General features: G+C 38.5%; 8 protein-coding genes across 42 annotated transcripts; 5 read left to right on the forward strand and 3 right to left on the reverse strand.

Moving 5' to 3' along the window:
• The first annotated feature begins 10,326 nt into the window (after positions 1–10,326).
• Positions 10,327–60,716, forward strand: PTGR2 (prostaglandin reductase 2). 9 transcript variants are annotated; one of them, XM_081289510.1, is made up of 12 exons: positions 10,331–10,399; positions 15,398–15,477; positions 17,667–17,785; positions 19,443–19,479; positions 47,086–47,277; positions 52,885–53,055; positions 53,898–54,107; positions 55,058–55,179; positions 56,531–56,618; positions 57,385–57,424; positions 59,078–59,195; positions 59,410–60,716. In XM_081289510.1, the coding sequence occupies exons 3-11, from the start codon at positions 17,673–17,675 to the stop codon at positions 59,152–59,154; spliced, it is 1,050 nt and encodes a 349-aa protein (XP_081145636.1). In that variant the 5' UTR covers positions 10,331–10,399; positions 15,398–15,477; positions 17,667–17,672; the 3' UTR covers positions 59,155–59,195; positions 59,410–60,716. The 9 variants fall into 9 exon arrangements, with proteins under 9 accessions (XP_081145634.1, XP_081145636.1, XP_081145638.1 ...); XM_081289512.1 differs by lacking the exon at positions 10,331–10,399 and adding an exon at positions 10,403–10,445; XM_081289511.1 differs by lacking the exon at positions 10,331–10,399 and adding an exon at positions 10,491–10,548.
• A 789-nt stretch (positions 60,717–61,505) lies between these two features.
• On the forward strand, positions 61,506–99,207 carry ZNF410 (zinc finger protein 410). Of its 10 annotated transcripts, none has more exons than XM_081289471.1 (13): positions 61,651–62,032; positions 65,068–65,103; positions 66,067–66,249; positions 67,244–67,379; positions 70,311–70,529; positions 72,067–72,258; positions 75,767–75,917; positions 76,561–76,742; positions 80,745–80,834; positions 87,876–88,001; positions 89,432–89,572; positions 90,992–91,119; positions 98,432–99,207. In XM_081289471.1, exons 3-13 carry the CDS (start codon positions 66,217–66,219, stop codon positions 98,477–98,479), a joined length of 1,446 nt encoding a protein of 481 aa, XP_081145597.1. In that variant the 5' UTR covers positions 61,651–62,032; positions 65,068–65,103; positions 66,067–66,216; the 3' UTR covers positions 98,480–99,207. The 10 variants fall into 10 exon arrangements, 9 of the variants coding, with proteins under 9 accessions (XP_081145598.1, XP_081145597.1, XP_081145596.1 ...); XR_014021402.1 differs by lacking the exon at positions 98,432–99,207 and adding an exon at positions 89,886–90,092 and having other exon boundaries at positions 61,984–62,032; positions 66,192–66,249; positions 90,992–91,122; XM_081289466.1 differs by having other exon boundaries at positions 61,984–62,032; positions 66,192–66,249.
• A 954-nt stretch (positions 99,208–100,161) lies between these two features.
• On the reverse strand, positions 100,162–113,899 carry FAM161B (FAM161 centrosomal protein B). Of its 2 annotated transcripts, XM_081289434.1 has the most exons (9): positions 113,712–113,899; positions 110,659–110,978; positions 109,370–109,920; positions 107,331–107,677; positions 106,479–106,606; positions 103,556–103,720; positions 103,259–103,358; positions 101,498–101,640; positions 100,162–100,817 (listed from the first exon to the last, which is right to left on the reverse strand). In XM_081289434.1, exons 1-9 carry the CDS (start codon positions 113,763–113,765, stop codon positions 100,679–100,681), a joined length of 1,947 nt encoding a protein of 648 aa, XP_081145560.1. In that variant the 5' UTR covers positions 113,766–113,899; the 3' UTR covers positions 100,162–100,678. The 2 variants fall into 2 exon arrangements, with proteins under 2 accessions (XP_081145560.1, XP_081145561.1); XM_081289435.1 differs by lacking the exon at positions 103,556–103,720.
• Positions 113,900–114,006: 107 nt separating this feature from the next.
• COQ6 (coenzyme Q6, monooxygenase) lies at positions 114,007–141,144 on the forward strand. 5 transcript variants are annotated; one of them, XM_081289457.1, is made up of 14 exons: positions 114,007–114,232; positions 119,895–120,029; positions 121,016–121,074; positions 121,370–121,493; positions 124,740–124,870; positions 125,739–125,846; positions 125,925–125,987; positions 126,184–126,291; positions 128,948–129,150; positions 129,230–129,345; positions 129,502–129,668; positions 132,888–133,025; positions 139,032–139,140; positions 139,289–141,144. In XM_081289457.1, the coding sequence occupies exons 1-14, from the start codon at positions 114,046–114,048 to the stop codon at positions 139,381–139,383; spliced, it is 1,743 nt and encodes a 580-aa protein (XP_081145583.1). In that variant the 5' UTR covers positions 114,007–114,045; the 3' UTR covers positions 139,384–141,144. The 5 variants fall into 5 exon arrangements, with proteins under 5 accessions (XP_081145583.1, XP_081145584.1, XP_081145585.1 ...); XM_081289458.1 differs by having other exon boundaries at positions 114,008–114,232; positions 139,032–139,136; positions 139,289–139,342; XM_081289459.1 differs by lacking the exon at positions 132,888–133,025 and having other exon boundaries at positions 114,008–114,232; positions 139,289–141,139.
• Positions 137,661–178,349, reverse strand: ENTPD5 (ectonucleoside triphosphate diphosphohydrolase 5 (inactive)). 12 transcript variants are annotated; one of them, XR_014021407.1, is made up of 17 exons: positions 178,257–178,349; positions 176,385–176,482; positions 163,489–163,561; positions 159,339–159,623; positions 158,341–158,420; positions 156,197–156,340; positions 151,889–151,964; positions 151,592–151,627; positions 151,026–151,114; positions 150,641–150,720; positions 149,754–149,815; positions 148,384–148,485; positions 147,231–147,371; positions 146,357–146,413; positions 145,494–145,609; positions 139,241–139,376; positions 137,661–138,351 (listed from the first exon to the last, which is right to left on the reverse strand). XR_014021407.1 is itself a non-coding variant. In XM_081289499.1 (17 exons), the coding sequence occupies exons 5-17, from the start codon at positions 159,553–159,555 to the stop codon at positions 138,265–138,267; spliced, it is 1,287 nt and encodes a 428-aa protein (XP_081145625.1). In that variant the 5' UTR covers positions 159,556–159,623; positions 163,505–163,561; positions 163,642–163,782; positions 176,385–176,482; positions 178,257–178,348; the 3' UTR covers positions 137,661–138,264. The 12 variants fall into 12 exon arrangements, 11 of the variants coding, with proteins under 11 accessions (XP_081145625.1, XP_081145626.1, XP_081145622.1 ...); XM_081289499.1 differs by lacking the exon at positions 139,241–139,376 and adding an exon at positions 163,642–163,782 and having other exon boundaries at positions 163,505–163,561; positions 178,257–178,348; XM_081289500.1 differs by lacking the exon at positions 139,241–139,376 and adding an exon at positions 163,642–163,782 and having other exon boundaries at positions 159,339–159,614; positions 178,257–178,348.
• A 63-nt stretch (positions 178,350–178,412) lies between these two features.
• BBOF1 (basal body orientation factor 1) lies at positions 178,413–218,948 on the forward strand (the record flags this gene model as incomplete). 2 transcript variants are annotated; one of them, XM_081289465.1, is made up of 12 exons in its annotated part: positions 178,413–178,547; positions 181,292–181,520; positions 190,009–190,074; positions 194,559–194,702; positions 201,145–201,225; positions 201,687–201,757; positions 203,257–203,401; positions 205,492–205,985; positions 209,299–209,400; positions 211,865–211,939; positions 212,106–212,214; positions 218,870–218,948. In XM_081289465.1, exons 1-12 carry the CDS (start codon positions 178,480–178,482, stop codon positions 218,879–218,881), a joined length of 1,596 nt encoding a protein of 531 aa, XP_081145591.1. In that variant the 5' UTR covers positions 178,413–178,479. The 2 variants fall into 2 exon arrangements, with proteins under 2 accessions (XP_081145591.1, XP_081145590.1); XM_081289464.1 differs by lacking the exon at positions 218,870–218,948 and having other exon boundaries at positions 212,106–212,229.
• LOC308646509 (E3 ubiquitin-protein ligase RNF113A-like) lies at positions 195,825–197,836 on the forward strand. Its single transcript, XM_081289519.1, has one exon. The coding sequence runs from the start codon at positions 195,937–195,939 to the stop codon at positions 196,942–196,944; it is 1,008 nt and encodes a 335-aa protein (XP_081145645.1). The 5' UTR covers positions 195,825–195,936; the 3' UTR covers positions 196,945–197,836.
• On the reverse strand, positions 213,715–228,803 carry ALDH6A1 (aldehyde dehydrogenase 6 family member A1). Its single transcript, XM_081289479.1, has 11 exons — positions 228,750–228,803; positions 226,448–226,522; positions 226,103–226,264; positions 225,553–225,631; positions 225,098–225,400; positions 223,479–223,600; positions 221,551–221,740; positions 221,171–221,352; positions 219,454–219,633; positions 219,006–219,104; positions 213,715–215,176 (listed from the first exon to the last, which is right to left on the reverse strand). The coding sequence occupies exons 3-11, from the start codon at positions 226,214–226,216 to the stop codon at positions 215,072–215,074; spliced, it is 1,374 nt and encodes a 457-aa protein (XP_081145605.1). The 5' UTR covers positions 226,217–226,264; positions 226,448–226,522; positions 228,750–228,803; the 3' UTR covers positions 213,715–215,071.
• Positions 228,804–234,558: the final 5,755 nt, after the last annotated feature.

Below are 234,558 nucleotides of genomic sequence, written 5' to 3' on the forward strand. Positions count from 1 at the left end.
GAGTTGTAAATACAATGAAAGGTAGAAATAGCCTGCGGAACAGGGCACCTGTCTTCTTTTGCCCATTTCAGGTCTTCTTTTGACCATGTTAATCTTTTGCCCATTTCAAAGTCTTTCACAATCTTTCCTGACAATAATAGGCCCCCAACTTGAACTCCAACATAAAACTTTAATGTGTGAAGTCTTAGTGCTTCTCTGAAAAAAAATTTTAAAAACATGAAGAACTTTGGAAGATTATAGTAAGACTTCTGGGCTCCTCAGTTAATATAAATAAGTGATGGAAGTGGGACGGTCTTATTCTCTAAAGACACCCCTGTGCTCTAAAAGTCTGTCTAATGTTTGTATTAGTTTTGAATATTGCTCGTGGTACTAATGATGGAACCTAGAGGTAATCTATCACTGAGCTAAACCCCCAGCTTTTTAAATTTTTTTTTTATTTTCACACAGGGTCTTGCTAAATTGCAAGAGGTTGGCCTTGAACTTGTGACATCCTACTGCCTCAGCCTCCTGAATAGCTGGGATTACAGGTCTGTGCAGTCATCAGCTGATGTTTCTCTTTGTAATGTAACTCTTATGTTCTCTGTAAAATATTATATCTGGCATTTATTATTTTTCCCCAATGTTAAGGAACAATCCCAGGACCTTGAACATGCTAGACAAGGGTTCTAATGAAGCTAAACTTCAGCCCATCTTTAATTTCATTTTTTTTTTTCCTTTTGGTGGTAGTGGTAGTCCTGGGATTGAACCCAAGGGTGCTACATCCCCGGCCCTTTTTATTTTGAGAAAGGGTCAGGCTAAATTCCCCAGGCTACCCTTGAACTTGTGATCCTCCTTCCTTTTCCAAGTAGCGAGGACTATAAGTGTGTGCCACCTTGCCAGTTCCTTCTTCAAATTTTATCATCAACTACTTTAGGAATACAAAATGGTTATAGCATAACATAACACACATCCAGATACTCAACATTAAATTTAAGAAATACAATATCAAAGTCAGGCTTGGTGGTACACAGCTGTAATCCCAGATACTTGAGGAGCTTAGACAGAAGGATCCAAAGATTAAGGCTAACCTGGGCAACTTAGTAGGTCCCTGACTCAAAATAAAAAACAAATGGGGTTGGGGGTGTAGTTTAGTGCTTGACAGCCTGGGTTCAATCCCCAGTACTGAAAAATTAAAACCCAAAAGGACAATATTACAAATAGAATTGAATTTGATAAATTGTATTTATCTCCCTCCAGAGATAACCATTCTTAATATGGATGGGAAGTTCATCATTCCCATGCATGGTTGTATGCTTTTTCAAAATAAATTGAGTTCAGAAACAATATATCATATTAATTTTCATGTTTTTAAACTTTATACAATTGGACTTTCATTATATTGATTATTTCTGTAATTTGTTTTTCCCTCCTTTGGTGCTAGGGATTGAACCTAGGGCCTAATGCATGCTAAGCACAGACTCTACCACTGGGCTACACTCTACTCCACAGCCCCTGTAATTTGTTTTTTCTATCAACATTATGTTTTGAGATTTTATGTTGGTGTTATTTGTTAGAAGTGATAACCAGGGAGATGGGGGTATGGTTCAGTAGGTAGAATACTTAGTAGCATGCACAAGTTCTTGGGTGTAATCCTGGTATAACAAAAAACAAACAAAAAACTCAGAAATAAGTTCTTGGTTTACAATAAAGTAAGGACCAGCCTGGGCACTATGGTGCATGCCTGTAATCCCACCTTCTAGGGAGGCTGAAGCAGGAGGATTGCAAGTTTGAGACCAGTCTGGGTAACTTGGCAAGATCCTGCCTTGAAAAAAAATAAAAAAGGGCTGAGGATGTAGCTCAGTGTAGAGCACCCCTAGGTTCAATCCCTAATGCCAAAACAAACAAACAAACAAACATAAAACCCAATAATGATCCACAAACACACGCTAAGTTATTTATTCAAACTTGGGTAAATCATATAACTTTTAAATTTTTTCTTTCTATAGAATGACAGAGATGAATTAGATGAGAGCCTCTCAAAAAGAATTTTTTTTTTTTTTTTTTTAGTTCAGGCCTCTTTTTTCCTCAAAAAAAAAAAAAAAGACTTTTTAGAAATCTTAAGTTCTTTTCTAAAATTATTTGGGGGCTGGGGATGTGGCTCAAGCGGTAGCGCGCTCGCCTGGCATGCGTGCGACCCGGGTTCGATCCTCAGCACCACATACCAACAAAGATGTTGTGTCCGCCAAGAACTAAAAAATAAATATTAAAAATTCTTTCTTTCTCTCTCTCTCTCTCCCCCCTCTTTCACTCTCTCTTTAAAAAAAATAAAATAAAATTATTTGGAATTTAAAAATAAACTAACCAGACGTCCAGTTATGGCCAAGTAAGGAAACTGGCAAATCCAGCTTCTCAAAAAATCAAAACCACAAAGCTAGACAAAATTAACATAATCATTGTGGGTTCTGGAAATTGATCCAAGGCATACAATCATCTAAAAGCATTTATGTTTGAAGAACTGCTAAGCTTCAGGTAAGAATCTAAGGAATCTTAGATGTTTTGGTCTGGGGCTACTCCTATTACCTATCACCACCCCAACTCAAATATCTGAAGTTTCTTCCAGGGTAGGGCAGGTCATAATGGCTGGCAGCTTTAGAGACAGGGACAATGCCAGTGCTCAGAGGCACTGTCAAGTGACTTCTCAGAAGGTGGTGAATAGGAAGAAGAAGACGCTTGGATCTGATACAATTGCAGTGGGCTCAGCATATTCTTGGGTGAAGCTGAATACATGCATGGTGTGTAGGGCCCATGCCTGCCTCACCCTGGGGCTGCACATGTATGCACAGGCAGGAAAGACTGATTTTACAAATTTATCCCAGATAAGAAGAAAGTAAGCAAGAGGAAGGGAAGGAGAGAGGGAAGGAAGGAAAGAAGGAAAAGAGGAAGAGAGAAACAAAATACTAGAAACAACAAATTTCAGGGGAGAAAATTTCAGAATCCATGTTTGTTACATATTATAAACAATGTAGGGGGCTGGGGTTGCGACTCAGTGGTAGAGCACTTGGCTAGCACCAGTGAGGCTCTTCAGCACCACATAAAGATAAGTAAATAAAGGTATTGTATCCATCTACAACTAAAAAAAAATGAAGGGCTGGGTGATACACACCTGTAATCCCAGTGGCTTTGGAACCTGAGGCAGGAGGATTATGGGTCCAAAGTCAGCCTCAGCAAAAGTGAGGCACTAAGCAACTCAGTGAGACCCTGCCTCTAACTAAAATGCAAAATAAGGCTGAAGATGTGGCTCAGTGGTTGAGTGCCCCCGAGTTCAATCCCCTGTATAAAAAAAAAAAAAGTAGGGTTGGGGCTGTGGCTCAGTGGTAGAAAGCTTGCCTAGCATGTGTGAGGCACTGGGTTCATATATAAATAAAGAGAATAAAGGTCCTTCGACAGCTAAACAATATATTTAAAAATATAAAATATTCAACAACAAAAACAAAAATGTGAGGCATGAAACGAAACAAAAAGGGGTAACCCATACTCAGTGTGTGTGTGGGGGGGAGGGATGGGAAGAAAGGCAGTCAATAATAACAGTTTCTGTCCTAGAGGTTCAATTTAATGGACAAAGACTTTAAAATAGCTAAAAAAAAAAAAGTAATAGAGTTAGGGATTTAGTCCAGTGGTCTAATGTTTGCCTAGCATAGGCAAGACCCTGGATTTATCCCAGTACTTGGGGGATGGGGGGAGAAGCTGCTAGTATAAAGGACTAAAGACAATCACACTTAAGGAATAAAGGAAAGTTGGGCTGGGGCTGTAACTCAGTGGTAAAGCGCTTGCCTCACATGTGTGAGGCACTGGGTTTGTCTCAGCACCATATAAAAATAAATAAAGATATTGTGTGTTCATCTACAACTAAAAAAAAAAATATTAAAAAAAGAATAAAGGAGGGCTGGGGATGTGGCTCAAGCGGTGGCATGCTCGCCTGGCATACGTGCGGCCCGGGTTCGATCCTCAGCACCACATACAAAGATGTTGTGTCAGCTGAGAGCTAAAAAATAAATATTAAAAAATTCTCATTCTCTCTCTCTCTCATTCTCTCTTAAAATAAATAAATAAATAAATAAAATATTAAAAAAAAAGAATAAAGGAAAGCATAACAACAATGTATCAATACATGGACACAATGTATCAACACATAGACCCTTGAAAAGAAGTCCCAGAAGAGGAAAGAATACATAGACACAATGACACATCCAAGCTATGCCAATCTCTCTCCTGAACTTTGGAATTTCTTTTTTTTTTTTTTTTTTTAATCTCAGATTTGAGAATCCCTGGAACTGAATTCAGAGAAAAGATGTGGAGTTTATTGCAGTCCTTAGAATTTGTCTGATTCCTACATGAAGTTTCACTTATCAGCTATTTCTTTTTTTTCTTTTTTTTTTTTTTTTTACTTTTTTTTAAAGAGAGAGTGAGAGACAGAGAGAGGGAGGGAGAGAGAGAGAGAGATTTTTTAATCTTTATTTTTTAGTTCTCGGCGGACACAACATCTTTGTATGTGGTGCTGAGAATCGAACCCGGGCCGCACGCATGCCAGGCGAGCGCGCTACCACTTGAGCCACATCCCCAGCCCACTTATCAGCTATTTCTTGGATTCTAAATTATCATAGTACCCTTTGAAATTTCAAGAAGTTTCCTTAAAAAAAAAAAAAGACAACTTACGCTAGACACTCAAAATCAAATCAAAAGAATCTTAACTAAATCGCCCTCACCTATGTTCTTGATACATTCTCTTTAGCCAAACTTACATTCTTTTTTTTTTTTTAATTTATTTATTTTAGTTTTCAGTGGACACAACATCTTTGTATGTGGTGCTGAGGATCGAACCCGGGCCGAACGCATGCCAGGCGAGCGCGCTACCGCTTGAGCCACATCCCCAGCCCCCCAAACTTACATTCTTATGTGGGACATAAGCCTTAAGACTGATACTTTAAGAGACTTTAGTTAGGATTTAGCTTAGGAAGATAAATAGGAAAAAATGAAATAGTAAAAATCATAAGTCAGTGGTAGAGCACATGCTTAGCAGGTGTTAGGTCCTGAGTTCAATTCCCAGCACCATTAAATAAATAAATAAATAAGACTATATCTTCTGCCTTGAGTGTGCTCTTTCTCTCTCTTGGACTGCTTGCTTTGGGGAAGCAATAGCATTTAAGATATGCCTGTTGTAATTGATTTGCTGGTTCACCTCACTGGCATGATACAGTCCTATGGGAAAGGTACCTTTGGAAAGGAACTGAAAGAGGCCTCCAGCCAAGAACCAAAAAGGAACTGAGGCCCTTAATTAATCTAACAGCTCATGAGGAATAGAGGGTCATGTAAGAAAGCCTGGAAGTAAATCCTTCCACTGCTGAGTATTCTTGTGACACCAGAGCTCAGTTAGCAGCTTGACTGCAGAGACCTCAAGCACAGGTACCCAGCCTAAATTTCTGACCCATAGAAACTCTGAGATAATAAAGTTTGTGTTTTAAGGTCTTGAGTTTTGGAGTGATTTATATACAATAGATACTAATAAATTTTCAAAAGTTTTTATTTTTGTAGTGCTGGGGATGGAACTCAGAGCCTGATGTATGCTAGGCAAGTGCTCTACCATTGAACTATATCCCGGGCCCCCAAAGATTTTCCCTTTTCTTCCCTTTTCTTTTTAAAATATTTATTTACTTGTAGATGAAAACACAGTATCTTTTTTTAATATTTATTTTTTAGGTATAGATGGACACAACACAATGCCTTTATTTTATTTATTTTTTATATAGTGCTGAGGATCGAACCCTGGTCCCGCCTGTGCTAGGCGAGCGCTCTACCGCTGAACCACAATCCCAGCCCAAAACACAGTATCTTTATTTATTTTTGTGTGGTGCTGAGGCTCAAGCCCAGTGCCTCATACATACAAGGCAAGTGCTTTAACACTGAGCCCCAACACCAGCCCTCCCCTTTTCTTTTCTTTATTCTGATATCGGGGATTAAATTCAGGGATGCTTTACCACTGAGTTACATCCCCAACTCTTTTTATTTTCTATTTGGAGACAGGATCTCCCTAAATTGCCCAGGTTGGCCTTGAACTTATGATCCTCCTGATTCAGTCTCCTGAGTAGCTGGAATTACAGGCATTCACCATACTCAGCTCCCAAAGATTTCTTTGAAGGTTATTTTCACATGGTTTTGCAAGAATTTCTGTTTCTAAGAGTTCTTCATGCTTATTTTTGAAATTGTACTTTCTTTTTTTTTTTCATTTCTTTCCTTGTTTATTTTCCCATTCCCCTCACAACCTCTTATATGTAATTTTGTATAGCAATGAGTGTCTCCCTTCATTTCCATGCAATTTCCCTTTTCTCTCCCTTTCTCTCCCATCTCATGTCTTGAAATTGTACTTTCAAGAACTGATTTATATTAATAGCGAGAAGAAAAAGTTGATCACATTTATAAATATCCACACACTGATAATCTTATGACTGTTCTTAATTCAACACCCTATGTACCTTTATTTTTTTAAATTTATTTTTAGTTTTTTTTTTTTTTAAAGAGAGAGTGAGAGAGGGGAGAGAGAGAGGAGAGAGAGAATTTTTAATATTTATTTTTTAGTTCTCGGCGGACACAACATCTCTGTTGGTATGTGGTGCTGAGGATCAAACCCAGCCGCACGCATGCCAGGCGAGTGTGCTAACGCTTGAGCCACATCCCCAGCCCCCTATGTACCTTTAATTCCTTAATTAAAGGAATTAAAGGCTCAGAAAGTTCTCTATCACTAGCTACAGAGGAGAGGAGAAATCTCATTTATCTCTAAGAGACTTTTCGCTAATTTTGAAAACTGTATTTTTAAGGTCAGTTTCTAGATTTCATTAGTCAGCATTATAAGCAAGAAGTAGGCTAGTGGAGGTAAATTATGCTGGCAGAAGTGGAGGAGGAGGGCTGGGGATGTGGCTCAAGTGGTAGCGCACTCGTCTGGCATGTGTGCGGCCCAGGTTTGATCCTCAGCACCACATACAAACAAAGATTTTGTGTCTGCCGAGAACTAAAAAATAAATATTAATAAATTCTCTCTCTCTCTCTCTCTCTCTCTAAAAAACAGAAGTGCAGGGAAAATGGATAGGTAGAGCACTGCAGTGAGATCTTAAAAATTATAGAATCTATATAGAATCTATATCTATATAGAATCTATATAAAAAGTGGAGGAAGAGATGAATAGGTGGGCTGGGGCTGTAGCTCAGTGATAGAGAATTTACCTTGCAGGTATGAGGCCCTGAGTTCGATCCTCAGCACCACATAAAAAATAAATGAATAAAAATAAATATATTAAAAAAAGAGATGAATAGGCTTTTATTTAATAACAGTGAAATAAGGAGTTTATAGCATTTAACTCTCTAAAAATATCAGTCATGCCAACAGGAAGTATAGGAGAGAAAATTATGTTATGAAATTATGAGATAGATGATCTATAGTGACTTTAAATAAAAGCAGGGGGAGAAATTTCAGGTCCAACACAGGACAACTCTGGCCATTTCAGTCCCATGCTCTATGTGGAGTTGCTTCTGGTGGAGTCCAACTGATTCTTTTGCCTAACCCTGCTTTCTTCTCTCTCCTGCCATGGGTGTTGATGCCAAAGACCTTTCCCAATAAACATCCTGCACACTAAACTCTTCCTCAGAGTTTGCTTTCCAGAGAAGCCATCTTGTAACAGGTACAAATATTGTCTTTCCTTTTGCCCAAAGAAAGTTCATTTATTTAAACTTGAATTCAGGAGTCATTATAGCATTCTTCAACTGGGGAACTAAGTTCCTATAATAATAAAAAATGGCTCTAACATATTTATGATCCCATTAATATAAAATGCCCAGAGAAGGCAAATCCATAGAGACAGAAAGTAGATTAGTAATTGCTAGGTGCTGGAAGAGAGGGAAGAGCAAAGAGTGACTGATAATGGGTAAAGGGTGATAAAAATATTCAATTAAATGTTGATAGCAGCAAAATCTTGTGAATATTCTAAAGATCACTAATTGTGTATTTTAAAATGGCAAATTTTATAATGTGTGAATTACATCTCCATAAAAATGTTAAAAGCATTAGCTCTAGTATGTTTTTGACAGTTCCTATGAACTTTAGACAGATTCATCAAATATGAAGTTTCTATTCATCCATTCATCTATGCAATTGATATTTATCAAGCACCTTATTCTTGGCCTGATATAATAAAAGGTGCTGGTAGATTCAGAAAAACGAAGTCAGTGATACATGGACCTTGAATGTCTTACAGTCTAATGGGAGACAGGTGTGGTTTTATCTCCTTCTTGTTGTATTATTTCTCTAGGATGTATTTGTATCATTATGAACAATTATCACTTCCACAAAAAAGGTACTTATTTAGCATCAAATTATCTTTGATGTCGCACTAAGTGCTCCATACTATGCAGATTAGACATACTTATATTCTTTCTCCTGAGCAATTTGCAATCTGACAGAGATGACTACACAGGAAGTCATATGAGGTCATTTTAATTAAAAATAATTTAATGAATGAATATATAAACATATCAGATTAAAAGTTTATATTATGCTTGAGTGAAACAACATATACACCATAGCATTTTTGGATAAGGAAGGTATAAGAAAAATTGACACCTCCCTCTAGTTAAGTCTGGAAAGTGATTATCTCAGAAATTGTTTGAATAATCAAAGAGACAGGATTAAGCTTCTGCAGATGGATAAGAGAAGGGAATTTTCCAGATTTATGGCAAATATAGCAGAAGGGTAGGTGCCTGGAATCAGGTAGGAAAATTTGCTCCTTTACTTATTAGTTATTTAATCTAACTTAGTACTTAGCTGATTTAACTTCAGTTTCCTCAATTGTAAAATGGGAATGATAATAATAGGGTTGTTTTAAAAATTAAATCACATAGGGAAAAAGTCACATAAGGCATTAGTAAACTCAAAATGTTACAGAAATGACAGCAACATTAGAAGTAGAGGAGAAACAAGATGAAAAGATACCTGTAAATTCATTCCTTGAATTTTTGGGATTAGGAATTCATTCAAGGAGAAAAATCACAATTGTTACCTGGCCCTAGAATTGTGACAGCTGAAGTGAATTTAATGTTGCAGTTCTGCTTTGAAAGACTATTTTTTTAAAACATTTTTTAATTGGTGTGTGTGTGTGTGTGTGTGTGTGTGTGTGTGTGTTTTGTTATAGATGGACATAATACCTTTATTTTATTTTTTGCATGCTAGGCAAGTGCTCTACCACTGAGCCACAACCCCAGCCCCTGAAAGACTATTTCTTTTTAGATAAAGTTTTAAACTACCTTTATTTTCTACTATTACTTTTAGTTTGAGCATTTTCTTTTTCATCAGTTGATTCCAGTTACTACAAAAAAAGGTTATTGAAGGTCTATCTGTACAGATACAAAGATTAGTTCTTGCGGGAAATTCAGATATTTCCTAGTCATTTTCTGAAGCTTTTCCAAAGAAGTAAAAATGCTTAGAGGTCAAGCTACCAGGAACTCTAACCTATTTGATTGCTACCTGCTTGCTGACCACACCAAATCATCTTTCAGCTATTCTATACTATGACTTGTGCTTGTGTGTTAGCTCCCATAAGAATTCAACGTAAACAGCACTTCTTACACACGTAATTTCAGGATAGTCTCCCCACGGGTTTGAAGGCCCTGGGGACCCACAGCTATTCTAGGATAAAGACTTGCTCATCCCCGACCAGCAATAAAAGAAGTGCTTAATAATTAATGAAATTACGAAATCAGTTCACATTAGGTAATTCCTTTTCGAGCAATCTGGAATTCTGTGTAAAAGAAAAGACTAAACTCTGTCATAAAGTCTCGCTAAAGGGCCCTGAGCCATCAGCCTGGAGAGAAGTTTTAACCGTAGCTCTGTCCCTAACTCGCTGAAAGGTAGGTGGTCCACACTTCGTCCCTCGGAGCCTCAGTTTCCTCACCTACAAAGCAAGGGTTAAGGTTGATAGTCACTCTCTACGGTAATTTCCCAGTCTGAGGCTCACAGAGACCATAACACGAATAAAATTCCTTCAAGGGCAGCTGGATGTGAACTCCTGGTCAAGGTTGAATGATTTGCTCTTTGGGTCCAGGCAGTAGGGATGACCAAAGGGGACCAATCCTGGTTAATTTATTAATGTATTTGCTCAGACGTATCTTTTGAAGCTTGGTATTTCCCCGGCCTCTGACGGAAACGTGGGGACCAGAAGAATCTTGCCTAAACTTCAAAACCCTGCCTCTGGGAGCCCCGGGAGCTCGGAGCCAGGCTTAGTCCTGCGCCTGCGTGGTGTGGTTGGAGGGCCAAGGTCGCGCTGGAGCCAGCCCCTTTCTTCTCGTCAAATCTCGCGAGATCGCCCCCAAGCTCCGCGACGGTGAGTGGCACGCTGAGGGTCGCTGGGTTTTCTTTTCTTGAACTAGGTGAGGTTGGTGCGGTAAGGGAGGAAGCTCCAAACCAGGGTTGTCCTCCCGCCTTCCTCCCGGAAATACTGTCCACGCTGGCATTTTTGCCAAGGATACTAGGGTAGGAAATGACCGAAAAGGAGGCGTTTTTTGTTTTTTAAGAATTATTAGGGGATGGTGCAGGCCTGTAATCCCAGTGACTCCTGAGTCTGAGGCAGGAGGATCGCGAGTTCGAGGCCAGCCTAGGAAATTTAGCAAGCCCCTGGTCTCAATAAATAAATAAATAAATAAAAAGGACTGAGGATATAGTTTAGTGGTAAAACACCCCGGGTTAAGTCCCCAGTACCAAAAAAAAAAAAAAAAAAAAAAAAAAAAAGAATTGTTAGCTGGGTAGCCGAGCGTGGTGGTCCTTGCCTGTAATCTGAGCCAGCCTCAACAATTTAACAAAAACCTGTCTCAAAAGAAAAAAAAAGGGGCTGGAGTTGTAGCTTAGTGGGAAAGCACCCCTGGGTTTGATCCCCATTACTAAATGAGGATGGGGGGGGGGAGAATTGTTAGAGGTAAGCAACTTTAAGTTTAGATATAATTGAGGTGCCTCTGGGACTTTTAGTTAACATCGCTCTATTGGGTGGTACCAGGCATAGGGGCAGACTTAAATCATTGAACAAAACTTACACAAATATTATTAGTGCTGACAGTCTTAGAAATTTTAGACTATTGGAGCAGGTCATTAGTAATTTCCACGTAAGTAGCTGGTAGTAGGAGCTGTAGAGGAAAATGAGGTCACTAAGAAAGGAAAGAGCCATGCAGGATTCTCACATGTAGGACTTGGGGAGAGGAGAGGAAAGGACTGGCAGGACAAAGCAAAGGTCAGCAAAGTCATTTGTGGTGGAGTACTAGAACAAGATAAGCATAAAGAAGTGTTTTATTAAAAGGTATTAGGGGGTAGAGATGTACTTTGTGCTTGCCTGACATGTATGAAGCCCTGGGTGTGATTTCCCAGTACTGCATATTTGAAGCTCATGTTAGGAAAATGGTATGTGAGTATGAGTTCTAGTGTTGTTACTGCAAGTAATGGAACCCTGGACAACCTTCAACCTCTTTGTATCTGCCTTTCCTCCTTTATAAAATGGAAGTGATATTACCAACTTCACAGAGCAGTTTTGGGGCTGGGGTTATGTTTAAACAAGATAATGAATAAGAAGTCTTTAGCTTAGTTCTTGGCATCTAGGAAAATTTAGGAAACAGACTGAGAAACCCTTATTTTTCTTTTTTTTTTTTTTTAAAGAGAGAGTGAGAGAGGAGAGAGAGAGAGAGAGAGAGAGAGAGAGAGAGAATTTTTAATATTTATTTTTTAGTTCTCGGCGGACACAACATCTTTGTTGGTATGTGGTGCTGAGGATCGAACCCGGGCCGCACGCATGCCAGGCGAGCGCGCTACCACTTGAGCCACATCCCCAGCCCGAAACCCTTATTTTTCAAGGTCCCACTTTTAGTCGAACATCTTTGTTTTATTTATTTATTTATCTTATGTGGTGTGGAGGATTGAACCCAGTGCCTTACAGATGCAAGGCAAGCGCTCTACCACTGAGCCACAACCTCAGCCCCAAATAGCACACTCTTTATGACTGGTACTGAGAAAATTTTTCAGTTGATCATCCATCTGTATTATTTTTGAATATTACTTAGCACCAGTTAGGAACCCACTTGGTATCATACCAAATAAGATTTGTTGAGTTTTTTTTTCCTCTTCACTTGGAATGAATCTATCACTATCACTACCCCTCCTTTCAGATCTTGTATTTGGTGCATCTTATTTTAGATGTTAACTAAACCAAGTGCTTTATATTCTTAATATGTTGTTTGTTGTGCTGTTGGGTATTGTACAGTTATCCTGCATTTCTTATATTTGGCACTTGAAAACTTTCTAATTTAGAGGGAGAGAACTGTTCTTATAATTAAGTATTTGGACAGATATACAGTTTTGTAATTTTATTTATTTTATTTTTGTGGTATTGGAGATCGAACTCAGGTATTCTTTACCACTGAGCTACATTCCCAGTATTTTTTATTTTGAGATAGGGTCTCATTAAGTTACCCAGGCTAGTTTTGAATTTGTGATCCTCCTGACTCAGCCTTCTAAATAGCTGGGATTATAGGCATGCACTACTGCACATTTTAAAGAAATAAAGCATACTGTTGAGAGTAGAAAAGAAAACAAATATAAAACTTTATTTGGAAAGGTTCCTTTAGTTGAAAATTTAACCATCATTATGATTAATAACCACTTAAGGGTAGTTGAACCTACTTTCCTTGGAAAAACTTTGCTTTTTAATACTACATAATTAACACCCATGGTGTCTGACATTTCCCTATGGACTTCATGATGTAATGAAATAGGATGTAGGTAGACCACATTCAAAGATTCCTGCCTAAAAAAAAATGAAACTGAATTTAATTAAGCTTCTAGATTTACTTACAAGTGACAAGCAATGGGCGAAGATAGAAGAAAAATGCAAATGACACTATTAGGAAGCTATCATGGAACGTTTTACAAACAAAGGAATGAAGAAACAAAGCAATAGCATGAAATAGAAAGTTCCAAATGTATGTGAACTTTGAATCCTGATTCTAATGAATCAACTATAAGAGACATCTTTGAGGCAATCAGAGAATTTCAGTATATACTAGGTGTTAGATGATGTTAAGGAATTACCTATTCTGTTAATTTTGTTAGGTGTAATAATGGTATGGTGTTTAAGTTGGAAACAATCCATTATCAAAGATGGTTTAACTGAAGGATTTTATGTGAAATGGGATGATTCTGGGATTTGCTTTAAGGTGAATCTGGAAAATATGGTCTTATCTGGCAACTTTGTATCTAGAAGAAGAGAATGAATATTGATGGCAGCTAGCCATTTCTGTAACAACCAATAAGAATATATATAAATGTATGTAAAAATGTATATAAAACAAGGAAGCAAATAATACATATTTCCATGTTCTTTCTATCTTACTGAATGTCACCAACATCAGACATTGTTATGGTTTGGATTTGAGATATTCTTCAAAAAGCCCATGAAGCAGTGTAGGAATATTCAGAGGTGAGAGATTAAATTATGAGAACTGTGACACAATCAAATGGATTAATCCATTTGATGGGTTAATAGTTGAATGGATTACTGGGTAGAACTATAAGCAGGTGGGGTGTGGCTAGAATAAGTAGGTCACTGGAGGCATCTTTTTCTCTGCTTTCTGGCTGCCATGAGCAGACAACTTTCCTCTACCACACCTCCTGCCATGATATTTGGGCTTACCTCAGGCCCAGAGCAGTGGAGTCAGCCAACCATGGACTGAACCACTGAAACTGTGAGCTCAAAATATACTTTTCCTCCTCTTAAGTTGTTCTTGTCAGGTATTTTAGTTACAGCGATGAAAAGCTGACTGACACAGACATTTAGTTATTTTATTTTTTGTGGTGTTGGAACAAACCCAGGGCTTTATGCATGTTAGGCAAGTATTCTCCAGCCCTAGACATTTAGTCTTAAAAAGGAGTAGAATTTTCCTTTAGTATAGGGTACTTGCAGGAGAGTTGGAGGCTGCTAAAAGGTTGTGTATGTAAAAGCCTTGTTTGGGGAAGATTTGGGGAAATGATAGAAAATGTAACATTTGGAGCTGGGCGCCATGGTGCATGCCTATAATCTCCTTGGCTCAGGAGGCTGAGGTAGGAGGATTGCAAGTTCAAAGCCAGCCTCAGCAACTTAGCAAGGCTCTCAACAACTTAGGGAAAGACTGTTTCAACATAAAAAATAAAAAGGGCTGGGATGTGGCTCAGTGGTTAAGTTCCTATGGGTTCAGTCCCTGGTACCAAAAAAAAAAAAAAAAAAATGCTTTGGGACACCTGTAGTCCCAGCTACTCAGGAGGCTGAGGAAGGAGAAGCACTTCAGCCCAGGAGTTCAAGGCCAGCCAGGCAATATAGCAAGACCTTATCCCCCAAAACAGAACAACAACAAAAATCCAGCTTTAATGTGTTTGCTTTTTGTCAGCAAAACTATAGAAGATTTCCATTTTGATAAGTGAATAAAAGAAAGAACTTTTAAAATTTTGATTATATCTCAGTTAATCTCAGTTATTTTGCCTCTAGATTAGCTAGGCATCTCTGGAGGAGGAATATATCATATTTTTCTTTTTTATATATTTATTTTTTAGTTGTAATTGAACACAATATCTCTATTTTATTTATTTATATGGTGCTGAGGATCGAACCCAGCATATGCGAGGTTGTGCTCTACCGCTGAGCTACAACCCCAACCTCTCATATTTTTCTTTAAATCAAGCCATATTAGGATGCTTAATCATGGTGGTATGTAGACGAAATGTGCTTGAATTATCTAAGGCCACAATCATTTTGCCTCCTTCAGTCTTCAGTGAAATTGTTCCTATTAACTAAGAATTCTAACTGAATTTAGTATTTCTTCATATATTTGCTTTAGGAGGCAAACTCTGATAGAAAAGTATTATGTCTTTTAATTTCAAATATTTATTTTTTTCTTGTCATTCAGAAGCACAAATGGATTTCTCTTTAATTTTTAAGTTGTTGAATGCTGTTAGCTTTTTGCCACTGTGACCAAAACACCTGATATAAGCAACTCAAAGGAGGAAAGATTTATTTTGGCTCATGGTTTCAGAGGTTTTAGTCCATGATGAGCTGGCTCCATTGCTTTAGACCTGAGGCAAGACAATATCATGGTAGAAGGTCAATGAAGGAGAAAAACTGCTCATCTCTTGGCAGCTGGGAAGCAGAGAGAGAGAGAGAGAGTACCTGATATGGTCAGAGCCCTGTGATCCTAACAACTCCACCTCTGAACACTGCTGCATTGGGGATCAAGCCTTTGGGGGACATTCCCTATCCAAAGCATAGCAAATACTTTAGATCTTTCTTGTGATTTAAGCATTTTTCTATTTATAGGAATTATACAGAAATCTTGTGAGACGACTGCACAAACAGAGTGATGATTGTACAGCAAGTGGTATTAAATTCCCGACCTGGTAGGTATTTGTCTATAATGAATGAATAACTGCATTTTTTGATAATTGCTGATGTATATGAAGGAATAAAAACTAATATGATATTAATTTGGTGAACTAAGGTAGTAAAATATTAAGATAATATAACAGAAGAAACTCTTTAAACAATGTAGTACTTTTTCAAATGATAACTTATCAAGACCATTGTTGATGAGATAAGGTATTTTTTGTATCATAACATTTAAAAGCCACATATTACAAATAAGTGTGTTTTCTTGGTGGGGGAGGGTTCCAGGGATTGTACCCAGGGGCACTTAACCACTGAACCACATCCCTAGCCCTTTTTATATTTTATTTTGAGACAGGGCCTCGCTGAATTGCTAAGGCTGGCCTTGAATTTGTGATCCTCCTGCATCTCCCAAATTGCCGGGGTTACAGGTATATGCCACCAGGCCTGGAGGTATCATTGATTTTTTTTTTTTAAAGAGAGAGATAGAGATAGAGATAGAGAGATAGAGAGAGAGAGAGAGAGAGAGAGAGAGAGAGAGAGAGAGAGAGAATTTTTTAATATTTATTTTTTAGTTATTGGTGGAAACTACATCTTTGTATGTGGTGCTGAGGATCGAACCCGGGCCGCACGCATGCCAGGGGAGCGCGATACCGCTTGAGCCACATCCCCAGCCCCAAGTATCATTGATTCTTAAAATTTGATTTTCTGTTTTATGTTAAATGTACTGACTTATGTTAGAGTTGACATCTAACTGAATCATAGAAACTTAGGTATGTAAGTAACCTGAAAAGTTTGGGCCCGCTGTTCTCTTCATTTTACTGTTTACTGTGACCTAAGGAAGTCATGTAACTTTTCTGACTTCAGTTTTAGAAAAGTGGGCAGTTAGAATAAGATCCTTACATTCTAAAACCCAGTACTGGGGAGACTGGCTAGGAAAATCACAAGTTCAAGTCCACCTAGGCAAATTGGTAAGACCCTATCTCAAAATAAACAGGGCTGAGGCTATAGCTCAGTGGTAGATCACACATAGATTCAATCCCCAGTACTAGTGGGGAAAAAAGATCTCTACGTTCTATTCCCACCTTAGAAATTTGATGATTCTTGAAAAGGCAGATTACTTATGTTAAAGTTATCAAATCTGAGTAAACTTTTAGTGATGACATTTTCTGCTTACAGACTTTTTTCATGCCTCAACATTTCTAATTTGTTGATTTTTAAAACTTTTTTTAAATTTTATTTTTTTAGTTGTAGTTGGACACAATACCTTTATTCCATTCATTTATTTTTATGTGGTGCTGATGATCGAACCCAGGGCCCCCGCGCATGCTAGGTGAGTGCTCTACCACTGAGCCACAATCCCAGCCCGAAACTTTTTAAAAAAAATATTTATTTTTTAGTTGTAGTTGGATAGTTAGAATTTATCTCTCTCTCTCTCTCTCTCTCTCTCTCTCTCTCTCTCTCTCTCTATATATATATATATATATATATATATTTAGAAAGATTCTGTTTGCTTCTTAAAATGAGGAAGCAAAACTCACCTAACTTTTCACTTTGGTGGAAGTGTTTCTACTAGTTTGTAAATTTTAATTTTCGTAATTAAAAAGACAGCTGAAGGCGATTTTATGTTTTTTGAAATCCTAAAATTAAAACAGGTGAGATGATTTACCTATAATCATTAGAGGGCTGGAGTTATGGCTCAGTGGTAGAGTGCTTGCCTGGCATGCGTGCGGCCCGGGTTCGATCCTCAGCACCACATACAAACAAAGATGTTGTGTCCGCCGAGAACTAAAAAATAAATATTAAAAAAAAATTCTCTCTCTCTCTCTCCTCTCTCACTCTCTCTTTAAAAAAAAAATAAATAAAATAAAATAAATGAAATAAAGGTATTGTGTCCAATTACAACTAAAAATAAATATTAAAAAAGAAAGAAAGATGTTCATCTACAACTAAAAAAATTAAAAAAAAATTAGAAGCTGACAGCAATCTTTGAAAAGAACTTCTTGGAGAACATCAAGAGTGATGAAAACTGCTTGAGACTATGCTGAGTCATTGTTATAATTTCAGAGAAGTTACAAGACAATATAGATTTATTCATGCCTGTTTTAAAAGGGAGTGCCCTGAATCCCAGGTGATCTTTTAAAAAATAGTAACTGTATATAGGGAAGTGACTCTTTGACTAAATTTTTGCCTGATATTTTAGGAAAAAATGGTAATCCAGTGGCAGAGAATTTCCGATTGGAAGAAGTCAGTATACCAGATACTATTAATGAAGGACAAGTACAAGTTAGAACTCTTTATCTTTCTGTGGATCCTTACATGGTAAGAACCAAGAGGTGTGATTTGGTGAAAAATAATTTTATTTTCATATTGTTGCATTAGAATTTTATTGTGCTATCCTTATGACTAATAAATACTTGGGCAGTTGTATCTTGACACTTATGAATTATAGATTAACTTATTCATTGCATTTATTAAGGAATATTTTGAAGGAATGTATTCATAATAGCAGTATATGTGGTTAGTGAGTTTCTTCCAAATGTCTATATCACTCCCAGTAGTAAGTAAAGCTTGAATAATAAAGTAGGGTTGGAAGTTCCCTCAGAGGATCTGGTTTATAAGGCAGACTGTATGTGAGACCTTGATTCTAGTTGATCTCTTTTTGAAAGGGGTAGACTCATTCATGCTACCTTTAGATTGGGGAGAATTCTTGAAAAGATTGCTGAGGGAGGCAATTAAGAAAACCATCAGGCACAAGGTCTTAAGCTTTAAGTGCTGGCTTCTTTCTTTGTCTCATAGTCTTCTTTACTCCTAACTTCATCTCATGGCCATGACATGTATATCTCCATCAGTTTATCTACTTCTATCAAGTCTCAGTACTTAGAATCAGATTGCTGAGATTGGGAAATTGGCCAATTTATCTGTTATTATCTATTTATAGGTTAATGACCCACTGTACTAGCTTCCTATTGCTACTATAGCACATTACTATAAACTTAGTAGCTCTAAATAACACAAATACATTATCTTATAGTTATGGAGATTCAAAATGGGCCCCATGGGGCTAAAATCAAGGTTTTGGCAGGGTTGCATTTGTTCTAAAGGCTCTAGAAAAATTTTTTTTCTTCCTATTGTGGCCTCTAGAGGCTGCCCATGTTCCTTCCATGGGCCTTGTATTATACTGGTTTACCTTTGCATCAGTGGTCACATCTCTGACTTTTCTCTCTCTTATCAGGACCCTTGTGATTTCATTGAGCGCACTGGGATAATCCAGGATAATTTTGCCCATCTCAAGACTGTTTTGCCATATTGACAGGTTCCACAGGTTAGGACATGAACATCTTTGTGGGTCATTATTCTTCCTACCAGCAATCTATGGGTTGGCTATCCAGGAGTCACATGTCCCTGCTAAATTCATTTATCTTTGGTTGTAGGGAGAGTTAGGCAACGGCTGCCCCTTGGTGGCAGAGCAGTGGCCATGAGAAAGTACAGAGAAGCTCTCACCAAATTACAAGGTTCATAACAGAATTGCCTATCTCTGAACAATGGAAAGAGTTCATTTTACATAGGGATTAGGTTCTATAGCAGGATTGTGAGTCAAAACCTGTAGTCAGTCAAAATACTCTTAGAAAATCCTTTAAATTGGTATTAAATTACTAGGATCTATCTCATTGGAAATTCAAAAATTTAGAATCATTCTATCTATCCAAATAATATGATTTTCTGAAGCTTTCCTTCCCTAAGCTTCAGTTGCCCTTTGTATTGATTGTTCTGTTCCTCACCTTTTATTTTGTTTATTCATTTATCAGTTGAGGAACATATGGATAGTTTCCACAGTTTGGCTATTATGAATAATTTTGGGGTGAACTTTTGTGTACAAGTTTTTGTGTGGATCATGTTTTATTTCTCTTTCATATATACCTAGGATAAGAATTGCTAAGTCACATATTGACTGTGTTTAACCTTTTTTCCCCATCAGTACTGGTCATCGGACCCAGGGGCACTCTACCATTGAGGTACATTCCCAGCCCTATTGTTTGAGACAGGGTCTTGGAAGTTGCAGAGGCTGGCCTATGACTTAAGCTCTTCCTGCCTCAGCTTCCTGAGTTGCTGGAATAACAGGTGTGCACTACCATGCCCAGTTTTTATTTTTTATATGGAGATGGGGTATTGCTAAGTTCCCTAGGCTGACCTTGAACTTCCTGAGGTTGGTCTCAAACTTGTCATGCTCTGTATCAGTCTCCTGAGTTGCTGGAATTAGAGGCATTTGCCATTGTGCCTGGCTTTGTTTAACCTTTTCAGGAAGTACCAGATTCTTTTCCAAGATGGTTACAACATTTTACAGTTCTACAAGAAGTAATTAAGGGATCTAGTTTCTCTACACCTTCACTAATACATATATATATTTTTTATTGTAGCCATTCTAGTTAGTGTGAAGTGGTATCTCATTGTGGTTTCATTCCGCATTTTCTTTTTTTTTTTTAAGAGAGAGAGAGAATGAATTTTAATATTTATTTATTTTTTAGTTTTTCGGTGGACACAACATCTTTGTTTGTATATGGTGCTGAGGATCGAACCTGGGCTGCACGCATGCCAGGCGAGCGTGCTACCGCTTGAGCCACATCCCCAGCCCCTCATTCTGCATTTTCTTGATGGCTAATTTTTAGCATGTTGTTGTGTGCTTAGTGGCCATTTGTATATTTTTTGAAGAAGTATGTATTCAGATCTCTTACATATTTTAAAATTGGATTATCTGTCTTTTATTATTGAGTTACAAGAGTTCTTTTTTTTTAAAGAGAGGGAGAGAGAGAGAGAGAGAGAGAGAGAATTTCAATATTTATTTTTCAGTTTTCGGCAGACACAACATCTTTGTTGGTATGTGGTGCTGAGGATTGAACCCAGGCTGCATGCATGCCAGGCGAGCATGCTACCACTTGAGCCACATCCCCAGCCCCACAAGAGTTCTTTTTATATTCCAGAAATAAGCCCATTACCCAATATGTGATCTGTAAAATATTTTCTCTCATTCTGTGGATTGTCTTTCCTTTCCCCACTTTTCTTATGGTACTGGAATTTAAATTTAGGACCATGCACATGCTAGACAAGACTTCTACAACTCAACTGTTCCCTAGCCTTTTTTTACTTATTTTATTTTGAGACAGGGTCTTGATAAATTGCTCAAACTTATGATCTTCCTGCTTCAGCCTTATGAGTAGCTGGGGTTACAGGCGTGTGCTACCATGCTGGCTTATCTTTTCACTTTTAATGGTATCCATTAAAATATAGAAATTTTTGTTTTTGATAAAGACTGGTTTACCTGTGCTTTTTTTCTTTATCACATACTTTCAGACTCATCTGAGAAGGCTTTGTCTCACTGAGGGTTAAAAAGAAAGATTTAGCTCCAATTTTTTTTTCTAGGATTTTTATAGTTTTAGTTCTCACATTTTAATAAATGACCCATTTTGAGTTAATCTTTGTATATGGTATAAGGAAGGGATTTGTGTTAGTTAAGGTTTTTCATAGAGTCAACAGAGGAGAGATACAGATGTAGATATACAGATTTATGAGAAAGGATTGGCTCACATGATTTGGGGGAATAAAAAGTTCTATAATAGGCATTCTGCAAGCTGAAGAACCAGAAAAGTCTTATAGTATGGCTCAGTCCCAGAGTCCCAGGGATGCAAATCCCAGTCTTCAAATACCAAAAAAAAAAAAAAAAAAAAAAAAAAAAAAAAAAAAAAATCATGGATTCCTAAAGTCTAAGGACAGAAGAAGTAGGGCATCTTGCTCCAGAAGAGTAAGAGCAAGAATTCACCCTTCTCCCTTTTTGTTCTGTCAGCTCCGCCATCACTGTCCAAGCTCCCCACCCAACCAAGGGCAGATTTTACCTCATCAGTTCATCAACTCACATCAATCTCCTCTGAAAACACACTCACTGTAGCTGGGCATGGTGGTGCACTCCTGTAATCCCAGTGGCTGAGAGGCTGAGTCAGGAGGATTGCAAGTTCAAAGCCAGCCTCAGCAACTAGGCGAGGTGCTAAGCAACTCAGTGAGACCCTGTCTGTAAATAAAATACAAAACAGGACTGGGGATGTGGCTCAGTGGCTGAGTGCTCTGGGTTCAATCCCTGGTACAAAAAAAAAAAAAAAGAAAGAAAGAAAGAAAAAGAAAAGGGAAAAAAATCACTCACCAAAACACCCAGAAACAGTGTTTCAGGGGCCATGTAAGCATCTTTCTTTTAGTCAAAATCTAAAATTGATCATCACAGTTTTTGTGCTTTTACATGTGGATACACAGTTGAATGAGTACTATGTGTTGAAAAGATTATCCTTTCCTTGTTGAATTTTCTTGGTACTTTTTTGAAAATTAATTGACCATAAGCATGAGGATTTATTTCTGGTCTCAAAACTATTCCATCAATCTGTTTATCTTTATGCTATATTTCACTGCCTTGAAGACTATAGCTTCGTAGTAAATTTTGAGATTAGGAAGTGTGAGTCTTCCAACTCTAATATTCTTCTTCAAGATTGTTTTGGCTATTTTAGAATTTGAATTTCCTTGTTAATTTTAGGACCAGATTGTCAATTTTTGCACAGAAATAAGCTTTTATATATATATATATCGGGAATTGAATTGTCCTGGAACTTGTGATCCTCCTATGTCATCTTCCTGAGTTGTTGGGATTATAGGCATAAGCCACTTTGCCCAGCCCAAGCTGGGATTTTGATAAGGATTACTTTGAATCTTAAATCAATTTTAGGAATACTACAATCTATGATGGTTAATTTTATATGTCAGCTTGACTTGGCCAAGGGATACCTAGATAAACATTATTTCTAAATAATAGAAAAATTATTTCTGAGTGTTTCTGTGTTATATAGTTTGGATCTGGAATGTCTCCAAAGGTTTGTATGTTAAAGACTTGGTCTCCATTCTCCCATTCCCCACCCCTCAGCTATAGGAAGGTGGTGAAAATTTCAGGAGGTGGGGTCTAGTTGGAAGAGGTGGGTCACTGAGGTTTGGGAGTGTGATGTTGATGGATCTTTATTTTATTCATTTATTTATATATGGTGCTGAGAATCAAACCCAGGGCCTCATACATGCTAGGAAAAAGCTCTGCCACTGAGCTACATTCCCAGCCTGGGATATGCCTTTGAAGGTATATTTTGTCCCTGGCTTCTGGCTGTCTTTTTCTGCTTCCTGACTGCCCAGCAATGAGCAGTTTTGCCCTGCCACACACTCCCTGCCATGATATTGTGCCTGATCACAAGCCCACAGCAATGGGTCCAAGTGACCATGGAGTGACACCTCTGAAACTGTGAGCCAAAATAAATCTTTCCTCCTTTAAGTCTGTCATCCACGTCCCGTCCAGTCCAGTCCTTTTGTGTGTGTCGTAAGTCCCATAACCCACCCCCGCTACACACACACACACACACACACACACACACACACACACCCCACCCTACTAAGTTTGCTGTAAGGGTATTTCTGGAAACATTAGCATTTGAATCAATGGACTCAATAAAGCAGATGTTCCTCTCAAATGTGAGTGGGTATCATCCATTGATTGGGGGCCTAAGTAGAAAAAAAGTTAGAGGAAAGTTAAATTATGTTTGTCTTACTGCTCAAATCAGGACATCCATCTTTTCCTGCCCTTAGAGTTCTTGGTTTTGGGTCTTCTGACCCAGACTGGGTCATCCCTATTTTGTATTTGATTTATTTTTATGTGGTGCTGAGAATCGAACCCAGTGCCTCACGCATGCTAGGTGAGTGCGCTACCACTTGAGCCACATCCCCAGCCCCTTGTATTTGATTTAGATACAGGTCTCACTGAGTTGCTTAGTGCCTCGATAAATTGCTAAGGCTGGCATTGAACTTTCCATCCTACTGGATGCACCTTTTCATGAGTGCAGAACTAATAACCACAACTAGAAGATAAAAGAGCCCGGAGAGGTTTATTACTTGCAGCAAGTAAGAACATTGAAGATAACTCTCAAAGTAGTGTTATTCCTGAAAAAGCAAGAGACTTTTATTGGGGAAAATTTTATATATTCATATCATAAAGACTCATCATCATATGCAGAGGTGAGCACATTTCTGGGCATACTCAGTTTGAAGTCATATATCATGTGTTTTAAAAAAATATCAGACACAAATGCCTCTGGGCAGAGAATTTTGCATTTTAGTAAGTAAAGTTTATTTCTAGGTTGCCTTAAAATGATGAGTCAGAGTGACTTGGCAATTTTTGCTGGTTACTTGTAAATTTCTGCAAAGGACTTTAGCTGGAACAAACAAAACAACTTTGTCATTTAAAGAGTCAGAAGCTTAAGAACTTGGAACGTAGGAGCTTGCTCCTAAAAGTGCCTGCCTGGTAGCTAACAGTTTGGGTATCAGAGTAATAGTGGCGTCATAGAACTGGTGTTGTGAGTAAGCTGTGCCAACATTGGCTGGATGCATTTGTGTCTTTCTACAATGTCATAATTTATTGGATCATAATAAATTTACAAGCTGTGTCACTTTCATTTCATTGGCTTTTATTCATCAAAACAATGGTTTACTTGGTATCAGAAGCATGGCAATAAGTTTTTTTTTTTTACTACAGTCTAATCTTTTTTCTTTTTTTAAAGATTTAAATAATTTTTTTTAGTTGTTGATAGACTTTTATTTTATTTATTTATATGAAGTGCTGAGTCATGCCAGGCAAGTGTGCTACTGCTGATCCGCAGCCCTAATCTTAATTACTAATATCTATAACACTTAACTCATACATCACACTTTACACAATAATATGTAGGTTACAGGGCAGCTAAGAAAAGGTTAACAGAGGCCACAGGTTTTAAAGAGACAGAACTGAAAGCAAAGGCAGAGAGCTGATACAGATGGACAAAAGTTACTACAGGTGGTCAGATAAGCTTTACCTACCCAGCCAAAGCAGTGGCCCATGCCATTCTTAGGAGGCTGAGACAGGGTGAATCTCAAGTTAAAGGCCAGCCTCCACAACTTAGACCCTGTCTCAAAATATATTAAAGCAACAACAGAGGACTTGGGATATAACTCAGTAATAGAGATCATGGGTTCAATCCCTAGTATGGCAGGAAAAAAAAAAAGATTTATAAACCCAGCAAAGAATCTGTTGGAGGCATAGAATCTGCTCAAGGTACAGAGCTATGCAGTGTGCCAAGCTATTCCAGGCAAGGCGAGGGTTAGTTCAGGGTGCAGAACTTGTCTAGAATATCCAGAACATCTGAACGGCAGGCAGTTTCAAAGTGGGCCATGTCAAGCAGGGATGGAGCTGAACTGAAGCTCTGGGGACAGAGTTGGGAGTTTATTACCTGTTGACCTCCTGATGTGACATCTTCATTGGATGGTTTGTTACAGTGACTGATGGGTCAGTTTGTGCCACCATAGCAGAGTCTTAGGTGCCCTTCCTATTATGTTTCAAGTGAGGAGTTGCATCATCTGTGTTTTGATGTGTTTGATAAATTTCCCTACTATGGGTTTGATATACCCATGCATCCAGGTGCTTCTGATTTAATTTGATATTTACAGGTGGTTGTTTTTTTATCAGCACAATTAATTTATCAGTCTGTGCCTTATAATTGTGCTCTGCAGCTAGGGGTATTACTCTTTTTATAAGTTCTGTATGTCCACTGTCTGGTGATTGATTATGTTTACCCATACAAGTTACCAAGTCATTCTGCCTTAGCACTTGTATCAAATGGATTAGATCAGGACAACTACTGCTTTATTAAATGGAATAATTTAATAAGGGCTAGATACAGCCTGAAAACTGCTCTTCTCTCTCTCTCTCTCTCTCTCTCTCTCTCTCTCTCTCTCTCTCTCTCTTGGTAGTGGGGATTGAACCCGGAGGTGCTTGACCAGTGAGCTACATTCCTGACCCTTTTTATTTTTAAAAATATTTTTTAGGTGTAGATAGGCACAATACCTTTGTTTGGAGTTCCCATTGAGTTCTCTCGGCGGTTCCGGGAGAATTGGCGCATGGAGCCCGGTGGAGAGAGTGTGTTCCCGGGAAGTGTGTGTAGAGTGCCTGTGAGAGTTCGGGAATAAAGGTTGCTGTTTGAACCTACAAGGCTGTGTGGCGGCTCAGTTATTTTGTGCCCAGACAGACTGCGGCAGCTGAGAACTGCAGAAGAGGTTCAGCTGCCAGAAAAACTGCTGCTAGTCCCAGCTGCTGAGGAGCCACCTAAAAGCAGATGGGAGACTTGTTGACACCAGCTGTTGGGAACCACTGGTACCCACGGCATACAGATACACCAAGAGCTGAGAGCTACTGGCACTCCCACTCAGATTCATAATTTCTATCTGCATTTTTTTTAAGGTTTGTACATTCACCCTTAGTTGTTTTTTTGCCTCCTAGTGTTTTTTTTTTTTTTTGCTTCTTATTTTGTGGGTTTAAAATTCTTGTCTTCCTACATCTTTTCTATCTTTTTTTTTTACCTTTCTGTACTTATGTCTTTAAAGTTTTCCACTTTAAATTTTTAATCTTCTTTATCCAAATATCTTTTATCCTATTATCTTCCCATTTTTATGTTTTTTTTTTTTTTAAGTAATGCTTTTAAGATTAACTAGGCTTCGAATGACGCAATCTTTCCTCTGCCATGAAGGCATCTTAACCACCTTTAATTTAACCTTTGAAAGCCTTTTGCAACTTACTTAGACATTTTACAACTTTTTACTTTATCACACAAAGATTATCTCATCTAGAAACATTTCTTTTTCCTTTAACCTTTTATATTAAAATATATTTCCACATCTTGAATTTTTTTATATCTCTTTTCTAGCTGTTAACCCTTTTTTAAAAATTCACATTTTGAAACGACCCTTATAAAATTTTTGAATTTAGACAAATTACTCCACTTTAATAAGATGAAATATTTTTATGCTTTTTGGTACTATAATACTATAATTGAAATCCAACTGAAACTTCTTATACTCTTTGTATATAAATTACACCTGATAGAATCTTAACTCTTAGTAACCTTGTTTCAGCAAAGACATAGACACAAAGCAATATTAAACATTTTTACATTTACCAATTTATGAAAACACACATAATGTTTAAATATATTACCTTATGGAACTTAATAAGTAAAGAGTACTTGCTTTTATATTTAGTGGTTGATGTTTCAACACTTTAGCTTTGTAAATTAATCAGATGTCTGTAAAAACCAAGATCTTAGACAAGTGTAGTAAACAGAACTAGCAATCTCTTTCTTTCTTTTTTTTTTTTTTTTTTAAAGAGAGAGTGAGAGAGGAGAGAGAGGGGAGAGAGAGAGAATTTTTAATATTTATTTTTTAGTTCTCGGCGGACACAACATCTTTGTTGGTATGTGGTGCTGAGGATTGAACCCGGGCCGCACGCATTCGAGGCGAGCGCGCTACCGCTTGAGCCACATCCCCAGCCCCAAGCAATCTCTTTCTTGTTGAAGAAAAATCCTTTCACAGGATACCATGATGGTCCCATTGTGATATATTTAATAACTCCTCTTTAAAAAGCCATGGGCTACATTTTTGTATTGTATCAACATATGCCCTAACTGTTCTTGGTCTTACTGGGGTGCCTCCTTCCTCTAACAATTTTTCTTTTTCAGGGGCGAACAACTTCAAACTTTGAGTCAACCATTTTCCCCAGTTTGCCTGAGAAAGTTCTAGGGAAAGGCAACTTGAAATAAAAACAAAATAAATCAAAACAAGAACACATTGTTTTTTGAAATGGTCACCCATTCTTTTGTTCTCCTTCAGGGGCGTGCAATTTCACTTACCTCCAAGCTTCAGGTGTTCCCCATATGGGCCACCAAATGCTGCAGTCTGTCTGGGCACAAAATAACCCAGTGGCCACATAGCCATGTAGGTTCAAACAACAACCTTTATTCCCGAACTCTCACCGGCACTCTACACACACTTCCCGGGAACACACTCCCTCCACCAGAGTCCGCATGCCAATTCTCTCAGAACCCAGGGAGAACTCAATGGGAACTCCTAAGTAGGGGGCGTCTGGGGCAGCAGGATCCGCCCTAATCCTGGAGCCACCCTAATCCCAGAGCAGGGTCACCTTTCAACCACTCCCTCTGGCAAAAATGCCAGGTGTCATTTTGACTAAACTGTGGCTCTCAACACTCAGCTTTCAGTTGTCTACTGCTCTTCACTGCTGCCTGGCTGCTAGGTATTCTCAGGGCTGGCAGCCCTTGGTGTTACCAGCTCTTGGTTTAATCATTTTAGTCCACTCTGAGATAAAAATCACCAGGAAAAAAAATCAGAAGGCAATAGAACCATCTGGACAAGGCTTTACATGGGGCCTTTGTTGCAGCACATGGGGGAAGTGTACAGGATGAAGTCCCATACTGGCCAGATGAGACTGAGAAGAGTACTTGCATAGGGCCAGGCACGGTATTACATACTTGTGATCCCATCTATTCTGGAGGCTGAGGCAATATGGCAAATTTGAGGCCATGCTGAGCAATCTAGTGAGACTCTGTCACAAAATAAAATTTTAAAAAGGCCTGGGGATAGCTGGACATGGTGGCGCATGCCTATAATTTCAGCAGCTCGGAAGGCTGAGGCAGGAGAATCATAAGTTCAAAACCATGCTCAGCAAAAGTGAGGTGCTAAGCAACTCAGTGAGATCCTGTCTCTAAAAAAAATACAAAATTGGGCTGGGGATGTGGCTCAGTGGTCGAGTGCCCGTGAGTGCAATTCCCAGTACCCCTCAAAAAAAAGGTCTGGGGATAAAACTCCAAGGCATAGTGCTCCTGGTCTCAATTACCAGTACCATTTAAAAAAGAAGAGAGATGGTTGAATGCACAAGCATGTGCTGGTCTAAGCATGCGCAATTTCCTGTCTGCTAACCACAGACTTTCTGCTTAGTCATGCCAGTGTGCATTGGCATACTGAACCTGCATGCTCTGGCTGTCATGGGTGGGAGAAGTGCTCCTTGCCAAACCAATTGAGAATAGTTGAAGATGGGCAGAGACATGCAGAACAGCTGCAGGGAGGAGTCATCAGGGTGGCCACAGGTTGTCCTGAAGCTGCCCCAGGAAGTGAAGTCTCTTAGAGCAATTGCCTGGCTTCTGGAGGGGTGGTGGCAGAACTGGAGGCTCTCTGAGCAATCACGAGGTATATGAAGCAGTCCTGGTGTTCTCAGCTCACACAGTCCACAGAAGCAGCAGCCACTTGATTGATAGCTCCGGTAGCTTCCCTGGGAGTGGTAGGGCTAAAGTTTGGACTCCTGATGTCTCCAATGGGATCCTAGAAGCAGCGGCAATGTCAACTATAGTTCAGCTGGGATGGGGATCTGAGGGATCTACGTCTTCCTGACCCAGCGCAGGACTGAGCTATCAGTCTACTTGCTTTACTGCTGTAGCTGTCAGAAAATGGTTGGAGAGCAGTGGTTACATCAACAGCGGCTTCCTTCCCTAATCTCTCTGAGGCAGCTGGAGCTGACATTATATACTGCAAGCCCTGCAGTCCCAGCTCCTGTCTCTGCTCTAGCTATACGCCATTTTTGTCAGCATTGCCCAGCAGCTTGGCTGCACTTCAGGGTGGCAGCAGCTGCAGCCCAAGAGCCCAACATGTGGGCGGAGCTACCAGCTGTCAGTTAAGGTGCTCAGTGTGAGTATACCACTCTTGTTGGCCCCAGGCTGCTCTACTGTCAAAGGAAAATAATTTCTTTGGAGGACTTTCAGGCTCTTCTGTCTCACCTCCTTAGTCTATGCCGCAGTCTGGCTGGGCACAATTCAGGAGCCACTTGTCAAAAGAAACAAACTTTATTTTTAGAACTACAAACGCCAAACAAAACAGCTCCTCAGGAAAAACCCCTCAGAGCCCAACTGCCACCACCGGCTTCCCACAAGCCTCTCACCCCCACACAACCCTCACCACCTCCCACAATCCTCCTGTTCTTGAGGCCGATTGGCTGGGTTGCGTGGGCGGAGCCAAAGAAGTCCCCCAATGAGCAGCTCCGTGGAGGAGCCAATCAGCTAGATGTTGCTGGGGCCGCTGTGAGCCAATCATCAGCTGGCAGTCTGAAGGGCAGGGAAACAGCCCAATGAACATCACCGCAGAGGAGCCAATCAGCTAGATGTTGCTGGGGCCGCTGTGAGCCAATCATCAGCTGGCAGCTGGTTGCTGGCAGCTGGAAGTTTGCTGGGGCCCCTTTGGCTGTGGCTCTCAACATCTCCCCCTCTCTGTTTAAACAACAAGCATGTGGCTTGGGGACCGTGCCTGCCTTAGGTTGTCCAATACTACATATGGTCCTTACCCGTCTTCGGATGAGCTGACCTCAGGGCGTCAGCCTCCTGTCTTAGGTTGGTACCATTGTAATTGGATCTTACCCGTCATTGACTACCGGTCCAGTATACAGCCACACCTGTGGAGAGGTCTTTGTCATGAAAAGCAGAAGGGAGGAAGATACACTAAGCCAATTGATGGCTCTTGTTGGAAAAATTGTACCACCGATGACATCATCAGCAAAAATACCCCAACACTACCACAAGTCGCTGCACCAACAGATAGTTCACAATGCATAGTCTAGGCAAGTCTAGACAAGTTCTGCAAGTTCTGCACATAGTTTAGGCAAGTTCTGCAAGCAGTTCAGTGATGGCTATTGCAGAAGCTGTAGATTAGTTTTATCTTTGTCTTCACCGAAACTGGGATGAAGATAGGAATTCTGGCAATAATGGCTAAAGAAAAAATTATGTAACATTCCAGAAGGCACTAAAAGAAAACAATTTTCTTAACAATTTACATTGTCTTCACTGGCACTGGGATGAAGATAGGAATTCTGGCAATAATGGCTAAAGAAAAAATTATGTAACATTCCAGAAGGCACTAAAAGAAAACAATTTTCTTAACAATTTACATTATCTTGAAGAGAATTATTAAATATAATGAAAAGGTAAGGTGAGAATTATTAAATATAATGAAAAGGAAAGGTGAAAGTAAACAAACAGATCTGTTAATCTCCTTTCTTGTTTACATATTAAAACAATTCTTAATAGTTATTTACCCAATTTAAATTAAACCATTTTAATCACGTGAATAAAAAAAAAATATTTGGATCCATTTTTTCATGAGCGCTCATCATATATGATATATGGACATACGTACATTCAAACATATAACACAAAACACAAGTGTGCACACATAATATAATACATATAACACATAACATAATAGTAAAGGCCTTATAACTTTTTACAGGTGAAATCTCCATTGCAATGTTTAAAAACTCTATAGTCAAAAAAAAAAAAAATAGAACTGATCAGCAAAACATTAACTTAGGTCTGTATGAGCTCAAAAACCAAAATAGAACTTCATGATATGGGAAAAGGCAATAATAAAATAGATATTGAAAAAAGCATCCTGGTTCTGTCGCAGATGTAAGGATAGCTAAATTGGAGTTTTGGATATCAGCTGTTATGGATTTGAGCCAAATCATCTTCTTTTTGGTCTGTAGAAATCGCTTTAGTTAATCTCTCTGGAATCCAAATCGGCTGCTGTTTTCCCTGTGGAAATACACAAATAGGCCCCCGACTCCAGACAATCACTGGGTCAGGACTTTAGTTAATCTCTCCGGAATCCAAATCGGCTGCTGTTCTTCCTGTGGAAACACACAAACAGACCCCCGACTCCAGACAATTACTGGGTCAGGACCTTTCCATTGTCCTGTTAGAATATCTTTCCAAAGTACCTTGGGCTTATGTACATTTTTTGGACACATATGCCTTTCTGCAGCACTAAGTCCTGATGAATCCAAATTTAAAAAGTTTAGAGTAAAAAGGGTTATTTTAAGTTTATCTTTGGGGAATATATACCCCTTCCCAATTCCGTCTTTTTGCTTTAATAAGTACATTTTAATAGTTTGATGAGCTCTTTCAACTATGCCTTGTCCCTGTGGATTGTATGGGATTCCTGTTATATGAGTAATGCCAAATGATGAGCAAAATTGTTTAAAAGAGCTAGAAGTATAACCAGGGGCATTATCTGTTTTTAACTGTTTTGGAATGCCCACAGTGGCAAAATTTTGTAAGCAATGAGCTATAACATCTTTAGTTTTTTCTCCGGCATGAAGGGAGCCCATCAAAAATCCAGAAGAAGTATCAACTGTAACATGCAAATATTTTAATTTTCCAAATTCTGGCAAATGTGTGACGTCCATCTGCCAAATATGGTTAGGTATCAATCCTCTAGGATTGACTCCAAGATTAACTTGTGGTAAAAAGGTCACACAATTTTGACATTGTTTTATTATTTGTCTAGCTTGTTCCTTAGTTATTTTAAAACGCTTTTGTAAAGTATTAGCATTGACATGGAACCTTTTATGAAAATTTATAGCTTCTTCTAGTGTAGAGAAAATATGTATGTCATGTGTAGTTTTATCTGCTAAATCATTGCCCAAACTAAGGGCTCCAGGCAATCCTGTATGTGCCCTGATATGTCCTATAAAGAATGGATCTTTTCTGTCCCAGATTAAACTTTGTATAGTGGAAAACAAAGAGAAAACAGTAGAAGAAGGGGAAATCCTACCAGCATCTTCAAGGGATACTATAGCATTAACTATATACTGACTATCAGAAAATAAATTAAATACAGAATCTTTAAACATCACAAAAGCTTGTAATACTGCATTAAGCTCTACCTTTTGAGCTGATTGTTTGGGTACTAAAAATGTAAAAGTTTGATCAGGTGTAACTATTGCTGCTGTACCATTATTTGACCCATCAGTGAATATATTTGGAGCATTCATGATAGGTGTTTTTCTTGTCATTTTTGGAAAAATTACAGGATGCAATGACCAAAAAGACAATAAAGGATTAGATGGTAAGTGGTTATCAAATGAAACATTAGATTTGCACATGATTATTGCCCAAGTATTTAACTCATTAGCTAATTCATCAATTTGATTCATAGTATATGGAGTAATAATTTTATTGGGAGAAATTCCAAATACTCCCTTTGCTGTTTTTATTCCTTTGAGTATTAATTGTCCTACAGCCTCAGGATACCTAGTAAGAATAGTGTTAGGAGAATAAGATAAATGTATCCATAATAATGGACCTTCTTGCCAAAATACTCCTGTAGGAATATTTTTTGTTGGTAGTACAATAAATAATAAAGGCAAACTTATATCAATTCTATCCAAATGCATATTTTCCATATATGTTTCAATGATTTTTAATGCTTTTCTTGCTTCAGGCGTTAACATTCGGGGTGAATTTGGATCTGATGGACCTTTTAAGATATCAAATAAAGGTCCCAATTCTCCTGTTGGAATACCTAGATAAGGCCTTATCCAATTTATGTCTCCTAATAACTTTTGAAAGTCATTAAGTGATTTGAGTTGATCTACTCGTATTTGAATTTTTGGTGGACGGACCATGGTTGAGGATAATAGAACTCCTAAATAATTAATTGGAAAATTTAATTGTACTTTATCTATTGCTATCTCTAGATTATAATTTTTTAATAAATTTGTAAGTGTGGCATAACATTCTAGCAATGTGTTTTTAGCTTTGTGTGCTAATAGTACATCATCCATATAGTGAAATATTTGTAGTTCAGGATTTTGATTTCTAAGTGGCTGGATTACTTTGTTAACATAAATTTGACACATAGTTGGGCTGTTAGCCATCCCTTGAGGGAGTACTTTCCATTCATATCTCTGATCAGGACCTTCATGATTTAGTGCAGGGATAGTAAATGCAAAACGTGGACTATCCTCAGGATGAATTGGAATTGAAAAAAAAACAATCTTTAATATCTATAACTAAAACATACCAAGTTTTTGGCAAAGCAGACAATTGAGGAATCCCCGACTGAGCAGGTCCCATAATGACCATTTCATTATTAATGGCTCTTAGGTCTTGCAATAATCTCCATTTACCAGATTTCTTTTTGATGACAAAAATGGGAGTATTATGGGGAGATACAGAAGGTTGTATATGTCCTTCCGCTAATTGTTGTTTGACCAGATCATGGGCTACTTGTATCTTTTCTTTAGTCAAGGGCCACTGAGGAACCCATACTGGTCTTTCTGATTTCCATGTAATTTTTATTGTCTCAGTGGCCCTTTGTGAAAATCCAACCCATGTCTGTCTGTTCCTTGATCTATTTGTATTGGTGCTGCTATACCTTGTTCTTGTTTTTCTAATCTTTTTCCTTTCCTAAAACCTTGTCTAGCCATAATAGTGGGTGCATTTTGATTGGTGTTATTTGTTAATGTCAAACCTAATTGATCTAAGACATCTCGTCCCCATAAATTTACGGGAAGATGATCCAATACATATGGCTGTATAGTTCCTTCACATCCTTCAGGATCCTTCCAATCTAATACCATTGCGCTTCTATCAGGATTAGTCGCCACTCCTAGGCCTCGAAGTGTTTGAGTGGCTTGTTGTAATGGCCAATGTTTTGGCCATTCTTGACGAGAGATGATGCTAAGGTCTGCACCTGTATCCAGTAGCCCATTAAATTCATGTCCTTGAATATTTAGTTTTAGCATGGGGCGAGAATCTAAATTTAAAGAAAGCATAGCCCAATCTACACCTGTGGAGCCTAATCCCTTGGAACCTCTTTCTACAGCATGACTGGAAAATTTATCATGTAGGCTTGGTATTATTAGTAATTGTGCTATTCTATCTCCTGGTGAAATTATTGATATACCCTTTGGAGAACTGGCTATAATTTTTATTTCACCTTCATAATCGGGATCAATTACCCCAGGACTTATCAAAAGTCCTTTTAGAGTAGAAGAGCTGCGTCCCAATAATAAGCCTACTGTTCCTTTGGGAAGAGGTCCTTTTACCCCTGTGGGAATGATTTGAACTCCCATCTCTGGAGTTAGTACTGATCTGGCGGAGGCGCAGATGTCCAACCCTGCGCTCCCTCTGGTTTGTCTGATGAGGGATCTGATGGACAATGTGTCCTGGTCACTACCCTGATGGGGTTGCTGGGTTCCTCCAGTGCTCCGTATATTTGTGGTTTGGGGCCCCGGAGCATTGGGGCCCCCTGTCCATTTTTTGGCAGCGGAGCCCGATGCCTTTGTCCACGATATTGTGGATAAACACCTTGTCCTTGTTCGTTTTTTAATGGAGTACCCTCTATGGTGGTTTGAGAACGGTATTCATTAGCCCAATGTAATGGAGTACCCTCTATGGTGGTTTGAGAACGGCATTCATTAGCCCAATGTCTCCCTCTACGGCATCGTGGGCAAATACCCGGTATTCTACTCCTTTGATACCTAGTTTTGTTAAACCCTCCTCCTATGGGGCAATTCCTTTTAAAATGTCCTGTTTGTTGACAATTGTAACATGTTCTTGGCCTGGTATATAAAGCCTGTTTTACTGCAGCTGCCACAATTTGCCCTTGTTCATTAATGTCTCTGGCATCTAAAGCCTGTTTTACTGCAGCTGCCATGACTTGCTCTTGTTCATTAATGTCTCTACATAATTTAATATATGTGTTTAAATCTTCCTGTTTCCATGGTCTAATGATATCTCTGCACCAACGATTCGCTTGGTCATAAGCCAGTTGTTTTATTAATGGCATTGCTTGTTCTGTATTCCCCAAAATTCTGGTAGCTGTTTGAATAAGCCTATCTACAAATTCAGCGTAAGGTTCATTAGCTCCTTGTATTATCTTAGATAATTGACCTTGTAAACCTCCATGTCCTTGTAAAGTCTTCCATGCCTTAACTGCATCTACAGCAATTTGTGAGTATACGCCAGGATCATATGCAATTTGTTGCTGCGGATCCTCATAAGGTCCCTTTCCTAACAACATATCTAGATTTCTCTGAGAATAACCAGCTGCTGCATTTCGCCTAGCCGTCTCCTTGCAAAATTCCTCATTGGCAACCTTCCATAACAGGTATTGTCCTCCATTTAGCACAGCTTTACACATATTAGCCCAATCTGCTGGCGTCATGTTCAAGTTGTTAATGGATTCGACCAAGCTTACAGTGAAGGGTGCTTGAGGACCATAGGTTGTTACAGCCTCTTTTAGCTCCTTCACTGTTTTGAAATTTAAACCCTGGTAAATTCGCTGCCCTCCTACCTCAAATACAGGGCATACTTGAGATCCTGTCTCAGGATCCCAACTATCAACTGCGGGGGTTGGGAGTCTCCTAGCATATGGAGGTGGTGCTGTTGATTGGACACTTATGTCCTCTGGTGATAGAATGCTGTTAGTAGCAGTCTCCTGTAGAGGTGGTGCTGATGGTTGGACACTTACACTCTCTGATAGAAAGGTGTTATTAGCAGTCTCCTGTTGTAACTTTTCCCCTGATGGCTTTTTCTGCTTTAAACTTCCTTCCTCTGTCTCACTAGCTCGAAAGACCTTCTCTTTTACTTGAATCTTTTCCTCTTTCTGACTAATTTGAGAGACCTTCTCTTTTACTTGAATCAATATGTCTTCTCCTTCCTCTACCCTTGTCTGAATTGAAGGCTTTGGACTAAGCAAACCAGATACCAACGCCCACAATGTCAATGTGCCAACTGGCAGAGTCCCTGGGTTGTTCTTTTCTATTCTTTTTAAATCTTCACCATGATGGTTCCATTGTGATATATCTAACAACTCCTCCTTAAAAAGCCATGGGCTACATTGTTGTATTGTATCAACGTATGCCCTGACTGTTCTTGATTTTACTGCGATGCCTCCTTCCTCTAACAATTTACTTAACAGTCTTTCGGTTTGTTTTTTACTAATTGCTGATCCCGTATTTCTACTATAATATAACCCAACAAGATAACACCAAACAAAACTGAGACAGAATGAAATAAAAATGGAACCACACAAAATCATTATGACAGCCTTTCTATCCTCCTGACATGTGCATCCGTCCTTTCTCCCTATCTGTTCCTCAGACGCAAATAGTTTTTCCTCAGACGCAAATAGTTTTTCCTCAGATGTGAGCGGTTTCTCCAGGGACAGGCAAGTTAAAACAAAAATGAAGCAAAACAAAAGAGGAATCTTAGAATGGCTACCCATCCTCTTGCCCTGCCCTCAGGGGCGAGCAGTTTACTTACCCTCAGTCGCTCCCCGTGCGAGCCACCAAATGCCGCAGTCTGGCTGGGCACAATTCAGGAGCCACTTGTCAAAAGAAACAAACTTTATTTTTAGAACTACAAACGCCAAACAAAACAGCTCCTCAGGAAAAACCCCTCAGAGCCCAACTGCCACCACCGGCTTCCCACAAGCCTCTCACCCCCACACAACCCTCACCACCTCCCACAATCCTCCTGTTCTTGAGGCCGATTGGCTGGGTTGCGTGGGCGGAGCCAAAGAAGTCCTCCAATGAGCAGCTCCGTGGAGGAGCCAATCAGCTAGATGTTGCTGGGGCCGCTGTGAGCCAATCATCAGCTGGCAGTCTGAAGGGCAGGGAAACAGCCCAATGAACATCACCGCAGAGGAGCCAATCAGCTAGATGTTGCCGGGGCTGATGTGAGCCAATCATCAGCCGGCAGTCTGAAGGGCAGGGAAACAGCCCAATGAACATCACCGCAGAGGAGCCAATCAGCTAGATGTTGCTGGGGCCGCTGTGAGCCAATCATCAGCTGGCAGCTTGTTGCTGGCAGCTGGAAGTTTGCTGGGGCCCCTTTGGCTGTGGCTCTCAACAGTCTAACTCCTACAACAGAATAAATTCTAACAGATAATGAAACTAAAGGTCTCAGTAACTGAGCTGCCACCAAGGTCTCAACAGCTTCTCCCTCTGAGTCCTCTTTTTCCCCAAAGCCCTATTCCCTCTGCCTACTTCCTGCTGGCACTGAAGATTATATCCATATAAGAATTCAATAGAAAAACCGCAGGAAGACCCTTACTACTGTCTAAGGGATTGCTGATTATTATGATGAAAGGAAATTAGTTAAGGCCTTTAAGTAAAGAAATTTGCCTGCAATGGTACAGTAATTGAGCATACAGAATTTGGAGAAGTAATTCAGCTTTACAGTGACTAGCACAAGAACATATGCCATTTCCTGGTGTAGACTGGCCTAGCTAGGGATAATCAGCTAAAGGTTTATGACTTTTAAGTGCTTGTGGCTTAAGTGAGGATTTCTGTGCAATGAGTAGTTTCCCTTTTGTCCCTTGTCACAAGTGTAAGAACCTCACAGCTTGTGTAATGTAACTCTGTGGAGTCTACTTTTAACTTGGACTACTGTAACTCCTTCATGCAATAAACTGAAAAGTTATAAAAAAGAAACTAAAAAAAATGTATAAGCCAGGAGTGGTGACACATGCTTATAGTTTGAGAGGCTGAGGTGGGAGGATCACTTGAGCCCATGAGTTCAAGACCAGCCTGAGCAACAGAGTGAGACTCCCATGTCAAAAATGGGGTGGATGGGGGGAATCAGGTATAGCTCAATGGTAGAACACTTGCCTGTTATTCACAAGGCCCTGGGTTCAATCTCTAGCAATAACAATTTTTTTTCTTTTTCTTTTTTTTCTTTTACAAAGAAATATGGTCAATTGAATGAAGTTGGAGAATGAATAACATGGCAGTTATGAATAAGAATGGCAGCAAATGATTGATAAGTGTGACTTTTTTCCCCCCCAATGCTAGAGACTCACACTTGCTAGGCAAGTACTCTCCCTCACCTTTTCTTGATTTTATTTTGAGACAGGGTCTTGTTTCTTTGCCCAGACTCCTCCTGTTCTTCCCTTCCAAGTAGCTGGGATTATAGGTCTGGACCATCACACATGGCTCCGTGTGACTTTTAGGATAGTGTGTTTTTATAAAACACAGTAAAATAGTATTTCCAAAACCAAAAGATAAATAGTAAACTTAGAACAATTTACAACATAAAAGATAAAGTCTGATGTGTAGGAAGTTTATATATTTCCTCTTTTGGTTTCTAGAGCATCATTATAGAAGACAAAGGGAATCCTGGCTTACTTCTTTTCAGGCTTTATGTACAATGGAGACCCAATTGACAGTATCCTTTGCTACCAAAACAACCTATAACTTTGGGAAGGCTCATGTTTCCTCTTGAGCCATTTGGGAAGTTCAGGTGCTTTCTAACAGTGACATTAGTCACTTGTGAATATGATCATAATGAAAAGCAATTAGATGATTGTCTTTGCCTGTTTCTGTTAGTATAACGGAACACCACAGATTGGGTGATTTATAAAGAATAGTGTTTAAGCTGGGCTTGGTGGTGTAACCTATAACCCCATCTACTTTGGAGGCTGGAGGCAGGAGGATCCCAAGTTTGAGGCTAGCCCTAAGCAATTTAGTGAGATTCTGTCTCAAAATTTTAAAAGGGCTTCAGTGTATAGCTCAGTTGTAGAGCTTGTCTTGCATGTGCAAGGCCCTGGGTTTGGTACTAAATACTGGGAAAAAGTTTAGGAACTTTTAAAAAGTTTAGGAGGTTTAGGAACTTGGTACCAGAACCTGGTAAATGCCTTCTTGCTGCATTATAACATGGCAGAGGGCACCAAGGACAAGACAAAGCAAGTATGCTAACTTGGGTCTCTCTTTCTCTTCTTATGAAGTCCCTAATGCAATCATGGGATCCCCACTATCAAGACCTCATCTAATACTAATTATTTCCCCAGGGTTCCACCTTCAAATACCATTAAGAGAGTCTAATAGTCCCATAATTTAAGCATGTAATAATTTTTGTGTGTTCTTTTCTCTGTTTAAAAAGAGAAAAAAATACCATTAACATATGACTTTGGGGATTAATTCTCAACATTAGTTCGGGCTAAGAAACAAACACTCAGACCATAGCAATAACTTTTTCAAAATTCTTTCCAGGAGTGGTGAAATTTTTTTCTTTGTGGACTTGTGAAATGAAATGGTAGTTGGTCCAAAACATTAATAGATAACTTGTTAAGTTGAAACAGGGATAAAATGGGTCACTTATTTCCCACAGACCTAAAGATGTGCCCACTTTCAGTGGCAGCTAAAACAAAGCTCAGTCATGTATGGACTTTATTGCACTACATATGCAAAGAAAATCACATAAGGAGAGTAATTATCACAAATTGAGAGGAAAAAATCACAGGGTTCAATTTTCAGAGTCAATTATTGAGGATAACTGGTTTGGCTTTCTTATGACTTTTACACTTCAGTGTATAATACAACTCAGATCATCTAATGATTTCACGTACAACAATGAACAAATATAAATACTTTCACTTGGGGCTATATTTGTAACTCAATGACATAGCCCTTGCCTAACATTCCCTAGACCCTGGGTTTGATCTCCAACAACAAAAACAAAAACAAGCCAGGTGATTTAGGAGGCTAAGGCAGGAGGATTGCAAGTTTAAGGTCAGTCTCAGCAACCTAGTGACCCTGTCTCAAAAATTTAAAAAGGGCTGGGGAGGGCCTGGGGTTGTGGCTCAGCAGTAAAGCGCTCTCCTAGTGGGTGCAAGGCACTGAGTTCGATCTTCACCGCCACATAAAAAGAAATAAATAAAATAAAGGCATTGTGACCAACTACAGCTAAAAAAATATTTTTTAAAAAAGGGATGGGGATGTGGTTTAATGGTTAAGTGCCCCTGGGTTCAATCTGTAGTCCTAAAAACAAAACTAACAAAACCCCAAATCAAATGAAAAAAGAAACAAAGACTTTTACTTAAGCCAAGGATAATAGTAAGGGGACAGATTTACCAAAATAAAGACAAGGATCCAGACTAAAAGTATTTTAAAATCCAATAAATTAGATAAAAAAGATGTATTTGCCACAGAATATTTTGAGTTGGGACAGACTTCCCATTCAACAGGATTCCCTCTGAGGTTTAGTTTGTTTATTTTACAGTACTGATAATTGAACCCAGAACCTCATGGGTGCTAGGCAAGCCCTCTACCACTAAGCTACTTCTCTGTCCCATTCCTCTGAGGGTGTTAGAATGAGAGATATTTATGACTTAAGATTATAGGGGGGGGGGGAAATGATGGAATAAGTAGAATTATTATATGAACTAATGCTTTTCATGTCAAAACCCCAATCTCAAAGCAAAAACAAATCCCCAAAAACTCTTTTTCTTTAAGGGAATTAAATACCTTGTTTATCTACTCATTTCATAGTAGAAGTCAATCTTTCTTGAGAATTTTGTTTCTTGTTCTTCAGATTATGTCAATCAATCAATCATCAGGTCTTGCAGATGCCACCTACTAAGTACTTCTTAATTCAGTATATTTTTCAGTGACTCCAAGAATATCTACTTAGTCTAAATCACTATTTCTTTCCTAATGGAAATGCCCCCTTAAGCCATTTTCCATAGTGTGACCACAGTGCCGTTTTTATAACAGAAACTAATTGTGCACCTTGCTTAAAATCATTTGATGGCTTCCCATTAGTTTTGAGATTGAGACTAACACTTTGACATGGTCAAATATGCTATGTTCTCTGGTCCCTGTTTTCCTGTCTACCCTAACTGTGCCCTGCCTTACTTCTTACCTTTGCCTCACTGGACCTCTTCCTTTGATAACACATCAGTGCACATTTATCTTAAACCTTATATGAATTAGGCTTTTTATTTTCTGTATTTTATGATCCTTTGACTTCTTAGGGGATTTGCTAATCCTGGAGAGATTTTTTCATCCACAGCGTTAGCCGATTTTTAGAGGGAAGAAACAACTTGCCTTTGAATACGCCTTTCATATGCCAACCATGTTATTCAAAGCCCATATCCTTAACTATCTCCCCTAATTCTCACCTACCAAGCTAACATTTCTCTTGCCTTAAATCACTAATGCACAATTAGGGACCAGCCCTGCAGCCCAGAACCAGCTGAGATTATTAAGGCTATCCAATCCTAAATTTATTCAAATTTACCTGCCTTGTCACCTGTTCCTTCCTATGGAAATCACAGTAAAAACTCTGGAATTTGCTCTCTCCTTGCTCCTCCTACCTCCAGACCAGTTCTTCGCCATGTGGACCTGCATGGCATGGCATGGCATGGCATATCCTGTCTTTTTGGTATCTGTAAATTATAAATCCTTTTTTCAAGGCATCTGTCTCCATGTTCATTATCTGACTCCACAACCAATACTTGATAAAAATAGAGTTCTGGGTACATATTAAAACATGCCTTCAGGGCTGTGGCAGTAGCTCAGTGATAGAGTACTTGCCTGGCACATGTGAGGCAATGGGTTCAATTCTCAGCACCACATAATAATAAATAAATAAAATAAAGGTATTGTGTCCATCTACAACTTAAAAAAATGCCTTAATACATGCAAGCCTTGCACCCAGAATCCTTTTACCCTTTTCCCTTTACCTGGATAAACCCTGTTATTTCCTAGATACCTGTTTTAAGGGGACTTTATTTGTTGTAAATCACCTTAAACCCTTAATTTGGTTTATCCTCTATTTTATATTGTGTGGTTATTAAATGTCTGTCTTCTCTAATAAAAAGTAAGCTTATGAAAACAAAGGCCTTGTTTATCACAGTATCTCAGTGACTACCATGTTGCTTATTAAGTATTAATTGCAGAAAAGAAGGAAGAAAATCACTTTGAAATCTTTCACTAGATACAGTTAGAGCATTAGTCCTTAAAAGAACTTTAAAAGGAAAAAAGGAACCTAATGAACATTAAGTCATGGAGATTTTAGGTGATTTCCTAGTTTACAATTAACTTATTAGCTTTGTTTTATTTTATTTATTTTTGTGGTACTGGGGATTAAACCTAGGAATGTTCTACCTCACAGCTATATCCCTAGCCCTTTTTATTTTGAGACAGAGTCTTGCTAAGTTACCCTTGAACTTGGTATTCTCTTGCCTCAGCTTCTCAAGTAGCCGGGATTACAGGTTTATACTGGTATTTATGTTTTAAAGAGACACAATCTTGGTATGTTACCAGAGCTGGCCCGAATTCCTGGATGCCAGGAATTCTGCTTCATCCTAGGTTATAGATTTGTGCCTCTGCTCCTGGCTCAAATTTATGGTTAATTTTAATCACCTTGTGTATACAGTATTTTACGTGAAGACATACACAAACACACACAATTTTGTTTTCATATTAATTTTTTATTCCCTCCTCAAAACTGAAGATCACACACAGGGCCTTATGCATGCTAGGCAAGTGTCTTGTCACAAGCCCTAATCTCTCTTTCTCCACCGCTCTTTTCAAGGCAGACTTTCCCTATGTTGAGCAGGCTGGCTAGAAGTTTTGGACTCCAGACCTCCTCCCACCTCAGCCTCCCAAGTACCTGGAACTGTAGTCATGTAGTAGCACACTTGGCTTTGCTTTTATATGTTTAAGTGACTGTATATGCACATCTCCATATTAAAAACTAGTTCAGATGTGGTTATTTTGTTGGCTCATGATGTTCTATTGTATTGACTTGTTTTTTACCTATAAGTAATTACTTGTGTGATATTGTGATTTATATTGAGATACTTGATCTTCCTTTCAGTTTACTAGTACATAACTCCTAAAACCCTTGGAATTTCCAAAGCAATGTGTCTTTTTGTATGTTAATACATATTTTGATGCCTGGGGCAGCTCCTGGATAGTCTTAGGGTTGGAGCTAGTTGCCAGAAGAACCAACCATATGATTAGAGGTTTTTTTTTTTTTTTAATATATTTTTTTAGTTGCAGGTGGACCTAATATATTTATTTATTTATTTTTATGTGGTACTAAGGATCATACCCAGTGCCTCATGCATATGAGGCAGGTGTTCTACCACTGAGCTACAACCCCAGACCCATGATTAGAGGTTTGAAACTTTTATTTCCACCTCCCAACCTCCTTGAAGAGGACTGCCCAGAGCTGAATATTAAGTTGATCATCATTGGCTAATGATTTAGCCAGTCATGCATATACAGTGAAATGTGCATAAAAACCCAAAAGGCCTAGGTTTAGGGAGCTTCCACATAGCTGAACATGTGGAATTCTTGGATGGTAGCACATTCAGAGAGGGCACGGAAGTGCTATATTCCACTTCCCATATGCCTTGGCTCATGTATCTCTTTCATTTAGCTGTTCTGTATAATAACCTTTATAATAAACGGGTAAATGCAAATGAAGTTTTTCTATGAATTCTGTGAACCACTTTAGAAAATTAATCAAACCCAAGGAGAAAGTTGTTGGAACCCTGACTTACAGCTGGTTGATCAGAGGCCTAGACCACAATCTAAGGCCTGAGATTGGTATCTGAAGTGTGGAGCAGTTTTGTGGGACTGAGCCCTTAAATTATGGGACCTGACACTGTTTCCAGCTTAAATTGAATTAAGACACCTAGCTGATGCCCCTGTAGACTGCTTAGTTATTAGGTGGGGAAATTGTATGGTATTAGATGTTGCTTACAGTAGTAATGAAACTGGAGTTAGAGATGACACCAGATTCTCTGTCTCTGTTGCTGCAATTGCAGGTGGGGTCACAGTCCTCTGTGGCAGAGGCACAGTTATTCACAGCAGCAGGTGCCCACCAGTGTCAGTGGCTGGTCTCAGCAGACAGGGCTGGAGTTTTCAGCATCATTAATGGGATCTGGCTGGGTTACAGCTCTCCATAGCAGGCTGCGCCAGCTTAGTATTGCAGACCCCAGACCCTAGCGACCTGCCAGCAACTTCTTCCAGGTTCTTGTCTTGTGAATTTGAAGAATGAAATCTATGGACAACAGAGAATGAGAGTGAAAGAGTAGAATTTATTTAGTCACATGAGAAGAAAAGAAAAAGCTCTCGCCAGGTGAGAGGAGAACCCAGACCATAGCAGGTTGCCACTGAAGTGTACTAGTCTAGGGGCTTATATAGCTACTAGATAGAGACGTTGATCACTATCTGTGTTAACCAGGTATTAGAAAAATGCCCATGACCTTCTGATTGTGTCCTTTTAGTCCCTGAATGTGTAGCTTTCACTCAGGTCCATCCTACTCCCCTTTTCCTACACTAGTGGATAAAGGAGTTGGCTGAAATGTTTGGAATGTTTCTACAGATTAATTTCACGGAGTGATCTTTAGAGAATCCTTTATGGGGCCCAGTGCTAATGTCTTAATCTCTTGACCTATCTAGTCAGCAAGTGAGAGTAGGATAAACACTGTTTTTCCCTCAAATTTTTCTATTAGCCGTGTCAGGCCCTTTGTCTAACCAGTGTCCTATGATTATTGTACCTGTTTTCCAGAAATACATAAGAGGTAGCATGCAAGCAGAAGTATATTTTATTGTATAGAGACTTCTGTGTGAATTCTGTATTTGGTCTTTTCCCCTGATGAACTGAACTATACCACATGGGGCCCCTTATTCAAGCAGCCTTCCATATTTTCCATCTCCTGGCCACACTGTGGGCCTCAACATTATATACTTCAGTTGAGAGACAGAGTGAGCCACAAAGAGGAAGAGTCTTAACTGCTTGCCAGAGGAGTTTTTACCCCCACTGTGACAGAATGTGGTCCCACTGTAACATTTCATCCCTTGTGGATTAAAAGGCCATCCATATGAGGATGGTGAACATAATGTTGGAAAAGTGCCTGGTCTGAAGTTGTTAGAAACAATTGTATACAAATTGTTTCTTTTAGGTTATTTGTGTGGAGGAGGCAGAATTGCTAGGCCAAAAGAAATGAAGAGTTTATGGTCTGTATATGTTATCATGCCCAAGTCATGCCCAAGTCCATCTGCTTGACACTCAAAAGCCAATACACGGGAGCTGAGATTTGGTGGGAAAGAAATCAGGTGTACTCAAAAGCTAGCACCATGAAAGTGGGGGGACCTATCCTATCCCCACAAAAAAGATCTTAGGGAACTCAAGTACACAAAAGGACTTATGGGGAAAGAGGGAGGAAAAGTGGGATAATGTACATGAATACTGCATGTTGGGTGGGGTCTTTATCAACAAGGGTGTGTGTTTGCTCACTGGCCCCCACCCCCACCCCCCACTGCCCTACTTTGGCCAGAACATCAAAATCACCCTTGACAAAACCAAAACCAAAACCAGCCAACCAAACAAATAAAACAACCTTGACTTACTGGGTCTAGTTTCTTTAGATAAACAGCAGGCTTAACCTTACTGCAAATGTACCTGCTTTGTGTTAGTTGATGCACCAAACTAAAGAATAAGGAGGAGAGTTCCATATTCCAATGTAATCTGAAGTTAACCAGATGTTTTGGGTTTTATAAATCCAAAGAAAAATTATTTAGCAGGCAACATCTTAATCATTTAGGTGTGGATTTTCTTTAGAATTTAGTACAGGCAAAGGAAGGGAAGCTAAAGTAACTTTGCCAAGGACACTTTCCAAAAGAGGGGACAATGTTACACATATGTTGCTAGTTTGCTTCCATACAAAGTAAACAGTTTAAAAAAATCATTGGTAACATTTAAGTGTATCTAAAATGCCATAGTCCATTGAAAGAATCAAAACAGTATTTTGTATTACTTTTGCTACCACAATGCATGTACTACTACTTAAATTTCCTTGATTTTTTAAAGTTTTATTGAAATACAATTGACATATCACACTTAAAGTATTAAAAGTGTACACCTCCCAATAATGCTCATATTCTACATTTGTTATTCAGTTTCATTTGTCAATGATTTTTAGTATCATTTATATAGTTTCACAATTAACACTACAATCTAATTTTATTTATTTATTATGTGGTGCTGAGGATCAAACCCAGCATCTCACACGTGCTAGGTGAGCGTTCTACTGCTGAGCCACAACCCCCAGCACCCCCCCCCCCAGCTTTTTTATTTTGAGACAGGTGTCACTCAGTTGCTGAGGCTGGCCTCAAACTTGGGTATCCTCTGGCCTCAGCCTCCAAGTAGTTGAGATTACAGGTATGTGACATCATGCTTGGCTTGTTTCACATCTTACGCTTAATTTTAAAATCCATTTTGAATTGATTTTTGTATATAGGGTAAGTCTAATTTCATTCTTCTGCATGTGGATTTTTCATTTTCTCCAATATCATTTATTGAAGTATTATTTTTCCCATTGTGTGTTGTTGGCATTTTTGTCAAAAATCAATTATAGCCAGGCATTCATGGTAGCACATGCCTATAATCCCAGTGACTCAGGAGGCTGAGACAGGAGAATCACAAGTTTGAGGCCAGCCTCAGTAACTTAGTGAAATCCTGTCTCAAATTAAAAAATAAAAAGGACTGAGGATATAGCTCAGTGGTAAAGTGCCCTTGCATTCAATTCCCAGTACCCCCCTCCCCAAATCAATTGTAAATGCATGGATTTAAAAAAAATTATTTGTTCTTTTTAGTTGTATATGACAATAGAATATATTTTGACAGATTATTCATACATAGAGTATAACTTCTCATTCTTGTGATTGTACATGAATGTGCAATTACACTAGTCATGTATGCATAATGCATGGCTGGACTCTGTATTCTGTTCCATTTGTCAGTGTACCTGTCTTTTAGATGCAAGTGCCATGCTGTTTTGATTATTATGATCTATTTTTAGAACATACTTAAAAGCCTTTTTAATTACACTCTTATGTGTATTGAAGAAGAAGTGCATTTTTTTTCAAAATAAAAAATAACCAAAATGAAGGGAAAATTAATACATATTATTTTTATTTATTTGACTAACACTTTATTAAATATTACTTATCACATACCTTTAGTCATTGGGTAAATTAGTAAACTCTGGCTCAGTATTATTTAACAGAATTATCTTAATTAGTGCCTTCTTTTTTTCAGCGTTGTAGGATGAATGAAGACACTGGTACTGATTATATAGCATCTTGGCAGCTGTCTCAGGTGGTGGATGGTGGAGGTGTTGGAATTATAGAATTAAGCAAGCACACAAATTTGACTAAAGGTGACTTTGTGACTTCTTTCTATTGGCCCTGGCAAACCAAGGCTATTCTGGATGGAAATAGCCTTGAAAAGGTGATGTATAGAATAAAAATATCTGATCCCCCTCCCTCCCAATAATGCTCATTTTCTATATTTGTTATTCAGTTTCATTTGTTATCAGGTAAAAAATAAAAGCGTACTTTTTTTTTTCTTTTAGCTTACTGCCAGTTGTGGAAAGCTTTTATTCCTTTTCCACTGTTGGCTGGGACTGTATGTGACAATTCGTAGATTACCAGAGAATGTTGTGATTTTCCATATTTATTTCTCAAATTATATATATAATATAAAACCTGAGCTCTAAGCATCAAAAATATTTTATATTAAGAATTAAAAGTCCTCCTATAATTATATACTTTGAAGTTTCCTGAGAAATAGCCACCTATGAAACACACTTGCTTTATGATTGATATTCCATTTCACATCAGAAATCTTATTTCAGTTCACTTTTAGGCTAAAACTTGTGAGATTATCAATATTTGTTTTGACTACAAAAATGTAGCTTCATGTAATTCAGCATAATTTATCCGTTATCAAGGAACTTTATGTCTTTATATTTCAGTCTCCTCATGGGCAAAATGAAAGTAATAGTTATCATAAGTGAATGTTATGATAATAAGATAAATATTATAAAAGTTTTGTAAGAAGCTTTATAATATTCAAATATTTTTTATTATTACAAATATTTTTTCTTTTTTATTTTTTCCCACTGACTGGGGATTGAACCTAGGGCCTTGTGGATATTAGACAAGTGCTCTACCACTGATCTACATCCCCAGCCCCACTTTTTTTTTTAACTGCTTTTATTTTTTAAATACATGACAGTAGAATGCATCAAAATTCTTTTTTTTAGTATTTATTTTTAATTCTACACAATATCTTTATTTTGTTTATTTATTTTTATGTGGTGCTGAGGATCGAACCCAGGGTCTCGCACATGCTTGCCTAGCACTCTACTGAGCCACAACCCCAGCCCCACAATTCTTATTACACATATACACAATTTTTCATATCTCTGTTTGTATATAAAGTATGTTCACACCAATTCATGTCTTCATAGATGTACTTTGGATAATGATGTCCATCACATTCTACCATCATTGCTAACCCCCTGCCCCCTCCCCTGCCCTCCCACCCCTCTGCCCTATCTAGAGTTGTCTATTCCTCCCATACTCCCTCTCCCTACCCCACTATGAGTCAGTCACCTTATATCAGAGAAAACATTTGCCATTTGTTTTTTTGGGATTGGCTAACTTCACATAGCATTATCTTCTCCAACTGCATCCATTTACCTGCAAATGCCATACATGATTTTATTCTCTTTTATTGTTGAGTAATATTCCATTGTGTATATATATGCCACATTTTTAATCCATTCATCAACTGAAGGGCATTTAGGTTGGTTCCACAGTTTAGCTATTGTGAATTGTGCTGCTATAAACACTGATGTGGCTGTGTCCCTGTAGTATGCTGTTTTTAAGTCCTTTGGGTATAGACTGAGGAGAGGGAGAGCTGGGTCAAATGGTGGTTCCATTCCCAGTTTTCCAAGGAATCTCCATACTGCTTTCCATATTGCCCAGCCCCCACTTTTTAAAAATTAAAAATAAATTTGAGACAGTGTCTTACTAAGTTGCCCAGACTAATCTAGATCCTTCTGCCTCAGCCTCCTGAATAGCTGGCATTTCAGGAGTGGTCACTGCACCTGGCTTGTTATTACAAATTCTTAACCAGTGTGTGAAAGTTTCTAATACTAAAATGGAAACACTTATGTGAAACCCTAACAAATGGAGCTAGAAATCCATGAAGGACAGGCCCTCAAAACAACCATCTTGCTTACCTATCAACTTCCTGTTTTGGTAATGGACTGATGCCACCCTTATTAATCCTTGTAATGAAGAATAATTGTTTCAAAACAACTAATGTCACTTCTTCATTTTACCTTTAAAAATTCTTGCCTTCCTTTGCCTCCCTAGATATGCACATGCATGCACATCCTGGATTGCAGTCCCTTGTTATTCCTAAATAAACTGTTTTTGAAATGTGAGTCTATCACCAATTTTGTCCCCATGTGGAAGTCCAAGGAGGTCTTTCCAGAGGTAGAGACCTCTACTTGGACTTTGAGGTTTGTGGATTGTGATGGACATCATTATCTAAAAAAGATTCTTGACCATATCACAGAAAATAATTTAAGGCCCTATCAGGTATGAGTAGCAGAGTGAAAGATTTATTATAATGGGAGCATACACATTCTTAAAGCAGAGTGTGGGCAATCTAAAAAGTGAGATGCACTACCAGGACTTGAGGTCAGGCTTTTATTATAGTACCTAATTATGTGCAATATGTATGATCCCAAGGGGCTGGACTTCCTCAGGATTGGGAAATACTGAGTAAGATTGTGTTTTCTCATTAGGGGGTCTGATGTGTAGGCTTCAGCTAAACAGCAGCATCTCAGGTAGTTAGGTGATTGGCCCAGAGCAATCAAATGTTAGCCTCTAACCACACTAGGTTAATGTTCTCTTGTCTATTGCCTTCCTATTCTCATTTTGCTACATTCCAGAAAACTACAGGGAATTGGAAAGTTACAAAGTAATTTATGAGCTGTTTAGTGCATCCTTATCTTCTGGTCCTTTTCTGTCCCTTATTTTTTTTTGTCCAGCTTATGAGTTGTCTACAAGTTGTTTGTTCTGTATGTAATAGGGATATTTTTCCTTTAGAGTCTCAGTGTTCTCTGTCCATAAATTTCTATCTCATTTTAGGTTAAATTAAAAGAGGCTAAGATATGAGTGCTACATGAGTGACTTTACACAATTATTTGTAATCTTAATGGTTCTAATACAATAGATCTAACTAGAAATTTCTTAGTAGGAAATAAAGAATACTCAGCCTATCAATATGCTTATGTTATAATAAGTATATTTGGCTTTTATCCCCAGTTCCTGACTAAATGATCTCAAAAATCTTGGGATTTGCAGAGCACAGTGGTGCTGCCTATAATTCTAGCTGCTTTGGAAGCTGAGGCAGAATAATCATAAGTTCTAGGCCAATTTTAGAAATTTAGTGAGACCCTCCCTGTCTCAAAGTTAAAAATAAAAAGAGCTAAGGATGTAGCTCAGTGGTATAGCACCCCTGGATTCAATCTCCAATACCATTAAAAAAAAAAAAAAAAAAAAAAAAGGTTTAGCAGACTTGGCCCTGAAATTGGCTTCTGGAGTGGGAGCAGTTTTATGGTACTAAAACTATAACTTCTGGAATCCAACATAATGCCAGGTACATAGTGTCAGAATTGAAATGAATCAAATGATAGGTTGCATAGCTGGTGAGAACTCTATAGTGTTGGAGGAAAAAAAAAACTATGCTGTCAGTAGGTTTCCATGTGAGGTGTAAAGAAACTCTTTTTCTCAGAGTGCTGTAGTGGAAATTGAGCAGTTGAGGGCAGCTTGCAAATGCTTTGGGAATAGGTATTGGAAATGAAGAAGAGTAATTTAGAAGGGAAAGAAAAATAGTATTTGCTGAACACAAATTTATCTCACAGTGTTTTGATACTGACTTTATCAGTAAATCACTATTGCATACATGAACTATTTCTGTGTACTATAGACATTCCTATGTATTGCAGGCCTCATCTCTCTCATTCCTGGGGGTTGAACCCAGGGCATTACGCATGCTAGGCAGGGACCCTCCCACTGAGCATCCTCAGCCCTTTTTTATTTTTTCTTTTGAGGCAGGGTCTGGCTAAATTGCCCAGGCTGGCCTTGAACTTATGATCATCCTGCTTCAGCCTCCCAAAGAACCAGCATTATAGGCATGGTATTGCCCAGCACATTTTATTCATCATAATTGAACTACAAATAAGCTAAGGTTATTAGTGGTTTGTAAATTTTTACCAAAATTATCCATTCCTTAAAAATTATCATAAAGGCTGGGGTTGTAGTGCAGTGGTAGAGCACTTGCCTAGCACATGTGAGGCATTGAGTTTGATCCTCAGCACAACATAAAAATAAATAAATAAATAAACAAGCAAACAAATAAATAAATAAAGGTTTCATGTCCATGTATAACTAACATACATATATATTTAAAAATTGTCATAAACCTGCATTGTAGAGAGTCTTTCTGTATATTGTTCCAATTCCCTCTAATTTTATAGATAAGAATATAGACAGAAAAAGAGCAATATAATTATTGGTAGCACCTAGTCAGCATATAAGCATAAAACACCAAAATGAAATAGGCTCAATTTATTTTCTGTAATTAAACTAAAATAAATTGTATCGTATCTTCCTTTTTTGGGTTTTTGGTGCTAGGGATTAAACTCAGGGACTTGCACTTGTGCTCCATCACTAAGCTGCACCCCAGTCTCCTTCCTTACATTTTTATGGTACATATTAACCATCAGTAGTGAAAATTATTATAGCCAAGCACCATGGCATATGCCTGTAATCCTAGCACCTGTGAAATTTAGGAAGACTTTGTCTCAAATAAGAAGAACTGAGAGTGTAGCTTGGTGGCAGAATATTCCTGGGTTCAATCCCCAGTACCATATACATACACACATACACACACACAAAAAAAAAAAAAAAAAAAAAGGAAAGAAAAAAATAGTTGGAGTTTGAGGTTTATTTTTGTTGTTGTTGAAGTGGGTGTCTTGCTTTGTTGCTTGGGTTGGCTTTGATTGGTCAAAAAAGGTTTTTTAAAAAAATTTTAATAGAGAATTTTGGTTTTTTTCCCAACTCTTTACAAATATATTATAGAATTTTAGCAAGACTGAAGAATAGTTTGAGGCAGGGTCTGGCTAAATTTGGTCTGGCTAAATTCAGAAACCATACTGAAATTATTAGTTTGCTTGGACTGCCACAATAAAATACTATAGGTTGGTGGCTTTAAACAACAGAGATTAATGTTCTATTCTGGAGACTAGAAATCCAAGATCAAGTTTCTGGAAATTTTCATTTCTGGCTTGCAGGTAGATAACTTCTTACTGTGTCCTCTAGTGGTCTTTGTCTGGGGTAGGCAGTGGTTGTATTTCTTTTCTTTTTTTTTTTTTTAAAGAGAGAGGAGAGAGAGAGAGAAAGAATTTTTAATATTTATTTTTTAGTTCTCGGCGGACACAACATCTTTGTTGGTATGTGGTGCTGAGGATCGAACCCGGGTCGAGCATGCCAGGCGAGCGCGCTACCGCTTGAGCCACATCCCCAGCCCTAGTGGTTGTATTTCTTACATTTATTCTAAGGGCACAGATCCTATTGGATTAGAGTCCCATTCTTTTTTTTTTTTTTGAGGGTGGTGTACTGGGGATTGAACTCAGGGGTTCTGGACCACTAAGCCACATCCCCAGCCCTATTTTGTATTTTATTTAGAGACAGAGTCTAATGGAGCTTCTGTGCTTCTGCTGAGGTGGGCTTTGAACTCCAGATTCTCCTACAGCAGCCTCCTAAATCTTAGGGATTATAGGCATGCGCCACCACGTCTGGTTTAGAGTCCCAGTTTTGTAATCTCATTTAACCTTACATAGCATCTTAAAGGCCTTATCTTTGATACAGTTACATAGGCAGGGGGCACACAATTTATTACATAACAATCTCTACTTTGTCTTAAAACAGGAATTTCTAATATTATGTTAAAATGCTATATACTTTATTTTAGGTAGACGCACAGCTTGTAGATGGACACCTTTCATATTTTCTTGGAGCTATAGGTATGCCTGGCTTGACTTCCTTAATTGGAGTACAGGAAAAAGGTCATGTAACTGCTGGATCTAATCAGACAATGGTTGTCAGTGGAGCAGCAGGTGCCTGTGGATCCTTGGCTGGGCAGGTAAACGTTCTGAGAATTATTTAACTTTTTAAAAAAAGTTGTCATAATCAAACTTCTGGATATATGTATATAATTTAAAATATGAATGTGAACAAATTTAAATGATTATTTCACACATTTTTGGTAGAAATGATGTTATTACCCATTAAACTCTCTTAACAACAATATGATGTATATTGTAGGTTTTTGTCTCAATCTTTATTAACCAAGAATGGATATGGTAAATGCTAGAGGATTGCTGTCATCCATGTAAGGATAAGAATCATAGAGACCCCCCTGGAATTTCACAAACTAAAGATAAATGAGGGGCTGAGGGTGTAGCTCAGTGGCAGAGCTCATCCTAAAAAATCATATAATAGGCCCTAGGTTCAATCATTGGTACCAAAAAAAAAAAAAAGAACTGATATTTTAAAAAACCCTCAGGTAAGAAAACGTATATTGAGTTCCAGAAATAAAGTAAATCTTTTGATAGAATTCTGTTAAGTTCATTGTTTTATAGGAAACCATTAAGACAAAATATTTTAGGTGTGATTTTTAGTTCCTCACAGGCCTGAAAAATATTGAATTGTAAGGTAGTGATGTTTTAAGTCTGAGTATTCCATTTATAAAATCAGATTTAAACTGTGAATTTTAAACTGAGATTGATTTTATTCAATTTATTTTTTTTAAAAGATGACATTTTCTGCCCTCAGTTCTATTAGTTTCTTTTTGTTAAAAGCAGTGTAATCTAACCTCAATTGTGATGAACTCTCTCATAAACTTAAAATATCTTGTATACTTTCACCTTTTTACAATAAACATGATAATATAAAACCATTTAATTTTCAAAATATTCCTCCTAGATTGGCCGTTTGCTGGGCTGTTCCAGAGTGGTGGGAATTTGTGGAACACAAGAGAAATGCCTCATTTTGACCTCAGAACTGGGCTTTGATGCTGCAATTAATTATAAAAAAGGGAATGTGGCAGAACAACTCCGAGAATCATGCCCAGCCGGAGTGGACGTTTACTTTGATAATGTTGGTGGTGACATCAGCGATACAGTGATAAGTCAGGTTGTTTGCCAATTTATGTTACAAAGTTGAGTACTGCATTTTATTTGTTGTGATATTTTTTTATGTGATACTGAGGGGAAAAAAACTTCATAAAATTGTAGGGTTTACTGTGACAATAGTGATGATCCTTATTTAAGTGATATGAGAGCTTGCTGATATCTCCTTTCATATGCTAACAGATTTACTGTGATTCATCTGTTTCAGTTCTTGTCTAGCAGTATTATATTTTCACCTTAAATTAATTTTTGTGAAAAATTACAGTTGCATTTGTTAAATGAAATTGTGAAGTTCTGACCTCTAACTTGCCATTGACCAAGTCACAGTCATCCCCCTAACTTTGAGGAAATAGGTTTTCATAAATTGTGGGTATTTACGATTTTCTTTATTAAAAATGTTGTGAAGTATCAACATGAGCTATCAACAATGCATAGTCCATTATTTGCAGCTTAGGTTACATTATTTAAATGCAAAGAAATACAATACTGCTACTAATAAATGTAGTGACAATGACAACTAATATAATTCTTTTGCTGATTAAGAAATTTTGCCAATGGGGCTGGGGATGTGGCTCAAGCGGTAGCGCGCTCGCCTGGCATGCGTGCGGCCCGGGTTCGATCCTCAGCACCACATACCAACAAAGATGTTGTGTCCGCCAAGAACTAAAAAATAAATATTAAAAAAAAAGAAATTTTGCCAAGATCATTGTAATGTCATGTGTAGCTAATAAAAAATAAAAATTTTTTCATTTGCCTTTATATTCCTTTGGGGTGAATTTGTTGCTAGCTAATTAAAACTTTTAAATACATATAATATGTAAATCTTCAAAGCAAACTAAATTGGCAGTAGAAGATTAAATATAGTGGTCAAGCAGGTTTTCATTTAGGCAAACGTAAAATCAATGAACAGGAAAGGTGTCTAAGGAGGTAACCATCAAAAATTTTTCTGTGCAGATGAATCAGAACAGCCACATCATCCTGTGCGGTCAAATTTCTCAGTACAATAAAGATGTGCCATATCCTCCTCCACTGCCCCCTGCGATAGAGGCAATCCAGAAGGAAAGAAACATCACAAGGTATGTCCTCTGTCTTTGCCCTTATTACCAGATTCAGATTCAAGGGGGAATGTATATGAAATAAATTGTTATTCAATATAGTTTTTCCTTAATAAATAAAATTTATATATATATATAATATATGTATATTTTTACATAAATGGAGTATAATTTCTCATTCTTCTGGTTGTGCATGATGTAGAATCTCTGGTCATGTAGTCATATATGTATATAGGTAATAATATCAAATACATTCTACTATCCTTCCTATACCCAAACCCCTCCCCTCCCTTCACTCCCTCTACCTAGTCCACCCTTTATTGGGAATTAGCATGTGCATATCAGAGAAAACATTCTGCCTTTGTTTTGGGGGGACTGGCTTATTTCACTTAGCATGATATTCTCCAGTTACATCCATTTACCGGGAAATGCTATAATTTTATTCTTCTTTAAGGCTGAATAATATTCCATTACATATGTATACCACATTTTCTTTATCCATTCATCTGTTGAAGGACACCTATGTTAGTTACATAGTTTAGCTATTGTGTGTTGAGCCACTATAAACATTGATGTGGCTTTATCAACGTAGTAGGCTGATTTTAAGTCCTTTGGGTATAAACTGAGGAGTGGGATAGGTAGGTCAAATGGTGGTTCCATACCAAGTTTTCTGAGGAATCTCCATACTGCTTTCCATAATGATTACACCAATTTCCAATTCCAGCAATGTATGAGTATGCCTTTTTCCCCACATCCTTGCCAACATTTATTGTTACTTGTATTCTTGATAGTTGCCATTCTGACTGGAGTGAGATGAAATCTTAGAGTAGTTTTGATTTTCATTTTTCTAATTGGTAGAGATATTGAACATTTTTTCATATATTTGTCAATTGATTGTATTTCTTCTTCTGTGAAGTGTCTGTTCAGTTCATTAGCCCATTTATTGATTGGGTTATTTGGGGTTTTTTGGAGTTTTTTGAATTCTTTATATATCCTTGAAATTAATGCTCTCTATTTTTAAGCTAGTTTAATATTTAGGTTTTGGTTAATTAGCTCTTTGAAAACTCATACTTACTGGATTTGACTGAGCTGGGTTAAGTCAAGAGAGGATGGGGAAAGGAAGATATCTACAAAGAAAAAAATCACAGAACTGTTGCTAAATGGAGTTGTAGATGCTGGGCAGACATAAACAGTAGAAGTTTAGTATACTTACATTTGTAAATACACCTAAAATTATGTCTGACCAAACTCAGTGTGATTAATTCTAATATTTTAAAGATTAACAGATTTACTAGAGTTCTGGAATGGTTTCATCTTGAACTCTCACTCCTGTCTTGTTCTCTGATCATTATCCTTTTCTTCTCCCCTACAGGGAAAGATTTATGGTGTTAAATTATAAGGATAAATTTGAGCCTGGCATTCTACAACTGAGTCAGTGGTTTAAAGAAGGAAAGCTAAAGGTAGTACTTCTATTTTTTATCATTATAATTCTTCCTGCTACTTGATATACTTTTGTATTATTTAAATTATATTATAGCAAACATTTTTTCCTTTATCTTGCATACCAAAAGCTGGGATTATGGCATGCACCACTGCACCTAACCTCAACCATGTTTGTTTCATTATAAAAAATTCTTACAAAAGAAATGTATACTAAATATCTTTACCTTGCTGATGATTGTAAACTCCTAACTGAAGAAACCCTCTTATTATTAACTTTATATAAAATTTACTGTTTCACTTTCTGTGGATTATATTACAAAATCAATAGTTTTCCCAAAATATAAATTAGTAATATTCAAATATTTATGGAATTCTACCATGTATTGGAGACTCCTTTCCAAGAAAGTCATATAAGCACATCCTAGTGTCCTCACCTACTCTCCATGGATACTCTGATGTCTTTCTTAGTTGTTGGCTGAAAATCAGAAATTTTTAATTTGGGATTCAGAGATCCTGACCTTGTTCTCTTAATGTTCTTGAAATCCACAAATGATTGGCAGTTATGAGTGTGTGTGTGTATATTTTGAAAAGAGGATATATAGCTGGGTACAATGGCGGGTACTTATAATTTATCTCAGCTACTCAGGAGGCTGAGGCAGGAGAACTGCAATCAAGGCCAGCCTCAGCAACTTAGCAAGACCATCTCAAAATAAAAAGGGCTTATCCCCATTATTACAAAATAATTTTTTTAAAGAATACTAAAACTACTGTTTTAATTTACAGATCAAGGAGACTGTGATAAATGGATTGGAAAACATGGGAGGTAAGAGGAATGTATTTACTTATTATATACATGTGCTCAGCAAAAATATTCTTTTTTCTTTTAATGCTACTTCTCAGGTGTCTCCTCCCCCTTTTCTTTTTTTCTTAATTTTTAGTTTTGCTAGGCTGAATCAATATTAACTGTGTTTTGGTTGTTTGTTTTCCTTCTCTTTCTTTTTTTGACAAAGCTAGGGATCAGGGTCTTATGCCTGCTAGGCAAGTCCTATATCACTGAGGTACATCCCCAAATTTTTTTTCTTTCTTTTTTACCGTATTGAGAATTGAACCCAGAGGCACTCTTATCACAGAGCCACATCCCCAGCTATTTTCATTTTTTTTCTGTTGGGACAAGGTCTCACTAAGTTACCCAGGCTAGCCTCAAACTTGAGATCCTCCTGCTTTGGTCTCCAGAGTAGCTGGGATTATAGGCATATACCACTTTGCCTGTTTTTCTTTTAATATTGGGGATTGAACTCAGGGGTACTTTCCCACAGAGCTATATCACCAACCCTTTTTATTTTTTGAGACAAGGTCTCACTAAATTGATGAGGATCTCACTAAGATGCTACGGCCGGCCTCTAACTTGTGATCTTACTGCATCAGCCTCCTGAGTCACTGGGATCACAGGTGTGCACCACCATACCTGTTGTTTTTTCTTTCTTTATTTAAAATATTTCTTTTAGTTGTCAGTGGACCTTTATTTATTTATATGTGGTGCTGAGAATCGAACCCAGTGCCTCACACATAAGCACTCTACTACTGAGCCACAACCTCAGCCCCTCCTTTTTTAATCATTTATTTCTTCCCTGCAAAACCATACTCTAGGTTTTCATAAGTATTGTAATCAAGATCTATGTGAGTTCAACTTAGTGGTATTTAAGAGGTATTGTTATCACATCTCAAATAGTTTATAAAAAATGTAAGGATTGTGAAAATTACTTAGGCTTAGGTTACTTTTTCAGATTAGCTGCTTCTGGGGCAGTTTATATTAAGCAAATTGTCAATATTTAACTTTTGCCCACTATACATAGATTTAAGATATTCTCATTTAGGGCTGGGGCTATAGCTCAGTGGTAGAGCACCTGCCTTGCATGTGCGAGGCACTGGGTTTGATCCTCAGCACCACATAAAAATACATCAACAACAACAACGACAAATTTAAAAAAAAAAGATTCTAATTTGTTCATTTAACTGAAAAGAGTTAAATCAAACTGATGTTTTCCTTTTTCAGAAAAAAATTTTAATACATTTTGTTAATGTATATTAAACATAAAACCCACTCATTTGGCATAAGAAATGTGTACTGTATTTATTTATTTAATAAAACTTTTTGATTACAATTCTAAACTTTTTGACAGTTATTTAAAAATTGTTTTTGCTGATAATTAATTCCCATATTTATTTTCCACCAATCTTTAGACTCTGTATACATTAAACATTGATGTAAACTCAGTTTAGGTATAATAACAGTTAGTTGGGTTAGTTTTTCTTTAACTTCTACTTGACCTTTCTTTTCATGACAGTTTCCTTCTGTGCTTAATATTACAATCCTGGAAGAAGTTATTCAAACTAATTTTATATTTCTGATCTCTTGATAAACAAGTTTCATGGTAACATTTATCTTTTCAGATAATCTATTTTTTTTTCTTTCCAGCTGCATTCCAGTCCATGATGACAGGGGGTAATATCGGAAAACAGATAGTTTGTATTTCAAAAGATATTTCTCTATAATTGTCATCTTCAAGAAAAATCACACATATTTCTTTCCACCTTACACAAAGATTTTTTTTAAAAAAGAGAGAGAGAGGAGAGAGAGAGAGAGAGAGAGAGAGAGAGAGAGAGAGAGAGAGAGAGAGAATTTTTAATATTTATTTTTTAGTTCTCGGCGGACACAACATCTTTGTTGGTATGTGGTGCTGAGGATCAAACCCGGATCGCACGCACGCCAGGTGAGCGCGCTACCGTTTGAGCCACATCCCCAGCCCATACACAAAGATTTTTAAGATAAATTTTTTTTTTTTTAAAGTACAGGGGGCTGGGGTTGTAGTTCTGTGGTGGAGCGCTTGCCTCACATGTGTGAAGCACTGGGTTCAATCCTGATCACCACATAAAAATAAAATAAAGGTATTGTAAAAAAAAAAAGTACAGATAGCTCTTGATTTGAATGTGATCAGAAGAATATTTTCTTACGTAACTTGACTCTTTTCTATATCTTAATATCATGTGTGCACTCTACATCTAACATTACCTAAAACAATATTGAAATTAAAATGACCCATTTTTCTTTTGTTAAAACATGTATGACATAATTGTATCAGACATTCTGAAGCTACTGGAGATTTGATGCAACTGATAATGCATCAAATTTATAAATTTTTAAAAATTAATAACGTCTATTAATTTAAAATAGAATAAATATTCTATTTGAAATGAGAGGCATGTAGTAAACATTTGTTGGACTGGAAAAAAAAAACTTCACGTGATTCTTAAACTGAAACTTGGAATAAGAACAGAATTGGAATGGCCTTTCCATATTGTAGGTGGAAACAGGACTTAATGGTATGATATGTATGTAAGGACTGCAGGGTAGGGTTGGTTGGGTGTGATTCAGAGCTTGTGGAACAGTTTTTGCAAAAGGAAAACAGAGGTTTGGGGTTGGGAGTGATATGAGAAAATAAATGGCTGAAGTCGGTCGGTTTGAGAGACCCAGAAGATTTAATCCAAAGGATTATCTATTAATGTTTTGCCAAATAATTCACTATACTTCCTAAAAACCCAATTTATTTTATTTTTTTTGAGAGAGAGAATTTTAAAGTTTATTATTATTATTATTATTTTCGGCAGACACAACATCTTTGTTTGTATGTGGTGCTGAGGATTGAACCCGGGCCGCACGCATGCCAGGGCAGCGCGCTACCGCTTGAGCCACATCCCCAGCCCTAAAAACCCAATTTATATATTGATAAAAGCATATGTTAATCTTAGTTTAGTGTGCACATATTGTCAAATAGTTGTCAAGATTAGAGAGCAAGTAGATATAAACTTACTGGGAATTTCAGATAACTAAACAAGGAGGTTTGGGGGTGTAACCGAGTAGCACAACTCTGCTTGACCTTGAGGTCTGTCCCCAGCACAAGAACACCTAAAAAAAACAAAATCAAAACAACAGGACTGACTGGGAAAATTAACCAATGGTTGTAATCATGAATGTTCAAAACCTATTGATGTACCTTTAAGTAAGTTTGTTTTATTAATTGTATCCAACCCTTTGAAACAATAAAATTGAAGATGTTTTTCTGTGTGGTTTATGGTAACCTGTTTTACACACTGCCAGTGTGTACACACACACACACACAATTTAACTGGGAATTGAACCCTGGGTGCTTTACCATTGAGCTACATCCCCAGCCCTTTTTATTTTGTCTGAGATGAGGTCTAAATTGCAGAGGCAGCTCTCCAACTTGGGTTCCACCTGCCTAAGCTTTATTGGGTTGCTGGGCTGCTGCCAATGTATTTTTGAACGTGAAATTAGTAAAAGTAGATTCAAATTGTGTTGGTAATCACTCACTCCAGTGAACTTCAGTGGCCTTCTCTTCTTTTATATATTTTTCCTCTACCATTTTCTTTTCTGAGGGGTTTTATCTCTTCTCTGTATGCTGAAAGCTCCCAAATCTACACTTCTTTTCCTGACTTCTTACTTGAGCTTTGGATCTTTACCTTCAAGTAAATATCCCGTTGGTACTTCAAACTCTGCTTATCCAAAAAGAGGAATTATATTTCCTTGGAACATTGTGTGCCTAAAGATATCATTCACCCACTTATATGTGCCTGGTTTATCTTTTACCTTGAAATGCCTTTTTAAAGAGAACTCCTTTAATTTCCAGAGTCACTATTTTAGTTGTTTTTTATTCTTCCGCATGGCAGTGAATATTCAAAAAATTAGTAATCTTAAGAAGTCAGTCAACTCAAAGTTCTAATAAAGTGGTGACATCCAATCAGGACACCCAAGAGCTCTTTACATACTAAAAATATTTGGAACCCAGCCTCTAGGGAAATTAACAATCTCTAAAAAAATTCTACAGGAGACTCAATTCATACCCCGTCCCATATGCACAGCAGAACTTCATTCTACAAGTTCCCTTCTCGGGTGGTGAAGATTCAAGGTCCTCTTCACTGAGAGCTTTGGCAAATGCTTAAGGAGCAATCTTCTCGTTTCCCTCTATTGTAGATCCTTAGCTGGCGGGGGGAAGAACTCCTCCATAGCTGCGGGTTGGCAGTGACGTCATGGCTAGAATACACTGACCTGGTTTTAGGGCTTCGCGGATCTAGGAGCCCTGAAGGCCAGAGAGAATGGGAAACCGGGGGCTGGGCTTTCGCCGCTGGAAGCTTAGCCCTGTGCTGGGAGCCGGGTCAGCCTCGTCTGCTGCCCTCGGAAGGGTGGCTGCAGCGCGGCTCCTAGCCAAGCGGGTGGGCGTGTGTACGCCGGGGGCGGGGAGCGGCCAAACTTCCTGTCCCGCGCTCGAGCTGCTTCCGGCGGGAGCCGGAAGATACTCTGTGTGGACGGAATTCAGGACCGATTGACTGCCGGCAACCTGTCCGGGACGGAAAGGTAAGCTTCGGGTTGGGACTGGCGGCACTCGCTTGGCTCGGTAGTCCCCGACGAGAGGGAGCCCCTACAGGCTCCTAGAGGCCTGGGGCCGAGTTCGCCCCTGGAGCGGACAGGGAAACTCTCCTCCCTGGACACCCCTCCCGGATCTGGCGATCCTAGAAGTGGACGGTCGGAAGCCCTGCGGCCTCGGCCCTTCCCCTCGCGGTTTGGAGGGCGATGTTTTGGGTTCTTTGCTTCCGTTTAGAGGCAGGGGCACGGGAACAAGACAGTCCCGAGAAAACCGGAGTCAGCGAGTTCTTGGAGCGGGGGCTCCCGGACTGCACCCGCACCCGGGGCCTGCCCGCGGACCTTGGGGCCTTAGATTTAGGCCTTTGTGATGGAGGAAAGGTGTGTGCCAAGGGGATTCTACCCCGAATGTTTCTGTCCAGAGCTACCCTCTCCTTTCCTACGTCCACTTACTTTCTGTGTCTGATTAGGGTCGCCTGTGGACAGGAGGGGCTGGACCTCCGGTTTCTCTTTCGTATGTCAGTTCAGGCGGGCACGTAGGCTGGCTGTTGACTTACAGCGGTGTGCGTTTTGCCGGTTGAACTTATCCTCTGACATTTCTCAAGAGAATCTCAATAGTTTATTAAAGTTTATTCAACTTGCTCGTGAGGCTCTGAAAAGGACTTAGTTACCATTTAGAAGTTAAATATTATTAATTTGGGGATTAAGAATTCGTATATACGCCTCACTTTGCAACAGGGTCAACACAGCATATTTGCAGAGAATATTATTAAGAAACACTTTAAAATAAAGAGAGCTTTTTTGGTGTTGTTTAGGCTGTGAGAAATTCCTCTTTGTATTATCTTAGTGTGAGGTAGAATAAAAGGCAACTAAACTTGCTGACTGTCATATTTGAGTTCTAGTTTAAGCTTTGTATTCAAGTAGATGTCAAATTTTGGGGTGGGGGTGGGGGTGAATTACTCAGTCTCTAGCTTTGGCGGGGGTGGAGAGGTTATCTCTAAATGGAGAGATTTACCGTTAGAGTTTGACCATTATTTTGAGGCATACGACTGAGTAAGGGGGTTGACATAAGCATTTTTGTGTTTTGGAAGGATAACTGGATTGGTTGCATAAACATGGGTTGGAAAGGGGAATTTTAAAGGCCAGGTGACCAAGTAGAAGCCTATTTAATAGTGTAGTTGAAAGAGACTAGAGACCTAAATAAGGCATTGCAGTAGGAATAAATTTGGGAGACTCAGAATTACTGGGATTATTTAAATATAGAGAATGTGAGATTATTATTAAAGATCTAGAATTTGCAGCTGAGTGGGAAGAAAATTGGGCAATAATTGAAATAGATAATAACAGGAAGAACAAGTTTAGGGGAGATGATAATCTGGATTTTGTACATTGTTAGGTTTGAGATGCTGTTGGAATTATATATAGAAATACCCAGCAAGCAGTTAGAAATGAAGATTTGGAGTTCAGAAGAAAGGTCATTCATTCATATACAAATATTTATTCAGTACTTACTATCTGCTTATAGGAATGCTTGTATGGAATCCCTTTAAACTCATAGTAAAGACAATTTGAAAATGGAAAGTGACTTCAGGGTATCATTTTGGGTGATCAAAATGTAAATTTGTGGTATGGTTACACAACTGTGAATATACTAAAGACAAAGACAATCTAATAGTACTCTTTAAAATGGGTGAGTTGTATATTCTGTGAACTCTCAGTGAAAGTTATTTTCTTAAAAGATTTGCATTACAGTTTTTGAAATTTGTTAAATGGGTATTGGAATTGGGAATAGAAACAAATGTAATTGCATATTTGTCACTATACTACCAGCTAATATACTTAGTAAGTTCTGTGTTAAAGAAGAGGTTAACCTAGTACACCTGATAAGGTACTCTTGTAGTGATTATTTTGAATCCAGCTTGCCTATTCTAGTGCCTTCTTTTCTCTATTTTATCATATAGTACACATACAAACCATAAACTTGGCCATCAAAATTGTAGGGTAGTACTCAGTTATGATATGGATATCCAGTTGTTTCAGGAAATGTTTTTGTTAATTTTTAAGTTTTATTATTAGATTAAAAACACTAAAAAATATCATTGTTAACATATAAAGGTTAGTAAATAGTTGTATGGTTTCTTGGAGATTTTACAATCATGGAATCTCAAAGTTGGAGGAACTTTAAGGATAACCTAAACAAATATCTGGTAATTTCTTGGCTTGTTGAGAGTGAGCTGGAATTTCGGTAAAGGAATTCTTTGGCCTTACAAATTAGAGAGATGTAATCACTATTCATTCAACTATTTATGCCAACCTGCTCTGTGGGTAGGAGTCCTGGCTTTGCAGCTTAATAACTTGGGCAAGTGATTTATTGAGCCTTAATTCCTTTCTTTCTAAAAAGATGAATGGATAAATTATTATGTTGTTGTAGTGCTTGAGTGAGAAAAATGTATGTGGATAGAAAAGTCAGGGATTTATAATACTTCAGGTGAAAAACTTAAAAGGATTGTTTTCATTATATCTTGTAAATTGTTATTTCTTTACAATGAAAAATGAGAATCTCAGACACCTGGAAAGAGGGAGAAGAAACCAACAAACAATAAATATTTATTCCATTACTTCTAAATGCCCTTTTTGTAAAGTCTATCTTATTGTAACTATCTAGCCAACCCTGGTATTAATGGAAAACTTGATCCTAGGTACATTTTATATGTATGATTACACAGTGTTCCCAATTTTGGCAACAAATAAAAGACTCACATGACAGATTCCTAGAGGAAAAATTAAGCTGTAAGAAAGTAAGAATTTTCGGCTGGGGGAGTAACTCAGTGGTTGATTGTGTGGTAGTATACACAAGGCCTTGGGATTTAATCCCTAGCCCAAAAATGAAAGAAAAGGTGGGGGCGGGGGGGGGGAGAAGAAGAAAGAAAGAATTTAAATTACAGGGAGAAAACAGCTGCATCAGGGTCCCAAGAACACTACATCTGGGAAACACTATTCAAATTTTGTCATTTTTTTTCCCTGTGCAGTACTGTAGATTGATCCCAGGGCTTCATGAATGCTAGGTAAGTGCTCTACTTCTGAGCTACACCTCCATTTTTGACTATTTTTTAATGTATTTTTTAAAATTATCAATACAATATAATTACATTTTAGAAAACTTGGAAAATCAAGAAAAGAAAAATAAGTCACACCAACCTACCATACAATATTAACTACTATCATAGCTGTGTGAATTTCCTTTGACTTTGTTCTGTGCCTATCATAACTAGTTTTAAAAATGCAAATATAATCATTTTATTTTTATAGTTTATTTATTTTTAAAAAATATTTTTTAGTTATTAATGGATCTTTATTTATTATTTTATATGTGGTGCTGAGAATTGAACCCAGTGCCTCACACATGCTAGGCCAGCGCTCTACCACTGAGCCACACCTCAGCCCTATTTTTATAATTTAATGTAATAATTTTTCTTTGTTGCCGCTGTGTCTTCATAACCTTATTTTGAAGTGATGGTGCCATACTTAATCAACAATTCCTTAATTGTTGGATATATATGTGTGTTTACATGTTGCTTCCAATTTGTCACATATTTGTGAACATCTTTGAGTTTTTTCCTCTTTTTTCCCCCTGTACTGGAGATTGAACCTGGGAATGCATCACTACTAAATTATACCCGATCCTTTTTTTTTTTTTTTTGGAAACAAGGTCCAACTAAGTTGCCGAGGTTGTTCTCTAACTTATGATTCCTCCTGCCTTAACCTCCTAAGTAGCTGGAATTACAAGTATGTGCCACTGTGCCCGGCTCTAGCTTTTTCTGTAGTTAAGTTCTTTCCTTAGAATTGATTTTAGAAGTAGAAACATAAACATCATTTTGGGTTTTGACACCTAGTTCACTTGTTCTATTTTAAAACAAGGGATTGGAGCTGAATTCTTTGTTTGTTATGATTTTTGGATATTTTACTTATTTAGCTGTATTTTCTCACTGTTCTTAATGCTGTCTCTCTCTTTTTTATCCCTATTTTAGGATAAATTGATTACCAACTTAGTTCAGCATCTTACAGAAAGAGCATAGTGTTTCCTAAAGGAACATGAGCATAACGGGAAGGTGTCATTGACTCTGAATTAATTTTGAACCTGTTCCCTAAACAGCTACAGGATTTTGGAAGCTGAATCAATGTTATCAGATGAGTTAGAATCCAAACCAGAGGTGAGCCTACTCAGCTTGTTTCCTTTTCTTTTGGTGGGTTGTATTTCAGAGTTTATCATTATTAGTCCAGGGATCAGTAAACTTTTTCTATAAAGACCTGATAGTAAATATTAAATATTTTAGGTTTTGTGAACCCAAATGGATTTGATTGTAAGTATTAATTTATTATTTTTTCATTACTAAGTATTTTCTCAAAATTTTTTTGTCTTTTGTGATTTTTTTTTTTTGGTCGTTGTTTATGGAAGTGTAAAATTATTTGGATAGTTATATAATGACAAAATATTTTATATATAAATATATGGCGAGAGTATGCCATGTAACATAAGTAATGTGTATGTGTATATGTATATAAATATTTTCTACCACAAACCATTCTTGTATTAATTTTGTATATATCAGAAAATATTTTATTTCTGAACACATTGGGTATCTTTTTCTTTGGTCTGTGTGTATGTGTGGTACTTGGTCTTAAACTGACAGCCTCACACATGCTAGGCAAGTGCTCTACCACTGAGCCACATTGTTAGCTCTAAATTTTCCAGGCTGGCCTCTAATTTTTAATCTTCCTGCCTCAGCTGGGATTACAGAAATGCATCACCATGTCTGGCTGATCTTAGATAAGACACTAATGTCCTCATCTTGATTCTTCTTTGTAAAATACATATTCAGTCCTAGCCAATTTAATGTGAAGGTTAAATGTACACAGAAAAATGCTCTGTAAGATGTAATCAGTGTAGTGTGGTTGATTTTTTTTTTTAAGTAGTCCTTCATTTTAAAATTATTTTTATATTTTCTATTTGGAAAGTGATGGGATTGGTTTAGTTATATAAATAAACTAGAACAATGAACATTGATGAAATAACAATCTAGTTTTTCTTTGAATGTCTAAACCTAGTGCAGTCAAGACTTCATCATTACCTTTTCATAAACTCAGAGGTTTAGATCCATTCCTAATAACCTCTGTATCTTAGTGTTGCCTTTTTTCCCCCCTCAGCTCCTGGTACAGTTTGTTCAGAATACTTCCATCCCATTGGGACAGGGACTAGTAGAATCAGAAGCTAAAGACATTACTTGCTTATCCCTACTTCCGGTGACCGAGGCCTCAGAATGCAGTCGGCTAATGTTATCAGGTAAAAACAAAGATCACCAGAGATAGGATAAAGAAGTCCCAAGAGCTTAGCTTACTCTATGGTACCTGATGGAATGGATAACTGACTTTACAATTGACTGGTCATAGAGAAAAAGTAACCATGAAAGTCATAAGTGTATCAGTTGTTTAAGCCACAGGAATGGCTGCTATCATGATTCAGTGTGACAGTGGGGTGGAGGGGGGGAAGGTCAAGGCAGAACTCTGGAACTCCCTGTTGAAGGAATAGGATAAGACAAAAGAATCTGAACAGGTGGTAAGGGGTATAAAGTAGGGTATTGAAGTAGGATGAATATCATAGAGTGGAAGTGTGGAACACAAGGGAAGTCAATATCAAATGCTCCTAAGGGGCCCAGAGAAGATAGTCTAAAACGAATCCATCACTGAACTTGGTTGTCCACAGAGTGAAGTGGGTAGAAAACCAAGTGGCTGTAGATTGAGGTATCAATGCAAAGTAAGTCCAGCATAATTGGGGAAGTAACTAGTGGTATTTTCTCAAGACTGTTCTGCTACGAGAAGGAAAAAGGTAAGGTAGGTGGAAATTAGGGGTTTTGTTTGTTTGTTTTTGTTTTTAGATCTGAGATATTTGGGGGGTTGTTTTATGCTGAAAAAAAAAGAGCCAGTTAGAGAAACTGAGACAGAAAGAAATAGTAGGATGTTGGTGAGGATGCTTCAGGAGAAGTAAGAGGAAACAGAATGCTGAGCACAGGCAGGGAGATAAGGTTTGGATGGGAGTCAATTGATTATTGGCAAGGAGAATATTATTTTTGGATGTAGTAAATTCCTTATACTCTGATCTTTGTTTTAAAATTTGGAGTGTTAGTGTTTTATCAGGGGGAGTAAACATTAGCTTGTTTGACAACTTAAGTAGTTTGTTAAAAACTCTTCTAGTTAATGTCCTTTGGTGATATTCTTCGATTTTTTCCCCCCTTGCAATATTAGGGATTGGACACAGTCTACCAGTGAACTTCATTCCCTTTTTTTCTAGATAGAGTGGCTCTAATTTGCTAAGGTTGGCCTTGAGCTTGGGATCCTCCTGCCTCAGCCTCTTTTGAGTCCATGAAATTACAGGAGTGTGCCATTACCTGGCTCCTACTTAGGCTTTTCCCCTATAAAGATAACAACATTCTTTTGTAAGAATGCCAATGTCCTCACTTTTGTGATAATCATTTCTTTGTTTTCCAAATTTACCCACCCATTTATATATCTCTAAGCAATGTGGTATAATCTTAATTGGTTTTGGACCTTAAATGAATGGAATCATATGATCTGTATGTTTTTGTACCTTCCTTCCTTTACTTTATATTTGTAAAGTTTATCCTTATTGTGTGTAGCTATGATTTGTTTAGTTACATTGCTGTATGGTATTGTTATATAAAGTATACCACAACTCCTTATCCATGCCACTTGTTGATGAATATTTATTACTTAATGTTGTAATATGACAAACAGAACTACTATGAACTTTTAAGATTTTTATCTTTGTGTGTAAGTACATTCACGTTATTGTGCCAAAGCCTAATGAAAATGGACATATTGTCCACTTTTTTTTTAAATAACTTTATTTAATTAATTAATTTATTTTTATGTGGTGCTGAGGATTGAACCCAGGGCCATGCACATGCAAGGCGAGCTCTCTACCACTGAGCTGTAACCCCAGCCCCCATATTGTTCACTTTTATTTTTGTTTTGTTTCATTTTGTTGGTACTAGGGATTGAACCTAGGTACATTGAACCACATCTCAGCCCTTTCTATTTTTTATTTTGAGACAGGGTCTTTCTAAGTTGCTGAGGACCTCACTAAGTTGCTGAGGCAGGCCTCAAACTCGTGATCCTCCTTCCTCAGCCTCCTATGTTGCTGGGATTTTGGCATGTGCCCAATTTATTTCTATAATCTTGTTACCTACTTAAAAGAGGAAGAAGTAATACATGCCTTTTTAAAAAATGTTAAAACCTCTGAAAATATTGGATACTTCAATGTTGAAGTGCAGTTTCCTCATTATATTGCAACCAAACCTTTGGAAATTCTTTTCTATCACTTAGAACAAAGTGTCATGTATGTGTGTTCCCCACCCCCACCTCCTCAGTACTGCAAATTGAACCCAGGCCTTGCATATGTTAGGCAAGTGCTCTATAACTGAAATTATACCCCAGCCCTTTTTAAAATTTTATTTTGAGATAAGATCTCTCTAAGTTGCTCAGTCTGGCCTTGAACTTGCAATCCTCCCACCTCAGCCTCCTGAGTAACTGGGATTATAGGTGGGTGCCACTGTATCCAGATAGAATGAAGTTCTGGAGGTCAAATCTGAATTTTTTTAAAAAATATTTCTCTTAGAGGTATTGGGAATTGAACCCAGGGCATTGTGCATGCTAGGCAATCACTACTACTGAGTTACACCCCCAGCCCTGAATTATTTCTTTACATTCAGTATAAACCCAGAATTATATATTGAAACATATTAATAAATTTGTGAGATTTCTTTTGATTCCAAGGCTGTTTTCCCCCCTTCCACCAGAACTGTCATGTACATGTTATAAAAGTGAACTAAAAAGTTAAACTTTTAAGAAAAAGGTTTAAAATTTAGATCCTCCCTTAACATTCATAATGTAGCTTTTTTTTTTTTTTAAGGAAAAAGTTCTGATTTCTGACTTCAAAAAGGACTAAGTTCTGTAATGTCCAAATGCAGATTATTGGCTATTAGCTATGTCAGGTGTCAAGAGAAATCTGTTTTTCACATTTTGTCTGATTACCTTTAAAGCCATCTCTGTTTTTCTCTGAGGCAAGTTTTGTATTTGTAAAATGAGAACACTGTTTTTATAGGGTGCTAGATACTAAGAGATGTTACATAGGTATTAGACACTATTTCAGAATGATGATCTCCTTGGAGGTAATGCTGTGTTTTCCCTTTACTAGATGATGCTCCAAATCATACTAACTCCTCCAAGGAGGTCCCTTCATCAGCTGTACTGAGAAGCCTTCAGGTGAATGTGGGCCCAGACGGAGAGGAGACGAGGGCTCAGACTGTACAGAAGTCCCCAGAGTTTTTGTCTACTCCAGAGTCTCCTAGTTTGTTGCAAGATCTACAGCCAAGTGATAGCACTTCTTTTATTCTTCTTAACCTAACAAGAGCAGGTATTCTTTATCCTTTTCTGAACTTTTCTCATGCTTATGAAAAAATTGGAGTTGGGACATATTTCACTAGAAGCTTTATTATTTTTCAGAAATTTCATAGTCTGATGACAAAATGAACATGTAGAACAAGAAAGAGGATTCTAGGATGATTTAAACATATTTCGTTTGGGAAATTAGATGGTGCCATTTACTGATACAGTTGAGCATAGGAAGAACAGGGTGTGGGGTAGGATGATAAGTTCCAATTTATGTCTGTTGAAGTTGGGTTTTTTTTTTTTTTTAAAGAGAGAGAATTTTTTTAATATTTATTTTTCAGTTTTTGGTGGACACAACATCTTTATTTTATGTGGTGCTGATGATCGAACCCAGCGCCCCGTGCATGCCAGGCAAGCTCGTTACCGCTTGAGCCACATCCCCAGCCCGAAGTTGAGATTTTTTAAAAAAATTTTTTTTAGTTGTAGATGGACACGATACCTTTATTTTATTTATTTTTATGTGGTGCTGAAGATTGAACCCAATGCCTCACACTTGCTAGGCAGTGTTCTACCACTGAGCTACAACTCCAGACCCTGAAGTTGAGATTTTGAAGGAACATTTATTTAGGAGGAAGTTTTCTTCAGAAAGTTAGACACAGGAATCCAGAGTTCTAGAGAGGTCTCATATGAAATAAGTAGTTTAGGTGTTGATTAGCATTCAGGAAATGTATGAAACAATTTTCTCTTTGATTCAAGAGAAGATTGATGCATGAACAGGAAAAAGGCAAGCCTGGAACCTTGTGAGGGAAAAGCCCACACATTTAAGAGGGCAACAAGAAGAACTTGAAAGAACAGCTGGAAGGGGATGAAGAGAACTGAGAGAGAATAGTGGGTGGGAAACCAAGGTAGGGAAGTTTTAAGGGAGAAAAGATACTAAATCATGCCAAATACTATAGGATGGGCTAGTGAGATGAAGTATATATCTGAATATTTTAGCAAGAGCAGTTGTTATTGGGGTAGTGTGGGTATAGAGGACAGAATTAAAGAGATGGGGAGTAAATGGAAGGTGAGAAAGTGGATGCACAAGTTAGAGGGTACACTTGTTCACAAAACTTGACTTTGAAGAAACAGGTAATAACTAGAAAAGCACTTAAGGTTTTCTATTATTTTAAAGAATAAAGATGGGAGAAACTTGAGTTAGAACACATTTAAAGGCTAGAAGGAAAAGCTGTCCAGTAGAGAGGAATAGGATGGAAATGGGAGAGAACAAAAATGGAAGGATACAGAAAAGGATGACTGAAGAGTGGGGTTGGAATATTAGAGGTGGGGGTTAGCCTGGTTGCCAGGAAGAACAGTTTTGCCTCTGAAACAGAAGGAGGCAAGGTAACAATAAGCCTGTGGCCTGAGAGTAGGAAAGTGATAGCCTAATCATCTGTGAGCACAGAAGCTTGAGGTAAGAAGCAAAGACCTCCAATAGCTGGTTCAGGATACAGAGTTTCTGGGCCAGGGCAAACAGAAGGATTACTTGTTGACTAACCTTCATATGTCCTTTTGTTCTCCAGGTCTGGGCTCTTCAGCTGAGCACTTAGTGTTTGTACAAGATGAGGCAGAGGATTCAGGGAATGATTTCCTCTCCAGTGAGAGCACGGACAGTAGCATTCCATGGTTCCTCCGGGTTCAGGAGTTGGCCCATGACAGTTTGATTGCTGCTACTCGTGCACAACTAGCAAAGAGTGCAAAAACCAGCAGCAATGGTGAGACTCCCATGGCATTTTCTTCACCATTATTCTATGCAAAGAGATTGTGGTAATGTAAGGGCTATATTTTGAGTTGTATATAATCCAAGTTATTTTATTAATGAGAATGGAAGGCTAGAAATGTATAAATTGCTTGTCTTATTTTCTGTGAGATAACTTGGCCATGCCAGATTTGTGTGCAGAATCGACTAAACTAGTATTTTTAATTCTCTACTTCAGATAATATACAAATCAATTTTTCTTAAACCCATACCACCACCACCACCCAGCCTAGGCTCAGGAATAGTAAAGTCACTTGCCCTCAACCCTGGTGAGGCTGGGATTTCAGCTCAGCAACTCCTTCCTTATTTCCTTGTACAGTGCCCTATGCTACTCCTATCCAGACCCTGCATCCTTCAGTCCCCACTTAGGCCATTGCATAATTCTAGAGTTGCTGGTGTGTGGGCTGGGGTGCATAGGGAGTCTGCAGACAGCTCCAGGGGCCTAGCAATCTGAAGCAGGAGAGCAGGCAAAGCAGATGGAAGTTAGTGTGGGAACTTGAAACCTTAGTCACCTGCTAGGTTGATCTCACAGAATAGCCGGGCAGTTAAGGCAGTACGTATCCCTGGGGTTGAGCAACTTTAGGGGAGGGGAGTTAATGCCCCATCTCTGGGCCTTGACAGGGTCATGAGCTTCCCTCATTATAGACCAGCAGGTGCAAGTTAGGGCCCTTCTGCTGGGTTTTGGGGGGCTGATGTCTGGACTCAAGCCCAGAGCCTGTCTAGTAGAACTCATTGAACAAAAGTGAGTGCTCTGGGGTTGTGGAGACCTTAGAACCTACAGGAAAGGTAGTATGGAAGCTTTGAGGAGTTGTGACCTGTGTTCTCTGAGCAAGGGAGAAACTGGACAGGGAATGTGCTGGAGCCCTAATGTGACGTGATGGGTTACTGAAGAACAGTGATCTTGGGAGCCAGATTCCTGGGTCCCACACAGAGCTGGAGGTAGATAGTAACATCCATATGTCAAGAGTTTGAAGGCCTAAAACATCAGGGGTCTGGAGAGAGCTGCCAAGTAGATGCTGCTCAGACACTGAAGGAGGGGCAGATATGCCTCCTTCCCAGATGGGGCCCAGTGCTGGAGAGGGGAAGGAAGGGGACTCAGCTTGGAGGCTTTGGGAACAACTTTTCTGAGGCTTTTTTTTTTTTTTTTTTTTCCTCTGAGGCTTCATAGTCTGTCTCCCAACTCTTGCCAAGAGCCAGGAGGTTTGTGAACCTATGGCTGAACCTATGGTTCCCAGACAATATATTTCTGCCTTCCCGGCTTAATGACATTTTTCTAGGAAGTCTTGAGTCCACTTAAGACTCCTTTCTTCCCTCTTACCTCTGGAATCTTGAGGACTCTGTTGCCCCTTTGTCTTTGTTGCAAACTCTTCCATCAGAGCCTCTTTCTGTGGTATGCTTGCTTGTTTTGCTCTTAAAAGAGGCCAGATGTCAGATGAAACTTCAGGCCACTCAGGCTGGGACAGGACCTTGGGGATATCATATAGGTTCCTTGCCTCCATACAGTTTCCATTCCCATTAGCAAAAAAGTTCTGTATTTCAAAAACTATTTCCCTGGGCAGGCTGTCAGCAGACCACCAATTTTTTTCTCCTCAGTACTAGGAATTGAACCTAGGGCCTTGTGCACACTAGGCAAAGCACTTCACCACTGAGCTACACCCTCAGCACTAAGAGAACACATTTTAAAGGGGGGGAAATACTGAATTTATATTCAATTGCTTTTATTATAATGTTTTTAGATATGTAAAAACAAAAGTTCTGTGTAAGCTTTTAGAGCTCTTATACCACTGTGAAATCAAAAGTTTCATCCATTAACAAATAAAACTATAAAACCAATAAAACAAGATTAATATTAAGTCAGTGTGGTGGATGATGATGTTTTATTAAAACTAAATGGCTGCTCATGGCAATTTTATAATTAGCTATGATGGATTTCATGCTTTTTTTTTTTAAGTTAGGCATGCCTGCAATTTGTGCTATTTTCTCCAGTAATTTTCAAAACATTGACCCTTGATCGTTGGCATTACCTGGCAACTTAAAAATACAAACTCTTAGGCCCCATTCCAGGCCTACTAAATCAGAAACTTGGTTCTGATGCATGTTAAAGCTTGAGAACCATGGATATATTCAAACCACTACCAAAAGGCATAAAATCTTTGCTTATGTAACATGCCATTAATCTTTTTGTCTTAGGTCTGACTCTGTTTTTTCTCATAAACCTGTGACAGATATTAGGACGACATGATTCAGCATTCTCATTATCACAAACCAAGCTTTAGCACTGAAATCTTGTGTGTGTGTGTGTGTGTGTGTGTGTGTGTGTGTGTGTGTGTGTGTTAGTAGGAATTAAACTCAGAGGTTTATACCTGGCCCTTTTTATTTTTTATTTTGAAACAGTCTCACTAAGTTGTCAAGGCTGACCTAGAACTTCTGATCCTCTTGCCTCAGCTTCCCAAGTGGCTGGGATTACAGGTGTGCACCATCCTCCCAGCTTCCAACTGTGTCTTGAAGATGATGAAATAAAAGGAATAATGTCTACTAATGTGGAATTTATACAAGTTTTTAATGAACTATTTTCATTTAAAACAAATCAAGGCACATTTTACCACTCACCTCCTTTTATTTTATTAAACATTATGCCAGTAGATATTATCTCTAACTTTTTTCAGTACCAGGGATAGAACCCAGGATGCTTAACCACTAAGCCACATCCCCAGCCTGTTTTTATATTTTATTTAGAGACGGAGTCTCAATAAGTTGTTGAGACTGGCTTTGAACTCATGATCCTCCTGCCTTAGCCCCCTGAGTTGCTGGGATTATAGATGTGCACTACTGTCCCTGGCTATTACCCAGCCCAGAACTTTTAAGCTTTTTCTATAGCATCCCACTTTGGGTGTTGATCTCCTTGTTTCCCCACCAATGTATATAATAAAAAAGAGGTTTAATTCTACATTTTGAGATTTCTGATGGGAAACCATTTTGGATATTTTCTACATTTGTCAAAGAGGCCCTGTTTTGTGAAACAAAACATGATAGCTGTCAGTAGTTCTCTGGAATAAGGGGAAGAAGATGTAGAACACCCTCATTTCTGTTCTAAAACAGGTACAGAGGAAGTGGAGAAGACGAAGATAGATATCCGATTAATTATCATTAGAAGCTTGGTGGAATGGGGCATGCCTGTAATTCCAGTGAGTCCATAGGCAGGAGGATCGCAAGTTTGAGGCCAGCCTTAGCAACTTAGCAAGGCCCTAAGCGACTTAGCAAGACCCCATCTCAAAATAAAAAAAAGTAAAAAGAGCTGGGAATGTGGCTATGGCTCAGTTGTTAAGCATCCCTGGGTTCAATCCCTAGTACCCACAAAAAAAAAAAAAAAATCACTAGGAGTTAAATATATGAGTTCTATTATTTGAACCTCAGTATTGGAGCAGCGTCCTTCCCTGGGTTGTAAATACATGATTCTGTTACAGGAGAAAATGTCCACCTTGGTTCTGGTGATGGACAACCCAAAGATTCTGGACCACTTCCCCAAGTGGAAAAGAAGCTCAAGTGTACAGTTGAAGGTTGTGACCGGACATTTGTGTGGCCAGCTCACTTCAAGTACCACCTCAAAACTCATCGGTGAGCAATTCTGAGGTCTCATATTTGGAGCTTAAGAACACTGATGCTTTTAGAGCAACTTGTTCCCTGAATTAATAAATTAAAGGAATTGACAAATTGAAGCAGGGACTCCAGCTAACTTATATATACACACACATACACACACAATATGTATATACATATATATTTTAAGTTGTAGATGGACCCAATACCTTTATTTTGTTTATTTATTTTTATGTGGTGCTGAGGATCAAACCCAGTGCCTCACACATATGAGGCAAGTGCTCTACTGATGAGCCACAAACCCAGCCCCTTGTTTTTTTTAAAGAAAGATTTGCATTGTTTAATTTACCTTTTTCCTAATAAATATGTAAACAAGATTGTTACCTGAATATCTTAAAAGTATGAATTCTCAAATCTCATTATAAAACATAGTTTGAGAATTTAAAATATAATACGTAAATCTCAGCTCCTACCCTAAACCTAGGAAATTAGTATTGGGAGGAAGTTGGGCATCTGTAATTTTAACAATCTCTTCAGGTTAAGTCTGAAATATTCAGGTTTGGAGTTTAATGTCTGCCTTGAGAGTCAATAGAAATTTTGACTTGTCATCTCTAGTAAAGAGTATTTCCAGGTGTTGTTGTTTATATAATTAATTTTGCAGAAATGACCGCTCCTTCATCTGCCCTGCAGAAGGTTGTGGGAAAAGCTTCTATGTGCTGCAGAGGCTAAAGGTGCACATGAGGACCCACAATGGGGAAAAGCCTTTTATGTGCCCTGAATCCAGCTGTGGTAAACAGTTCACTACAGCTGGAAACCTGAAGAACCACCGGCGCATCCACACAGGTGTGTGCAACCCTGGGCTGAGCACCTGCTTGCCTATCCTCAGGAAAGACTCAAGTGGGAATAGAAGTGAAGGGGTAGAATTATTGCTAGAACTCTGAAGATATGATTTCTTTTTTCAAATGCCTTGCAGTACTTTCTAATTCATACAGTGACTTATCAAAGTTTATCTGTATGTGAGGAGTAGATAGTATTGATTTCTGCCTCTAGGAACCTAATGGTAGGAAGAGATATAAGACCTTCTCAGGAACAATGTGAGGAGATATGGACAAAATCAGTCTGTTTCAGATTTTTCTGAACACTGCACCTCTTGTATTTTGGACAGTAACATTGAGTGGCACAAACCATACAGAACACTAAATAGGGCAAAGTGGGGAAAAATACAAAAGATGTAATCCGTGACTTCTAAGGAGTTTACTTTCTTGAGAGAACCTCACATCATGGGAAATAGAATGGAAAGTAACTTGTTCCAGGTCAAACAGCATGTTGGTGTCGAGAGAGCAAAATAAAGATTCCTTGATTCTTAGTCTAAGAATCTAAGGGTGATTTTCCAAGCCACATGATTTTTCAAGCATGTGCTAGTCTGTTGCCAAAACATAAGCACTGAACCCAGATGACCATCTGAGGAAGTATAATTATTCTCTGCTTTTTTGCCACTTTGTTTGTTCATTTTTTTTTTTTTGTTTTTTGTTTTTTGGGTTTTTTTTTTTTTGTGTTTGTTCATTCTTGCATTCTTGAAGTGATAGCAGGTTCAATTAAAGGTGAAGCGTGAGCTGAAGCCGCAATTTTTCTAGGCATGAGTCTCTAGACTGATATAACCTCTGAATCTATTTTGGGCAGAATAGTTCTCTTTTCAGCTTTCTTGAGAAAGTTAACTATACTTGCTCCGAGAAAGTAATTTTTAAAAATTTTTGTAGATGTAGATGGACAGCATGCCTTTATTTTACTTATTTTTTATATGTGGTGCTAAGGATTGAACCTAGTGCCTCACACATGCTAGGCAAGTGCTCTGCCACTGAGCCCCAACCCTGGCCCCAAGAAAGCAATTTTAATAAAAGAATAAGAAAACCATTCAGCTGAGTAGCTAAGAAGTGAGTTTACTAGCCCGCATTGTTAAATTCAGAAACTTCATCCTCTTGCTGCTCATCATCTTTGTAACATGAGATAACACTGAACATCTTCAAACATTTTTTTACATTAAAGTATGACCTTATTTCACCTATGTTTTTTCCCCTTCATTATAACTTTTGCTAGCCTTCTTCTCTGTTAATGTCTTTATTGCTCACCAATTTCAGAATTTCAGTTTTCTTTCATTTTTCTCATTGTACTCTCATAATCTCAAACCTCAATTGAATAATTTGCCGTTCAGATCTGAGTCTTAATAATAGTTAATATAGTAATACAAGCTTTTATTGAGGCACTTTAATATGTACCAACCATATGCACATTAATTCCTTTAATTTTCAATATAACATTAAATAATATATTTATTGATAAAGAAACAGAAGTTTAGAGAGTTAAATAAATTGCTCAACATCTTATAGGTAGGAAATGGCAGAGTTGGATTTTAAATTATGATATGGCTCCAAAGCTCTTCCAAGGATTTTATTTTCAAATCCTGACAACTCGGCCTTTGAGATAATTTTTTAGCAATAATGTTAATACTTAAAGCTGATGAATTTAGTGTGTACCAAGAGCTATGCTGAGTTGTTAAACTCATGTTATCTCATTTAACCCTCAGAATAATCTTTTGAAATTGTATTATCTTCATATAATAAGATCAAAAGCCAGTTCTCAGAGACATAAATTATCTTCCCCTCATTAATAAGTGGTAATATTAGGATTTGAATTTAGGATTAGCTGATTGCAAAGCCCATGTTCTTTCTTAACCATTATGCTGAATTGCCTCTTGAACCTCCTCTTCATTCTTCCGTGTCTTTTATCTCAGTAAAATCACGGCCCTCTCAGTTTCCAAATAGGTAGGTTGTGTCCCCTAGGTTAGCTTGATGAAGAGATTCCTTACCTCTATATTCTGAGGTAGAATCCTTCTAAATCCTCATATTTCTGTAGTTCATCTTGTTAAACATTTGACCTTATTATTAAAATTTTCTGTTTTCATGACCTTTGTCAAAGGTATTAGCATATTGTTCCTTCATTGAGCATCTTTTTGAGCATCTATCTTTCTGGGGTGGGTACTACTATACAGATAGCATTCAAAAAAATTATAGGTAGTTGGATATGGTGGTGGAAGCCTATAATGCCTACTGTTCAGGTGGCTGAGGCAGGAGGATCTCAAGTTCAAGGCCAGCCTGGACTAACTTAGCAAGACTCTGTCTCAAAAATTAAAAAGGACTGTGGGTATAACTCACTGGTAGAGCACATGCTTAGCACCCCCCGCCAAAAAAAAAAAAGTTAGAGACTACTCCAGTTCCCAAATTAACTGTGTGGTATTGTCTAAAAGAACACTACAACCAAGAGCAGTGCTACCCACTCCTGCTCCTCCTGCTAGGATTAGCTGATTGCAAAGGATAAGAACATGAGCTTTGCAACCTAGCGCATGTGTTGTTACCATACCAGCTTCACTTGATGGATTTTGAACTTATCTCAGGCACTCTCAGTTTCAAGGCACTCTTCACACTATTTCTTGTGCCTAAAATTCCTTTCCATCCTTCTCAGCTTATAAGACCAGCTGAAATTCATCATCGTTCAAAAAATTTTTGCAATTAGAATTCCTTCCCTTCTCAGCTGGGCGCAGTGGCACATGCCTGTAATCCCAGTGGCTCAGGAAGTTGAGGCAGGAGGATCACAAGTTTAAAGTCAGCCTGAGCAATTTAGAGATGCCCTAAGCAACTTGGTGAGATCCTGTCTCAACATAAAAAAGGGCTGGGGTTGCAGCCCATTGGCATAGCACCCCTGGCTGGGTTCAATCCTCAGTACCTCCCCCCCACACACACACAAAATTTCTTCCCTTCTAAATGCTTATAGCACTTTTTCATTCATGAACTGTATTACAATTATTTATGAGTATGTTTATCTCTTATACTAGTCTATGATCCTTGGAGGATATAGGCTTCATTTTTTATCCCCCCTGCCACTTTTTTTTTTTTTTTTTGCAGCCCTAAAGTTGAACCCAGGCGTTGTGCATACTATGCTCTACCACAGAGCTACATCTCCAGCACTTACTTTTTATTTTGAAATAATTATAGACTCACAAGAAGTTGCAAAAGTAGTATAAAAAATTATTATTTTCCTTTGATTTTTTTTTTTTTTTTAACATATGGTGTTAGGAATTGAACCCAGGGCTTTGCATGTGTTAGGTGAATGAATGCTTTACCACTGAGCTTTACCTCAGCCCCCAGCTTTGATTTTTTTTAAATAACAAAGTAATATTGTAGAAGATAAAAATAATGAAAAAACACAAAATAGATCATCCGTAACACAACTATGTGGATATGACTACTTCGACAAAACTTCACCCCTATGACTAAATATCTCTTCATTCCTTTGTTTTATGGAATGAGGCTGTATAATGTCTATTTTAGACCTAAAATATGGATCTGAGTCTTAAAAAGAATCCTGACAGCATAGAAACTTGTTTTTGTGTGTGTGTCAGGGGGGCTTTATTTTGTTTTGTGATGCTGGGGATCAAACCCAGGACCTTGTGCATACTGGGCAAGCACCCTATCACTGAGCTACACCCCAGTCCAAATTTATTCTTTAAATGTCATCAGAAGGGATGGGATTCTTAAAGCTAGAGGAGTCAGCCCTTGAGCTAGGAGGGAAAAGGAAATATGAGGTTCAGAGGCAGCCCTTCTAAGGAAAAAAGCATGGCTATCTTTTAGGCTATATACTAGATTATTGAGAAGCAACACTTGCTAAGTTATCTGATTGATATTATGTAGCATGAACCAAAGAAATCAGAATGAATAAGTCATTGAAAACAAAGTTGATGGAAAAAGTCAGGTCATCAGAAGACTGAGTCTTTATCTCATTTTCTACCTCTAGGAGAGAAGCCTTTCCTTTGTGAAGCCCAAGGATGTGGCCGTTCCTTTGCTGAGTATTCTAGCCTCCGAAAACATCTGGTGGTTCACTCAGGTATTAGAACCTATGCCATTTGTAGATTTCGGGAATAGTAAAAAGACAAAAGGTTGGTAGGGGGTAGTATAAAAAAAGTCTAAAAAGAAACAAACTGTTTACCTTAAAGGTACATACAACTTCCCATCATCTTGACTAAATAAAAATCAGGGTCCTTAATAATTGCATTCAAAGGGTCTTATAATTAATGGGAGATGGGGAATCTATTTTAATCTGAGTCACTGAGGAACTTTCTAATCCAGACCTTTTCTAAGAAGATGAGTAAATTTAGTTAGTACTGTGCTGGGTGCTTCCTAAGTTATATCAAACATGGAGTAGGAACTGACTTGATTTTTTTTAAAAAAATAATTTATTAGTTGTTGATGGACCTTTATTTATTTATAGTGGTGCTGAGAATCGAACTAGTGCCTGACACATGCTAGGCAAGCACTCTACCCCAGAGCCACGACCCCAGCCCCATAGGAACTGATGTTTTTATTGAAGAAAGAAGGAAGATTGATGTCTGTGGCAGCATACCAGTAATATTACAGCCTTCTGAGAAGGTGTGGGTTTTATCTTGCTTCAGTCACCAATTTTATAGAAACGATGCCTTTGGCAATTACAACCTTGTTGCCATTAGTGTAGAAAAGAGAGTTATTGATCCATTCCATTTTGTATTTTTAAATTAATTCCCCGTAATTCTGTCAATATTCTCATTCTACACAGATGACTGGTTCTCCCTGTTAACAGTGTCTTTCAAAATATCTGAAAATATTCTACACCAACCAGTCCTTTTGAGCTCAATAGAAAAAGCTAAAGTGATATTCTTTTCCTTCCTGTCTTCCCTATCTTCCCAATCCAAAGTCAGGTATAGCTTAGGGAGAAATCTATATTTTAGTGGGACTGTTTCCTGTGAGACTTGGTAAATTATGTTGGAAGCAGGCTGGAAAGATGGTTTTAAAAGGACCTAGAATGCCAGGAAGGAGAGTTTGTGGAGCCTGCCATAGATACACCCTGATGAGAACTCAGCTTACTGCAAATTATTCTGGCAGTGATGGATAAGCTAAATTGAAACAGGAAGAAATGAGAAAACTGTTTCTTTTAGTCTGGTCAAGAGTCTGCTCCAGGGAATGGCAGGAACATAGAGACTCAGTGGAATAATTTGTCCAAATCCACAACTGGTTGGATATACAGTAATATTGAAATAGAAGCCGCAGGATAAGACTATTGACTTAAGAAAGAGAAGGGGTTAGAAAAGGGGTTGGAAGAGATAATGGAAGAGCCTATAGACTAAGCTGTGTGTGTCTTAGAGGTGGGAAAATGCCCCAGCCATGGTAGGAATTTGTTGAATGAACTAATAAGAGTGAATAAAAGGATTGGGAAATAGCAGCGACGGGGAGGACACAGCTAAGAATAGATGGAATGACTTTTTTCATGGACCTGTTCAGATTTAATGGAATTTTCTCCAAGTCAACAATTTAAAAGCTGGACATTGGAGAAAATGATCCATGGAGAGTTTTTCAGAGCAGAGATTTGCCAAGGAAAGGTGAACTCAAGGTGGAGAGAGATTCTAGAATGGAATCAGATAATTTTTGAGATGAATGTCCATGGGAAGCAAAAAAATCCAGTACAGGAAAAGTGGAGAGAAGGAACTGGAAGTTATTTATAATGAAGACCCTAAGGCAGTTCAGTGGGAACAAGGGATTTGGAGAGGTATAATCAACCACGGATATAAACTTCAGAGTTGAGATCTTAGGGCAAAGCAGTTTTTTTTTTTTTTTTAAATGATAATTCTAAGTAGACATGGCAAATTGTTATCCTACGGACAGAATATGGACTTCTGATGTGTTTTGCTTGGCTTGTAGAGTGTTTTATCTTACTTAATTTTATGTAAAATTATGTCAAACGTACACAAATATAAAGAAAAACATGTTCCTGCAATAACAGTTAACTCTTTGGTTTCATGCTACACTCAGTCCAAGTTCAGTTTTTCCAGTTACCTCAAAAATGACTTTTAAAGTTGGTTTGTTTAAATAAGGATTCAACAAAGTCCAATATTGCACTTGGTTATTAAATCTATTTTCATCTAGATCTTTTTACATTCATTTTTTTTTTTCATAGACTTGTTGAGAACAGAGTCAATTAGGTCCTTTAGAACATTCCACATTCTAGATATGTTGGTTAGCTTCCTTTTATGTCATTTGTTTCCTTATATTTTCTGTGAATGGAACTAAATGCTAACGGTTTCAAAGATTCAGCTTTTTGGCAAGAATTTATCATGAATGGTTCTGTGTGCTTCATTTTGTACCACATCACGAGGCACACAGTGTTTGAATCCACAATTGATCAGTGGTTTCAGGTGATAACAGCCTGCTTTGTAAAGTTCCCTATTAACCCTTCACCTTATGATTTCACTCCCGAATGATGCCCAAATCTGTTATTTCATTAGGAATTGTAAACTGTTGATTTTTCTTGTTCTATTATTCCTTTCACATTAGCTGGAATTCTTCTATACATTGATATTCTTCCCCAGCAAGTAAGCACATTTATTTGATCATTTGCACATGTAAGGCAGGATATTTTAATTTATTAATATTTTAATTATGAGTTTTCAAAATAAGGAATTGGTGCTCTGATTACTTTTAATATTTATTTTTCATGCTCATTTTCTTCATTTTATTTTTGGGTTGTTCATTGCTACTATATGGAAATACAACTGAATTATATTGACCTTGAAACATCAATAACAGTTGAGTTTTTGTAGATTTTTAAAATAGCTTCCTTAGGATATTTTAAGTATGAGATTGTGTCACATAAGAATTGAAATGATTTTACTACTTCTTTTCTAAACTGTATACCTTTAATTTATTTTTCTTGCCTTTTGCACTGGCTAGGACCTCAAGTACAATGTTACTTAGAAGTGGTGAGAGCAGACTTATTTCCAGTCTCAGAGAGCATTTGACCTTTCATGATTAAGTTCAGTATTAACTGTAGTTTTGTTTACATGATTTTTTTTCCCTCTCTGCATCTCACCTTTCCCCTCAATCCTTTTCCCACTTTCTCCTTTCATGTGCTAGGGATTGAACCTAAGACAGACTAGGCAAATACTGCACCACTGAACTACATCCCCAGCCCATGTTTTTAACAGTTGAGAAACTTCTATTCTAGTCCTAGTTTCAGAGTTTTTTTTTTTTTTTTAAATCATGAATGGGTGTTGGGTCTTGACAAATGCTTTTTTAAAAATGGAAATTTATTTTTTAAAGAGATTCCTTTATTTTTTTAAATGGGCCTTTATTTTGTTCATTTATTTATATCTGGCGCTGAGAATCAAATCCAGGGCCTCACACATGCCAAGCAAGCGCTCTACCACTGAGATGACTGTTTTTGTATTGCATTAGTGTGGTACATTAATTGATTTTTTTTTTTTTTTTTGTGGTTCCAACTTTGTACTCCTGGAATAAATTCCACTTGGTCATAGTATGTAATCCCTTTTATATTGTGCTAGACTTGATTTTCTCATAGTTTGTGTAATGGTTTGGATATGGTTTGTTCCTCTAGGGTGATGTTAAGATGTAGTGGAACTTTTATGAATGAGGAAGTCACTGGGGGCATTGCCCTTGGAAGGGATTGATGCTTGTCTTCCAGAGGGAAGACAGTGTTAGTTCTCTTGGGAGTTGTTATAAAATGAGGCCATCCCGAACACTTGGCCCCTTCTGTACAAGGCTGGTTTACCTCCAGTGTTTTAAAACAGCCAGTCTGACACTCACTAGAGGCCAGATTAATGGGGCTGCTCAATCTTGAACTTTTAGCCTCCAAAACTGTGAGCTAAATCAACCACTTTTCTTTATATATCACCTAGCCTCAGATACTTTGTGCTGCAACAGAAAATGGATTAAAACAGTTTGTTAAGGATTTTTTTTAAATATTTTTATTAGTCGTTCATGGATCTTTATTTTATTTACTTATTTATATGTGGTGCTGAGAATCGAACCCAGGGCCTCACCCGTGCTAGGCAAGCGCTCTTCCACTGAGCCACAACCCCAGCCCTGTTAAGGATTTTTATATGTACATTCATGAGGTCTTTAGTTTTCTTTCCTGATGATGTCTTTTTCTTTAAATATTCATTTTTTAATTATAGGTGGACACAATATCTTTATTTTATTTTATTTTTATGTGGTGCTGAGGATCGAACCCAGTGCCTCACACATGGTAGGTGAGCGTTCTACCTCTGAGCCACAACTCTAGCCCATCCTGATGATGTCTTTATCTGGCTTTTATATCAGGGATAGTACAAAAATATAAATAGATAAGTCTGATCTTCTCTTTTCTAGAAGAATTTGTGTTGGATTAGTATTATTTCTTTAAATATTTAAACTTTCACTAATATTTAAACTTTCATTAAGGAAGCTTTTCTTTGGAGTAAGACTTTTAATTACTAATTCAGTTTATTTGCTATAGATCTATTCATATTTTCTATTCTTGGTTCAGTTTTTCTAATTATCTTCCTAGGAATTTATTTCATGTAAGTTGTCTAATTTATTGAAATAAAGTAATCTTGTTTCCTTAAAATCATTTAATTTATGTAGGGACTAGTTTTCTTTGTTTGTTCTTGATTTTTATTCCCCTGGTACTGAGAGTGGAACCCAAGGGTGTTCTACACTTCCAACCTTTTTTATTTTTTATTTTGAGGCAGGGTCTTGAAGCTGGGGTGGCCTTGAACTTGGGATCTTACTGCTTCAGCCTCCCAAATTATCTGGTATTACAGACATGTGTAAGTGTGCATGGCTCTTAAAGGTGTTTTTCTCTTTTGGCCAGTATTTCCTTTTGCAAACATAAACAAAAACATCTATTTTTTATATTTCCCTTACACATTTTTTTTTTATAATTGAGATATAATTCATATAAGATTTACCCCTTTAAAATAGTGTGCAGTTGGGTGATTTTTGGTATATTCATATTTTTGCAATTGTCATCAGTATTCAATTCTAGAATATTTCATCATCCCCAAAATAATCCCCCTATCCACTGGTAGTCACTTCTCATTTTTCTATTCCTTCATCCCCTGGCATCTGTTAATTTACTGTCTGTATAGATTTGCCTGTTCTATAAAATACATTTCATATGAATTAAATTGTACAATATGTATCATTTTGTGACCACTTTCACTTAGCATATATTTTTAGAATTCATTCACATTGTAGCATATATTCACACTGAATTTTAATATGAATGAATAATACTTCCTTGTGTGGATGTACTCCATTTTTTTAATTATAGTTGAACACAATCTCTTTATTTTATTTATTTATTTTTATGTGGTGCTGAGGATCGAACCCAGGGCCTCGCACGTGCTAGGCGAGTGCCCTACCACTGAGCCACAATCCTAGCCCCCTCCATTTTGTCTATTATGAATAAGGCTGTTATCAACATTTCCATGCAAGTTTTAGCATATTAATGTGTTTCAATTTCTTTTGAGTATGTTCTTAGGAGCTGAATTGCTGGGTCATATGGTAATTCTGTTTAACTTTCTAAGGAACTGCCAGTTTTCCAAAATGGCTGCACCATTTTACATTCCTTCCAGCAGTGTATGAGGGTTCCAGTTTCTTCACAACTTTGCCAACACTTGTTTTTGTCTTTGATTGTAGCCATCGTAGGGATGTGGTTATTCTGTAAATTTATTCGATCAGTCTCTGATGGCTATCTGGAGATTTTCCAGATAATGTTTTCAGGTAGAGAGACGTGGTTTCATTTGATGGGCTAGTAGTTTCCAAACACGTTTTTCTTACACAAAGGTAGCATAGTATGTGTATAGTTCTGTAGTTATGTATATATATATTTGTTTGTTTTTTGTGGTGCTAGGGATTAAACCAAGGCCTTTGTGTATGCAAGGCAAGCACTCTATCTGAGCTATATCCCCAGGCCTAGTTATGTATATTTTTGTTTTAACCTGACAGTACTTCCTGGATTCACTCCATATCTAATGTATAGAAATTTTCATTATTCCTTTTTGTAGATTCGTTCATAATATTTCACCGGGCTTATATTCTGTAAATTTATTCAGTCACTCTCTGATGAATTTTGTATTGTCTTTAGTCTTTAGCCATTTAAAATGATGCTACAGTGAATAACCTTGTGTATAGATGTTTAACAATTTGCCACTGTAACTCTGGAATAGGTCACCTTACAAGTCGAATTCCTAGATCAAAGGACAAATACATTTGTAATTTTTCTAGATAATGTCTGATTCCCTGCCTCAAAAGTTGTAAACTTATGTGTTGTCAAAAGCAATGAAAATTGCTGCATAGTGTTTTTATCAATTGTGTAAATTTGTTCCTAGTATTTACAAGTTGGAAGATTTTACTTAAAAATCTTCAATTCTAGTGTCTCTTTAAAAAAAAAGAAAAGAAAAAATATATCAGAGGATCTGATAGTGCTAGGCCTCAGTCCCCACATGGCAACACCAAGGCGGCAAGGAATAGGTTCAGGGGATGTTATAAACCCAGAGTTGGAATGCTTGAGGAGGGTACATGTCCTAGAGGTCCATTGATGGCTATCTGAAAAGTAAAAGCTGGGTGTGCTAGTGTATACTGTAATCATAGCTACATGGGAGGCTGAGCTGGAGGATCACAAGTTTGAAGCTGGTCTGGGCCACTTAGCAAGACCCTGTCTCAAAATAGAAAATAAGAAGGGATGGGGATATAGTTCGGTAATAGAGTAATCTGAATTTGGTCTATGGTACCAAGGAAGCTGGTTAAATACTTCATGTGGTTGCCATGATCCTATACTGAAGAGGCTGTTTCAGAAGGCCAGAGTACAGTGGATCTAGAAAGGACTGAGGCTTGAAGTAATGAGTATGCTGAGCCTTCCTGCTGACCCTTCTTGATTTCCCCATGTATTAAAAGTTAAGAGGCTGACAAAGGTGGGGAATGGGAGGAGTAACCTCTTGTGTTTTTAGTTTAACATTCTCTGACCCTCTTCATCTAAGTCTTCAGTCTACTCTCTTGCCATCAGAATTGCATCCCATCTTTTTGGCTGCCCTGTCTAACCCAATCCTTATTTTAGGAGAGAAGCCTCATCAGTGCCAAGTCTGTGGGAAGACCTTCTCTCAGAGTGGGAGCAGAAATGTACACATGAGAAAGCATCACTTGCAGCTGAGAGCAGCTGGGAATCAAGAACAGGAGCAAACTGGTGAGGAGAATGGGGACATAATGGAGGACTGTGTCTTCTAGGTTCAGAGAGCCAAGTCACTGGCCTGCTTGGTTGTCTGGAGATTTTCTGATAATGTTTCAGGTAGAGAGACCTGGTTTCATTTGATGGACTAGTGATTTCCAAACATAGCTATATAATATAATCATCTGTACTCTGTATCCTTTCCTTTCCTTACCCCCCCTTTCCCCTTTCCCCAAGGGTGCTTTACCACTGAACCACATTCTCAGTCCTTTTTAAGACATGGTCCACTGAGTTTCTGAGCATCTGTCCATATCCTGAGGCTATCCTCAAACTTGCAGTCCTCCTGCCTCAGCCTCCCAAGTTGTTGGGATTACAGATATATACCACCATGCCCACTTGAGCCCAGGAGTTTTGAGATCACCGGCATTTTTTAAAGCATATATTTTCTTATTACTCATTCTCCTGTCTTCATCCATACAAAACAAAGGAATTTGAAAATGAGATAATTTTAAGATCCCAGAATCTGTAGTTTTAAAAATTTCCCAACACAGTTAATAGTGATGCATGTACAAGAGAAGTGGAAGGACTAAGACAGGAGGATCACTGGTTTGGGCAACTTAGTGAGATCCTGTGTCAAAATTTTTTAAAAAGGGCTGGAAGTTACCTCAGAGGTAGAACATTTCATGCATGAAGCCCTGGGTTTAAATCCTAATACCACACATACACACAAAAGTTCCCCTAAGAGCTGGGGTATCACTCAGTGGGTAGAGTTCTTGTCTGTTGTGATCAAACCCTGGGTTCAGTCCCTAGCACTGGAAAATCATCATCATCATCATCATCATCATCATCATCAAAAAACAAATAAATAAATACAAGTTCTTCTGGTAACATGTGCTTGTTTTTCCCAGCTACTTGGGAGGTTAAGGTGGGAAAATCACTTGAGCCCAGGAGTTTTGAGATCAACCTGGGCAACATAGGAAGATCCTGTCTCAAAAAACACCTGACAAAAACCATAAAAGTTCCCTTAGTGAGTAACTAGTTCTGGTCCATAAACCAGCATTTGAAAAGCATATAATAAAAGATTTATGTATAACAAAAGTTTAAATGTTTTTTAGATATTATTTGAATGTCTTTTGCCTTATTTTTAATTTAATAACTTTTTATTCTTATTCCTTTTTCATGTCTTCCTTAACTAATTATTCATTCCAAGTACTTCTTTCTGGGTATCTATTCTTTCCATTTCATATGCTATTTTTTTAGATATTGAGCAAGATGTTATCCCTAATACTCAACTTCCCTTCTAGATTTATTCTCATTTCCTGAAAATGGGTGAAATGGGATGTGGCATCCAAGATATAGATAAAACGTCTAGCTTCCTTGTGAAGGAAGATGAGGACCTGGCCTAGCATTGACTGCTGCATGTCTCTCACACCCTATTCTCTGTGCAGCTGAGCCACTAATGGGCAGTAGTTTGCTTGAAGAGGCTTCAGTACCCAGTAAAAACCTGGTGTCTATGAATTCCCAGCCCAGCCTTGGTGGAGAGACCTTGAACCTACCAAATACCAATTCTATCCTGGGAGTTGATGATGGTAAGACTTGTAATTCTCCTGGGGGAAAGGCTGCAACTTGAGGCTAAGGAATGGGTTGACTCCAGAATGGAGATTTCTTGTGAGTAGCTATGGTATGATTGAGTGGCATTTGTGTTCTTATTCACTGGGGTGGATAGTGAATCTGTGTTTTTTTGGATTTTTTGAGGGGTTTTTTTTGGTTTGTTTTTTTTTTTTTTTTTTTTAATCATTGAAGATGATGTACTCCAAAGATAAAGAAAAAAAAAAATTTAAAGGGAAAATTATCTGTAATCCTAGCATCCTAGGCCAACTCTTTCTGTCTTTCCTATTGCAGTTATGGAAGAACTTAACTTTTAAAACATTTAAACAGAACATAACCAGGTTTTACAGAGGAGATATAAAGCAATTTCTCCATACCTTCAAAAGCCATATCTTCTGGAGAAAAAAAAAGGGGCTCTCTAGGAAACAGTTGCTCCTCTCTGGTATAGAAATTTCACCCAAGTTACACAGGCCAGGCCCTCTTCTCTGAAAAACTTACCAGGTGAGGTCAGCATGCATTTATTCAGTGCCTACTGTGTGCCTGGCACCATGGGAAAGAATAAAAGTAGAATAGGGACCTTAAAATCCATTTGTGATAGAGTAAATGAAAGAAAGTGTATCACCAAGCCTTAAATTATTCAGTAGAGTCTGGAAGAGCAGTGTAAGCCACAAAACACATAGAGGATAAATGAATTGAGAGCTAAGTGATTTCTCTGTAAATTGTTAGCTGAAGATTTTTATGGTGATCTCACTAGTTTATATTTTAGTATGAGGTCCTGTGTTTTAGGTATTTATATCTTAGTTTTGGGTGTGACTGTGTTTGTGTAACTTCTCTGTGGAGCCCATATGGGGCTTGTGTGCTACCACAGTATGCCTCCTCTTGTTTCATGAATAATCTAAGTAGATAACCAAAGCCAGAGGCACAGGAATTGTATGAAGCTGCTTTGCCAGCTCTGAGGAAGGCACACTGAGTGAGAACTTTGAAGCCAGGATTAGCTTAAGTTCTGGACCTGCACGTATTGCACTACTGGTATTATTGGTGACTGTTGTAAGGGCTGGTCAGATTCCCTGATTTGCCTGCCTGAACTTCATTTGGCCTGTTTCATACCCCATTATAGCCCAAGTAACAGTGGTAAAGCCATATTACTCTAAATTGGTTTGTTGAAAAATTATCAGTTTCTGCATCAAGAATTCTTTTTCTTTCATCCTTCTTTTGTAATACTTTCCAAATTTCACTGGTATTGATTATCAGGCAGGAATTAACTTGAAGAAATATAGGAATGTGGGATTCACTTTTTCACAGAACAGTTTTTAGAGTTTTTCTTATTGAAAGGTTTGATTCGGCATTAGGTCTATCTGAGAATTTACCTTTCATTGAAGATTCATTTTTCTGTTTCACAGAGGTGCTCACTGAAGGATCCCCACGTCCCCTGTCTTCAGTGCCTGATGTGACACATCACTTGGTGACCATGCAGTCAGGGAGGCAGTCATATGAAGTTTCTGTTCTAACTGCAGTAAATCCGCAGGAGGTAAAACTGTCTCTTGCCCTTTTTTGTTTCTATGGTGACTTAAGTGGAGAGTGATTGGGAATCTAGTTTAGAGGAACTGAAAAAATTCTTTATAATTTCCATTTCCTGGCAACTTTGACTTGAGTTTCTTCCTTGAAGCTAAGCAAATCTCGCTTGCTAAGAACTTGAGTATTAGGGTCTTGTGAGTTGGGAGATAACTCTGTCACAGCTGGGACTCTCACTTTTAGAGTTCCTTTATGTATATTCTTTAATCAGTAATGTCTGTTACCACTGTTTTCTGCCTCATTGTGGATACTGTTTTTATTGTATAAAGAAAATAACATCTACTGGGTGCAGTGGCACTGGCCTGTAATCCCAGCAACTCAGGAGGCTGAGGCCTGAGGATCTCAAGTTACAGGCAAGCCTGAGCAATTTAGTGAGACCCTGTCTCAAAATAAAAAATATAAAGGACTGGGGTAATTTAGTGGTAGAGCACCTTGGGTTCAATCCTCAGTACCAAAGGAAATAACATTCTGGAACAAACCTTTGAGCAAAAAAAAGCTTAGTTACAAAACAATTCAAAATAATTAACATTCACCTGCTCTGGTTATAGTCTAAGAGATGCCATACTATGCCAACTGGGCATAAAGGAATGTGTTCAGTTGCTTGTTGAATGAGAATAATTAAAATTAAGGAGGTGTTTCAGATTGATTTTAGGTTCCTACTCTATGGTCTTGGCTCAGACCTAAAGAGTAGAATGGGAATCAGACAGGCTTCTGAAATCTTAGGATATTTTATTGGTCTAGTGTCATGTGAGTACATGACTTCAACACAAGTTTATTTTAATTTTATTTTGAGACAAGGTCTTGTTAAGTTGCCCAGGCTGGCCTGAACTTGTGATCTTCCTATTTCATCCTCCCCTGTCACTGGGATTATAGGTGTGTAACACTGCACCTGGCTGTGTATTAACTTTTGGCAAAAGTTAAGTAGCTTGGATCCCTTAGCTATTTAAAATAAACTTAACTATTAGTTTATTTTTCAGTGCTGTCCCTTCTTTTCCCCCTCTTTCCTTTCATTATAACTTTGCCACAGTGAACTTCTACATTATTCAAATAACTGTGCATTCTATATTCAATATTCTCAATTGTTGTAAAATATTCCTTGGGATCCCCAGGATCACAGGATTCTGGGCATTGTGCTAATGCTCTGCCGGGCCCTTTCTTTGTTCATTCATTGTTGTGTCCCTTTCAAAGCCTTGATTCTATTATTTTGAATGTTTTGCTACTGGAATCATTGGTTCAATCTTAAGTCACTTCTTCCAGGTTATTGCTTTGAAACTAATTATCTGTCTCACCTTAGGAGCTTTTTCTTTCTCCTTCATTTTTGCCCTTCTTCATTTTTCTGTTTTCAAATACATGTTTCAGAAGTTTTCAGGGAGTGTGGTGAGAGATAATAGTACAGTGAATCTATGTACCTGTCATTCATTTGCAATAATTAACTTTATACTCTTTTTTAACCCCCCCCATCTTTGTTGTTGTTGCCATTGAGTTTCTGCTGGAATATTTTAAAGCAAATTGTTGACATATCTGTAAATTTTTAGTATACTCTCTAATAGACAAGGACTTTCAGAAAAAGCTATCTTTACCAAACCCAACAAAATTATAACTTATTGATATCCTCTGGTATTTCAAATATTCATGTTCTTCTATTTTTTTCTTAAAAATGTCATTTTATAGTTTGTTTACTTGAATCAGGATTCAAACAAGGCCCATATGTTTAATTTAGCTCTTAATTTTCCTTAATAATCCCCTCCTTACCTTTACTCCCCCCTTCCCCTATAGTATCGTTAGCTATTTAAGGAATTGGGTTATTTGTCCTGAAGAATTTCCCTTAAGAATTCTAGTTTTGGCTGATGTACTTTTGTTTCTCTACAAGGTTTCCTAAAAACACTTATAGTTACATTTAGAAGTTTGGTTAGATTCATTCCCCTCCTGCCTTGACAAGAATATTTTACAGGTGATGCTCTTGCTTCCCATTACATCTCATTGGGAGGCACATGATAGCACTCACTCTCTTACTAGTCTTAAGAATAACTTGTAAGCCAGGTGTGGTTGTTTACACCTGTAATCCCAGGCGGCTCAGAAGGCTGAGGCAGGAGGATTTCGAATTCAAAGCCAGCCTCAGTAAATTAGCGAGGCATTAAGCAATTCAGTGAGACCTTGTCTCTAAATAAAATACAAAGTAGGGCTGGGATGTGGCTTAGTGGTCAAGTGCCCCCAAGTTAATCCCTGGTACCTACTCTGCACCCCCCAAAATGACTTATAGGTTATGTAAAAGTTTGGCAACTATTATCGATCATGGCCCAGATCTCTTTTTATTAAGACTAGCAAAATGGGATACCTGAAATGGTCATTTCAGAAAAATAATTTCCAGGAGATCATCATGCATTGTAGGTCAGATCTGTAAGAATCTACTAATGAACTTCTAACTCATGTAAATATTGCTTTAAAAATAACCAGACTATGTGGTGTATGCCTTGGTGTATGCCTTTAATCCCAGTGACTTGGGGGGCTAAAGCAGGAGAATTGCAAGTTGAGACCATCTTGGGCAATTTAGCAAGGCCTTATCTTATTTTTACCTTACAAAAATTATCCTATGACACATTTTTTTTTAAAAAACATACAGCTTTCCTATACCAATAAATACTTTTTTAAAAAATTGAAGCAGTTCAGGTAACCCCATGTAAAATGCCAGACGTATAAAACCTTACTTCATTCAACTGATATTTGTTAAATACTTGATGCAAAGCACACTTTAGGATGCTAGTTATACAATAGTAAACACAATATTGTCTATTTCAGCTTACAAGCAGACCTCTATCTTTTATAACTTCATAACTATATTAATGGTGTCCCAGGAGTTGTGCTGTACAGAGAGGTTAGAATGTGAGGAATGGGAGATCAATAAACCAACAATTTTTAACAGTGTATTAAGTGCCTATATTAAGAAAAGTCAGAGAATATACTTTAGAGTTTTTAAGTTGAGACCTAAGGGATGAATAGAAGTCATCTTGATGGAGGAGGTGGAAGAGTTAGAAGAAAATAACTTGCATAAGGGCAGTACTGTACAAGGCAGAGAAAGGGAGCGGGATGCATCTCTGAACCCCAGATGATTGAATATGATAGGACATAAAATAGGTAGATGGGCTGGAACAGAAACATGAGAGCTGGAAAGATAAGCTGGTTCCTTCTCTTTTTTTAATATTTATTTTTTAGTTACCAGTGGACACAATATCTTTATTTTTATGTGGTGCTGAGGGTTGAACCCGGTACCTCACGCATGGTAGGCAAGTGCTCTACTTCTGAGCCACAACCCCAGCCCCTAAGCTGGTTCCTTCTTTTTTTTTTTTCTTTTAAAGAAAGAGAGAGAGAATTTTAATATTTATTTTTTAGTTATTGGCGGACACAACATCTTTTGTTTTTGTATGTGGTACTGCGGATTAAACCCGGGCCGCACGCATGCCAGGCAAGTGCGCTACTGCTTGAGCCACATCCCCAGCCCTAAGCTGGTTCCTTCTTGAAGGACTTTCTAAGACATGATTTTTGTCCTGGGGGCAATAGGGAGCTACTGCATGGGTAAAATATGATCATGTTTACATATGCAGAATTCTAGAAATAGTAAATTTGTTCATTTGAACCTAGGCACATGGGTCTTGGCATTGACCTGTAGATGCTGCCTACTGACAACCTTAGGCAGACTCGGTAACATAGATTGCCTAAAAATCAAAAGAGGAGCCAGGTGGTGGTGGAGCATACCTGTTAAGCCCAGAGACTTTGGGACGCTGAGACAGGAGGATTGCAAGTTCAAGACCAGCCTCCAAAATTCAGTGAGATCCTGTCTCAAAATAGAAAAAGGACTGGGAATGTACTGTAGTGGTAAAGTTGCCCCAGGTTTTACTCCCTAGTACCAAAAAAAAACCATTAGAAATAAATAAATAAAAATCAAAAGAGGACTTGGAATATAGCTCACTGGTAGAGGACTTACCTAGCATATGCAAGATCCTGGGTTGATCTTCAGTACTGTAAAAACAAACAAAAGAACACAGTAAGTCCTTTACCTCCAAAAAAGCTAAGGGTCTAATAGCCCCTAAGTACCCAATTTCATAATGAAAGCCCTGAACACTTAACAGAAAAATATTAACTCAAAGAGGAAATTGCTGCCTTTAATGTAACTAAAAATCCTGCACTATCACTTTTTACCTCACGTGTCCTTGTATATTTACAGACACACCCTCTGCTGAGCCCCACATCTCTTGCCTTATTGTCTTCTCCTTACCATGGACGTTTCCACTGTGTAGCTCCTCTTCTTTTCTAGGTGGGCATATCATATTCTCTAGTACCTTCATTTTAATAAGGCATTCAAGGCTCCAGGCTTAGTCTTCTTCCTAATCCAAGGACTAAGTACTAACTGTCCTTTGCTCTGGTGAGTTAGTTATGTTGATTTCTAAGAATTCTTTTGAGCTGAAGGGGTAGTTCAGTTGTAGAGCACTTTCTTAACATGCACAAGGCCCCGTGTTTGATCCCCAGCACTTGGGAAAAAAGCAAGGTCAGATACCAGAGAAGATGTAGGCTATTTGCAGGTTTTAAAACAACACAAGCTGCTTCTTCCATTTGCTGTTGGAGATCATCATGCATTGTAGATCAGATTCATAAGATCTACTGATGAACTTCTAACCCATGTAAATATTGATGTAAAAATAACCAGACTCTGTGGTGCATGCCTTTAATCCCAGTGATTTGGGAGGCTGAGGCAGGAGAATTGCAAGTTGAGACCATCTTGGGCAGTTTAGCAAGGCCTTATCTCAAAAAAGTGGTGGAGAGGACTGGGGATATGACTTAGTAATAGAGGGCCCCTGGGTTTGATCTCCAGTACCACAAATAATGATAAAAATACCTTAGCAAGAATATCAGAGGTCAGCTAGGCACAGTGGTGCATGCCTGTAAACAGCAGCTTGTGAAGCTGAAGCAGGAGGATCACAAGTTCGAAGCCAGCCTCAGCAATTTAGTGAGACCCGGCTTTAAAATTAAAAAGAAAAAGGACTGGGAATACAGCTCAGTGGTAAAGCACCTCTGGGTTCAATCCCTAGTTAAAAAAAAAAAAAAAAAAATCAGAGAACAAATCAGGTAACAAATCAGGTATCAGAAATTTCATGGAAAATGTTAAAAAAAACTTTGAGCCAACTCTCATTCAAATTCAGGTGTAGTAGCACAATTCTGTAATTCCAGTGACCCAGGAGGCTGAGGCAAGAAGATCACAACTTCAAGGCTAAGCTCAGCAAGGCCAACTGCATACGGGATAATATTAAGAAATTACTGTTACTTTGTTTTAGCTGGGATAATGATATTGTGATTATATTTTTATAAAAAGTGCTCATCTTTTAGATATCCATAAGGACGACTTATTTATGACAGAAATCATTGAACAAGGATTTGCTTCAGAATAGTTTAATAGATTAGCAGTGGTGGTGGCAGGGAAGGGATGAGTTGAAATGAGTTTGACTCTGAGTTAATGTCTGTTTAAGCTTAGTGAAGGACACATGGATCCATTGTACAAGTGTCTCTATTTCTGTGTGCCTCTTAATCCATAATAAAATGTTTTGTTTCAAACAACAACAACAAAACATTTTTTAAAAGTCTGGGGATGTAGCTCAGTAGTAGAGCTCTCTTGCATTCAATCCCCAGTATCAAAGGTGATGGGGGGAACTTATTCAAAGGGTTCAGATTATATAATTTCTGGTTTTTCTTTTTTTTTTTTTTTTTTAAGAAAGAGAAAGAGAGAGAGAGAATTTTTGAATATTTATTTCTTAGTTTTCGGCGGACATAACATCTTTGTTTGTATGTGGTGCTGAGGATCGAACTCAGGCCGCACGCATGCTAGGCGAGCGCGCTACCGCTTGAGCCACATCCCCAGCCCTGGTTTTTCTTAGTATTGCCTGAGGTCTCCTCTAAGAATTAAAGGACTCATTGCACAGGGCTGATTGCAACCTGGGCTTTTGGACTCTTACCCACTAAAGATCATCCCAAGTGAGGTTCCATATTTACATTGAGTTTACATTCTTGAATTCAAGAACCAGTATAGCTTTGAACCCAGCCAGCTTCAACTTTATCTTAGAGTATTTTCCAAATAAATCAAAGCAGAAAACATAATTACAAATTCTGTTTGTTTCTCCAAAAGTGCCATTGCTGAGTTTGAGTACAGCCTTATCAGAATCTTGGCCTACATTCTAAACATTTTCTTTTTTCAGTGCTGGGGATCAAACCCGGATCTCTGTGTGTGCTAGGCAGGGGCTCTACCACTGAACTATATCCCCAGGCCAAAAATACACCATTCTTATATCCGTACCACACAGCATCAAAGGAAATATATGGTTTAAGTTTTGAATATTTCTTTAAACTTTGTTTAAATTTTCTTTTAATTCCATCATTAAATTCTGCTATATAAATTACCTTCATCCAAATTAAGATCACCAAATAAATACATATCAAGCTCAAGAACTTACCTCATTTGATGTTAAGCCTAATTTTTATTTTGAATTTCACTGAATTGCTTCCATCTCACTTTTTAAAAATTTTTTTTTAGTTATACATGGACACAATCTTTATTTTTATGTGGTGTTGAGGATTGAACCCAGTACCTCACATGTGCAAGGCAAGCGCTCTGCCACTGAGCCACAACCCTGGCGCCATCTCACTTTCTTTTTATAATAATATAGGAAAATATATAATTTTGTGATTTATATTACACGAAACCTCCCTTTGAACAGAAGCCTTACGTGTCAAGTAGAATGTCAGTGTTTGCTGACACCCTCAGAGTGTCCCTCAGGACTATATCCCTTCATCAAAGAAAAGGTATTCTTTTAAACCCTTTTCAGTTCTTAGGTCTTATAACAGAAGGGCTCCTTTCCTGGTTTCTTCTCATTCAGGTTTCAGTCTGTGTTTTAGCTGACACAAACATCTAAAGAGTTTTAGCTCCACTATTTCTGATTTCCTTGTAAGTTACACATTCCTCCATCACTGATTGGTAAGTAAGTGACTATTCAAACAATAGAATTGTTTATAGACAGGATATTTTATTGCCATAGTTCATATGACAGCATCATGAAGTGGCCCAAGTGCTGTCCCAAGGCTAATATATGAAAAAGATCTATCAGTCTATGCCTGTCAGAACTAAATGTCCTTCACTTACCTCCCAAGTGTGTTCTCTACCCTTCACTCTTAACCCTTGTACTTATTATGAATTAATTTTCCTATAATTCACCTATAACCTATTTTAGATATGCTTTCAATCTTTTACAGTTACTAAACCAAGGAGATTTAACTGAAAGACGGACATGACCATGGGTGCTCCTGGAAGAGCAGCTCTGATCCCAGAATGCATAGTGGGAATAAGGATGCAAAGGCTCACGACCTGCCAGAACCAAATGAATATGTGAAGGACAAGACTCTACTTTTGCCTGTTTATCTTCCCTGGCAGAGAAAATGGATTATGAGAGCTTTTCTTCAGCCACCATCTAATTCAGACAAGGAGCCAAGCAGTGACTGTGGGATGGGTAACTACCTGCCTCTCTCCCCACTGCAAAATTTTGGGATAGACTTTTCCCTAAAGTGAATTCAATTACATGTTGGCTTAAGTTTTCCATTATGATTGGTTGAGGGGAGGTTTTCCTTTGAAGAGCTTTCATCCCAGATCCAGCTCTCTTTTCACAGGGATGAACAATGTCCTGTCACCAACTAGGGAACTTCACCAGAAGTTTTCAAGATGCCTTGTTGCTTTGAAGAAGGGAGTGATGTCAGTTCTGTCTGCATTCTCCCTTTAGCAACCTGAGTAACAGACTCTCAGCCATTGGGCTGCAAAAAATAAATTACTTGAATCTCCCCTTGGCCCAGGCTGAGGTACTGTCTTGTCCTGTACACCTCTACTTGGTCACTTTGTTTTCTTTGCTTATGGAACATAATAGTAGCATGTTAAGAGGTTTTTTTTTGTTTTGTTTTTTAAGTTAAAAATTACATGATCCATTTTTCCCTTTAAATAAACAAAACAGCCCAGGCAGTTATTTGGTTCTTGTTTTAGACAAAACTTGTTTCCTTATAGAGAAAATAAATAATTCATTCCTTCTCTTTAAAGATAGAACACTGATTTATTATTAGGATTCCATGAGGTAAAGCAGAACTGAGGAGTCTTAGGAAACATGAGTGTCTTCATTTCTAACTAGCAAACCCAGATGGTTGTTTGAGAGTATCCTTCTGTTACCATCAGAAAAGACCATGTCTGCATCTGAGAAAACAGCAACAACAGATAATTTTGAATTTTTTCTAGAAAGATAATTTGTTAAAAGATATGCATACTCCTCCTGTGTTATGTGGATTCAGTTCATGGCAATTAAAATCCCAGTGTTTGCCTTCTGCAGTCTTATTTTGATATTGGATGATTTTCACCCTGGGAAGTTTTTGTCCTCTAGGGGACATTTGGCAATATCTGGTAACACTTTTGGTTGTCAAACTAAAAGAAAGTGCTACTGAGTAAAGACCAGGGATCCTGCCTATAAAGGACAGCTTCCTCTCATAACTACCAATTTAAAAAAAAAAATCCCAAAATATTAAGTGCTAAGGATAAGAAACCCTGAACTAAAGGTTGCAAATTTGTCACCCCCCATGGGCTAAATCTGGTAAACAGAGGTGTTTTATTTTGCCCACATAAAATAACTTTGGCAAGGGGTACCAGGGATTGAACTCAGGAGCAATCAAACACTGAGCCACATCCCCAGCCCTATTTTGTATTTTATTTAGAGTCAGGGTCTGAATTGCTTAGTACCTCGTTTTTGCCGAAGCTGGCTTTGAACTCTCAATCCCCCTGCCTAGCCTCCCAATCCACCATGCCTGGCCTAAATAATTTTTAATTAGTTGCCAAGATGCACATTTCTGGATTTGTGTGTGTGTTGTGTGTGTGTGTGTGTGTGTGTCTGGTACTGGAGATTAAGCCCATGGGGAGTGCTCTGCTAGTAAAGCTTTAGTCCCTAGCCCCGCCCCTTTTTTTTTTTTTTTTTTTTTTAAGACAGGTTCTTGCTAAGTTTCTGAGGCTAGCCTTGAACTTGTGATCCTCCTGCTTCAGTCTCCCAAGTAGCTGTAACATTTCTGGTTTCTGATGACAATAGCTGATGTTGTAATTCTGGGCCTGTATTCTTACAGGATTTATGCTCTCTGGTTCCTTACTATCTCCTATCTTATATCTACCCCATTTAACTCATGTTTCCTGAACAGCCCTGATTAGCATTTTGGCTTGTGTTCTTTTTTCTATAGTTGCTCTTAAATGCAGGTACAAAGTAAGACCCCTTAGGTCTAGGTTATGATCCCTCTATCCTGAGCTTCTCTAATTTGATTCTTTAGAAACATTCCTGTTATCTGTCACTCTTCTTTTCCTTATTCTCTAATAGTAGCAATATTCAAACCCAAGTTTTGCCGGCCTTGACTCAACCCCTAGTGAGATATTTGATGCGCAAAAGCAGTAATGTTACATGAGCTGATTAGGCCAGTGATTTCAGATGGTCTGATGATTCATAATACAGCTCCTCCGATTTTTTTGGGGGGCTTAGAAGCTGTTCTAGAGATCCTTCTAAATCCTTCTGAGGATCATTGATGCTGAGGTTTGTAGTTTCATAGATGCTGCAAAGTAAATGAAAACATTATGAAACAGAATATTTTAAATTAAAGAAAGCAATGTATAAAGTTTAAGAATGGCCTCAACTTTTTTTTTTCCCCCTGTATGAGGGATTGAACCTAGTAAGGGCAGTCCATTGAGCTACATTTCTAGCTCTTTTTTTTTTTTTTTTTAAATATTTTTTAGTTGTCAGTGGGTCTTTTATTTATTTATATGTGGTACTGAGGATCAAACCCAGGGCCTCACATATGCCAGGGAAGCACTCTACCACTGAGCCACAACTCCAGCCCCTTAGATCTCACTAAGTTGCCCAGACTGGTCTCAAACTGGTGATTCTCCTACCTTAGCTTCCTGAGTCACTGGGATTACTGGCATATGATGCCTGGCTATAAAGAGACATTTCTGTTTTGTTTTTGGGAATTGAACCCAGGGTACTTTACCACTGAGCTACATTTCTACTCCTTTTTATATTTTGAGGCAGGGTTTTGCTAAATGCCTGAGGCTGGCCTTGAACTTGCAATCCTCCTGCCTTAATAATCTTATGGATTGCACACATGTGCCACCATGCCTGGCTATAAAGCACCGTGTCTAAGGGGAAAACAGGAATTAGTGGAGGATATACTGGAACTTGAGAAACAGAATTGAGAATAATGGAGATGCTATCCTTTTCTCCCTTTCACTTTACCTGGGGGAATCCTTGGCATTAGACTCCTCCTTCCATTGCACAGCCCGGGTGCCGCGACTCTTGTTCCTCACAAAGTCTTCCTCCAGTCCAGCCTGCTTCAGGGTGTCTCGATACCGTTGTTCTGCTTCTTTCCTGGCAAGGTCCTGAAGGATAGAAATTAATCTGCTGTAGCTATCTTGGGAATTGCCATCTTAATCAGTATCTCTACAATAATGTCCCTACCACCACCTTCAAAACTTAGTGCTTGACAGATTTGCATAAAAATTACTTTTTTTCAAGCTTTAATGTACAATTGAGCCCCAGAGGATCTTGTTAAAATGCATAATCTTAATCTGAGATGCTGCTGTCACTCTGCAGCTCTAAATTGTTATCTTCAGCAACATCACTGGGAGGAACCTTTAAAACAACCACTCATTTTGAGATCAAAATCCTGTACTTATTTTATATGACAAATTCTGGGATCGCCATACAACACATTTGAATTAGGCATAGTGCGGCTGTGAATAAAATATAAATTGATATTAGATTTAGATTTCTTTAGTTTGAAACAGATCATTTTTCAAATCCGGTTCCAATTGCAGAAGAGGCCTGCAACTCTATGTCTTCAGGAGAAGCCAACTATTAATTTGGGAACCACACCTTTAAAAACGAGGACTTGAATTTGTGGGAGATGAAGTGAAACTCAGATGAAGAATGGGGGACTAAAACCATTTTAAGATTTAAAGTTCTTTATTTATTTTCATTTTCTTATTTTTTGGCACTGGGGATTAAACCTGGGGCGCTTTACCACTAAGTAACATCTCCAGTTCTTTTTTTTTTTTTAAATTTGAAACAGAGTCTAGCTAACTCAGGGCCTCATTAAATTGCTGAGACTAGCTTTGAACTTTTGATTCTGCTTCAGCCTACTAAGTTGCTGGGGTTATAGATGGGCACCACTGCACCCAGCAGTTTACGATTTAAAAGCAACCAAACCATTCTTAGGAACACCAAGACAGAAGAAAGTAAGGTGCATTGAGAACATTCTTAACATAAGGATGATAATCTGTATGTGAATGTTATTTTTTGCTTGTTTTAGTTTAAGTATTATTCAAGAGCAAAACTGTAGTACTCTGTGTTTTTCCTAGTGTGTTGAAAAAATCTGTTGGGATCTAAAGACTAAACCTGCTTGACACAAATTAACATAAAGAAGAAAGGTCGGCTTGAGATTTTGAACAATGTGAGTTGCTAAGTAAACCCAGAGAGTCCAGTGTGTTGGTGGCATACAGGTGTGCTGGGGGCAGGGGGTGGACCTTGACCCCTACATGCCTAGATCCTGCAATATCTACAGGATGGAGCTAATACTCAGAAACTGGAACCAGCCACTGTGGAATCCCAACTATTGACTGAAACTGAGGGAAAAGGGATATAAAGAACATGATCTCAAACTGCCTGGGATGGTTTCCTTCGTGGGCTGAACAGACTTGCTTAGGGAAGTCGCAACTGAGTTCACCTTCCCCTTAAGTCTAGAGAATATCTTCAAATGATTCTTTCAGCCTGAAAGCCAAAGTTAATCTAGAAAGAGCCTTGTGGGGTGTTTGTGAGCGTCTGAACCCATGAAGACCTATATTTAAGGGGGAAACATGGTAGTAATAAAAGGTGTTTCAATTTAGAATATCTGAATCTTAAGGAAATGATCAGTGCCCACATACTAAAATTGTTTCTTAACTTCTAAGATCACATTCATCCAGGCAGAAAAGAAAATGAGTGATAGTTGAGTTTTACCTTGGTAACTTGTTCGAAGAGATATGGTCTCTTTTGTATTCTCTTCTTCATTTCCTCCAATTCTTTCTTATACTCTTTTGCTCTTTTACGGTCATTATTCCTGGAATTGATAAGATTTCTAGAAAGAATTCCATCTTTTTCAATCTAGAATGCCCTTCATTTATGTTGAGCAGAATAACTCCCATGTGTATTATAAATTCCTAACTGCCTGGCAAAATCCTTGACTCCCTTAATAACTCCACATATTCCGGGCAACCATATGTTGGATCCCAAGACCTGCACCCTTTTGACACTAACCTGTTCTCTTTCAGCTTTTCTTTGAACACCTCCTCCAGGCTTTTATGGGGATCCATGGCTTTTGCACGCAAGGTCACAGATTTAGACATTGCTTGACACTTCTTTTTGTGCATCTCCAACCACCGAATGCTCTCATCTACTCTGTCTTTTTTTTCAAGTGAACTTCTAAAGGGAGAGAACAAAAATAAGAGTACAGATAATCAACCTGGGTATATTTAGAAGCAATTGTAGTACTCTTTCTGGAAAGTGTTTTTTTTGTTGTTGTTGTTGTTTGTTTTTTATGAATGAGGCAGATAATTGACCATGGTGCCATTTTCAGGAAGAATAAGCTTCTGGGATTAAATGCATTGGGAAATGAAACCTTTCCAGCATTATGGGAAAAGTTCATTCATTGAACTTGAGACATGTATATCCTTAAATAGCCAAATACTCAGAAAATCTGCTAGGTTCCTCACTTATTTGGAAACAATATTAACAACTACCATTTGCTGGACTACCCACCCATGAATCAAATACTATTACATTTCATGTAATCTTCAAAAGGGCCTCATAATGTAAAGACTGTAAGCTCCCTTTTTACAGAGAAGGAGTCTGAGGCTCAGTCTCTAACATGCCAACAAGAAAGCCATGATCAGAACCAGAATCTCTGCCCTTGAACACTGTAAACAGTGGGCAGGAAGGTATTTGGGTTTGTGATTATTTTTTTTAATATCTTTTTAGTTGTTTTTTTTAATAATATCTTTTTAGTTGTTGATGGACTTTATTGTCTTTATTTTTATGTAGTGCTGAGGATCGAACCCAGTGCCTCATGCATGCTAGGCAAGCATGCTACCACTGAGCCACAACCTAGCCCCAGGTTTGTAATTCTTTGTGAATACAATTTGCATATATAAAAAGAACTGGAAATTAGCCTCCTTCAATACCCACTGAAAATTTGGGGTCAACTTGCAGCGCTTGGTTTGTGTAATTACCATTCTACAAGATTCTATGGCGAGTTCTACCAAAAAGAAAAAAAATTAAGGCCTGCACTGGGATGTGAACATTCATTAAGAAAGGGCATGAAATTTAATCAAATTCTGAGCCAGGTGTGGTGGTGCATGCCTGTAATACCAACTACCCGGAAGGCTGAGGCAGGAGAATTGCAAAGTTTGAAGATAGTCTGGGCAATTTATTAAGACCCTGTCTCTAAATAAAAATAAAGGGTCAAATATGTAACTCAGTGGTAGAATTCTGGCCTAGCAAGAGCAAGGACTTAAGTTTCAGTCTCCCATACAAAAGTGAAAAAAAAAAAAATCAAACTCCAGGGTTAGTGATGTAGCTCAGTGGTAAGCACTTGTCTAGCTTGCGTGAGCTCCTGGGTTAGATCCTCAGCACTGTTTTTAAAAGAAGAAAGCTGGGCGTGGTGGCACACCAGAGGCTGAGACAGGAGGATCGTTGAGTTCAAATACAGCCTCAGCAATGGCAAGACGCTAAACAACTCAGTGAGACCCTGTCTCTAAATAAAATACAAAATATGGGCTGGAGATGTGGCTCAAGCGGTAGCGCGCTCGCCTGGCATGCATGCGGCCCTGGTTCGATCCTCAGCACCACACACCAACAAAGATGTTGTGTCCGCCCAGAACTAAAAAATAAATATTAAAATTCTCTCTCTCTCTCCTTTCTCACTCTCTCTTTAAAAAAAAAAAAAAGAAAATAAATACTAAGATATTCTTTGAAAGTTATTTCTACCCATCCCTGTCTTCAAAAATAAAGATTAATTTAAATAAATAAATAAATAAATAAAATACAAAATAGGGCTGTGGATGTGGCTCAGTGGTTGAGTGCCCTGAGTTCAATCTCTGGTACCAAAAAAAGGGAGGGAAGAAAGAAAATGTCCAATTCCTTACTGTGGGAACAGAGATATGGGTATTCTCCGTAGCTGGCTGGCTTCTTGTTTATGAGGCCACTCTTATTGGGCTTTAGGAACTGATGCATTTAAGGGATGCATTTATGTCTTGTGGATCTTAAGTACATTTCTACAATCCCTCTTGCCTGCAGGAGCCAAGTAAATTCTGTCTACTTCCATGGAAGCCCCATGGGAAGGTATTTAGAGGTACTAGATGTTAGTCCTTTCCCAGGACCATCCTGCTTTGCTTTACCTCAGAGGCCTGAAGGAGAAGGAACTCTCCTGGGGACTGGCTCAAAGAGAACAATACCAGAATGAGGTCAGCTGAAGAGTTTATAGGCTGGGCTGGAGAGTGTACAGCTCAGTGGTAGAGTTCTTGGCTCACATGCTCAAGAACTGGTTCTATCCCCTGCCCCCAACACTGCAAAAACCAAATAAACAAAAAACTCCTACTTCCAGACTCTGACATCTCCCTAAAATGACTTTCAGAGCATTTCTAGGTAATCAGTGTTTCATTATCTTTGTGGCAGGTTCGGCCACCTGCTATCACACTTTTCTGAATTCTTGTTCTTCATGGCTACCACCCTCTTTTTATGTATAGGCTTTTGTGCATGTTATTCTGTCTGGAACTCTTTCTCTCAAGCCTTCATATGTCTAACTCCCTGTCATTCTTTAGATTTCATCTCAGACATTTTTCCAAAAGGCAAGAGACCTCTGCCCCAGGCTGCCTGGTGCCCTCATAGTACTCATTACAAAATACAGTAATAGCATCTGAGCTTTTCTGTATTTCAGACTAGATATTACACTTTAGGTTTATAAAGGATCTTCAGCCTTAATATTGTGCCTTGCACCAAATAAGTCCCCTAGAGAACTGAGTGGTGGCTAGCCCCAGGCATGGAGACCACATGTATTCCTGCCCTGATCAAGGAATCTTTCAACCCCTTTGTGGTGTCTCTGAGGACAGGTGAGAAGGCCTCACAGGAAGGTAGATTCCCGAATTTTACCCAGCATTGAGTCTTATGCAGCCTGACCACTCACCTGACTGCAGATTCCCTCTTCCTGGTGGCATCTGTGATATGCACAGGGAGGGTGTTGGTGGAGAGGGAAGCAAGGCCACTCAGAGAACGACTCCTTGTTAGGAGTGTAGCTGGTGGCTCTGGGGAACCCTAGAAGAAAGGAAAGCTGGTATTGGTGAGATAGCATGTATGACTAGTTTCTGTCTTAGTTGAGATTCAATTTCAGTGAAAGACTGAAAATGAGAATCTTCCATTTTATTCCTAGGAATAAGACAAAGATAATAAGATCTCAAGGTTAGTAACCAGGACAAGACTAGGATAATAACCCTGAAGTTTTTTATCAAATGATATTTCCTTGGAAATGGTATAGGGACACAAGCAATTGATCCCAATTCCCTGCCTTCCAGATCTGCTTGTGCATATATCTGCAAAATCCTTCTAGATAGAGGGAATGAAAAGGAGTGCTCCTGAGGTCTTAAATTTGCAGGAATGTGGATCTGCTTACAACTGATATGCCTGAACACAGGAGGCGGAGACAGAAGGATCCCAAGTTGAAGGTCAGTCTTAGCAGCTTAGTAAGACCCTGTCTCAAAATTTAAAAAAGGCTGGGGGAAAAAAGAGTTAAGGTTGGGCTGGGAATGTGGCTCAAGCAGTAGCGTGCTTGCCTGGCATGCGTGTGGCCCGGGTTCGATCCTCAACACCACATACAAAACAAAGATGTTGTGTCCGCCAAAAACTAAAAAATAAATATTAAAAAAAAAGAGAGTTAAGGTAGAAAAATGTCATGAGAAGTGCTTTCCTTCAAGCCCCAGGCCCATCCTGCATTTCATGCCCCAGGAGGTCCTGGCCCTCCCACAGTTCCCTGGGCCCTCACCCTCCTTCCTTCAGTGGTGGAAGCATCACAGGATCGTGGAGAATGACGCAGGTTGGCGGTCCTCAGCAAGAAGGGCTTGTTGCGAGTTGCCTCCCGGGTTTCCTTTCTCTTGGCAGCTCTTCTCTGGAAGGCTTGATATAGACCCTCATGGTCAGGAACAACAGGATTCACCTGAGGCTGGAATCCAAAGTCAGGCTGCAGAAAGCCAAGCTTTTTCTCCTGGGTTCGGGCAGCTGTGCGGGGCTGCGAATCAGCCCGGCTACTAGAGGAGGCAACAGGGGAGGAGGCCTTCCGGAGCATGTCCAGGGCCCTCATCTGGATGCGAATCTTTCTGAGGAGCTCGGCTTCTGTGGAGAAAGACTCAGGGCAGTGATGAGTACATACAGACCAAGCTTCACACCAAAAGCACCAGCAGTAGTGTGAAGTCAACTGTTAACTTTTCAGGAACACTGTAAACCCACTGACATCCTGTGGGAAACCTGCATTTGGCCACAATATAAAGAAATGGCAAAATTTTACAAACTTAAAAATTTTTCGAAAATGAGTTTGCTTTTTTTTTCTCTTTTCTGGAATGCTCATTAGTATACGGTGACCAGGCCACCACTGCCCATGCTAGTCATACTGCAGAAACAGCTACCATTTATGCTTGTTGGGCACTTTCTACAACTTCCTTTAGAGACAAAGCAGGGGAAATCAGGCCATCCCCCTGCTTCTCTCTAGCCACTCAAATGCCCACACCCTTTGCCCAAACAATTGTCGAGTCTTCCCTCTCTCCTATTGAACTTTCTGTATCTTCCTCTTTAGCCTTTCTCTAGCCTCTCTTTCCTTCTTCCCCACTGTTAGTTTCATGATGTCTAAACTGAATTGTTGAAATGGCCTATTAGATCAACATCTCTCCAGTTTTGCTGCCACCTTTAATTATCTACAATAGCAAGTGATCTTTCTGAACTGCGTATCTGATCATGAGCCACCCTACTTAAAACCTGCCAGTGCCCTTGGGATGGAATCCAAACTCATCCAAGTGGCCAGCAAGTCCCCTCAGAGCTTTCCTATACCTATCCTTCCTCCCTTGTCACCCTTCTCTGATCCTCTCAGCTTCCATCTACCTCCAGGCCACATCTCTACTTGGCTCTTCCTCCTTCCTCTTCACCAAATTAACTATGGTTCCTCTGTCAAGATCATCCCAGAGCTCACTTTCTCTGGATCCCTCCTGAACTTCTCTCTCTCCTCACCACACACTGAATTAGGTACTTTTATTGCATGCTCAATGCTTCCTCCCTTTAATTCTTACAAATGATTCATCCCATTTGTTTTTGCTGCTGTTGTTCTGTGGTACTGGGGATTGAACCCAGGATGTTCTACCACTCAGCTATATTCCTAGTCATTTTAATTAAAATTTTATTTTAAAAATTTGGGGAAGGCAAAATCTCAGTGTAACATGATAGCCATTTATTTTTCTGCCTGTTGAAAGCCCAGTGAAGGCCCAGCCACCTCCACCAGGGCTTGTGGGCACATGCAGCAGGGAGAGGGAAAGAGCTCTCACCTCCTTAAAGAGAAAAAAAAATGGGGGAAGGGTACTGGGGATTAAATTCAGGGGTGCTTTGCCACTGAGCTATATCCCCCAGCCCTTTTATTTTTTATTTTGAGATAGAATCTTGCTGAATTATCTACACTGGCCTGGAACTTGGATCCTCCCATCTCAGCCTCCCAAGTAGCTGAGATCACAAATGACTACACGTGGCTGATTTATCCCATTTATAATTATTTTTCTATTATCTGCCTCCTCACATGTCTACAAACTCCATGTTTGCTTATTCATCAGAGAACAGTGCCTGGTAAGTACCATATGTGGCTGTGGAATGAATAAAGCCTGAGGCCCTTATTCACATATATTTTTTAAACCTCCCTCATGGCCTGCACTGAGCCTGCAGCCTCTAATGGGTCCACCCAGACAGCTCATCTCCAAGCCAAGCCAACTAACCAACTGGGTCTTTTGGTACCCACAAGCAGGAGGTGGCAGGTGGCAAGGATATCTTTACCCTCGAGTTTGTCCCCAAGGGCTGGTTCCAGAATGGACTTGGGGATCCTTCTTATGGCCTTCTTTGGGGGGACCGTAGCCTTCACTGTGGTAGCCAGGTCTCTCTGTCGTGCAGCTTCCTTTCGCTGCTCCTCCTTCTCCAGGAAGCTGAAGGGCCTTAAGGATGAGAGGAGCAGTTCCTTCCTCTTCTGGATCCCGGCCTGTCTCTGGGCCTCCCTGCGCTCCATGATGTCCTGGTAGAGGGGTAGGTAGACATGTGCGGGTACAGGCTGTGCCCGGAACTGTCTGTGGCACTCAGCCTCCTCTTGGCCCTGCCTCTGGGCCTGCTGCCTCTTCTGCTCAAAGGAGGCAGGGGAGGCCAGCCATTGAGCTTTCTTTTGGGCCTCCCGCACTGTCATGCAGAATGGCTGAGGGACGGTGATGGACGATGTCCAGGAGCTGACACTTCTGTGCTGGGAGGCAGACTTGGAGCCTGAGGGCAGCTGGGCCTGAGCCTTGGGAAGACCAGAGGAAAGGCTGTTCAGGGAGCTGCAGCGCCTTGTGGAGTCACACCTGTGGGAGAGAGCAGGTCTGTGTGTGGAGGACTGGGCAGTCAGGAGGCCCTGCTGTTTCCTGATCCTCTTCCCCAGGCCTCTTTGCCAGGCAAGCTACAGCTAGCTTCTCAGCCTGATCTCACAGCCCCATAAGCCTCTATACCCATAACTCTTCCATGAGGCCTCCCCACTCTTCCCACAGGCAATCCTAGCAGCCTAGTAGAAATGTTCTCAGAATTGATCCACAAACTGCCATGTTTGCACTCTTATTTGCATATGACAGAGAAAACAGTGCAATAGGTCAAAGCAGGAATTTAGAATTAGATCTAAGTTAAAGACCTGCTTCAAACCTTAAGATTATGAATTTCCTCATATGTAGAGTGACAAATATAATATCCACTTATAAGGTTACTGGGAGGAGAAAGCAAATACTAAATGAGCTAAAGTATGCATCACATAGCCGAGTTGGCCAAGGTCAATGTACCTTGTCATTCTTGGGGAAAGGTTTGTTTAGGAAAGACATTCCTTTAATCAATTCTAATGTTTCATTGAACTAAGAGTTGCCCACAATGATTTAGGATTGCTGGTAGGAATCAAAACAGTTGGTTGGACTCAAAACCTGATTATGAGCCAGAGCCTGCCTAAGTAGAAATTTGCAGACATGGTCCCTACATGACAAAGGAAGATATAGCCCAGAGACATGGCATGACTGCCCCAGAGTGGTGGAGTGGGGTAGCTGTTGACTGTAGAGCCTTACCTCTGAGATCCAGGGTACTGGATCTGTGGCTTCCCCCTGCCCTTGTCCTGGAAGAAATTCTCTAGGACCTCATCATCTTCAGAGATGTTCTTATCACTGTCTGAGTCAGCCTGAAAAAGGGACTCCAACAGACCCTGTTTGTCCCTCTGCTTTAGAACCTGTAGGGAGTCATAAAAGCTTCCAGTTGAGACAGAGGTGGACTCTGTCTCATCCTCTAGGCTGAAGAGCTCATGGAGTTTTCCAGCCCTGGGTAAAACCATACCATCCCCAGACAGTTTGTCTTCTGCCTCCGTGTCAGAGGAGGATTGGGGGGAAAGTATCTAAAATGGAATAGAAATAAACTGTGAGTTAAACTATAATTTCTATAATCTTCAAAACATAATGATTAATTTCACTTTGAATAAGTCTTAGTATATTAGGGATAAGAGGAACAAATAAGATGTGTTCCTTGCTCTAAAGAAATTTCACATCCTGGTATACAGATGTGCTTGGTTGTAGGGCAGGAAAGGGAAGCAAAGAACTAAAGCATGTTCCCTATCCCTATAGTACAGTAAGCAGAGCACCTAACCTGCACCATGCATTCTGACTCATGCATTCCAGGAATCCTACCCAGGACCTTGGGCACACTCTGTACCCACTTTCCTTGAGATTTACCTGTTGTTCTTCTCTTGTTGCCCTGTTTAGGCCCCTGCTTTTCTCATGTTCTAACTAATTTCTATTCTATCACTAGAAATGGATGATTAATAGGAAAATGTAGTCTAATGCAAATAGTGATATCCTAGAACATGAGACACCCAACCAACTTTTAAATAATTTATTCAGGGGCTAGGGGTGTAGCTCAGTGGTAGAAAGCTTGCCTAGCATGCTCAAGGATTGGATTTGTGCCCAGCACTGGAAAATGACAACAACAAAACTTCATTCATTTATTCATATAGAAAATATCTGTTGGATATCTAACTCATTGGACTGAAAACAAGACAAACAAGGTCTCTATTCTCAAGAAGCTTACATTCTAGTGAGAGGAGACAGAAAATATAATAAGATCACATATTCAAATAAAAGCATAAACACTGAGGTTATAGAGTGATGGGTTACTTATGGAAAACTTTTATGTTGATAAAATCTATTAGAGTCACTAGGAATGTATCCATAATCAGAGTGATGTTTATTAATTATAGTACATCATGAGAAACAATAAGGAACCTGGTGTGTGCATATTAGTGGCAGGGTTTTAGTGTTGGCTTGTCTGATTGATTCTTAGGAAGGTCATAAGAGGATGGGTGCAGTCATGAAGTAGGAACAATTTAACCTTTTCTTTTAGTATTGGGTTTTTGTTGTTGTTTTGTAGTACTGGGGATTGAACCCAGGAGAACTCTATCACTGAGCTATATCCAGCCCTTTTTAAAAACTTTTTATTTTGAGAAAGTCTTGATAAATTGCCCAGGTTGGGTTGGAATTTGTGATTCTCCTGCCTCAGCCTCCAGAGTGGCTGGGATTACAGGTGTGTGCCACCACACCCAACATGGGAATGGTTTAGTGAGTGGGTAATTGAGCATTTTTTTTTCCCTGCAGGGATAGGTAAGTAACTGTTAAGTAAGCATTATCATTTAGAAGAAGGGGTGTTAGTAATTTTGTAGCTATATTATGGCCCCAAGAGAAACACTATTTCCTGCTGATTTTGCAGCTGGCTTTATCTGTGTCTGTTATGGTCTGGGGGATACAAATGTTCCTTGACATATGATGGGGTTATGTCCAGATAATCCCATTGTAAACTGTTAATAAGTAAAAAAACAAATGCATCTAATACACCCAATTTAATGAATGCCCTAGCTTAGCAACACAGCATACTATAGATTATGTTATTCACCCTTACGACTGTGTCACTAACTGGGAGCTATAGCTCTCTCTCTCTACCAATATGGAGAGAGTATGATATTGCTAGTTAGGGTAAAGATCAAAATTCAAAATGTGAAATGTGGTTTCTACTGAATACTTAGTGCTTTCCTACCATTGTAAACTTGTAAAATCATTAGATGAACCGTCATAAGCTGGGGATATCTGTGCTTTCTCAGTCCTGAGCTGATTTTTATTTTCTCATTATGGAGGAGTTTTGGATTGACACCCAATTAACAAGAAGGAACCAGTTTTGCTAAGATTTGAGGTAAGAATATTCTGGAGTCAAGGAACAGCAAAGGTAAAGGCCTTGATCCAGGATCCTGGAAAGGAAAAGACTTGAATCTTATATAAGAAAGAGAGCCACTGTGACTGGAGCATGGTGGCATTAGATGTCCTTTGAGAGGTTGGCATGGAGCCAGGATGTAGAAGATGAAGGGTTGCAAAAGGCAAATCAACTGAAGGCAGGACACTGCATTCCTCCAGGGGATATATTTGGTTTCACTGGGTTCTGTAAGGTCCAACTGTAAGACTAGATAGAATGCTAGATTCTGAGGCAAAGCTGTGTATACGCTGTAGTCCTGGCTATGTTACTGAAGAGCAGTTGTCTCGGGCAAATTTCTTTTTAAAAAAAAACATCGTTGTTGATATTTAATTTCCATAGCATACAATTCATTCAAAGAGCATAATCTGATGGGTTTTAGTACAGAGTTATGCAACTATCACAACAAATTTTAGAACATCTTCATCGCCCTGCCCCCCCCCCCAAAAAAAAAATCCATACCCTTTAGTAGACATTCCCTAATTCCTCTAACTACTAATCTACTTTTTGTCTCTATGTGGATTTGAGGGCAAATTTCTTAATCTTCCTATGCCTCTGTATTCTCTTTTACAACATAGGGACAACAACTGTCATAATATAGATGAGAGGACAAGCAAAAACTGAACTCCACTGTTGTTGTCCAAGAGCATGGCACAAGTAGTTCGAATCCCGAAGACAAGAATCCGCCTCCAAAGGCCTAAATGCTGCCAATTTTAACCCCCAACCCCTCGGAGACACGCCCCTGCTTTCTGTCTCCAAGGCAACGCCAAACAGTTTCCTCACTTAGGGATTCGTTTCCTAAGCGCAGCCCTGCTACCTCTCTTCTTTCTCTCCTCACCTGACTTGTCCACTCTGCCCCATCAGGGGATCCTGCAGACCTTCCTACAGTCATCTTCTTAGCTAGGCAGAAGGAAACAGAAGCGGAGATAAAGGCGGCGGTGGCAGTGCTACTACACCCTTTCTTGGCTCTACGCCCCCTGCATAAGCCTCTTATTGGCTTCTAGTGCGTCCTTATATTTCGTCCCGCCCAAGGAAGTAAAAATCGTTTTCTGATTGGCCTGGTTCCTTCATGCATTTTATTTCCGGTTCAGAGGGCACGATTGAAGCCCCACGGGATTGGAGGACTCTGCTCCGGAAGCACTACCTAAGGCGGGTCTGACCGGGCACTAGGTATGGTTGCCCGGGTCAGCGTCATGGCTGCCCGGCTATCAAGGACCGGGTGGGCTATTGCATTTGCAGCTACACGCAGAAGCCCGCTGATTTCCTGCCGGAGGTGTTCCGGTGTCTCGGCAGACACAGTGTACGATGTAGTGGTGTCGGGCGGAGGCCTCGTGGGTGCTGCCATGGCCTGTGCCTTGGGTAAGGGCTGCGGACAGTGTGAACCACCGCACTGTGCCCAAAGGCTGAGTGTCTCGGACATTGTCGTCCATTCCCTCCTCTCCTAGAAGAGCCCCAGGCCCCCAGGAATGCGTTTGGTGTATCAGGGATGGTAGGGTCGAAAGTGAGAGGGGCCTTAAGAGTCACTCCAACTAGTGGGGAACAACTGCCGAGGGTTATTTAGGTATGGACACAGTGGGAGGTCATCTCGTGTACTAACTTCGGCGGGTGTTTTTGTTTCTTTGTTTTAAAGACAAACAACTTTATTATGATGAAATTCAAATGCCATAATGCCCACTCACTTAGCTTAATGGTTTGTTTGTTTGTTTTTGGTTTTGGTGGTGTTATTTTTAAATTTTTTTTTAGATGTATGGACCTTTATTTTATTCATTTTGAGAATTGAACCCAGTGCCTAACACATGCTAGGCGAGCTCTACCACTAAGCCACAGCCTCAGCCCCTGTTTTTTTTTTAATTTATCTTTATTTTGTTCACTTACTTTTATGTGGTGCTGTGGATCGAACCTTTACTGCTGAGCCACACCACAGCCACCAGCTTAATAGTTTTTATTGTATTCGCAGAGTTGTGTATCCATCACTATAGTTAAGTTTTATAACATTTTCATTATCCTAAGGAAAAAAAAAAAAGAAAAAGATACCTGGAACTCTTAGCAGTCACTCCGCGTTTCCCCCCATCCCTCAGCCCTAAGCAACCAACCACTCGCCTACTTTTGTCTCTATATAGATTTTTCTTATATGTAGGGAAATTATATGTAGACAGTTATATGTAGATGGAATTTACTTAATGTTTTCAAGGTTAATCTGTTGTTGCTTGTATCAGTATCCCATTCCTTTTGAGGCTGAGTAATAGTATTGTTTGTTTATGCCACATTTTGTTTATTTTCATTTATCAATCGATGGACATTCTCACTGCTGTCACATTACAGATAATGCTATTATGAATATTTTGTGTAAAAGCTTTTGTATGCATGTATTTTTGGTTATCTTGAGTCTATTCCTACTAGTGGAATTGCTGAATAATGATAACTTTGTTTAATGTTTTGAAGAATTGCCAGACTTTTCCATTGGAAACACTACACTAGGGTTCCAGTTTCTCCAGGTCCTAGGTAGCACTTGTTATTGTCTTTTTATTTATCAGCTCTCTTAGTGGATGTAAAGAGGTTTTAGTTTATATTTATCTAATGACTAATAATATTGAGTATTTTCATATGCTTACTGGCCATGTGTTATCTTCTTTGGAGAAATGATTATTCAGATCCTTTGGTTTTTGTTTGTTTATTTGTGGTTCTTGGTTTTGAACCCAAGATCTCAGTGCATGCTAGGCAAGCATTCTACCACTGAGCTGCAGACCCCAGCCTTACCTTTTGTTTATAATTGGGCTATTTTTTTAATTGAATTGTAAGAGTTCTTTTGTATATTCTGGGCACAAATCCTTCATCAGATATATGATTTGCAAATATTTTGTTCTAGTTGTCTTTTTTAAAAACTTGCTTGATAATATTCTTTGAAGCACAAGCATTTTGATTTTTTTTTTTTTTAGAATTTTTAATATTTATTTTTTTTAGTTCTCAGCGGACACAACATCTTTGTTGGTATGTGTTGCTGAGGATCGAACCCGGGCCGCACGCATGCCAGGCGAGCGAGCTACCGCTTGAGCCACATCCCCAGCCCTGATTTGTTTTTTTTTTTAACCTGTTTATTTATTTGTTATGGTACTTGGGGTTAAACTCAGGACCCTGAGCATGCTGAGCAAATGCTGCACCACTGAACTACATCCTCAGCCCCATTTTCAGTGTTGATGCAGTCCAGTTTATCAGTCCTTCATCAGTTGTGCTTTTGGTGTTATAACTAAGAAATTATTGCATAGCCCCAAGATTTACTCCCATTTTTTTTTCCTAGAAGTTTTAGGGCTTACAGCAGTCTGTGATCTACTTTTGAGTTGAATTTTGTGTATCCTGTGAGGTTAGGACTATGCATTTACATGTGTAATTTAAGGTGCTCCATTACATTGTGAAATAGATATTATTTGCGTATTTATGTGAAAAATATGCTTAGTAAGATCAAATAAAGACCAGAGTCTCATAGCCAGGCAGTACCAGAGTTAGAATTCAACCCAGGCCACCAAATTCCAAATGTATTGCTTTTAAGAACTTCCAGTGGCTTTCAGAAATTGGATTTGAGTCTTCTAGCCTCAGAAATGAGAGGTTACCAATAGTGTGAAGGCCTTTTTTGACTTCAGCATCATGGATGACAGCCATATCTTCCCTGATAGGGTTCCTCCTATAAAGAATCGATGAGAACTAGTGCTTTCTTTGTATATGAGCTAATGGGCTGGAACCCCAAAGTAATTTTTAAAACATGGGGTGTGATGGTGCACACCTGTAATCTCAGTGGCTCAGGAGTTTGAGGCAAGAGGATTGCAAGTTTAAAGCCAGCCTCAGCAATTTAGCGAGGCCCTAAGCAATTTAGCAAGACCCTGTCTCAAAATAAAAAATAAAAAGGGCTAGGATGTAGCTCAGTGGCAGAGTGTCCCTGGGTTCAATCCCCAGTACAACAAACAAACAAAACATAGTATCAATTATTGAACACTTGCTTGGGACAGGCATCTTTTTGAATATTTTGTATATATTTTAACTTAATCCTTATAATAATCCCAATTGTAGATTGTGCAGAGAAGTTCAGAAAGATTAAGTAACTTGCACCCAAGGGTGAATAATTATATATACAGCACTTTGGGAACAGAAAAAACTTTCTGGCAGGTTTAAGTATGTATCCTTGCTCTCAGACAGTCATTTTGGTTGTGCCTATTGGTAAATGAGTTAAAATATAAAATCCTGGGTCTCAGGCTTCAGTGCATATAAGAAGCACCTAGGTTTTTATTATTGTTTCTTAGATTTTGAATAACTCGGGCAAAGATACAAAATTCAGAAGGTACAAATATGGGCTATTGGTATGAAATGTATAAATCAAGACTTGTATTTTTTTATTGTTAGCCATCAAGATCTCCTCAAAGGTGATCATTGTTAGCAGTGTACAGAATTATAATTTTAAAATGAAGATACCAGATTCTGCTTCCAATGACTCTGACTCAGTTTGTCATGCTGGGCCAGCAAGCCTATATTTTAAACAAATACCCCAGGAGCTGGGTTTGGTAGCTTAGCAATTTTGGAGGCTAAGGCAGGATGCTCAGGCAGGAGGATTGCAGATTTGAGGCCAATCAATTTGAGCAAGGCCCTACACAATTTAGTGAGACTTTGTCTCAAATTAAAAAGGGCTGGGGATATAGCTAACTGGTAAAGTGCCTCTGAGTTCATCTACCCCCCCCCCCCCCCCACACACACACACACAAGTAGAAAATGGGGTTGGGATTGTGGCTCAGTGGTAGAGCACTTGCCTAGGATGTGTGAGGCACTGGGTTCGATTCTCAGCACCTCATATAAATAAATAAAGGTCCATTGACAACTAAAAAAACATTTTTTAAAAAGTAAAAATTGTCTAGTTAGCTTTTAATATTTCCCCATCAGTTTATGATGTTTTCTGTTTTAATCAGCTGTTTTGTTGTTGTGACCAAAAGACCTGCCAACTTTAAGCAATTTATTTGGGGCTTACAGTTTCAGAGGTCTCAGTTCATAGATGGCCAACTCCATTGCTCTGGGTCCAAGAGGTGAGGCAGAACATCAAGGTAGAAGGATATGATGAGGAAGGCAACTCAGGACATGACAATCAGTCAGCAGAGAGAGTTCCCTCACACCAGGGACAGAGGTGTACACTGAAGGCACACCTCCACTGACCCAGCTCCTCCATCCACATCTTATCTGCCTACAATTACCACCCAGTTAATCCTTATCCGGAGACTAAGGTACTGATTACGTTAAAATTTGACACGATTAATTTTCCTCTAAACTTTCTTGCATGGTCTCACATACATGATCATGAGTTTGGGGGGACACCTCAGAATTAAACCGTTTCTTAAAGGCTTGAAGCAACTTTATTTCCCTCTTATATTAATTGAGTTCAGGAATAGTCCTGTATAGTTTGTTTAGGGTTTTTTGGTTGTTGTTGGGGGGGGGGGGGCGTTTGGTACTGGAGATTGAACACATGTGCACTTAACCACTGAGTCATATTCCCAGCCCCCCCCCCTTTTTTTTAAATGTTTTATTTTGAGACAAGGTCTCATTGAGTTGCTGAGGCTGGCTTTGAACTTGTGATCCTACTGCCTCAGCCTCCTGAACCACTGGGGCCACCAGCCCTGGCTCCAATCCCTTTTTTATTATTTCTGCCAATGTTTTAGGATTAGATTTGTAGGCACAATTGATGGATCTCTGGTTACCTTTTCATTTTTATAAACTCTGATTTGATTTAATCTTGTGAGTTCTGTTTACTCTATTTTTCTATTAAACAGGATTTTTCTTCCTTTTTTTTTTTTTTTTGTGTGTGTGTGTGTGTGTGTGGTACAGGGGATTGAACTCAGGGCTTCACATATGCTTGAGATGTACAGTACCATATTGTTATCTCCCACTAGGCTAACCCTCCAGGCCAGGAGTTGTCATTTTTAGTGACATAATAGTCTCAAGATTGGAAATATGAGATATCTAAACACTTTTGTATTTTTCACTTCATTCTTCCTTTCTGGAAAATCCTATTGCTAGTTTTATATTTTGTAATTTGCTTCTTTGCACACGGCATGTAGTGAACTTTATCTAGGGAAGTCTGGCAGTTTGGATGAGGTAGTTCTCCTGACTAAAGTGGTGAAATATGTTATACTTAGGAGTTTTATGTTACATGAGAAATGTCCTTTGAGAAATTTTGTATTCTAAGACCTAAAGAATTAATCTTTTGGGCTGGGACTGGTGCTCAGTGGTAAAGTACTAGCATGTATGAGGCACTGGGTTCGATCCTTAGCACCACAAAAATTAATAAAATAAAGGTATAGTGTCCATCTACAACTAAAACAATATTTTTTAAAAATATTTTTTAAAATTTTTTATTTATCTTTTATGTTTAATTTTTACCCAGTAATGGGTATTGAACCCAGTGGTTCTGTACCACTGAAATATTCCCATCCTTTTTTTTTTTTTTTTTTTTAACAGGGTTGCACTAGATTGTGGATGCTGGCCTCAAACTTGGAATCCTTCTGCTTCATCAAGTCACTGGGATTATAGGCATGTGCTACTGCACCTGGCTTAAATTTATTTTTAACTGAAACAAAAACATTAAAATTGCACACATTGGGGCTGAGGTTGTGGCTCAGTGGTAGAGCGCACGAGTGCCTTGCACATCTGAGGCACTGGGTTTGAGCCTCAGCACCACATAAAAATAAATAAAGGTATTGTGTCCATCTACAACTAAAAAAATGTTTTTAAAAAGTTGCATATACTAATGGAATACCATGTAATATTTTTTCCATGTAATGTTTTGATGTATATATACTTGCTTGATTATTTAAATCAGGTTAAACATTTGTCTACCCAAACATTTATCATTTCTTTATTGTGAAAACATTCAAAATGCTCTCTTCTAGCTTTTTGAAGTGTACAGTAAGTACATTATATCTATAGTCATACTACTGTGCAATTACATTTTTGACTTTTTAAAAATCATATGAAATGTTTTTGTTTGTTTTAGGACATGATATCCACTTCCGTGATAAAAAAATCCTGTTGCTGGAAGCAGGTCCAAAGAGAGTTCTGGAGAAGTTGTCAGAAACGTACAGCAACAGAGTCAGCTCCATTTCCCCTGGCTCAGCAACCCTTCTCAGTAGTGAGTAGAACTTCTCTCACAGGTCCAACCTCCTTTCCCCTTCAGCCTTCCAGTAGCCCCATAGGACAGTCACCAAAGCATCTATGGAGAGGGATCTCACTGTGGGTAGGGAACGGGAGGTGAGCTTGGCAGTCTAGGGCATAATCAGAGATGAAGTTGTCAGTGTAACAACTCCCAGTCTGAGGAAGCCATCCTTGAGACATGCGGCTCCATTATGTGGACTTGGTATGTGAAGTTAGGTCGTTACGGTAGGACTGAATCTATGTGAACTATCTGATCATTCACTCTGCATTCCCAGAGTCAGTCTTCAAGTAGACTAGGGAGTCTGTATGCTAAATGTTTTGGGATATAGATGAACATATATGCATATAGAACCAGTTAGCATCTCTCTTTAGGTCTCTTGCAGATGTTACTCCTCAGACATCCTGTCTAAAACCACCTTCCTAAAAGTAAACTCTTCCCTCATGAGGGAGCCCCTTATACTGCTTTGTTTTTCTTCATAGCACTTACCTGACATTATATTGTGTTTTTTGTGGTCCATCTCCAATTGGATTGTCAGCTGCAGAAGGCAGGGACTTTGGCTTTCTACTTTCTGCTCAGTACCTAGATTTATAATAGTACATAGTAGATGTTCAGTAAATATTTCTTTGCCACAAATCGTTAGAAAATAAAAAATGACCTTTAAATATTTATGATTTTACTTAGATTATAAAAAATAACAATATGAATTTGGTTTTCCTTATTCCCCCTACTTTAATGTGATTTACCTTTTGGGCCTTTTTTCACACTGTACAATCTGGAACTGGGGAACAGCTTAGCTCCTAGAAACAAACAGGGTAGGGGCAGAGAGGATGTTTTTTCTGTTATTTGACAATACTGAAGACCACCTCTTATTTAACAGGACAAAAGGGACAAAAGGGGAGTGCAGGAGCCAGGTTCCTGTTGGATCTTTTCTTTTGTAGATCTGTAGATCCTTTCTTTTGTAGGTTTTGGTGCTTGGGATCATATCTGCAACATGAGATACAGAGCCTTTCGGCGAATGCAGGTACTTCCTTTTCCTTTTTCACTTTTGGCAATATGTCTTTGTCTCTCGGATATTAAGATGTTGGAGTCCACGCTCTCCAGGTGTTCTGAGAACGTGGGAAGAATCAGACAAAGCTCACATTCAGTCTAAGGAAGTGGGAGAAGCATTGCTCACAATCTTTTCACCTTGTATCTCCTGCCAGAGAGGCTGACAGTTTTTAATTTCTGCTTCTGCCACTTAAGAAATTATCAGTTTCTGTTTGGAGTCTGTTTCCTTCACCTTGGTTTTAATGCAGACTATCCTTTTGTGTTTCCAGGTGTGGGATGCGTGCTCAGAGGCCTTGATAATGTTCGATAAGGATAATTTAGATGACATGGGCTATATAGTGGAGAATGATGTCATCATGCATGCTCTTACTAAGCAGCTGGAGGCTGTGTCTGGTGAGGCACCATCTTGTCCATCTTCCATTTTCTCTCTGGGAATCGAGCTGCCTTAGGACTTACTGAGAGAAAAGATCCCTTTTATAGATTCGTAATTTCTATAGCAATGAAATCCTCTGATGTTTATCTCAGGGTTGTTCTTTTCCCTTTCTTTGGTACTGGGAATTGAAATCAGGTGGTTTACCACTGAGCTATAACCCCAAACCCTTTTTCCCCCCCAGGGTTTGAACTCCGAGGCACTTAACCACTAAGCCATATCTCCATCTCTCCCCATTTTTTTTAATATTTTATTTAGAGACAGGATCTTGCCAAGTTGCTCAGGGTCTTGCTAAATTTCTAAGGCTGGCTTTGAACTCATGATCCTCCTGCCTCAGCCTCCTGAGCCACTGGGATTACAGGCCTGAAACATGTCCAGCCCCCAATTTTTTTTTTATTTTTTAATTTTTTAGTTGTAGATGGACACAATACCTTTTTTTATTTGTTTTGTTTTTAAGTGGTGCTGAGGATCAAACTCAGTGCCTCACATGTGTGAGGCAAGCACTCTACCACTGAGCCACAACTCCAGCCCACCAAACTTTTTTATCTTATTTTTTTTTTAATTTTGAGACAGAATCTCACCAAGTTGCTAAGGCTGGCTTCAAATTTGTGATCCTCCTGCCTCAGCCTTCTGAGACACTGGGATTATAAGAAAACATGCCTGGGTTTCTTTTTTTAAAACAGCTTTATTCTTAAACAATTTATATGTCATAAATTCTCCCATTTTAACTGTACAGTTCAACTTTAGGTGTATTTATATAGAGTATACCACTGTCACCACAATATTATTTTAGAACATTTTCATCACCTAAAGGAAATCTCATGCTGGTTACAAGTAGTGCACATCTAGAATCTGAGCAATTTGGTTAGCTGTAAGGAGGTTGCAAGTTCTAGGTCAGCCTCAGCTATTTAACAAGAGCCTCAGCAACCTTAGCAAGATCCTGTCTCAAAAAAATAAAAAATAAAAAAGGACTGGTGATGTAGCTCAGTGGTAAAGCAATCTTGGGTTTCAGTCCCCAGAACAAAAAAAAAAAAGAAGGAAGGAAATCTTTTACCAATTTTAATCATCCTTCATTCCCAGCCCTAGTCCCTGGCAGCCACTAATCTGCTTTCCATCTCATTAGCCTATATTGGATAATTCATATATGTGAAATTTTACAATTTGTATTAATTTGATTCAAGAGTTTGTTTTTTCACCTAGCTCTTATTTTTACAGTACTGGTGTTTGAATCCAGGGGTGCTCTACCACTGAGCTATATCCACAGCCCTTATTTTTTATTTTGAGACAGGGTCTGTTACCCAGGCTGGCCTTGAACTTGTGAACCTCCTGTTTCAATCTTCCGAGTAGCTGGGATTACAGGTGTGCACCCAGCTTCACTGAGCATATTTTTGAAATTCATCCATGTTGTAGCATATATCAATGTTCATCCCCCTTTATTGCCAAGTAGTATTCCATAGTGTAAATATAACAAATTTTGTTTTTTCATATACTATTTGATAGATATTTAGATTGTTTCCACTTTTTGGCATCTGTGAATAGTATGATGAATATTTTTGTGTACAAATTTTTGTGTGGAAATATGTTTTTATTTCTCTAGTGGGGATACACGTAAGTGGAATTGCTGAGTCATATATTCTGCACTTAACATTTTCAGAAGCTGCCAAACTATTTATAGAGGCTGCACCATTTCACTTTCTTACAAATTTAAAGATTCCATTTCTTCACATTCTTGACATCCTACTTATTTTCTTTATTAAAAAAATTATTGGGGCTGGGGTTATGGCTAGTGGTAGAGTGCTTGCCTAGCATGTGTGAGGCACGGGTTCAATTCTCAGTACCACAAATAAAAATAAGTAAAGATACATTGACAACTAAAAAATATTTTTAAAAAATTATAGCCTTCCTGGGGCTGGGGATGTGGCTCAAGCGGTAGCGCGCTCGCCTGGCATGCGTACAGCCTGGTTTCGATCCTCAGCACCACATACCAACAAAGATGTTGTGTCCGCCGAAAACTAAAAAATAAATATTAAAAAATAATTCTCTCTCAAAAACAAATATAGCCATCCTATTGAATATAAAATGATATCTCTTATAATTTTGATGGTATTTCCCTATTATGAGTAATAATGTTGAACATCATTCTGCGTGCTTAATTTGTCTTTGAAGAAATATCTGTTCAAAAATTTTTGCCACACCTGTAATCCCAATGGTTTGGGAGGCAGGAAGATCACAAGTTGAAAGCCAGCCTCAGCAACTCAGTGAGGTCCTTCCTAAGCAATTCAGTATGACCCTGTCTCTAAATAAAATATAAAAAAGGGGTGTGGGTACGACTCAAAAGTACCCCTGGGTTCAATCCCTGGTACCCCCAAAAAATAAAAAGTTACCCATTTTTAAATTGGATTATTTATATTTTTGTTCTCAAGTTGTAGTTCTTTATATACTCTGAATACAAATTTCTTGTCAGATCTATGATTTGCATATGTACATATATGTGAGAGAGGATTCAGAAACAATTTAAATGCTTTTTGATATAGGATACTTGACCACCATCTAGCTTTGAAAAATAATTTAGGGCTGGAGATGTAGCTCAGTGGTAGAATGCTTGCCTAGTATTCATGAGACCTTGGGTTTGATCCTCAGCACTGCAAAAAGAAAAGAAAAGAAAATCCCCTTTTAAGCTATTATGAGGTACACTATTATTGTTTACCCTACTGTCAGTAGCACACAAGAACTTTTTTTTTTTTTTTCATCTAACTGTGATTTAATACTCAGTGAACAACCTAGAGCACATTGTTTTTATGAACAACAAAAAAATTATTTCTAGGGGGAAGAAAAATCTTTCTGTTTTAGTCTGTTGCATTCCTACCCTGCCTGCTCTGCCATCATAGGTGGGCTCATTTATGTATAGAGTGAAACTATAAGAAAGAGAAGAAAGCCTCCTGTGAGAATTCACAGAGAGCTTAAATGCCTTTCTTCTTTTTTTTTTACACTGAGTCATCCCTGTGGCTTCTGTTATTTATCCACTTTCAGACTGTAGCATGATTACTTGAGTTACTTTCATTTTTTAAGTTACTTTTTAGATCTTATTTGGCAGTAAATGACAAGATATCCTGTCCTGGGACCTTGCTTTAGATTTAGATATGGCTTTTCCCTCAGCCCTTTGGCCTGCTTTTCTAATATTTTGGTTTTTTCTCTTTTGACCTTCCCAGACCGAGTGACTGTGCTGTACAGGAGCAAAGCTGTTGGCTACACCTGGCCTGGTCCATTTTCCATGGCAGATTCCAGCCCTTGGGTCCATATTACCCTAGGTGATGGCAGCACCCTCCAGACAAAATTGTTGGTAGTTGAAGATTCTTATTTTGCCAGGGGTCTTGCATGGCTACATCTTATACTGCATTCTAGGACCTCTAGTTTTAGACCTAAACCATAGATTAATTTTGGGCAAGGCTGTTGGTTATATAATGACCAGTAAAGTACTCATTCAAGGCAGCCCAAGTTAAGATGATCGTATAAATCCTGTACAGGAAGCAATCTCAGGCTATTTTAGGTCATGAAATGAAGAATAGAAGGATAGCTGGGCCTCACAGGGATAAGAATCAGAGTGCCAGAGTTGAAGCTCTTCTTGCCCTCTGAGGAGTCACATTGTCATTCATCTTTCAGCTCTCTGCTTTTCTCCCTCATTTCCTCTCACCAGCTTTACCTTTTACAATTCTGGTGCTTGACCTCTTGTTCAAATATCAAGAGAACCTGGCTTATTATCAATTTGTCCAGCTGGTTGGCAAATATTTGCCCTGACAAATATCAATTTGTTCAGCTATAGCTGGCACCTCTCGGGTCAGATGTCCACTTTGGCTCCATTAGCTGATGCTGAAGTCACTGTAGAGCTGCCCTTCTAGGGCAGTGAGTGAAACAGTGAAACAGGCCTGATGAAAAGCTTCCTGCTGGGCTGGGGATGTGGCTCAAGCGGTAGCACCCTCGCCTGGCATTCGTGTGGCCCGGGTTCGATCCTTAGCACCACATACAAACAAAGATGTTGTCTCCCCCGAAAACTAAAAAATAAAATATTAAAAAAAAAAAAAAAAAGCTTCCTGTCACAGGTGGGCTGCCAGCAGTTGGAACTAGAGAAAACTCAAGGCAAAAGAGAGACTTTTGGAGCAGTTGGTTTATGAGGAGGTTGTAAAACTTAGCAGACTCTTGTCTCCAAGTAGATTGGTGCTGATGGTTACAACTCAGGAGTACGGCAGGCTGCTGGAATCCAGAATGTTAGTTGGAACTATGACCAGTCTGCTGTCGTGGCTACTCTCCATTTATCAGAGGTAAGATCTGGAGCTGCTATCTGGAAACCCTGCTCATAGACACTGGGTATTCATAAGAACCTTTCCCCTCTGTTGCAGGCCACAGAAAACAATGTAGCCTGGCAGAGATTTCTTCCCTCTGGGCCTATTGCTCTGCTCCCGGTAAGAGGTCCTCTGGCCAATCTGCTCAAAAGCAAGCCTTCATTTCTAGGACTTCTCTTTCTCTCAGCCTTTTCTCTGGTTTTAGAGGAATATGCCTTAGCTCATGTTGCTACACTTTCTTGTTTTCCTTTATGCTTGAGAGTCCCTCAAGTTCAGAAGTTTTAGCCTTAGTATAGGTGTCCTTCTTTTGACACAGCTCTCGGATACCCTGAGTTCCTTGGTCTGGTCGACATCCCATGACCATGCTGCGGAGCTAGTAAGCATGGATGAGGAAGAGTTTGTGGATGCCATTAACTCTGCCTTTGTGAGTATCAATATGTCCAGCAGACGATGTGTTGCAGAGGTGGATTCAGAGGGTGGTTTTAAGTAAGGAAAAAGGACTAACCAAGCAGCTGCCTCCTTGTAACTGTAAATGGCTGGTAGGATTATGTGGAGCAGGGCACGTAGGGGAATGCAAAAAAAATAACGACAGTGCTACTTTTCTGAGGGTTGTGTGTGCTCTTATGTTGACTAAAACAGTTGCCTAGGTGGTTACCATTGCATTTTTTTTAAGCCAAAGAATTTTCATAATTTTGAACAATTCTACTTGGTCCCAAGTATCTACACTTTTGAAACCTAATGAATAAAAGTATTCCCAGGGAGGGGCTGAGCACATTTCAACACAGTTTAAGAGTAAGCTTTGACCAAGCATGGTGGCACATGTCTGTAATCCCAGTGACTTGGGAGGCTAAGACAGGAGGATCACAAGTTCAAAGCCAGCCTCAGCACTTAGCAGACCCTGTCTCAAAATAAAAAAATAAAAAGGGCTGAGGGTGTTAACTCACGGGATAAGTGCCTCTGGGTTCAATCCCTAATACCAAAAAAAAAAAAAAAGGAGAGAGAGAGAGAGAGAGAGAAAGTAAGCTTTGTAAGCAGGTTTTGACGGCACATGCCTATTATCCAAGAAATTCAGGATGCCTAGACAGAAGGATTGAAAATTCAAGGCCACCCTCATCAATTTAGTGTGAGGCCCTCAGCAACTTAGCAAGACCCTGTCTCAAAAAAGAGTGGTCTTTGGAGCTGGGGTTGTGGCTCAGTGGTAGAGCATTTGCCTGGCATGTGTGAGGCACTGGGTTTAACTCTCAGCACCGTATATAAGTAAATGAATAAAATAAAGGTCCATCAAAAAAAGAGTGGTCTTTGTAGAAAGATATGAGTTCCATACTGTTTCTATTTGTTGATCTCATTAAAAAAAAGAAAAACAGAAATAGTACCAGTATAACTCCACATCATGTACAACCACAAAAATGGGAAGTTATACTCCATGTATATATGTCAGAATACATTCTATTGTCATGTATAACTAATAAGAACAAATTTTAAAAAAACTTTTAAAAACCCAGAAATGGAGTTACCAATTTGTCAGGACTGAATAATGACATTTAAAATGAGTGAATTGGGCAAGGGAAATGGCATGGGGTAAACTACTTGCCTAGCATGAGTGAGGCCCAGGGTTCAATTCCCAGCAGCACCACAAAAAATAAAAGTCAAATAAAATGAGAGAATTTATGTAAAATGCTTGGAACATACATAGTTCATTGTAGGTACTCAACAAACAATAATCACTGTTCTGAAGTAAGCACAGCCTGTAGATAATATAGGCAAGAATATTGTTGGAGCTTATATTTCACATCTGAATTCACTAATAGTAACAATTGGTAAGATTTATTGAATGCATAATATGTGCCATGTACTAGGATAGTGTTAACACATACTTATTTAACTCAGTAAATCTTTAATGTGGGTACTACTATTATCCTCATTTAGAGAAATTTAGAACTTGTCTGAGATCACACATCTACTGACAAAAATGAGTTCTACAATCAGACTGGCCCTTAGAAGCTGTTTTAACCAAGCCTATTACCTCACTAAAGAGTTCACACTGAAGAATTTAAACCCACTGCTCTGCAGTATCAATAAGAATAAAAGGAAATTGGAACCAGGGTTGTGACTCAGTGGTAGAGCGCTTGCCTAGCATGCGTGAGGCACTGGGTTCGATCCCCGGCACCACATAAAAATAAACAAATAAAATAAAGGTATTGGTTCCATCTATAACTAAAAAAAAAAAAAAAAAATATTTAAAAAAGAATAAAAAGGAACTAAATTTACTGAAGTGGATTCCAGGATAAATGGTAACTGCTCCCCCTGCAGGTCATTTAGTATATATTCCTAGCACAGCCCTCACTCCTTTGTAGTACATTCATCCAACAACTGTGAGCACCTTCTGTCTAGCAGACACTGGAGACAGAGGCAGAAGCAACAGTCCCTGTTTCAGGAATCTAGTAGTCAAGTGAAGACAAAATACATGAGTGATGACCTCAGTATGGGGATAGTATACATAGGATGCTGTGGGAGAACACACAGAGGTGTTTTGGGGGGGGTGTTACAAAAAGAGGTGGCATCTTCTGATGTTCTGCTGAAGAGATGGGAGGACATTCTAAGCAGAGAGGAGTCCTGGAGAGAAGAGGATACTGTAGAAGGAGCTACACTGCAGCTGGTGCGACATTATTGAGGATGGGGACTAGCAAAGGGTGTAGCTTAGAGGTAGGCAGGGGCCAGCTCAGGAGCTCTTTGGCCTGATTCTAAAACCTGTGCATTTAAGGGGCTTGTCACTCATGTTCAAGATCAATTTAGGCATGTTCGGTAGCATTACCCTTAGCTTTGGCTATAAAAAAAGATTTCCGGGGCTGGGGATGTGGCTCAAGTGGTAGCGCGCTCACCTGGCATGCGTGCGGCCCGGGTTCGAACCTCAGCACCACATACCAACAAAGATGTTGTGTTCGCCTGCTAAGAACTAAAATAAATAAATAAATATTTTTAAAAAATTAAAAAAAGATATTCTTGTTCAATTTTTAATTCCCTGCTAGTCACTGATCAAATTTCTTGTTTGTTTGTTTGTTTATGTGGCTGATACTGCTCAGTGGAGTGATGCAAACCACGTGGACTTCATTGATTCAGCTGGGACCATGTTACAATATGTTGTCACCCTTCTGAAGCCCACTAAGGTCTCAGCTCGCCAGCTACCCCCAAGTGTAGCAAAGGTGGATGCAAAAAGCAGAGTCCTCTTTCCTCTGGGGTTGGGACATGCTACTGAGTACGTCCGGCCTCGGGTGGCACTCATTGGGTAAGAGCAACAGAGCAGGGTCTTTCTCCTTTCTCACCATGCTTCTGGAGGCCATACTTGAATGCTGCTCTGTTCTTAGGGACGCAGCCCACAGAGTCCACCCACTTGCAGGACAAGGTGTCAACATGGGCTTTGGGGATATCTCCAGCTTGGTCCATCATCTCAGTACTGCAGCCTTCAATGGGAAAGACTTAGGTAAGTTTCCGGTATCCGGAGGTCACATAATTACAGATCACAGCCCCAAAATGGCCCCCAAGAGCAAAATAGGGTAGACAGACATGTATCTGGTTTGGTAGGGGAGGAAAGAAACCTTTATTAGATGAGGGGTTTAACCTTTCCTCTTTCCTTCAGGTTCTATGAGCCACCTTGCAGGTTATGAAACAGACAGACAGCGCCACAACACTGCTCTTTTGGCTGCCACAGACTTACTGAAAAGACTGTATTCTACCAGAGCCGCTCCACTTGTGCTGCTCAGGACGTGGGGTTTGCAGGCCACTAATGCAATGTCTCCACTCAAAGTAAGAGGCCACTTGGGGCTCTCCAAGATTCTTGGTCACTGAGGAGGGATTTGCACACAACTCTTAAATTTCTTTAGTTTTCATGAGTAACCTTTGTTATCTGTATCTGTCTCCCTTCCGTACTGGCTATGTGCAGGAGTGCTTGCTGGGCTTGTTGTCACTGAGGTGCAACAAGCCTAAACAGCAACTCGATATGGTACAGGATGGGCTTAAGCACAGCGACAGGGAACTGTAACGATGAAGTTGTTTCAGCTCCTCTTGCTGTTTGGCCAGCTTCTCCCCTGAAACACTTCCATTTAAAAATATTTTCATTTATTTTTAAGCTGGAAGAAAGCAGGAATTCTTCTTAGGAGGAGGGAACTTTTGCTAAATTTTTGCTGTAACACCTTGGGTATTTCATTTTGAACTATTTTCCTGGTTTGCCTTTCCACCTTCAGATGCCAGACCGTCGCTCATGTTGTTTCATTTTTCTCCAGGAACAGATTATGGCCTTTGCCAGCAAATGAGCGATATTCTTCTGGAGATTATGTTGTTGAAAGAAGATCCTACCCTGCAACCACCACATACATTTTCAAGATTTGATTTAATAAATTTACTTTTATTCACTGAGGAAGGACTTGCAGACAATTCTAAATTTCTTTAATTTAGAATTAAATTAACATTAGAATTCTTTTCTCTTTTACTTATGCTTAATGGGCCTATGGAACCCAAAAATGAGGAATAAGTTGCTATGAGAAAGGAATATTAATTAAGCCAAGGAGGGGAAAAAAACCCTACAAGACTATTACGAGTTGCTTGAAGAGAGATTTTTATTACTAAAAGAAAACTCATTAAGGTGCTATTATACTGATTTTCACTTGTTAATAATCCTAAAAGCAAGATTTACAGATTTTTTTTAATACTGGTCATAAATTCATACAGTTGTCTGTAGACAGGTTAGAAATGCTTGGTTGATACATTTTTGTCAAAATTGCCATTTAAAAATTAACATTAGAATGCAAATATACTTTGTGTGTTGGGGGAGGGAGTGATGGGTATTTAACCTAGAGGTGCTCTACCATTGAGCTGTAATCCCCAGCCTTTTTCATTTTTATTTTGAGGCAGGGTCTACTAAGTTGCTGAGGCTGGCCAGGAACTTACCATCCTCCTGCCTCAGCCTCTCGAGCCACTGCATTACAGGCATATACCACTTCACCCAGCAAATATAAATTACTTTTAATCTGTTACAGGTGCGCTAGACTTTCTAGAAAAACAAAACCACCATAGTTATAGCTAGTTATAGCTTTCTTATCACAGCATCATATTTCAGTTTTAGTTATGGTTCTCCTCTGGGACACCACTGTCCATTTATAAAACAACAAATAATTTCATTGCACAGGTTTAAAGATTTCAGGAACCATTTCAAAAGGGACTCTCTAATTAACAGCAGAATTTAACCATGTGTGGTGGCAGATTAGTGGCCAATAGAGGGAATGGTGTGTTGCTGTGAGATCCCCCCCCCCCCCAGTGTTGGAGACAGAACCCAAAGCCTTGCTAGTAGGCAAGGGCTCTACCACTGAGCTATACTCCTATCTCTTTTAAGTTTTATCTTAAGTCAGAGTCTATTAAATTGCTCAGGCTGGCCTCAAACTTGTGATCTTCCTGCGTCAGCCTCCTGAATAGCTAGGATTACAAGCATGTATCACTATGACTAGTTTACTGTGGATTTTGAAGAGCTCACTCCACAGTGCCAGAGATATCTTTGGAAGAGATCTTTAGGTCTGTCAGATATATACATTGTAAAGAACCTCTTGTCCATCCAGGTGCAATAGTTCATACCTGTACGTAATCCAGCGACTTGGGAGGATGAGGCAGAAGGGTCACAAGTTCAAGATCAACCTTAACAACTAAGAGGTCCGAAGCAACTTAGTTAAAAGACACTGCCTCAAAGTAGATAAAAAGGAATGTGGTCTGGAATTGTAGCTCAATGGTGAAGCGCTTGCCTAGCACGTGTGAGTTTGATCCTCAGCACCACATAAAAATAAATAATAAAGGTATTGTGTCCCTCTACAACTAAAAATTTAAAAAAAAAAAAAAAGGAATGGGGATGCAACTCTGGTAGAGCACCCTGAGTTCAATTCCCAGTACCAAAAAAGAAAAACTTGCTGAAAATCTGATTTGAGGGCTGGGGTTGTGGCTCAGGAGTAGAGCGTTCTCCTAGCTCCTGTGAGGCCCTGGGTTTGATCCTTGGCACCACATAAAAATAAATAAATAAATAAAAGTATTGTGTCCAACTACAACTAAAAAATAAATATTTTTTAAAAATCTGATTTGAAGATTTATCAAGAAGAGTGAGTCTCCTTTTGAACCAGTCTAAGCTATTCTTGGGAGTAACTTTTTTTTTTTGGTACTAGAGATTGAATCCAGGAGCACTTAACCACTGAGCCACATCCCTAGCCCTTTTTATTTTTTCTTTTGAGACAGGGTCTCACTAAGTTGCTTAGGGCCTTGCTTAGTTGCTGTGGCTGGCCTGTGAACTTGCAATCTTCCTACCTGAGCCTCCGGAGCCACTGGGATTAAAGGTGTGTGTCACCAGGCCTGACTGGGAGTAACTTTTGAAGGGATGGGAAGTTTGTTGCTGGAGGGAAGCTTTTCAGAGAAATGTGAAAAATTTGTGAGATGAGTGAAGTGATAAGGTTACAAACCTTCCTGAATCCTAGGGAAAATATTGCCCAGAATAAGAGATGACAGCTGCAGTGAAAAGCTGTGTGACTACTGGCAGAGGCTGAAGGAACAAGGTCATTTTTCACATGGAAAGGCTGCCTGAAGGAGAACATGGACTCTCCCAAAGTGTGCAAATAAACAAAAGCAATAAGTTGAAGTTTGAGACACTTTGCAGGGAACTCCATGACTCTCAGAAGATGTTCTTTGTATAGCAATGATGGTTAATTAGCCACAACATCCACCAGGTGTCAGGGCGTGTCCTTGGTATTTTAAACATACTAACCTTTTTACAGAGATAAAATATAACTAGCAATATGAGTATATAGGATTCCTTAGTAAAAGGTTCAAACGGTACATTTTCAAATCTTTTTTTCTAAGAAATGATTCTCACCCCAAATCGCACTTAAAATGGACAAATCAGTTAATTTTGGCAAATAGATTTCTGAAGTGAGACTACATCTACCCACGAGTTTTGAAGGTATCCAAGGTGACCAAAGAAACACACTTCACAAACAGGGCCACTGCTGTGAGAAGCTCCCGAGACCTCCTGAGGTGAGGAAGACCAGGGAGCCTCATCTTCCTGGACCTGGCAGGTGGCAGCAGTCTAATGAACACAGCTTACTTCTTGGGGCAACAACTTGGTTTCTACTGGAGGTAACAGTCTTTCAATCATGTTAACACTTGGTACTGGTCAGGAACCCTACTTTGACAAAAAATGGTAGGGGATCTAGGCATCATGTCACATGTTAAAGAAGAAACCATAAAGAATTTAGGAGTTGTCTTCAAAGAGTTTGGAAGGCTTTGGAATGGGAGTCTGAGAAGAAGACCACTAAAAAGATAGGTAGATTTCAGCTCAACATGAGGAGGAGGTAAACATCAGCACAGTCCTCAAGTGAAACGAACTGTCTGAAAATGCTTAAAACAGGCACTGAATAAACCTGTTGGAAACACTGAGGATTCCTGCTTGGGGAAAAAAAAAAAAGAGTTGGTCTGTCTCTGATTCTAAAGATTCTTTTTTTTTTTTTTTTTTTTTTTTAAAGAGAGAGTGAGAGAGGAAAGAGAGAATTTTTTTTAATATTTATTTTTTAGTTCTCGGCGGACACAACATCTTTGTTTGTATGTGGTGCTGAGGATCGAACCCGGGCCGCACGCATGCCAGGCGAGCGTGCTACCGCTTGAGCCACATCCCCAGCCCCTCTAAAGATTCTTATTTCATTACATATTAACATTCTTTTGAGGAAGGTACCAGGTATAAAGGTGACCTTTGTAATAAGAGTCAGTTTGAATTGGGTGCAGTGACAGTCGCCTGTAGTACTAGCTACTCTAGACTGAACTAGGGGGTGGTGTGGAGGGGGGTATCACTTCACCAGGAGTCTGAAACCAGCCTGAATAACAATGAGACCCCTGTTCCACCACTGGAAAAAAAAAAAAAAAAGTCTGAAGAGGGCTAGGGTTGTGGCTCAGCAGTAGAGCACTTGTCTAGCACTCACAAGACCCTGGATCCGATCCTCAGCACCACATTAAAAATAAATAAATGAAGGTATTGTGTCCAACTACAACTAAAAAATAAAAATATTTTTTAAAAAAGTCTGAAGAAACTCCACATTGAATTTTTTTTTTAAATTAATTGGGGGGATAAGGATATAGAAATTTGCCTAGTTCCTTGCACATAGCAGATGTTTCTTGACTCAATGGAGTAACTAAAAGTTCCCAAGCTAGTGTGGGAGTTACACATATTTAACAATCCTTTGTGAGAGTGGAAGGAAAGGGAGGTGAATAAAAGCTACAAGTTTGCAGAGACTTTCAGGAGAGATAATTCACAAAATGAAGAGCTCCAGATACTGACTCAAAAAGAGTGAGTCATTAAGTATGATTCTCTGGAAATGCAGGTACAATATTCTGATAATGGACCAAAATAGCCAACAAAATAAAATGTGGTGTATTATTGGGAAAAGGACTGGAAATCCTGGAATCATAAGATTATTTATTTATTTATATAAATTTTTTATTATCTTTATTTTATTTACTTATTTTTATGTGGTATTGAGGATCAAACCCAGGACCTCTCACGTGCTAGGTGAGCGCTCTACCACTGAGCCACAACCCCAGCCCCAGATTCTTTTTTTAATAAAGATTTTTTTAAAGATGGACACAATATCTTTATTTATTTTTCATGTGGTGCTGAGGATCAAACCCAGAACCTTACAAGTGCAAGGCAAGCGCTCTACTGCTGAGCTATAACCCCAGCCCCAATTCATAAGATTTTAGCCAAAACCATCAGAGACCAAAGCAGCAAAGTACTGCTACAAATGGAGAGAAGCAAAAGGCACATCAGGGGTTGAGAGAGTAAGTATCTTAGTGGCAGAGTGTGTGCTTAGCACGCACAAGCACTAGGCCCTGGGTTCAACCCTTAGTGGGTGTGCGAATGTACAAACAGCCAACTGAAAGAGACTATGATCAAAATCTAGATTCTCAAATAGCCACACACTGACCTTGACCACAGACCAAAAGCCAGGGCATAGCTGTTATTTCTTAGAAATAACATTAAGTTTAGGATCAGATAATTCTATGATCACATTAGCCTGGGAGCTGGTATTGACACTGAATATGCACATACCTATAAAGCTGGATATGTACATTAATCCCAGAACTGATTGTTAAAAAGTTGACTTAGGAAGGCAGGCTATAAAGCACTGGATGGCCTGCCTGCTTTCCCTCCCTCCTTCCCTCCCTTTCTTTTTTTAATGTTGATTCTTTTAATTAATCTTAAGTCCCTGACTTCATTTTTCAAACATTACTGTAAGGAAGAGTGTGAATTGGTTCCAGTATTCAGGCCAGTAACAATAAAAGAGCGCTTGCCTAGAATGTGTGGGGCACTGTGTTCGATCTTCAGCACCACATAAAAATGGATAAATAAAGTGGAGGCATTGTGTCTATCTAGGACTGAAAAAAAATTTAAAAACCCACAAAACTGGCTACAAGTTTTGCAACTGAACATTTGAGTCATGTGCCTCCTCTAAAAGATCCTCAAAGAATAGAGATAGTATCTTTTATATCCAAATAACACTTGTTATAATGCTTTATACCTAAATATTTACCAAAAAATAAAAAAAATGAGGACCAACAACGAGTGGAAGAGAGGAGAGAAGCTAAGACACTGTAGATGGGAGGGGCAGACTGCTATCAAATGTGGGAGGGATGGGAGAGGGGTGCTTAGAGGCAGAGTGAAGGAGTAACAGCAGAAATGGAGCCCTGACTGTGCCAAATAAAATTCTCATTTTGTTGCTTGTTCAAAATAAATTAGTTTGTACAGTGCAGAATGAATGCCAACTGTCTAAAGCTAACTGGAATGCAGAGGCAAGTTAAGGATGAAGAGGAAAAATTAATTGCTTAGCCATCCTTCCTTGGGGTCACTAGCTTCTGTATCAGGGCTAAAAATGGATATCTTTTCTCTTGTTTACCCATCTCACTTTTCAAACTTTCACTCTCTAGACAGCTTGTTCTCTTAACCAATTACAGGAAATTTAAAAATCTGCATCTTTATGAGCTTGAATTTGGAGCTCAGGGAAAAGCACAGAGCAGTATGAGATGACAGAAGAGGCCTATCCATTTCCTTTCACAGAATTAAGAACCAAAAATCAAATAATTTATAGGCACAGGTAGATTTAACTCAGGTTGACCTCCCGTGAAAGGCTGCAATCTCTTCTTCTAGGTACTGACCCAAAGAATCTGAGAATCTGCTCTGCTTAGCATCTTGTATATGAGGTAATATCTGTGAATTCATTCAGCACTGTTCCTGCATTTAGACTGACCATGACCCCTTACCTTCTTACTACCCTAAATCTTTCCTCCTCTTAATCCAGCCCAAGATGTCAGAAGCTCGTCTCCCTATGCCCTCCCCAATTCCACTGTTGGTTCATCAGTTATCCAGTTGACTCCACTCTGTAAATAAGGCATTCCCTTGGCCTGACTCACTCAGTCCCATTTCTCCACAGGCATCCCTTCACCACAGATCACAAGGAATTTGACCGTCTCATGTTTTGGGTTAATGGATTTGAAATCAGAACAAATCTCACCAAAAGAAAAAAACACCCTAAACTCTCCCACACAGCTCTCAAGCAGGTTACACAAATATGAGTGCTACCATTCAAATAAATGTGCCCCTGCCATGGTCCAGAAGTTTGGCTCCTCCAACCTCCTGCCACTTGTACAAAGTGATGTTGCTCCACTAAGGGATGTAGAACAGGAACTTGGGAAAGGAAAGGGGCCCACATCCAGAATTCCTTGTGTAGGCCCCCTTAATCTATAGCCTGCTGTTAACACCATATAGTCCTAAATTGGAAGTCCCTAGAGAAGTTATGATGGGCTTAACCAGCCTGGGGCTTTGGTGAAGAGTATGTGTTGACTACAGTTTGGGGCATAATTAAATCTCAATACTTCAGACAGGTACATACCCTAATTTTATACATGGGAAAACAGAGGCTCCGGGAATTTAGGTGTCTTACACCTAAATATCGAAACCATTAAGTGATACAGGCATGATTTAAACCCAGGTCTTAACTGAAAGTTTCTAAACCACTCTGCTGTTTTAAAATACCAACAGGCAAGAGATAACCACTGTCTAAGTCATGAAATTAGGACATCAAGGGCTGGGTTTGTGGCTCATTGGTGGAGCGCTTTCCTAGCATGCGTGAGGCACTGGGTTTAATCCCTGACACCACATTAAATAAAAATAAAATAAAGGTATTTTTAAAAACACAAATAAACTTAGGACATCAAGATTATGGGGACTCTATCCTACCCTCTGTTTACTAAACCTGCTCTCTAAAAACTCTACTACTATAAACTTAGGCAACTGCTAGTAGCCTGGAGGGAACCCTCTCCTATTTAAACCAAATGGAGAGTGAATAGTAATAATCACTAGGACTTGGAGAGTCTCTAAACAAAGATTTGTTGGCAAATAGGGGAAGGGATGACCTCCTTTCTTAAGACTAAAATCTCTATTGCTTTAAGATTAGGATGGTCTGGGAGCAGTGGCACATATCTGTAATCCCAGCACCTCTGGAGACTGAGACGGGAGGATTGCAAGCTCAAAGTCAGCCTCAACAAAAGCAAGGCACTAAGCAACTTAGTGAGATCTTGCCTCAAAATAAAATACAAAATAGGGCTGGGGATGTGGCTCAGTGGTTGAGTACCCCCTCCCCCCAAAACAGAAAAAGAATCAGGATAGATCTCAGATGGCTGACTGGAGCTAGTATACAAAAGAATCACAAATTTTGACACAGTTTCTTGTTTTTTTTTCTTTTTTTTTTTTTTTAAATTACACATGGAAAGTAAACCAAGTAATTTTCCTCTTTTTTAGGGGTGGAGGTGGGGCAGACAAGGATGAAGAGGCAGGATAGTACATAGAGAAGAAAAAAAATACTGGTATTGCTAGATCATGGGATTATAGTAAATCAGCTTAATTTAGCATGTAAGAGGAAACTAAAATGTTCAAAGGAACGAGGCACTCCAAGGATTAAAATGAGTTTCTTTGGTTCCCAGGGACCTGTCCCTGAGCTCTCACTCCATGGTTGAGTTCCAAAGCTATTCTTTTTGGCTCACAGGGTTCTCTGTGTCACACAAAGACTCTCAATGATTTACATTTCAGAGCCATCTGTGCCCCCCAAATGGTTAGGTAACTGTTCACATTAGACATGTAAAATTAATTCTGCCCAAATCTCTAGGCTCAAGATCAAGATCTGTATATGAAAGTCCCTCCACCCTGATAAAGCCACCTACTGCACTCAATCCAGGTTGTCCCCAGACTAACTCAGAAAATGAACAAGTCTTCTCTTCTTCTCCACTTAAAAAGGTTGGTGGTGAATGCAGGCCTCAGAGGAAGTGCTTGGCCTCAGTGGGAGATGCCCAGAGACTGCAACAGGTGAAAGGTGGCCCCCAAGGCCCAGCCCGTCTCTATGTTGTTCACTTTCTTGGTGAGCTGTTGAGGAAAAAAAGTTCACATTTTCATCCCATTTTAAACCAGCAAGCACAGCACTTGGGTAGATAATATCTGCACAGAGCATTCACATGGCCAAACCAAGGCAAAATCAAGAAGCCCAGGCTCTGTAGGCTTCACAGGGAACTATTCCCCTCTGTAAAAGTTTCCCTTCAGCCAAGGCCTATTGTCCCTACATCTGCCATTCTGATCCTCAAGCGCTTCTGGCTTTGGAAGTTGTTCCACCCGGCCTTCTAAAGAGATCTTCTAGACAGGCTTCCAAACTCTTTCACTAATCCTGAAACTAAGTATAGCATCCTCTGCTTAGTTTTCTGAAATATGTGTAGGAGTAAAAAAGAACACACCAATCTTCCCGATTCATACTATAAATTACGGTCTCTTTGTTAAGCACTAATAACAACCAACAAGGGCATTTAAGGCATTCTGGATGAGACTTTGATTCAATTAGTTCAGGGATCTTGAGTAAAACTTTAGACCTGATTTCCTCAATTACAGAATAAAGGGATTAGATAAGTAGGTTTTTGTTTGGTTTTTAAGCACTAAAGTTGGAACCTAGGGATGCGCTATCACTGAGCCACATCCCAACCTTTTTACTTTATTTTGAAACAGGATCTCACTGAATTGCCAAGGCTGACCTTAAACTTGCAATCCCCCCGTTTCAGCCTCCTGAGTCACTGGGATTACAGGCATGTGCCACAGCTCCCAGCAAGCTTCTACTGAATAAGATGCTACAGCTACCACCAAAACCAAAGTTTGAAAAATACTGGGTTGGTATGTGTTGACCTGATGAAATCAAGTCTAGTCACTGTGCCCAAAACTGGGGAGAATAGCATTTAAATTATTGTCTAGAGGTTTAGTCTGGGACACCTGCCTGAAATTGGGAGTGCCCCACACCAAAATATTCTTCCTCTATCCTCAGCACTGGGCTGGCAGCTTAGGGACACAGATGCCAAGATGAAGCAATCTCTGGGACAGAGAAGTGTTCACCCCGGATTTAAATTCTGCTCCTGTTGAAAGAATAGAGATGAAAAGGACGCCAGCACTAAAAACAGCAGGAAATTGTTCTTGAATGACTTGGTTATTGTTGATGCTTAAGCGGAGGTAAACTCAATACACTGAGAGGCTCAGGATGGTCTCTTTTCTCTATCCCTAACTGGTGTGAAATGCTTCCACTAATAGTAATACCAGTATTAATAAAAAAAACTTGCCATATGACACATTTTGGTTTTCACATACATTGCTTCAATTTTCACAAAAGGCCTATGAAATAGGTATTATAAGGATTCTGGTGTTCTTTGTTTTTGTTTTTTGGTACCAAGAATATTAAACCCAGGGACACTTAACCACTGAGTCACAATACCAGCCCTTTTTATTTTTTATTTTGAGACAGGGTTTCATTAAGATGCTTAGGACCTTGCTAAATTGTTTAGGACCTTGCTAAATTGATGAGGCTGACTTTGAACTTGAAGTCCTCCTGTCTCAGTCTCCGAAGTCCCTGGGATTACAGGTGTGTACCACCATGCTTGGCAGGATCCTTGGGTTTTGAATGAGGAACCTTATAGTTAGAGAGGAAATAAATCATTTGTGGTCACAGAGCTAAGATTACACAGACCTAATGGACAACAGAACCCATGCCTGACCAATGCTATAGTGACTCTCCTGGCAATTAATTCTTCTGTGTTAAATTTATTTATTTGTAAAAAACAAATAACCCAATCAATAAATGGGACAAGGAACTGACCACACACTTCTCAGAAGATGATATACAATCAATCAATAAATATATGAAAAAAATGTTCAACATCTCTAGCAATTGGAGAAATGCAAATCAAAACTACTGTAGGATTTCATCTCACTCCAGTCAGAATGGAAGCTATTAAGGATACAAACAACAATAAGTGTTGGTGAGGATGTGGGGAAAAGATACACTCATACATTGCTAGGGAGACTGCTAATTGGTACAACCAATATGGAAAGCAGTATGGAGATTCCTTGGAAAACTTGGAATGGAACCACCATATGACCCAGCTGTCCTGCTCCTCGGTTTATACCCAAAGGACTTAAAAACAGCATACTAGGGCTGGGGTTGTGCTCAGTGGTAGAACACTCCCCTAGCATGTGCGGGGCCGTGGGTTTGATCCTCAGCAATCACATAAAAATAAACAAACAAAATGAAGGTATTGTGTACAACTAAAATATATATACTTTAAAAAATCATCATACTATAGTAACATAGCCACATCAATATTTAGAGCACCACAATTCACAATAGCTAAATTGTGAAACCAATCAGAAAGCAGGCTTTCAACCTGCCCTTCAGTAGATGAATGGATAGGGAAACTGGTATATATACACAATGGAATATTATTCAGCATTAAAAGAGAACAAAATCATGGCATTTGCAGGTAAATGGATGGAGTTGGAGAATATTATGCTAAGTGAAGTAAGCCAATCCCCTAAAACCAAATGCCAAATATTTTCTCTGATATGAGGATGCTGATCCATAATGGGGATTGGGTCGGGGAGCATGGGAGGAATGGAAGAACTTTAGACAGGACAAGGGAGAGGGAAGGGAAGGAAGGAGACAGGGGGTTAGAAAAGATAGTGAATGAAATTGACATCATTATTCCAAATACATGTATGAAGACACGAATGGTGTGACTCTACTTTGGGTACAACCAGAGACATGAAAAATTGTGCTCTGTATGTGCACTATGAATTGAAATGCATTCTGCTGTCGTATATAACAAATTAGAATAAATAAATTTCTAAAAAATTTTATTTATTTTATGTATGTATTTATTTGTTATTGGGGGGATGGGGGTCCAAGGGATTGAATTCAGGGGCATTTGACCACTGAGCCACATCCCCAGCCCTATTTTATTTTCCTTTCTTTTTTTTTTTAGGATCTTTTATTTTATTATTATTTATTTATGTGTATGCAGTGCTGAGGATTGAACTCAGAGCCTCACACATGCCAGCCAAGCACTCAACCAATGAGTCACAACTCCAGTCCCCTATTTTGTATTTCATTTAGAGATAGGGTCTCACTGAGTTGCTTAGCACCTCGCTTTTGCTAAGGCTAGCTTTGAACCTGTGATCCTCCTACTTTAGCCTCCCAAGCCACTGGGATTATAAGTGTTAACCATTGCACCTGGCTGTGTTAAGGAATTAAATGCTGATAATTTTGATAGATATATAACAATACACAAAATCCAAATTCCTTTGAAGGAATGACTTTATGAACTCTGTATTGACACAAGAAATAGAGCAATATAAATTCATCTGGAACTGGGGAAACAGGAAGTGGCACAATGGAAGGGGTGGGAGAAAGGGCTTAGAAGACAAACTATAGCCAATTTATTTAAATTCAAAGCTCACAAAGTTGCCTTGTGAGATAGCCATATTTTTTGTGAAATCTCTATAATAAACTGTTTGTTACTTAAGGGCAAAGATAACATCTTTTTTTTGTATTATGAAAATTCTCCATCTTCACAACTTTAGTTTTGGAATATTGCATGGAAATTGCAAACAACAAGGGTAAACTGGGGAAGAATCAAATAAATACAAATGGATGCCTCTGGTTGAGACAATTATTAATATATGAACATTGATTTACAGTATGTGTACCAAAGTGTTAAACAGTTTAGTGCATTAGATTTCATAAAATAACTTTAATAATATTCTGATTAAAATTTAAATATTTGAACTTATTATTACTTCAATAATTAATAGAAATATATCCAAACCATGATTGTTGCATACTCCTAATTTTACTAGAACTATCTTCTAAAAATCCAGCAACTTATCTACTTATTATAGCTAAACTTTGTTTTTAGAAACTATGATCTTCAATGAAAAAAAGCACTTTATAAAATATGAAAACTGCTAACATATTCTAGGGCAATAAGAGTGCCAGTATGATCTTCACAAATTGAGTTAAATCAGATGTAAAATAATGAATAAAATTCCAGACTGTTTTGATAGTCTTTTATTACATATATCTTTTTAACCATTACAACATATATTTGAACCTTCTGTCATAAATACACATACAACTCATAATTTTAGTAAACCACCTACTACTTTATCCAATAGATATATTAGTAGGCACTGACATACTACCTTCTGAATTGTATGTGATCTAATAATATTCCCTGGAATTCAGAGTTTAAAAATCCCATCATCTGCAACTAATACAGCTTTTCTCTTTTTTCATTTTTATATATTTTTCTGTAGATAACATCTTAATCATCTCGGTAACCATAGCTCAATCATGGTACAGAAGGTAAGAAAATAAATGGGGTGGAAAAAACTCCTAAGATATATTTTAAAATAGAGAAATACTACAGATAAGACAGAACCTGCATTTGCTGAAATCAATAAAGAGGAAGACAAAGAGGAACCTAGAGGCTTACATAAAATATATATGACACACTACATATGCATGAGGCATTCAATATTGATGAGGTCTTAATTTAAGTCACTCAGAGGTAACACCTTTCTGATCCTTCATATCTTCTGCCAAATAAAACCTACTAATGGATGAGCTAATGCAACTGGCCTGGCATATCTGCTCCTGGGTTCTTCAAATAGAGCAAATTTGTGTGACAGCCACAGGCACCCCCTGGCCTTTGCTCCCTTGATCAAACTTCAGCTGAAGTTCTTGTAACCACTTCTTCAGTAGCAGAGAGAGGTCATATGAATCCAAGTCAAGAAACCTAGGATTCAGGGCTGCAGTTTCAGCTCAGTGGTAGAGCAGTTGCCTAGAATGTGTGAGGCACTGGGTTTGATCCTCAGCACCACATAAAAATAAATAAATAAGATAAAGGTATTGTTGTCCATCTACAACTTTAAAAAAAAAAAACTAGGATTCAGGAAGCATGCTTCCAACCTGCTTGCATCTATCTAGTGTGGTTCATCTCTTCCATCTCTTTCTTTTTGCCCATCTCTGATTCAATAAACTATGACCTTGGGCATCTTCATTTGGGCTGTAAGTCTCTCTGTTCTGTATCCTCTGAGATGACCTGCCTGATAATATATACTCATCAAGGTAATTTATGATAATATAAATTTTTTTTCAGCTATGTAAGTAACTGTTTTTTAGACAAAATTGTTAGTAGCAGAAAAGCAGGTCATAGTCACTTGGTAAACTCAGTTTTTGTTCCTCCTGATGATGCTTCAACCACACCTTCCACAGAATGTTCTCTTTATGAAGAGCAACAACACCCTGAAGGCATAACTAAGAGTCACCAGGCCCACTGATCATCCAAGGGCAACTCCAGGCCTAACTCTAACCCTGAGCACCCTTCTGAAAGGCAGAGGATGTACAGTTCCCTGGATCTTATGCCTTGATCACAAGAGAGGGGAATACTTCACACAGTTCACATATGTTGAATACCATGATTTCAAGGACCAGCTAGTTTCTGGCATCCACAGTAGAAAGCTTTAAGGGCAACCTGAAGAGGTCCCATAGTGCACAGAGGGGCCGCTGGGGTGTGTGGCCTTTCTGATTAAATGCCCACTGAGCACCCCTAGATCAGTAACATAACTGGATTTTTTTTTAAACATTTTTTTAACTTTATTTTATTTATTTACTTTTATGTGGTGCTGAGGATTGAACCCAGGGACTTGCACATGTGAGTTGAGCAGTCTACCGCTGAGCCATAACCACAGCCCCACATAACTGGATTTAAATAACAGTTAGATTTGTGTTTAATAACAATTAGATTTTTAAAAAGAATAGCAATGATAGAACAATCTCTACAAAGGCAAGAATTTTTGTTTGGTTCACTGCTGTGTCTAAAATGCTGCGGGCCAATGATGAGGGCTCTGTAGGATGAATAGATGTCACACTGATTTGGCAGAAGTATTTAAGTAAGTTACAAGCATTAGAAAAGCAAATGTTTTGGACACAAACATACCTAATACAATAATTTTTTGAAAAAGAAAACAGACTTGAAACACTCCTATTTGAGGGTGCTCAAGAGGGCATGCAAGTAGGCTTTCCACTATCCGATGCCACCTCCTTTGTGACCATTGACCTGCTGACCACAATGCATTTCAAAGGTGATGTAAAAAGACTCTAAGAACTAAGCATGTGTAGAGTCAATAGATTGTGGACTCTATTTTCTGTACAGCTTGTGTTAGTTACAGCCTCTGCACAATCCAAGAACACTAGAGTCCTTCTCTCGCTTCTGAATAACTTTGGAATATTCAACTACCTCACCTCACCTAGTTACACACCACATTATGTGACTGAATTAATCCCAGACCAACCCTTACAACAGTAAAGACATTACTGTATTCTCTAACTATAATATGCTAAGCTTTGAAGTACAAATACTTCTACACCAGCCCCTATAAGGACATTAGGCATTTGAAAAAAGTTTAAATGTGAAACACTGCATTTTTGTTTTAAGAACTTGGCTATGAATGAGACCATTACTCATTTAGTAGTAACCCCAAATAAGTTAAAAAAATATGTAAAAATAAAGGACGGTCCCTTAGGGACTTGAAATTCTGCAGTAGCACAATCCCATTTTCTTTATAGAAGACTGTAGTGATTTTCATAATTCACTCCAGAATACAGTGGTCAATATAAATTATTCATCAAGGTAATTTATGATAATATATATACATCAAGGTAATTTCCCACATTCATGGTGACTAGCACAGTGAACAAAAATACTTCCATTTATAGTTATTCTGATTACTAAATAAGTTCATGACTCCTTCTCCTAACCCACAAAAGATGACTGGGGATAAAACTAATGTCTACTCAAAGTGTTGTTATGAAAGTTAAATGAGAAAATGTACCTGAAATAGCACAGAATCCGGCACTTGGAGGACATGCATAGGATGCTATTGATTTGGAATCATTATGTTATTAATGTTATTGCTTTCATCTGTCTGTAAACAGGAATCAGTATAAGAAAGGAATTCTTTTCCAGATAATCTAGTCCATCAAATCATGTATGAGCTACCTCAAAACCTTTTTTTTTTTTTTTTTTTTTTTTTGGCAACAAGCAAGGTTGTTGCCAAATAAACACTAAACTAAAAAAAAAAAAAAAAAAAAAAAAGATGATGACTGTTACAGGATTCCAGGACCCTCTGCCTCTTACCTGTAAGAGGGTGCTATCTGCAAAGCCAAAGCCATCTTTTAGCAGGGCAGTGATGTAGGTGAGATCCATGCATAGGAAAGGACTACCTGAGGTGAAGTTCTCCAAGTTATTACACACTGAAAGTGAAAGAGAGTGAACATTGGAGTTCAAGTCTGCAACTATAGCTTCTTAATAATTTGCACACTTCTGGTATGAAATCTTGTCTACTCGTATTTACCAAATTTCTTTCTTTATCTGCCAAATTTCTATTTTTGGGTAAAGAAAGGGGTTGGGTTCTGGGGACTGAACCCAGGGCCTTCATGCTAGGCAAGTACCTGCAGGTACCACTGAGCTGTACCTGCAGGCCCCTATTTGTCAAATTTCTATGGCCCATTTTGGGGGCTTAGTTTTAAGTCCCTATCTATAACTAATGCTGAGGTCTCCAAAAGACAGGCAAATACTATTTAAGATCCATTCTGCTTCCAACCATCTTGGTAGACAGGCACTTCGGAGACAGCAGATCAGATCATTTGTATTTTAGATTGTTTCTCTTAAGGAAGCCCTTGTGGCTATTTCATATGTGCTTTGGTGCTCAGGGTTTCCTTAACACTGATAATACAATTTCGATTAAAAAACAATAAGGAAAAAATGAAGATGTTCTCTTCTTTTACCATTTCCCTAAAGACTCTGCTTTCCTGTACTCTTGCACAGTCTTATGTCACCCAATGCTTTTAAGTCTGAAGGCCGAATTTAACAGAAGCTGAACTGCTGAGGCCAGCCCTCTGAGCAGATTTCTGAACTGAGGAGGTGCTTCAGGTCACATGAGGTCACCAGAGTTGGCAGGCACACAGATGGCTGGACGTCAAGGGCTTATTTATACTCACCTTCCCTGGCTTTTCTTTCAAAGTCTTCAACTTTTAAAACACCCCCCTTTTCATAATCTAAAATGAAATAGAGCATAGCTGGTGTCAAAAACTCTTCAAGGAAATTTATCCTAGTGCTATTTATAATAATGAAAAACTAGAAATAAAATTTCCAACTTAGAGACTGGGATAAACAAACATGATATATCTATATAATACAAATCTACAGACCCTATTTATTTATATTTATAGTTAATATATGTTATCTATTTTATGTTACATGTATTTAACCTCAATTAAAAAGTAAGATTATATTAAACAGGAAATTAATTCATATCTCTGAATCCATGACAGATCACGTACCTATACTCTCACAGCTAATCATTAGTATAACTTTTGTGATAAGGAAAAAAAAAATAATCCTAAAAGAGCCAGAGGAAATTGGATGGTTTCACAGGTGATTACTTGTGACCTTTTTGTCAAAATGTACACTATAAACTTATGTGTATTTATCATATATTAACTATACCTCAATAAAGATGTAAAAAAGTAGCTGGGCATGGTGGTGAAAGTGTGTAATCCCAGCATCTTGGGAGGCTAAGGCAGGAGGATCACAAGTTCAAAGTCAGTCTCAGCAAAAGTGAGTCACTAAGTAACTCAGTGAGACCCTGTCTCTAAATAAAATACAAAATAGTAGATTTCACCTACAGTTGTTCAGGTCATCTTTTAGGTCCCAAATACCCTGAGTCATATTCACCCTCCCACTTGAATGGCTGGTGCACTGAAGAAGAGCTGCGAAATCACCCACAACCTCTTCAAATGCTTCTCTCCTTGACCTTCCCCATCACAGGCCTGCCTTCTTTCCCTTCTCAATTGACACCTGGGGTGAACTCACCAATCATGTGTGTTTCAACAGCTCGGTCATAATAGTAAGAGAAAGCATAGAAGGAGCTTCCTCGGATCTCCTCTGGCTGGTGAAGCTTTCCTTGCACCACCCTCAGCACTTCATTGTAGCAGGGCTCAAAGCCCATCTCCCCTGCCAGGACAAAAGTGCAGGTGGTGAGTGACAACAAAGATGGGGAAGAGGTCACTCTCTAAGGCAAGCTTCTGGAGCTAACGGAGAAATGCAGGAGAATGGAGGAGAAAGCTAAAGCTCAGAACAAAAGGTTTAATTAAAAACAGAGATGGACAAACTTCTGCAACCTCTATGCTGTTTCTCCATGGCAGCTCCCCTCCCTAAGCTGTGTTCACCAACCACAGTCAAAGCTGACCTCAAACAGCTGCCTATCAATGTATTGTGGTCTTTGTGAGCCAGTATCCAGAGAGCTCACCTGCTTCCTTCACTGGAAACCAGTTTTCTCCCTAATTTTAAGGTCTATGTCTTTTAAAATACCTAAGATGAATCATTCTTCCTATCATCTTAAACATGAGTTTTACTATGATTTCAACAGGCAAATATTAACTGAACCTGAAACAGGGTTTCACAATGCTGCATCAAACTCAGGCTATGCCCAGCAATTTGGGAAGCTAAGACAAGAGACTTGCAAGTTCTAGATAACTTAGCGAGACCCTGTCTCAAAATAAAAGATAAAAAGGCTGGGGATGGGGCTAAGGTTGTAGTTCAATGGTAGAGCTCTTGCTTAGCACATGTGAGGTACTGGGTTTGATCCTCGGCACCACATGTAAATAAATAAGATAAAAATATTATGTCCATCTACAACTAAAAATATTTTTTTAAAAAGCCTGGGGATGTAACTCAGTGGTAGAGCACCCCTGGTTTCAATCTTCAGTACCAAACAAAACAAAACAAAAAAATCCTAGACCACGAACAGGCTTCTAGTGGATCTGTGGTACTCAGCCAAGGAAAGAGACCACGACACAGAGTGACAACTGTCGTATTTGCTGTCCCTTCACATTAGTTCTTGGAGGCATTCCAAGATCTTTGGAATGAGTGCCTGAAACATGATAAGTTTTTCTTGAGCTCTGAAAAAAGTTTCCCATGGGACTTTTCCAGAACTTCTACTATAAAGGTCATTTTAGTCATTTACCTTCTCGGTTGCCACCATACTGGTATTTCACACCCCCAAAGATCCATTCTGCTTCCAACCATCTTGGTAGACAGGCACTTCGGAAAGTGTGTCCATCAATCCCTGAAAGAAATCAAACACAAACAGGCCAGTATGTGAGAGGGAGGGAGGGAGGCAAGCAAGGAACCCATAAAGCTGAATGGAATCATCCAGGAGTCAGGCCTTTAAATCTTATGAAATTAGTTCCTTGATTGCATCGCTATGACAGCATACTTCCTTCTTTCTTTTCTTTTCTTTTCCTTCTTTTCTTTTCTTTTCTTTCTTTCTTTCTTTCTTCTTTCTTTCTTTCTTCTTTCTTTCTTTCTCTTTCTTTCTTTCTTTCTTTCTTCTTTCTCTTCCTCCCTCCCTCCCTCCCTCTTTCTTTCTTTCTTTCTTTCCCTCCCTCCCTCCCTCTCTCTTTCTTTCTTTCTTCTTTCTTTCCCTCCCTCCCTCCCTCTCTTTCTTTCTTTCTTTCTTTCTATTTTTTTAGTTCTAGGGATTCTTTACCACTGAGCTGTATCCTCAGACCTTTTTATTTTTTATTTTGAAACAGGGTCTCATTAAGTTGCTTAGGGCCTCGCTAAGTAGCTGACACTGGCCTTGAACTCATGATCCTCCTTCTGCCTCAGCCTCCTGAGTCACTGAGATTAGAGGTGTCCACCATGGTGCCCTGCCTGTGACAGCAATTTTTAACACAGTGTTCATACACAGGCTTTGTAGAGTTGGTGAAACCCCAGAAACTAGAGGCAAATTTTCGTGCAAATGAATGAACATTTGGCAGGAGTCGATAGCTTTGACCATCTCAAAGAAATCCAAAACACCCAAAAAAGTAAGTTCCCTCCTTTCTACAATGCAGAAAAATACTGTGCCACCCTTTTTTACTGTAGCCAGAGACTTAAATTAAATACACTTAAAGATGTTTGATAACTCTGAAATGTTATAAAATCTCCATTCCAATAACAGCCTTATGATAAATCAGGCATCCTATAAAATGCAGTAAATGTGAAATCACATTAAAAGGCAAGAACAGGGCACAGGAAAGTCAGCTAACTTGCTCCAAAACACAAACCAGGACCGCACCCAGTTCTGCCTAACTCCAACTGACAGAACAGTCATTACCCCATACAAGTAGACATACATCATCCTAAAAATGGTTAATGATGCATATCAAAGAATCTGAACTTACAAAACAGACCAGGAACTTGCTATTATTATGTCCATTTTGTACAACATGTGCTTCCCAAATCAACATAGGTCTTACCTCCAAGAATTGTTGCCAAAGATAGGAAGAGAAGAGCTGAGTACTAGCATTGAGCTCATCACCCCCACCCAGCACAGGTACCCAGACAAACCTTCTGTTTGCAGGGCTCCCAGGGTTGCTAGTCTTGCAGCTTTCAATCCAAATCCCAAGTAACTGTAAAATACAGGATTGACCAATTTCATGTTGTGCCTGAAGTTCTCTAGCCCATAGCTGACTCCTTCAAAAGGAATATGGGTTCTCTGCCTCCCTTTGGAGAGATAAAAACCTTGTTCTGTCTCTATGACTTAGTTCATGGTCAACAAGAGGAAATTTCTGCACAATCTGGATCAAAATAAGAACCTCCTACTGTTATCATTCTAAGACCAGAGTGATATTCCTAAAGTCCCACCCTGGGAACCATTCCCACAAAAGCCCTCATTATCTTAGCTCCTCACCCCAAATAGGGATGTGGAGTGGATTCTAAACATCTGAAGGCCAGCTCAAAGGAGTTAGTACTGAGCATTATCTGAGCTTTTTTCATGTGACCTCCCTCCCAAGAAACTTTGTGGGAGGTGTACTGGGGATCTAACCCAGGGGCGCTTTATCACTGAGGTACATCCCCAGCTCTTTTTATTTTGTATTTTAAGACAGGGTCTTGCTCAATTGCTTAGGGTCTTGCTAAATTACCAAGGTTGGCCTTGAATTTGCAATCCTCCTGCCTCAGCCTCTCAGCTCCCAAATCACTGGGATTTCAGGTGTGTACCACCACACTCAGCAAGAAATGTTTGACTTTTACATCACATATTTTTGAGGACAAGAATGGAGAAGCCTCATGGGTCCCTTGGGTTTTGGTAAATGGCTGGGGTTTCAATTGGTAGGTCTTAGGGGACTGGCAAAAAATTTATAATCCTGATCAGATGTATAACAGATGTGAGAATACTTTGAAAAATTAGGAGAATCATACAACGTGAAAGATTATCTTCCCTGCCCCCTCCTCACCTATGTGTATAGAGCTTATAAGTGCTGTTAAACATCTCAAAGGAAGTGAGGTAGCCCTTAGGGGTTTGTTCCAGGGTTTTCTGCAAATCAGAAAAAGCAAAAAGACTGTTCAGGATCTACAATTATCTGAAGATCTTATTACCACCATCCCTGTCCCTCCCTGCAAAAATCAGAAATGGAGATAGTGCGCTAATTTCACAAAGTTTGAGGAATCAAAGGGACTCAGGAACAGTGAGAGGGCCAGGGGAAGTTCACCCAGTCATGAGTTGACTCTACTCAGTCTGTTCATGACAGAACTGCTATCTGAAAGTTGGGCTCCAGTTTCTTGGCCCATGATATGCCTGCCAAGTGTGTTGCTCACCAGACCTTCATGCAAATGACTCACCTCAAACTGTGGCAGAAACGTGATTTGGGTGGAGGCCCCCCCCAGGTCCAGAGTCCCCACTGTCTCCTGGCTGTGGCCATGTAGCTGACCTGTCAATGAGAAACAGCTCTGAATACCCTCCACACCTTAGGCAATACAACACTCGTCTGCCTGTAAATTCTCTCTTGTTCTTGTTGTATATTGAAAATATTCCATAAATAATCCAAAGCTCCCTGGCCCCAAAAGTTGCAGGTAAATGTCAACTCAAGAAGAAATTTTGTTGCAGCTGAGACCTTAAAGGTTGGTTATAGACATTAAGTTCTTGTCTTCCCTGAATCACCCTCTTTTTTTGTTTTTGTTTTGTTTTTTAGAACAATACAGAAAGAGGGAAAGGGATTTTGATTCTCCTGACCATGCCTATGAAAACCAGTTAAAGTTTTTGGTTTGGGTTTTTTTTTCTTTTTTTCTTTTTTGCAGTGCTGGGAAACAAACCCAGAGCCTTGTACGTGCTAGGTAAGCACTCTCCCACTGAGCCATGTCCCTGGCCCCCAGTTAAAGTCTTAAGATATACTTGAGGATATATTTACCTGTTAGGAAATTCACAGTAACCCAAGCCAATATGCCTAAAAGAGAGAAATACAAGGATTACATTCCAGAGCATTCTTTTCCCTTTCCTGGTACCACCTTTGTTCTTTTCTGTAAATTCTTTGGGAGAGCACATGTTCCCTCTTTTAAAACCTGTCCTTCCATTCTTCCCTGCTTATTTGTTTGGATTACTTAGTTCTTTTTTTCCTAACTGCTCAATCTCTGTTCTTAGTTCTTGAATCAGAGCTTTCACTGACCCCGCCTCTCTCCCCTGAGAACATTTTTACCACCTCTCCTACCTTCATAGGATCCATCCATGATGCTAACACTGTCATCTGGGACCAGGAAAGGTGACTTCTTGAAGATCTCCTCCACCTTAGGAAAAAAGGGGGAAAATCTGGATTCTCTGAGACATTAAAACAGATTTCCACATTTTTTTGGGCTGTGTTCTGTAAGGCTTATTTTTCCTAGATGAAAGAAACCAGAAAAGGAACTTGACAAGCCATGACCCGCTTCCTGCAAAAACAAACACAGGAATTTCTGACTTTAAAGATAATTTCAAACAAACCATCTAAATTTATGGATGAACTGAACTGAGAAAAGGAAATATATCTGATCCTGACAACTCAATCAGGATCCTGTAATTCTGTTAAAAACCTATGGTTAAGGGCTGGGGCTGAGGCTCAGTGGTAGAGTGCCTGCCTCGCATGTGTGAGGCACTGGGTTCGATCCTCAGCACCTTCATAAATAAATAAAGACATGGGAAAAAAAAAAAAAACCCTGTAGTTAAGCCGGGCACAGTGGCACACGCCTGTAAACGCAGCGGCTCGGGAGGCTGAGGCAAAAGGATCATGAGTTCAAAGTCAGCCTCAGCAACTTAGTGAAGCCCAAAGCAACTCAGTGAGACCCTGTCTCTAACAAAATACAAATTAGGGCTGGGGATATGGCTCAGTGGTTAAGCACCCCCTGAGTTTAATCCCCAGTACCAAAAAAAGAAAAAGAAAAAAAAAAAAAAAAACCCGTGGTTAAATTCTACCTGGACACTCACTAGAAGCTGGGAGGAGCTTTTCCCAGTTCATTCTTAGATGAGCTGATGGACCTCGCACAGAAAAGGAGTTCCTGTCCAAGGACTGAGCATTCTGCCATCTGGATTCTGGCACATGGTTAGACCCTTTAGAGTCTTAGGGGGACCTCAGACCTAGACTTATGGAATCCTATTTCAGAAAATGAAAATGAAGATCTGGCACAGTGCTCTTGATTCTCCACAAATACAGGCTAATGATATGTGGATTATGGCTTATTTTTATGGTTCTTATGGGGGAAAAAAAGATTTTCCAAACAGAAATAGGAAGAATTCTAATCTGTTTGCAGTTCTCACTTCTAATGGGATGAAACACATCAAGTAGTGACCTCTGGATCCTGTTTCAACCAGGAAAAGCCAGTTAAGTGACCTGTAAGTAAACTTTTAAGAGAAGATAGATAAGCAAATAGGAATAAATACAGAAAGAGAGTTCCTGCTCTTGACTTCACTCCTCTCCTCTGCACCACAGTATTCTCAACATAGCAGCCAGAATGATGTTTTTAATATTGGATTTCAGAACAGGTTTTCCTAAACCTTCTGATGGCTTCCTTCTTTTTAGAAAAAAAAGTCAAACTCTTTATATTGGCCTTTGAGAGCACTATGACAAACTCCCCCACCTCTGATCTCACTTCTACTTGGCTCTCATCACTCAGTTCCCTCCAGCCTCGCTCACCTCCTGGATACTGTTCCTGAACATGGCCAGTACGTTCCTGCCTTAGCCTTTTTGCAGCTGCTCTTCTTTTGAGCCTGAAATAGTCCCACAAATGTTTCGTATAACTGTTTCTCTATTCCCCTCAGGCCTCTGATCAAATGAATCTTACCAGAGAGGTCTCTTCTACCTGCTCTAATTAAAATAGCACCTCCCCCTACCACCAGCATTCCCTACCCACCTTACCCTGCTTTATTTTTCTTGTAGCAACTACAGTTATATGAAATACTTTGAACAACGTTATTTTATTTTGTTTCCCTGAAACTAGAATGTGAATGAGCTCCATGAGGGCAGGGACTGATTGTCTTTTTTGTTTCCTGCTGTTCCTGTCCCCAGTAACTTTATCAACACCTAGTCTGCGCTTAGGCCTCATAAACTGAATGAATGAATGAATAAAGAATTGGGATTCAGATTCTCACAGACATGCTAGGCTGCTTGTACTTGGATAAGGAACTTAAACCCTCTGTGCTGATAGTCAAAGGACTTAGAAGAATGAGCACAATTCTAATACAAAATCTTTTGTTGCTGTGATTTTTATGGGATTCTGCCTACAAATAGTCTTTACTTCTCATATTTTTATAAATATTCTTTACAACATGAAATTTAAATATTATGTTTATTGTACAACTGTACAATAAAATTTAAAATATTGAGTTTAACAAAATTCTAGTTTTTCTTTTTTGTTTTTGTTTGTTTTTGGTGTTGGGGACTGAACCCAAGGGCACTTTACCATTAAGCAACTATCCCCAGTACTTTTTATTTCTTATTTTGAGACAGAGTCTCTCTAAGTTGTTGCTGGGGCTGGCCTTGAAGTTGCCATTCTCCTGCCCCAGACACTGGGATTACAGGCATGGGTCACTACACCCAACCATACTTAATTTTTTTTATCTGAAACAATGCTTTTTGAAGCCAGCCTTCTTGCCTTCCTCCCTTCCTCCCTCCCTCCCTTCCTTCCTTCCTTCCACCCACCAGGAATTGAAGCCAGGGGTGCTTTATCACTAACCCATATCCCCAGTCCTTTTTATTTTTTATTTTGAGATACTTGGTCTTACTAAGCTGCTTACTTGCTGAAGCTGAACTTGAACTTGCAATTCTCCTGCTTCAACCTCCCAAGTCACTGGGATTACAGGCATGTGATACAACACCTGGTGAAAAATCTTTCAAATTGGGGTGGGGATGTGGCTTTGTGGTAGAGTGCTTGCTTAGCATGTGTGAGGCCCTAGGTTCCATCCCTGGCACTGCCAATAAATAAATAAATAGGTAAATTGAAATCTTTCAAACTTTAAAATTCCATGATTCTTCTAAAAACTTTATCTTGATTAAAAAAAAAGCCAGATATACAAAAAAAGAATTTAAACACTATTATTCCATTTATATGAAATATAAGCAAAATTTATATGAAGTGATGAACACATCAGTGGTTCAGTGGTTGCCTGGTTTTAGGGGCAGGGGAAACTGACAAAAGGGTCACAAGAAAATTGCAATATTTGTCAAAACTCATTTAAATGTATGCCAAAAATAAATATATTCATTTGTTTACATAAATATACATGTTCAAATACTCACATAAATTTATCTCAAAGGGAGAGAGAAGGGAAAGCATATGGAAATGGAAGGAGACCCTCATTGTTATACAAAATTACATATAAGAGGATGTGAGGGGAAAGGGAAAAAAAATCAAGGGAGAGAAATGAATTACAGTAGATGAGGTAGAGAGAGAAGATGGGAGGGGAGGGGAGGGGGGATAGTAGAGGATAGGAAAGGCAGCAGAATACAACAGATACTAGTATGGCAATATGTAAAAACATGGATGTGTAACGGATGTGATTCTGCAATCTGTATACGGGATAAAAATGGGAGTTCATAACCCACTTGAATCAAATGTATGAAATATGATATGTCAAGAGCTTTGTAATGTTTTGAACAACCAATTTAAAATAAAATAAAATAAAATAATAATTTAAAAAATTTAAAATAAATTTATCTCAATAAAGTTGATTAAAGACCATTTCCATGATCCTGCTTTTAAAAATTTAGAACAATTATCATAGACAGGAGGTAGTATTCATTTTTCAGAAGAAGCTCCATAAATTCAAAAGTTGTAGTTACAAATGTATGTAGCTGAAGCTTGTCTCCCCATCTGATGCCCTCCACCATGTCCTGATCCAGCAGGAAAGTCCCTACTAGATGCCAAGCTTTTAGAACCATGAACTTAATAAACTAACTTCCTTCCTTCCCTTTGTTTATTTCTTTTTTCTTTTCTTTTCTTTTTTTTTGGTACCAGAGATTGAACCCAGAACCCAGAGGCACTTAATCATTGAGCCACATAATTAGACTTTTAAATTTCTTTTACTTTAGATAGCATCTCATTAAGTTACTAAGGACTCACTCAGTTACTGAGGCTGGCTTTGAACTCAAGATCCTCCTGCCTCAGCATCCTGAGCTGCAGGATTATAGGCATATACCACCACACCTGGCTAAAGCTCTTTTCTGTATCAAAAAAAAAAAAAAAAAAAGAAGGGGTGGCTGGGGTTTTGGCTCAGAGGTAGAGTGCTCACCTAGCATACGTGAAGCACTGGGTTCCATCCTCAGCACCACATAAAAATAAAATAAAGATATTGTGTCCTGCTATAACTAAAAAATAAATATATTTTTAAAGGCATATAACTAGCTACAAGAGCTGAGTCACCACAGTGCTTTAGCAATGGTGGAATACTAAAAGTTGCAGTTACACTCCAAAGGTCTAAGCCCTCAAAAAGAAAATATTCATATACAGAAAAACACAGAATTATCCAAGATGCAGATTTCAAAAATTACCTCAAAGAGCAGAGCCTGGGCTTTCTGTTCTGGCAGTAAGCGCAGTCCTGCTGTTGCCTTCAGGACCACTGGAGTCCTTTTCCAGTGACTTTGGGGAATTGAGTCTTTGGCCACCTCTAAGAGTTCTTCAACAGTCTCAGCACCCTTTGAAAGAGACAACCCATATATCCAATTAACAGTCCATTTAAAGCATTGGTCTACTCCTTCATGCTTTGGGGGAATATTAGGAATGATGTGGCAGAGGGCTCCTCTCTGAACTGCAGAAACAGAAACCCAGAGAAGTGGAATACTTTGAAGGAGTATCCATTTTATTTTGACAGTCATAATAACAATTATTATTTTATGGTGTGTTCTTTTATAATGTGCTTGTATAGCACCAGGGATTGAATCCACAGCCTTGCACATTCTAGGCAAGTACTCCACCAATGAACTACATTCTTAGTCCTTTTAAAGTTTTTAAATTTTGAGACAGGATCTCACTAAACCACCCATATTGGCCTCGGACTTATGATCCTCCTGCCTTAGCCTCCCCAAGTGGTTGGTATTGCATGTGTGCACTACCACACCCAGCTATAGTATGGTCATTTTAGTGGATTATTATTTTATGTGTCAATAAATTAGGTTTAGTTTGGTTCATGCCTATAATACCAGCTACTCAGGAGGCAGGAGAATTACAAGTTCAAGACAGCCTGGGCAACTTCAGAGAACCTGTCTTAAAAATGAGTAAAGAAAATAAAAAATTTTAAAAAAGAAAGAAAGATAGATTTTTTAAAAAGGCGTCTTCTGTTTCGGATAAAAAATTTAAGTATGGTTGGGTGCAGTGGCCCATGCCTGTAATCCCAGTGACTCAAGAACCTGAGGCAGGAAAACGGCAACTTCAAGGCCAGCCCCAGCAACTTAGTGAGACTCTGTCTTACTAAGTCTTAGAGAGACTCTGGCTCAAGATAAAAAATAAAAAGGACTGGGGATAATAGCTTTGTGGTAAAGTTCCCCTGGGTTCAGTCCCCAACACCAAAAATAAAATGAAAATTTAAAAATTAGGTTAAGCCAGAAAGTCAGATATAGTATTGGGAACTCAAGAGTTGGGAGTCAGAAGACACTTGCTAGCCCATGACCTAATATGGGTCACTTGGCCTTCATGAGGTTTGGTTTCCTCAGATGTAAGATAGGAAATACACCTTACACCACCACTAAACTGGTGTGCACTTTAGATGAGGCACAGTCAGTGTGGCTGTCATACAAATACTAGCTATAGCTGTCATCATGCTATGATTGATAAGTGTTTCCCTGTGTGAATTTATTCAGGTAATACACTGTATTTTTATTAGCAAACACAACACAATTATCTTTTCTAAAAATCAAATCAGTTTCTGATAATGCAGTTGCTTTCAATGGCTCCCAATTTTCTAGTACATTTGCAGTTTCATGTGCTACTGAACTGAGAAAATACATCCTGTCCATTCTTCAAGCGCAAACCATTTTTTCATCAGATTTTCCCTTGGTTAATGATTATTCCATGACCCTGGACAATAAATATCTTTACCTCTCATACCAAGTTCAACATTCTACCTTATTCTGTTATATCAGTGTGGCCTCAGACATACTGGGTATAGTATATTGGGATGCTCAAATATGAAATACAGCTACTAGTCACCATAAACTATCCTCTACTACCAAAGATTTTAGTCATCAAGGGTGGTTGATTAATTCTCAGGTACAAGCATGGTTCCATCCTATATCAGAGCCCTCTGAAATAGAATTCACTGGGTCTCCATCCTTCAATTGCCATGTTTATGCCTCATACCCTAGAGAACTTCATGCGTATCTTCTTCACTGACATTAAATAATTTTTCAGTTAATGGCTTCAACTCAAAACCTTAAATAGTAAATACAAAAAGTACAATCTATCCTGTACTTTGTCATCTATCCTGAAGAAGTACAACTTATTTTCTAGCCTCCTTCCACCCAGCCCTGGTGAGCCTGGAGTATACAATTACTGTTATCCAGGAGACTTACTAAGGAGAGAAATTGATTTCACACATGACCTCAATATCATTAACAAACAACACGAGATATTTAACAGCAGTGATGTGGTCAAGTTATCCAGGCATTGAGACTATAAATATCAATCATAAGAAACTTACCTGCTTAGGTTGATCTACAAAAGCAGAAAGTCCTGGCTTCACAGAATCAAAGATTTCCCCTTCCAGAACTGGAAGCTGTCCTGTTTTGTCCACAGAACAAAACAGAAGAGATGATTACCAAAAGTTAAGTTCTTCAGCTACAAGGCTCTGTAAGTTGTAAGAGTAGACTTACCTACTCTTTCCCTAGACTATCCCAAATGATACCACTTGTGAGGAATGTCTTTCAGAAGTTTTTGAAATGGGAAACAGAAGGCATCAGACAACCCTTCAGAGTCTGTCATTTCTCTGGTGAATATATAGCTCCTATTCCTTTTACCAGGCTCTCTTTTGGGGGAACTCAAGAGTTGGAGTCAGAAGACACTTGCTAGCCCATGACCTAATATAACTTTATTTTATTTATTTTTTTATGGGTGCTGAGGATCAAACCGGTGCCTCATACACACTAGGCAAGTGTTCTACCACTGAACCACAAACCCAGCCCCTTTTACCAGGCTCTTCAGGATAATAATAATAAAACAATTCAGGGCTGGGGATGCCTCAGTTGGTAGAGTGCTTGCCTCCATGCACAAGGCCCTGCTGGGTTCAATTACCAGCACCACCACCACCAAAAAAAAAACTAACAATTCAGAAAAAGTTAATTTTCAGGGTCCCCTCAGCCCCATCTTCAAGGATGAATACAAGGATAATAAAACTCATGTGATTCTCTCCCCAAGATCACTCCCAATATTCTCACTATTCTAGAATCCTAGAGTATTAATCAACTTTGCATAAAAGAAAGGACAAATTATAGCTGTATTTCTTGGACATATGGGTTTCAGAGTTCAGGCAGCCCAGGTCTCTTAATTTCACATTGAATAAAAATGTGTTCAGTTAAAGTCCAAAGTGTTCTCTGAAGAAAGACACTGACTATTCACACCACACACTCTCAGCACATTTGTTCTGGAAGGAGGTGCTAAAGGGTGGATTCATAGATTGGTGAGGGTCCCAGTTGCACTTACCTGGTATTTTCTGCACAAAGGTATAAACATGAATCCGAGTTCCAGTGCTTCCTGCATCAAACATAATTCCATACAAGGTGCTGGCACTGACATTTATCGGACACATGGAAGACAGGAAGACACCCTCAAACCAAGTCTGCTGATCTCTATGGAAGATAGTGCTACAAACACAGGATGCCACCAGCATGAAAAAGACTGTGCCCCAGGAAGTGGCCATACTCTATCCAAGGTGTGGTGACCTGAAGTTTGATTGTGGAAGGAGTGCTGCTTACAATCCTGTAGTGGCTTATAGGACAAAGATTCACAAGGTTAGTTTAGTTGGTTTTTTTGGTTAACCTGTAAGAGAAGAAACACCATAATAGAAATCCTGCCCTTGTCCCCAAGGTGTTCCTTCTTTATTTCTAATAACAAGTACAACAAGCTAAACCAGGGTAATACAGGCTCTTAGCACTTTTTCTAAAGGGTATCTTGTTCCAAAAGGAAACTGGGGTTTGAAATACATTTTCCTAAGCTTTGCTTTTAATTACAGAGTGGTTCTCACGTGCTCAAATGTTCTTTGTGCCCTCTTGCTCCTACGGGTGAGTCTAATTTTCTTTTTTTGTGTTTTGACCATTTTGCCTTTAGATCACAAACTAACATTCCTCTCTCCCTCCTTCTTTCTTTTCCTCCCTTTCCTCTTTTTGACTGATAGATAAGCTTAATTCAATCTCTGAAATAAAGTTACAAAGAATATAAACATCAATCATAAGAAACTTACCTACTTAGGTTGATCTACCTAAAAAGGGCCAATGGTGTTGGGGGGTGTTCATAGCCTTAAAAAAGGCACTTTTGGGCCTGATAGAGAACACTTGTAATCCCAGCAAGTTCCGAGACTGAGGTTGAGACAGGATTGCAAGTTCAAGGCCAACCTAGACAATTTAGTAAGACTTTTTCAAATAAAAATTTTTAAAACGTTAAGAATGTAGCTCAGAAAAAAAAAAAAAAAAAGAATGTAGCTCAGTGGTAAAACACCACTGGGTTCAATGCCCAGTACCATTAAAAAAATAGGATTATGTCACTGAGCTATTAATTATAATCAATAATATTGCTAGTGACTTGCAAATACATATTTGCTAGGAGGGGGCGCAGTACTGGGGGATCAACCCAAGGCCTCACAAATGCTGGGCAAGTACTCTACAACTGAGCTATATCCATATATCCCCATCCTTTTTATTTTGAGACAGGGCCTTGCAAGATTGCCCAGGCTAGTCTCAAACCTGTGATTCTTCTGCCTCAGTCTCCCAAATGATTGGGATTACAGGCATATACCACTATACCCAGCCCACTATGAATTACAAAACAGCTTCACAGGTTTCAGGCCACATTATTGCCAAAAGAACTTAGGACAAATGGCCAAATTAAAGTCAAGAGGTTCTGTGACTTGCTGAAAATTACAAAGTAAGTCAGTAGTGATATCCAGACCATAAATCAGTCTTTATTCTTCTCTATTTCTTTTTTCCTAATTCCAAATGCTAACCCTATAGCAAGTTATTGTCCATATTTTTTAATGTGTCTTCATCACACTTTGGATTTCCATACAATGGAGGCTGGATACAAATACTGCTAGAAAGTTAGTATAAGGACATGGAAAATAGTGGACAGTACTATTGTCAGGTCAGAGGTCCTGGGTTCTAGTTCTAGCATTTGTTCTCTATCAGGGAGCTGCATGATCTTTTCTTTCTTTCTTTTTTTTTTTTTTTTTTTTTTTGGAGGGCTGGGGATTAAACCCAGGGCTTTGTCCATGCCAGGCCAGCATTTCACCACTGAGTCATACCCACTAGCCTGAGTTGCATGATCTTGAGCAAATCATTTAGCCTCTCTGAGACTCTATTTCCTCATTGTAAAGTACCTTGGGGCTGGGGTTGTGGCTCAGTGGTAGAGTGCTTGCTTAGCACATGCGAGGCACTAGTTTCAATCCTTAGCACTAGATTTAAAAAATAAATAAATATAATATTGCATCCATCTACTAAAAAAAATCTTAACTGCCCTTTCTTCCTTAACATGGTTATTAGGAAAATCAAATGAGACACTATATATGCACATACACATACGTATACTTTTAGATATATGTATTGCACATATACATGTAATTGGAATACATACAAATTATCTCATTTTGATTTTCCTACATATATACACATATGTGTGTATCTTAATTAGAATAAGTTATAGATGGAGAACCTACTTAGAATAAGTTGTACTCCATGTACGTATAATATGTCAAAATATACTCTGTCATGTGCATCTAAGAACAACAACAATAACAAAAAAGCCATTAAGCTATCTATGGATGCTGATGGCACCTGGAAGAGTATTTATTCTTTGGGGAATTCTCTATATTAGAGATGGGGAAGTGAGGTTTCTCAAATCTTTTTTGGAAATAGTACTTCATATTCTAATCCATATGTGCTAATATGCACATCATCTAATTCCTTCATTTATAAAATTTTTTAGTTTTGTAAAGTGAATGGTGTGATCAATGTTTTTTGTAATCAAATTCAAAAGTCTTTTTATAGTTTAAGTATTTGTGAAATAATTATAAAAAAATTTCTCCAGACTGAGATCCATGAGTATAGGGAATTTATCTATTTTTGTTTCTTGCTTTATTCTAGCACATAGATGAGTGACTAATATACTATAGGTGGTCCATAAATTTTGCCAAGTGAAAAAAATAATGAATAAAAAATCATCAACTTAGTATATTAAAAATTTCTGTTAATGTTAATAGTGGTTTAAAATCACATTGCTGTTAAATGTATAGTATTATATCCCTATTTAATAATAATTCAAATGCCATTTCTTCCCTGAAGTAATTACATCCATTCTTTCGTCAGTTTTTCCTTATTGTTCTCTAGTTCAAGAACATAGTGATTGTCTCTGTTAGACCATATTCTTCTTAGGAAGAGATAATGACTAGCTTAACTTTGTATGCATAATAATTTATTATGCATAATATAGAAAAATTAAAATTATGTTTAATTAAAAAAAGGTTTTATTGTGTCTGATACTTGAGATCAAACCCAGAGCCTCATCTATATTAGGCAAGTGCTCTATCACTTAGTTATATCTATAGTCCATTTATTTATTCATTTATTTGTTCATTCATTTTGTAGTACTGGGGATTGAATTCAGGGATGCTGTACCACCAAGCCATATCCTCACCCCTTATAATTTTTTGAGACAGCCTCACTAGGTTGTTATGGCAGGCCTTGATCACAATCCTCCCACCTCAGCCCCCCAAATAACTGGGATTACAGGCATGTGCCACCACAACTGGCTCTTGTTTTTTGTTTTAAAATTACAATACATTATTTAAATATTATGTAACATCCCAGTATTTTTCCAGGACTGAGGTTGTACAAAGTGGAAGGAAAGAAAGGACTTGTTATTATTGTTGGGAAATAATTTTTAAAACATAAAGGAGGCTTATTTTTCATCATTCTTCATCAAAGCCAATATAGTAAATTCCTTTTTTTTTTTTTTTTGGTGGTGGTGGGAGGTCGTGTCAGGGATTGAACTCAGGACACTTGACCTCTGAATCACATCCCTAGCCCTATTTTTTGGGGGGAGGGGGTACCAGGGATTGAACTCAGGGGCACTCAACCACTGAGCCACATCCCCAGACTATTTTGTATTTTATTAGGATCTCAATAAGTTGCTTACAGCCTCCCCATTGCTGAGGCTGGCTTTGAATTCTCAATTCTCCTGTCTCAGCCTCCCAAGCCACTGGGATTACAGGTGTGCATCACTGCACCTGGCTCTAGATAAAGTATTCTTACTCGTTCTTAAGTTTATTGACCATTGAGGGCTTAAGTAAAATACCTCACTCCCCACAGGTGACATATAACATAAAATGAAGCAGATCAAAGTTAATTTCATTTGGAATTTTAAAATATTTAAATATTTTTCTGAAGTACTTCAAAGGCAGTTAGAATTGTCCCTTTGATCGATATTCAAGGCTGAACTTCTATCCTGTGGTTAAGAACCGGAGCTACTGGCTAGGGAAAGGAACCAAAAGAATTGTTCAACTTTCAAAATTCCTAACAAAGGAAATTTCATCCCAGGAAATTAACCATTGAAAGGACAGCTGCCTGGCCAGATTCATACTCACATCTTAAAGCACTCACTTCGGAGGATTCTTCTTTTACAGAAAATGGGCTGGTCACACAGATCAATCTACATAGCTGAAAACAGAAACAGTTCTTTAGATTCTTAACACTGGACACCAGCTTTGTCCAGCATGTGCTCCCTCTTCCCTCAGGACCTGCATGAGTGGCACTCTGGATACCAGCTCCCCTTTGTCTCTGTGACAGCAGCTTCTTCACAGGTCACTCATATTTCATATTATTGTGGATTCTCAAAAACATTTCCAGCTTCTGTTTTCACTAAGCAAACATTTGTTTTTCTTCCAGAAGATTTTTAAAGGAGAAAAAAAAAAAAAAGCATCGTAGGTATCAGTTTTCATGGAATGAAAACTGCAGAGTCATACCAGGTATTTGGTGAAAAGCCAAACAAATTTTAGAAAAAGCAAAGGATTAACATGTAAAATGCCCTTTCCGACCTCAGCACCTACCTTCTAACCACTGATAACCCCACTTTTCTTTAAGATTAGCTATTTTTAAAATGGTATTAGGAAGACTTACAATGTTGAGTTTACAGGAGGGCATCTTATTATACATGACCCCAGTCTGCGCAACTTGCTCTTTCACTTTTTTTTTTTTTTTTTTAGAGAGGAGAGAGAGAGAGAGAGAGGGAATTTCAATATTTATTTTCTAGTTTTTTCGGCGGACACAACATCTTTTTTCGTATGTGGTGCTGAGGATTGAACCCGAGCTGCACGCATGCCAGGCGAGCGCACTACCCCTTGAGCCACATCCCCAACCCACTCTTTCATTTTTTAAAAATCTTTATTTTTTATTTTTTTTCCTCATCTTTTCAGTGAGACCTCCCTTTCTAAAACTGTAGTACACTGGCCACACACACATTTTCTTTTCTTTTTTTTTTTTTAAGAGAGAGAGAGAGAATTTTAATTTTTTTTTTTTTGGTTTTCGGCGGACACAACATCTTTGTTTGTATGTGGTGCTGAGGATCGAACCCGGGCCGCACGCATGCCAGGCGAGCGCGCTACCGCTTGAGCCACATCCCCAGCCCCACACACACATTTTCTATACACATTTCCTATCTTCTGTCCCTGTTTCTCTCCACTGCACTTCTCATGTTCCAATACACTGTGTAATTTACTACTTGTTTATTTTCATATTTCTGTCTTTCCCCCACTTCCATTCTCCAGAGTTAGCTATCCATCTGCAGAAACTTTTGTGTTTTGTTTCTGGAGTGTTCCTGGTGCTGGGACAGAGCTAACATATGCTAGGTGTTAAATAAACACTCTGAAGGGATAAACAGGGATCCAATAACTCAGGCACTGGATCTTCACCCATTTAACAAAAGTACAATGGCAGACTTCTTTCAAAAGATTAATCACCTGCCTTCTGGAAGATCATGATTCCAAGCTACCAAGGAAGGACTGTTTCTCCAATGTGTCAATTACACAAAGATATAATTAATCCAAATGTGTTAAATTTTATATACTACTCAAGATAATACCGATAGTCATATATAAGTTGAACTTGAGAACCAGTCTTCTCAATATCTCTTACTTTTATTCACCCCCAACAAAATACCCTCTTCAATTCTTTGCTTTGAAACTTCAGTGCCAGCTAGTGTTCATCCCTCACGATCTCTATATCCTTCTAAGGTCTTTTCAGTTTCTTTATACCTGTAGTTAACACTTATTCCTCACTACTCAGCCTTTCCAGAGCTTTATGTTCTGGCTTCCCCTTCTCCATGCCCCCTAAAGTCTCAAAGACCACAATCCCATAGAACAGGGCCCCATTCAGGTGCTCACCTGCTTATGTCTGCCTGCTGTGAATCCCTGCTTTCCTGCTTTCACTATTGGCTGCCTTTTGCTCTTTGCTCCTATTTGAGATCTTCTGAATCAAGAAAGCTTCACAAAGCACAGGCACCTTTGTACTAGTTTACAACTAACTGTGTGGAATTTTGCTAACTCACTCCCATCTTTACTCTTCACTTCTCCCTGCTCCACCTTTTCTCTGGGTACATGATTGTCTGGTTCATCTACTTTTATGACAGTTGAGTACCAATTAATAGAAATATTGTTTCCAGGGCATAAGTTGCTCAAGAACTGAATTCTGTGTTGTTTTCATGTTAGCTGAACAGTAGAAAGCTAAGAGCATTTCTAGCCAGTTTCCACCCATGACTGAACTTAGAAAGCTGCTAACTAATATGCATCTAATTATATAACAGAAATTGCACTAGGTCTAGATATGCAAAAGGGAGTCAGATAGGCTCTTGGGGAGAGTTCAGCTTACCAAAAAAAGTAGACAAATAAACCAATAGTTACAATGTACTTGGATAAGTTCTCTGACAAAAAAGAGCACAGTGCTCAGGAAGAGATATAACAGACAAGTAACTTGGCTTAGAAGGGGAAGGATCGGGGTTGGAAAGGAATGGGAGGCTTTTTGAGGGATTCCAGGCCTAAAGAGAATCCTGAATTAGAAATAGAAACTACCAGTGGGGAAATTCTACAGGGAGAATTCTGAGCTTCAAATGTAACTGGAAAATAGAGAATAAAGAAGGCAATGTGAGGAAGGCTGGCTCTAGAGGCACTGAGATTTCTAAACGAGTGGACTGGTTTTCCTTGTACAGTTCCATGGTGACATGTGATTGCTAATTATATATCTTTCTATTCCCTCGCTAAGCAAATATCAATGTTGATTGACTTGAATAAAATGACACAGTATTTTATAACAGTGGAAAATAATAGAATGGAATAAATGACCAGTAAAGTCCATCAAAGGTTGGCAAACAGTCAAATATAAAAGCTTCCATTGCCAATTCTTCTGAACTCCACAGCAGAGCTGGCTTAAACAAAGTTAAAAATTAAACATAGGTAAGTTTAAAATGTAACTAGAATGAAAATTTTAAACAGAAGTTGAACTATGGGAATGGATACAGCCAAACTACCCTATACAAAAAGCCTTGCCAAGCAAAACTGCTGTGGGTCTAATATGGTAACTATCTTTTAAGAGACTATAGTAAATAGGAAAAAATACATGTTCATAAATGTCCTCCGTAAAATGCAAATGAGAAGCACCATGCTCTGAGACCTCAAAGATGGGAGTGGGCATGGTGGTGCACACCTGTAATCCCAGCAGCTTGGGAGGCTGAGACAGGAGGATCATAAGTTCAAAGTCAGCCTCAGCAACAGCAAGGTTCTAAGCAACTCAGTGAGACCCTGTCTCCAAATGAAATACAATAGGGCTAGGGATGTGGCTCAGTAGCCAAGTGCTCCTGAGTTCAATCCCCTGTACCAAAAAAAAAAAAAAAAAAAAAAGAGGTGGCATTTGAGGAGGGTACTGGGGAGGGAAATGAATTAAGACAGGAGTCAGGAATAAGGAATAATATAAATCAAGATATAAATGTAGAAAAGTGAATAGGGCACTCTGGCAAGTCCAGTTCAGTTTGACTAACTATAGTAGGAAATAAAGTTGAAACTGAAGTCAGATAGTTGAGTGTACCAATTACCAAGCTAAGGAGTCTAGACTATTCTGCGGGTAATAGGAATCACCGAAGACTTTCAGCAAGAGAGTCTCAAATATCAATCTAGCAATTACATGTAAGAAAGAGTGAAGTGGTGAGCCTTGTTAGGATCACTCAGTTGTCTGATTTTATAAATATTTGCTGATGCTCACCAAATGCTAGGTGTCAAGAGAATGGAAGGTAAATAAAACAGGACTTTTTATTTAAGATGCTCTGAGTTTGACAAGGTGACAGACATATATACAAATAACAGTGTCTTTGTTTAAAAACAGTAAAGGAGTCCAAAGCATAGAAGGGCTAACTACCGAGAGGATTTGGAAAGGCATCATGAGATGACATTTGAATTGATCATGAAAAATGAGTAAAAGTAACTACATAAATACATGTGGACAAAGACCAGAGGGATTATAAAAGATGAAAGCATATAGTAGGGAAATTATGGACAGTTTGGTTTTAAAACTTCATTTTAAGAATTGTTATTGTGGGCTGGGGCTATGGCTCTGTGGCAGAGCACTTGCCTAACATGTGTGAGGCACTGGGTTTGCTTCTTAGCACTGCATACAAAAATAAGCAAATAAAATAAGGCATGCTGTCCATCTACAACTACAAAAAGAAATATTTAAAAAGAATTCTTATTGTATATATTTAGGAAACAAAAATAGAAAATAAAAGATTATAATGGAAGATGGTATATTAAGAAAGGTTAGCATTTAATGCAGAGGAAAGATTGTGGCCACAAGAACACAATCTGAGATAATAATAGTAGCTAATATTTATGAGACCTTAATCGTACATGCCATGCTTTATGTTAAGTATTTTTCATGGATTACCTAATTTAATCTCAATATCACTCTTTGAGTAAGTGATTTTATTAACATCCCAATTCTAAAATTAGAAAACTGAGGCTTAGAGAAACTAATTAACCCTTAATTAGTCCAAAGTTTTTAATTCTGCATAGGATGACAGGACATTAAGGGTTTAAAACCACACAATAGTTAATGAAAAGTCAGAAATCAAACCCAGATGGCTTAATTCCAGACTCACAGTCATAATGACTACACCACCCAGAAAAAACAGATACAGAAGTAGAAAGAACATAGAGAAGAAAGTTGAGATAAAAGGCAAGAACTTTAGACTTGCAGCAGGATGTGAAAGTCTTACAGTAGTATCATTTTGTTATACATAACCAAGAGCTCTTGAAGAGCTTATTTTGCTGCTGAAAAAATACAGAATACACCATTTCTGACCACTTTCATTGCTACCAGCTTAACCCCAAGCCACCATCTTCATTTATTTATTTTTTATGTGGTGCTGAGGATCGAACCCAGGGTCTCGCACGTGTGAGGCAAGCACTCTACCACTGAGCCACAACCCCAGCTCCCCAAGCCACCATCTTTCATGAAAGTTACTAACATGGCCTTACTGGATCATCTTGCCTTTTTTTTTTTTTTTCTTTTTAGTAGGGGGTGGGGATCGATGCTGCTCTTCTTATTGAGGCTTATCTTTTTTTTTTTTTTTTTTTTTTTGTACTGGGGACTGAACCCATAGGTGCTTTATCACTGAACCACATCCCCAGCCCTTTTTTTTTTTCTTATTGAGATAGGATCTTGTTAAAAGTTGATTAGGGCCTCACTAAATTGCTGAAGCTGGCCTCAAACTTGGATCCTCTTGACTTAGACTCCAAAGTCTCTAGGATTACAGGTTTGTGCTACTGTGCCTGGCTATAAATATGTATTATCTGCTTTCCTAGGGCTATCTTTAATACTGTAACCTCCCACCCTCTTGTGTCCACTACCTCCTCCTGTTTTCTCAATTCCCCTTACTCTAATCCACTTTTATTCTACATCACTTATCATATTCTAACATACCAGAGAGTTTACTTATTGTCTGTGTTCTTGAGAAAATATAAGCTCCTCAGGAGCAAAAATCTTTATTTACTGATATAACTCAAGCACATAATCAATTTCCAAGGTGATATCCAGTAGGAACTCACAACAGGAATAAACTGCAAATGTCCTAACATGCAGGCATGGTGGCACACACCTATAATAATCTCATTAATTTGGGAGGCCAAGGCAGGAGGATCATGAGTTCAAAGCTAGCCTTAGCAACATAGCAAGATACTGTTTCAAAATTAAAAATTCTGGGGATCTGGCTCAGTGGTTAAGTGCACCTGGGCTGAATCCCCAATACCAGTATTAATTAATTAGTTAACTCACCTTCAAATTATCAAAATTGTGATAAACTAAAATAAATAAATAAATAAGTAAAGCCCTAAAGCCAGATGTAGTGACACACGCCTGTAATCTCAGAGACTCAGAAGGCTGAGACAGGAGGATCTCAAATTCAAGGCTACATTCAGCAACTTAGTGAGACCAGGTCTCAAAACAAACAAAAAAAGACTGGGGATGTAGCTCAGTGGTAAAGCATCCCTGGGTCAATCCCAAGAACCCCCCACCCACCCAAAAAAAAACCCTAAAAGATATTAAGTATTGTTTACATTGTCCAAATTCTCACCTAAAAATATTTTAGAATGCTATGCATAGTTACCTATTGCTACATAACAAATAATCCCAAAACTTAAAACAATCATAAGCATTTATTATCTCAGTTTAAATGGTTTGGGAATTTGGGAGAGGCTTAATTTGATACTTCTGGCTCAAGGTCTCTCGTGAGATTGTAGTCAAGATGTAGGCTCAAGCTACAGTTGTCTGAAGGCTTCACTGGGATTGGAGTAACCACCCCCAAGATGGCTCACTCAACGGTTAGCAAGTTGGTGCTGGCTGTTGGCAGGAAGCCTCAGATGCTTCCCACATGGATTCTCCATTGGGTTGCTTGAATGTCTTCACAACATGGTGGCTGGCTTCCTTCAGAATGGGCAATCCAAGAAGAACTAGCCCTATGAGTCATGCGCTATCACTTCCTTATATTCTAATGGTCATACAGACCAAATTTGATAAAATGTGCAAGGGGACTACACAAATACATGAGTATTAGAAGGTGAGGATTGTTAAGAGCCAACTTAGAGGCTAGAAGTTATAACCAGTATTTGAATGCTGGGCATGGTGACATGCACTTGTAGTCCCAGATACTTAGGAGGCTGAGGCAGGAAGATCTCTTGAGCCCAGGTATCTGAGGCAGCCTAGGGAACATAGCAAGACTCTGTCTCAAAAACAAACAAACAAAAAAACAAATAAACAAACCAGTATTTTGAAAATATTTTGTGTTCATTTTTTTTCAGTACATTCATGCATTGATTAATGATGGGGATACATTCTGAGAAATGTGTCAGTAAGAGAGTTCATATTGTATAAACATGAGAATGCACTTACACAAACTGAGATGGTAATGCCTACCTACATACCTAGGTTATGTGGTATATACTATTTTTTACTTAAATGTTATGCAGTATGTGACCCTTATATACAATATATCTATATACATACTATACTTTCTATCAACTGACATACTTCTAGATTAAAAACTACATGACATTGTAATATTAACTTTTTTTAAACCCCCTTTTTGTTTTTGAGAGACAGCTTACTATGTTGCCCAATGTGCCCTCAATAGCTAGGACTATTGGTATGTTGTATCACCAGGCCAGGCACCAATGATGTTGATTTTTTTTTTTTTTCAGTGCTGGGGATCAAACCAAGGGTGCCTCACTGATGCTAGGCAAGTGCTTTACCTCTGAACTACACCCCCAAGTTTTAGAAAATGAAATATATTCACCAGGTGTGCAAGTGCTACTCAGGAGGCTGAGGCAGATAGATTGCAAATGAGGCTAGTCTAGGCAACATAGTAAGACCATGGATTTTTTTGTTTGGTTTTTTTTTGTTTGTTTGTTTGTTTGTTTAAAAAAGGCTATGTAATCCCAGTGACTATGGAGACTGAGGTGAGAGGATAGCAAGTTGATGGTCAGCTTCAACAATTTAGCAAGGCCCTGTTTCAAAATTTTAAAAAAAGGGGGCTAAGCACCCCCAGTATTAAAAAAAGAAGAAAAAAAAAAGGCTGAAATATAGCTCAGTGGTAGAGTGTCTGCCTGGAATGTGTGTCCCTGAATTCAATCCCCCATACAGCAAAAAAAGAAAAAAGTAAAAATTTAAAAAATAATATTGATTTTTTAACTTTCTTAAAATATCATACCCTACCACTTTAAACTTTCTGTTTTCTATACTAGTGCCAATATTTTACTTCAGGAAAACACTAAGCCAGAAAAACTAAAACTTACACAATGTCCTGTTTATTTCTTAAGTGAAACCAAATTAATTAATTAATCAGTTTATTGATACTGGGCATTGAACTTTGGGGCACTACCACTGAGCTACATCCCCTACCCCTTTTTATTTTTTATCCTGAGACAGGGTCTTGCTAAATTGCTGATACTGGCCTCAAACTTGCAATCCTCTTACCTCAGTCTCCTGAGCTGCTGGGATTATAGGCATGTGCCACCCCATCTGGTAGTGAAACTGAATTTAAATACTTCAAATAAAAGTCAGATATATTTAGGAAAGAGTTGGAAGAAAATAAACAAATCATTGTAATTCTTAGGAAGATAGGTACAGTTAATAATTGAAAAAATTGGGCTGGGGTTGTGGCTCAGTGGTAGAGCGCTTGCCTAGCATGCGTGAGGCACTGGGTTCAATCCCTGGCACCACATAAAAATAAAAACCAAATAAAATAATTGAAAAAATATAACTGAAGTTAAATACTGAACAATGAGATACAGAATGAAAATATTTAACAGAATAGTAACTTATTTTATGCTACATACAGAAAAAATTTTCCAATCATAAAATGGTAGCATTAATACTTAGATACTGAAGAGGTATTTGTTAGAAAGGTACAATACTGACAAGTGGCCAGATTTGAAAATCATTGGAAGATTTTTATAACAATTATTTTCAAAAAGACAATAAAACAAATAAAAAGATTTATTAAAAATTGACTTTTATTTGATCATTGCCAAGGAATTGTTATCAAGCCTATGAAACTGAGCAGGAACAATTTCCAGTAATATGAGTTGTCTCACACTGGTGGGAAAAGAGGCTCCTTGCCTTGGGCTCATCCAAAATTGACCACAATGTCCAGAGTGGATTCACAGATCAGAAGGGTAGTTGAATAAAATATTCTTTAAGGTTCCTCTAACCCTTAGATCAAATACCTTATCTCTCAATAAAGGAATTAGAATTGATGCATTCTAGTTATCAACAAATATAAAATTCTTTCCTATAAGTAGATTGCTTCTTTCTGTATTTTATTCCATTTTAATCAAAACAACATTAGTCAAGTGTCCAAAAGGACCCTCTGTACAATGAAACCCATCCGGTTGTTACCAATGAGTCAGGCAGTGCATGTTTTCATTCTCCATTGTTTTAGGCATGACTTAACTACAATAATCACTGCACAAAGAAAGCTGTTGCTATTGAGGCCTCCTTTTTCACAAGTCACAAAGCCTTTTCTTACCTGTCCGTTAAGAATCAAAATCCTATGTATGATGTATCAAAATGCATTCTACTGTACATGTATAACTAATTAGAACAAATTTAAAAATTATATATTTAAAAAAAGAATCAAAGTCCTTTAGATAAGGCAATACTATCAATCCAGAAGGGGTTCATTGTCTCCTAATAAACAAATAAAATGAAAATCTGAAGTGATAAATTAGCTTTACCTCCAAACCCCTATCTACTGTGGGAAGTACTTATAAGTAGACCCCCTTTTCTGCTGTTTTGCTTTCTACAGTTTCAGTTATCCACAATCAATCATGATCAAAAAATATTAAATGGTAAATTCTAAAAATAAATAATTCATAAGTTTCAAATAATTTTATTATAGTATATCATTATTATGATTTTTCTATTTTATTATTATTGTTGCTAATCTCTTACTGTGCCTAATTTATAAATTAAACTTTATCACAGTTAAGTATGTGTAGCAAAAAACAATACATATAGGATTTGGTACTTTCTTTTTTTTTTAGAGAGAGAATTTTAATATTTATTTTTTAGTTATCGGCGGACACAACATCTTTGTTTGTATGTGGTGCTGAGAATCAAACCCGGGCCGCACGCATGCCAGGCGAGCGCGCTACCGCTTGAGCCACATCCCCAGCCCCTAGGATTTGGTACTTTCTATGGCTTCAGGCCATATTAGGTTTACAAAGTATCTCCCCTAACCCCATGGATGGATAAGAGGGACTACTGTATTTACAAAAGAGTAATTGCCAAGAATCAGTATCATTAGGAGCTGCTTAGAGTTTGATTATGAGAAGTAAAAAATTATTTTTCCCTTCTTGTTATCAACTGAAAAACAACTACTGCTTCAACTATTTTATTTACTTATTTATTTTGGTACTGAGGACTGAACCCAGGGGAACTTAACCACTGAGCTACATCCCCAGCCTTTTTTTTATACTTTAGAGACAGGGTTTCACGGAATTGCTTAGCACCTCACTGTTTACTGAGGCTGGCTTTGAACTCGTGATCCTCCTATCTCAGCCTCCCAAACCACTGGGATTACAGGCGTGCACCACCATGCCCAGCATCTTTTTACACTTTTGTGACTACAAATTAAACTTTTCTCCAGGAGTTTCCTTGGATTCTAGGATGAGATGAGCGCTATCTAACTCTAAGCATGTAATCTTGATATTTCTATTAAGTTTTCCTCTTAAAAACACTTAAATTGTGTGTATCTCCCCCGATATAATAACTCAAAACAAGAGACAATTCAAACTGGTACCTCTAAACACGCCCTCCACCCTCTGCTTCTACACATATACACAGAGAAATTAAGTGGAGTCTCTTGTTGATCTCCTGTTTCTTTAGTGGCACAACTTTCCTATAATGTAACTCATTTTGATTATCTTTAAATGGCCCTCTCAAGCTTTCTATATTCTACCCTTTTATCAAGAACTGATGATTCTTCCTTTTCAGTTTTTTCCCATCTTTTCCTTTTAGTCCCACTGCTGATACCTAAATCCTAGCCTTTATTACTTTAGACTTGAACTGTTATGGTCCCTAAACTGGTACACCAGTCACCAAGATGTTACTGTTCTCAAATGCACACCTCATCATGTTCCTAAAATGCTGTTTTCATTGTTCTCCCACTAAGTGGTAAACCACCATATGACAGGTGTTTTGAACACTAATTACTTAGCACAGTACAACCTGGCATACATGTTTAATTAACAAATGTTTGTTGAATGAATTAACAATATATAAATGATGTCACTTTCCTTAAACCTTTCATCAAGTTCCCACTATCCACAACAGAAGTTACAAACTCAAATATCTACAGAGGCCAGGCAGGAAACACAAACAAGTAAAAGTATGTTGTTTTAACAACAGGAAGTGATAGAGTCTGTGGCAACTGGAAAGCACATGTCCCCATCTAAAGGAGCAGTTTCTTGCTGTTACACCAATTGCTGCCATAATGGAAGATAGGCCCCTTATGGTCAAGTCTTCTCATTTTTTCCAAGTTAATCCAAAGCACATCTGCTGGTTTTTATTTGATGACAACTAATTCCACCCAAAATCCAAAAAAACCACCATGTAGATCAAACAAAACACATTATGGGGCCTGGTATTGTAGCTCAGTGGTAGAGCACTTGTCTTGCATTGTGAGGTACTGGGTTCAATCCTCAGCACCACATAAAAATAAATAAATAAAATAAATGAATTGTGTCCATTTACAACTAAAATAAATAAAATAGAAAAACCACATTATGGGCCAAATCCAGCCCTCAAGACCCAAGTTAATGACTTTGGTGTGCAGGATAAGACAAACTCCTCCTGACATTCTAAGTCCTTCATGAATGAGTTCCCAGCCTACCTTTCCGAATTCGTTTTGCCCATTCCTTCTATACAGGAACACCCTGCTCCAGTGATTTCTCAGACTTTAGCATGTATCAGAACCTCCTGGAGGGCTTTATTAGGCTGATTATTATTATTTTTAAGTTCCAGGGGATTGAACCCAGGGCCTCCTACATGCTCAGCAAGTGCTCTACCACTGAGCTACAACCCCACCCCTTGGCTGGCTTGTAAATACATAGAATGCTGGACCTCACTGCCAAAATTTCTGATTTGAAAGGCCTAAGATGGAGCCTCTAAAAATGCATTTCTAACAAGTCCTCAGGTGATGCTGATGCTACTGATCTGGGGACCATGCTTCAGGAACCACAGTTAAACTGCCCTAATTAAACTACTCCTTGTCTCAAGCACTCAAGGAATTTTACTTCCACTGTTCTAACTACCTTCCTAAATAGGCTTCCCTCTTCCTTTCAATCCACCTCCCTCTGTAAACTTTCTTAGACTATAACAGTCTTAAATGCCTCTAAATTCCTGTTGCACATGAGGTCTATGCCATCTCCCCTTTATTAATCACTGTTTATTGTTAAGTGTGTGTGTATAGGTGCCAAAAGAGATTATGTATTCTCAGAGATCAATGTCTTAGTTGGAGTCTTATGATTGTGAGCAATTTGAGAGACAAGGCCCTCTCTTGTCCTGCCTCCCTTTATCCCTCAAGCTAACAAACAGTCTTATGGAGCGAGTACTCACTTCTTAAATAAATGAAACTTGAGGGATCCAAGTAAATACAAGTGAGTCTGAAATGTGGGTAACTTTTCTTATAGAACTGACTTTGAATTCCAGACAAATGGATTTATATCACATGCCAAGGTTCGGATGGATAATTTGCATATTTTGCAAACAAAATGCAAGGAGTTAATAATTATCTGTGCCACTTCAATTTGCATATAAATAGTGAATGTTAATAATTGATCTAAAATTGATAAGATTAAATTCTTGATCCCCCACCCTATTATAATAATTCCTTATAATGCCTCTGTAGGGCTATGAACTCATCATAATATACTGATATGTCCATTTAAGAAAATTATATATTTTTAGTATATGCAATAGAAGTAGAATGAAAGTAAATCCCATGACATTCAGAAAGACTGATGAGCCCCATTCAGATATAGTTTGTATAGTATTATAGGATTCTAGAGGCTGTGTGAAAACAAAATTAAAAACTGTTTATCTAGTCTTTTTCACCTACAGAGTATCATCTGTTATCAAGTAATTTCAAAAATGATTTACAAGGAGAAATTGGTCTCCAAAGGAAATCACAGTAAAATCACAGATGACTTTATAGAGTAAACCCAGTTTTGGAACTACCTGAATAATAATTTTAATATATTATAGTTCTTAATTCTAGACATAGCTTGTTGAGCAACTTCACACTTGATGTAATATTATCATTGGGAAAGAAAACTGATATAATTTGGCAAAAGATAGGGAATCCAAGACAAAAACAAAACAAAAACTATCATCCAAAAACATCTTACATACATTTATGGATGTAAGCTAGTAGAGGTATTACCTTGTGTCCAGATACCTGGTCTACCTACCAGGACCATAATGATCTTGTCTGCATGAAGACTCAGTCAATATACTCCACATTTCTATGTTGACCAGGAACTACAAGAATCAGGCAGAAAAAGAATTACAAACCTATGTCAAGGAATCCCTAGGTGGCTTATTCCAAGTTTAAAAGCATTAGAAAAACAGTGAAACAAAGCAAATACATGCAGTAAAATAGTCCCTGAAACTTCATAGTAAAGCTGCCTACCATCAATTGAAGAAGGAAATGCTACCAGATAAATGCCACCAGATAAAATTGAAGAAGGAAATGCTACCAGATAAATAGCAGCTTCCTAATGTACTATCTGTACCATCAGTTGTTTCTCACTAAACAATAACTGAATAATAACACTCAGTTCTTTGGTAGGGAATGTGGAAATTCAGAAGACTGTTGATTCTAGAACCACTTCTATCAGAGTAAAACATCTTGACATTTCTCTTGGCCATAGTCAAGTCACAACAGTTTTATCTACAAAAGCAAAGCCTATAAAAACATGTGTGATACAATAAAGTACTTTAAGTATTATGCACATATTACAAAGTACTCTTGTTACAGTAAAAATTTTATGTTTACAAATGAATCTGTAGGCCTACCTTCAAGCAAGTTTTGGGCTTCTATAATTTTTTGAATGAATTCTAAATATACAGACAATGACAGAGGATGCCCTACTCTTTCTTCTCCAAGTTATCAATAGGTTGTTTTTATAGAACTTGAGACACACAAAAATAATCGTGACTTTATAGATTTCATATCAGAGGTAACCCTTCAATGTACTGTAATTTTACTCATGGACCCATGAGAAATACAGGTCAAAATGCACCAGAAACGGTGAGAACAAGGCATAATCATGCTAGCAGATGCCAGGTCTAAGGTTTTCAGGGCTCCTTACCAAATCAGCGAGTTTCCTCTAATCGCAGAATTGAGAAATAAAAACTACGTTAAGTGAAAAAAATAAGGGAAGGGGATTATCAAAGACCTCAAGAAGGGGTATAGGATTCAGTTCTCCTGGGGAAATGGAGGAGGATCTACAATGACGTTTTAAAGAAATCCGAAATGTAATTTGAAATAGAGAATACCGCGGAGCAAAGCTTCAACCGCAAGCCTTAACTACGAAACTGGAAGCCAGGATACCCATCTTCCTTAATGACTCACTGACTAACTCTCACTGAATGAAGGTATAATTGTAGAGCTCCTCCCCTGACAAATGAGAGTCCTTTCCGAGGTGTAGTCAAGATTTGGGGGCGGGGTGGGGGTGAAGCAAGAGCTTTCAACTTTATGCAACTTGCAGAAAAAGAGACTGCGAACGAAGGCGGTATTGGCTAATGGTCCACAGGACCCAGGGAGCCCAGGATCCGCCTGGCGACCCCACTCCACGGCACCCGGACGCTCTGTCCTGCGGAGGATGACAGCCTCGCCACTGCCCTAGGAAAAGTCCTCGATTGCCTCTCAGAAACGTTTGGCCTGGGACGTCCGCTAGTGCGCCGTCCTCTAAGGAACCTGCAAGTTAGAAGCCAGGAAACGGAGAAAGATTGCAAGAGTAGCTGAGGAGCAGCAAGGTCGAGGGCAAAGCAGCCGTGGTCGCGCAGGCTGCGGCGTAGAAGGTTGGCGAGAAGGAAAACTGCTAAACCGCAGCCACCACTCGGGCTACTGCGGCAGGGCGGACAGACCCGACGGGACCAAGCCTCTAGAGGCGAGGGCGCCCCAACCGCCGCGACGCCCACGACGCCCGGCCCATAGGATTCCGTGCCACCGCCCAGCGCTGCCGCCGGCCGTGCCGAGGACTCAGCCCGAACCCGGAGCAGGCGCCGCCGCAGCCACACGCACACTCACCGCGCGCGCCGCCCTGGCGCGGCCGCCCGCCGCCCTCGGCGCGATCTCCGCCCCGCCTCCTCGCGCGGCCGCGGCGCGGCCACGTCACGGCGCGTGCGCTCTTCGCGCGCCGGCAACTGCCTTGTGGACGTTACCCTCTCCGCGTGCTGGTTTCCTTGGAGACCGAACCGGCCGGGGAGGCCCGGACAGGCAACGACGAGGCTGAGCTCCTGGAGAAGCCAAGATGCCGCCGAAGAAAAAGGACAAACGGAAAGGGCAGGGCAAGGGCAAAGGCAAAGACAAAGACTCTAAGTAAGGAGCAGCCGCCCTGGAGTCCCCTCTCCCTGGGTGCCCTCAGGGGATTTGGAACTGGCTCCCTGGCTGCCGCCCACTGGCGAGTGCGTCCCGCTCTGGCTCTCCAGGCTTCTAAGGACAGCGCCTACTGTTGATTCTAGCTTAGCCCCAGCCTGAGAGATCTCTGCTAGACGACTAAGATGATTTTGAACATCTGGAAGATGTTCTGGTCTGAGTGGTCAAAGTAATTCCTTGTGCCTTTTCAGGAATCCCGATTGGTTCGAGGAAGAATCTAAGCATTTGACCAGTTTGGGTAACTGTTTAGATTTCCCAAAACTGATGAGAGACGGGTAACGAATGCTCTAAGCACTAACCCCTTCCAAGCTTGAAGTTGCTGCTAGATTGCCACCAGGCCTATTGGGTGACCTCTGTGGCTTCTAAACATACTAGAGTTTTACGTGGTGTCCCACCATATATGGGACCACAGGAATACCCAAATTTGTGATGTTTATGGAGAAACTTGTTTGGGCGGAAATGTAGCTCAGTGGTAGAGTGCTTAGATGGCATGAGTGAGGCCCAGGATTCCAAAATTCCAGGGTGATAAAAATAAAATAAATATATATAAAAGAATTTGTTTAAGAGAGTAACTCATGTTTACTACAGACAATTTGGAAAACATGGAGGGGAGTGGAGAAAACAAGATAAAAAAAAAATCAGGGCTCGAGTTGGGGCTCAGTCGCTGAATACTCGCCTAGTAGATGTGAGGCACTGCATTTAAAAAGTAAACAAAATAAAGGCATGCTGTTCATCTACAACTATAAAAAATATTTTTTTAAAAAAAATCACCCATGGGGGCTGGAGATGTGGCTCTAGCGGTAGCGCGCTCGCCTGTCATGCGTGCGGCCCGCGTTCGATCCTCAGCACCACATACAAAGAAAGATGTTGTGTCTGCCGAAAACTAAAAAATGAATATTAAAAAAATTCTTTCTCTCTCTTTAAAAAAAAAAATCACCCGTAATCCCATCATCTATAGATAGTTAACTAGTACTGTCATTTTGTGATAGCCCAATTATTTGTAGCTTTTTTCCCCCTTTGTATTAATGCAAGTGTTCTTCTACAGGGTATTTTTGTGTTTTGTTTTTAACAAAACTTCAGAGTTTAGCACTTTTTAAAAGTGCCAAGGCCGGGCTGGGGATGTGGCTCAAGCCGTAGCGCGCTCGCCTGGCATGCGTGAGGCCCGGGTTCGATCCTCAGCACCACATACAAACAAAGATGTTGTGTCTGCCAAAAATTTAATTAAATATTAAAATTCTCTCTCTCAAAAAAAAAAAAATTAAAAAAGTGCCAAGGCCTTATCACATCTGGTATTCACTATCATTTGTTTTCAGGTTTTGGCCATATGTCTGCAGTACACATGCAAAAAATTTAGGAACACAGAGAATAACAGACCTTTTTTTTCATGGATGTTCCACTGCCCATTGTTTGAGAAACCCTGCTTTCTTTCTTCAGTCAGTGTTAGGGGTATCTACTTTAGAAGTATCTAATTTCTTACACCAATACTATGGTACCTTCTGGGAGCAAGTAAATGATTGTAGCAAGGCAGTCTATCCCTAATGCTGAAAAGAGAGATCAACAGCTGTAACAGCCTGGTGTAGGGGGTTGGAGATGGAACTGGCCTTAATTTGAAGAGAACAAAAGGTAGAGGCGAAAAGGTACTGAGGACCAAGAGTTGAAGAATGTATAATGGAGGTGACAGTATAGAAAAGTCCACTCACGTGTGTGAGAATGTTTAGAATTTAAATACAGGTGAAGCTTTTTATATATTATCAATATATTTATATATGCCTACCATGTAAAAAGGGACAGTGTTTTGTTAATACTCATACAATAAATATTTTAAAAATCTCTCCTTTTATTGTGTTAATTTTTAAATTCATTCATCCATTCATTCATTCATTCATCTTGGAAGAGCTGGGGATCAAATCCAGGGAAGGCCTATAAAATCAGTCTCTATTTTTAAAAAAATATCCTCTTCACCTTTGTATATACATGATTGTGATTTGTATCTCAGGCATTTTTAAACCCTGGTGCACTGTGGTACCAACTTGTAGAATATTTAACATTCTTGCCCAAGTGATTTGATCTTTTGTTCAAGGCCCAGCCAAAACAACAAAAGTAAAACCCCAAACACCCCACCTCCCACTAGTGGGGTGTTGTTTTGGGTTCTTCGGGGGGCACGCTACAAATGTGCCCTTAGAAGAAAAGTAACAAAGTAGTAAGAACCAAAGTTCACAGCCAAGTGAATAAGAATAGAAGAAAATTCAAATATGAGAAAATTAAAAGAAAAATGAAAAGTTGTAGAAGCTTTATGAAATGAATTTGACTTCTAGTCTTTAAGAATTATGCTCCAAAACACTCTTCTAGAAAGAGGTACCTCTTAATTCTCAAGTGAAAATAAGTGTGTGTGTGTGTGTGTGTGTAATATATATATATATATATATATATATATATATTTTTTTTTTTTTTTTTGCAGTTGTAGATGAACAGAATGCCTTTATTTTTTTAATGTGATGCTAAGGATCAAACCCAGTACCTCACACATTCTAGGCAAGCACTCTGCCGCTGAGCTGCAGCCCTAGCCCAATTAAATATATTTCATTCATTCAACAGTATTTGCTTGTATATATACAGTGTCAAACAAAATAGAATACTAATATAGTAGAGAAATAGTTATATACTTTTAATGTTCTCTTCCTACACAGGAAGATGATAAGACCAGAAGATACTGTGGTGGAACAAGCCAAGGCCAATGCCTCTCTTTGGGAGGCCAGGTTAGAAATCACTGAACTCTCTAGGATTGAGTATCGTGATACTTCTCGGAGACTGGCCAAAAGTAATGAGGACTTAAAGAAACTGCAGTACAAAATGGAAAAAGACACCATGTCCATATTAAGCTACCTGAAGAAGCAGGATCAGGAAAAAGATAATATGGTAGGTAGATAGAAAGCCTCCTGAGCTTCATATAATACCTCTGTGATTATATGTTTCAAGGATTTTAACATTTTGAAATTGTACATTGTTAAGACATTACAGTGAGCTTTTTAAAATATATATATTTTTTTTTACTCGGAAAATTATATTTTTATTTGTAGGAAACCCATCTCCTCTTACAGACATATAAACATTTCCTAATCATCTAATATTTATGATGCTATAACAAACTCTTGGGTAGTTTATAAAGAACAGAAAATTATTTCTTTCACTTTTTGGAGGCTGGAGTTCAAGATCCAGATGCTAATGGGTATGGCTTTCCAGTGGGGGCTTGGTTTCTTCAAAGATGGTGCCGTGAAGCCAGGTTCCCTGAAGGAGAACACTCTGTTTAAGGACAGCAGAAGGAGGAAAGAAAGCTGGTAGAACTCTGCATGAAGCCATTTCATTAGGATCTCAATTCTATTCTGGAGAAAAGGAGCTCTTATGATCTAAGCATCAAAAATATATTTTAATATTTCTAGATTTGTTCTAATTAGGTGTATAATGCAGTACAATACATTTTGATACATCATATATAAATGGAGTATAACTTCTCATTTGTCTGGTTGTACATGATGTAGAGCTACACAGGTCATGTATGCATATGCATATAGGGTAATGTCCAATTTATTCTACTATCATTGCTACCCCCATACCCCCTCCCCTTCCTTCACTCCCTTCTGTCTAATCCAAAATACCTCTATTCTTCCCCCACTTCTTATTGTGAATTAGCATCCACATATCAAGAAAATATTCTGCCTTTGGTTCTTTGGGATTGGCTTATTTTGCTTAGCATAATATTCTCCAGTTCCATCCACTTACTGGCAAATGTCATAATTTCATTCTTCTTTAAGGCTGATTAATATTCCATTGTGTATATATACCACAATTTCTTTATCCATTCATTTGATGAAGGGCACCTTGGTTGGTTCCATAGTTTAGCTATAGTAAATTGAGCTGCTATAAACATTGATGTGGCTGTATCACTGTAGTATGCTGAATTTAAATCCTTTGGGTATAAACCAAAGTGGGATGACTGGGTCAAATGGTGGCTCCATCCCAAGTTTTCTTGGGAATCTTCATACTGCTTTCCACAGTGGTTTCACCAACTTGCAGTCCCACCAGCAATGTATGAGTGTACCTTTTACCCCACATTCTCACCAACATTTATTGTTGCTTGTATTCTTGATGATTGCCATTCTGACTAGAATGAGATAGAATCTCAGTGTAGTTTTGATTTGAATTTCTCTAATTGCTAGAGATGTTGAACATTTTTTCATATATTTTTTGATCAATTGTATTTCTTCTTTACAGTGAGCTCTTAACTCTCTTTGAAACAAAACTTTTTCAGAGTGGTTTTACTGTTATTGATATTTATTTTGAATTCTTGTCCCTTGTTTTCTTGTCTCAAACAAATAGAAAGTGATAACCACAAGGGAGCATTATGAACACTTCATTTTGCACTGGAGAATGGAACACAAGAGCATTTTACTTTTGGCCACATCCCCAACCCTTTGTAAATTTTATTTTGGGAGAGGGTCTCACTAAGTTGCCCAGGCTGACCTTGATTGCCACCCTCCTGCCTTCCAAGTAGCTGGGATTACAGGCATACAACACCACACCCAATATGATCTCTGTGTTTTGATGCTGATATTTAGTTTTATTGATTTGTTAAAATTCACTGATAATCCATGATAGATTATAAACCCAGCAAATCTATCTCTATCTCTCTCTCTCTCTCTGCCACTTGAATCTTTTATCTTATTCTACTTTATTGAAGTGTTGAGAGTAAAGCTATCATTTTAGATCTGAAAGAAAAAGGGAGAGAATTAAGATTATGGAGCCACTATTTTGTGCCAGGCACTATGCTGGCTACTAATTATCTCCTTTAATTCTTTTAATAACCACATGTAGCCAAAATATTGTTATGTCCATTATATAGACAAAGAAATTGGCTCTCAGGACAGGTAAGTTGCCCAAGTCACAGAGCTAGTAGGCATTAAAGGTGGAATTTAGGTGTAACTACAAATTTTCTTTCTGCTTCTATAAACTGCTTGGAAACCCAAGGAAATTTCCACTGTGTTGAGGATGTAAGCTTCCTTTACATAATATTTTTGTAGTTTTTCTATTTGTGTATGCATACCGATAAATAGGACATTCCATAGTCATTAAAATGTATATAAATAGTATCATATTGTACAGATCTTTTGCAACTTTTTGAGACAGTTCTTGCTGTGTTGCCCAGGCTGGTGGTAAACTCCAGGCTCCTCCTGCCTCAGCCTCCTCAGTATCTAGGACTATAGTTGCATGCCACCAAGCCTGACTCAGCATCTTGTTTTTTTTTTTTTTAACTCAACATTGTTATTGTGATATATTCACAAAAATCACATGATTCAGTTTATTTTCTTAAAATTTATTAATAGGTATATTCTATTTTTTTCATTCATTTTAACTGCTTTATAATATACTATTAAATAAACCAAGATTTATGTTTATCCCCCATTGGTTAGTTAAACTCCCATTTTTTTCACTGTTACAATAAACATCACTGTTACAATGAACATTCCTGTATATGTCTGCCTGAGACCACATGTGGGGGATTCTTTAGACTAGATACCAGGAAGTAAGATTTTAAATTATGGGGTGAACTCAGCTTCAATTTCACAAGAGTTTTTTAATTTTGTGAGCCAGATGCCATGGCACAAACCTGTGAGAAACTAATGTGACTCCATTTTTAAAAAATAAATAACAGCAGCTTCTACCTCAAGTCCTGTCCTAAGGAAGGGGGCGTGACCCTTGTCCTTGGAAAAACCCACAGAACACTCCTAAATACATACCCACCCTGCTGAGTTGTTTGTAAATAACAGGAGAGGTCTGCTGTGCCAGGTGTCCCTGACTCAGTTAGGCTAGGTGAGGACCCATGGCAACCCCCTAGCAACCTCCAATCAGCATGAGACAGGGAAAATACCTGGAATGCCAGATGACCCCCAAGTAGTTTATGGTGGTTGATAACATGTTGGGAAACCATGTAGTTTAGCACGTACACCCCTCATGGCCTAAACCAATCAGTTCAAAGGAACCCCCTTGTACTAGCCAATCACCCCTAACCAACTTGTTCCCGCCATTGAATGTGCTAATCAATGTTAAGAGTTGTTTGATTTTCCCGCGGTATGGAATGATTTGCTGTGCGGTGTTGTGAAGCATAGAGTATCCCCCCCAAAAAAACCTATAAAATCTCACTGAACAAAGGACCAGGACTCACTCCCTGGGACCGCTGCGTCGGGAACGGTTGTGAGTCCAAGCTCGAGCTTGCAATAAAGACTCTTGTGTGCTTGCATTGGATTCGGCTCCTGGAGGTCTATTGGGGTCCCATGAATCTGGCATAACACCTGTAATCCCAGCAATTTTAGGCTTAAGGTAGGATGTTCACAAGATTAAGGCCCATTTAGGCAATTTAGCAAGACTTGGTCTCAAAATTTTTTTTAAAAAGCCTGATGGGTGGGACTGGGGTTGTGGCTCAGTGGTAACACACTTGCCTAGCATGCCTGAGACAAATAAATAAAAATAAAGATTCAACAACTAAAAAAAAAAAAAAAAAAAGCCTGGTGTGGTGGCACACCCCTGTAACCTCAGGGTCTGAAGAAGCTAAGGCAGGAGAATTGCAAATTCAAGGCCAGCTTCATCAATTTATCAAGGCCCTAAGCAATTTAATGAGACTGTCTCTAAATAAAAAATAAGGGCTGGGGTTGTAGCTCAGTGTTTGAGCGCTTGACTAGCACGTGCGAGGGTTTGATCCTCAGCGCCACATAAAAATAAATAAAAGGTATTGTGTCCAACTATAACTAAAAAAATAAATCTTAAAATAAGTAAATAAATAAAAAGGGCTAGGGATGTATCTCAGTGGTTAAGCCCTCCTGAATTCAATCCCTGGTACCAAAAAAAAAAAAAAAAAAAAAGGATTGGAATAAAGCTCAGAGGGAGAATTCTCGGTTCAACCCCCAGTACCACACATGAAAAATTATTTTACCCAGGGCCTGTGCATGCTAGGTAAATGCTCTACCACTGAGCTACACCTCCAGCCCCCACAAAGGATTAAATCTGAGCTCCAGAGGTGTTATACCAATTTATATTGTCACAAATGATGTATTACCCACGTATGACTCAACCCTTGGTATTATATTTAATAGTTGTTGCCAATCTTAAGAGTGTGAATTATTCTATCATTGTTGTTATACTTTGTATTTTCCTTACAACTATTCAACTTGGACATCTTTTATATGTTCCTTCATCCATTTTGCATGTACATGAGTGCACACACACTGGGGATTAACTGAACCCAGGGCCTTACACATGCTAGGCAAGTACTCTACAAGTGAGCTATACCCTCAGCCCCTTCAGTATTTTTTATTGTTTATGTTTTTGCTTCAGTACACATAAATAAACCAGAGTGAAGCAGAGCAAGGCTGGCTATATAAAGATGACATACAAATTCACGTATAATTCCATAGTTTTTCAAATGCCACCTTTTCAGTGATAAGACATCTTATCTCCCTGTATAAATATTAAAACCAACCCTATTCCAGCATTCTCTAGTCTTATCACTTCTTTTTCTTTGTGACATTTATTACTTTCCATCTATTAATAATGCATGTCACTTACATATTTGTCTATTGTCCCTTTTTCTAATTAGAATGAAACCTCACAGAAGACGACAACTTAGGGCCTCTTGTTGTTGTTAAGGATTATATCACCTGAGCAACAGGGCCTAGCACATAGTAGCCATTCAGTACATTCTTTTTTGCTATGTATGAATATACTAATACTTTGAATTGTTATGAATGTACTGATGTTTTTAAAAAGTTAATAGCAATAACAACTAAATTCAAGATGATATTGAAAGTACATTAGAGAAGTCAAACAACTGAACATTTATATGGATTTTACGTATTTTATTAAAGTCTAATTTTTTATGCATTTTTTTACATTCTCAGACAACTTCTGTTTTAAAAATTACTTTTTGAATAGTAGGTGTTATATACATTGTCCCCCTATAAAATATTATTCTAAAGTAAGTTTTTTAATCAGCCATACAAATAGTTTTTGAAACTAATTAATAGATGCTCTGCATCCTACATTAGTTAATTAGTATTGGTTTGTATTTATCAGTATCACTTACTTGTATTTTAAGATTGAGATCTGCCTCTGTATATCAGAGGCCAGCATCTTGCTGTAGCAAATGTGGTTTCTTACAATCATGGGTTCCCATTAAAACCAAAGAAACTGGGGCTGGGGATTTAACTGAATGGTAGAGCACATGCTTAGCATGCCCCAGGCCATAGGTTCAATCCCCCAAAACAAGAATAACAATAATAAAAACAAAGAAAGTATATTGGGAAGAAGAAAAAAATCAGATTAAATAAATATCAGTTAATTAGCTCTCCCATAGTTTCCATTTTTTTGTTTTTAAGATGAGGTCTCACTATGTTGCCCAGGCACTGACCTTGAACTCCTTGGCTCAAGTAATCCTCCTGCCTCAGCCTCCCATGTAGTTAGGGCTGTAGGCGTATCTGGCTTCTTCCATAGTTAATTATTATCTATTTTGCAGTATTCTATAAATGTGTTATTTTCTGAAACTCTTTATAGTATTACTTCACATTAATTATAGAAATATTAGAAATGAAATTTTTCTTATGAAATGTGTTTTGAAAACAATTTTGTCTTGAACAAAACTAGGAGATTTTCTCAAAGACTGGGTTTTTGTATTTGAGGATTTGTTGAATCAATCATAAAGTAATCTTATTAAGTGTCACACCTGTTCTATGTGACTTGGGACTGTTCCAATATATTTTTTAAATTTCTAGATTTTTCTTAAGCTGCTCTAAGATAATATTTTATAATATATTACTTCTAAATCCTCTGATTCTATAACCATATCAATGAATCTTTAGTTTAAAAAGCTACTTAGGTTCCCAACTGAAATGGACTAGCATTCCCTAGAGAAGCACTTGGAACTAATTAGAAAAAACTATTGATTCCAGGATTTAGGTAGGATGTAAAAGATAACCCTGGAATATCTTATTGTGCCAGAAAGTGAGTAAATGTTAAAGTACACAAAGGCTAGCTTGAAGAGACTACAATTGGCTAAATCTGAGACAACCAAAACAAACATTGGCAATAATAGATTGTAACTTATTGAATAAAAAAAGAATCCTAAGTCTACACTATTAACCAATACATACATTAATAAATAAGGGAGGGGCCTAGGGATGTAGCTCAGTGGTAGAGTGCTTGCTTAGCATCTGTGAGGCTCTGGGTTAGATCTTTAGCACCACCAAAAATGAAATTTTAAATAAATAATGATGGGGTGGGAATATAGCTTAATGGTAGAATACTTGCCTAGCATGTTCAAAGCCTTGAGTTTGATTCCACAGAACTGCATAAAAAAAACAAAAAAACACCAAACAACCAAGTAAATAAAGGAGAGGGGAAATTTTTTCTTACATAGAATGCCAATTAATACATTTCTAAGGAGTGATGAAGCTAGAAAAATCACTATTTGGAATTAGTCAAGAATTATCAGCGGACCTATAAAGTTGGCCCTAATTCAATCCTTCTAAGAGGCAACTGAACACAGAAAGATACCCCAGTTATGTGAGTGCTCAGAATAAAGGCTGTGTTAGGACAACACAGAGAGGGCAGCCATAGGTAAACCAAGGAGAGCGGCCATGGGAAAACCAACCTGCCAACACTTTCATCTTGGACCTCCAACCTCCAGAACTTTGAAAAATAAATTCATGTGGTTTAAATCACCTATTTTGTGATATTTTGTTATGGTACCTGCTACCATAGTTTGCTAAACTAATACAGTAGGGTTATTGGGAGGATTAATTAAAATAATCTGTTAAAAGAACTTAGAATGGTGGCTAGCATTTAATATCCAATTTAAAAAACTAGAATTATCTATGGATGCTAGAACTAGTAGGTGAAAGTTTGATGAGGAGGACACTATTTGCATAGTCTCAAAATATGTTTCCACAAATTTCTTAATAATTATAAAAGGAAAACCATAATTTTTAAATGGAGAAAACTGGCAGACATAATCTTATTCAATTGATTTTACTAACATCATTCACCTCAGGATGGGATGTACTAAAAAGGATATATTATCACTTAGGTAGAATATGCATTTCCTAAATACATAGTAGCCATAAGGAAACATCAGAAAAGCCCAACCTTGTGCAGTGTTCTTCAAAAATACTGATATAGGTCAGACATGGTAGCACATGTCTGTAATCCCAGCTACTTGAGAGGCTGAGGCAGGAGGATTGCAATTGAGGACAGCCTGGGCAATTTAATGAGACCCTGTCTCAAAATAAAATTTCAAAAGGGCTGGGGATATAGCTTAACAGTAGAGTACCCTGGGCTCAATCTTTAGTACCATAAGAAGAAAGAAAGAAAAAGAGATGTTAGAGTCTGTAAACAAGTCAGGATGGTGCCTGGCATTTTGCCAGAGGGAGTGGTTTATGAAGTAACGCCAGCGAGCCATTAAGTGTGGAGATTCCTTATTGGTTGACTGCTATATCTAGTTTATGTTAATTAGATAAGCTGTGTGGAATGTATAAATACCCCTCCTGTCCTACAATAAACGGCTCCCACTCCTGCTGTATCAATGTACACAAGTTGCTTGTCACCCCCCGATTAGTTTGCTGCAGCCGGACTTCGGCAAAGAGAGGTGTACACATACCATGGAATATTATGCAATCTGTCATATGCTTCAACATGGTGAACCTCAAGGACATTATGCTAAATCAAATAAGCCAATCACAAGAGGTCAAATACTATTTGGTTCCTCTCATTTGAAGTATATAAAGCAATCAAAAAACGAGGGATTGGGATTATAGTTCAGTGGTAGAGCACTTGCCTAGCATGTGTGAAGCACTGGGTTCAATTCTCAGTACTACATATAAATAAATAAAATAAATGTCCATCAACAACTAAAAAAAAATTTTTTTAATTGTAAAAACGAAGTATAAGGTGGTTGCCAAGGGCTGTGGGGAAAGGGAAGGGAGCATTAGTGCTTAATGGGTATAGAGTTTTAATTTTGCAAGATTGAAAAGTTTGAGATATTTTGTACAACAATGTAAATGTATTTAAAACTACTGAACTGTGCACTGAAAATGGTGAAGACTGTAAATTTAATGGTGTGTTTTTTAACCACGCGTTAAAAAAAAATCACCTAGGTAATTCTCTGATGATAGCTTGGTTTTGGAGATTGCCAATAACAAATTAAGGATATGGGAAAACTCCTGTCCCCTTCTCCTCTTCCTGCTTTACTACCTCTCCTACCCCACTGGTCTTAATATTATGTAAAATACTAAAACATGTGAGTGAAAGTAGACTACAGAACAATTTTAACATCTTCCTGACTTTGTATTTTCATCTTTCTCAGATTGAAAAGCTAAAACAACAACTGGCTGAGACGAAAGAAAAAGCTCAAGAGGAGAAGGAAAAATTAGTGAGTATTTATATATACTAATACTTCATTTGCTAGGTAGTCAGGTTTTTAGTGAGCTCAGATATTTAAGACCTGATAAGTGGAAAAGTTTAAAGCCTACATACTTAAACTCAAAAAGAACATATTATAGGCAAGGTGCGGCAGCATATACCTATAATTCCAGAGGCTGGGGTAGGAGAATTTCAAGTGTGAGATCAACCTCAGCAACTTAGTGAGGCCCTCAGGATTTAGAGAGACCCTGTCTCAAAATAAAACATTAAAAAAAGGCTGGGGATGTGGTTAAGAACCCTTGGATTCAATTCCTAGCACCAATGATAATAATAATTACAACAATAACAACATATTATGAAATTTTTATTGTAGAAAACTTAGAAAATTATCTGGTATTAGGGGTGCTTACTGATCCTACTTGTATTGCTCCTGTTGCTTTTCAGTAGACAAGCTAAGAAATACATATTAGCCCGTACTAATATTTTCCGTTCAGTTGCAGGAATATAGGATTTTTTCTTAACTTTACCTGCATCTCGTTTCTCCCTTGCCAAAGCCCTGCTTTTTTTTTTTTTTTTAAGAGAGAGTCAGAGAGAATTTTTTTTTTAATATTTATTTTTTAGTTTTCGGTGGTGTTTGAATGTGGTGCTGAGGATCGAACCCGGGCCACACGCATGCCAGGCAAGCGCGCTACCACTTGAGCCACATTCCCAGCCCCAAAGTCCTGCTTTTTAATGATGTCAGCATAATTACCACATTGCTTAGAACTTAATGCATTTACAATCTCAGAATATTTATGCTACCACCAACAATAGATTATTGGAACCAGTTTTAGATTTTAGGGGTGGCATTTTCTCTGTAGGATATATACCAATAAGAATGCATGACCAAAATTGCAAGGTTTAAAAACTATGTGAAGTTCCTTTCTTTAAGGTTATGCTACCAACTCAACGAACTCAAGAATAGATTCTACTTTCAATTTTTTTTTTTAAACTGGGGATTGAACCCCCAGGGGTACACCACTGAGCTGTATTCCCAGTCCCTTTTATTTTTTATTTTTGAGACAGGGTCTGCTTAGGGCCTTTCTAATTTGCTGAGGCTGGCCTTGTATTTGTAATCCTCCTGCTTGTGAGTCATAGGGATTACAGGCAAGTGCCTGCTTACTTTTGAGTTTTAGAGGTTGCTTTTTTTTTTTTTTTTTTTTTTGGCACTGGGGACTGAACCCAGGAGCAAGTACATGCTGGGTACTTGCTCTACCACTAAGCTACACCCCTAGTACAGAAGTTGCTTTTGTGTTTCTTTGTTTTTGTGCTGGGGCCAGAACCCAAAGGCACTTTATCACTGAGATGCATCCCCAGTCCTTTTTTTTTTTTTTTTTTTTTTTTTTAGATAGGGTCTCCCTAAGTTCCTGAGGCTGGCTTCAAATTTGTAATCCTTCTGCCTCTGCCTCCAAGTCCCTGGGATTGCAGGCATGGATCACTATGCCCAGCTAGAATTTGCTTTTTAAAAATTTTTATATTGCATATAAAATTTTGTAATTATTGTAGTTATTTACATGGTTCCAAAATCAAGACTGACATATACTGAGAAATTTAACCTCTATCCACGTCTTTTCTACATTATTCTCTCTCTCCCTGTAGGTAACCATTTTATTTATTATAGGTATATCCTTTCATTTTAAAAATGTATATATTTTTTTTAAAGAGAGAGTGAGAGGGGGGTGGAGAGAGAGAGAGAGAGAGAGAGAGAGAGAGAGAGAATTTTAATATTTATTTTTTAGTTCTCGGCGGACACAACATCTTTGTTTCTATGTGGTGCTGAGGATCGAACCCGGGCCGCACGCATGCCAGGCAAGCGCGCTACCGCTTGAGCCACATCCCCAGCCCTAAAAATGTATATTTTGTAATAAGTATTAACAAAAGGTAAAAGGTAGCATAGAGTATACCTAGACCAGCACCTTTCTTTTCTCATATAACAGTATTTTATTTTATAACCCAGGAGCACTTTACCAGTCAGCTACATCCGAGTCCTTTTCATTTTTTATTTTGAAACAGGGTCTAGGTTCAAGCTGGCCTTGATCTTTTCCATCTTCCTTCCTTAGTCTCCTGAGTCAATAGGATTACAGGCATGGGCCACCACATCCAGATTACTCATTAGTATTTTTTTGGAGGTCATGGTAATATGAAGTGTTTTCTAAAATGGTCCTTGTTTTGGTCAGTATGGACTGTTATGACAAAATACCATAGACTGAGTACACCCCTAGTCCAGAAGTTGCTTTTGTGTTTCTTTGTTTGTTTTTGTGCTGGGGCTAGAACCCAAAAGCACTTTACCACTGAGATATAACTCCAGTCCTTTTTTTTTTTTTTTTTTTTTTTTTTTGGACAGGGTCTCCCTAAGTAGCTTAAACAACTAACATTTGTTTGTCACATTTTGGGAGGCCTAAAGTCTGAGGTCAGAAGCCAACATGGTTAGATTCTTGGTGAGGATCCTTCTCTCCGTTCATAGACAACTGCCTTTTTTTCCCCGTATTCTCATATAGAAAGAAAGCTCTAGGTGCCTTATCTCTTCATAAAGGGATTGACCCCGCTGGGCACAGTGGCACACACCTGTAATCCCAGCTACTATGGAGGCTAAGGCAAGAGGATTGAATGTTCGAGGCCAACCTCGGCACTTAAGCAAGACCTCTCTTGAAAGATAGATAGATAGATAGATAGATAGATAGATAAATAAAGGGTTGGGGATGTAGCTCAGTGGTAAAGGGCTCCTGGGTTCAATCCCCAGTTCCCCCCAAATAATAAATGCACTGATTCTATCATGAAAGCTTCACCTTCTTTTCCACATCTAAACCTAATTACCTTCCAAAGCACATGCCTCCAAATACCATCACACTGGCGATTACAGAATTAGTATTTTGGTGGGAACACATTCAGTCCATAGAAGTGCTCTTTTTGATAGATAGTTGGGTTGCTATTATACCATGGTGTTCCAGTAAAGACTAGTATATTTATTTTTTTCACATGCTACTGTGTCTTTGGCATAGACTCCTGGAAGTAGTTTTACAAGGTCAAAGAAAATATCTGATTTTCTAGAAATTAGAAAATTTCCCTGTATAGGTATTGTGCTATTTTGTAATGCCACTAACTATATATGAGATTTCCTCTTTCTTCAGAGCTTGACCAATAGAATCTAATATCAAAATTTTTGCCAGTGTGATAGATAAGAAACTATATATTGGGGCTGGGGTTGTAGCTCAGTGGTAGAGCACTTGCCTTGCACACGTGAGGCCCTGGGTTCGATCCTCAGCACCACGTAAAAATAAATAAATAAAAATAAAGATATTGTGTCCATCTACAACTAAAAAGATATTTATAAAAAAGAAACTATGTATTTCTCTTTTGGGGGGATGTTTTGAGCATTTCTTCATATATATTTTTTTCACATAAGTACATGTGTATGCATACTTACATATATATATTTATTTATTTTGAGGATTTGAACCTACAGGTGCTTTACCATTAAGCTACATCCCCAGCGCTTTTAATTTTTTTTTTAAAGGGTGGCCTTGAACTTGTGATTCTTTTTTTTTTTTTAAAGAGAGAGAATTTTAGTATTTATTTTTTAGTTTTCGGCGGACACAACATCTTTGTTTGTATGTAGTGCTGAGGATCGGGATCGTTAAAGGCCGCACGCATGCCAGGCAAGCCAGCTACCGCTTGAGCCACATCCCCAGCCCAAACTTGTGATTCTCTTGCCTAAGCCTCCAGAGTAGCTGGATTACAAGCATATACTACTGTGCCTGGCTGATTTTTTTTTTTAATGTTTGAGAACCATTTGCATTTCTTTTAATATTTTTTGTTCATTTTCCTCATTTTTTCTTCCTCTTTCTCCCTCCTTTATTTTTTTCATTGTCTTGTCTCATCTTCCTCTTTCTCCTTTTCTTCCTTCCTTTACATTCTGCTTTCTCCTTCTACTGTTTTCTTTTATTAGGGATATATATATATATATCTCCTCCCTTTGATTCTTAACTTACTAATTTTTTTCTTTTTAATTTTTTTTAATCTTAGCTGATTTTAATTTAGGTTTAGGGATATATTATACTCCCACTGCTGAGATCAAATTTACAGCCTCGTGCATGGGAGGCAAGTACTCTACAGCTGGGATACATTCCTAGTTTCCTTATGCCCCTTTTGAATTTTAAATTTTGGGAGGTTTTTATTTTTGTTTTTTATTTTCTTATGCCCTTTTAAAAATAAATATCTGCATTTTCTTTCTTTCATAGAAGACCAACCTGTATAGAAAATTTTTCATAATTTTTTTCTTATTCAAGGCAGTTATTTTACAGAAATTAAAATTTTATGCAAAATTTAAAACTTCATACAAAAATTAAAGTGGGGCATTTCCTCAAAGAAGATATAGTAGTGGCTTAATGCTTCAAATAGACTAACTCTTTGGAATGTCTGTTTTTCCTAACTCATTTGCCTCTTTTTTGAACACAGGAACAAAAGCATACTACACAAATAAATGAGCTGGAGGGACAGTTCCATCAAAAAGCCATAGAAATTGGCATGATTCAGACAGAGCTAAAAACAATAAAACAATTCCAGAAGAGAAAAGTTCAAGTGGAGAAAGAATTAGATGATGTAAGTTTCTTTCTTGGAGATTAGAATTAACTGCTTAGATCTGCAAAAGCCTTAACAAACTTATGCCTATGTCGCATGACAAATTAGAGATTTTTTGAGAGAAAAAGAGGAAGCCAAATGTCTCCATAGGCTATTTGTTTTTTCCCTAAGCATTGATTTGTGAATTCAACCAAACCTCAGCCAACACACCCTCCCATGATTATCAGCAGTTAACCTTTGGACTGACTTCAGTAAGAAGGGAAATGCCAGTTCTAGAAAAAAAGTAGCAAGTTTCTAAAATGAGTCCCTAAGTCTGACCCACATTCTAGGAGAGGCAAATTAGGTTCCATTATTTGAAGGGAAGAGTGTCAAAAAATGGTGCACACATTTTAAGACCTCCACTGTTGTCCACAGTATACACAGCTGCGGTTATTAAAATATTGTTCTGGGGTTCTGATCACCAGAATAGTGTTTAGTGTCACTTTACAGTAAACGAATATTGTCTAAATACCTTAGTGTGAAAGTTAAGGACCCTAAACCAACTTAGGGACATCATTATCTCTTCGCTACTTCCACTCTTCCCTACACACACACACCCTCCCTCCCTTTAATCCACCCAAACTGGATATTCACTTGTATCTGAAGTATTTTCTCTCTTGCTTGTTCACACTGTTTAGTTAAAGGTGGACAGTCTTTGTTTTACTTTACGTGGTGCTGAGGATCGAACCCAGTGCCTCACACGTGCTAGGCAAGCACTCTACCACTGAGCCAGAGCCACAGCCCCTCACACTGTTTTTAAAATCTGGAATGCATTCCTGATGGATCTCTGTCCTTTAAATTTTACCTAGTCTTCAAAGTCTCGGCTCAAATGCAAGTGGTCCATGAGACCGTCCCCAGACGTCCTGTTAAAACGTGAGAATTCTCTGTACCTTTATAAAAGGCATTATATTACTTAGCCCAACCTATCTTGAAATTATATTTATTTATTTGTCTTATATCGCCTACTATATTGTAAATTCTATGAGGCACGAACAGTGTAGTCTTTAGTGTTCAGCGAAACCCAAGAAACGCAGCATTGCTTAATAAAGTCCTGTTGAAGGCGGAGCGGGTCTTCGGAACCCGGCGCTGGTGGTCTGCGCCTGCGCTCTGGCTGTGCCCGCCTTCGCCTCCGGCCGAGCGCACCGCCCCAGTGACGTGAGGCCCCGCGCCACCCAGCGCGGCGCGCCGCAGCCGTTTAGGCGCGCGAGGCTCCAAGATGGCAGAGCGGGTCTCTCCAGGAAAGTCAACAGACCAGGTGTGTCCCTTCCTCTTTAAAAAGCCCGTACGGAAAGGGGCTGCAGGCCGCAGAAAGCGTCGGGTGTGTGACCCGGAGCCCGGGGAAAGCGGTAGCAGTAGTGACGAAGGCAGCTCTGTGGTTCGACCAGAGAAGAAGCGGGCGATTCACAATCCAATGATACAGAAGACCCGCGGCTGCGGTAGACAGAAGGCGGCCCACGGCAACTTCAGTAGCGAGGAGGAGGAGGAGGAGGGTCTAGGCGTGGTCTACAGGTCCACCCGCTCGGCGAAGCCTGTGGGGCCAGAGGATATGGGGGCGACAGCTGTCTATGAGCTGGACACAGAGAAGGAGCGCGACGCCCAAGCCATCTTTGAGCGCAGCCAGAAGATCCAGGAGGAACTGAGGGGCAAAGAAGATGATAAGATCTATCGGGGAATCAATAATTACCAGAAATTCATAAAGCCCAAGGACACATCTATGGGCAATGCCTCCTCCGGGATGGTGAGGAAGGGCCCCATCCGAGCCCCTGAGCATCTCCGAGCCACCGTGCGCTGGGATTACCAGCCCGACATCTGTAAGGACTACAAGGAGACTGGTTTCTGCGGCTTCGGAGACAGCTGCAAATTCCTCCATGACCGTTCAGATTACAAGCACGGTTGGCAGATAGAACGTGAACTTGATGAGGGTCGATACGGTGATTATGAAGAAGAAAATTATGAAGTGGGAAGCGATGATGAGGAAATACCATTCAAGTGTTTCATCTGTCGTCAGACATTCCAGAACCCAGTCGTTACCAAATGCAGGCATTATTTCTGCGAAAACTGTGCACTACAGCATTATCGCACCACCCCGCGCTGTTACGTCTGTGACCAGCAGACAAACGGTGTCTTCAATCCCGCGAAAGAATTGATCGCTAAACTGGAGAAGCATCGACCTGCAGCAGAGGGCAGTGCTTCCGATATCTCAGGAGACCCCCATGGGGTCTAATCCTCATTACTTAGGTTTTCCATAATTGTCAAATCTCAAAATAAATATTTTGTTTTTCTTTTGGTAATCCTACGAACACACCAAAACAACCATGATTAAAGGAATATCAAGATTTTCTAGACGGAATATAAAGTTTTGTTTTATATAAAAATGCTGCAAATTGAAGCAATATAGTTAAATTTTGAGAAACTCAACATAACCAACCCATGTCTAGATATATATCTTGAATCAAAATGGGTTAACATTCTAATTGGTCATGGTGCTTTTTTGAAAAGACCAACGTTGCCACCTACTGGAAGAATAGATTTCAGACCTTTCAAAGAGGGCTGTTGAGGACTTCAAATTTCAAAGGCAAAAGTTACAAGTTTATGGGAAAAATAAGATGATTCTGTGGAATTCCAAATGTGGAATAAATGAGACAGGCGTAGGGGCCTATGAACTTCAAATTGGAGGTATACATTAGGGACATTTTACTGTGTATATAGAATTTGTTGTACAACTTGAAAAGAGACTAATTATATTTGGAGTATCAAAAAGTATTCAAGGCATACATTCTTAAAGAAAAAAGTGGATTTCTATCTGCCTAATAGAATAAACATATATTGGAGATTGAAGTTATTATTTTTGTTACTTTTGATAATGTTCATTTTAGCAAATTAGAGAATAAAAAAAGAAGAAAATAAAAATAACTCTAGCCCCCACAATTATACAACCTAGAGATAACCATTGTTAATATTTTGGTGTAGTCTTTCCTTTGTTATTCTATGTTGAAATATATTTTAAAATGTATGCTATTTTTTTTAGAAGTGATGTTGTACAAGTTGTTAACCTAATTTTTCACATATTATGAACATATTTCAATGCTGTGGTATTTTTCTATAAAATCTTTTGAATAAATGCATGGGATTCCATTGGATAGACATGAATTTATTAGTTCCTTTTCTGTACGGTATTTGGACTTTTTTTCTAATTTCTCACTATTATAAAGTATGATGTACATCTAAGGCATAAAGAAATTTCTATATCTGGGTGGGGTTGTGGCTCATCGGTAGAGCGCTTGCCTAGTGTGTGTGAGGCCCTGGGTTCAATCCTCAGCATCACATAAAAATAAATAAAGGTGTTGTGTCCAACTACAACTAAAAAATAAACATAAAACCCCCCAAACTTCTATATCTTTAATTAGTTTTTAGGATACTTCTTAGAATTGGAATATATAATTTAGGAACATGACATCAGTTGTGATGGGTACATGCCTATAGTCCCAGCTACACAGGTGGCTGAGGCAGGAGGATTGCTTGAGTCCAGGAGTTCCAGGCTATAGTGCAATATGCCTATTGGGTGTTCACACTAAGTTTGACATCAATATGGTGACCTGGAAATGGGACCAACAGGTTGCAAGTACTGAGATTGTGCCTGTGAATATTCACTGCCCTCCAGTTTGGGCAACATAGTAAGACCCCATCTCTGAAAAAAAGAACATGAACTCCTAAAAATTTGTGATGCACATTGCCTGATAATCACTTGAAAGATTTATTAATTATAGATTTTTGGAGAAGTCTAATGGTATATGAAAGGGCTATCGCCACACTCTTTTAATAGAAGATATTTCTATAAACTCATGAGTTGACCTTAATTTTGAGGGGAGTATTGAAGGTTAAACTCAGGGAACCTTATCACTGACCTACATCCTCAGTCATTGTTTTTTTTTTAATTTTTTTTGGTTGGATGGACACAATACCTTTTATTTATTTGTTTTTATGTGGTGCTGAGGATGGAATCCAGTGCCTCACACATGCTAGGCACGTGTTCTACCACTGAGCCACAACTCCAGCCCCTCAATTATCTTCATTTTTTATTTTGAGACAGGGTTTCACCAAGTTGCTTAGGGCCTTTCTCAGTTGCTGAGGCTGACCTGGAACTCAGCCTCCTGAGTCACAGATTACAGGTATGCACCACCATACTCAGCTAAATTGACATATGTTTGAAAGTCTTTGATCATATGTGGCCATTTAAAAAGGTGTATTAAATTTTAGGAAGAAAGAATAACATCTGCTGGGCGCATGCCTGTAATCCCAGTGGCTTGGGAGGCTGAGACAAGAGGATTGCGAGTTCAAAGCCAGCCTCAGCAAAGGTGAAGTGCTTAGCAACTCAGTGAGAATTCTGTCTCTAAATAAAATACAAAATAGGGCTGTGGCTCAGTGGGCGAGTACCCCTGAGTTCAACCCCTGGTACCCCCAAAAATAAATAAAATGGTGCTCATTTTAAAAAAAAAATCTCAAAGAGATCATATAAAATGGAGATTTAGTGAGCAGAACAGAGATTACACAAGGAAAATTGTTCCATATAGGAAGGACAGTTTTGGACATGATATTCACTAATTTATATATTAAACAGATACTATGCTAAGTACTTTACATGCATTATTTATTACTGAATCCTTACCAACCCCTATGAGGTTGGTACTATTACTATCTTCTTTTTATCCTGGCAACTTGAGACCACGTCAAACGTCAAACAGCTGGTGAGAGAGGAAGCTCTTGACTTTATTGCCTTTCTTTTTTTTTATTTTTTAGTTGTAGATGGACACAATATCTTTCTATTTTATTTATTTTTATGTGGTGCTGAGGATGGAACCCCCAGTGCTTCACACATGAGGGTGAGTGCTCTACCACTGAGTCACAACCCCAACCCTCCTTTCTTTTTCTTTAATTTTTTTCTTAGTTGTTGATAGACCTTTATTTTATTTATTTATACATGGTGCTGAGAATCGAACCCAGTGCCTCACATATATCAGTCAAGTGTGCTACTGCTGAGCCACAGCCCCAGGCCTTTATTGCCTTTTTTTGTGGTATGAATGTTAAAGTATGCCAGATGCCTATTTTATTTATTTATTTATTTATTTATTTATTTATTTATTTATTTATTTATTGCGTGTATGTGGTGCTGGGGATTGAACCCAGGGGCTTGTTCATATGAGGCAAGCATTCTACCAACTGAGCTATATCCCCAGCCCCTCAATCTTATTTTTATTATTTATTTTTTGCTGGTACTGGGATTTGAACCTGGGGGTACTCTACCTCAAGCTACATTTCCAGCCATTTTAAATTTTTAAAATTTTAAAATTTGAGACAGGGTTTTACTAAGTTGCCCAGGTTGGCCTGAAACATGCCATCCTCCTGCCTCAGCCTCTGAAATGCTGGGATTCCAGGGTATGTACCACCATGTTCAGTCAGACTTATTATTTCCAGTAATATAGACTTCAGGATCATCATTCTAAATTAGTTCATATTTCTTTACTTAAAATAATTTTATAGCCATTTTTATTCTATATCATTTAATAATAGAAGTAGTATCCACCCATGGGAATCATGGGGAGATATTTTTTAGATTGATATTAGGAAGATTTTTTTTTAATGGGAACTATTTAAGAGTAAGAGTCTGATATGTTAATGAGACTTGAATTAGTGATATTTCTGTCTCAAAACATTTTTCTCAGAAGGGATTCCTATATTAGGTGGGGGAATTATATAGTTTGACTCCTACCATACTTCCAATTATTTTCTTTTGTTTTTAATTTCCCCACTGTGCAACCTGCTTCAGTGGCAGCAGCCTACAGGCACAGGAGCCAGGCAATGGTTCAGGGCCACAGTTTACTCTGGCATGGGAACATCCCTCCAATTCCAAAATTTTATGATTCCACATTTGAAATGATATTTGGAAAATATGATGAGAACAACTTAACTTATCTGAATGTCCTGAGAACTATTGATAATGAAAGTCTCTTAAAAACTCAATACTGGGGCTGGGGTTGTGGCTCAATGGTGGAGCACTTGCTTAACATGTGTGAGGCACTGGGTTTGATTCTCAACACTGAATATAAATAAATAAATAAAGGTCCACTGACAAAAAAAAAAAAAATATATATATATATATATATATATATATATATATATATATATATATATATAAAACAAAAAATATAAAACAAAAAATCCAAAGAAACACCTCAATACTATTCTTATAAATCTGTAGAAGATTGAGGGAAATATGGTATTCAGGGGCGAGGAAACTTAAATTTTTGTGTTCAGCACTAGGAAAATTAATGTTTATCAGAAAATGTTTCTATATTGGGAATGTTCTAGGAATATGTCCCAATCAACCCCATTTCCTATTGACCAGTTTTTGTTTTTTAAATTTTAGCTGAAGGAAAATTTAAGAAATACAGAGAAGAAACATCAGGAGTCTCTTAGCAGATTGGAGAGCAGATTTTTTGAAGAAAAGGTAAGAATGTTAAGGTTAATTAAGAAAAGTTTTGTTTACCAGAACAACATAAGTGTATATACATGCATTCTGACATATATCAACCTTCCATTTGGCATTTTATTAGATTATTATCAATTCATAACAGATAAAAATAAGAGAAAACAAAACTTTTTAATATAGAAATCTCAATGTTCCAGTCCTTTCCCCCCTTTCATTCATTTTCTTAATTTTTAAAATTTATTTTAACTGATAAATAAAAACAAAATTGTACATATTAATGGAGTACCATATAATGTTTCAATACATGTATACATGTTTAAATCAGGTTAAACAATAACCTATCTCCTCACACATTTATCATTTGTTTATGAGGAAAACTTTCACAGAATCTTCTGTTTTTTGAAACTTACAGTATATTGTTGTTATTTATAGTTATTTTACTGTGTAATAGCACCCCACCATCTTCTTTCTTTTTTTAGCACCGACTAGAAAAAGAGGCTGAAAAGAAGATAGTAATGCTGGCAGAGAGAGCCCACCATGAAGCTGTGACGTAAGAGATCGCTGCCTCTTTTTTCAAATAAGTCTCTCTTACTTTTTTGCTAGTCTACTTTCTTTCTTTTGGTGGCAGTTTGGGAATCAAGCCCAGGGCCTTGTGCATGCTAGGCAAGTGCTCTAATACTGAGCCATATACCCAGACCATTTTTTTTTTTTTTTTTGACAATACTGGTGTTTGAACATAGGGCCTCATACTTGCTAGGAAATCACTGAGCTATATCCCTAGCCATCTTTATTTCATTTTGAGATAGTGTTTTGCTAAGTTGCCAAGACTGACCTTTAATTTGTGATCTTCTTGCCTCACTTTCCCAAGTGACTGGGTTTATAGGCATGTACCACTGCACCTGACTTCTTTTTATCTTCTTGTCTTCCACCTCCTCTTCTGGCTTGCCTTTTTCAAATGTTCTGGTCTATTCTCCCTAACTGTTCTCTTTATGTTCTCTACTCCTTTCCCTCTAACCATTCTGTAACAGCATGGTGTGGTAGAGAGAATCTGGGCCTTGAAGTTAGACTTTGGTTCTCAACATGTATACTTTTTTTTGGTAGCCGATTGAACTCAGGGACACTCAACCACTAAGCCACATCCCCATCCCTATTTTGTATTTTATTTAGAGACAGGGTCTCACTGAGTTGCTTAGAGCCTGGCTTTTGCTGAGGCTGGCTTTGAACTCATGATACTCCTGTCTCAGCCTTCCCAGCTGCTGGGATTACAGGAGTATGCCACTGTGCTCAGCTGTTTAACTTTCTTGAAATTTTTCTTCCTCTAAAAATGGGGTTAATAATAGCTGGGTGTTGTGGTGCACATTTGTAATTCTTGCGACTTATGAGCTTGAGGCAAGAGGATCCTGAGTTCAAAGCCAGCTTCAGCAACTTAGTAAGGCCTTAAGCAACTTAGTGAGACCCCCTTCTCAAAAACCAAAAAGGGGCTGGAGATGTGGCTCAATGGTTAAGCATCCTAGGTTAAATCCCCAATACCAAAAAATAAAAATAAATAAATAAATAGATAAATAAAAATGGGGCTAATAATAGTAGATTTGCAGGATTGTTATGAGATGTATTAGTGGAAGCAACACTAAGGTATCTTATGTTAACTATTGAACTCCCAGGTCTCAATGGTTTATTTCTTGTTTCTGTAACAATCCAATGTGGATTGGGCAACTCTTCTCCAGTGGTGATTCAGGAACCTGGGATGATTTCATTTTGTACCTCTGCTGTTTTGGAGTTCTTCAGTTGTCATCTGGATAGGAGAGTTACTTTCACAACTGAAAGTAACACATCACTTTGCACTTTCCTATAGGGTGAGAACTTTGTAACAAGATTCCCACCTACCTATTGAGTACCTATCATAAGCTGCTAGGCAAGTGCACTACTACTGAACTACATTTCCGGCCCAGTGATTGTCATTATTAATGTTAGAGAATAAAACAATCATTGTTCTCATTTGATAATATCGAAAACTTGGGCCTATATTTTGTAATATTATATCTCTTTTAGGCAATTGAATGCTGCTGGAAGAAATGTTTTTAAAGAGAATATTTATCTCCAGAAAGCTCTCACATACCACCTGAAGGAAGCTGATGCTCTACAAAAAAACTCTGAGAAGTTGCAAGAGAATCATACTTTCCTTTTACATCAAAAGGTTCCCACTCTCATTTACACTGTTTCCTAGTTTTTTTTTTTAATGATTGAGTTGATGAATATCAAGAATTGACTAATTTAAGGATACAGAAGGACAATAGGACCATTTTTTTTTTCCTGTCTGGATGCTGCAGTTTCCTTATCTGAAAAGATGAATTAGTGAATTGTTGTAGGGACAGACATGGCAAGGCATCGAAGATAGCAAGAAACAGTTTTATTTGGCTGCAGCCAGGTTCAGAAGGCACAGCTTTTGCTGTAATCAATTAATCCCCTGCACCCCAAGTTCAAGTAGTTTCAGAATCTTATACCCAGCATATAAGGGGAGAGGCTCAGAAGTTCACAGTCTGCAGAAGTTTATATAAAAGCAGCTTTTCCTTTCTCTGTTTTGGGCAAGTTAACTCTTCAAGGACAACCTCCGAGAAGGGGAGAGCTTTTTCTCCCCTTTCTTTCCTTCCCCTTCCAGCTGTTACCATGGATCCCAATTGGTATCTTCTCTTATTTTTTAAAAAATATTTATTCTTAAGTTTTAGGTGGATACAACATCTCCATTTTACATTTATGTGGTTCTGAAGATCGAACCCAGTGCCTTGTGCCCAGTATCTTCTCTTATATTAGGAATATAGACATCTCTGTGAAGCCCAGCTCAAGGCCAGAGGCCTTTTTTGCACATTTCTATAAACTACTATACTGGATTCATGTTTGTGAAAAACTAGTAATGGGGTGTCCAGCACCTGGAGTGTTGATTTCTTCCCTGTCAGTGGCCAAGTAAGATAGGGAAACATGAAAATAGGATGTTTATCTAAATTGAACTCTTTTGTATAGACTCTTTTGTTGACAGTCCTAAAATCAGCCATTGTGAAGATTTCTGGAGAAGCCCAGTTAAGACTTTTCTGTGGAGAAAGGGGGTGCCACTACAGAATAATTTATAAGAAGCATTATACTTGACTTTATAAATATGACTCTTATCAGAAACATAAATATGATTCTTATTGCCTATTACCTTTAGAATATTCATTTTCCTTTGAGTATAGTTGGTTCCTGAATCACCTAAGAATAAGTTTGACTGTAACAGACACGACATCTGTGGCATCACCACATGAGGGTTTGTTCTTACCCCTGGTGGTAAGCAATCCAGAACAGGAATGGTAGTGCCACAAAATCAAAAGATATTTAGCTTCTTTAACTCTTCTCTGCAACATGTGGCTTATAGCCTCAAAGTTAACTCATGGCCAAGGTGGCTGCTGGAGCTCTAACCATTATTCTAAACAGAAGGAAGGGGAAGGACAAGAAGAAAAAAAGTACCCTTTTAGATTTAGAGGTCTTCCTGGAAATCTCACATGTATTTCCACTTATATCTCATTGACCAGAATTTCAATATGCTGAACTACAATGAAGGCTTGGATTTTCAGCTGGCTCTACTTCCTTCCTTAATAAAATTGGGGTTTTGGGCTGGGGATGTGGCTCAAGCGGTAGCGCGCTCGCCTGGCATGCGTGCGGCCCGGGTTCGAGCCTCAGCACCACATACCAACAAAGATGTTGTGTCCGCCGAGAACTAAAAAAAAAATAAATAAATAAATATTAGAAATTTAGTTTAAAAAAAAATTGGGGTTTTATTATTAAGGAGGAAAGAAAAATGGAAAATGAATACCAGAATAGGCAACTAGGAGATTACCACATTTTCCATTACATAGCCATTAGTTTTATGGATTTTTTATTGATTTTATTTTTTTAAATTTATTTTTTAGTTATAGGTGGACACAGTATCTTTGTTTATTTTTATGTGGTGCTGAGGATTGAACCCAGTGCCTCATGCATGATAGGCAAGCACTCTACCTCTGAGCCACAACCTCAGCCCCTTATTGATTTAGATAATATAAAATATTTAACCTTTCAGAAATTTAGAGGAAGTTTGAAACTTCATAATCAGTAAAATCACATTTCCAGACAAGGGCCTTAGGGTGTTTGTTACTTTCTTTACACATAAATATTAAAATAATTCTTCTTACCCTTGTATTAAACTCAAATCTCATGAAATAATGGAAATTAGTTTGAAATGATTAAAGAACTCTCCCTTCTTTCATCTGTTTTTAGGAGATCAATGATCTATTGATTAAGGAAAAGATTTTGCAACTTACCCAGCAGAGAACACAAATCCAAGTTCTTCGAAAGAAGGTGGTAAACTTGGAGAAGGCTTTGAGTTTTATGACCAAAGAGTTTGAGACTGAAGTTTCAAAACTGCAGCAACAGGCAATTATAGAGAACCAAGCAGGTCGGGGGGAAATTGACAAGCTGCAACACCTTCTTCAGCTGAAAGACAAGGAAATGAATCGTGTGAAGAAGCTGGCCAAGAACATCCTGGATGAGAGAACAGAAGTGGAAAGATTCTTTTTAGATGCTCTATACCAAGTGAAGCAACAGATCTTACTCAGCAGAAAGCATTATAAGCAGATAGCACAAGATGCTTTCAATGTAAAAATGAGAAAGGCATATGCAGGAAAAACAGAATATCCTCTAATCAGGACATTTGATGGCAGAGAACACAGCACCAATAGTGTGAATCAGGATCTTATGGAGGCTGAAAAATGGTACTGATTAACACTTTTTATTATCTTTTTTTTTTAAGAGAGAGTGAGAGAGGAGAGAGAGAGAGAGAATTTTTAACATTTATTTTTTAGTTCTCGGCGGACACAACATCTTTGTTGGTATGTGGTGCTGAGGATTGAACCCGGGCTGCACGCATGCCAGACGAGCGCGCTACCGCTTGAGCCACATCCCCAGCCCTTTTTATTATCTTTTGTACAGTCATTTTTTTGCCCTTTGATGAAATAAGAACTCAGAAAAGTTCAGTTTGATAATCAATTAGAATAGATTTCTCAGCAAGTTACTTGAGTTGGGAATTGATTTACCTTTGCAATCCTTATTCAGCAGAGTATGTGGAGTTTAGTATGTATTCTTAGTAGGTACCCTATTTTTCCTTCTTTCTTTTTTTTTTTTGGTAGGGGGTGTTCTGGGGATTGAATTTAGGGGCACTCTGGCCACTAAGCCACATCCCCAGCCCTATTTTGTATTTTATTTAGAGACCAGGTCTCACTGAGTTGCTTAGCGCCTTGCCATTGCTTATGGTGTCATTGAACTTGAAATCCTCCTGCCTCAGGCTCCTGAGCTTCTGGGATTATAGGTGTGCACCACTGTATCTGTACTCTTATATTGTTAAAATTGGAAATTAGTTATAAAGGCTTCATTAGATTCAAGTTAAACATTTTTGATAAGCATAGGTTTCTCAGATATTTTGTACTGCTTTCTTTGCTATCTTGAGATGAAAACAATAATATCTAACCATATAAATTTTTATTTTTATTTTTTGGTACTGGAGATTGAATCCAGGGGTGCTTTATACCAAGCTATATCCCCAGCCCTTTTTATTTATCTATTTATTTATTTTTCAAGACAGGGTCTCACTAAGTTGCTTAGGGCCTGCCTCCGTTGCTAAGGCTGGCCTCAAACTTGCTGTCTTCCTGCCTTAGCTTCCGTAGTTGCTGAGATTATAGGCAGCCCATGCTATCTTCAAACTTGTGATCCTTCTGCTTCAGTCTCCACAGTAGCTGGGATTACAGATGTGTACCACCATACCCAGCCAGTCCCCTACAATTAATTTTGAAGTGACTAATTTGTAGGTGTTTTTGAATTTTGTAGCTATTGGAAAGATTGGATGTGCCAGTGGCCTCTGGAAGCTTCTGGAAAAAATCATATATACTAATATTATAATGTATTATCTTATTGTCACATTCAGAATGCCACTTTTATTACAAAGCAATTGACTATAATTGTTCCTTTTTTATTTAATAAGTAACTTGAATCTCTACATAAGGCAGTTTCCCATACACCTTTTTTCTACTGTATATTGTTATAAAATTTCAGAGGATTCCCCACGTTGTTATTGCAGAAACTGTGCTTTTCCTTTTCTGCCTTCTGTGTAATATTTTTGCTACTGGGCAACTTATCACCTCTACCAGCATGGCTGAAGTGGTGTTTAAAATATTGCATCATCAGGGGGCTGGAAGTGTAGCTTAGTGGTAAAGCATGTGCAGAACATGTTCAAGGCCCTGGCTTCAGTCTGCATCATCTATTTAAGAGGCAGATTGGAAGGACAACTGAAGTATATGGTAATCAGAAGGTAAAACCTAAAACTTTCAGGGCTGTGGGTGTAGTTCAGTGGTAGAGCACTTGCCTAGCATGAGGGAGGCTCTGGGTTTGATCTTCAGCATTGCATAAAAAATAGATAAATAAAATAAAGGCATTGTGTCCGTTTACACTAAAAAAATTTTTATATTAAAAAAACCCCTAGGGGCTGGGGATGTGGCTCAAGCGGTAGCGCGCTCGCCTGGCATGCGTGTGGCCTGGGTTCGATCCTCAGCACCACATACAAACAAAGCTGTTGTATCTGCCGAAAACTGAAAAATAAATATTAAAAAGAAACCCTAAACTTTCAGGTTTTTCTCTCATGTACACCTATAAATCCAGCTATTTGAGAGACTAAGGTAGGAATACTGCAAGTTCAAGGCTAGCCTGGACAACTTAGTGAGACCCTAAAATAAAAAAAGATAAAAAATTTTTTAGCTGGGTGTGGTAATGCATACCTTTAATCGCAGCAGCTAGGGAAGCTGAGGCTTTTAAGGCTAGCCTCAGTAACTGAGTCCTTAAGCAATTTTTTTTTTTTAATTTGGTATTGGGGATTGAATTCAGGGACACTCAAACCCTGAGCCACAACCCCAGTCCTAATTTTTGTATTTTTATTTAGAGACAGGGTCTCACTGAGTTGCTAAGCACCTTGCTGTTGCTGAGGCTGGCTTTGAACTCTTGATCTTCCTGACTCAGTCTCCCAAGCTGCTGGAATTATAGGTGTGCGCCCAGCAGCCCTAAGCAATTTAGTGAGACCCTGTCTCAAAACAAAAAATCAAAAGGGCTGGGAATGTAGCTCACTGGTAAAGCATCTCTGGGTTCAATCCCCAGCACAAAAAATAAATTTAAAAACTTTTTAGCTCAAGATAAAAAAATAAAAAGGGATGGAAGTATAATTTAGAGATATGGCACTCCTGGGTTCAATCCCTAATACTGCAGAACAAAAAAAAAAAAAAAGGAAAAACAAAACAACCAACAACAACAACAGACTAATCCCTCTGACTTAAATATAAAATATTTCCTGAATTATACAACATAAATACACATTAGCTTTTACAAATAGCAAGTAGACTGGAAAAGTTATAGTATAGATGAAGACCTACCTGAAAAGCTTAGCTGCAACCTTATTTAGAGGTAAAGAAAAATAGATTATAATTTAATTTCCATGTTATTTTCCAGATTTACTTTTTGTCACTCTGTTTTCTCAGACACCTATCAATAATCTCAACAAACAACTTTTTTCTTGTTCCCTTTGTCTTTGAAGTATATATAAATACATAATGCTATATTACAACATTCTGTTTTGCTTATTTGCTTAATGTTTGACTACAAATCTTTTTCATTTTTTAGTTCTTGTCATTTTCATCTTAATGACTATATTTGGGTTGTCTACTATATTAATAACCTTTTCAATTTTGTGATTTTTTTGTAATGGATATAGTTTATAGTCATTATATAGTATTCAGTTATGGTATGGAATTTTTCTTATGTTTACATATTTTTTAAATTTATTTTTTAGTTGTAGTTGGACACAATACCTTAATTTATTTATTTTTATATGGTACTGAGGATCGAACCCAGGGCCTCACATGTGCTAGGCGAGTGCTCTATGGCTGAGCCACAAACTCAGCCCCATACTTTATATTTTTTCACAAGAAAAGATGTTTACTTTGACTACATTTTTCCTTTTCACTTTTTTTTCCCCTTTGAATTCTTTAGGACAAGTACTGAAAGAAATGTGGATATTGCAGATTTGACCTGGGAGCAGAAGGAAAAAGTCTTGAGATTGCTCTTTGCAAAAATGAATGGTTTTGTTCCTAGGTAATTTCCTACTTCTACAGTGAAATACCAGTGTTATTGAACTTAGAAACCACATAGGAACAATGAATTTATTCTTAGAATTAAAAGGAATACATAGCTGGGTGTAGTGATGCATGCCTGTAATCCCAGTGACTCAGGAGGCTGAGGCAGGATGATCCATAGTTCAAAGCCAGCCTCAGCAACTTAGCAAGGCCCTAAGCAATTCAGTGAGAGCCTGTCTCTAAATAAAATACAAAAAAGGGCTGGGGCTGGGACTCAGTAATTAAGTGCTCTTGAGTTCAATTCCAGGTACGAAAATAAATAAATAAATAAATAAATAAGGACTAGAAAAACTAAAAGGGCTAAAAGGATTCTACTGCTTAGCTACTGTAACTCCAAGAGATAAGGAATAGGAATGAGGAGACATGAAGACAAAAGATGACTTGGAATTAAAGGGGGAAAATTATCTTAGCTATTTAGGATGATGTTTACCATAATGCTTTCTAAGTTACATTGCTCAACTAAATCTATAGCATCCTCAGAAAAGCATAGAAACTGTTTGGGTTTAAAAATAAGTAAATAATTTAAAGGTGATTATTCATTAAGGGACTCTCTAATATAAGAGATATAGAAGGGAAAACAGAAATCCACAGGTATTCCAATAATCCCTTTTTTATGTATTTTTTTTTAGTTGTAGATGGACACAATACCTTTATTTTGTTTTTTTATTTTTATGTGGTGCTGAGGATTGAACCTAGTACCTCACACATGTGAGGCAAGTGCTCTACCACTAAGCCACAGACCCAAGCCCCTCCAATAATTCGTTTTGATGATTATTTCTCCATTGTTTTTGTGGTATTGGATTCAATCCTCAGTACCACAAAAACAAAACAAAACAAAACCAGAAAGCCAGTTTGAGATAAAGTTTTAAATTTTATTTAATCTATCTCTTAATTCACCTAACTTATACATATTGAGTACATGCTATTTATTGAGGATATAGTGTTGAACAGGTAAGGACATCACACCTAATCTCAATGACTTTATGCTCTATATGGGAGAATAAAGGCTTGAGCTGATTTTTATTTTTTTTGGGGGGGGTGGGTAACCAAGGATTGAACCCAGGGGTGTTTACCACTGAGTCACAGACCCTCCCCAGCCCTTTGTTTTTATTTATTTATTTTGAGACAGAGTATCACTAAATTGCTTAGGGCCTCACTAGTTTGCTAAGGCTGGCCTTGAACTTGCACTCCTCCTGTCTCAGCCTCCTGAGCCTCTAGAATTATAGGTGCAATACTTTACTCAGCTAAGTTAACTTTTTCCTATTCAAGAAATATAGCTAGAGATCTAGGCCTCTAGTTCCATACTATATGTTATTTTCAGCCTTGGAGAAACAAAGGAATTAGAGTAAACGAGTTCAAACCCAAGCAATGAACTTGAACCTGACTCATAATGGAAGTAAGTTTAAGCCTGTTGAAACTTCATGCCAGCATTAGATAAAAGAACAATAAGACAGGAACAGATGGTGGAATGTTGAAGAGATTGAGAAAACTCAAACCAGATGGGGGAGTAGTTAGATGATAAAAGGTCTACCAAGGCAAGTGGAATGATTATGAAGTTGGTTAAGAGTTCATAGTTGATAGTAGTACATGGTTGTGAATCCAACAGTACAGTACATTTATTTGTGATTGATCTTAGTGGGGATAATCAATAACTGGCTTACAATAAATCAATGCATTAGTAACTACTTAGGTCTTTTGATACTTTAGTGTCTAAAGTATTCTTTCACATATTACCATTAGACTATTTAGTCAGATTTTCAGTGTTTTATGCTGCTTTCAAAGGCATCTAATTGAAAACAAGTTTTAGGAATGGGGTATGTATCTGTTGAGATATCAATGTACAATCCTTTTTGTCTCTATTAAACTCACTTAAATTAGAAAATTTGTGATATATTTATTCCTGTTCTAAAACTCAAAATTTAAAACTTTAAATTTAAAACTTTCTAAAATTTAAAGAAAAAAAATTTCTTACTGGGCCTATCTCCCCACTGAATAATCTTTCTGTGGTCTGAGTTTCTCTCTGTGAGAAGGGAATTTTTCTGGACATTTTTGTTGGTACTCTGGTTCAAACTTGCCCTTTTCCACTATTAGCTGTTGTATAGGGCTGGGATACGGTTTCAGTGGTAGAGCACTTGCCTAGCATGCATGAAGCCCTAGGTTCAATTTCCCACTGTTCCCCTCCCCAAACAAACTTGTATGAGTACCTTCATTATGATCATCTCCATAAATATTTCCATTTCTCAAATTCACTTCAACTTTCAAACAAATATATTAGTTTGCCTAACACGTTTTATGTGTGTAAAAATTCATTTTGAAAATAAGAAGCCCATCCAACTGAAGTATTTCACTTGTCTCTTAATAGTTGAAATATAAGGATACAAGGAGACACTGTCTCATTGTTTGTTGAATTTTACTCACCACAGGAAATACAACCAGTGTTCTAGGACTTCAGTTCCAGATTTCTTTGTTTCTGACAGTAGAGAATTGAAAGGATTTGGGTAAGATCTCTCCTGACAATGTCTCAAATGTGAGCCAGATCACAATGGCTCTTGCAGGCATTTGACATTACTCAAGTTGAGTGAGAATAATATGATGAAGTTGCTGTTCTGAACCACATCCCAGGTATGGATATTGGCAGTACTCATTATTTTGTCATTATTGCAGGGAGGAAAGTAAACTTCAAGATCAAACCTTTATCACCCAGCAAGTTGAAGTATCAGACTCTAATGAAATGACATCATCCAATACAAAAGGATCTCAGGAGTCCAAGAAAGTAAGGAGTCTGTAATCTAACTGAGTGATACATACAGCTATTCTCCATGTAGCTTCTTGCTAACCCTTAGTTGTTTTCTCTACTGGCTATCTAGGAGCTTTCAGGGATCAGTGAAATGAATAACAAATAGCACTAGTATGAGATACTAGAAATTTTTATAATAATCACACTAATGCTGGAAATACAAAATACAAATGGATATGTATCTCTTTTAGTGTAGAAAACCTGTAGATTGCCTTTGAAATAAGTAGCCTACTGGTGTGGTAGCACACTCCTGTAATCCCAGTGTCTAGGAGGTTGAAGCAGGAAGATCAAAGTTCAAGGCCAGCCTCAGAAACTTAGTGAGGCCCTAAGCAACTTGGTGTGAGACACCTGTCTCAAAATGAAAAATAAAAAGATCTGGAGATGTAGCTCAGTAGCAAAGCACCCCTGCCAGTACCAAAAAAAAAAAAAAAATGAAAAAAGCAGTATAGTTAAAAATGTGTACTATCCGTTATATAAACACAAACATAATGACATTACTCTTAACTTTGGACATAGGGTGAGAAGTCTATGTCCAAGTCACTACAACCTAGGGGACAAAAGCATTATAAGGAATTATGGTACCATTAAAAGAAAAAAGACAGATTTCTTTCTTTTTAGGAGCTTTTTATTTGTAATTTGTTATGAATAATCAATTAGCAGAATGTACAATCTGAGAAAGTTCAAATGAAGCCATATCAGATCAAAAAAGAGAAAAATATTGAATTCTTTAGTTTCTACTAACATGAACACAACTGTACACTTTTGAATAGCAAGTAGTTAGCCAAATGAGTTTATTTCAATGAGAGCAACAAAATTCTGATTAGTCAGTATTTTTTAAAAAAGTGATTTTCTTTAAATGTAAGGAAAATGTTAGGAATCTTCGTGGTTATGTTTAATTCCACTTGGAATTTAGGCAATAATAAATTTTTATTCAACCCAGTCTGAAGTTGTTGGATTGTATTAAATATCAGCTGTGTTTTATAAGACAGAAAACAAGGGGCAATTGTATTCTCAAACTATAAATTTCTAATGCCTCACTTGTAGGGAGGCAGAAAAAACAAACAAACAAACAAAAAAACCCAGAGTAAGGTTCCGAGTGTATTTTGTTTCAGTCACCTTAAATTATTGAAGGTTCTGACATTCTATCCATGCACAACATTTTCAAAGTACTTCATACTCCATAACTCCCCATGGAGTAGGGTAGCACTAAATGACTAATGGAGAAACAGAAAAATAAATGATACCATCTGGCTAAGGGATTATGCCATCAGAGCCAGAAGTCTTCCCCTAGTTCAGAGAGCACATTAACTTCAATTCTAATTTCAAGATTAGATATAGTGGCACATGCCTGTTGGACTCAGGAGGACAAGACAGGAGGATTGCAAGTTTAAGCCGAGCCCCCAAAATTTAACAAGACCCTCAGCAACTTAGTAAGACCCTGTCTCAAAATCAAAACTAAAAAGGACTGGGGATGTAGCTCAGTGGTAAAGTATCCCTAGGTTCAATCCCATTTGCCACCAAAAAAAAAAAAAAAAAAAAAAAAAAAAAAAAAAAAAAAGACATATCAAAGAAACAAAGGTTAAAGGCAGCTGAATTAACAGAAGACTGTCAAAGCATTTCTTCTTCACTATTTTAAGTAATGAAAAATTTAGAAATTTATTAGGCCCTAATCAATCACATGAGGAGTTCTCTCAGTAAAAAGTATCACTAATGAGAAATCCAGGCAAAAAGAAAGAGTAATATATAAAATTTGATAAGCCAGGTATGGTGGCTGGCACATGCCTGTAATTCCAGTGACTCAGGAGGCTGAGGCAGGAGGATTGCAAGCTCAAAGCCAGCCTCACTAATCTAGTAAGGTGCTAAGCAACTTAGTAAGACCTTGTCTTAAAATAAAAAATAAAAATACTGGGGACATGGTTCAGTGGTTAAGCACTCCTGTGTTTAATGTTTGGTACCAATAAAATAAAATAAAATAAAATAATTTTTTTTAAAACTGGCAAATAATAGAATATATGACTTTCTTAAGGCAAGAATCTAACATGGTTTTGTGGGTGGAACCCTCCTTGATTTCTGGGTCTAAAATAACTTTTGAAAGAATTTTCTAAGAAAATTATTGCATCTGAATTAATGACTGAAGTACTGATAAATGATTGAAGTAACTCTGACACTTAACATTTGGCACATAAAGCATTGATTTATCCATTGTATACTGAGGTATTCTTGAGATTTGATTTTAAGAAGCAGGAACCAGAACAATTATAGAATTAGTGGTCATGAATCACAGGGACAACAAAGTGGCATTGAGCAGAAAAGAAAGCAGTGATCACATTGTTGGGATAAATAGAAATGGATTATACCTATGTACTGAGGGAATGGGCAAGCAGCTCAGGAAAACTTGGCAGAGGGGTTTTGCCCACTGGCACTGATGAAGGGCTGTGTTTAAGGCTCCACCAGAGGTTCATGAACTAGTTCTGTCCTGTTTTCTCATCCAAGGGTTCTTCCAATTATTGGAAGATGATCTATATATACACTGACCTTACCCTCCTTCAGGTCATTAAAAAAAGGGGAAAACGTTTTAGAAAACAGATCTAACTAAGCTCTTATTCCAGATAAGCATTAGAGTTGCCTTCAAAGCAGAAATAAGAAGAGCAAGTTAGTGGTACATTAGGGGTCTCCCTACAGCAAATTTGAAGGGGCCAAGAGTCCTGAGAAAGAGTTGAAACAACAACATATTCTAATCCCAAGCATCTGATCTGAGCAAAGTTGACAAATGAAGTTGGTCAAGAGTGAAGGGAGATTTCTCAGGACGACTGAGTCTTGGAGAAACTTAGTTCTAACGGCCCATGGTAGGCATGACTACAGCAGGTGAGGAAAGAGTAGCATCTTCTTCTTTCCACTGAGAAGTGATGGTCTTTAGCTGAGTGTAGAACTGGATGCCCTAAAGACAGCAAAGAAAATGGCAAAAGAGAGTTAACATATACTTCTGGTGGGGAAAGTTATGATTCTTCTTTGAATGGACTTTTCAAGGTTGTTCTTTGAGTGCTACTCATGTTCCTATTTGAGCAACAGGTGCAACCAAAATCCAATGTGTTGTTTATGAGATAATTTTAAAAATAATACAATATTGGACACAAGAGTAAATAGTCATCCTTAGCCATTATTACTACGCTGAAATTAGAATTTATAAGCTAAGAGTGTCTAAATGGAAAAATAGGACAATGTAATCTGTTAAACTTGCAGGTCATTCTATTACATTCTTTTTTTTTTTTTTTTTTTTTTTAATTCTGGTGCGCTGGGAATTGAACCCAGGGCCTCATATGTGCTAGACACGTGCTCTGCTACTGAGCCAGATCCCTAGCCCCTTGCAGATCCTTCTGTTGCAGAGCTGAATAACATGTGCCCATGTCAATAGATTTAACTCAAATCATGCCTCTACCCTTATTTTTTGTTATTTGTTTGTTTACTTTGCAGTACTAGAGATTAAACCCAGGGGTATTCTACTGCTGATCTCCATTCCTGCCCCCTTTTTGAGACAGGGTCTCACTAAATTGCCAGGCTGGCCTCAAATTTTCAATCCTCCTACTTCAGCCTCCTGAGTTGCTGGGATTATAGGTGTGTTCTAATGCACTGTCCTGCATGACCCTTACTAACTGCAGCTTGACCCTGAGTCTGATTGACTTAACATGCACACTACAGCAATGTTGTAAGGAGAAAATGAATGACATACAAAAATATTGTAACAAAGTTACTACTGCTCAACAATTGTTAGTCATTCTTTCCTTCCCATGAAAAAGAAGAAGGAATAGAGTAGGAAATATATGTTAGGCCATTTCTGATAACTGTGTGTTAATGAGCTTTCTATTGAAGAGACAACAGAGTTTCTGTAGCAAATCAATGGTTTAACAAGAAAAGAAACATTGCAAGGAGGGAGAGGCCAAGGAGAAGCTGCTTTAGATTAAATAGACGTAAGAAGTTAAAAAAGGGGGGGGGGAATATATTGTGCAGATTTAACACTTATTAGCAAACTAGAAAGATGGAAAAAAACTTCCTTGATTGAAATGCTCTTATAGAATTATTTGACAAAATCTGGGCCATTTTTTAAAATATTCTTTTTTAAAAAATACCTTTATTGGGCTGGGGTTGTGGCTCATCGGTAGAGCACTCACCTGGCATACTTGAGGCCCTGGGTTTGATCCTCAGCACCACATAAAAACAAATAAACAAAATAAACGTATTGTGTACAACTAAAAAATAAATATTAAAAATATAAAAATAAATAAATAAATAAAAATAAAAATACCTTTATGTATTTTTAAGTGGTGCTTAGGATCGAACCTAGCATGCCTCGCACGTGCTAGGCAAGTGTGCTATTGCTGAGCCACAACCCCAGCCCCAATCTGGGCCATTTTAATATGTTGAAAATAAATTTCAATATAAAGATACAACCCTTTTTTTTTTTTTTTTTTGATACCATGGATTGAACCCAGGGGAGCTTAACCACTGAACAATATCCCCAGCCCTCTTTATTTGTAAATTTGGAGACAGGGCCGTGCTAAGTTACTCAGATCCTTGCTAAGTTGCAAAAGCTGGCTTTGAATTTGTGATCCTCCTACCTCAGCTTTCTGAGTTGCTGGAACTACAGGTATGTACCATCACACCCAGCAAACATACAACTAATTTTTACAATTTCCTTTTTGTTTTTGAGACAAGGTCTTGCTCTATTGCTGAGACTAGTCTCAAACTCCTGGGCTTAAGTGAGCCTCTTGCCTCAGATTCCCAAGTAGCTTGGACTACAGACATGTGCTACCATGCAAAGTTTGACTTTCATATTTTATTATGTAAGGTAATACTTTCATATCTTCTTTCCAAAATGCCAAGTAGCATTTAATAACATAAAGATTTAAGAATTCAACCATGTATTCATTTTTTTCCTCCAAAGAAGCCTATCTTACCCCAGCGTATTTATAGTAATTAAACCAAGATGGCAGTTTGTGGGAGGAAAAAAACTATTTTTTAAAAATATTTTTGGTTGTAGATGGACACAGTATATTTTATTTTTATGTGGTGCTGAGGATCCAACCCAGTGCCTCACATGTGCGAGGGAAGCAATCTACCACTGGGCTACAATCCCAGATTGATAAAAACTATTTTAAATAGTTTTACCGCTTCTCTTAGAAGAAATGCTTGTTACTAGTATCAAACTACAGATGGTCTAAGATTTACTATTTTTCCAGATTAAGATGGTGCAAAAGCAAGGTGTTTTCAATAGAAATTGTACTTCAAATTTTGATCTCTTTTTGGGCTGCAATAAGCAATATGAATTATCAACCCCAAGCCCATGAGGGTTGAATATTCTGTTGGTTTAACTATGATGTTCAGTAGATTAGTTGTATGATATTTTTAACTTATGATGGGTTTATTGGGATGTAATCCTATCATCATAAGTTGAGGAGTGTCTATAGACACTTATGTAAGGTAATACTTTCTTAACTAGTTAGCCGTATCTTAAGCATATAGCCATAACTATCATATCTATTGGATAATGTTTAATTAATTTTAAATTTTAAATTATTAGACAGGGTCTCATTAAGTTGCCCTGTCCTTGAACTTGTAATTCTCCTACCTCAGCCTCATAAATCACTGGGATTACAGGTGTGTACCACCATGCCTGGCTTCCAAAAAGAAATCACCTCTAATCACCATTATCCCTTTCTTTGATGCTAGGTAGTATGCCTCATGTGTTCCCATTGCATATTGAAAAGTGTTTGATACAAAGAAGGTATTTTTTTGTGTGTGTGTGTGTTTGGTGCTGGAGGTTGAACCCAGGTGTTTGTGCATGCTAGGTAAATAAATACTCTACCACTGAGTTATACCCCAGCCCTGAATAAAATTTTTGATACATAAACAATTATTACAGGAAAAATATGTGCAATGGGAACACATGAGGCATACTACCTAGCATCAAAGAAGGAGATGATGAAGATTAGAGGTGATTTATTTCTAGAAGAATAGCAGAGAAAATGGCAAATACAAAGGCCTGGACTTGCCAGGCATGGTTGTGAATGCCTGTAATCCCAGCTACTCAGGAGGCTGAGGCAAGGAGGATTGCAAGTTCAAGGCCAGTGCAACTTAATGAGATCCTGTCTCAAAAAAATAGGCTGGGGATATAGTTCAGTGGTAAAGCACCTCTGGGTTCAATCCCTAGTACTACAAAAACAAAAATAAACAAAACAAGACAAAACAAAACCCACCAAAACAAAGGCCTAGAATTCCTCATGCTGTTTTCCCCCAACTTTTTTGCCTTAAGTTGTTCAAGAATAAGCTACTTTGTTAACGTTTCATTAACTTTTAAAAATTTTTTTATTCTTTTTAGTTATACATGACAGTATAAACCATTTTGATATATTTACACAAGCTTGGAATATATTCTAATTAGGATCCCAGTCTTATGGATGTACACACGATGGTGAAATTCACTGTGGTGTGTTCATATATGTACATAGGAATGTTATGTCAGATTCATTCCACTGTCTTTCCCATTCCTATCCCACCTCCTTTCCCTTCATTTCACTTCGTCTAATCCATTGAACTTCTACTCTTTCCCTCCCTACCCTTATTAATTCTTTTCTAGGGGACTATCTGAGAAATACTTCAGAACAACATGTGACCGCCCAGAAGCTGCTGGCATGTCCTTCTCTGCAGAATCCTTGTTTCTGAATATGTTTAAGAAAATTTCTTAAAGGAAAAAAATTTGACTCAAAAGTTACCTGTTTGCCATAGAAATTGGTGTCTCCCCTGAAAGATGATCGAGAACCAGTGAATGAGAACATTGGCAAAGGCACTGGAATAGGGACATTCACTCCCACCTAAAAGCAGAACAAATCTACATCAAATACTAAGCAAAGAACTCAAACTATAGACTCTCTATTTAGAAGCAGAAAAACAAAGATGGATTTATTTTTCTTTTTTAAAAAATCAATTTATATTTTATGGGTTTTTTTTTTTGGGGGGGGAGTGGGTGGTATTTATTTTTTTGAGAGACCATTTTAAATTGCTAGCTTCCATCCCATTCTTCACTCTATGAACTTTTATTACTGAGGAAGAAATGGAGCATTGTGGAAGATTAAAGGGACAACCTTTATAGAAGCTGCAATGACTGATCACTGTCTACTGTCTCCTCTTAGGAATCCCTAAGAGCTGTGAGAATCTACAAACCTGTCCAACATCGACCAGGTGGGAATATTTCCGAGCAGTGGCTCCATTGGTGGTGAAGATGGCAGTTCCATTTCCATAAGGGTTGTCGTTTACGATCTTGATGGCTTCATCTAATGTTTCTGTCTCCAGAACCACAAGAACTGGACCAAAAATCTCTTCTTTGTAACAGGTCATATTTGGCTGTTAGGAATGATCAATCCAGAAAAGAAGTGAGCTCTTTGGATTCTATGTATTTTATACTCAACCTGGTAATTTTACTTACTACACACTAGTTTACGTAGACTTCTTTCATGTTAGCAATCTCTTTCCATTTTTAAATTACTTATTAAAAACTCTGTTCCATCTTCCAAACTATCAACATATAGACAACCTGAAATTCCTATTAATTATAACCACACTCTGTACTTTTAGTTCCCACAACTCATCACTAGCTTCCTTTGTAATAGCTGTACAACTTGTTTCATACAATTGTTATGTTACCAAAAAGTTACATGAAAATTTTTTATAAATCAAATATATATAAAATATCAGATTATTTTGTTTACAGAAAGCCTGTGCTAAGTTCTCTGAAACAAAAATACTCCATTCCCACTTATCCTTTACCTCCAAAATTTAACTATGTACATTTATATTTTGATATTGTGTTATACATAAACACCTAAAACAACCTTCACCACTACACCTAATCATCTGTGTTTATTGTTGATAAGTGGATTTTTCTTCTATCATTCTGTGGTAAGAGACTTCATAGTTTCTACTACACTTACATTAAATCCTTGGTTATTTAGGATTGTAATGACAATATGTGAATTTCAAAAAAGGTTCCTAACTTCACTTTAGTCATGAATGTCAACTGAGAGACTTTCAGAGTTTTGATAAATAAAAATTGACAGACCACTTCTTTTTGACTTTCTCGTGAAGATGTAGCTAAATTTTGGGCCCAGAGTAGTTATACCCAACTGAGTAGTAGATATAGAGATTGAGACATTGCAATAGCTATGAGGTAGGTTGCAAGAAGGAAAAGTTACACTAAATAAGGAACCAGTATAGTACAAGACAAAGGTTGACAAACAACTACCTATGGGCCAAATATAGATACTATCTGTTTTTGTATAGGTCATAAGCTAAGAATGGTTTCTACTTTTTTTTTTTTTTTTGAATTGGGGATTGCACTCTGGGGCACTCAACCATGGAGTCACATCCTCAGCCCTATTTTGTATTTTATTTAGAGACAGGGTCTCACTGAGTTGCTTAGTACCTCACCGTTGCTGAGGCTGGCTCTAAACCCACAATCTTCCTGAGCTGCTGGGATTACAGGCAAACACCACCGTGCCCAGCTCTACATTTTTAAATGGTTGAAAAAAAATCAAAAGACTACTTCATGACATGTAAAATGATACAAAATTCAAATGTATGTCCATAAAAAAAGTTTTATTGGAATACAGCCACATAATGCTGATTTCCCATTACATGTCAGAATTGAGTAATTGTGAGAGAGATTATATATTTCTGAAAAGCTGAAAATATCTAGCTCTTCATGGAAAGTGGCCTGGATGGGGCTCAGGAGAGGAGACTCCAAATTAAAATAAGTGAACAATCCTGGCCAGACTTGAGGTCTTAATCATTAAATGTCTTCATTTATAAACCAGAAGGAAAGCTTCCATAGCCTCTAAGATTCCTTCAGCTTTCATATTTGTGAAATGATTGAGTTGTTCACCTTGACATTTGAGATGATGGTTGGTCCAACAAAGTTACCATTTTCATAACCTTTCACTTTAATTTTTCGCCCATCCAGAAGGATGGAAGCTCCCTCCTTTGTTCCACTATCAATCAGATTACAGACTCGCTCTTTGGCCTGGGGAGTGATCAGAGGGCCAAGATCAGCTCCAGGCTGGTCTCCTGTAAAACAACACATAAGTATCTAAGGACTTCATTAACATAAATTATGATTGCTAGTAATGTATGAATCTGAATGACAAATACATATAAAGAGAGGTAATGGTAAGACGAGAAGACTGCTTCCCTTTGTCAAGGCCAATGCTAAGATATAGTGTCAAAGATACAAAATCTAAAGTTGCTGGGCAGATAGGTGATTACCTGCATTGACCCTCAGCTTTTTGGCACGCTCCACCAGCTCTGGAAGCCACTTCTTAGCCTCTCCCACAAGGATTGCTGTTGAAAGAGCCATGCAGCGCTGACCAGCAGCTCCAAATGCTGCCCCAACCAGCTGGTTCAGGGTATTTTCCTTGTTGGCATCTGGCATGACTACCCCATGGTTTTTGGCTCCCTAAAGAAACACAGATTGTGCATCAATCTTCCTTAGTCAAATACAATTAAGCTAAGAATGAGAATTTAAGGGAAGGATTAGAGAATTTATTCTTTGTTGCTTTGAGGACAAAGAGGTTATTTTTAATACTGCTTAAATTTTAGCAACATCAAGCAGGTCTCCACATTTTTTCCCTCACTTTCCAGTTGATAAGCTGCTATATATTTAGCTTAAAACCATTACCAAGGCAAAAAAGCCCCAATCACACTCAAACCAACAGGTTAAAAACTGCAACCAGGAACCAAGGAAAATGTTGTTTTCTAACTTAGGTAGGAAGCAATTTGTTGTCTGCTGAGGTTTCCAGTTAAATTAAGAGTAATGTAAACAAAGAGCTGCCAGTAATAATAATGCCAGTAATCAGCCGGGCTGCACATGTCTGTAATCCCAGTGACTTGGTAGGCTGAGGCAGGAGGATTGCCAAGTTGAAGCCAGTCTTGTCAACTTAGCAAGACCCTCAGCAAATAAAAAATATAAAGGACTGGGAATTAAGTTTAGTGGTAAAGCACCATAGTTTTAATTTCTTGTACCAAAAATAATTAAAAATGCAGTAAACAGCTTAGGGTCAAAATCAGACCTCGGGCTGGGGATGTGGCTCAAGCGATAGCACGCTCGCCTAGCATGCGCAGGGTGCTGGGTTCGATCCTCAGCACCACATAAAAATAAAGATGTTGTGTCCACCGAAAACTAAAAAATAAATATTAAAAAATTCTCGGGGCTGGGGATGTAGCTCAAGCAGTAGTGCGCTCGCCTGGCATGCGTGCGGCCTGGGTTCGATCCTCAGCACCACATACAAAGATGTTGTGTCCGCCGAAAACTAAAAAAAAAATAAATATTTAAAAAAAATCTCTCTCAAAAAACTTTATATAAAAAAATTATCTCTCTAAAAAAAATCAGACCTCCTAAAACATAACATCTAGAAAGAGGTTCCTCAAATTGGCTTGCTTCTAGACTTCTATACATATAACTACATATATATCTTCTATGTAGACATATAATAATTTTCACGTCTCTAGATACAACTATAGTTGAGTGAATGGATATATACCATGTCTACTACTTAATCCTATTATAGATAATGTTGAACACAGAATACATGCAATAAATATGGAGTGAACTAGGAGGGGCTTAAGTCAAATTGGACAAAACATTCAGCCATGAAAAATAAGTGGCAATTATCTTTTTTTCATGTTAGTTGAAGGAAGGATGGGCAAGATGCAATAGGACTTTATATTTAGTATTAAAGAGTTGCTAAGCATTTGGCAAAGAACTAGTAAGAGTAAAGTAAAAATTAAAGCATGTCACGTATCATATGGGGATATTTGGTTCTTTTTGGTGTCTTGAACTACTAGTTAGTATGTACCTTAAAAGAAGGAAGGATTAAGGGCTAGAAGCATTGTATAAAGAAAGGAAGAAATAGAGCCAGAACCAGAATCAGGCTGTTACTACTGAAAGCCTAAAGAATCTGAATAACATTCTTAGGAAGAAATATGTCCCTTGTCATCAAAATTAGTTGTATATGATAAAGGTGGTCAACATGATCAATACTCTTCACAAGGTTCACGGTTAAGAAGACATTCAGGATTAAATGGTAATTAAGAAACACTGGCATTAGTGGGAAGAGTGGTCTTGCTGTTGAAGTGCTGTTCTTAGACAATTTATAAACATATAACAAAGTTCAGGAGAAAAAAAGAAAAGTCACCATGTTGGCTTGAACCCTCTTGCCATGTCTTGATCCTCTCTCAAAGATATACTCTCCTGCCTGGTTGGATCCCACAAAGCTGATTGCTTTGATGTCCGGATGATCACAAATAAAATTTACAGCTTGGAGAAGAAAAAAATGGTCACCAAAAAGAACAAGGGCCATAGGCTTCTCAACGTGGCAAATCTCCCCTTTACCCACTGATTAGACATTCTCATAATTGTTTTTTCAACACTCAATTGCCATTGTGAAGTTCTCTTTTGTTCCTTTAAATTCTTTTATTAGTTTATTTTTTATTTGTTCTAATTAGTTATACATGACAGTGGTGTGCATTTTGACATATCATACATAAATGGAGTATAACTTCTCATTCTTCTGGTTGTACCTGATGCAGAGTTTCACAGGTTGTGTAATCATATATGTCACTTAAATTCTTTACAAATACTATTTAGCCTCTACCCTTTCAGCATTTTTTTTTCATTTATTCCAGAATTCTTGTGTCTAGTCTAATCTGAAGGCTACAATTCCTATTTTTCTCTAAAACAACAGCCTTTCACAACTAGACTCTTCCATTTTCTTTTCTTTAAATATGTGATAATGGGGGATGGGGTTGTGGCTCAGTGGTAGAGCACTTGTCTTTGCATGTGTGAGGCACTGAGTTCAATCCTTACCACCACATAAAAATAAAATAAAGGTATTGTGTCCATCTACAACTAAAGTATATATATATTTTAAAAAATATGATATGTCCTCAACTGAGTACGATGGTGCATGCCTATCATCCCAGTGACTCAGGAGGCTAAGGCAGGAGGATCCCAAGTCTGAAGTCATCTTCAGCAATTTAGTAAATCCCTGAGCAACTCAGTAAGATCCTATTTCAAAATCAAAAATAAAAAGGGCTGGGGTTATAGCTCAGTGGTAAAGCACTCCTGTGTTCAATCCCCAGAACTAAAAACAAGAATATGATATGTCCTCAACTGCTACTATATACAGAGACTCTCAGAAACTATTGTGCTATCACACAAGAGGTAATATGGCATTAGTATTTAAAAGCAAGAAGCAGAGTCAGCCTTAGGATACTATCATACGCTAACATTCATAATTTGTAGCAGTGTTAACTTTGGGCAAATTACTTAATTTCATTCTGCCTCAATTTTCTCATCTGTAAAATGGAAAAATAATACTGCCTCAAAGGGTTGTTATGAAGATTAAATGAGTTAATAAACTTTCTCTGTCTAGGGGCTGGGGTTGTGACTCAGTGGTAGAGTGCTTGTCTAGCATGTGCAAGGCCCTGGGTTTGATCCTCAGCACCACATATAAATAAATAAATAAATAAATAAATAAATAAATAAAAAACAAAACAAAACTTTCTCTGTCTGGTCCTAATCCATGTTGTTGGAGGCCCACTGCACAGTGAAGGGCAAGAAGCTCTGCTGCTCCCCAGTTAGTTACCTTAGCACAGATGGCAAACAGTCCACAAACATTACCTTCAAACATGGAGATTACTATTAGTGAGTCCCTTCCTTCCTAGTTTTCTCATCCTAAAACACTCAGTTGACACTCAACACCTTAGTTTGTTGATACCCATATTAAGTAGTCACATGCATTAGGGAAGCTACCTTCATGTTGTCCATGGATGATGTTCAGTGTTCCATCAGGGGCACCAGAATCCTGAAGCAGCTTAGCAAGAAGCATAGTTGCTCCAGGGACTCGCTCTGATGGTTTCATTAGGAAAGTATTCCCACAAACCATGGCCATGGGAAACATCCAAAGGGGGATCATGGCAGGAAAATTAAATGGAGCAATGCCTGCACACACCCCCAGGGGCAGACGATAGGAATAAAGGTCCATGTCTTTGGTGATGGATGGCATAGTTTCTCCCAGCATGAGGGATGTCACACTACAGGCATGCTCGACCACCTCTGGAACAGAGAAGAAGAAGTTAGGCCACTAGCTCCCCACACTGAGCATTGCTTAGCTTTATCTTGTTCTGTTCAGCCCTGAGGCTGTGATCAGGCCAATGACAGAATCCCATCTTCCTTTTCCTAAAGTCCCATAAGGGCTCCCAGCTTACGAAGGCCTCGGAATACATCTCCTTCAGCATCAGCTAGGGTCTTCCCTTGTTCCAATGTGATTAACTTGGCAATTTCTTTCTAGAGAGAAAAACACAAATAGAAACTCATACAAGGATATTCCTCCTTTTGTTTATTTTTGCAGTTCTGGGGATCACACCCAGGGTCTTGTGCATGCTAAGTACACACTCTACCATTAAGCTAGAATCTTAGTCCCCATGTTCCTCCTTTTAATTCTCAGGTAGCCAAGACAGAACAAAACAGACGGAGAAGCAGAACGAGGGAGACAGCCATGATCAATGTCTCTGTGTTGCAGAGTTAGGGAGAGCAGCTGAAAAGGTCACTGGAGGAGTGATCAGCCCCGCTAGGCACTAGTGTAGAAAATTATACCATTTAGGTTTCTTTTTTTAAAAATATTTTTCTCTTAGATGTTGATAGATCTTTATTTTTTTATTTATACATGGTGCTGAGAATCGAACCCAGTGCCTCATACATGCAAGGCAAGTGTGCTACCACTGAGCCACAGACCCAGCCCCCATTTAGGTTTCTTACCAAGTTTTCTTTGATAAGTTGTTGATAGCGGAGCAGGACCTGCTGCCGGCTCAACACTGATGTGTCTGCCCATGCAGGGAAAGCACGCTTGCAGGAAGCAATGGCTGCATCCATTTCAGCCTTGGTGGACTGAGGGACCCGACCAATAACCTCATTAGTGGCCTGATGGGAAAAAAAAAAAAGCCATCATACTTTGCCAATGCCCTACCTTCTCCATGTTCCATCTAGTCACAGAGGCGGCACTATGTACTTCATGATAGACACTCAGGTCCCCAGGGCCCCACCTTCCCACTATGTTCCCAGAATTCTAGACCAGTCAATAAGTCCCAAACTAGTTTTGCTTACTGGGTTGTGGATGTCAATCCATTTATCACTTTTGGATTCAACAAATTTGCCATCAATGAAGAGTTTTACAGTTGGCTGGGGATTAAAAAAAAACAACAACACAAACTTTATATTAATTAATTGCTTTGTTTCTCCCTTTCCCTTTCATAAAGCAGGTTGATAAGTGAATCTTCTTGTTACCCCTAGGAAAAAGATACACAATGTTCTTGTCTATAGAACTATTAACATGCAGCAGCACCTCTCAACACTGTTCTGTCTCTGAGCATAATAAACTCTTTGCTATTCACCCAGTGAGCTTCATGAGCAAATACATCACTTGGAAACTTGGTTAAAAAAAAGCAGCCACTGTGTGCATCAGCCAATTATGACTTACTGGCCCCACTGACTTTCTGTCACATCAATACATACACATTTTACCTTTATGATAAAAATTTTTAAATTGTTCTATCTACATGTATTTAAAAAAAAAAAAAACCTTTTTGTAGGGCTGGGATTGTGGCTCAGAGGTAGAGCACTTGCCTAGCACGGGCGGGCCCAGGTTCGATCCTCAGCACCACATAAAAATAAAGGCATTGTGTTGTGTCCATCTACACCTAAAAAATAAATATTTTTTAAAAAAGTTTTGTAGTTGTAGATGGACAGCATGACTTTATTGTTTATGTTTATGCAGTGCTAAGGATCGAACCCAGTGTCTCACACGTGCTAGGCAAGTGCTCTGCCACTGAGCTACAGCCTCAGCCCTACGTGTTTTTTTCCCCTCCTCTGAGATCACTTTCACTAAATTTTCAGAGGTCTACTTTTTTTTTTTTTCTGTTGTCATACAGAATACCTGAGAATGGGTAATTTACAAAGGAACGAAATTGTGGAGGCTAGAAGTCCCAAATAAAGCAGCTGTACCTGGCAAAGACTTCACAATAAAGCAGAAAATTGGGAAGGGCAAGTGGGTGAGAAAGTCATTCATTCTTCTTCATGACCTAACCACCTCCCGGACACCCGACACAATGGCAATCAAATTTTAACATTCAGCCAGAAGAATAAGTAGTTATGCTCCATTTGTGTACAGTGTATCAAAATGCATTCTACTGTCATGTATAACTAATGAGAACAAATAAAAAAATCTTTTTTTTTAAGAGAGAGAGAGAGAGAGAAAGAATTTTTAACATTTATTTTTTAGTTTTCGGCGGACACAACATCTTTGTTTGTATGTGGTGCTGAGGATGGAACCTGGGCCGCACGCATGCCAGGCGAGCGCGCTACTGCTTGAGCCACATCCCCAGCCCCTAAAAAAAAAATCTTAACATGAATTTTAGAGGAGACAAACTACATTTAAACCATAACAGGATCTGTGAACCAAAAATGGCGAAGGACTACTGGGCTACAGTATGTACATACTTCTACAGGGAGAGGATTTTGCGTAGCAGTCTTTGTTTAATAGATTTGAAATACAGAAGTGACAGAAGATAGATGTTCTGTAAAAACAACTCTAAAGGTTTAAGAGGAAGACAACTATTTGGCAGATTCAACAAAACCTTTAGAAGAAGACAAGAGCGGTGGCACATACCTGTAGTCACAGGTACGCAGGAGCCTGAGGTGGGAGGCTCACAAGTTCAGGACCAGTTTGGGCAACTTAGTCAGACCTTGTGCCCCTGCCAAAGTCTAAACCTCTAGAAGTCAGAGAAATGTTTGTACCTTTTGGCATAGTAAGTAAAATTCAAAGAGAAATAATCCAAAAGAAGGAAAAAACTATTTTTAAAATGTTTTATAATATTGAAAAATAGAAACAATCTAAATGTTACATGGAGAAATTACTAGTTAATTCAAGCTACATCAACTTGATGGAATAATCCACAGCCATTAAAAACCGTAATCATAGGGCTGGGAATGTAGCTCAGTGATAGAGGATTTTCCTAGCATGTACATGTCACTGGGTTTGATCTCCAGCTCTGAAAAAACCCCACATAACTATAAAGTCTATCTTGCAATAATGAAACCGCTCACAAAATAATAGTCATAATAGTAGGTAAGAAAACCAAGATAAAAAAAATTCACATATACTCTGATCACAATTATGTAAAGATAAAAAGGAATACCCCCTGGGCTGAGGTTGTGGCTCATTGGTAGAGTGCTTGCCTAGCATGTATGAGACACTGGGTTCGATTCTCAGCACCACATTAAAATAAATAAATAAAATAAAGGTATTGTGTGTCCCACTACAACTAAAAATATTAAAAAAAAAAAAGAATACCCCACACCATATTGGATTCCTTCTTGGAAGTCAACTTTCAATGATAAATATACTTACCACTGAAGAAGAGAAGGAGGATGCTGGATACCAGGTGGAGTGTACCTTGGAAGAAACCTGTGTGATAAAATAATAATTTGATAAATGAGAAAAGAAAATTATTAAAACTTTAGCTACTGTATTAGAATACTAGCTACTGTGAATATGAAAAAGAACTTGGTATTTGCTTTCAAGGACCATATACCTTAAAAATATACATATATACATATATATATATATATATATATATATATATATGTATGTATTTTTAGTTGTGGATGGACACAATACCTTTATTTATTTTTTATGGTACTGAGAATTGAGCCTCACACATGCAAGGCAAGCACTCTACCTCTGAGCCCAGCCCCAGCCCCAGCCCCATACTTTTAAAGAAATATATGAAACTATGAGGTGCAGCAAACTGAGAGAATAATAAGTCATAATAATCATGTCCCAAATTTCTAAAACCGGGTTGATTAAATTTTTTTGTTATTATATTTTAATAGTTTGGGGTCTAGAAAATGTCACCATAAATCTAACAGAAAGAAAATATTTAGCATGGTATATAATACAACAGGTGTTGAGAACAATGTACAATCAATATATATGTAATAAGCTATATTATATATAATCAATGTAGATATAGATTAAACAGTACATAATAAAATGTAAGTATAATCGCTCATACAAATACTTGGATACAAATGTTCATAGCAGTGTTGTTTGCAATATGCCAAAACTTGGAAATGACCTAGATGTCCACCACTGGATAGGTGAACAATAAAACTAATGTCTATATCCATACATCAGACTACTACTCAAAAATAAAAAGGAATAAAATATTGACACATGCAACATGGGTGATTATAATAATTATGGCAAGTGAAAGAATTCAGACATAAAAAGAATATATAATGGATGGTTTCATTTATGTGAAAAAAACTACAAAGTGCAAACTATAGTATGAGTTTAGTGTAGTATTGTATGAGAAAGCAGACTAGTAGTTACTAGGGAATGATGGGGAAGGTGGCAAAGGGGACTAAGAGGAAAACTGGTTTTAGGTGATGGATATATGTTCATTATTTTGACTGTCATTTTTGTTTTTGTTTTGGTACTGTAGACTAAACCCCCGGGCTTTTTACCACTGGGCTACATCCTCAGCTCTTTTTATTTTTTTGTTTTTAGACAGAGTTTTATAAGTTGCTGAGGCTGATCTGGAACTTTTGACCTTCTTGTTTCAGGCTCCCAAGTTGCTGGGATTACAGGTCTATGTCACCACACCTGGCTCTCATTATCTTAATTGTGATGATGACTTCACAGGTTTATAAAAATATTAAATCTTATAAATTGTACAATTTATTTATTTATTTATTACTGGGGATTGAATCCAGAGGCACTTTACCACTGAACCACATCCCCAGCCCTTTTTAAAAAAAAATTTTTTTTTAGTTATACATGGGCACAATGTCTTTATTTTGTTTATTTATTTTTATGTGGTGCTGAGGATCAAACCCAGGGTCTCACAAGTGCGAGGCGAGCGCTCTACCGATGAGCCACAACCCCAGCCCCCCCCCCACCCCCCGCAAGCCCTTTTAATTTCTTTTATTTTGAGTCAGTCTCATTAAGTTGCTTAGGTCCTTGCTAAGTTGCTGAGGCTGGTCTTGAACTCTCAATCCTCCTACCTCTGCCTCTGAGTCACTGGGACTACGGCATGCACCACCATGCCCGGCATAAATTGTACACTTTAAATATGCACAGATTATTTTATGCCAATTTTATCTCAATAAGGCTGTTTTTAAAATGCCACAGGCACCTTATGGGAAGAAATATGTCCTATCAGTAATATTTGATAGGGCAAAATCAGTGAATGGAGGAGGGAAGGTCAGTTACAACAATGTCAGCTTAAACTGTAATTCTAAAAAAAGTATACATATATATGTATATATACATATATATATATACACACATACATACATACATATACACATATACATACACACACACATATATGTTGTGGAAATTGATTTAAACAAACCCTCCAAATGGCTTTCCACTGCTCTTGGGATAAAGACTCATCTCCTTGATATTGCTTGGAAGACTCTACATAGTATCTTTGTTTCTCTAGGTCTCTCAGCTTGCTACTTTCCTCCTTACTTTCTCTGTTCCAGTTATTCTGAGTATGTTTTGCACTCTTGCCCTTGCACATGCTAATCCCTCTTGGCTGGCTCTGTTTCATTCCTTTTGCTTGGTTCACTCTTACTCTTTTAGGTTTCTCCTTGGTTAACATTTGTCTAGGAATCCTCAACGTCAGGTCTGGGCTAAGTACCTGATTGTGGAGTTTCTCTGTTTGCTTTATGGATACTAAACAAGCTTGTTTAGTTATTAAGTTCCTCTCCCCTTAGATCAACTGACCATTGTGCCCTCAGCCTATAGCATGGTTCCTGGAATACAGTAAGTACTCATTAATATTAATAATAGGACATATTTATTCCCATAAGGTGCCTTTGGCATTTTAAAAACAGCCTTATTGAAATAAAATGGCCATAAAATAATCTAATGAGCCAGGCTTCGTAGTATATACTCAGCTACTTGGGAGGCTGAGGCAGGAGGATAGCAAGTTCAAGACCAGCCTGGGCAACTTAGTAAGAAGATGTCTCAAAATAAAATTTATATTAAAGAGGACCTGGGGGTGTAGCTAAGTGGTAGAGTGCTTGCCTATTGTGTTGCAAGACTCTGGGTTCAATCCCCAGCATCAGAAAAAAAAAATGCAGAATGAATACTTACCAAGCAATATTTTGATACTTATTTTGCTACATGTGCTCTTTCAAATGCACTTAGCAGCCAACTTGGGTGTTTTAGGCCATTTACATTTTATGTTTTCACTTATACACAACCTCTCTCCTGTTAAGGGGAATAATAGATACCGTATCTGATATAACAGAACATTATCATATGGGTTATTTTTTCCCTCCTAGTGTAGTTTTATTGTTGTTTCTGGGGTACTGGGGAATCAAACTCAGGGGAGTTCTCCAACCTAGCTACATCCCCAGCCCTTCTTATTTTATTTTTTTATTTTGAGACAGTATCAGGATAAATTTCCCAGGGTGGCTTTGAACTCATGATCTTCCTGACAGCCTCTTAAGTAGCTGGGATTACAGGTATGCACCATTACTGGGAACAATTTACAACTGAGCTGTATCTCCAGCTCTTTTTATTTTTTATTTTGAGACAGGGTTTCACTCAGTTGTTTAAGGCTTCACTAATTTGCTGAGGTTGGTTGGTCTTGAACTTTTGGTCCTCTTATCTCAGCCTCCAGAGCCACCACTGGGATTACAGGTGTGTACCAACATGCCTGGCTGGTTTTTTTTTTTTTTTTTTTTTTTTTTTTTGTACTGAGGATTGAACTCAGGGGCACTTGACCACTGAACCACATCCCCAGCCCTATTTTGTATTTTATTTAGAGACAGGGTCTCACTGAGTTGCCTCTCCATTTGAGCTCAAGATCCTTCCCAAGCAGCTGGGATTACAGGCATGCACCACTGCACCCGGCTATGTTTTTGTATTTTTTAGTGAAATATAACTTCTCATTCTTCTGGTTGTACATGGTGCAAAATTACAATGGTTGTGTTAGATCTGATATCTTTGCTTCATTTCCTAAGAAACATTCATTAGCACCACTGCTGAAGAAATTATCCTATGACAGGTCACACCAAACTTCTACTGTCTATATGCACATTTTCTACCTGCTATTTTCTTTATAAGGAACTCTCTTCTCCTTTTGGCTAATGACCTGTTAGTCTTGCAACATTTTACTCAGAGTAAAACCCTTTTGGAAACTTTCTCTGAATTGTACAGGTTGAGTTTGGGGCTTTTCCCTTATGTCCCTGCAATACCTTGGGCATGCCTATTGTTTATCACTTATCATCACATTACATTAGAGGACATTTCAGTGAGTCTTTTACTGAAAGTCTGGGAAAGTGCCCACACGGAAAAAAGTTGCAATATTTAAATCCTGAATTCCCAGCTCTATCAGTTATTAACTGGGTGACTACACTTTATCCTGCAGGAGTGCTTCATTTTTATTTTGAGATAGTGTCTAAGTTGCCCAGCCCGGCTTTGAACTTATGATGCTTCTGCCTCAACCTCCTCAGTAACTGGGACTACAGATGAGCACCACTCTCATCAGATTTAGACTACACTTTATCAAATTTTCATGTTACAGTAATTTCTAGTTGGTAAGGGTTATTATTTCTGGTCTCTTCAAGGTTAGTTCATAGATTTCTTCCAATGAGTAAAAAAATAGTGTCTAATATTTCTAAAATAAAGTGCACAGGAAGAGGTTTTCCTCCTTGAAGCAAAGGTCAAAATACCTTCTGAATATTCTCAATGATTCACTTTTTTTTCAGTGATTCATTTTGATGAGAGTAGAATTGAAGGAAAAAGCCAATTTCAGTAGAAGATTTCAAGAAGGTGGTAATGGGAAATATAGTTTCCTTGCTATTAAAAAAGAGAATAGAACTAGAATCACGGCAAGAAATATGAGTGAAGCCAGACCAACCCCTTTAGCCCATTCTCAAACATCAACCTTTGCTGGCTCTGCTAAGAATTTTGAAAATGAATATGTTTCTGCAATAGAACTCACCAAAACCTGACAAATACTAATATTACCTAAAAGTAAAACAACATAGAAGTTGTTACCAGGTTGGATGTAATTAATAGGAAGGCAATGTTGTTCCTTGTAGGTTTGAAAGTCTTCCCTGAAGCAACACTTGCCTCATATTTTAAGTCCTTTCTAGGCTTAGAACAGGGGAAAGGCTATGAACAAAGCTGGGGATCATCACAGGCTTCAGACCTGCAGCTTCTGTAACTTTATAACCTCTCTTTAAGCTGGCTCCAGAGAGCACCCAACCCCCGCGGGCAGAGTTGAGAATGTGTTGAAGAAGCTGACTTTGTGGCAAAAACTTTGAACTTCTTGTCCTGCTTGCTCTCGTTCTGGAAATGTTTAATTGTTTGAATATATGTGGAACATAGTAACATAACAATGCGCCCTTTACCTCCAACAAGAAACCGTAACTTCGCAAGAAACAGTTTAACTAAATGTCTTGGCAGGAAAGCACAGAGTTTGTGGAAAATACAGAGTTATAAAACAGTTGGGGAGAACTGTTAGTAAATGGCTGCCTTGGGTGAAAACCCAGCGTACGTTTTTAGGAGATTCAAAGTTCATTTTCTGACCCCTCGCGTACTCCCTCCCCCCTTACCTTAGATTATGGACAGAGAAGTGGAGAGAAAGGAGCAATTTGGACGTTCCTGGCAGGGAAAGAGCTCTAACTGAGGTGACCAGAAAAGGGCATTTCTAGGGAGAGAGGTGGCTGGTGCAGAGGTGAAAAAGAAAACTGTGGGCGGACTGAGAGGTAAGAGCAAGCGAGTGACAGCAGGGACACAGCAAGACTGGAGGACAGTGGGCTAGAGCCAGAAAAGGAGCCTCAGGAGGAAAGGGTGGAGGGCCAGGGGTGATAATTCCGGGCTCATTCCAGGGTGAGGGAAAGTACGAAGTGAGAGAGTGGGACAGGGCTGCACAGTGGGGTGGGAACACAAGGGTCCGCCAAGAAGGGGCTGGGCCAAAAGTCTGTCCCGCCGGAGCATTGCTCAAAGAGTGGGTGGAAAGGATCCATTCCTAGCTTCGTGGTCCCTCGGTGCCACCCTCACTCGCCTGCAGAATCCGGGACCGCACTGTCGCCGCCGCCACCACCGCCGCCATGGCTCTGAGTTGTCTCTCCTCCGCTTCCCCAGCCTCTGCGGCCTTTGCCTACCAGGCAGTACCGCGGCCAGG

This window comes from Spermophilus citellus, assembly GCF_964194105.1.
Source record: "Spermophilus citellus genome assembly, chromosome: 4".
In the NCBI taxonomy this organism is placed as follows: Eukaryota; Metazoa; Chordata; class Mammalia; order Rodentia; family Sciuridae; genus Spermophilus; species Spermophilus citellus.

Excerpts from the sequence above, each read along its gene's own strand:
- PTGR2 (XM_081289508.1), top strand. The coding sequence starts at position 15,441 with ATGATTGTACAGCAAGTGGTATTAAATTCCCGACCTG. Across the intron at positions 55,180-56,530 it reads AAGGAAAGAAACATCACAAG|GGAAAGATTTATGGTGTTAA; the intron begins GTATGTCCTCTG and ends TCTCCCCTACAG. Across the intron at positions 57,425-59,077 it reads TGGATTGGAAAACATGGGAG|CTGCATTCCAGTCCATGATG; the intron begins GTAAGAGGAATG and ends TTTTCTTTCCAG.
- ENTPD5 (XM_081289495.1), bottom strand. The coding sequence starts at position 159,555 with ATGGCCACTTCCTGGGGCACAGTCTTTTTCATGCTGGTGGCATCCTGT. Across the intron at positions 149,816-150,640 it reads TATAAGCTCTATACACATAG|TTACTTGGGATTTGGATTGA; the intron begins GTGAGGAGGGGG and ends TGTATTTTACAG. Across the intron at positions 146,414-147,230 it reads TGTTGAAACACACATGATTG|ATTATGAAAAGGGGGGTGTT; the intron begins GTGAGTTCACCC and ends ATTTCATTTTAG.
- COQ6 (XM_081289457.1), top strand. The coding sequence starts at position 114,046 with ATGGTTGCCCGGGTCAGCGTCATGGCTGCCCGGCTATCAAGGACCGGG. Across the intron at positions 114,233-119,894 it reads TGCCATGGCCTGTGCCTTGG|GACATGATATCCACTTCCGT; the intron begins GTAAGGGCTGCG and ends TGTTTGTTTTAG. Across the intron at positions 139,141-139,288 it reads GTTTGAAAAATACTGGGTTG|CACTGGGCTGGCAGCTTAGG; the intron begins GTATGTGTTGAC and ends CTCTATCCTCAG.
- LOC308646509 (XM_081289519.1), top strand. The coding sequence starts at position 195,937 with ATGGCAGAGCGGGTCTCTCCAGGAAAGTCAACAGACCAGGTGTGTCCC.
- ALDH6A1 (XM_081289479.1), bottom strand. The coding sequence starts at position 226,216 with ATGGATGCAGCCATTGCTTCCTGCAAGCGTGCTTTCCCTGCATGGGCA. Across the intron at positions 223,601-225,097 it reads CATCCATGGACAACATGAAG|CTGTAAATTTTATTTGTGAT; the intron begins GTAGCTTCCCTA and ends TTCTTCTCCAAG. Across the intron at positions 219,634-221,170 it reads CCATCATCTCAAATGTCAAG|CCAAATATGACCTGTTACAA; the intron begins GTGAACAACTCA and ends CATTCCTAACAG.
- ZNF410 (XM_081289466.1), top strand. Across the intron at positions 75,918-76,560 it reads TACCACCTCAAAACTCATCG|AAATGACCGCTCCTTCATCT; the intron begins GTGAGCAATTCT and ends TTAATTTTGCAG. Across the intron at positions 76,743-80,744 it reads CCACCGGCGCATCCACACAG|GAGAGAAGCCTTTCCTTTGT; the intron begins GTGTGTGCAACC and ends TTCTACCTCTAG.
- FAM161B (XM_081289434.1), bottom strand. The coding sequence starts at position 113,765 with ATGACTGTAGGAAGGTCTGCAGGATCCCCTGATGGGGCAGAGTGGACA. Across the intron at positions 110,979-113,711 it reads GGGCAGAGTGGACAAGTCAG|ATACTTTCCCCCCAATCCTC; the intron begins GTGAGGAGAGAA and ends ATTCCATTTTAG. Across the intron at positions 103,359-103,555 it reads GAAAAGCTGAAAGAGAACAG|GAATAATGACCGTAAAAGAG; the intron begins GTTAGTGTCAAA and ends TATCAATTCCAG.